The sequence below is a fragment of the Pelmatolapia mariae genome, linkage group LG3_W, assembly GCF_036321145.2.
Source record: "Pelmatolapia mariae isolate MD_Pm_ZW linkage group LG3_W, Pm_UMD_F_2, whole genome shotgun sequence".
Classification (NCBI taxonomy): domain Eukaryota; kingdom Metazoa; phylum Chordata; class Actinopteri; order Cichliformes; family Cichlidae; genus Pelmatolapia; species Pelmatolapia mariae.
This window is the reverse complement of record NC_086229.1, coordinates 77,564,796-77,853,153: the sequence shown is the minus strand read 5'-3', so window position 1 is coordinate 77,853,153 and position 288,358 is coordinate 77,564,796. Positions and strand designations below refer to the sequence as shown.

The 288,358-nt window shown below is 41.4% G+C and overlaps 1 protein-coding gene across 6 annotated transcripts; it reads right to left on the bottom strand.

The window, feature by feature from the left end:
• Positions 1-134,293: 134,293 nt before the first annotated feature.
• pcdh7b (protocadherin 7b) lies at positions 134,294-253,236 on the bottom strand. 6 transcript variants are annotated; one of them, XM_063469939.1, is made up of 4 exons: positions 249,195-253,236; positions 198,586-198,805; positions 140,030-140,048; positions 138,690-138,772 (listed from the first exon to the last, which is right to left on the bottom strand). In XM_063469939.1, exons 1-3 carry the CDS (start codon positions 252,267-252,269, stop codon positions 140,032-140,034), a joined length of 3,312 nt encoding a protein of 1,103 aa, XP_063326009.1. In that variant the 5' UTR covers positions 252,270-253,236; the 3' UTR covers positions 138,690-138,772; positions 140,030-140,031. The 6 variants fall into 6 exon arrangements, with proteins under 6 accessions (XP_063326006.1, XP_063326007.1, XP_063326008.1 ...); XM_063469936.1 differs by lacking the exon at positions 140,030-140,048 and having other exon boundaries at positions 134,294-138,772; XM_063469937.1 differs by lacking the exon at positions 140,030-140,048 and having other exon boundaries at positions 134,294-138,772; positions 198,610-198,805.
• Between the last annotated feature and the right edge of the window lie 35,122 nt (positions 253,237-288,358).

Genomic DNA, 288,358 nt, shown 5'->3' with positions numbered 1-288,358 from the left:
TTTCTTGGGCATAGTACTAAAACCATAATCACTACGTCATTTACCGACTTTGAACTGAAGCAAAAAAGGAGAATAAACTAATAATCCCTACAAGAAACACATTATTGTATGAGTCAGTTTTATGAACAGCAAAGCAAAAGGTTTAAAGTTTTTTTTTTTTTTTAAGTATAGATTGTATAGATCATGTAGATCACTATTGTGCTACATCCAAAATTGTAAATAGTTCTAGCTTTGAAAATGCTTGTATGCATCCTGAGCTGTTGGTATGTGTGCAAAGAAGCAGCTACCAATAAACTATTGGAAGTAACAACCATACCTGCTAGAATCTGGATTACACAGAATATTAATAACTATCATTAGAAAAATGTTAACAACACGTCGTCTCTGTTTCTGTGTGTTAGCCTTCAGTCTTCTGTTAATGGAACAGTGGTTTTGTTTTGTTTTTCGAAAATATTGAAAGATCTTGATGGTAATGCAGTTTACAGTTTAATACAGTTTGCATTAAATATATATAAGAAAGCTGTTTTGAAAGTTTCACTTTTTTCATGAAAAATGTGTTTGGGAGACTTGCTCATAGACTTTCCTTTGATTTCTTTTAATTTACATGTGTCAGAAACCATAAGAGGGATTTGGTATACATGCAAAACCACTGACAACTATCAACATCAGTCATGCTAATCTGTAAATGTCAACTTAAATGTACATAAGAAAATATTCGATGTGTTAAACAATACAGAACTAGCATGAACTATGTCAGCATGTTGGCTCGGTGACATTAGCATTTAGCTGGTGGCCTTACTGAGCTGTTAGCATACATACCTAGTTATTCATTAGAGTTTTAAATGTCATTGCTGTTCTTGTGGATCATAACTAGATAAGTGCATGCTTAATGAAAAAAACAAATTGCTATTTGCCCAAAAGATTTTATGATTCTAAACTAACAATCTGCTGTTATATCGCAACAGAAATGATGTATAAAACTTTGGTAGTTAGTATGTGCTGTGTGTTAATGTCCATAATGTCTATTGCACTGAAGCAGTAAGTTTTTTATAAGCGTTGTACATCTATTTTTGTCTCTTTACATGCTCATACATTCTCCCTTCATTTGACACTTTTGCGCTTTCTCTTTGTCAGTCTACTTAGTGTCTTTTCATTTCCACATCCATATCTAACATTTCTAACTTGGGAGTTACATCTTAAGCATTTAAACGGATGCTTTTACCCACAACAGTTTGCTATCAGCAACTGAGACTGTAGTTGGACTCAGGTTTAATGTAAACCAACTAAAGCACAAAGTAGGTGAAGGAAGAAGAATCAAAATTGGTCAAAAGAAACTGCATCAAAGAGACTGAAAGAAATCCAAAATGTAACTTCCAATGTTGATTTATAATTCGCAAAGTTGAGGTATGCAGTACCTTTGACTTTCATTAAACCCATAGTATTTATAATACTACTACTACTAACAATAATAATAATAATAACCGTAATGGCATTGATAACATACAACTCGTACAACACTGAAGTCTGTCAGCTGCATACAATACGAACAAACTCCTGTTGGAGAGATTTCCATATGTTTTCCATTGGCTTTTTGTTATCTGTTATCCACAAATGCATTCAGGGCAATGTAGAAGTGTTTAATACACACTGTTACATAAATATTTGGATGCCATATTGCCACAGAATTATTTATCTTATCTATGTCTGCTAACACAATCCATTTCACCCTTTTTCTAATTGCTTCTGGCATGGCGTACCACGCAAAACTAGATTATCAAGTTCACAACACACTATGCCTGATACAATATGCAGCGAAAATCAAGTCAGTCTCCAAACCAGAGAAACAGTGCTGTCACCTCGCTTTTTACAGATTGCAGGTCACTTGATGGGTTGATGTAAATATTCTGTGACACCCTGTTAACAACAAAAGAAACATACATGGAGAAATTGCTATCCTTTGTGTAAAATATATGGAAAAGATATTGAAATGAATAGGAAGTAACATGGACTCTTTTGTTTGTATGAAATTAATATCTACTAATAGCTATCTATTTGTCACTATTATTCTTTTAATTTATTAAAATGTGTGACATTCCTACTACATGCAGCACAAATTTGAACACTCTGGAGAAATACTTGCTTTTTTCCCAGCATGTTAACCACTTTCCTGAAACCTTACTCACCTTGTCGCTGACATGCTGTATAGGCTCACGTCTCAGGATCTCTGAACTGACGATGGATGATTCATTTTAACAACCGCTGTATTGTTTTCCTTGGCCTTCATTATGAATATGAATAAGTTAGCTCTGTTTCTTTGCATTACAGACACAACTCTACAGCACTGTTTGCGTATAATGTGTTCTTAGTTAACATCAGTTGCACTACAGCCAAAGTATTTCCAAACAACAGATGATGATCCGCTTCAAGGGACAAGCTCTTTGCTTTCTGATGTGCCAGACATTTGAATTTCGTTGTATATCTGTCTTTTAATGCAGCATTACTCCTCCAGACTAGTCCAGAGCCCGTTGCAGGGAACAGCTGTACACACGCAGGCACCTTTTCAGACAGCAATTTATGGGAGCGCTTGATTTGATTTATTGTGTTCTGTTTAAAAGCGACTTGATCATGTTCATTTAATTGTGGAAGGCCAAAATCATGATCAAGATTAAAATCTGAGAAATTGTGCATTTCTAATATAAATCAAATAAAAAGATTATCTCTAAAAATAATTTTAAAAAAGTAAAAAAGGTAAAAAAAAAAAAAAGAAGATATGTCAATGCCACCACCCATTGTGGCATAAATAAATATTTTAAATCTGAAAGGAAGTAGGTAAGTTTAACGCTTATCAAGACTTTCGCTCTCATTTCCTTATTTTCTTAACAGACATATTTCAAGGACAGCAGCTTTTATCGCTGCCCCTGGAATGTTTTGAAGTGTACAGGTTTATTAAACTGTCTCACAGATAACTGTAGTTCAGGGGAGCAGGCTCTCATCGGAAGGCTGTTGTTTTTTGATGTGCATATTGAACCCCCTTCTGCATGTTGAGTGTCATTGGGGTGATACTGAACCCCTAAAATTGTCTGCAGTGGGTCATATGTGTGCGTGTGATAGTGATCATGTAGTGTGAATGAGGAATCCGGCTTGTAGCTTCAGTCAGACTACAGATGTCCATTTACCCGTTGCTGTCACTACTACAAAACGCAGGTGTTGTGAAACTGAATAGGATAAAATATTTAGGGATTTTAAGAATTGCAGTCATTGCTAAGTATCTCTCCAATTCAGGTTGTGATCTTTACTGTGTCTTGTTGTGTATAAAGTATCCTATACAGCAGGGGTTCTCAAGCTTTTGGACCCCAGGGACTCCAATTTCTTTCCAAGGATCCCCTTATAATCCTCATGCTAATAAAACTCTGGCTGCTTTGTGATGAGATGCCGCTTTAGCTTGGCTGGCTTCATTGCTTCATTTGCTAGTACTTGAAGACACTCTACACATTTTGGTCTTCCATCGTCATTCTCAACAAAGCCAAATTCGAGGTAACTGTTGTCATACTTTCTAATTTTACCTGGTTTGTCTGTTGCATTACTTGATGAATTGGACAGACTTCAGTCTTTGTCCACTGTGCTAATTAGCTTAACCTCGGATGATGCACATGTGTTGACTTGCCACTACATGCTTTTCAGGACCACCAATCTATGGCTTGCAGACGCCTGGGGTTCTGGGGACCTGAGTTTGAGAGACACAACATTAACTCACACTTTTTCATTGACATAATGTTGGCTCTTTAATATTGAAGTGAACTAGCTGTTTTAAAGGTAACCATCCATCGGTGTGGCCAAAGGAGGCACTTTAAGGCAAGAACCTGCTGAAAATATGCCATTGCTACCTTCCATGTTTCTTTTGCAAGATTGCTTAATTAGGCCAAACACAGAAAGTGCCTATTGCGATTAGCTCCTACTGACTTTTTTTTTCTCCAATGCGAAAGAAAATGGCTTTGTGTACTAGTATATTTTTGTAGGTTGGCAGGAAAGTGAGAGATGTGATGGGTGCTATAAGTGTACGAGTTGCCAGATGGTGCTCACAGTAGCGTGATCATTTGCCATTTTTTCACCAAAGGGCTCCGGGGGGAATGGAGAAAATGGTGAGAGGGAGATGCAAAAGTGAGCGATGAAGGAATGACTGCACAGAGATGCTCATGTACCACGAGGGATAAATATTTTTTGGGATTTCTCTCTTTCTCTTTTTAACTTGCCTTGCATTCAATCTCCAGCCACTTAGCCAGTGCGCTATTTTATTTAGTTTTGCTTTCAGCTGGGCCAACATTTGATACTCTAATGCTGAAAATTGTCATAGCTAAAACAGTCTATCCTGTCTGATATTTGGCCTCCTGTCTCATGTCTGAATCAAAGCTAATTGGCTTGGCTGGCATCATTTACATGTTGTTCTCAAGCTGTGCCAACAGGGCAAGTAAATCTCATCTGGTACACAATCGGTGAACACTTTGAAGTTAAAGCCATGATTGCATGTTCTGCATGCATGTGTTTATGCAAGCGTGTACACATTTCCTTTGAGTTTGCCTTTGCACATGTGAGTAAGCATTGCTTCGGTGTGGCCACAGAGCTGCTTTATTGGCATGCTCATTTGAGCTTTGTGACCAGGGACACACCTGCTTGGGAGACTTTTCCCCCAAACAGTAATGCCGGCAGCCATGTTTACCCTTTGTCGTCGCATCCTTTCTACAGTGGCGGTCAGAATTTAGAAGAGAGAGAGAGAGAGAGAGAAAAAAATGAGAAGACTAAATTTTCTTTGGTATTATCGCTGAAAACACAAAATACGATAGATATCAAATGAATTGTTTACTGTAATATGCAATGTGTGCTGTACTTACAGATCTGGGGCAGCATTACACAGTGGGATATAGTGCAGCCTTTCTATGTTTCCCCCATTCCAAAATGTCAAAGTCAAATCCTCCACCCAAACCTAATGGCAATCTTTGTTGGCTCTCCTTAATTCTTTAGAGAAAAAGAGGAAAAAGAGCAGTAATGAACAGAACCTTGAGTATATTGCAGAAATAAAGGAGTGCATCTCTCGCTCATGGCTCCACTCATATCCTCTCATCTAATTATCATTAATGTATGCCTTATGGATAATCAGCTACAAAGCTCCCCATACCCTCCTTTAGCTCTTTCATTCATTTCATACCCTTTTTTATCCTCTCTGTGGCCTTAAGTAGATGGAAGAGGTCAGGGTCCAGAAAAGCAATTCTCTTCAGGCTATAATTAGTGCCATGTAATAAGCAGCAACAAAGGCCAGGAAAATAACTTGACAACAACCATGGGAGAGATGGTGATGATGGTCAAACACAAATTACCAGTTATTAAAAACAACATGCAATAATGCTCTCATTACTGCAGAAACATTTTCCACACACCCTCCTGCTAAAAAAAAAAAAAAGAAAGAAAAATGAACAATGAGGGGATATATCCTTTGAAAAGTGATTATAAATTGACTTTAGGGAGAGTGGCAAAAATGGGAAGGAGGGACGGTGTAGCACACCCTTGTGTTCCATAATTCTTTTCCGAGGAGATTGCAGACGCTCACAAGTAATTCCACTTGACGGAACAAGGGGCCCTTTTTGGAAGCAATTGGGAAGAGAACCAAAGTCTCATTCAGGGAAGTTAATCCCCGTTAATGGGTTTGTTTAAATTCAATAAAAAAGAGAATATGCACAGAATGAATTATGAAAACCGATTAATGAATGCTTCAGCAAGTAATCATTTTCCGGATAAATATGCACATACATATTCATTTTCTCCCCCAGCTCTCACCCCCCACTTCCCACCCAACTCCCAACCCCCATCAGCCCCTTCCGACATAAAATATACGATATATTTAGCAGATCTGTACAGAAATGACGCTCTGTTGAGGCACCACAGTGCAAAAACGAAAAATCACTAGATAAAAGGCAAACTCCTTTTTCTTGTTTTAGTATACTCGGCACAACCAGGAAGGTGGTATCAGTGTGTGATCTCTTGCAGAGCAGGTTTGACGGCTGGTCACCTCCATGCAGGCTTCTTGTCATAGAAGAGACCCCTAATGGTGCTGCTGACCAGTACGAAAGGACACTGTGGCAGGACTGACAGGTGTGGGGACGAAGGGGGGGACACACAGTCTGCCATACCAGGTCACACCACCAGGTCTGGCAAGGCAGGCCCCGAGGCAGAGAGAGAGAAAAAAACTCAATACCACTTTAAATGGAATTATATCACTTATTTAGCAGCACTGAGATGCCATATTGGTTTGTGAAAACACCTTTAATGTTTACCTAAAATTCTGGCTCAGTCGTAGTTACTGGGGATCAGATGGCCAATAGAAAACAGCCTTCACCCACAGAGGATTTCGCCCTTTTATTAAATTGTCCTGATATAGAAGCAGCTTTTTTGTCTGGTAAATGTTTGCTGTGTAAGGTTCAGCATGGTGTCCTCGGTGTTTACAGTATATATATATAGTATAAGGCAGGTCTCCAGAAAAGGGATGACAAGAGGCCCAGACAGTGGTCACTAAGAGACACTCAGCCAGCATTTAAACGCACATACACAATGCAAAGCCGCACAAAATGCATTAAATATAAACAGACATAGTCACGAGAGCAAAGAGACGCACACAACAGCAGCAGCAACCAAGAGACATTTACAAATTGGCTTCTTGGCTTGAACATTGCTTCCGTTCATAATTATTTCTCCCCGTCATCGGGGCCTCTGCACACTGCTGGTCCCCTGCTAATGTACACACGCCAAACGACTCCAGAGCTGTCTCTGTGTTCAGGCAGCCAAGGAAATCTCTCTTTGCAGCTAAAAGCCAATTATTTCCTTGTAGATCGGCAGAATTATTTGCCCCAATAATTATTCCTACAGTATATAACCTCTTCACAGGAGGAAATTGAAATAACATGGAGGCATTAATGAAAGAGGATAATTTCAGCATGTGCATTTGTTGTGCCTGCTCATTTCATATGACCAAATGGACCAAATTGATGGTCCATTTGGGGCCATTTTATTTACCTATAAATACTTGCTGGTAGATAAACTTACGATGACCCTGACAGCTCACGGGCACTATAGCTGGAGAAAACGCCAGAAAATAGAAAAGCGTTGCAAAAGAACACAAAACATAATAAAAGTTGAATAAGCACACAACGGAAGTAGAAAAAAAAGTCACAAAACACAGCGAATGTGTTTTAGAGAGACAATTAATAGCATGATCCATATAATGCTGTAGATACATGTTTGCTATTAGTCGTTTTTAGCTTGTCAGTTCTGCAGCTGTTGTTCATTATGTTCTCCCTAAAAAGGTGCTTTATATTGTAAGGTAAAGACCCTATGGTATTAGAAAGAAACCCCAACGATCACACAGCCCCCTATGAGCAATCATTGGCAAAAGTGAGGAGGAAAAACTCCCTTTAAGCAGGAAGAAACCTCTGACAGAACCAGATGTGGCCATCCACCATGAAGCCTACTGTAGCACAACCAAAGGAGAGTTCAGGGTGTAAGAACACGTTGTGTGGTTATGTGGATATGTCGGGCTCTATTCAATTCAATACTACTACAAATACTACTAAATAAACAAAAGAAAGAAGTAGATAAGTGAAGTTATGTGTAACTATAAGATCGATATAATAGTAAAGGGGGGTACTGGGGTGGAACCCGTGAAACCACGTGGTTCGAAAACCTCACGGAATTTGTGTGCATGAACATGAAAAAGGTGAAAAATTCATGTCCACAAATTCTGTGAGTATTTAATGAACTACCGTCACAGCATATTCAGACACAAAGTGATTGTATAACTAATGAAAAAAGAAAGCTCAAACCTGCCCTTTTATCAAAGCTTCATGTACTCAACCAACCATTGCTTGAAGTAGGCATATCGGTCAGCTTGTAGTTCTTAGTAAATGGACAAAAATGGCTGGATGCAGTGCTTCAGTTCTGGCAGAAAAATACTGAACAAAAGGAGGTTCCATCATCAGACATGCATTTAGGTATCTCTAGCAACCAGATGAAGCACTCTTTAGCCCTCGTAGAGGCATCAGGTCCTCTCCAACAATAGCAGCTCACCGATAAAGAGCATATATCCTCTGTGTCCAAGAGAAGCTGGACTAATAATAGAGAGTTAGTTATGAATCATCGGACTAGAGCTGGTGTGAGGTTCACTTACTGCACCATAAGTTCAAGACTGCAGATTTTTAACTTTACATTTGTCTGTACATTGTTTCACAGATTTGCTCCAGATAATCTCTGATTTTTCACTCAAATGATAAAGCCTTACAGATGAAGAGTACAGATGCAGGAAATTGTTGTATATGTGACCATAGTCATTTACTAGTAATTTTAACCTAAACCATGATATTTTTCAAACATTGCCCTGCTGTCCTTATCAGAAGGATTTATGAAATTCATCCAAAGAGCAAATTAAAAGAAACATTTTTTTTCTTCATTTTTTATTTTTCATGCGATTTACTCAAAATTCTGTCCTTGTGAACAGTTAATGAATTAAAGACCAGAAAATATAACTGGCTCATGTAGATTAGCTGATATGATGTTAAGCCCTATCAGCTAAAAATGATAAGCAAGACACCCATGACGGTGGTGATGGTGCGCCCCTTGACCCTTCCAAACAAGCTCTGTGTTTTAAAAGAGAAATTTGAAAAAATATCACGTAACTTTATTTAAAATCATTACAACAGAATACAGTTAGAGTTTGGATTCTAGCCTCCGTGCTCATCACACCCTGCAAATATGCTGCATATATAATTGGTGTATGATAAGTAAACAGCTACTTGAAACAGCAGGCAATGATGCAAAGCAGCTGCAGCAGCACTGACATGTCAGAGGGGGAGATGACAAATTCTGCAGCTTAAATAGACCGCCAAATCAGGAGGGTGTGTGTGTTATACTGTGTGGCATGAGGAGAGTGAGGCACCAACTAGATTTAATGTGTTGCTCTGTGCACAGAACACAGAAACCTATCTGTGATCTGCAGTTTGACTTGAATTCATTTCGTTTAACAACTGGGTGCACATCAAGCTGTACTTGCCAAACAAGATGAACTCCCACTTGTTCCACTTGGAAAGAGCAGGGACAGTGGTTATAGTTATGGGAATCAGCCATGGAAAGATCTGGACATTAAGCTGTAAATTAGGGGTGGAAACAGTTCTCGCTCCCAACTTGGCTGCCCGTGTCATATTTTTACGCAATAGGAACCCCTTTGCGATAAAGTTTTCATCCTGCAGGGTAGTCTGATAGACTCCAGTAAGTCCCCTAACTTCTGACTCCATGGGACTGCAGCTAAATGTGCTCTGCTGGTGTTGTCACAGCGGTGAACAAGAAAATGGCAGACAACCTGTTTGAAAATAACAGTGGAAGTTGTCTAAATATTGCAGGCCCTATCCCAAAAGTCAGGCAGACTTTTGTCATGTGAATTGATAAGAATTAAGCGATTCCGATTCCATTATCAATATTATTTATCAATTCAATTCCTTATCAATTCTCTTATCGATTCTCATTGCGTTGTCACTAGCCCCGCTTTCACTAAGCAGCATATCAAAGTCATTTGTGCAAATTAATTGCATGCTGTGTGGTCAAATTTTGGGCATAGTGGATCTATTTCCTCTCTTTGTTGTGAGTGTTGGGGTCATTACTCAAAAAAGTAATGTATTACACATATGACGCAAAATACTTTTAGTGTTACGTTACGTAATTACTCCAAAGAGAAAATAGTTAATTATATTACTCATAAGATTACTTTTATGTTGCTCTGTAAAATAACCTGAAACGCACTGTCTCATAATTACCATTTAACAATATAAACTAAGGCTATATTCCCACACCAACACAAATCCCTGTCCTGATGAGGACATATATGTTGTCTTTCTCTTAGTATATAGGTATGAGCACAAATTTAGCAGTACAAAACAAAGATGAAAACCCACACAAAGACACTTGATCGCTAGTTACTACTATAGAAACAAGAACAGATAGAAAAACCTGATTGTTACCTGATGAAGTTCAGCAGCAGCTGGCTTCACCACAGCTCACAAATGACTGCTCACTAGACGCAGTGCTGGGCTGGGGTCGCCATTCACTCTGCTTTAGCATCACTCTGGGTTTTTGGCTAGCTTAGCGTTAGCATGCTGTCTGTTAGGTGCTCAGAAAGAGCTTAGCAGCATAGTAGAGTTGTTTCTGTCCTGGATGCAGTATCTAGTTACCATTACGCTCTTGTCCTTTTGTGGAATAAAAATAAAAGTTATGTCCATATCCACGCTGTAAACTGCCCTGCTATTCTCCTCATCCGACAACTGAAATTAGCCGAATGTAGCGCAAGTGCAAGAATCGATAAACGGGCTCAAGAGGAAAGCAGACTAACAATTCCAAGGAATTTGACTACTAGGAACCTCTTCTCTACAAGAACTGGTTCTTAGTTCCCATCTCTGGTTGTTATAATTCCTTATCCACATCCCTGGTATTATTACAGAGTATATATTGACAATGAGACACTGCTTGGTAAAAACTGCTTTGTAAAACGCAAATGAATACTGATGAAGCATCAGAATATAGCTAGCTGGAAGTAAAAAAGCAAGAAAAACCAACAAAAATAACGGCACAAAATAATTTCTCATATACTCACAAGACAGTTTAAATGGATTTTTGCTTTGCAGTATTTTTTGAGCTAAGTATTGCATGGGGCTGCACTTAGAGGCAGCTTTTCTTTTCTTTTCGTTTTTTTTTTGTCCTGAAATAGCCTGTGCAAATTCGAGACAATGGCTACCCCAGAGAAACACAAAAGGTTAGGGATGAACAGGGGAGATAGAAAGGAACATTATCTGTGGCTCAAAATCCTTTTAGTTCTCAAGTGGAAGATGGAAATAGACCTAGATTAGTATGCCAGGTTTTATCATCTTGAGATTTATTATATGTTCTAGGAAGTACAAAGAGAAATAAAAGACAAATGCTTTTTTTTTTAAAAGTTCAGACCATCTATAATCTATGAGCACAAGAGACTATTTCAATTTCATTTGGAACTTTGGAACAATGTCACAGACCTCAAAGTTACATTCAGACATGGGGGAAATAGGAAGTAATTGTGTGCGCGTGAGTGAGTGTGTATTACATATAAGTTTCTGCCGTTGAAACCATATACTACTGACACCAGCACATCCAGGATTTTGTGCATGTCTTGCTTTATTAGACAGAAACAATGTTTTAATGTTGAAGTATTGGCTCCAGGCTTTTTAGCTGTCAGACTATGGTCAAGCCCATGCCACCGCAATACAAAGTAAATACATTTTGTACTGAAATGATGAAATTATGTTGTAAATAGAGGTGGTGTTGTCAACAAGATGGGTAGTACCTGACAACTTCAGTATAGTAGATCACAAAACTGATACAATAATATTCTGAATTCCCTTTCCCCCAAAAAATAATAAAAAATAACAGCATAAAACAGAAGTTTCAAGAAATAAATGAAAATAAAACATTGGTTTCCATCAGTGTTCAACTACAGCATTTCACTCTTTAACCACACGGATAGTCAGTATTAATTAATTTGACCCCGAGAGCAATATCCCTACAACTTCGACAATGAAGACGAATGATAATTCTTACCCCCCTCCTGTATATTTGTGGACTGGTTTGGTAATTATTCTCACAACAGCACGACTGCAACAGCATGGGTGCATTTAGCCCAGCATTTCAATTAAGTATTGGCAAAGTCTAATTTGTCATTTACCAATTAGGGTAAAGGCTGATTTGGCTCACTATTTCACAGCAAAATGGGAAATGAGTTAAGATGCAGCCCGTGTTTGCATTTTCTTTGCATTTTCTTTTTCTGAATTTATTCTTCCGATGAAGGAGGAAGAAAATCAAGCAGCTGTACTTTTGTAACACCTTGAGCTTTTTTTTTTTCTTTCTTTTTCTATTTTTTGAATGCAATGCCTTTCTGCTTCAATGTAAAACCTTTCAATTATAGGGCTGTGCATTGGCAGCCATCTCAATAAAACATTGCACATCAGTAAGCTTTGCCTAGGGCTAGCATGTGGGCCGCGATCTGATCAAGAGGTTGGAGGTAGAACAAGAGCCATCACACCGGTCAGTCAAGCAGACACCCTGTAGCAAGAGTTGTGTCAGACAGAATCCTCTTTAATAATAAATTCACCAAAAGTACATTTCTTCTTTATATCTATAACTATTTCATCATTAATAAATGTCAGTAATTTGTGCAAGTTTGTAAATATCCCTTACACAACTCACATTCATACAACACCGCCACTGCTATTTGCTCCAATACTATTCCCCCCTGCCTAAAGAAGATACATGGAGCTGTACCTGCTTCTAATAAAGGTTTTTGGGAAGCGTCAACTCAGTGTGTGGCTGCTTTCTTCAAGAGTCATTTGTGCCCCCTCATAAATTGTCAGACACCTACATCAGCAAAATACATAGTCATAAACTGTGGGAAGTATAACAGATTAGCACTAAAAGTCATCATCAGCATCATAAATATGAAACAAGTTTGGATGGGGGAGAGAAGGCACAAGGGGGAGGTGGTAGAGGGCCTAAACGGTAATAAATGTTGCTTAAGGAAAGTTATGCTAATAAAGATGAGACACCTCGTCTACATTCCCGCGCACTATGGATGATAGTAAATTGTGCAAAAGACAGACATGGTGACACAAACTGAACTCTTGAAGCTTGAAGCGCTCATAGTTTGACTGGCATTGCAGATTTGTGCACTGGACGTCACAGTATCTAACTATCCAACAGAGATATTTGACTAATTCACATCAGAGGTTCATTACTAAATAATCATATACCAATCAATTAAGCTGATTATGAATAATTGGGATTATTGTACCTAAAGTAAAAGGAAAGAGCTCATTAACATCATTAGGATCCCTCCTCTCTACATATATATCTGTAGCCCAAACACTGGCTCAACAGTTCAACAGTGCCAGCCAACCACTAGCCTGGATTAAACGCACCAAAACATAAACAAGTTCCTCAAAGGAAGTCATTAAATCGATGCTTTTGATAAACTTTCTCCTCATGCACTCGTCCTGCTTTGCATGCCTGTGCACTTTTTGCAGCTTTGAAGCTCTCATCCTAACCTATAATCCATGGTTGATCCTCACAACCTAAAATGTTTAGCCACTAAGGGCCTATTTGGCTTGTCGAAATGGTTACTGAGTGAGATGCTGAACCCCTACCTGCCCACTCGCAGCAAGATAACAGTCATTTTCATGCCAAGTCTAAATGTGTGTGTACGTGGTTGATATAAGGACACAATTAGGCAGAGGGGTGCACAAGTATAAGCATAAATTTCAGATGGCTAGTGGAGGACCTGTACTGCTGTGAAAGCTAAAAACAAGATGTTCTGTTGTGGTTTAAATTTCCCAGCAGCGCCGTCTGACATAAACAGCACGTATGGAAATTATGATTTTTGCCTCAATCGGTCCTTTTTAGCCTCAATTCTCCTGCAGAATATATTGGCTACAGCTTGATGAATGACTTAATTAGAGCTCTGCACCCACAATTTTTTTTCTTCCTTTCTAAAAATGAGCAAGCTGTCATCACTGCATTGCAGATCAATCTCACCACCCATCTACCATATTCCAAAATCAGGCTCTCCATTTCAATCCAACTGTTTGATGGAGTCAAAATGAATCTGGGAAGGTGTTTGGGGAGGGATTGTTAATCACAACAAAATGATGAAAGAGCCAAATGGATTCAGATCAAGATCCCATTAAGCAGTTCCTGCGCTTCACTGCCTGCACTTGGCATTTGAAGTTTATGTTCAGCTTGCGGTCCCTGTCTTGTGGAGGTGACAATGGCTTTAACAAAGTATACATAACCCTAATTGTTTGTGCATCCATCCTTTGAATGGTCAGGTGCGCTTAATGGTACACAAGCTTGTTTGTCAGCAGATGATCTGCCCAGGAGGGGTGCCTAGGTCAGAACTGAGTGCTCTCCAGGTTTGCACAGGCTCCACTGTGTGCAACTGTGGATGGAAGGCAATCAAGCTGGCCGTGCCCTCAGGTGGTGGCTGCGGAGTCTGGGTTTAGGAGCGGGCATTGCAGCAGATGTTTCCTGTCTGTCTGATGGAGGTGGGGAGGGGCAGTGAGAAACGATTTGATGACACAGATGAGCGTATCACTGACCTCTCCTTCCCTCTTCTTCACACCTCCCTCTCCCGACATGTGTCAGTCAGTGCCAGGTCAATATGGTGGCCCAGTGCGCCTGCCGATCTGCCATGTGCTTCCAAGGCAGGGACTGGCAGCGCCGCACAGCACCGCTCACCAGCACGAGTCATTTTCGCCCCTCCACCTGCCAAGTGTGCTGGGACCACGGGAATAAATGAAACCTTGCGGATAAACAAACACAGCTGATGAGCACTTGAAGTGCATTAGAGACCAGCGCTTCAGAGTTTTGCTTTGCTTTCTGTCCTTGTGTAGGTAGGGCTGGTCGAACTGGTGTCGTGTTTTCAAAGCTGTCAAATGTCGACTTCCACATGCAGGCCAGTGCAGTCTCTCTCTTTCTCTCTGTCTTTCTCTCTCTCTCTCTCACTCACTCACACACACACATAATATTGTACCCATTTTCCTCTCACACCCTCAACCCCAACCTTCCCTCTATCTCGTGCCCTGGCCGCTGGCTGCCATGGCTACCCACTCACATCCACCCACACGCACATCACCCAACCGCTGCAGTTTATCCCATTTGTAACACATGGCTGGCCATCGTACAGCTATGACCAAAGGGAATGCAACAGAGCCAGGCAGAGAGAAAGGGGGTGTCGGGGGCTGCGGTGGCCGGATGGAGGAGCGGTTGGTGGACTAAAGCAGTGTTTGGCTCAGTCTGGTTGGCTGTAATTGGTGTCCACTCTTCCAGAAGCCCTGCAGTGATGGCGGATAGGATGACTGTCCCTGCATTTTCCCTGCCATCCACAGTGTGTGTGTGTGTGTGTAGGTGTGTGCATGAGAGAAAGCAGGCCCACACATTTAGGGGGGGTTACAACTGGTGACAGATACACTGACAATGTCCATAGGGGCTGTGTGAGTGGGCAGCCAAGGGGTAAGTGTTACGATAAGTGAATGTAGCATCTCATTTGATCACATTATATCATTTATACTGCCCTTGCATTATCTTATGCTTTGGTATATTCCTGGGAACCTTCATCTACAATATAAGGCGCTATTTCATTTAAACAAAATGCTGGAATTATGTTAAATTTCAAAATAAGAGCCTGTTTTGAGTAAATATAAAAGTAACCTTAAAAGAAATAAAATGATAAAAATATTTTGGCCTTTACATTTCTGAATATAATCACCTTGATCATGTTGCAGCCACGTTATACTCATTTTAGAAATACTAGGTTGTATTAGAATTAGAAATACGTGTAAATAAGACACGCTGCTGCAGGGCTTGTTTGGCATGTTTCCATAGGGCTGGGCTACAACTGCAACTAGAGCATATAATTTGATGCATGGTCCAAACTGTCTTTCCTTGACTTGTAAAGCATGGTAAAATGTGTGTTTTGGGGGTTTTTTTTCTTTGCGGGGAAAAATTCCTTTAGGGCTTTGCTTCTAACAGACAGCTTATAATGAATGTAAAGACAAGAAATATCAGGAGAGGGAGGGATGCAACCAAGGTCTCCAGCCAAAATCAAACCAGGCCATTGCTGTTATATGTCATGCATTTTAAGCACTAGGCCACCAGATGGTCTTTGCTTTTCTTAATGATGTGTCAGAGGATCCCTGCTTTGCACAAATCAAAGCCCAAGTTATCACTGCGAGGTAAATTTTAACATCTGATCATGTTCATGCGAAGCTTTAATGTGCAGCCCATAATGTATTATTGCACCCATTAGAATGAACAAACTGGTGAACTTGTCAACTTTTTCAGTATGTTGTAAAACATGAACAAAGAGAGCTGATACACAACAGCTGAGGAATCATTCCTGTTTTACTTCTTTTAAGTCTGCTTAAAGTCCGCTGCCTGGGGGCGGCTGAGCATTTGGTGCACTGGATAAAGGTTCTGGGGGTCAGTCTGTGCGACCCTTGTGCTTACCGTCAGATGATGAAATTTACATCACTCAGACCCAAGTGGACCCTGGTAGACTCTAGCAGATTCACTGATTTGGAAAGTATAATCAAATCTACAGTTTATGATCATGACCCATCATGCAACAGAGGCTACACAACACAAGTCACCACCAGTGCATGCTCAATAAAATGGGCAGAATGAGAATGCATCCGGGCATGTCCACCAGAACACAAGTACACACCCAAGTATACATATTAAGAAACTGCCCTACACTTAAAACCAAAACATCGGGAGTGGCTTACCCACCTCACGATCCATTACAATTCACAGATTATGGTAATGTATCAAACACACAAGTAAAGGGAAATATTTCTCATCATTGCATCAATTAATCAGAATTAAAATCCACCGAGAACTCAAGGAGGCTCACAAACGGTCATATCCGGGATGAGCAGGTCTCATTCACCACCAAATCAAAGCGTTTGATTCAAGAGTATTATGGCTATATGGTCAGTTGCAATTATGGACATAAAAAGCATGAAAACATGTGCACGAATCTGCATGACTCTATTACTGATATTGCCCTAATGGTGATGAGAAGGCTCCAACCGCACCTGCTTAATGAGGGAATCAACCGATAGGAGCCACTCCCTCCATGATTATCACCGTTCAATGGGATACAATTACCATACAGCATGTCTGACCAAATGATATTTCGAGCTACAATATCACATCATTTAATAACTCAGGATATCTTTTCTGCTCGGTATGTCAGGGACAAGAATTTGGTGAAAATGTTCAGTTGTGTACACAAAGGTTATGTTGCGAAAATGCCCATAAAAAAGCAAACTTCACCTTGACCTTGAGAAGACCCATCAGGTGATCGATGTGTGTGAGTTTCACTAAAATCTGGCCAATTTTGCAAGAGGAGTAGCGATTTCTGGCAATTGTGCGCGGATGGATGGACTCCTCGTCATGGCATGAGCAATAAAGCTACGCTACCATTACAAACTTATTTAAAATGATGAACAGCTTATATTATTTTATATAACATTTTATTCTGTGTTGGAATCAATTATTCCTGTAAAATAACAAAAGATAATTTTCTGCTTTACATAACAACACATTGTCTTCTTTGAGATAGTCTTTAGAAAGTGCGAAATGTGTGTGTGTGCTTCACCAATCCACATGTAGGTGTTACTTTCCTTTGCTTCACTGCATTGTAGTGGTGAAGAAAAGTGTGTGCGTTTAAAAATTGTCAACTTAAAATTTGAACCGCTAACAATAAACCCACATTGTTTCACCTCCGCCTTGCCTACATTAACCAACAGTACCACCTCCAGATGGAGGTCGTACCTTTCAATTTAAAGACCTTTGATTATAAGATTTAAGAACAGCAGTTATCTTACTGCTGTAAAACCTGCAGCACCTATTTTTCCCTCAAAAAGCATTAAACAAAATCTCTATTAAAAAAAGCTGTTATTAAGTAAATTGTCTCCTCGGTGTGTTTTCCCTTTATCCCAGCAGCTATCTCCATCTCTCACTCACTCCCACTCACTCGCTCCCCCTCTCTCTTCACAGCGAGGCGTTATCCTTGTCTGACAACTCCCCTAAGAGTGAGAAAGAGAGAGCGAGAGTTGCAAGCAAAGAGTGGAGACTAAGTGGAATGAATGCCAAAAGGAATTAGGTGAACCCTTTTGGCCTGACAAAGCTGGGAGGGCTCGGAAGGGATCTAATCATCACCTGTTACGAGCCGACAGTGACTTGAATAATGATATCAAAAAAGAATGAAAAGGAGGAGATTCTAAAATGAGGGTAATCTTTCTTTCGTATATATATATATATATATATATATATATATATATATTAGGGGTGCAACGATGCTCGTATCCATATTGAACCGTTCGATACAGTGCTTTCGGTTCGGTACGCATGTGTATCGAACAATACAAAATTTTTAATTTATTTTATCAACTTTTCTTCTGACGATGCTGTCTGTGTTGAGAGCTCAGTGGATCTGCGTTCGACTACTCCGCCTAGGCTGCACTGGCGAGCGCAGATCCACTGAGCGCAGCGCAAGCTAGCAAGACAGAAGCTAAACTTGTTGCAACAAAGCAAATTGAACCTCCCCCACCCTCATTCAGATCTGGCCTTTGGAACTATTTTGGTCTTCATGTGAAGTATGACCCTGAAGGTAAGCGCGTCATGGACAAAAGTAAAACAGTATGTCGGCTGTGCCACGCAATGCTCAATTACATGGGTGGGAACTACTGCGTTAGCGCAGTTTGCTCGTTAACGTGTTGACGCAGTCCAGCCCCACGCACGGGGCGATCCGCGGTAGCTCGTTAACGCAGATTTGCCGCGTTGTGGCGTTAATGTCATTTCAGATAAACGTAGACAGCACTAGTGGGACCACAATGAATATGACTGCACATTTACTCCGACATCATCCTAGTGCAAAAACAAGTGGAAGCAGACAAAAACAACAAGCACGCATGCTACAAACTTTACCCGAGTCATTTAGACAGCCGTTAGCACATGATTCTCCTTATGGGGGACCTGATATGTTTAATATGCTGCTGAGAATATAGCCCAGAAGAAGCGTATAGTATAGCTTTTATTTTGGAAAGAGCCATTTCTCTGTAATAAACTCTCTTTTCCAAAGATGAGGGATTTCTCCATCAGATATTTATTTTTTTATTACTTTGTCGTTTCAGCAACATTAAATTTAAAAACTGTACTTTTGAGTTAAAATATATATTTATAATTTTAATAAATGACAAATTAAAAAAGCATGAACATTTTTTTGTATCGAAAAAATATCGAACCGTGACACCAAAGTATCGAACCGAACCGAACCGTGAATTTTGTGTATCGTTGCACCCCTAATATATACACATATATATATATACACACATACATATATATATAACAATTTAGTGACTAAGGAAAGCTAAAGTAAGTAGAACCTGCTATCTCAGGAGCTTCACCCCTACCTCTTTAATCCTTAGCTCAACTGAACTAACGTCCCTGAACATAACAGTGTAACAGAAATCCCTAACTTCGAAAGCCTTCAGATGTTTGGTCTCCACCTGTGAAACTAGCTTCCAGTTTGGTTTTCATATAGGCACAGTCTTCTGTACATTTAAAAATCTTCATTCCTTTTTGACATAGCTTAGAGTTAAGGCTGGCTCTGAAAACCCTCAACCATCCCTTGGTTATTCTTGTGTAGGCTCAGGTGGCTGGGGTGCCTCTTGTGAAGCACTGAGCACCTCTCCTCCCCTCTTCTCTTTCACTCCATGCTTTTATTTGGTATACTCACATGGTCCTGTAGTGCGTTTTTTCCCTCTCTATTCAAAGCGCCTTGAGACGACAGAGGTTTGGCACTATTTGAATAAAGTGAACCGAATAAAAGTAATGAATTCAACAGCTGTATGCACCTCAGCAATCAAAAAAAGCCTCCTGCCTGCAGCTAAGACTGCATAGTCCAAAGTTAATGCAGCAGTAGTAACTCGGGTTTAAATGATCCAAGATCATGAATTACTAATACGTCCGGACACAAACGTCTTCAATCAAGCAAAGTGCAAATGTGCTGACATGTCAGGAATGCACTCATACCCATGAATTATTTTAAAACCTCATAAACTAAGAATACTCCCAATGAACTGCATGTGTTGATCGCATTGTTTCTCCCTTTTTTGAGATTTTAACCTGCGGGCAAGCTATTAGTAAAGCAACTGAAAAGAAATTCCAATTATTTTTTACATGTGTAATGAAAAATGGCACTTTGAAAACAATAATCAGTGTATGCTGTGATTAGCAGTACCTTGACATACATGACCACCCCATGCAGGGCAGATACAATAACAACAGACCATTAACAATATGTAACGTTTTTTCAGGAAAATCGGCATGGACTGAGGTGGATGCTGAGGTATTCTCTTTTCATTTTCCTCTCTAAACCTTTTTCTCATGCTTTAACTGTCTGCAACAGTGAAGATGATTTAATTCTACGGTGTGTTATTAAGTGATTAATCAGGCCTTTATAGACCCCACAGTGACACAGAGGGCATCTTGACATGCCTTAATGCGACTTAGCCAAGACCGTCTGTTTTCCTTTGAGCCTTTGTTTCCTGTGTTCAGTCACTTGTTTATTGCTGACTTTAAAGCATGGCTGGTCATAAATAATACATCTATTATAGAGAGATAACATCTCATATATCCAGTGGGAAGATATCTTAATAGCAGGAAGTTGTATAAATTTTATTCAAGTATTATACTCAAGGGCAATTGCTGCAGTCTTTCTTGAAACTGTGGAACGAATGCCGTGAATGTCAATAAGGGTAATAACATAGTTCCTACTCCAAATGCTGGGACCCAGGTTTTGACAGGAAACCATTTGATTGTCATTATAAAGCCTGCTTGGACTGCCATTATCTGTCAGAGAGTGCTTTAGAAGTTGATAGCATCCACAGGAGGACTGCGTGTGCTGTTTTAGAGAACATCCTTAAATCTCTGTTAATCATTTGTCATATCACCATCATCATTTATCTTTTCTGAATCACATGGCGAAACCATGGCTGTTAATGTGAAAGGGCTTTTGCTTGTTACAATTAAGCAGAGAATTATTGCCTGGTTCTTCGGTGCAGATCATTTGAGCCAGCTCTTTTATTGGGAGGATATTAGAGACCCCTCATTTACAATTATATGTTTATATCTGCAGCAATTATTAATAAGAACTCCAGCACTCAAAATTGCATTTAGAATGTAATTTAATATAATATGGATGAAGAAAAGAATAGAAAATACAGAAAAAGACATGTTTCTGAAACATATCTGGGCATAACCCAGAATCATTGATGCAACACCATTAACAAAAGTAATGATGTATTTTTTCCAGGTACAAAAAAGGGCAAAGTTCAATTTCAATTCCATTAAATTCACTTTTATTTATATAGGTCCAAATCCCAGCAACAGTCACATCAAGACACTTTATATTGTAAGGTAAAGACAGTACAATAGAGAAACCCCAACAACCAGACGATTCTCTATGAACAAGGACTCGGCGACAGCGGGAAGGAAAAACTCCCTTCTAACAGGAAGAAACCTCAAGCAGAACCAGGCTCAGGGAGGGGCAGCCATCTGCTTCAATGGGCAGAAAAACAAAAACAAAAATCCTAAATGACGAGTTTTCTGTGATATCAAGCTAAAGAATCCATCTAAAAATCCACAAATGTCTTTACGTAAGTCAGTTAATTATATACATATCATAGGACTCCTGGTACAAACTACAGATATGTTAATGTATTTAATAAACTGTAGTTCATCATTTAATCCTCCATGACACAATGTTGGCAGGTAATATGCCCAATAGGCCTCCCTTTGGAGGTTTACATTCCCCATCACCTCCTCTTTTCAACCACTCAGCTGCTTCAATACCCATGATGTGGTGCTGTGGAGCCGACTAAAAAATATCTTGCTTTATGAGACCTTTCATCAATATTTCTAATATTACTCTTCAGCTCAGAAATTTTCATTATCATCTTTATCTCAGTCTTCCCCACATAACAAAATCTACAAGGGCACTTTAATAAATATAAATGTACACAAGTGATTCTATTACTCATTTTTGTTTTTTTACCTGTATGTGGGTGTGATGAATGATGCCCTTTAATTAAGGCACTACATAACAGTTCGTTTTTTAGGTTCAACAAATAAATATCTGTCTTTACAAGATTATCTCTCAAATTAGTAGAATGCCTTGTGGAGAATAAGGAAGGATTATCAAAGTTTACCCGCAGCAGGGTCATTAGACAAAAAAATGCCAATATTTATCACATTTTTAAGGGCATGAGAAATGGGTGAAAAAAACAGAAGTTAAAACAACCGAATGTCCCTGTCGAGAAGAATGATTAAATGCCAAAAGGTCGTTTCTATCCAATTTGTCTGATCCTAGAGAGACGGTCATTTAAAATGTTTTTGTGTTTGTCTTTTTTTGCCAAAAACAAGAGCACAAAGAATTGGCTTGTTTCTCTAACTCCTCCTTAGAACTGTAAATCCTTCTTATCTGCAAGAGCTGACTATAAGGTAAACTCTTCTTCAAGGAGCGTGGAAAATAACACGTAAAATTGAAAAAGTTATTCCTTTCAATGTAATAGTTCTGATCCAAAAAAAGAAAGAAAGAAAGAAAGAAGTGGCCTCTGGTGTAAGTGTAAGTCTAGCATCAGGGTATACCTTAAAACCACTAAAGTCCTCTAAAGTCCTAGTGAATATAAAACCAAGTCATCTAAATATCTGAATCAACACTTAATGAAGAAGAAGTATGGATTATTATTATTATAAACATGAACTAGTTCAAACTTCCCCATAAATAAATTTGCATAATTAGGCCTGAAAAGGCTACTCATTGAGAGCCCTGCTTCTGTGGGAAAAGCATACTCTCAAATCTGAAATAATTCTTGGTGAGAACTATTTCTGCTAACTTCATTAGCAGTTCTGTGGATGAAGTCTGCTGTCCCCTTATATTCAATTAACAATGTAGTGCTTCCAATGCACATTTGCATCTTTTCTATTTAATCTCACCCACAGATCTCTCACCCCAAAATGCATTCTATAAGTATGAAGGCAACTAGGCCTAATATGAAAATCATTAAACTGGGAAATTGCCTCTATGAGAGATCCTATTCCTGACACAACAGGGCATCCCAGATCAGTTTCCATGCATCTCTTGTGAATTTTAAGCAATGTACAAAAAAATTGAACGCCATTGTTGGTCTAGCAAAAACCTATCTCGTGTTATCAGAGAGCTATTTACCTCCCAATCTAAGGTACTCTTAATTTTAACAAATTTCAATGTAGAGTCATAACAAGAAGTGCGAAAGTCTGTATATTTTTGTCAAATGTATCAGCAGCAAACCATTTTCAACAGAAACTATGTGGAAAGACAACAACCACACAAACAACCACAGGATAAAACCGCACTGTATATGGAGCTTGCCCTGAAATAAACAGCCAGAAGTGGTTGTTTAAGAAAGTCTAACATGTAGCAGCTAAAAAGAACATTTTCAATCATTAGTTTATAGAGTTCAAAGCATACACAAAGCAGACATATATTGGACTTTCATTGTCAGATGGCCAAAAACAGAACTCCAGTGGGATATGTTGCTCTGTCTTGGCACGGTGTCTAAGCACGTAGTTGCTTGGTACCATGTTAGCCTCCTTCTATCATCTTGTTTTGGACATCTTCTGCCTTGTGGTGGCCAAAAATCAATAAATGTATAGCTTTGAACAAGAATCCTTTGGTTGCTCTGTGTAGCTGTTGTTTCAGCTGGCTGTGGAAAACATGCCAGAAGAAAGCTGAGGAAGAGTAACACTGGCTTCTTTTCCCCAGTGTGTATCTCCTACACTCTGAAGCCTAATGGGTTATTTACAGGCAATTCCCATGACCTAAACATCAGCGAATACTGATACTGGCCTTCATTGTGTTATTTCTCTTCTCTTTCTGGTAATGTACACCTCATATGAAGACTGACTTCAGACCACGACCGAGTCCAAACACAGTAGAGCACTTGATTAGCTGGACCCAACGGTGCTGACCAGGGATTATGCCAGGGGAAACTCAACTGAATACACAGCCAGAAAATTAGAGGTTTCCCCCCTGGGTCTTGTTAAATCTTTAGAGAGGAGACATTGGGTACTTATGGGACTCAGCAGGTAATCCGGTGTGGGGCACAAAAGGTCCTGTTTGGATGGAACTGGCCAGATTTGTCCAGTGGTTAGGTGATCTCTGGAGCTTTGGCTTTCCTAAAAGGGGATTGAAAGTGAGACTCAGTGGCCACAAAGCCTCTCACCAGCCGGCCTTGCACGACCCTTTTTATTCTGAAGATTACTGGGCCAGTGAAAGTGTCTTAATGGAAAATTTAGATTTAGATGGGTATTTTGTCAGGCCAAATTCAAGAGAAAGTTAGACAGTTGGTTGACTATGTATGTCGAAGCGTCCATAGCGGCGTACTCTGTCTGCTTGTTTGCATTTGAATGCACACACGCATGCATTGCGTCCATGCCTGACTGTCTCTGTCTTCACTGACATTATGTTTCATCTGTCTATCTCTGCGTGACAGGCGAGTGAGCGAGAGGCACACTTGCCTGAAAAAGAAGAAGAGGAAGAAAAAAAGAATAATCTCATTTCTGACTCGTCTCTATCTCCCCCGTTGTTGCAGTGTGCCTAGGCTGCCCTGCGAGATTTGGGTCAGTTTACATCTATTGACCCTACATGCTCAGGCAACGGAAGCCTGAAGGCTACTATGACAGATGTTGTCTAGTGGCCGACTGAAATGAACGTTGTATATAGATATATTTTGTTATCTAGTCAGAAATAGACAGAAATAGAAAACAGCATGGGTATACAGCTTTGGATGTGGTAGAGATTCATTAGAAGTATCGTCAAAGATTAAAAAAAAAGAAAAACAGGTTAAAAAATACCAAATGATCACATTTCTGTTTTGGTCTCTTTCTCATATTTGAGACAGATGTGAGGCAAGCGTCCATGCTGAAAGTCATTCTGATAACAGGTGACATTCAAACTAAATAAAGAGGCTTTTTATATATGTTGCATATTCATCACTATACATCTCTCTTTCTCTGAATGTGGTGCATGTCTTTTGAGAAGAAGGTGCGTTAACTTTGCAGACTCTTCCTCCTAGTTCTCGTCTTCTGAGTGACCCGTGTGATTCTTCTATCCTCGGTATAAATTATTACAAAGTTGGGAAGACCCTGACATATTGAACAGCATTTTCAGATTCCAAGAACATCACCAGTTGCCTTATGGGGAAAAGAAAAATACAACCTGGTAGCAAAGCAACCAATCACAGCAGACCAGAGCATGCCTTCTGCTGATCCAATTTAGCATCTACCAACTTGTTTGCCAAGCAGAACAATACTCATCCGCAAGGAGCACTCTAAGAAGAAGAACAAACATACCTGCAACGAGGCAAAGATGAGTTCACTGACCAGCACTATATCTTCCATTGTGTTGGTTGGGGGAATTTTGATAGGGCTGTAACACAATAATCCAAACAAAACAATCCAACAATGGTTTTTGTGATTGTGCAGAAGCAGTCTGAGTGCAAAAGGGAGGGCTACGTATGACCAAATATACAAGAGTGCCGAAGTGCAGACTATTTCACTGCAAGAGTTTTAGTTTTGAAGAAGAACATTGTAATGGCTGAACATGAAAACAATAAATCATTATCTCAAATTGGAAATCCATGCTCTCAGTAAATGAAATAAGCCAATATAGTGTCCAGGATGGACAGAACTGGAAATGCGTATATCAGCAGTACCAGAATCAAGTGAGATGCGAGGCTGAGATGTTTTGGACGTTTGCAGAGGAGGGATAGTAGATTTATTGGACAAAAAATGCTGAATAAGAGTAAAAACACAAAGAGGGTTTATGAATATAGTGAAGAAAGACATGCAGAGGGTGTGTGTGACAGAGGGGGATGGTACACTTAAGGGAGCACCCAAAAGAAGAAGAAGAAGAAGGTAAAGCTATTAAAGAGGTAAAAGTGATGTATCGAAAACCTCTTGGTCTGTGACCTTGATGCAAAGAACACACTGTTATGCTCATTGCACTGTTGGACAACTGTTATAAGATTAGATAAGAGTTCAGCCAACTCTGGGACAGTGACGCTGCTTTACGCATTCTGCGTATTTCTGTCCTCACGCTACACTCCTGCTCAACCCTCGCTGTCATATTTGTCAGTTCTTCTTTTGTCTCCTTGGTGACTGAATGTGTGTGGTGAATTGGGTGCCTGTATCTGTAAATGCGCAGCTCACAGTGAGATTCCCGTAGACTCAAGTCCCGGGGTCCATCTTCCCGGCCAGCGGTCCAGGGAGATGCACAGCATTTATTTGTCTGGCATTAATGAGGAGAGGGAAGCTAGGGGTGTTATCAAGCATGCCCTGATTTGCTTGCCTCTAACGCACACACACATACACATGAAGACCAAAGCCACCAACCAAATCAAAGCTGGCCTTCATTACTGCATGACTAAATCTCAGCAAACATCAATAAGGCTAGACACTGGAGAAAAGGTGCAGACTCACTTAGAGGGTTGTAAGTTGTGCAAAAAAAAGCCCAAAGAGGTAGACATCCTGACACACCAGGAGCTTATGTGTTCATGAAAAATAACAGTTTATGTTTGTGTTTCTTTTGTATTTTAAGTTTCAGTGTCATTGTGCTTTTGCCCTTCTGCTAAAGAAAGATGCCTTCAAATCCCTTTGTTGTTAAAGCTGGGCAGAAAAGGTAGTAATTTATAAGAAGATGCCGTATAAAGTGAGTGAATGCATGCCTGGTGGGTCTCTGCACTGTTAATTCAGTTATATGGCTGCGCTGCAAAAGCAATGGGACTTAATTAAATGTCTCACCTAGAGCGGCGGAGGATCGTGTTGCCACTAAATCCGGTTTGAGGTAATGCCGCACTTTATTGTGACGATCAGTGCTTCCCCAGGGGTTCAATTACAGCTAAATCTAATTGAAGAGGAACCATGAAACAATGCTGCCCCCCCACCTGTCCCTTTTCCTTTTTGTTCTTCATAATCAAAGTCTCCGGCATTTTAACTAAGTCGGATTACCTTGGGAAGTCTTACGAAACTCTTTTGTAGACCGGAGACCAACAGCTGGTGGCAGAGGTCCACAAACTCATTACCTGAGTTTAAACTGGAATTGCCTTTACAAAAGAGTGTAATATCCTCCATTAATTGTCCTTATATGAAGTTAATTAATTAACTAAAGCTGTAATAGAGTGGAATCTCTTTCAGCTAATCAGTCAAATAACTCATGTGCATGTTAAAAATGAGTTTTTAAGTGGCTGGAAATCTTTTGGAATCAGGAGCAGTTTCCATAGAAACTCTGATTAAATCTTACAGCCAAAACAACCTTAAAAGATAACATGTAAAAAAAATAAATGCATAAAAAACATCTCCGCTAAGGATGTGATGTGTGAAACTGTATGCATCACCTATCAAAGAATCCCCGAGGAGAGGAAAACAAAGCACTCAGGAGAGGGACCCAATTTAGGTGAAATGATACATTTTATGCAACTGTGCACTGATCACCATCCCACAGTTCATTAACCATGATTAAGGGACACTATCCAACAAGCTGCCAGTCACAACACTTTCACCAGAGGCTTCAACTAAGATAAATAGACATCCACATTGCCAAGTTTTATACCTTAATCATTTATTTAGGTATGTAATGATCAAGAAAAAATAATAGAAAACACACTGGCACAACCAATATACCCTTAATGATTTCATATCAGCTTGCACTACAGTAAAAATTCAGTTTTGGTTCCTCACATTGTGCTGGAATGTAACTATATTTACTCAAGGACTATTTTCAAGTACAAATTGCAGGTCCTTGTATTTTACTTGAGTGCCCCAGTTTTATGCTCTAGTTTCTGCTTCCTTATCCAAGTATTAAGCTTTTTACACCACTGATTTCCACCTGACAGATACAGCTAACAGTGAAAATTCAGACATAGATTTTTCCATTATAAAAAGTGCGTAAGTAATATGAAGTATATGTATACTATAGATGAAACCAATTCAATTTCAGGGCCCTTTGTATCTGTTGCCCTAATTTAAATCCATTTAACCCGCTTGTTTCAGTTCATATTTTGCATGTAATCAAATGACCAAAAATACAGCTATTAATGGGCATTTGGATCACCTCTTGCAACAAATTACATGATATTATGACACTGCCAGGACGTTCTTTTCTTTTGCTGATAATACATCAAGAGTTATGTACCCCAGCTAACTACCACACCCTGTGCACTGGGGGTGTTGCATGCACACTTGCCAATCATATTCTATCCTTAATTGTACTGTAAACTGAAGCATAATTTACAAAATCAACACTATGACAATTTAGAACATGAAATTATTAGGAACTTTTTTTTTTCTGACAGCACAAATAAAAGGAGAATAAGTACCATTTTCTTACACACTTATATGTAGCTGGACCTCTTTTCCATCTGCCTCCCTGGTGGACATTAAAAAGTATACAAGTTTAAGGCGTTTCTGCACTAGCTTTACTTTTCAGACTCCAAAGCTGCATCCACCTGGAACTTGTATAGCGTTTTTCTAGTCATACTGACCACTCCAAGCAGTTGAGACTACAAGTCATACATTACATACATACATAACCATGTATGTGAGGAAACCAATGCATGCACTGTGAAAACATGCATACTCCACAAAGAAAGGCCCCAGCGGGGGTTCAAGTCAGGAACCGTCTTGCTGTGAGCCTACAGTGCTGACCACTCTACTACCATGCCGCTGTCAGGAAGGAGCTGATGTTTTATTCTGAATGATCTGTCAAACTTAGGCACGTAGGTTTCTTCACTTCCAACTATGTCATGGCTGATATGTTATAACATTTTCTTTCATTTATTATATGCATGCAATTTTCTGTCTTCATCAGACTAACATGACTACTTAAATACAGTAAAAAGATGCACAGCCTTAACTTATACTTATGACACAAAGCAGGAGAGTTTTGAAGCTCATGTTGAGCGCTGGCTGTGTTCAACATGAGCAAGGTTGTTTTTGTGTTGTTTCAGTCGGTTTCTTAATGTAATGTGCATGAAACCCAAATGTATTTTTTTCCCCCCAAAACATTAAAAAAATGTGTATAATCAGTTTAAAAAAAGATAAATGTAAGTTGTTATTATCTACCTCTGAACCATATAGAGTTAAAACTTTGAGTGCATGTACATCTTCTATATTGGCCCTCTCACTGTCTCGATCTACACAATACACCCCAATATTATATCCTATAAAGTAAAGTCTGTAAACATGAGGTTTAAAGTCCCCCTCAGAAAAAAGAAAACAGGAAAAAAAACTTCCCCACTATTCCAGAACTTGTCAATAAATCTCCAACCCATTCTGTTGTTGTCCCTCGGAGAGAAGCTTATTTATATGTTCACTGCAGGGATCCCAGTCATTTCAGTTTCAATTCATCAAGCTTAATAGGTATACTTGAAAGGGCTGGGGTTCTGGCAGCATTAGTTCTCACCATTTCTTCTTCGAAGCCACCTAAGCTTGCAGTAAAAGAACACAATATATTTTCCACATAATTGCAATTTTGTAGCCAAAAAAAAAATCCTTCAAGGTTATTAGAAACAGTAATGGAAATGCAGTCGGGAAGAAATGGTGCATTTGTTTGGGTTTTTCTGCTTTTATACACAGTAATCGCCAAAGGGCAACCATAACTTGGTCAATGTTGGTCTTAGGTAAGCATTAGGTAAATATATACTCTAAATTGGATCTCACACACCCGTCATTCAACATATAAATGGATAACCTACTTGCCTATTCTCTAAACATAGGCCCACACCTTTAGTCTTCATTGTAAATTTCCATGACATTAAATTCTATACAGACACTTGCTTTTTGTTATTTCGGTCTTCCCAAAAGGGAGGTGTGTTCCAGCAACGATACAGATGAAAGAGACTTGTGTCCCCGCAGTGTGAGTGATACAAGAACCCACACACACCCTTAAAAAAATAAAGAAATAAATACAACATAATAATGTTCATGAGGATTTCCTCCAAGGGGGCTTAGGGAGTTTAAACAAAAAAGAAAAGGAAATAAAAAAAAACACAGTCCCCCGAGTTTTCCCTTTCTTTTTCTGCCCGTGTCTGCTTGCGTCTGCACTGTTGTAAGGCTAATCAAAACTGACAGGTTGCTCTTTGCACATCCCTCCTCTCAACCACACATTCTCGTCTTCATTACCTTGCATTGTAGACAATATCGAGTTAAATAAATAAACATTAACTAGTGCGCTGAAAAAGATAAGGAAAAGTAATGAGACAAAGAACTGCGATCGTAGCATCTTTCTCCCCGGAGACTGATATGAAATTGAGCACGATTAATGAAAGGCCTTCAATTAATTGTCGCCTCCTTTGTTCAGCTCAGAGTTGAATCTCGTAAAGTGATTTAAAAGGAATTAAAAAGTTCAGAAGGGAAAGCATCTTTTTTTTCTTTTAGTTTTGTTTAATTTGTAAGGCAAGATATAATTCTGTTTTTCTTGTTTAAGGCTTTCAAGCGATTTTTAAAGCAGTTTCTTGTTACTGCGGGTTGCAATGAGGAGTGCCTTAATGCATGTAGTACAGTACGCCTGTGTGCGTTCCATTTGCAAATGATGCACAGTTAGAAACGATTAACATACTGTGTAAATCTGAGTAAGACACACATTTACAAAATGATGTCTTAAAGACTGGAATTGGTTTCATAAAACTACCATTTTTTTTTTAAACTGAAGCAATTGCGTTGGGCACAGACTGAGCCACGATCTGCACACCAAGCAACAACCATAATTATCTGTGAGTCCATCAAGCAAACACCCAACATAACATCTTCTTAACTGCACAGGTAACTATTAAAATATCTAAAACATGAATATTTTAGGTTGGTAAAGTGGAGTCGTTTTTAAGAAGTGCACGTTAAAGTCTATCAGCACTCAAAAAAACAAAAGATATGACCTTGTTTTGAGACTCCTTTCAGTGTAGTGATTAATAAAAAGTTAATCCTGTTAACGGTAGGCTTATCTTCTTTTTTTGCTCCATTTATTTAGAGGCTTTTAGCACAGTAGTGTCATGTCTTTAACACATAGTTATTTTCACAATCATCAGTATACACAGGGCTAGTCATGAATGCAATTAGTCAGTTGTGCTATATATTTTTTTTTAAGACACAAGGGAAATTACTGTATAGAGAAGCGTCCTCGTTGCTGGATTATAAGAACCATGTTTGTGCAATCTGAGGCTTAGTAATGTCGAAACAATGTACTGATGTATGCAGAAAAGGCGCTAAATTAATTAATGTTGTCTATTCTTACTTATAATCGTGCTCTGTGTTTTCTAATTAGAGTTCACATAATGCTTTAGGGGATGCAGGCTTAAAGTATAGCGAAGCGAGTTAGTTCACTGCGAGTTAAACTTTCAGCCCTGTTTTTAGCCTCAATATTGTTTTAAGAAAGAGACAACAGAGAATAACATAGCCCTTCCTTTGTGAACTCTAACATGGATATATAAGTGGTAAAACATTTAGCAAGAGAAACACATCTTTTCCTCTTATGTAGTACATTTATGGACATTTCTGGACACAAAGTCTATGTATAGAAATGGCTGTTATTCCTAAATAGTTTAGCAACTCTTTTGTTCAATCGCTTACATTTCAGTAGCGTGAAAAAGGGTGGAGCAACATCTCATTTCTTTATCTTTTGCTAGGAAATTGACTTGTTAAAGCATGTGCAAACATACATGTAAATACAGCATACACGCAAAAACAACATTTGCATGGTTCTTAAGAGCTTGAAACTCAATATTTGGTTTGACCACCTTTATCCTTCAACACAGTTTGAACTCTCTGAGGCAAACTTTCTTGTCATATCTTTAAGTAGTCTTCAGGAATAGTTCTCCAGGCTTCTTGAAGGTCATTCAAAGCTCTTCTTTGGATGTTTCTGCCTTTAGTTCTGTTCTCTGTAGAGATGATCCCACACTACTCCAATAATTTCAATTCAATTCAATTCAGTTTTATTTATATAGCACCAAATCACAACAGCAGACGCCTCAAGGTGCTTTATATTGCACAGTAGATCATACAATAATAGATACGAGAAAAACCCAACAATCATATGACCCCCTATGAGCAAGCACTTTGGCGACAGTGGGGAGGAAAAACTCCCTTTTAACAGGAAAAAACCTCCGGCCGAACCAGGGTCAAGGAGGGGCGGGGCCATCTGCTGCGACCGGTTGGAATGAGAGAAGGAAGACAGGATAAAGACATGCTGTGGAAGAGAGCCAGAGATTAATAACAGGTATCATTCAATGAAGAGAGGTCTATTAACATATAGTGAGTGAGAAAGGTGACTGTAAGGAAAAACTCAATGCATCATGGGAATCCCCCGGCAGCCTACGTCTATTGCAGCATAACTAAGGGAGGATTCAGGGTCACCTGGTCCAGCCCTAACTATATGCTTTAGCAAAAAGGAAAGTTTTAAGCCTAATCTTGAAAGTAGAGATAGTGTCTGTGTCCCGAATCCAAACTGGAAGCTGGTTCCACAGAAGAGGGGCCTGAAAACTGAAGGCTCTCCCTCCCATTCTACTCCTAAATACTCTAGGAACAGCAAGTAGGCCTGCAGTGTGAGAGCGAAGTGCTCTAATAGGGTGATATGGTACTACAAGGTCATTAAGATAAGATGGGCCCTGATTATTTAAGACCTTGTATGTGAGGAGCAAGATTTTGAATTCAATTCTGGATTTAACAGGAAGCCAATGAAGGGAAGCCAAAACAGGACAAATATGCTCTCTCTTTCTAGTCCCTGTCAGTAATCTTGCTGCAGCATTTTGGATTAACTGAAGGCTTTTCAGGGAGTTTTTTGGACATCCTGATAATAATGAATTACAGTAGTCAAGCCTGGAAGTAATAAATGCATGAACTAGTTTTTCAGCGTCACTCTGAGACAGGATATTTCTAACTTTAGAGATGTTTCGCAAATGGAAGAAAGCAGTCTTACATATTTGTTTAATATGTGTGTTGAAGGACATGTCTTGGTCGAAAATGAGGTTCCTCACAGTGTTACTGGAGGCCAAGGTAATGACATCCAGAGTAAGAATCTGGTTAGATATCATATTTCTAAGATTTTCAGGGCAGAGTAAAATAACCTCAGTTTTATCTGAATTAAGAAGCAGAAAGTTAGCAGCCATCCAGGTCTTTATGTCTTTAAGACATTCCTGCAGTTTAACTAATTGGTGTGTGTTATCTGGCTTCATGGACAGATAGAGTTGGGTGTCATCAGCATAGCAGTGAAAATGTATACTATGTCTTATATAGTATACAATAATTTGAGGTCCTGTCTCTGGGGAGACCAATCCCTTCAGTTCAGTTCAATTCAATGTCACTTATACAGCGCCAAATCACAACAACAGTTGCCTTAAGGCGGTTTATATTATAAGATAGACTCTACAATAATACATATGGGGAAAAACCCAACAATCATGTGACCCCCTATGAGCAAGCACTTTGGCGACAGTGGAAAGGGAAAAACTCCCTTTTAACAAGAAAAAACCTCCAGCAGATCCAGGCTCCGGGGGTGGGGGATTTGGGGGGGGGGAGTCATTACCATGACTGATAGTGTTGGATTGTGTCATTTTCTATCTAGGTATGTTTTTACTGCAGTGACAATGTGTTTGGGATCATTGTCATGTTGAAAAATTAAACTGTTGCAAGTCTTAGCAAAGACAACTTTGCAGGTTAGGTGTCTCTTTATGCCTTAATGATTCATAGGTGAGTGGCAAACAAAGGCATTCCTCACAAAATGATCAGGTGCAAGGACTGGACTGAAAATGAATGAAAAATCAGCCAAAGAAGAACTTTGAAAGACCTTCGGAAAACCAGAGAACTATCATTTAAAAGTACTTTAAAAAAGAAAGCCTGGCTCGTTGGAAGCAAAATATAAAGAAATGAGGGTTGACTTAAAACTTTTGCACAGTCTGTAGGTCTGCACTGTGGTCATCTACAGAGGCAGACTTACTGTACATCCAAATGCATATAGGCCTAACTGTAATTTTAACAAGATTTTACTTTTTCATGCCTCTTCGAGAAAAAAGTATAATTTCTTTGAGGGAACCGCATCTGTCGGGTGTTAAAGTAAAAATGCAAAACAGGGCAATTAAAAATCAGCTCAGATTCACCTTTAATCTGAAAACAAGCTGCTTCAGCACTTTTTTGCTCCTCCATTCACCTGTTTCCCCTTTAACAAACCCACTTTTAAACATTTTATACCTCTATACGCCTTTATAGAATAGTATGTAATGAAATACAGCCTTTTATTGTCTCCCTTTTCCAGAACCTTAGTAAACTCATACCAAGCACGGCACTTCACTGAATGCTGCTGAGACTCATCAAAAGCCCAGTCACATAACTTTTGGTTATCTCCCCCAAGGCTCCTCCACCAGACACAAGAGAATAAACTGTGTGCTGAATAACAAAACATAAAGAGTTAATGGTGCTCAGATGCTGGTCCTGCCTTGTCTCTCTCCACCTCTCACCTAACAATTGGATGGATGCTGCCTGGCAGTTTGCTGGTCATGATACATAAGCGATTCAGTAGCATTGCAACTTAAAAGGTTACTAATGTTGTCTGTCATTTGACAAATCGTTTGTTAGTGTGCAACTCGTTCTACTTCCATGGCGTTCAGAAAAGGTCCGAAGCAGCACATACGAGCACCAAAAAAGTAAAAAAACAAACCAAAAAAAAAAAAACCGCACACACACAAAGCATGCATTGGCAAAGTCTCTTTGGCCAAATCACGTTTTATCAACACTAAGTCATAACCTCTTTTTTTTTGACTAAGGATGTCCATCTGTCTAATACAAGATGTGCTCCATTTGGTTAGTAAAATGAACTTGTGGCATAGTGAGGGGTTCTTGTGTGGGTTGGGAAGGCAGACGTACAGACACTCAGCAGATGGACACCACTTCAGCGCACCAATGGGTGACTAGTGGGGGAAAGTGGAGGTCCAGCAGGCTCGAAGACCCCACAAGTCTGTGGCCACGGCCGCCATCACACGTACACCATTCGTGCGCACTCGCAATCCCTTGTCTTGGTGACAAAAGTGAGAAACTTCGCGCTCGATCTCGGCGGATGCAGGACAGGTGGCGTGGAGGATGGAGGGAAGTGAGAAGAGAAAAGAGGAAGAAAGAGGCAAGAGGAGCATCTGAAGTGAAGGAGATGCTTGCATACAAAATTGTCTTGGCAGCGATTTAAAGTTGGCAGTGCGTGACTGTTCTGTGGCCTAACGACAGTTTGGCTGATCGACACTCTGGCAAAAGCTCAACTCACTCCCCAAAGGTGACAGCAGACGCGCAAGCCAGGTGGAGCAGTGACATTGGTGTCACACATCCCAATTTGAATACAAGTTTGAAGGGAAAATGTGAATGTCATTCTCTCGCTGGCTGACACACAATTTCAACACGACATTTTTTATTTATTTTTTTTACTTCTTCATATTTTTCAGAGCAATGAACATTGGCTGACTTAATTGGTTTTTGTTATTACCAAGTGGTACGTGGTAAAATCCTTCAGCAGCTCAATGAAGGGAAAAAAAGAGATTACTTGTTTTTTTAAAAAGAAAAACACCTGTGGTTTCATGTGTTGTGTATCTGAGTGCATAAAAAACTAATTAACAAGCAAACAAGGAGGTCTGAACGGATAACTAACAGTAAGGTAAATAGTTGGAATAGTTCAATAAAAGTAAAATGGATTTTTGCTTAAACTTAAATTGTCTAAATACTTCTACTTCTAGGCCTTTAAGCAGTATAATCAAACATAAACTGAGATGAATATGTGCATTTTAAGTATTTGTGCTAGCAAGGAGAGGCTGCTGTCATGTTAAATCATTATACTATTGGCTGGCAATTTTGCTCCTATATCATTTACTGACATAAAGCACAACATGTAAGTTATATCATGCCATTTTTAAGGGCGTTTGAATGCATTCTAACACCGTTTAGTTTTTCACATATAAGTTCATGCTATATTCTCGCCCCTGAGAAGACGTCATCCTACATTTCGACACAGTCTAATGGCAAACGTAGCGCTTTGATCTACTGATTCGTTTTAATAATAATAATAATAATAACAACAGCATTGTTAATTAATAAAATATATTTTAAAAAATATTCCTGGTTATGGTTAAACCACCAGTATGTGCAAGCTCTTTAATCAAAATTATATTTTAAATACTAAAATACAGTTGTTGTTGTTGTTATCCATGAATTCTCAAGTCTACAGTTTTGAAAAAACAAATATATACATTTCTTGGTTTAATGACAGGTGATCAGCTTTGTTAAGTTTAGTATAGTAAGCACAGTAAGGCACAGTTTTTGTCTGTGTACCACAACAAAATCGTTGCATTTTTGTTGCTATGTCATTTTGAGGAGAGACCAGGATGTGAGTTACTAACCCTGACATGTATTTATATCTTGCCAGTGGGGGTAAGGTGGTAGAGCACTGGCCCAATAACTTAGGGGATAGGGGTTTGATTTTCAGTCCCTACAGGAACTTATGGTAAATTGGTATTCTATGCTCCATCCCCACCCCACCTGACATGGATCCGGCACCCTTGTGAGCTGCTTATTTGAAATCATAGCCTTCCTGACTGACAGATTAGCTGCACTTTTCAAAGCAGGTGTGTGGATTACTACAGCAGCGGGATTGGAGCACGGGACTGGGGCGCCAGTCAAATCAGTCATGGAGACAAACAGTGAGTAGTAAAGAGAAAGAAGCAGCAGGAAGGTGAAATGCAAGCAAGTGCAATCATCAGTCCTACACTAGGACTTGTACCTACTAATGTGCATTGAAGAAAAACCAATATCAGGAAGGAAGAGCTAGAGTGGGAAGACAAAGAGTCTGATATACATAAATTAATAGAATAAAGAATTTAAATATTTGGATAAAAAGTAATTAAAATCATTATTGCTACAAATAATGTGACATGCTAAAAAGTACGAAGCTTAAGCTAGTGGTGTGCAATACTGCATATTTTGGTATCGATCCGATAACAAGTACGGGTCAGTATCGCCGATACCGATACGATGCCGATACTTTTCAATAAATAAGGTGGATACGTAGTTGATTTGCTAAATCTCAGTTAATTTTCATGACCTTAAGTCTTTTTTGTGATGTTTCCATTTTCATTATTAAATAGTTAACACCCAGGATATAATTAGGACAAAGTTTATAATTATATAGAAAATGCTTTATTATAATTTTTTTTAAAGAAAAATCTAAAAAGTGCATGCAAACCAGTAAACAAATTAAAACAAACAAGTACTGTTGAGAAACTATAATACAAAAATTACAATTAAAATTCTCAACAACAAAAACAACAACTGCTGAAAATATAAATAATATGTAAACAACAACCTCCAAAGCGTCTAAGGCTACGTTCACACTGCAGGTCTTAATGCTCAATTCCGATTTTTTGATCAAATCCGATTTTTTTGATCAAATCCGATTTTTTTGATCAAATCTGATTTTTTTGTCTGGTTGTTTACACTACAAATAAAATGTGACAGTAAACGCACTCTAGTGTGAACTGTTCACGGCCCTCAAAGCGGCCCGCGTGTGCAAAAGAAGACGTCACACACAACGTGCTCTGTTTAGACCCAGACCAAACAGTATTGTTTGACTGATGGCCCTTAATATAAAGACTTGTTTCGGACTTTAGGTTTCCCAATTTTGCTTTGAGTTGTAAAGTTTGTTTGTTACTTACATATGGCCTAATAATTATCCTTACTGCTGTTTTAGAGGAGCGGTGCTTCAAAGGATAGTTGCAGATTTCTGTCAGAATCTGCAGATTATACAGTACAAATAAAATGTTCACGTTTCTCCAACGTTGTCTTCCCAACAGTTTCACTAACATCTACACTGGATGGCCAGGAAGCGTTCACGATGTCTTCGGGCTCTTCTCCGGCGCTGATAATTGGCGTCTATCTTGTGTCAGTGACGTAAAAGACAGATTTAATGCGACATGACCATTCAAACAGCAGTCGCTTTCTAAAACATCAGATATGTATCAGATTCAGTACCACATATAAAAGTGACCCAGATCGGATTTGAAAATATCGGATTTGTGCTGTTCACACTGTCATACCATGATCGGATATGGGTCGCATAGGGTCAAAAAAGTCGGATTTGATGCGCTTTCGCCTGCAGTGTGAACGTAGCCTAAGTTATGTCATGTGACAGCGCAACATCTAAACACAAGAGGGGGGAGGGGGAGCAAACTGTGCCTGCTCTGCGCTGACACAGGAGCAGTGAGTCCAGCGACCTGGCTGTTTTGTGTTTGCCGAAACCACAGCATTGCAAACAAGAGCGGAACTTAACCAGGCTAGTATCAATCTGATACCGATGCCGACTTGGTATCGATACAGTCGATACTTGGATCGATCCGCCCACCACTAGCTTAAGCCTCTGTGCCTTAGTTTCTCTGAATTTCTACTATATAAACATTTTGACTGTAAATCTTTATGAAAGAAGTCCAATATAAGTTACTGAGTCAATGAAGCTCACTTCTATCCTATCAAAGTGCCAGCAATGCGAATAACAAATATTTACTGATATAGAAGCAAAAAGCTTGGCCTCATCAAAGAATGGCTCACAGGAGTCTGATTGTTGGGGTTTTTTCTTTATTATTGCAGGGTCTTTATCTTACAGTATAAAGCACTTTGAGAAGACTGTTTCTGTGGTTTGGTGCTATATACACAAAACTGAACTGAATTGAATTTTTTGGCAGCTCTCAGGTCTGGCAGATCCCCTGATACCTTTGACAGATTTTGTCAACCGGAGAAAAGTTGAGGGCAGGGCACAGAAATAGAAACACGGGGATGTGTTGAACAAGTAGCCATTTATAGATGTTTGACTGGAATAAATTATCCCCAACTGAAGTGGATCTAATGTTGTCAGGCATCTAGCAAATACTCTTATGCAATGTGAGAGCATATTAAAACGTGTTATCAGGGGAAAATGCGATTTTTAGGACACTTAGCTAAAAGCTAGGAGCTAGCATAATGTTAGCTTATAACCAACTGTTGTTCATAAGGCTGCCTCGTTCTCAGCTGCCCTGAGACAGGAGGGTCACATTTGTGACATGCTAATAATACATAACTGCGTAAAATTTTAGGAATAAATAATCACGTTTAGGCATATTTTCCTTTGTTAGAGCCCTGGCTTCACTTTAGAAAATGGTACTTTGGGCGAGGAGGAAGAGGATGAGGTGGAGATAAGGGAGGCACGCACACTGATGAAGGTATATTGATAAATATCTAAATGTATCGATGTCAAATGAGAAAAGAAAAGAAAAAGAGCTATTTGTTGCATTAGTTTAAAGCTAATTTATAACTGATACTTTTTTAACAAACACTTAAATTCAAGTGTTTAGTATTTTCATCAGATTTCTGCTTTTTTTCCAGAATTCTTGAGAATGTGGAACATTCTATTAGGATTCTGTTAGGCTCTATAAGCTTAAACATCAGCTCAAATGTGCACATTGATGCTAATGACGACAGTCTCCATCTGACAGGGCGCTGGGCAGGCAAAATGTTGAACATAAAAGCTTTGGAACTGAACATCATGATAATAGCTGCTGATAATTGTTTACTAAATGTGAAAATGCTCTTGATCAAATGTGTTCATATGTAATATTTGATTATGATGAGTGATGTAAAGAGATAAATATTGGAGGCAGCCTGGAGGCATTTACAAATTCTACCCATTTAACACTAATCCGTAGTCTTGAATTGCTCCCTTTTCCCTTAGTCAAACAACTTGTATTTCACACTCCCTTTCTCATCTGGGAGATGACACAACAGGGTAATTCACCTTATCTCCGGCCAGGTTCTCAAATCTAATAAACACAGTTCCCTGCTGCCTTTTGAAGATGGGATTCCCTGTTGAGCACAGCCAGAAATTGGCTTTGTGTGGCATGCAAAGGCTTAACAATGGGCGAACACAAAGGAGGTGTAATTGACAAATTTAGAGGACGGCTGAAGCCATGGGCATCAAAGGCCGAGCATCTACTGATCGCAGCCATTACAAACAACCTCCTACCATCTTCCCACGTTATTAGAGCATTTATCTGCTTGCTCAGTTGCCCTTTGTTGCGGTTGCCGTTTGACACTAACAGGTAGACGGAGAGCAGGCGCATCCTCAAGACAGCTGACGACGGAGGATTCAGTTTGCTTTAGTAACAGGTGCTCATGCCTTTACCCACCTTCCCCCTCCCCTCTCCTCCCCTGCCCATCCACCCACCATCAGCACCATTACCAACATGAGCCCAAGGTGAAACTCTGATAATTGGTCATATGGGATGGGGGCTGATATTGCTCTGGCAAAGCGACTTGGTGTGTCACTAAACAGGCCAGTGATGAAGCTCCTGCCATCTGCCCTGCTTTTCCACTCTTCAGCACATTTCTACTGAGATTATCATCACCTCTAATTTGTGACATACTATTTTAGTGTCTCTGAGTAGTGTCAGTGTTGAAATTGCGAGGGAACTAATCACTCCCTGATAGCACTGCGACTTTTAGCACCAGGAATTGCTTGTAAGATTTACACGACGATTGGAAATGAACGTTGTTTCGTTGATTTATAAAAGGGTGATTGTAAGCCTTATTCGGGTGCCTTTTTTTTTTAATTTTCCAATTCCGTTTGCCTGTTGAGTGCTCCTCCCAGGTTTCTCCTTCGCCACGCTTTGTTCGATGAGTTATGTGGTTCAACAGGCTACCATATGGACAGTAAATGTGGTTTCTGTCACTGCAAAACTCCTTTACACTTTACTAGCGCTTTGCTTTCTTAATCATGAGCGCCATTATCATTATCGTTGATGTAGCATTTTGTTTTGGTCGTTAGACTCAGGACTTTGCATGATTAAAAATAAAATATATGGCGCAGTGCAATCTGCGGCGTCTGGTGTGCCTGCCGAACCAGCAGTTCTGCCTGCGCTGTTATTGCTCTCATCAAACCCTACAAATGTATATTTCAGACATTATGCCTCCACTGCAAGATCGCAGTCACATGGCAGTTCTATCATCCTGTTGGTAAAGCTGCATATGAATATTTTATATTCAACAGTATTTGCTGCACCTTAGAAGGCCTCAGAGAAAGTTGGGCGTGCAGCTGTACTCTCGGCAGGGTGCTTTAATACTGCACTGCAGTCATATGTCACCAGTATACACCATCCACTTTATTTAGGTATTTTCAGCACTTGCATCAAACCTTTTTTCTTGGCTCCCTGTTTCTCTCCCAACCCCCTCCCAACAATTCATCTGAGGTGAGCTGCACGGAAAGGCTTAGAGCTTCATAGAGCCATGCAATGAGTACATTAAAATATCAAACTCAAACAGAGCGGCCGTAGTGACAGGATTATGGCACAAAATGGCCACTTGAAGGAAACGAACACTGAAAATAGGACAGAGAAGAAAGCCACCCATTCTCTTGGCAGCAAGTGCCGTGCCGCATGCAGAATCAGGTTGTAATAAACATTGCTGCATCTCCAGCAGCGTCTCGCTGTCTTCAATCCACTGTCATCACCATTTCCACACATTTAAATATAAATCTGTAAAACATGGCAACATTTTTTACACCATGTTAGTTAATTGGTTGCGAGTGGACGTCAGTACAGCTTGTGGTGAAATAAATTTCCCTCTAAACAGTGGCACGTCTTTACATGCCATTACAACTACTTACAATTGGAAAAAGTTAAGCTGAACTCATAAGGTTGCACTAATGAGGTGTCACTGCCACCTGAGCCCCTGTGGAAACAACTTTGTACATCATAGTGAAACAGATGCCTTAGCGTTTGCTCATCAACTAGCATTATGGCTCAAGTTCAGAAAGCGTGAAAAACAAGGGCAGAAGAGAGCCGACTGATCGCCCAAGTTCACAACGCCTGCAAACTCTTGGCTTTTCTTCAGTTTGCAGCATACGCTCTGCATTTATCAGTGGGGACCATTCTCCTCAGAAAGACAAGAGGATATGCAAACGACCCTTGACTGAAGGCATTTGATATGCTAAAGGATCCAGATGAATGGTGTTAAGTTGGCCAGGTGCTTTCCAGCATATGAATAAAAGAGATTTGAGGAAACAACAATATTCAGTAATCGAGAGGAAAGGTGAAGGGAGCCGGGATGCACGGGGAATTGTATATGACCAAAATGAAACAAAGAAAAATCCACAAAATCCATCAGCACCTCATCTCTTAGGTATACATGCTGGATCCAGGAGCTGCTCCACCTGCATACAAATGTAAAAGCACATTTCCCCCAGACTGGCAATCAGAGCTAAGATGTTCACTCCACCTTTACCACAAGCTCCTAAGAATTCTGTTTGGATAGTAATATTTATGCTCTAACCATGTGGGTGAATTAATGAGGTGTGGATTTAGTTTTTTGCACTGTACGTAACCTAATACAACCCCAAAAAGGGTTTGCCTTATGTTAAAAATCCACGGAAGCTTATCTGTCCCCCCCCCCCCACACACACACACACTTTTATGTTAAATGTCTCCATCCACACCCCCACCCTACACCCCCGGATCCCTGTCAATAGAAAGTTATCATCAAACACTTGCTTCTTTTGTCTGATTTAAGGAGAGGTCAGATTGACCCATCGATTCGGGGCTCGTATCAATAGCACAAAAACAAGAAACTCAGCACTCTTCGGATGAAAGCTGCGTTTCCGTTTTGTGTGTGTGTGTGCTTGAAAACGAAGAAGGTGCATTTTTCATGCAAGCACCGGTGTGTTAAAACATGTATCAGTTGTACATCGACGTCTTTGGAGAAAATGCATTTTAGTGTCTGTGCAGTAGCAAGAAATTTTGAGTCTCTTTTGCCACAGTGCCCACACTTTCCTGCACAGTCTACACTCCTGTAAAACTACCAGAACTAAATACAGTGAATACAGTTAATTGTAATAATGTCTTTCACACAGCTATTTATTACATTTATATTGTTGAAAATAACATATGAACATGTAGATATGCAACTAATACAAAAATACAAAACTACAGCAAGTAAGATCCCAGACCAGGGGTATCAAACATATGGCCCAGGGACCAGAATCGTCTAAACAGGCGCCAATAAAGGCCTCTTCCTTGGCCAGTGATGCTACACCAAAGAAACTAAATAATAGATAAACAATACCACAGCATAATGTTTCTTCTTTGTTCACTATCTACAACAGAAATGTCCATTTCTATAGTTAGTCCACAGTATAAAAAAATCAAAGCTAAACAGCTTTGTTTCATCATTACAAGACAGTCTGGCCAGTGAGTTACTTTTACTGTAATTTTATACATGTATTACTTACATTTTAGTTCCAAAGAGTCGTGCTAACAGATCTCCTGTATTTATCACAGCGGTATTTCTTTATCATGTAGAAATTTGAGACGTACTGTTTAAATTGTACTTCTTTTATCTCACATGAAAATATCTGAGGGATTCAATGCATGATTAAACTTCTTTACACCGACAGAAAGGGCAGTTTCATTGATCTGGCCTAATTTAAGATCAAAGTGAACCGTATACGGCCATATACGATGTCTATCTCTCCGTGGTAGGAAATTAGCGTAATGTGGTAAACATAATGGTTTTATATACCAAAGAAATAATCTTTGCTTTAAATCTTGTCTTGCCGTGCTGTTCTAAATATTCACGGGTGCATATTTTGTAACTAGAAAGCAAATTCTCTGTAGTGATCTGTGAGTGGCAACGGGCCCTAGGTGATTCTACCTACAAAGGAGGTCTGAACAGTCATCTGTCGACCTGCCTGGAGCTTGAAGCTAGGGGTCCACTTCACTGATCTGATGCACAACTGGGGGGTGACAGATCACAGGATGTGTTTTCTCCTTTGGACCTGGTTTGTGGTTAAGATAGTAAAGTTTGTCCAGCCCTGGCAGTAGCACTGCAACCATCAGGGGTCCCCACCCGCTACATGTGCTTTAGTGGCTAGTAGCCTCGTTAATTCCACCACCCACTGGGTGAGTGTGTAGAATTACAGCCAGGAATGTGGGGCCTTTTAAATGTCACATCTTTATTTATGCACTCTATATAGGTGAACAGCTTATCTTGTTTTAAAAATGAAAACATTGTTGTGAGAAGCAGTCACATTACTGGCGATACAATTTGAAAACGACACTTATTTAATATTGATACATGGGTTTTATAACCTTAGCTTTGAAGCTCACCGACAAGACCAAAGTCAGGCAGTTCAGCTTTATTAATGTCCCGGCTGCTGCGCAAAGTGCCAAAGACACCTGCTGTCTTGTGCTTCATGCGACCAGAGAACTGCAATGCGTCGTATCTGTCGATGTCTGCTTCTTTTTTCACCCATAACAGAAAAGTTTTCTTCGAAATTATGTGAGGTGAGCCGAAAGAAAAAAACATCATGTCTAGCATTAAGCCCTAGGCTATTGTTTGACATTTCCCCATTAAAAAAACTAAACTGTTTCAGTAACAACAGCAACAACTGTCCAAAATGAACAACCTTGACCTCTATTGAAAACAGAACACCTTTTGAAATTCTGAAATTCAATGGAGTAAGATCTAAAAATGACCCCATGAAATACCAAAAAGTAACAAAACGTACTTCCGCCTGGTCAAAACTGTAAATTGGAAAGGAGAGCTGAGCGCGACAGCCCTGCAACCACAAGCCAATAACACTGTTCTGAAAATTAAGAGCAATTCTGCCAAATGTGATGCAGGAGGATTGAAGCTGTGCCCATCATAGTATCATGTGGCTTCTTATCATGTGGCAACCTGTGACAAACAGCACTCTCTGTGTTTCTTTAGAACAGACACACTCTGGTTTCAGCAGAGACCTTTTGAAAGAAGAAAATTCAGCCTGAGGGCCCATCAGATACATACCACTGAAATGGTGTTATTGAATTGCTGAAACGTCTGAATTCATCAGCTGATTTAAAGGAGACTAGTCTTTGTTAGCTTTGTGGAACTCAAGGTGACTGCTGGAATTATGACCAAAGTCCCTGATAGGAAATAAGGCTTATATGCATAAAAATCTAGTATAAGCTTCCTTAATCACATTTGAACATGAACATATTTGCATCAGCAGTGCATACACACACACACACACACAGAGTCCACACACATACTTGCCTCCCTCAAGGGCATGAACAATAGCACACAAGTGAGAAGGGTGTGAGGAGCTGTGTGGCATATTGCTGGGACTAATTTACCAGCGGCAAGGGGAAGTGCTGAGTGGACACAGCTCACCGGCTGATTCGGGGCCAGGGCTGGGGCCCCTTGGCGACAGACAGACACCGCCAAGGAGCTGAGGCAGCGGAAAAGTCTACCACACACACACACACGCGCACACACACACAAAACAACAGCAAAACCCACATTCAATCATACCCTCCTTTGCTTTCACCCTCTTGTCTTTCACTTTCTTATCAAGGAAAGGCGATTGCATGTCAAGGATATGCCACCCTCGGGTGCCAGCTGCAGCTCCTGTCAGCGTGTGTACTTTTGTTTTTTTGTTGTACTTTTTTTTTTTTTTGGCATCTGTCGCCTTGTTCCGTGGGCATGTCCATGCTGTGTCCCCCCTCAATGACAAGGGCATCCCATAGCGCCAGATGGACCTCCCACCTAGCCAACCTACACTCACTTCATAAAAGTTGATCTTGTCACAGGTTTGAAAAGCAAATGGCATTTCCCCCAACGACACAAAGACATTCCGATCACGCTGTGAATATTCATGACTACTGCTTCACCGGTTCAGGTAAACATTTGTCCTGGTAAATGCTCCATCATAAATGTGGATTTAAATAGTGTATTGTTTTTATTTATTTATTTATTTAATATAAATTTGCAAGAGTTAAAACTTCTTGTATGATTTATGTATTTTAGGAGCTCTTCTTGTTGCGCCCTTGACTGTAAATCAGCACCATGGATAGCGACATTAGCTAGTCTGCTAGACCTCCAGGAAAATTACTGTAATCTCTTCTGTTCATAGTATTAGTAGTATTTTATTTATGTGGCCCCACTCTCCATATGAATATTATGAATTGTATTTGCATTCATAAAGGAATCTGTGTAGCTGTTATCAAAATAAAATGTAAAAGAACGGAGAGAAGACGGCGATGAATTTTGCCCATTTTCCTGATACAAGACTGAAAACCATCAAACATCATGATTTGGACAATGGATTCATTTTGGCATAATTTATAAGCCTTATTTTATTTAAGCCTTTTTATGTTAATTTTGACATGTTGGCACCCTGTTTACAATGTGGCTATGGATACACAGACAACTTGATCAAAATCTAACGATTCTTGGAAGAGCTATGTAAAATGAAGTTTATTTACTATTAAAGAAAAATAAAGACATAAGGAAAAAGAAAATGCTTCCATAGCGCTGCCTCCAAATGGTTTCTGCATCTCTTCTTTTCCTTTCCGGAGATGTTATATTTCACCTTTTGTTCCATTTGCTCCTTACGGGTGAATGTGAAGTGTTGGGTCACATTCACCCACCTCTCCTGATGTGTGCATTAGTCTGTGTGTTTTTGTGTTTGTGACCGCGAGACAGCTGAGCTACTCTGAGAGAAAGACGCCTCATACGACTTATTGGCTTACTGCTTAACACTGTTTATTCCAACAGAAGGTGAACGAGTTGGTGAACAAATATGAGTAAATATGCAGCATGAACAGAACTTTAGGCCTTTGTAACACAGGTCTAGAAACCTGTCAGTGATGCCTTGGCAACCTCTGGCTGCTAAGGAAGAATATATGTTCCCCAAAATATTTGGCATCCGTAAGTGGAGCTGCACCAAAAACTTCTTTGTGATCCTTTCTTTTTCCTGTAGTTTGCAGGGGAGAAACTGACTTATCTGAAAAAGCTCCCCAGTACTGCAAACTGAAAAAGTAAAACATAAATGGTGACTGTTCACCTTCAAAGTAATTTGAAAAAGGCACGGTTTCACCAATTATCAAGTAGTTGGCGAGTGTTTGTAGAGAAGTTAGCACTCTTGGTGCAAAATACAAGCCATGGCAATCTGCTAGCAACCAAAGCAACGGCAAGGAGATTTTTGGTGCAGCACTGGAAATGTCAGCGAACAATTCCACTTAGCAACCACCAGCAATCAGTCAGGAAATACACTTATTCTCTAGCAGCCTCTAGCAGGTTGCTGCAGGTCCTGCCAAGGTCTGTGTCTCCCTGTGGCTTTAGCAAGTGACAGCCAGGAACCTAGACCAAGTACTTCCCAGCTGGTCAGGGAATATATATTTTTCCCTAGCGACTGGTCTGTAGGCCTGTGTGACTGGGGCCTTAACACCTAAATAAAGACAGAGTACTCCCCCCTCCCAATGCTACTTTTTAAGAAGCAACCCTGTCTTTCTCCCCTCTTACACTGCACATGTCAGTGTCTGCTTCTTTTAATTCCAAATGAACTCAAACTGCTGCGTATCGGTAATAAAATGCAACCACGAAGCACTTTTGTAACAATAATGCGTTTCCTGTACACTGCACGGGAATCATATTACAAACATTCATCCTGTGACGCGTGAGAAATCGCTATTTGTTTGTTATTTAAAAATGATTTTTCCTTCAACAACTTGAATGAGCACGAGCATTTACAGTACAGTTATAGCTTAAACTGGATAAATATGGAACAAATATGTCCCCATAAGACAGCCACCCAATCTTTTCTTTATGACTCACTGCCACCTCTGTAAAAGTGCCGTTTAAAAAGATCACTTGAAAAGACAGGAATGGTAGCAAAGAGGAAATCGGGGACTGAAACCCCCGCTATCTTCTCACAAAGGCCCTTGAAAAAAAAACTATTCTATTTGAGGCAGCTGTGGTGATTCCTCATTTTGCAGTTTGTTACTCGTTAAACAAAAGACGAGGGTCAGCTGGAGCTTTGCTCAAGGCAAACAGCGAGAATTACACTCTCAGCTGATGACCACATGTGAGCTGGCTGCGACTGTATATACAAATGATGATACTAAGCCTATTTGGGACTTGAGATTAATTTGCCCAAGTGCAGCAATGACTCAGACAACTGAGAAGATATCTGTTCTTAAATTTTGTCAGCTAAGGCTAGGGTGTAAGATTGATGTAACCCTAACCATGGCATCATGTCAGTTTGGCTGTTGATTTCCTGTCTTTATCTTTCCAGTCTGGCATCATACTCCATGCTGAGCCTGCTGCAGCAGCAGATCCTTGACCAGTGAGACCTTGAATAGCAATCAATTGTTTGAACAGCGATGACACATGTTGCTTTTTAGTATTTTAAGTCATATACCCATTTATTGTCAAAATTCCCTCCCGCTGCGTGCTGCTGCTCACTGAATTCGAGGAAGGCAGATCCCTGCTGTCACTGTGATGATAAACTACAGTAAGAAAAGCATAAAAGAAAACGCACTGGGAGATTAGGCCTAAACGCAGCTTTAATTAGTTATGAAAGAGATAGTTTCAGGTCAGAATGTTCTGTTCGGTCTGCCAGTAGGAGTCTGGGGGATTTTTGCCTCAGAGAAATGTGCCATATACTTTCTAGCAACGTGAGGAATATGGAAAACGGATGCTAGGGGCCCTCTATAAGCACTGCACAGGTACAGTGACGACTTCCTGCTCTCTCACTCCCACCTCAAACCCTTTAACAAGCTCATGCTTTCTAGGGTAAGATACATATGGACTTTGTTCTTCATTCAACCAACCTTGAAAGGTTCTTCATTTCACTTCTCCAGCAAAGGTTACAACATTAAAAAAGTCAAATCAATGGCTGGACATTAGCATTAAGGTTTTTACAAAGGCCCTATATGATGGTACCTTCTACACCTTCTCTTGGCTCATTGACCTTGGTGAAGTGAAACTAATTGTTGAGTAGATACCCAGCAGATTTAATTTAGCACAGTAAGGACTCTTGTTTAATTCAGTTCAATTCAGTTTTATTTATATGGCACCACATCACAACAATGGTTGCCTCAAGGCGCTTCTGTATACACATGTATACAAAAATACATTATCTGTATAAATGTTAATGGCTGATACATATCTGAATCAAAGCAATACATATGTGAATTGTGTTTTTCAATTTGTATGTGTATATATATATATATATATATATATATATATGCGTGGTTGGATGAGGGAACTGTCAATATGTCAGTAAGACAAAACATCTTTACCAATACACAGTCCACATTTTCTGTGTTGTTTTTGCTGGTTTCTCTCATGTTTTTGCTTATCCTGTTACCGTTTTGTGCTCTTGCAATTTCACACAATGAAAACTGAAAAATTCAGCATTTTTCGGGATGGTAGAAGTAAACAAACAAAATGCATAGATAAAATGAATTTTGATTTGGGCAGAACATAGTGTTACTAATAAAAAAGTTTTTTTTTTTATTATTGTTGTTGTTTCTAGCCACAACTCTCCATGGAGGATGATGATGTGGGATCATCTACTGTAAAAATCTAACTAAAGAAAGTATGAATTATTCATGCTTCTTTTCCTTTGGTAAATTGAAACAAATTTACTGTTCATGGTTTTGTTTGTTTGTGGCACACAGAGCTTTTGTTGCTCCCTTCTTGTAAATCCTCTGTCACGCTCCCTGATTAGAAGACATTCTCCTACTGCAGTTATTGTCTTTGTGATTCTGCTGAAAAATAGTAAAAAAAAAAAAAAAAAAAAAAGAAAATAGCAAAGAAGAAAAAGAAGAGGCTGGTAAGAGTACTGTGAATACAGCCAAGTCGCCATTTGGGAAATTTCTCACTGTCCTTGGGAGATATAACTTCCTAAAAATCACAGAGAAATTCCAAAATGTAGACCATCATTTTGAGAAATTATCCGTGGTGGATAATGTGGAAAAATCCACGTCATTATCAGGTGCGTAGACCTTGATCAAACAGCGCAAACCAGCAGCTCCACTTGTTAGTCACAAACTGTCACCCATACGCAGATCTTCCTTTGGGAACCTGCAGCCCTGAGGGCAAGATGCTCAGCAACATTTGGCACAGTGCATTTTTGCTCTCGCACATAACACACACAATGTGTGCAGTTCATATGCGTCACCACTGTCCAAAATCAAGATCAGAAGAATTACTTGCTTACATCTAAAATTAATTGGTTCCAATTTACGCGATGACCTACCGGCAAAGTGGACTTGTCAGCTAGTTTCAGCTGTGGCCTTCCCCGTGGGACTCTTTCTGGTGAAAGCACGGGAGGCATCCTGCCCAAGCCCCTGAAACACAGCATCTTAACCTTTTCCTCTGAGGAACAGGCTGCTGCTGAATGCACAAAAGTGGCTTGACATTAAGGAAACTGAAACTGCTGGTATTGGAAGGGGCTAGGTGACACAGTATAAAGACCTTAGCCGAGGAGCACGTCAGCAGAAGTGTATAGCTCAGACCTTAGAGGTCGGGATAATTCCGCTGCTCCAACACTGTCTTTTTCACACCAGATAAAAAGGTTAGATACCCACTGTGAGAGAGCAGCTGGCTGCGAGTACTACAGAACTGCATTACTTCTATATATGGCTGCTGTTGATAGTGTAAAGGATCCAAGTGACATATATGGGAGTAAATGCATTATAAAATAGGGATCATTATCAAGAGCTGCGCAACATGTTGTGTTATTTCACTGAGGATTTTGGTGACGCTGTTTGTCAGAGCACTAAATTTTTGATTTTATTGGTGCAAGTGTTTTTGTCAGTTTGCAGCTGAATGGGAGTAAATTTGGCAATCACATGCAATCTATGTGTGATCGTTGAAAACTGCAACTCTGTCACCGTTGGTCACCAATCTCTTCCCGTGTACACAGAAGTTCACAAAATAGCTATATCATTCAGAGTCTAGCCAGAACCTCATGGATTAGATTCAGAAATTCCTAAGAGAGTAATGTAGTAACATAGTTGCGGCAATTTAACTGCACAATGACAACAACCTTGCTTTTATATAGAAATATAACCAGAATACAGCCAGCTGGTGACCAGTTCAATTGAGTTCCCTTTTGCATAGCAACACATTGCAGACATGTTTTGGGTCATCAGCACAGAGTTACTCAAATTAATTGTAATGCAGTCTGCAATTGTAAATTAGAGGGTAACTATTCGCGAAACGTCACCACACTGTCTGAGAGTGACTGCAGTCAATCTGAGTCACACCAGAATTGTTTGGAGACAAGTTGTCTCCCACCTGTTGACCTTTTCAGTCACCTTGTTATCAAAAGCGACCACCCAGAAGTTGAAAGGGTTGCACACTCAATCTCTGGGCCACCACAATTACTCGTAATTGGTCTCCAACAGCAAAATAAGCACAAACACCAGGTAACCACTGATTTACAAGGTTGCATTTGAGCTCTTCCTCTAGTGAGACTGAGCCATTATGTTCTGTATACCCTACATTATTTATGCCTGCAAAGTAATTTATACTTGTGATTTACCCCTACTGATCTTTAATTCAACACAAAACTGGACTTCAACTAGACATTTCTGCCAAGGTACAATGACACCTAGGCGATAGCTGAATTGTTGATAACGAGTTTCCATTTGAAACCACAGGGAAAAAACACTCAATAAAAAAACATACATTAAAATAAAAACAAGTTTATGTCAACCATTTTACTGGGTGCAGTTGCTGCTTGTCTTCCACTGAATAAGCTGTAAATTTCCCAGTGTTGTAACTGAAAAATAGCTGACTAACTATATGTTGTGTTTTCTGGCAGGGTAGTCCGGAATTACTCCCTCTTAGGAGTGCATGAGGTGGACTAGGTAATTATCCCAGACTGTAATGACTGCACCAACAGTTGATCCTTCATAACTTAGCGCCATGGGACAGTGCAGCATCTGGACTTCCTTATTTGTACTTTGGTCAGCTCCTCCTTCAAATGCCGGTCAGCTATTTTAGTGGCCTTCAAAGCTAATTTTCATTAATTAGAACATAATCCACAGTGTGCTTTAAAAAAACACAATAATCTTGTGAGGCCACATTCAGCAATACATTCCACCACACATATACATGAAAGCAAAAACACACAATTGCAGATACATGAAAAGGCACTCTTTCTCTTTCTCTCTCTCTCACACACACAAACGCAAAACAGTACATTGGGTATCCTGCTCACACAGAAATGTGCTCAGTGGAACACTTTGAACCAGCACAGCATCATTAGCGTGCTAGGTTGCCAGAGGCTATGGGAAAGGGCTACCGCACACAGCTCAGGCAGCTCACAGTGTCTTCTGCAAAGCCCATGAGGTTCATTATAGAGACACGAGCTCCACTACCCAGCACATTGTGAACCAGAGGAAAGTTATCATAGCAATGATACAACTGCCTGTATCTTTCACTCAAAAGGGATTTCCTTGCCTTGCCGTGCCTTCCTTAGGCTCATTTAACAAATGGCAGGGGAGATTCTCAAGGCTCTTTGTCATTATCCTAAAGGCAAAGTCACCAGTGGAAATAAGCCAAATCGACACAGTGTTTTAAATTGGTATTTGCCCTCCAGCTCAATGAGTAGTCTAATTTATACAGAAAAACTAACACAAAGGTGGATATTAGTGCACAAAACTACAAACACCGACACAGCCAGACCATTTGTTCTGGGATCTAGAGTGTACTTTGGGTGCTCATCTATTCACGCCGACAGCTGGCTTCAACACACAGGTAAAATTACAGTGGAATATGATTATCTGAGGGCATTTGCTGACCTTGACAGTGCATGAAGTACAGCTTCTCTCGTCTCCTCCTCTGAGCAGAAGAACAGAGCACTGAGAACAAACACGTTGCCTAATCCATGCTGAAGTCAGCGCTCTAAGGAGATGAAATGCAAAGGCAAAGTAACCCCCGCCAAATCTGTTCTCCTTCACCCCCACCCCTCGCAAAATCCTACTTTCTCTCTTCCCCCTTCCCTATTTTCTCTCTTCTCTTGTCACCCTCCTGTTTCAAGAATGGTGTCACTTTCACTACTCTCATGGAAAAGTGCTCTCAGCACTTGTCTCAAAAGTGCTGAGAAATTTCAGAAAGTCTCTCGAAGTAACCGTACACTTGTCAAGTGTAAGTGGTACACATCCGGTACATAGCAAGGTTTAGGGGCTAAAAAAACTACCATTTAAAGGGGTTCGGCAGATTTTAGCCAGAATTATACAGTTATAAAGTAAGAAATTCGTATATTTACTATTATATGTGCTCTTGCACTGTGGGGTACATAAGGATGCAGATTTACATCCTTCTCCACTCGCATTGTCATAAACCTCTTGCTTCTCATACTAGTTTCCTAGCTTACAAACTAGAAGCTAGTAAGGTAAGCTAACTGAGTTAATGTCATCAAAGTCAATAAGTCATTGCCACTTACAAATGCTAATGCTATGTACCTATTCTCCACATTATTTCCACACCTGCTGTGTTATTGTCATCACATATTTTCCATACATACTTCAGTACTTCAGTACCTGCTGAGTGTTAGCTAACGCCTGAATGCTAAATACCCCATAGGCTACGTGTATTTGGAGCACACAAATTACACATTGTTCTCTGTATTCAGTATATGTCTTATGTGTTTTGGGGATTTTTTTGTTTGGTTTTGTTTTGTATGTGTCTGTCTGTAGTAGTAGTTCTAAGAGGTAGATAGCAAGACCAGGTAACCAGGCTGCTGACGTCCTAGCTGTAACACACACCACTGAAATTAACCTGAAATTACTGAATAAACAAAATATGCAAAAAAAAAAAAAAAAAGAAGTCTGGAAGTTATATATAATACACACTATGCTCATTCATAGCCTAATAACCCCCTTGTGTTAGATTTTTTTTAGTTACTCAGTCATTGTCAATTGCTAAATGTTGATAGCTTCAGATTTCCTTCTTTTCCTAGATTAAAGTAGGATTATGTCTGACCAAGCAAATTACGATACTGACTTAATCAGTCAAAGGCAAAATAAATAAACGAATAAATGAAATTAAATTCTAAAATTGAGAGCATTAATATAGGGAATGTTTACTGCAGAAAAACAAAAATGCACTCAGTACATCAGTCAAAAGTAAATCAGTCAAAACAAGCACAAGCATTTCTAAAGTCTTACCTTCATGCTCATGTGGTATGGACACTTTTAGGCCACCAAGGTCACTTGTACAAAGACTACCTGAAAAATGCATGTGTCAACCCCGCTTTTGGATGACTTCCTGTACATCCCGGCAACTGTCACACCCTAATGAGTGAAGGATGACTTGCTGAACTCCCCACTTTTATAAATCTGCTCCTTTTTGGCTGGGTTTCTATCCTCTAATTAATTCCTGTCTCTAAATGTAATTAAATGGATTTAAGCACTCCTACACCATCTATATACTTTTCATTACCCCACAGTCTTCCAAAATCATTAATTAGTTTGAGTGTTTTATGTATTTACTGTTATTTTGATGGAACGCCAGCAAGCAAATAAGTAAGGGGATAAAGGGGAGGGAAGGAAGGGGAAAAGGAGGGGGAAAAGTGTTTATGTGTCAATTATGTGCTAGCATGGAATCACAAGAAAAAAGATGCCAAGCTTGTATTTTATTTATTTCAGCTAATAGACATACTTCAAATGCAGTGAGGAGATGAGTAATCATGGCCCTGGGCATCCACAGCACAGTAGATCCCAGAGAAATGCCAGGGTGCCATTCATGCCACAGTAAATTTTATTCTCACTTCTGATAATAATCATTACTTGTATTACCAATGCAAATTTCCCTCTTTTTTCCATCTCACCATTATCGGTTCTACCTCTCACTTTCCCTTCTTTTTTCTCGCCCAGTCTGTCTGAATTTTTTATGCCTCGCTCCCTTTCTTTGGCGTTTCAAATGTGTAGACAGACAGTCACAAGCCTGTCAAAACCAAATGTTACAACAGAGAGAGGATAAATGAAGTGAAAGAACATCAAACACATGCTTCATTTTTTTTCTTTTATTCGACTGTAAATCTGATACTATTTTCATCTGAGCAGAAATACTAATTAAAAACTAGATGGAAAGGTCAGTGTAGCAATACCTCAGGCAAATGTCAGGGTAAACAGCAGCAAGCCACACAGTCTCACACATGCTCTCTTTTCCCCATTGCCTGCTCATAGCACACACTCAAAGAATGATTTTTGCCTGCTAACCTGTTCCCATTCTCATGAAAGACCTCCCGCCCACCCTTTTTGTACACGTGTACAACACACACACACACACACACACACTCTTCCCGTCTGCAATTTCCTCATGTGATGGTGTGTTCCACTCACTGAGCACCTTTTCCCAAAATGGTCCATTGAATCATGTGACAGAACCTCTTGAGCTAACACCACTTCTTTAGCTCCCAGCCACAGAAACGTGGGGGGGATGACTCTTTAAAGACCCTCCAGCTTCAGGGAAAGGAGGGTCTGAATGGCATATACCCCGTGGAAAGTCACTCTTGCCGACTGTGAGTTCTTATCTTTCCCGTACTTCAGGACCCCGACCCACACCCCTCCCCCTCTGGCTGCCTTACACGCTCTGATATTTCACTGTTGCCAGATGCCACATTAGAGGAGGCAGTGTTGTTCACCCTGTACGCAGCACACGCCTTCGTCTCAGGGAGATGCAAGTGGAGCGAGGGAGAAAAAAAAAAGATGAGAGAGGAGTCAAATGATCCATAGCATATTATTCTGTCATTTGAAAATAGCATTATAAGGCGAGCCGTCTCACCAGCACCTAATGCTCTGCCTTCCCCGGGGCCCTTAGGTGGCATTTTCAGCACATTCTGTTTTCCTCCAATTTATTATTTAGAAAAAAAACCCCAACAACTATTAATTAATGGGTTTCTAAGGAATGACATACTAATTAAAGAATAACAATCTATAAAAATGTTTTGGAATGCATAAATGGATTTGCTGTTTTATATAAGAGTGAGTCATTTTGGGCATCCTTCCTGCAGCAGCTACAGAAGGTGTCTTATTCAAGGACACTTTGTCATGGATGGCCACTCTCTTTGTGCCAATCGATTGCTTGACCTTTTGGTTAAGGGAAAAAGAGCACTCTCGCCACCTGCCACCCCACAACTCTCTTGTACTTTTTTTTTTTGCACATACATAAACAGCTAAGGAGGTGAACTTAAATTACACCTAATGCCTTTAACATGATCCTATTACCGCGCCATATAACACTGGCTTCCACAAATGTGTGTGAACTGTAGTTGCAGTGATCCCATTTGCACCATGAATATGGCGAAATCTCTAAATGTAATCCTCTTAATGGCGTCTTCTCCGCGTGGCAGAGACGCACAGCCCGATCTCTCGCATTCAGCCAATCGATGTACGTTCCTCGGCACGTATCCTTCCATTGATTACACATGCGGGATAAAGTTCAGAGCTTTAAAACTTTGCGATATCCTTTGTGGTTCGCCTCCTGTTCCCATATCAAGTAGATCTCCACAGGCTGCATCCAATCATTTGTATGCAGTGGTTCGGTTTTTGCTTCATACAACGCCGATCGATGGAAACGGAAAGAAGAGCTAGTGAGCCGGGATTTCTCATCGCTCTGCAAATTAGGCCTTCTCTCAGCGATTTGCCTGTTTCATCTTCCAGCTCATGTTTGGAGACAGCAAGAGAAGGTCCCATTTCCAAGCACACAGGTCCTTCATTGAAGTTTTCCACCTACACATTCTGTAGAGGCAGTGAGAGTGGAAGAGAGAGTGGCATGCAGTTCTTCCGACAAGAAGAAATCCTTTGAAAATAAAGGAGAAAGTGTTTACAGATGCCTCGTGAAAGGGCCTTGAATATTAATGCAAGCCAGGGTCATCAATTTATTTATCTACCCTGTTAGACAGGTGGATGTAGAGTCAGGGTGGGTTTTTGCATGGTTAATTATCCTCAGTTGTCCCAGTTAATCCTTGAGCACTGAGGTACAGGCAGATGCAATGACGGGTGCCGCTGCCAAAAAAGCACATCTGTGCTGCAGGAGAAAAAAAACAAGAAAAGAAGAAAAAAAAAGAAACATAGGGATGAGGGAATATTTATTGCTGTGAACACACTTTTCGTAGGTAGATGTTTCTTGGCAGCGGTAGGAGTAATTTGGAAGGGACTGCATGTTGTGGGATGTAAAAAGAAAGAAAAATACAGTGACATTTTCTTCTTAAGGCTTCTTAAAGTTTGAATAAGACATACATGTTTCAGCTCAAAACAAGCTTTGTTTCAAGCCTTACTGTTAAACTCTTAAGTGAAGAATAGGCATAATGCTTTGAGGGCTCAAGTTATTAATTTCTCTTTTTAAAAAATAATGAATGATTTCTCAGGCAACGTCCAACATGTGTGTAAATGATTTCTTATAACTTGTGCAATTTAGGCAGAAAAATCGGCTCTAATCTCGCCTCTCTTCCGCAATAGCAATTTCTCTTCATTAGGGCGGATTTCATTTTTGAAGTTTATGACTTATCCTTACAAACAAATAATTGCAGTGTAACCCACTGGGAATTGCACACATTTTAATCAGTGCTAACCCAAAGCTTTGACATGAAAAACTAATCTGGCTACATTTTTCTTCCATTTCTTCAGAGATATGCATATTCAGAATTCATTAGCATTATTGTCTTTGCCCCCTCAATGAATAACAAAGAGCACAGTTGGAAGGGAGTTGAGAAGCTAAGATGAATGCACACAATAGCTCATTCTTTAGTCAATATTGAATGTCATTCCTTTATTTGCTGCAGTGCCACTGAGGTGAAAACCAAGTTGGGTAATACACATAATCTGTGAAGTAGTGTGTACCCTCTCGCATTGTCTCTAGTGCTCGTGGAAATATGTGTACTGATGCAAGAGAAAGTGTGTCCTTGTATTTACATGTGCGGAAGCAGTACAGATATACTGCTAATACTGATACTGACCTAAGCTCTGCTGCTACTACATTTGTATAATAATTTAAATCTCTTTATTATTATTATTATTGAGACTGTTTTCTAAGTTGACAAAAGTAGAAAAATGAAACAAAAATTATGGAAATGTTTTAAAAACAAGAAATACAAGCTAAAAAAACCACACAGTAAGAATTAAAACTACATAAAAACCTGATTACAGGTTTAGAAAGATTATAAAAAATAACTGTTACTGGTTCAAGATCTTCAGGTAAGGCAATCCAAGAAGATAATTAGTTTTTAATTATTTTTTATATTTAATTAACATTTTTGCTTTTAATTAACAAGTAACCACTACTTTTATAATAACTTTTCAAATTAGGTGGGGTTTTTTTTATGTCAGTTTGACACAGTTAGCATTCTATACGGTGCTACACTAAATCACAGCTTTACCTCGCTATGCTAGCTAACCTGTGCAGTTTTTTTTAAAGTCACTCCTAGTGACCAGTTACTAGTTAACATGGCCAACTCTTGGCTTAAAGGTGATAGTCCACAAATTAAGAGGTGATGTATGATCTAGCAGTAATAAGAAAACGTTTTTATAATGTTGTGAACCAAACTAGCAAACAGGCTCATGCTAACATAGCAGACTTAACTTGCTAATATAAACATAAAGGACACAGACGGCACTCAAATTCATTTCAGTCTGTTATTTTAGCTTTCACTGCAGAGTTGTTTGGTGGAAACAAGGCGACATCATGTCCGAAAAGTCTGAAAGAAAAGTCGATCACTTGTAGGCCCTCGCACCACAGCTGGGTGAACCCTTGTGCAATCCCCTATACACACACTTTCACGCATACACACACGTACACTCACAAATATTCACACAGGTGAAAAGCACAGTCCCTTGTGTACCTTTGACGGTGTAAGATTTGCCCATCCATGCCTAATGCCATCAACGTACGGTAGAGAGAGCTGATAGCATTTTGTCCTATACTCTGTTTGCCTCCACTCTCCTCTGGTGCAACCCAGTGATCCATCGCTTTTGCTCTGTCACCTGGAGACAGAGAGGGTGACTCTGATGTGACATCAGTCTGCCCTGGCTGCTGAAAAACCATGCCGCGTATTAACACCAAAAGACAAACAGACAGAGGACAGCAGTGTTTTGAAATCATTAAATTGGGCATGAAAACTCTGAATACTTACTAATTACATTCTGCGCCGAAGTGTGGCTCAACTTATAATATGCAACTTTAACTGTAGAAATGTTATGTTACAGGAGTACATGAAATGACCATTATTACTATTCCATGTGTGGTCGAATTAGCATTAAAAAAAGACAATTGTTCAGTAAAAATCTTAAAATTTCACAATCATTGTTGCAACAAGTTGCTTTGTTCACAGGTACACATCAAATCAGTTTGTGTTTAAGTGAGTATGAGTGTGCAAGTGTGGCATGCTGAGTTCAACTTAAGTGGTTTCTGATAAGCACTGAGAGATCAGAGTGCAACATTTGGATAAAATACACTTATTTTACCTTGAGTTTAAACTGTACAAGACCATCTTACATAGAGGGATGAGTAGATGCTGCAGATATCTGTTAAATAAACTATGTAAACAAACACTTCATTAGCAGAAAAGCTTCGAATCTCGCTAACCAACAGTTTGTAATCAGCCAACAGGCTCATTAGCGAGATCATTTTACCCCACTGTTAATAACTGATGAGTAACGTGCTACCAAACTGAACGTACCAATTAGTAAATTAATTGGTAAATGTTGGCCACATATTCAACTTCCTGACCTTACTACCACCAGAAGGAGTAATTTGTCAGCTCTGACCCTCTAAAGTAAGCAGCTAACTACCTTACTGAACATCATGCCAAATTTTATTTAATATACATGATATATTAGCATTTTAATTTCAACCCATGCATTTGGTTTCTCCATCTGTATGGTTATTCATCCAATCATACAGATTCCCACCTAAATTCCCACCTAAATTTAGGTTTTTTACCAAATGACCCCTGGTCGACCCAATTAAATGGCTAACATGTTAGCTAGCAATAAAGATATATCCTCCCTGAGCTTATTAAGCTAAACATGTTTATGTGCATTCCTACTATTTCACTATGCCATTTTATGTGACCTGACCTAACTTTTATTCCAGTTCCAATGTGGTTTACTCATACATTAGAGAGGGAGAGTGATACTCTGACATGTCAAAATGTCTACTGTGAAAACGATCTCTTTTCAGAACTGTTACACACCTATACTGAATCATTTACATTCTTTGACACTTGTTTGAATACCTTTTCCCTATTTGGCAGATATTTTTAATAGTTTTGACTAATTTTGACAACCTTCAAACACAAATTGTGATATCTGCTACAATACTGAGAAAAAACCACCTGTTCCTCCACTCCTTTTTACCTTTTTGTACAATTCTCTTCACTACCTCCTTCCCTCTCTCTTCTCTGACTACAGTTGAACAGTGACCTGGCCTGTCAGTGGTGTCAGCTGTAACTCTCAAAACCTGAAAGTGCTCGTCTAGCAGCACACAGTGACAGGATGATTACCCTTTTCATCACATCTGTGAGGTCTTAACATGAGCTGATTCCTAACCAATGGAGAAAAAATGAAAAGCATGGATCCAAGACAGTGAGAGATGGAGGAGAAAGCGAAAAAGACAGGAAAGAAAGCAGTCTGACATAAGAAAAAGCACAAAGATACTCTATATATAAGAAAAAACAAATGTCCAAATACGTGTGCGCCTGCAGTGCATCCTAGTTATTTATGGACCTAGAATGAATGGATGCTCATTGATGAATTTATCAATGAGCAGATCTTTAAACTTTTCAGTTCAAGATGAAGTTAACGGTTTCATTAAGTGGTGTCAGCAGAACATTGGATGGTGTTGATGAGGTGATGATTAGAGCACCACTTTCAGCCACAAAGTGTAAACCATGGTATTAAGCTCCACAACCTTCATTCAACTTTCATTAAAGCCAAACAATAATCAAAATCTTAGGTTAACCTAACATAGATTTTAGATTAAGTTAGATTAATCTTAAGGTAGAGGGGAAAAAACTGGTCTAGAGAATTTTTCTTCCAGAAATGAAACCGCAAAAAGGCCCAGTTTCTGAATAACACACCAAGTAACATCATGTGTTATCAGTGCTCAATTGTTGCTTTTTTTAACATGTGGTGAAAAAAAGAGAAAAAAAAGGCATGAAGGTTGCCCTTCATTCCTCTGTCCAGAGTCTATTGTTTTGCCTGCATCTTTACTGTTGATACGAAGACTTAGATTTTACAGGTAGGTGATGAAGGTGCCTGTTAGAGATCTTTTTTTCCCCCTGTTTTTCATTAGCAGCCCTCTTGAACACTCTCTCGCTCTCTCATCTCGCTTTTCATCAGGTTAGAGGTGCATAGCTTGCTCTATTTTGTGAAGGAAGTAGTCACACCATTGTATGAAATGTTAAATGAATGCCCTTCATTTATTGGAACAAGAATATATTTTGACAGGCTTCATGACAATAAAATCTTTTTCAGACTATATTGAGCCAAATCAAAAGCCCTCATAATATGAAACTCCACACACTCTATAGGCCAAACACAATTTTGTTTTGTTTTGTTTTTAATGAGTACCATGTTCAACTGTGCTAACATGCTTGGTAAGAGGTTTTTAGCAGTCAGTTAACTTTTTAACATCATGAACTTGTAGACCAGTGTTGCACTGGGGCAAATGGGTCTGTAGCCATTATGATACCATTAATTGTAATTTGCAATATTTCCAATCAATTTAACCTTTAATTAAAAAAAAGACTTTTAATTTTCTTCTTTAGCATTTTGGGGCCTTCCAGTGTTTTTTAATGGAGAGTGATTTTAAATGACTCGGTAATGAATATATCTGCATTTGATATATATAATTAAGTTAGCATAAACTAAAGGAGAGCTGCTTTCTTTCATGAAGACGTCACATGTCGTGAAGTCATGCTCTAATTAAAAAACAACAACAACAACAAAAACTGACGATTAGATGATCCTGGATCAGTGAAATGTTGCTCACTTAAATCAATCAGGTCGTTTCTTTTCAGCAAGCAATTATGCTACCCCTCGAGAGTGTAATGTACTAAGCCATGCTGTATTAGACCACATTCCAAAATAAAAACCCCGCTGCAGTGCAAAGACTTGAGAAAAGGCCCGTGCGTACATGAACGCTAAGTGAAGGGAAAGGTTTTTGTTCTCAGAGATGAAATAAGCCTGTAGTCCTACTATCCTCTCCTCTGTTTGTCTCGCTTTGCGGATTGGGAGCATCATTAGCTGAGATTCCATCAGTGTCACTAGATTTTGCTGGCTGCCATCTGCTTCATTCAGTTACAGTAGGGATTAATGGTCAAGGGTGAGATGCATGTGAATCCCTCACTCGCTAGCCATCGCTGCTAAGCTACAGCCTTGTCCTAATCCTCGTGCACCACCTTGCATCCTCTCAATCTGATAAGTATGTGTTTATGCATACTGTTTGTGTGCCCGTGTGTGTTTTTCAGCATTGTAGTTTAAGAAGACAACGATGATAACAGCTGTACTAGCCCCTTTGGAATATATAGTACAGTTTCCCACATATTTCACCCACAGACTGTGCTCTTCTTTTAAGAAAAATGCAATTTCAAAATTCGAGTGAAGTACCAGCTGCTATCTGTGTTTTAGATGGAGTCAGAAAGCTGTATATCATAAGAAGCTTTGAAACTCAGGGTACTGTTTTATTTGGTACAACACCAGGGATACATTATTGTGAAAAAAAGGTAAAGGTATTTAAAATTGTGCTCCATCAATGTTGCAGAAATAACCAGAGGTATCTGTTGGCCTCCAAGAGATCTGTAACTGTGGCTTTTAGGTCAGAAAAACACATTTCATGTATATTACATTTAAAAATGATGAACAGTGTATTATCTAATTGGTTAGTTCAGTGTAATAGAGCTGGTTCCTGTAGGTAGCTGAACCCAAGAGTCTGCTTTAGCCGCACTCGTAATTAAAAGATGCATTGATCTCTCTTTCCATCGCATGGACCCTCCCCTTCAAGATCCAGTTCCTATTTCCTGCAGGATTTATTTATCACCCACAATGCCACTGGGGTGCTATCATTCACAGTGTAAAGAGAGGAAAGAGCACTAGAAACAAGAAGAGAGAACAGGGGAAATGGTGCTCTTTGTGCACTTGCATCAAGATACAGATGGATGGGCCATTAGTGGACATGGGAGCATGGATCAAACCTTGTTATTAACACAGGTGACAGAAAGTGCATCTCCTGAATTCCAGATGAGGTCTAATTTTCCTGGGGAGATCTGATGTCGAATTTAATTTGGCCTCATTTGCAGTATGGTATATTATGTAACATCATACAGTCGTACAGTAATTCAAATTCCTCATGATAAACAGCACTGCATGTGGCTATACTCCTATACAGGATTCAAGGTTTTAAGCAAGAGTAATCTTTAAGGCGGGGTTGTCATTTTCTTCAGCTTGTATACTGTTGAAAAAAAATGAACTAGTATTAAACATAAGGAGTTTGTAGCCAAGTGTAACATAGTTCTATGGCAATTAGTAATTGAATAATGAGGCACGCCGCACAATTAAAAACAATCCTGCCTTGTTTTTCTTGTTTTTTCTTTCATTTCATTCATGAGCTACACACTCCATGTTGTACAGGGCTGATGGAGATCAGCGCTGGTTCAAATGGGCCACAGGCAGGGGCATCCTCTGAACAGCTTGATGTCTGGTCACAAGGTCAACAAATGGACCGTGGCAACAGATTCTCAGTTATACACAGTAAAACGGCGATGCATTAACCATTTACTCTGACGCTTTTTTCCTTCCAGTCCACTTACACCTCTTTAATCAGAATCATGTTTCATGTTTTCTCATGCCTGCAAGCATGTTGTCACATTGTTTGACAGATTGAGGATGTGTGATGGGTGTTGTTGTTGATGCCAGCAACTTACAGGAATGCAGATTAAGGAGAAAGCATGTTGCAGTGCCATAAGGAATCCTTATAGCATATCGTGTCATAAATGCATATGCAATCCCATTTTTGTTTTTTGTTTTACATTATGTGTTTATTTTAAATTTAGCACAATATTGTCAGAGCTGAACTTGAAATGAAAATTCGAGAGACATATTTTCATTATGTTAGTGGCGCAGAAAATTTTTTGGAAATGTCTGTTATTATGTTGAGATTTGAGTGATGTCTATGTGAAAACATGTACATTTATTTTCTTGCTTTTAAGCTAATTAATTGCCACGGTAGATGTATTTTGGCTTTCCAACATGTTTCATGTGTTTTTGTTTTGATTTGGTTTTTTCTGTTTTGTTTTGTTTTTTTTGGGGGGGGGGGGGTTGCATTTAAAAAAGCGACAGATATGAAAAGCATATTTGCACATTTTTTTTGCAAAATTGCTTTGTCCTTGCCTTCTTGCATTAGAGGAAACACAAACCAAGGCCATTCCTCCCTTTTATGTGTTTTTCATTTTAAACCCATTCAGCTTTATTTGGGTTGTGGTGAGATAAATTGGCCATTTGGCCTTCAGGAAATTGATTGGGGGGGGGGGGGGGGGGGCACCATAATAAATAAGAAGTGGGATATTGAAATTGTTAGACACTTCTGAAATCTGATTCCATTATTCAAATGCATTTGTGAAGGCTTGTTAACTCTGTATCCTTTAAAGCAGCCATCCCCAACCGTTTTTGCGCCACGAACTGGTTTATGTCCGACAATATTATCATTATTATCTTTAAAGTGTTAGGATAAATACAACAAAATAAAACCAGTACCGGTACCAAAAAAAAAGATTTATTCATAACACACGGGAAACGACCCAGGGAAACCAAGTTAACGATAAAAACCAATAAAAACCCTGAAAACCATAAATTTCACAATTTTTTCACCTCACGACTCGGTTGTCCAGGGGTTGGGGACCACTGCTTTAAAGAGATGGGTATATTGTACTCTTTAAAAAACAATAAAGCTGCACATTGTACTTCAAATAACATTCACTGTACTCAAAAACTTAACATACTAATATTGACAGTAAGTTGTCAATATTATATTATTGTCAATATGTGTGTTTACTGGGTGGCAGTAATAACCTTTTAAATAGCCCCACATGCACTGAGATAGACAGATGTCACGTAGCACTAGCTGCATAGCTGCTGTGCACTAGCACGTAACATAAAAATGGCAAACATGAAGATTTATGCGAATCACCCCTTTATACTGATGGTATGTATCTTTTATGCCGCAACAGCTATTTCAGTTTTTTTTCCTAAAGTGAACACCTTCCTAGTTTCAAGTGAGAACTCCAGCACATTTCAGCATGATGGGCATCGGCTCCAATGGCTGAGCACACACGCCCATTCAGGGCTGATGAGCATTGGCTCTCCGGAGACAGCTTGGTGAGAACAGTGGGGTGGAATATTCATGCCACTGAGCAAGGGCTTGGAATCACTTAAAGTGCAGTGAGTGGTGTTGTCAAGCCATAATGGTAACAATTACCAAACTGTGGAGGCATGCTTTGAAATAAGGTCTACTTCACCATACAATTAACGCTAGGATGCTCTCACTAAATTCCCAGTGTTAGCATGGCTGAAAGGTTATCCGCGCACTTAGGCCTGGTGCCTGTGCAATAGCTAATGCTACTGCCGCTTTCTGAGCTCTTTCATTTGCCGACATGGAGACATATCTTGATGCAAGCCAGATGAAATGGGCGTTATGCAGGGAGAGCCGTTCCTGAATGGAGATTGAATTACCCAGGAGCCCTTACAGGAGGTTCATTACAGTCAGGGTATCCAAGATCTCCTGATTCATAGTTCTCCCTCTGTTTTCATTGTGTGTTTGTGCATGTGTACGTGTCCCACTGCTGTTCACACAAGCAGGCCGATGCAGTAAATAGTCCTGATGGGCAGCAGTGGGTGTAGTCAGGGGTAGACACCCTCATGAGCCCTGCTAAATCCAATTAGAGCATTTCAGTTTAAACACACATAAAGGTGTCACTCCTGTACTAGATTGTCCAGCCCAGTATAATGAGTCTGATTACAAATTCAGTAACACCCGCATAGCTGACTTTGCAATATATCAGGTCATCACCCTTAATGTAACTGTGATCAAATAAAATATCAAAAGCAATACCAAGGCTGAAGTCTTGACAGTGCCTCTGACTGTAGGGTGTTTGACTGAACACCACAAAAAACTTGCACGGTCTTCTTCAAGCTTTTCCTGCCATTAACACTCTCTGCCCGTCCTATTTATAGTGGGCTAACCTTTTGCTACTGGGCCTCCATCCAACTACTCTCACTCAGTGACTGTGTCACTGAGTGGCCTCCGGATCACCACATCCTTTCTAGTCTGGAATTGGAAGTGATAATTATTCAGATTCTTCACTTCAGAATCCCTGTTGTTGACCTTCTAGGGGCCACATTCTCATTTCAGGTGGCCAATAAATATGACTGCCAAAGCTGAGCTTCAAGAGTGAGCAGCCCTTCATCATGCTATGTATCATGATTAGCTAGGTCTAAAAGACCTTAATGACAGCACCTGCAGTCGTGTAATGGGAAGTGTTCCATCATTACGTTACAGCAAGAGCTAAAGGACATAAACTTCATCTTAAAGTTTGTCTTAAAATTGTCAAAACTGTTCTGTGCTATCAATTTAACAAGCCTTTTTTTCTAAGAAATTCAAGGGCTTGTTTGTTTGGGTTTTTTTTAGGATTTTATGGATAAATGTATTCACATACAAAGCTTTGAACGTTGTAGCAACGTCTACAGATTATCTAGAAACCATTTTGGATTCAGTGAGCAAAACAGTCAAGCGGATGTTCCCATCACAAAGTCCTGGTGATGCAGCAATTTTCCTTGGCTCGCTTTGAGTCCAGATGCCTCTTGCCTCATGACAGCTGCACTTGTGGATGATCCATTTAACTAATAGACCAGTATTTAAATGCATCTGTTCAGAGGAGGCAGTTGTGTTCCAAATAGACACATTGTGAGCCGCTGACATTTTCACAGGGAGTAAAAGCAGGCAATGTAAAAATAGGTGCTTGACGTTCATTGAACCTAGCTGTGGCAGTTGCGAGCTAAGACTGGCTGACATTTTAAAACCTATGTTTCATACTGATCTTTTATCAAAAAAGAGAGAGAGAGAAGTGGTGGAGTGTAGTTGTTTTTGGATGCATATGTTCAGGGTTAATTAAGCTGCTGTGTGTGTGTGTGTGTGTGTGTGTGTGTGTGTGTGTGTGTGTGTGTGTGTGTGTGTGTTATCACCCTCATAAGACTTGAATCCATTAAAAATAAAAGTTATTGGGAGTCTTTTTCTTCTATAAGCACGTGTAGAGTTAATTAACTGGCTCCTTACTGTATGTCAGAGGGTTCCACCTGTACTCATAGAACTTGCTGAAATTCATAACCTCCATTTAGCATCAGGAAGCTCACAGTTCATTTCAACTACGGTTTCTGTGCGGTTCACAGAAACCCAGCAAAAAAAAAGCACTTTGCAAAACTAAAAGCAGGTCAGACAAAGTGGCATGCAAGCAATGAGACGATGGCGTGTGTTGTAAAAACATGCGGTTAGTCAAAATCATCAGACTTTTTGACACAGTTAGCCAAATTGTCTCTTCTAAACGTTCATCGCTGTCGACAAACAGATTCAGTTTTAGCAGAAGGGCTGCTAGTTTTCATGTGCAAATGTGGACTATTACCAGCTTTTCAGGAGCTCTCACTTGCCGTTCCGACATCAAATGGCAGCACGACGGCTCGATGGTTAGCGCTGTTGCCTCACAGCAAGAGGGTCCTTCTGTGTGGAGTTTGCATGTTCCGTCTGTGCTCATTGAAAAACACGCTGGGGTAATGCCGCCTATCTTGGCCCAGCACACTCTCACATTCTTAATCCCAAGAGTTTCAGTTCCTGGTTAAATAAAGTAAAGCTGCCATTCATGTGGTTAAATTCATAGCGTGTGTACTAAAAGGATTATAGCAATAGCAATGATAAGCAATTGTGTTTCTCGCAAGAGCTTTTTCAGGGTTTTTCTATGCCTTGAAAAGCCAGGCGTCTATGAAAAAAGAACAGCGAACAAGGATTCGAATTTTATATTCAGATAGATGTATAGTTGTTCCTAAAATAACACCTTTATGAGGAAGATACAGTACATCAGTGAGATCATGTAACCAACACTAAGGTTAATAAACAGGAAGCGAAAACAATCTAAAGTTTAAGGCCTGCATGCACTGTGTATTCAACAAGTTTACATGTGTAAAAAATACTAAACAGTCACATTAATGGAACAACATGTAAACACATACCTGCTTTTTTCTTAGGCTTTTGGTCGCATTGGATCAAATGTATTTTCCATCATGAGATTTTTCCCCTCTTTTACTCAAGTGACGCGTCCATATTGAGCTTATGGTATTTTTTTGGTATTTTATACTCATCATCTACTTTATCACCTCGCCGCCATTTCTAAGTGCTGTGTTTTACCACACTTATTACCATTTTGGAAAGAGGTAATGGAGAGAGGGAGTTAAAAAAAAATCTAGTAGCAGAGTGAGAGGCAGTATAGCCAGTACAACAAATCAGTATTACTTGGTATGCATGGAGTGGCCAAAGCTGCTGTATTATAAATTGGCAAGTGGCAGCAGGCCAACAGTGCATTGCATTAGTCAGATGCCCTCAATGTAATAAAATACAGTGGAAGGAAAGAGAGTGGAAAAAGGCAAGGCGCTTTATGTAGATTGAGATCTTAAAAAGGGAAGCTGCTGAGCAATATATCTCGGCAGAAGCTCAGACCATCTGAGAAGATTGTATCAGCATGCAGGATTACATTGACCCAAATGAGATGACATTCACTTTGACAAATAATTTCATCCTTTTATGTGTGTATAGGAATGGGAGAAATAATTTTAAGCTGGAAAACTGCTTTTGTGCAGCTGAAAGGGGGACAAAAAAACAAACAATCCCCAAGCCACGATCAACCCTTTGTGTGTTTTTATGCAGTTTCTCACAGCTGTGCAGAGAACAATACATTTCCCAGAACGTAAAGACTGTTTTTTTGGGGGGGGTTTTGTTCCAACATTTTGGGCTCTGTCAGCTTATTTCTTGCACTGGAGAAAATGTCTGCTGCAGAGAGAACAAAACAGACTTTTTTTCCTTTCTTTTTTGTGAGACTAAAGCTGAGAATAGCACTGTAATTTATTAGGAAAGGGCATTTGTAAACAAAATAATGTACCGCAGGTTTGCCTTGAAGTTGCACAGACGGATTTGAGGGCACGCCAGTTCCAAGTGCCTCAGCATTTTTGTCCACTCTGTATTTTCGCTTGAAAGAAAAGAAAAAATGTCAATATTCATTTCTTTATTTATGCGTGCATCTGTGTATCAGCTCCGCACCCGCATATGCAGAGCTCTTTTTCTCATAGCTACAAATACAAATAATGATTTGCACTCTTCCATAACCAGATACTCTGCAATCATGTGGATTGCACATGAGAAGGTTGCGGGCAGGAATGGTGTGATGCTGATTTGGATTTCATAGAGGTAACTGTTCATACATCATTATAGTATAAAACACCCAACAGGATGGTAAAGTTCAAAGTATCTTTGTATGTACTCATTCTCCTGATAGTAGTCATCATCGCAGCAGCTCTAGGCTGTACGGGAGCAAGAAATCAATGATGAAACATGTGGTTTCTGGCTTTGAAAGAGCCAGAAACCAAGTTTATAAATAACAGAGTGTGGAAGTGATTTTGCCTATTGAAATCAGCATGTTCCAATTTAATACCGGTTAAAAAAAAAAAAGAAGAAAGAAAAAGATTTGCCTGAGTAGGCAGAGTAATAGCAAGCAATTCTCGTCTGCTTATTTAGGTTCCTCGGGTCAGACATCAAATCCAAGGTAGGACTCTAGCTAAGTAGCATTTAATATGACAAGAAGGCTTTTTTCCCCTTTTTAAAATTATGATGAAACATACAGCTATTGTATATGAAAACAATGGACTATTTTAATATTACAGTCTTGAGATCCCTAATTTATTTTTCTATTTGAGTTAGTGTAAATAAGAATTGGCATAGGATTACATCTTGTGTTTTACTGTGTATTTAACGCACAATTCATACAGCCATTATTGCAGACAACCTGTGGTGCGGATGTAAGGAAAACCCTTCTAACAGTGCAACGTTATAATGTTTCACTGGTTGCAGTTGTTGCTTAGGGAAGGTATGTATACGTATGTAGCATTTCATTAGTAAATCCATTTTGTGGCCACAAATAATTGCTTTCTTCACATTCGTGCATGACTGGCCGTGTCGAGTATATGCTGAAGGAGTTGATTGAAAACATCAGAGAAAAACATGAGCTGCTCTAACATCATTGTTGCTAAAGGCAATATTATGTCTGGGTGGTGTTCGGTGCAATATTAAAGTAATATACACTGAAAATGATGTTTCTGATTACAATAAAAGTGCCCCGGAAAATGATTTACTATATTTTACTTTTACAATCCTTAATTATTTTCTTCATTGTTTTTTTCTTTCTTTTTCGTATAAACAACGCTGTCAGCAAACATTACATTTATTGCCCTTGGAAATTAAATATGTTTCCTTGATCAATGCCGAATGATAAAAGTAATCACTTCAGCACTGGCAGCAGAAACACAACTGTGGGGAGCACTGCAATCAATATGAACAAGCATTCTTGTGAACGACTTACATCAATATAATATACAATGCACAGTGTGTTATCTGGTTCATCTGATATGAATTGACTGAAGCCTTCTGCGCTTTTGAAATGCAGTCTTTTTTTTTCTATATGGCCACTTTGTGCAGTTTTGACCAAGGGTTTGTTAAAAGGACCTCCGACCATGCTTTGTTCAAATCAAGTTACATCTTTTTGCACAAAGTAAAAACAGAAAGTCTTCATTACAAATCTCATTAAAAATTTCTTTCCGTATTGATGCACTCCCCGCTTATTTTGAAGGTCAACCTCTTTGGCTACATAGAGTCATAGTGAAAAGAAAGTACAACATCTGTCAATTGTAAGATTTTTACATAAAGTCATAATAAACTCAGTGGTTACCAGGTTTTACAGTTAGGTAAGTACAAACTAACCGCTTGCAGCTCACGAGCCACAGATACAACGTTTGCAAATTCATATCTGAACAAAGTCCTTTCGGACAGACAAGACCGAATTAGAGATGTTTTGGGGCACAGATTAAGATTAGGGTTCACACCTAACCCTATTTATACACTTACTATAGGTATGGATTTACACACAATTATATCCATACATCTGTCCCCATGTCTCTAGCTGTTTTTCTCCTATTTTTTGATAGGAGTAGCTAAAATGGTTCTTTGGATGCTAAAAGTTGCCAACCCCTGACAGAGCCTGACCTTGGAGTGAATTTATCACTCCTGGTAAGACTTGTCTTGAAAGAATATGCAAAGGTTGTCCACTTGTGCATAATATTCTCACTGTAGGATGATGATCTTCAGAATGTTTGGAAATGCCCTTATAACTCTTCCCAAATTGATGGGCAGAAACTGTTGCTCCATTAAGATCATTGCTGATGTTTTTCCTCTTTGGCATTGTGTTACCACACACCTGAATGCTCCAGACCGGGAGTGGGGAGCTTCAGGCCTCGAGGACCGGTGTCCTGCAGGTTTTAGATGTATCCTTGATCCAACATTTAAATTAAATGGCTAAATGACCTCCTCAACATGTGTTGAAGTTCTCTAAAGGTCTGGTAATAAACTAATAATTTGATTCAGGTGTGTTGACCCAGGGTGATATCTGAAACCTTCAGGACACCGGCCCTTGAGGCCTGGAGTTCCCCATCCCTGCTCCAAACTAACAAAATCAAAATGCTAAAACTGCTGATCATCAGTTAGTCAGGCGCATTTGATTGGCAGCACATGGCTTCTTCTTAATCTCTTAATTTCTATGGAAGCTATAGGAGTGCACTTACATTTTACACACTTCAACTTATTTTTTTATTAATTTTAAATTTCAGGGTAATTTTGCAGAAACAGATAATATCTCCCCATCTTACTTTGTAAAAGTATATTTTTAAGGTTGTTGGATGTATTCTGAAGTGGATTAATTTTGTCTTTTTGGATATTCACCTTTTCACATCCTTATTTAATATTTATTATGTTAATATGCATGATGGGTCTTGTATTTTTCAGCTGTCCTTTTATTTAGCACTATAAATGTGTTAGGGACTGTTCCCTCGTTCAAGAAAAATATACTAGCACCAAATTTGCAAGCACATGTGACCTATGTGTCTATAAGTCTAACTTATTTTATTCTGTTGCAATGTTCAAACATAAATTTCTTAAAAGAGTGTACAGGAAGAGTGTCTCGTTATACCTGGAAATCCAGAATGATGCCATCACACTTATGTGTAATTTATGTCCCTAATAAAAAAAAGTGACATCATCTCTTAGAACTTTTAGTAGTTTATAATCTGATATTTCTAAGAGGACTTTCATTGTCTTGTGAAAGCACGTCTCTCCAAAATGTTTACTCTTTAGGTGTTTTAGCTTTTAGGCATCTCAGTGCATTTATATGTTAATTCCATAGAGATTCATATCTCATGCACCTACTTTGTAATTGCACATTTGAGAGGCTTTAAAAACAGTGGTTAGTCATTTAAAAGGAAACTAACAGTATGCAAAGAATATACCCCTTTTACACAACTATTTGAAATATACAGCACAAAATGACAAAGTTTGAATACAATAACTGAAGAACTTTAAGGGGATTGTGATCATGCCATTAGGTCATTCCAAAGATATTGTTTTTAGCAGTTCTTAAGAACCAGTGTGTATAGTAGGTGTGCTATTTGAGATGTATGTATAAATAAATGTTCTTATTCAGTCTGTTTATTTTGTTTGGACTTTCTTTTTCATTTTAATGTCATTTTAGCTGAATACACAGCCCTTGGAGACATGCATTAAAGCTGAAAATTGCTGCTGGTTCAGCAACTCTAAAAAAGGCGTCACTTTGGTCCAGCTTCACTTCTGTGATTGCATGACTCCTGATGTACCTCTATATTGTGCAAGCTAAGCAGGCTCAACAAACTTCTGACTCTCCTGAGGAATCAGGGTGAATGCAGTCTAATTCTGAGACCTGTCACTTTGTATTTTGTTTTGCCACCCCATCAACTTGAATTCTCCATTTAATAAATGAGAAAATACAGTTCCACACTCTTCAGCTCTTGCCCTAGTTGGACCACTGGATTCCCTGTCAGCATGGATTTGGAAACCTGGTGGTTGTTTTGGCATTTGACGGCTAACTGTTGGGATTTAATTAAAAATGTACCACATTCGAAAAAAATGCTGTAAGTAATAGCAATGGACTAGTGATGATATTGGTACATGCGAAAATAACAAAGTTCTAGAGTTTGATAAAAGGGGCATCTCAATTTCAACCATATACATTTAATTCGTGTTATGTATTAGAGCTATTTTTTATATTTTGTAACTCAACTTAAATTACTATGACCTGTACACATATATGCTACTATATGTCTGACAAACTCTTTCTGTACATTGAAGAGTAAACATAAAAATGAATCTCATCTTAGGCAAAGTGCATCTCATTATGCAAAACCTTCATACAGCGAATGAACAAGAGTAAACAGTCCTGGTAACAGCTCAGCGAGACTTTAACACAGCACTGTTTTGAAATGCTTGTGTTACCGTGCTCGCAACAACACACTGATGTTAGGCTGAGACGGAAAGGGGACAGGAAAATATATGCAAGTGTTATGTTTGTGAATTTTTATTCAAGTTAACTCTACAAATAAATAAGCTGCAGATAGGCTTCACCTACAGCAACAAAAGAATTGCATGCTTGTGGTGCTGCTGCAGGATAACACAAGTGAGTGCTTTCTCTCTCTCTAGGCCGTTAGCTTGTTTACCTTCACTCTCGGTATGTACAGTCAGCATCAGTTATCTAAGAAGCTAGAAGGACATTCGTTTGGTTTAACCCTTGTTGGTGTGCTTTTTGGTGTACTAAAAAAGTACCTGGTACCAGGTACAATGACCTGATGGAAAACCCTGAGAACCATGGCGAACTGTGCCGAGTCGATCCAAGGAGGTACTAATAGAAAAGTCAGTAGTCCAATCTATGACTGACTATTAGCTGATTACAGTTCACCATCAAGTTATACCGTTTTCTAATTCAGCCAAATTACCAACCAAAACACTCCAAACACCATTTCCTCTCAAACTGACAGTTGCCACAATTAATAATAGATAACACAAGTCAGAGTTATTTAACAGATGGACAGAACTGTGACAAACTTACAAAACAGCCCCCAGCTTCTCTCCTTCTGAAACTGCTGACAGATTGGCCATTAACAAATTGACACGGCTGCCCAGTAACAACAGAAGAGATGCAACGTGAGGTGTTTAAAACACTAATGAAAACATAGGATATTTCGAAAGGTTCAGTGTTCTTGTGGGTATCACTTAATTAACCAGCAGACAAACCTAAAAACACACAGATTAAACCTACCTCTGACTGCTGCGACAATCTCAGAGTGCTTTTAGAAAGAAACACACACATGCACAGAGTTGTTTATCCAGTGAACAATATTGCAGATGCACTAGACTGGCCAAGCTGTCTGCTGCACAGTTATGGATTTATGCTTCATCACCATGGCATCTCTTTTGCAGTTGATTATAATTCCCAAAAGCCCTTAATTAAACAGTGCATAGCCAAAGCCCTTTTTAAAATAATAACTGTTTATCTCTGAACAACACTGAAGCCAATAGATTTACTGACCAAGTCTCCCAGTGCAGTACTGAGAACCAACAGGCCAAGTACCCCATTAATTGATCAGCCTCAACAAATAATTTGTTCTAATGTCTGCTTATTAGGCGCAGTCTTTATTTGCCTGGTGTTTTTATTAAATGGTCTCCTACTGTTTAATCTCTGGGAGGAGTGTGCATTCTCAAGACCATGTTGACTTTGATGACTTTGTTTGGTGTTTTGGTAAGGATGCTGCTGTTTAGCCTCTTCAGTGTAACAGCCCGGTTGACATTCAGCTAATGTAATTTGGCTGTGAAAATTCCACGCAAGCTTGTTGTAATTACACAGCATATCTAAGTTTCAACTTGAGTTCTTAAATGCCCATAAAAACATAATAGCTTTTTAGTTATCATCGGTTTTTAAAAACAATGTAATGTATATTAAAAGTTCATAAATAGGTTTGATTGTTATCTGGTTCCGGGAAATTATTATTGATATTAAACAGGTTTATCTTTCAAAGCTTTCAACCAGTTCTGTTCATTTTAATGTATCCTGCCCTTTTTTTCCGGCTTTAATTGTGGATATTTGCTTGAAACCACATTAAGCATTTTAAATTTTCAGTTACACACATTACCTTTAGCGGATTGATATTTCACCTAATCCGGTAGGTATTGATTCAGTAAATATAGTGGTTTTGCAATGCTACTTCTCTCTTCTTCTACTCTGTGGACTCTGACCACAGGGACCATCTTGCTGGAAGGGTATGCTCTTTTCACTTTCCAGTATGCATTTATAATTATCCCACAAACGTACAATTGCAACCGCTAATTTGGTGCCATGGGTATATGATATGAAACGTGCACTCATTCTTCTAGTAATATTAGCCGTAGCAAGCTAAGGGTTTATGAGAATCGATGTAAGAAATTGAAGCCCAGCAAGGAAACATTTACTACAGTGGGCCCAGCAACTCTGGCAGGCATAACAACTCTGAATACAATAACAAGGCTCATGTTTGATTAATGAAAAACAATTATATAGATATTAAATAGTTGGCTTATGATATATATCATCTGGTAGTCTGCATATAAACCATAACAAGGTGGAAAACCTTCTGAACGCTTTATTGTATTGTGGCAGTATGCAAAACAAACAGCCACCACAGATGGACATTCAGTTCTGGCTAGAAAATGGTCAAACCAACAGACATCACCAGACCAGGGTATAAATGGAGTAGCCCATAATGTTTTTAACTCAAACTTGCAAATCAGCCTAACGTGACATTTAGCTAGTTTATCTCAAGCAGGGCTAAATATGATGGTGCGCTGCAGCTTAAGAAGAAAACAGCAAATAGAAAATGCAGCAAAGCACACAAAATTCAGTGGAAGTGATTTTGGGGAGAAAATAACGAACAGCTGCAGAGTAGACAGGAACCAAAACATAAGAAGTGCAGCAAGACACGCTTAAAAGAAGCAGAGGAAGAAAGGGAGAAAAAGATGCAAGGTCCTGTGTTATCTAATCACATGATTTGTGTAATCCTGTTATAATAACATGTTTGCTATTATATGTTTACAGCACCTGTTCCGTCACATCATTGTCCCTCCTAAATCAATTCCATTGTTTTATATGCAACTTCTGTTATAGTTTGTGTGCTTTTGCAGTATTTTTCAGTTTGGTTCTGTTTCAAGTTGCAGTATATTCTTTAGGCAGGCTATCAGTCAAAAAAAGGTGTATGGCTCAATTTTGCTGTTCATCAATTTGGGTCTTGGATCTTTAGCTTCATACCTTGAACTTTTTGCTTGTGCATCTCCAAAAAATCTCCGTGGAAACTATAGAAAACCAGAATGCTAAACTAACGTTGGTTACTTAAGCAGCAGACCTTGCAGTGGCTGATCCTGTGGCCTGTGATCATTAGTGGCATCCACTTTTTGTATTATTTGAATTAATTTCATTGGGTTCTTCTTTGTCTCTGTGTGTGACTTTCTTTTCTGCCAAATATATATTTTTTAATATACATTTTACTGCAAGAAAAATATAATTATTTGGGAGCAATAAGATTAGTTTTCAAAACTGCCTTGTATTTAAGCACTCTTTTTTTAAGATTTAAGATACATTTTGGTAATATGTGGAAATAATTTTCATGCTAAACACTGAACACAGTTCAGATGTTCCATGTTGCAACTGGGTGAAGCAAAGCAAAATGGCTGTATGTGGTTATGTATCCAAAGTTAGCCTTAATTCAACTATGACCGCCATGTTCACTGTTCTTCTGCACTTAAAACAGTAAAAGCAGGGGACATACAATGTAAAGAAGTAACACTTCTTTATTACTGTATAACATAATTTTATGCTGTTGTATTTAGGACAGTTTTCCAGAAATGATCCAAACCTGTTTGAAGATTTTGGTGTCTAATGCAAGTTCTGCCAAATATAGGCTCCGAGATGAGCTACAGATGTCTGGAAAGGACATTTTGTCTTTATTGCTGACTCAATTCAGAGCACTTTAGCCAATTTATAAAAAGCTCCAACAATACAATATACAATACTTTGGGGTCACATTTTATTAAATTGAGCATACAAAATGTTGCTGTGTGTGTTTGAGATGCCAGCATTGTATTGATTGTTGCTACAAAGCAACCTCACAAATCAAGCAAGGAAAGAAACCCAACTAATGTACATCCATTGTGCTCTGAGCTGTTTCAGCACCATGGACAGCGCCCCACCAACAGCTACTGTAAGCGTCATCGTGTTTCTCCGCAATAGTTTTGTTGTTTTTGCTATATTCAATTGACACATAAAGCTTAAACAGAGGGAGCAAAAATCCCACTGGAATAATTAGTAGTTATGAAAATTTAATGAAGTTACTGCTGTTGTGCCAGGTGTGCAAATGTGTGCAACTCTCTTGCTATGGGGGATACTGTGGATTGTGCTTATGTACAATGACCCTGTAAAAGTATTTAATGAGAAAGACTCCTGCAAACAGCTCGAAGCAACAAACGCAACTTCGGGTCTCATTAATGTTTTGCTGTTTTTATTAACCGAGATAACAATTTGGATTATATTTAGAGGAAATCTCACAAAGTTTGTGTGACTGTGTCTGCTGCTTACTTTAAGAAACCCTCTTAATGAGACTGATGGTCCTTCTTTGATGTTATTTGGGCAGTGTGGATGCTTTACATGCATCACAACCTATAGGCAGGGATAAGGTTTGCACCATAAATGTGGTCAAGGCACATCCTGTGGATATTTCAATGTGTTTCATTACTTTTTGGTGGATGTGAAACAGACATGCGTTACAAAAAGTGGATATTACCAGTATTTTAGAAACCACTGAAAATTGTATACATCATGTTTACACTTTTAAGAGACTAAGCCCCAACTAGTTCACAATCTGACTTTAAGGTAAAATACAGTGTATACCGATTAAAAGCAAATGTCTAAGGTGATATAACATAATCTGCTAAAATTAGTAAGAAGCAGCTGTATCCTTTTGTTTTCTAAGGAGAAATATTAGTTATTTGAGTAAAATATGTGTTAAATGTGCAAAAGAGTTACCAGCAGACTTTGATCTCATATTAAATGTAGCTCAACTACAAACCAACATTGTATTTAACAACTGAAATTGCTCAACTATGGATCAAATTGTTGTCTAAACGATGCTGAACTCTGCAGAGTTCTGCGACAGCCATTATTCTCCGCCTAGAACATTATGCATGGCACGCTGCTGTAACATTGAATCAGTTCATTAAAAACACTGAGAGAAATGCAGCTTCTACCCTTATGATTCTGGCTCCATTTGATATATAACTTCTCACTATCCCGATCTGTGTTTTAGCAACATTTACATTGAGGCATCATTACGATGATAGGCTATTATTCTTTCTATACAAACACAAATGTTAGCTATTACACTATTTACAGCTTTTGCTCCGTGCTTGTTACTGTCTCATCAGAGAACATTACTGAGGCATACAGACGCTGATATGATGAGATCAAATTCTTTCTTGTATTTCACAGTCAACAGAACAAATTTAGACACAGGTGCAGTCTCAAATGAAGAGCTTTTATTGTGTATACATCAACAGAAAGTATAATGAGAATTCAATTTGAGCACTGATCCGGGAGCCTGGATTTAGTCTAGCAGTATAAATGCTTCGGCATCCCAATTGTAAATAAAGAAAGTGATTATGGGCATCAATAGAAGCAAACAAAGGAGAGATGTATATGTTAACTGATAGAACAGTAAAGGCCAAATGTCGCAATTATAGAAGGCAGTGATTTATTAGCTGAAAAGGAAATATTACTTGTTATTTCATTACAAACAAACCTGAAAACACATTGTGTTCCCAGTTTCTGATTGGTAATAATGACAGTCTTCAAAAGGCAGCATCAACATAATACTGCTTTACAGGAAGTAGATTGTACCAGTGCACCTTTTTTATTTGTTGTCATAAAAATCAGTGATGGGCATGTACAGTAATAATTATTATTTAATCCTACTGCCAGAAAAACTGTTGATATTAATAAAAAAAAAAAGAGGCACGGGGGCCAGAGTAGGCCCGGCAAAGCCACTGGGTGTATTTTATTTTTTTACTTTTAATTGTATTTTCATAGGTTTTGCAGCTTCTCCTGCTGATAAAGATCTCCACCATGGCCATTCATACCACAACTTTTTTCACCATCTACTATAAGTATTCACATTTCTTACAATAGGTTCACAGTAAAATAAATAAATCAATAAATAAAAATGATCATATTTACAGGACAGTCTTCACAATGAACTAACAGAAGTTGTGTCATTTTACACATTTATTTCTATCAATTTAAGCACAAAGAGTAGTGCTGACATTCTAAAACATATTGTTGAAATTGCTAATCTTTTTCTTATATTAAAATATCTCAGCAATTAAATGTGTAGTTAAAGTTCTTTAAAAGGACATAAAGGGGAGTTTCACTGGCGTGGCCCTGTTAAGATGTGGGCTGTATGTGGCCCACCATGTAAAATGAGTTTGACATCCCTGATCTATAGAATAAATGTTTCATATTCACAGTAATAAAGTAATTCCTGCCCCAAAACAACAAAGAATTGATCAATTAAGCATTTTCTTGTGAATTAATTAATTAATTTATTTATTTTAAGAAAATATTTTGGGAGTACATTGTTTGAGAACAAAATCATATAATCCATATAAGGGGGGGGGGGGGGGGCTGGAGGGCATGGAACAACACTAACACTGCGGAAACTAAACAGGAAACAGGAAACATTCCCAAGAACATTATGTAACTATCACCGTTGCAGTTCCAAACAATTTGTGACAAAGGATCCCGAACACAGTCAAAACCATGTTTTCCTAGCCTTAAGAAAAGCTTGTATTGTAAGCTAAACCACTACCACAGTGTGTACCTTTAGCCCAAGAAGACACAATATTTTCCGTAAAAACACAAGTGCTAAAGCGCTGTCGCACCATGAGACTGATTCAATTTGCTAGTGTGCTTTAAAGGAGATGACCGAATGGCAACCTGCTGATGATCGCATAGATCATCTTGTCTAATTTTACTGGGCATAACCAAACAGTGCATTTTCTAATTTAATTTGAAAGATGTTTCGGTCCAGAAAAATCATGTCTGCATTAAAGAAACCACGCTAAAGGGGTTAGCTTGTGGTCTGGTTAAAGGAATCTGGGTCACCCTATGCATCATTGGTCTTTGTTACAGTCAGACAGGTGTCAGTTAGAGACTTGTCAGACTGTGTGATTAATGTGTGACAAATTACATTTCTACAGAGCAAATAGAAAACATATAAGAGGAGAGACAAGTCACGAGCCTGTGTTATCTATCTGCATTGCTTTTAGGTTTTCAAGATAAGATATGTTGTTTTCTGTAGCTCTGCAAAGACTAACAACACATTTTTTTATTTCACATTGTAGATTTTATCATATTCCTATCTTTGTGTAAAGAAAATATTGGGAAACCACATCCATCCATCCAAACTTCAGTAACACACGAATAAATTGAAATATTTTATTCTGTTTTATCAACCAGCCGAACTTGAAATTCCTAAATGGTTTATGATAAAGATAAAAATAATAATAAAAAACAATGTGGCATGTGTAAGATTTTGTGGATTGACAACAGCATTTGGAGAGTGAGCCAATCTCTGGCTGGATTAGACTGGTGAGGTTAGGGGAAAATGTTGCAGTATTCCCATTTGTCCATTTTGAATCACAACAGCAAATAACCTGTCACTCACAATCTGAGGAACTTGTTAAAGAGCCGGAGTTTGTACACTGGGGGAATCCACTGATGCTACGGTGATTGGTGTCCAGCTGAATGTTAGTCCTTCTCTATAATAAAGTAGTCTCAAAGATATGAAGAAACATAATTTGAGATGAAAATCTCTTTCAACAGGCAATCTAGAAAGTGATCTTACAGAGAGTGTAGTGGTAACTGCATGTAAATGAAAGGGCAGTGCATCTGATAGTGTGTTGAAGCAGGATTGGGGCAACTAGCAGGGAGCAAGCAACCATAAAAGGTTGTTAGCATATAAACAAGCGGTTGTTGTTATATATGAAAATGTTTCTTTTATTGATTTAATTTTGCCATGCAGTCTCCCTCCCCTCACCTACAGCCAGTCATGGCAGTAGGTGAGGTAGCCACACGTCCCTGCGCCGGGTTTCTTCCTGTTAAGAGGAAGTTTTCCCTCCCCACTGTCTCCAAAGCACTTGCTCATAGGGTGTCATGTGATTATTGGGTTTTCTCTGCTTTCTCTGGATCATTGTGGGGTTTTTACTTATATATGTTACAATTGCTTCTTAAAACTTACTTTTTTACTTTGGCTTTTAATTCAAGTTCACTATGAGTACCATCAGGCCTGTTTTATGTTTTTAATGTTAATACAATATCTTCTCATTTATCTGTATTTGTTTCTACTTCATCTATATTTGTTTCTCTATTGTTTTCTCTTGTTTTTAGCTGATTGTGAAGCACTGGTCAACTCTGTTGCTTTTAAATGTGCTATAGAAATAAATTCTGAATTGAATTGAATATGAAGTGTTAACTGCTGTTGTGATTTGGCACTATGTAAATAAAACTGAATTGAATTGAAAAAAGTTGCATGGCTCTCCCTGTGAATGATCATATCAAAATATGATGTTGTTGTGTGCCAATTAGCTAACAACCAAAGACGCCTCATTATAATGATGGTAAACATCACTTACTGTACGTTGGACACAATGTACAAAATTAAAAATATGTTTAATTAAAAAGAGTCCTTGGGTTCAATTATTATAGCAATAAAAAAAACAATTCCCACTTGTATTGACCCTTCATACGTGCGTGGATTATTATAGATTTTGCTAAACTGTTTTGATAAATTGCAGAGCGCCAGAATGTTCCAGAGGAAAAGTCATCGTCATCTTTTTACACAGCATCAGCCTTGTTTTGAGGTCCAGTCTTGCAGATATAAATACTCTGATTGTCACTCGCAACAGGACATTTACATTTTGAGCATTGTGCTGTTGTTCATGTTCACTGAGGACAACAAAACATTGCTGTCTAACTTTAACTTACCCTCTAAGAAATGTGACTTTTTCACTCACGTTTTTGTCTTACTTGAGGTGTGACTTGGACCTCGAGTAAAAAAAAGCTTGTGAGTCTGTGAATGTTCTCAGTCATCCAGGTCATCATGTTCTAAGGAGCTTGGAAAGAAAAGCGTTTGAACTTCTTAAAGAGGTGAAGATGTTTCACCTCTCATCCGAGAAGCTTCTTTAGTTCTAAGAGCAATTGGTGGAGTCCCAGATTTTAAGCCCTATGGGACTGTCCGCAAGAGGGTCATGGACACCCTATTGATCCTCTACCTAATCACACGACGAAGGTGTGAAAACGGGGGTGGGTCACAAAAAAAGCTTGTGAGGCATCCTATTAGTTGCCAAGCTCCTCACATTACTAATAAAAAGCTGTAGCTCTATTTTGACAGATGCCGCTGACTCACAAACATGCTCCAAAACACACTAATACCAGCCACCAACCATTCAAGCCAACAAGGGCAAAGGATCTACAAACTATAATCACATAGTACCACTTAGGAAACAGCCTGTACATCTGAAATATCTGTACTGATGTTTCCTGTCAGAGTTGGAGAGTAGCCTTGTGTTAAACGAGGCAGGATTTGTGGTAATGGGACTGCTCAATTTTTGTGTGTTTATGTATGTGCGTAAACCTTTGTCCCCACGTATTCGTGTAAGCCTGACCTCAGAATTCACTCCATGCGGAGGAGTCCTCAAACTAAATTTGCCACGGCCCTGGTGGAGGTTAATGCCGGCCCTCCCATCTGCTGTTTTCTAATCATCCCCTGTTATCTGTGAAAAAGGAGAGCGGAGGAATATGGTCATAGTGTGCAACAGCCATCTTTTTCCATTTACCCCTTCGCTCTCCTGGCCATTTCACCATCATTTGTGAAATCAGCTGTAGCAGCGGGAGGAGAGTTTGCACAAAATGTACTTCCTGGAGTGTCTATTTCATGCCGAGAGGAGAGGAGACGGCAGCAGCAGCTGAGGAGAATAAGTGAGAGAGGGAAAGGTAATGAATAGAACAGTTGGAAAGCTAGCTGGAGATGGCCCCTGAACATTTGTCACTCCAACAGGAGTTGTCTCTCTGTTGTGAGATTGGATTTTGGTTTATTATTGTTGTTTTGCAAAAAAGCTGGTGTCACTCTGTGCTTGAATGCCAGCACAGCTTCACATGTAAGTGGCTAGGTGCAGTGCTTTAGAAGGAGGAGGAAAAAAAAATGTTTCTCTGTATCCTGTGGGATTCCAACAATAATATGTGATTCCTGCCCTTTGCTTCCTCATGCATGAGCAGAGAACGAAAGCAATCTAATCCTAGAGCCTATTCTGTGGGGGGCTGCGGTGCAGTCACGCTACCTTATTGTTCCTCCGGGGACAGAAATAGGCAAGTGGTGACTGTTGGCACATCAAGTCACAGCACTTTGATATATTGTGACTGGCCTCACTAATACAGGAAATCGCCACACACAAAAGCCAACAATCATATTGACAAATTATCACGCCAATAAGAGTCCTGGCCTGTTCCACGCGGACGTTTAGCATTCTGCTCACGTGCTTTGATGCAGTTTTAGTTTGCCACTGAAATCTTTGGAAACAAGATTTTTGCCGACCTTGTTTCTATTCATTTTTTTTTGTTTTTGTTTTTGTTTATGTCACTTGAAAAAAGACTGCTCTCAGGAAAAAGGTCAGCCCACTAACTCTGAAATTTAAAAGAAAAAAAATGCTGGTCTCATTTGTAAGAGAAAATAGTTCCTGTTCATAATTTTAATTGGCTAAGCTGCTGAAAATTATTTCACAGCACTACCACCTATATGCCTCCAATTTATCTTTCTCTCTGCTCCACTTTTTAAAAAATCTTTCTCTCTATTTTGCCTTCTGTTTCTCCCTCCGCCCTCATTCCCCGACTTCTCCTGTTTCCTCTTGTACCCCCTCTCACTGGAGGAGCCCTTGGCTTGAAGCACTCTTGAGAAAATGAAGGGGGCAAATATACATGTGTGATGTTCAGAACTGGATAATGGTGCACTTGTTCAATGTAATTGGCCTGGAAAAGCACTGTAATTTGTGACTGGAGAACCCTGACTTGACTTGAGAAAAATGTAAATGTGCAGCAGAGGAGCGCCTTGGTTAATCAGTTCTCACAAAGAGAATACTTTAAGTTCATTAGTGTTCCATTTGCATATTCTCCCTCATAAAGGGAGCATTAATCCCAAATGAAATTGCATGTTTCTATCATAAAAGGCGAGGTGTGTGTATGTGTGTGTGTCGGGGGGGGGGGGGGGGGGGGGGGGGGAGCTTACTTTATATTTTCCCTCTATTGCTCAAACTGAAACTGAAACATATGTTTGTGACCAAAGTAAAACCTGATCATATTTGGGGCTTGTAAAAAGAAAAAAGAATCACAAACACGTTTTGAAGAGCTGCTGTTCATGCAAGTGCACACGCATGAGCAATCACAACAGAGGAGGAAGTCATATCAAGAGAGCACAGAGTATTTTTGTCCATAATACTTCCTAAAATTGGCTCCAAATGACTGAATCTAAATGGAGTGAACAACAGAAGCGTGTCTGTGAGGATTAACGTAGAGCCAAAAAAAAGGCTAATTTGTCCGCTGATGATGGCCATCAACTTGCAACATAAGGAGCTGAAGGTAATGGCCAGAAAAGCTTTATCCAAAGGAGTGGAAGACAGTGAATAAGGCATGCCAGCATAACAGGTCAACATGCTGTAAGACTAATTCTCCATCTCCAGTGTGAGCCACTACAGGTGGAGCGTGCATATGCTGACATTTATTCCACAAAAATTCATATTTTTAATTGTTAGTAGCTGAGAAAAAAAATGCAGTGCATTCTTTTTTTCACTTTCGTAGTGGTGCACTCAAGAAAATCCATGCAACTAGTTAAAAAGAGATTCCACAAGCTGAAAATGACTCCAGCGAGTTGAGAGCTAACATGTAAACACTGGAATCTCATTAAGAGACTGATGAATGGAACTGGCCACTAGCCCACTGGCCACAGTGACCAGCTTTCTGCCAAAAGTACAAATCGTTTGAGATAAATAATTTAGGCGTAAAAACCAAAAAATACCTAGAATGCAAAATGCTTTAACAGATTAAATAGTAACACTATCTGCACAAAGTCGTCCCTCCCCCCCCCCCTTCCTGAGCTAAGGCCAATATGAGTTTGGTCTCAATTTGGCTTGGCAGTGCTGGCTGCATCCCAGAACATCTCTTTGGGCTCGTCAGCCCTGGATTCCTGGATGTTACCCACACTGCAGGAGGAAATGATGCGATGGTAGAGGAAAGGAGGTTGAGAGAGTTGAAAACAAAGCCATCACTCTGATTGGTTGTCTGGACAGAGGCCAAAGCGAGGACAGAAGGTGGAAGAGAGAAAGCGATAGAGAGAGAGAGGGAGGGAGGGAGTGAGGAACAGAAAGAAGGAGGAGAGGATTGTCTTCAAGCCTTTTAAGTACCCGCTGGAGGGGTCAAGAGGCTGCCAAATCAGTGGGGCATCTCAGTACTTGCTCCCAGCATGTGTGCGGGTATCCTTCTGTATACCTGTCCGTTCCGATCTGTGTTCATCTGTCCATTTGTCCTGTTTGTACCTACATCGTACATGTGTTTAGGAGGAGAACATAATTGCCCCCCAGGGTATGAATGCACATACCTGTTTGTCAATCGTGTGTGTGTGTTTATGTGTGTGTGTCTGGGTGAGGGGGGAGGGGTCATTTCATAGTGTATTGAACGCTTCATCTTCTTCACCAGTCTGCAGTCATCACAGCAAAAGGATGATCTGCATAACACTTTTTAGTTGGAGATTCAATTAAGCTATTGAGAAAATGAAGAGCTCCATTAGCATTCTCCATCCCCTCTTTATTTACTGTCCCTCTGGCCAAATGGATATGGAGAAGGCTAGACTCTCAGCCAGTACATGACCTTCAGTGCTCCTTTAAAATAAATAAATAAATCAGCTAAAAAAAAAAAAAAAAGAGCAAAAACCTGCTGGTAATTTGTGAGATATGGTGTGGGTCCACCAGCACAAATTGCACATCGCGGATACAGTCAGTTATTCGGTGAATGTTAAATGAAAACCATTTCAATTCATTGCATTAATGACAACAATAAATGTGCACAGTCCATTAAAAATACAAGGCTTGCTGACCTTCCAGTAGAACAGTTTTTATTAAAAATCCAGTGACTGAATTGTTTAACTCGGTGTCAATTGGGACCAAGCACTCTTCACCTTTCCACAGTATTACTCATTCTCATGCAGAGATCACTTTTCATCTAATGGAGTTAGTTCTGCACAAAGATACCCCCCTCCTCCCTTTATCCGATGGGATGGGATTAAATGCACGTGGCCAGTTACACGTAACACAACACATTTACAAAACTATTCCAGCATCATGCCACTTTCTTTCTTTCTTTCTTTGTTGTTAAAGAAGTAAATGCACTGACTTTACATCAGAATCACATTCTGCAATAAAATGGCATTTTCTGTGAGTTACTTTGTGACAAAACACTCATGCACAGTGCTTTGTTAGCATAGTAAGCAAAACATGTAGGATACAGGAATGTTCAAAAATCTGTTTTGCTTGATGAAACCACCTTTATTATTCAGTGCCAATCAGACTCATTCCAGATGTTGCTGCACAGTGCTGCTTTTCTGTTTCGACAAGAACTTCCAACACATTGGCTGAAATTTAGCCCCAAACCATGACAGAGCCTCCACCGTGTTTTACACATGACTGTAGACACTCACTCTGTTCCTCTCTCCCGACGTCCTCTGAACCAAAATTTTACATTTAGATCCATCACTCCATCAGACCTGTTGCCCCCGATTTTAAGTTTGGTTCGTGTCTTGTTTGACACACCTCAGATTTTTCTACTGGTTTCTCTTCCTTAAAAATGGCTTCTTGATAGCCACCAGATGCATCTCTAAGGTCCTGTGTCAGGTCTGTTTTGCACTTTATGGATGTGACTTTCAGATAACCTCAAACTGATTCTTTGCTACTTCTCCGTTATGTGTAGACACAACACTGGTTCATCCCTTGGGTTAGGTGCATTTTTCTGCTTCAACAATTCAGTGTCAGTGTTAAGTCATTTAACAAATAAAAAGGTCAGATATAAAAACGGGACAGGGAAGAAGTGAAAATGTCCAAAAACTTTGGAAAATCATCGTAACGCTTGGATAACCTTTAAGATCAATATTAAAAACTCTAAGAAGATCTTGGAAGCAAAATATAAAAAACAAACCTATTCAAAAATGAAGAGCAATTACATCATTGGGTGGTTTCATTATTTTCTGATCAAACTACCTTAAAATATAAGTTAGCATAAACCTGAACTAAAGTCAAGACCTACAAAGTATATTTGTATATAAAAGCTTAACATCTGCGAGGAATAGCTGCAGTTTCTTTTTCTTTCTTTGTTTTTTTTGTCATTTTGGTTAAAACACCTTACAGCCTCGCTCAGTATCTGCCAGCTTTAATTATGCATCATGATTCATGGTGCAATGTAGCATCCGGTCCATATGCGCTGTTTCACCACACTGTTTTGACATCTCCATTCACAAGGTTTGTCAGTGTACGTCCTGATCACTGCCATGTTAAATAAAGGTGGGAATTCACAGCCAAAGTGGCCATTTTTAAACTTCTGTTGTGTTGCCTGACATTTCCTTCTCTTAAAGCTTTCACAGCTTTCTGAAACTTCATTTTCATACATCACCGTCATGTGACTTTTGAACATTTGAAACACTGCTATGAGTAATGAAGTCACTGCTATCCATTTGAATCCAGTCACAAGCCATTATATTTCATTAGGAAGTGTCATCATTCACTCATTCCCCACTCCATAAGTTTTAGAGAAATAAGGGGTTGGATGGGAGGAATCACTATTCACAATAAACGAGTTAAGCTATGGTGAAAAGTGGTTATTTCCACTGAGAGTATTGTAATGAGGAGTTGGTTACAAAACTGCAATGTATCAGAGGTGTTTCTGCATAGAGGCTGGAAGAAGATGAAAGAAGAAAAAGACAAAAGGAAATAACACACAAACAAAAGTGAGACAGATGTGTCCTGCCATGCGTGGCCTCCAACTGTTCATAATGAAGGGCATTCACTGCTCCGTTCCGGCTCTCCCACTGTCAACACAATTCTTTCACACTGGGCCTCCTTCCCTCCTCTTTGCGCCCTCCCTTGTATTTGTCCCTCTTTTTTTTCTCCTCTCTTCCACATTTTTTTATCAGTTCAGTTTTGGGTGAAGCAGAACTTAGTGTGTCGACAAGAGAGAGCGAGAGAGGGAGGGATAAAAATTGAATTGTGAGAGGGAGAGAGCGGCGAAGGGAGCAGATCTGCGGGACAGCTTGGAGACCAGCGTGGGGCCATGCTTGTCACTTCTCCTTCCACCCATCCCGTCTACTGGCAGGGGCTTATGCACACAAGAGCGCCTACTGTACCTGGGCATCTGCGGAGCTCCGCTGGGCGGGTGGGGGAGGGTGGGAAGCACCGTAGGCCTCAGCACCTCTTTAGCAGCCAGGCAATCTGCTCTGTGAGCCCCAGTCTGAATGTTGGACTGTGGAGGACACACAGACACACATACACAAACAAGGCGCTCCCATACCCACTGAGGGGCTTGGTCAGAGCTGAGGCAAGATGGTTGATGAGGCACAACAAACACATGCACACATGCAGCCTCGACTCACTCGTGTGCTTATACACCACTGAATCCCAGACAGCCGGGTACGGCTATCTCAAGGGGTATTTCTAAAGTTGCAAGGGGGTGTCTGAAAGAATTGTAAATGAGTTTTTTTATATATTTTTTTAAAGTAGTGCCTGCACAATAGAATTTATTTGAGAAAAATATTAATTGAACTGGGTTGAAGAAATAGGTATGAGGATATCATTTATTGTATGTTCATTGTAACAGTAACCAGCAGGTTGCCAGAAAAGAGGCCAGCTGCACAGTAAACACCACCCACCAACCAGACAGCTGTAACACCTTTAGGCTGTGTTTTAAAAAGGGATGGCTACATGTCTTTATTAACTGAACAGAAGCACTGAAACAGATCAGGTTAAAATAACTACTGTAATAAAAAAAATTAAAGATAGGAGCGGGTTTGTGGAGGCTGTCATGTTGCCCCCGACATCTTGACTACAGTGGCTGAGATGTTATTTTATTTTTAATATTACAAATAGCTCTTTTAAACTATATCTGAAAATGTTCAAATGATTTAACATTCGAACACTTTGTACCTTTAGACAGAGTTTTTTTTGGTACCTTACTTGAGTATTTCATTTTTCTGCTCACTTATGCAATGCCTAACAGATTTATTGTACCAACATCCAACATCAGGTTTATCCTGCAGCTGCTCTAAATGAAAGGTGCTGGTAATTACCAAAAATTGTTTTTGTGTGTTTCACAAGTATGAACAACCTTTTTAAATGCTCTTCCACAGGGTGTCTTTGTCTGGTCTTCCAACCAGTCACCGCAGCTGGCTGCCCCTCCCTGAGCCTGGTTCTGCCAGAGGTGTCTTCCTGTTTAAAGGGAGTTTTTCCTTCCTTCTGTTGCCAAAGCACTTCTTCATGGGGAGGGGGAGGGGGGGGGGGGGGGGGGGGTTATGTTTGTTGGTGTTTTCTCTGTATTATTGTAGTGTTTTACCTTACAATATAAAGTGCCTTGAGGCAACTGTTGTTGTTATATCTATGGATTTTCCAGGTTTACAAAGTTATTATTTTTTGATAAGGATGCAATATCACTTTGCCTACTGAACAATAGAACGATAGAACGATAGAACGATAGATAGATAGATAGATAGATAGATAGATAGATAGATAGATAGATAGATACCAGATTGGTTGCTTGTAAAAACATAAAATCAGTTTGTTAATTATAATGAATTGATTATCATAATTCATTATACTTTTTTATTTTAAACACGTTTTTGACAGGTTTATGTTTTCTGGTTTTTATGACAGGTGATCTCATTTCAATCAGTGATCTAATAAGCAGTGTATCTCTAGTGAATTTCATAGAGAAAGTATTGTACTTTCCACACCACTGCAATTGTTTTTGAAGCCTTTGCAGATTTATTACTCAGATATCGCCATCAAGCTTAGCATGAGACAAGGCTTAGGGACTCTGTGGAGAAACTCATTAAAGTAGAAAGTGAAAAATTAATTAACTTTCCTACACCTTTGTACATCATAGCAACATTAGTATGATGTACATATTAATATCTTAAGAAGTAAAATATATATACAATATATATGTATATATGTATATATATGGCGTGTTGGGAATATGCCTTGGGAATATGTGTTGCTTGCTGTTTAGATAGTTTAGATAAGATTTTTATTGTTTATTGTTACGTGGCGTTTAACTGTTCTCTTAACTGTTCTTGTTGATGCTGCAGTATAAATTCACCGACAGTTATTGCTGATGGAAATAATGTTGTACCCTGAGAGAGTTCAGACGTGCAGTTACTGACGCTCTAAAGCAGGGGTGGGCAATCTCAGTCCACGAGGGCCGGTGTCCTGCAGGTTTTAGATCTCACCTTGGGTCAACACACCTGAATCACATGATTAGTTCGTTACCAGGCCTCTGGAGAACTTCAGGACATGTTGAGGAGCTAATTTAGCCATTTAAATCAGCTGTGTTGGTTCGAGGACACATCTAAAACCTGCAGGGACACCGGCCCTCGTGGACTGAGATTGCCCACCCCTGCTCTAAAGCCCACTGTGGTACAGCTTAAGTGTTCAATAAAGAGCTCCCCCTATCTGTTTGGGGTATAACAGCAAGCACAACATCTGTGTGGGAGCTTTGTTAGATTTCTCAGCTCACTGCTATAAATATATATATTAAATGAGTATCTATTTTATAATGGTGCTTTAAATATATTTTATTGCACATTGTAATTTGAAACCTCAGCAACAATTTGAAATTGTAAATAAGGCATTTACTCATTGTTCTCCTACTATTACAAAATCTTGGCAATTTTTTTATGCGTGATATTCAATCTAAGATGCAGTGAGCAACTTTGGAACACTTTGAAATGATCTCAAAAAAAGAGTCTTGAGAAAAACACATATGAGGGTATATTATACACCAAAAGTTTAGGCACTGCGCAGGATCATCTTTATTTCATAACACAGAGACTCTGCACAGATCTGCATCATGCAAATTAACAACTCGGTGCTACAGCAACATGGATATATCTTCTGTGCTCTAAAAGCAGTGGCAACAGCTGTTCAGGTCATAGCAATTTGTATGAGAGTCGAAAACAAAACAACCCAAAATGTGTAGCTAACCAGCAGTTGACATCCTTCTATCCTCGCGGTCACTTCCTCCCACACCTCCAGCATGCATTCTCCAGATAGGCACGAGCCCCTCCACTCCACCTCCCCACCCCCTTCCACTTCCGATTGCTCAGTGGAAGTGCTCAGGGCGTCTGGAGTAAGGAGTGAACAGCTGTTTGAATTAAATCTGCAAGAGTGAGTCTAGACGGGGCCAGGTTTATTGAAGCGATGTTGACTGTCAGATTGATGGAAGACAAGAGGGAGATGGCTCGGCTTGTTACAGGCAAAGCCAAACTGGATTCTCTGCCTGTAAGCTGCTGTAAATCTTCCCTGTTTGATGGGGAGATTAGCTGTAATTCTGAGGACATAAATATGGTGTTAGCTTTAAAGTGAAGCTGGCTGAAAAACGTGAACATAAGCATGCTGAGAGTTCGACCACAAACCGTACAACAGTTTTTAATTTTACTTGAACGCAAGGTCTTTAGTTAAAATCTGCAATTAGGGCACTTTTAAAACAAATAACTTCCAGTAGCTACTAATTTGAAAAGACCATGCTTAGTCTGCAGTTATTCAGAAATGCATAGGACATTAAATTGCCCAAATTTAAAAAATAATTAATATTGTCACCAGTTTAAAATGTATTTTTAATAAGTTAGGTTTGTCTAAGTTTTACCTGTGGTGGAAAAAAGTATTCAAATCAATCACCAAAAGTACCAAGTGTAAAAATAATCAGTTATAAAACATCATACTTGAGTAAAAGCACAAAAGTAAGAGCATCCCTCAGTAGTAAATGTAAGTTGAGCCCTTGAATTAAATCCTTTATTAGATTTTATCAGATTATTACCACCATTGCATCACTTTGTATAAGAAGCATGTTAGTGTGACAGCTGCTTGAGATGGAGCTAATTTGACCTTCTTTGTAGTAAATGTCATATGCAGGACACCAGATAAATATTAGAGGTTGTGAAATTATTACTGGAAAAAAGAAACAGCTCGACACAAAAACTCAGGTTTGGGCTTTTTCTTAATTCTGTGATTTTTGGTGAAATACTGGACCCTGATCTGGAAGTCTTACAGGAGAGCCAAATACTATTACTTTAAGATCATAAAAAAACAGTGTTTTAATATCTTACATCGGCAATGTGAAAGTCATTTAACATTACACACAATCCACTGTTGTGTTAAGTGGGCAAGATCAGTGAAAGTCCCTTTTTCTCTCAATGTAAAGAAGTTTAACTTTACATTAGTAAGAGATAGCTTACTATAAGAAAGAGAGGTCCAATTTCAGCAGTTATTCTACATGATAAAAAAAAAGGCTGGTATAGTAAATGGAGAAAAAAATACAGTAAAATTACAGAGAAAGTGTCTATGTCCATTGCTTAAAATAAAATATAGCCTTTTGAATTTGGATGATTCTTTTTTGTGTAGTATTTTATGTGCTTGAAAGTGTTATGCTTTGCTCCACTACTGAGCATTATCCTCAGACAACATTACACCGCTGTGGAAAACTGTAAATGGATAAAACAGATAAAGCGTGTAAGCATATTTTAGGAAGCCTCACATCAGCAGTTTATCAAACCAAACTATCATCAATACCTTCTCAAAAAGATATCAGCAGGAGCAAACTCTCATTCTCAGTTTGCTATCTGTTGTCTCTCCTAACATATGCTGGTACCATGTAAGCATATTCAGTGTAGAAAAGAAAGTACTTGCTAAAAATTGCCATGGTGGAAATTCAGATACATGGTGTTACTTGGAGGCAAGATTAAATTTAAATATTTTATCCCTGATGCTGTCAGTTGTCAACAGGGAAGATTTATTGTGTGCACTCAGTGACTGCTAATTTGCTAATGCTAGCTAGCTTACTAAAGTTGAGTTGATTAATGTAGCCATCTTTTTAGGATAGGAGTGCAAGTTTCAGTGATCCAGTCTAACCTGGTTTGCAGCAGAAAAGGATGATTTTCGCAACTGTGCTTTTATGACAGGGTTACAAGTGTGTTCACAGTGCCACGTTCTATGCTTTGCTAGAGCATGGCAAATGAGTGGTTTCTAGCCATTTGTACAGCCAACAGAGTAACAATGCAGCATTTTGTCTTATCACACTTGGCAAAAAAAACTTCCTGGCACAATACAGAAACCTTGTTTTGTTGTTTTTTTAGCTGTAGGATAAATTTAAAGAACTTGTGTTTGTGCTATAAGTTTCATGCTGTGCTGTTTGCCAGAACAATATAGCCTTTTTGGCTAATGAAGAAGTGTTGACAAATTTTCACATGTGACATAAAATATTTCAACAAGAGCAAACTGTGTAACTTTGCAATGTTGACTCCATATGTGCATTTATCATGTGCCAAGATTACAATATGTGTCGGGCATCCTGTTTTTCCACTACATTTCTGCTGTAGCATCTGCAGCAGTTTGTGTACAGTGTGTACACACTAAATGGCTGTGAACACAGAAGAGGTGTGGACACCGGTCTTGTCTCCCCAACTCTTTTGAAAGTGACTCTGACAGTTTGGATAACAGTGCTACCCTGCTTTCCTCACTGCCCACACACATAAAGACACACACACCACCACTGCAGTCGCATTCCCTTCAGATGGCGGGCTTTACCAACATCGAGTGTTGGGGGCCAGCTTATAATTAACTTGCCTGCCAAGTGGTATTATATATCATCAAGGACTCGGCATTGGCCTAAAGGAAGTCCAAAAAAGTGGCAGTGCTATTGTTCACCGCATAATAAGGTCAATGCTGTGGCATGGTAAATTACAGTTATTTGTAACATTTAGACAACAAATGTGGTCAGATGTCAACTCTTGCTTCTCACACGGAGGTTTTTTGGCTAGAGGAAAAATCATCAGGGTCCTATTTATAGGCCAGAGCCAGTGAGAGTAGAGTGCAAAATAATGCTCTTTTATATATATATATTATTTTTTTTTTCCAAAAAGATATAAAAATGTGTGGAGACAAGAGAGAATGGAATAGTAGGGACTTTTGAACCAAATGATGGCGATTAATGTTGCTGTTTTTGAGCTTGAGGCAGATTTTTCTTCTTTTTTTTTTAATTAACTCAGTGTGAGTGCACTCGTGGTTTGATGAGTGCCTTATCCATCTAAGTGGACGCCCAGTGCACTCAGTCTCTCTTTCTGTAATAGTCAGTGATGGGAATAACGGCGTTACAAGTAACGGCGTTACGAACGGCGTTACTTTTTTCAGTACAGAGTAATCTAACTAATTACTATTCCTATCGTTACAACGCCGTTACCGTTACTAACAATCAAATGCGGTGCAGTCGCATTACTATTTTTCAACAAACAGACGGCTGAAGCTGTGTTCAGCTTACCGCATCTTATATCAGTTGCACGGAAGTAGCTGTAAGTAATCTGGGCGCTACAGCTTTGAGCTGCTGCGCGCGCTCCCGTGGGCGGCAATCACTTTCTGGTAGACAAATCACTTTCTAGCACAACACCTGGAGCTAAGGGGCAAAACAATCGCATGAGTGCTGCTGTTTGACTGAGGAAGAATAAAGTAGTCGTGGTATGCCAATCACATGGCCACTTTAAGATGACAAAGCAACAAGGTGATATATACCAGTTTTTAAATTGTGTTGATAGACCACGTAAAACCAGAGTCATGATAAACAATATATACGCGTGTTTTGTCCTGAATAGTTTCATCACGTTTACTGTCTAAGGACAGCGCTAGCAAGCACTCTCTGCTTATGAGCAAAAAAAAAAAACACCCCTGCCCTTTCGTGTTGGTGGAAAAATGTACCATGTCGACCAATCAAAAATGATATGGCAACATGACATTTGGTTGTTTAGGAAGAGGGTGAAGTTTTAGGCGTGACGGCGAGAGAGAGAGAGAGCAGATAAAGAGAAAGAACGAGTTTTGAGATGTGAGAGATTTGTGACGTTTTAGCGTGTTTGGAGTGTGTAGTTAAGGTATTGTCCTGTGTAGTTAGTGTGTAGTGTTGTGGATAGTTTTGTGTTGTGTGTCAGAACAATGAGGTGACTGCTGTCTCCAGGTATCAGGCTGTGATGTTCTCCTTTATAGTGGACAGAAATTATTTTTTTGGAGTGGCACAAATAATTTGTGCGGCATCTTATTGAAGAACAGCTGATTGTTCTGTAAATACAGGGTGGACTATATGGATACACCGTAATAAAATGGGAATGGTTGGTGATATTAAAGTCCTGTTTGTGGGACATTAGTATATGTGAGGGGGCAAACTCCTCAAGATGGGTGGTGACCATGGTGACCATTTAGAAGTCGGCCATCTTGGATACAACTTTTGTTTTTTCAATAGGAAGAGGGCCATGTGACACATCAAACTTATTGGTAATGTCACAAGAAAAACAATGGTGTGCTTGGTTTCAACGTAACTTTGTTATTTCATGAGTTATTTACAAGTTTCTCTTTGTTCACAGCCATTGACATGTCGAAGAGGTTAACACGTGAGGAGCGGATCGAAATTGTGTTGATATCTGGTGAACACAGTAACCGGGTCATTGCAGCAGATTTCAATGCAAGACACCCTACGAGACCACCCATCTCCCATGCTACAGTCAGCAAACTGCTTGCTAAGTTTCGTGAAACTGGTTCAGTATTGGATTTGCCAAAATGTGGACGCAAGAAAACTGTCACTAATGAAGAAATATCAGTGGCTGTCCTAGCTTCATTCAGCAAGAGCCCACAGCGTAGCACTCGCCGCATGTCACTGGAGAGTGGCATTAGTCAAACATCCCTTCGGCGGATATTAGCTACTCACAAATGGCATCCTTACAAACTCCAGCTACTGCAGCATCTCAACGAGGATGACCCAGATTGGCGCACAGAATTTGCAGAATGGGCAAAACAAAAATTGGAACAGGATCCTCAGTTCACGCAGAAGATTTTGTTCAGTGATGAGGCAAACTTTTATGTGAATGGTGAAGTTAACAAACAAAACCACCGCTATTGGTCTGACACTAACCCACATTGGATGGATCCCTCCAAGACTGTTGGAACAACTAAAGTGATGGTTTGGTGTGGTATATGGGGTACAACGATAGTGGGTCCATTCTTCATCAATGGAAACCTCAAGGCCACTGGATATTTGAAATTGCTACATGATGATGTGTTTCCCTCTTTATGCACTGAAGCTGGCATGTTCCCTGAGTTTTTTCCAGCAAGATGGTGCACTACCACATTATGGGTGCCAGGTCCGAGCATTCCTAGATGAATAGTTTCCTGGAAAGTGGATTGGTCGTCGTGGGCCAGTTGAATGGCCCCCAAGGTCTCCCGATCTGACCCCCTTAGACTTTTATCTTTGGGGTCATCTGAAGGCAATAGTCTATGGTGTGAAGATACGAGATGTGCAGCACCTGAAACTACGGATACTGGATGCCTGTGCTGGCATTTCTCCTGCGGTGCTGCTATCAGTGTGTGAAGAGTGGGAGAAGAGGGTTGCATTGACAATCCAACACAATGGGCAGCACATTGAACACATTTTAGAAGTGGTCAGAAACTTGTCAAGATCTCTGTCTAAATAAATAAATAAATCTGGGTAAATTCCCTGATGATTAAACATGGCACTATTTTGCTGGTAATACCTGAAATGAGTAAAGAAAATCAACAGCCTATTTATGCAAGATAGTTCATAATTTTATTGGGGGCGTTATATTGGTTGGTCTGATTATTAGGGGGGGTCATAACCCCCCCTAACCCCCGTGGAAATTACACCCCTGGTGGGAATATGAGTGCGGGGAGATGTTAAACCAAATCTTTGCAGTTGTTGAAGTTCTACAGCTAACACAGGGACACACACACATGCACACCATTGCTACAAAGCAGTAATTACACTGGCTAATACAGCTTCCAGAAAATCTGTACCGATAATAAACAAGAATGTAATGTAGTTTATGTTTTTATTTTTAAATAGGAAATAATACAAAATGTGTTCTGAAAGCAGAGGAAAGTGTGACCTTGGAAGGTTGGCGGTGTTGCAAAATAGTATAAATGGTGTAAAATATGAGGCGAAACAATGTTATCATTCGTGAGCATTTTGTATTTTGATCCTTTTTCCAATATGATTGCAACAGATACTGAAAATCCAGAGTTTCAGGGAGGTCAAGCGCATCTTAATAAATGAAGGAATCTCTGTGTGTGAAGGGCTGCCCGTTGCTTTTCTTGACAGCGGTTCACCTTGTGCTACTTTTATTTTGTGAATTCAGTGCAGGACACTGTAAGTTTGGTTTAGAAAGGCTCTATAGAAAGAAAGTCTATTATTATCATCTACTTCAGACTTTTTGGTGGTGGCACCTCACAAATGATTTTTCACTCGTACGAGACCCCATAGCATCAGCATTCGAGATAGCGCAGTTTATGAATAAAACTCCACTACCTTTGCTAACATGCCTGCGATACTGTACTAGAAAAACAGGAAACGATAGGCTCTGCACACAACGGAGCGGGTATTTAATCATAAAGTGCAGCTTTCAGGTGTCGGACCTCTAGGTCTCTAATGTGTGTTTGCGCTCTGTGTACCTGACTGCTTGTGTGAACTGCTACTCACTGCCTTATTGATAAAGAAAAAGTTAAATGTTTTGGGAAATAGGCTTATTTGTTTTCTGGTAGAGAGTTAAATTAGAAAAAAAATGTCAGAGAACCAGTTACCAGGCAACCAGCAGAGAAGCCAGGAAGGTGCTAGTCATGGCCAATAAATAGCCTTTGTGCAAAATCGCCCCCTTTGCTCACTCATTCCCAAGTCCCTGTATATAAGCGCTAAATCGTTTTGTCAACTGTGAGCAGTAAATTGGGATTTTGGACATCCAGTAATAATGTTGCATGGTTACTGACAGATACAAGGATGCTCAACGATAGGTTTGCATGTAGCAGTAAACTTTTGGTACCATTTTGCATTAGGATTATTTACAGTGGACACATTTGATATTTATCTGTAAAAATACTAAAAGCAGAAAATGTTGAATCAAATAAGTTAGAATATGATAATCAGTGGGCTTCAGAGGTGCTGCTATGCTTTAGATGTATATTTGAGTAAGAAGATTACTTTAAAAAACGCTTCTCAGTTTTCAGATTATGAATTTTTTTATGTTTATATTTTCTGTCTCAGCTTGGGTGTCTGACATCCTGCTCACTCTCACTTACAGCAGTGATCATCGCTCTTCAGTTCATCCCTGCTGTTGCCGACTTAACAACTTTGTTACTAGATTTAGCAACTTCTTCTTTGCTGTCTTTTTTTTTTTTACATTTAAAAAGGACACCTAAAATCTAAATGTATGGACAGCACTGCTCTTGACGTCTTGACCTCCCACTACAGACACAGCTCTCTTTCTTATTTTCGGCTGTGGAGCGAAGAAAACAACCAGTCAAATTGCGGTGTAGATTCATATCAACTTTCTTTTAATATTGCAAAACAAGGAACTGTCTGTTATGCTTTCCCTTAAAGGGCTCAATAGTAGGAAAATAGTTTAACAGGCCTTAATAAATTGATAAAAAAAAAAAATACCACTATTTTACTGCCAGATTTTCCAGAACTACAACTCTCTGGCTGTGGATCAGGAGCAGGTGATTTATTAATCGTAAGGTTGTTAGTTCAACTTCTGGCTGCTCCAGTTTGCATGCCGATATCCTTGGGCAAGATACTGAGCCCTAAGTTGGTCCCAATGTGTTCACATGTGTGTGAATGACAGATAGAAAGCACTTAGGCCAAGAAAAAAGTGCTTGTGTGAATGTGTGTGGATGTATAAAGTGCTTTGAGTGCTTAAGCAGAGTAGAAAAGCGTTGTATAAGAACCAGTCTATTTACCATAACTTGGCTAAGTACTCTCCGAACACGACATCATTGACTTTTTTTCACAGGGAAAAACATCCAGCTTCCGAGGGCTCCAGAACAGGTACATTTCTAACTGGGGAAGAGAAACACTAGTTAAGACAGGTATAAGTCTGGTAAATCTTCCTAACAGCACACCAGCTGAGATTTCTGCAAGTAGGATCAAGACAAGCATGTTCACAGGTAAACTGATAATCTCGTCTAGGTTTAACAAGGCCTGAGCTGTACTACTACACAGAGTAGAAGAACAATCTGTCAACGAGTGAAGAGGAGGAGAGTGAAGATCAGTAGCATCCTAACCCACTTCTGGAAACAGGTAAGTACACCTGATAGGCAGAGAAGAGAGTTATCAGAGGGAGATTCACACCTGTAGGACAGAAGGGGGGACGGTGACACCTGCCTTAGCAGACTGTGCGCTCTTCAAGTGTCTGTAGCTAATCGTTTTCTTTGCCTGATCCCAAACAGCCATTAAATTGCCCATTAAGAATTTGAAGTGTAAGCTATGGTGAATTCAAAGGGCCCGGTTTTATAGCATTGCACCGACGATTAGAAGTGGCACCAGATGTGTGGAGGAAATGAAAGACAATAAAGTGGATTTGTGTGATTGGCGTGTAGTTGATGGATTGTATTGGACCTTGTTTTGATATCAGGTGTGTCATTTCATCGTAAGCTGCAGGAAGCCGCAATAAGTTGACTGACAATAAATTTCAGAGATCCTAAGCTGTGCAAAGTTGGTCAGACGGAGACTACAGTTGTCCTCAGTGCCTCCCTTCTGTCTCTCCCCTCGTTCAGTTGGATGGTGTAATAGGGTTGAGGCGATTGATTGATTCCCAGAGACAGATGGCATGTACCCAAGATGGGCATTTCTGCCTCTATCCAATAATGTGGTGATTTTTCCTCCTCTATTGGATTATATTACAATGAGTGTGTTGCGCTTATTATAGCCGAAGTTTGTGTGTGCGCGCGCGCGCGTGTGTGTGTGTGTGTGTCACATATGAGAATGCTGCTGATACAAGTACATATGTAGCTATGGGAACGTATGGACTTCAGCCTTTTCTATCCAGGTGGTACCTCGATTCCTCGCGGACTCCTTAACTGTTCTGTAGTCGTTCAAAGAAGAACATTAAAGGTAATAGAGATCTAAATTACATCCATCCAATATTACCTTTGCCAATTACAATTACACACCATGGATTAAAATAATCATTTAAGTTGAGGCACTTCTTCAAGTTGAAAAAGTGCCTCAGCAGGTGTCATTCTCATAAAGTGCAGCATTGATTAAAATGGTATATTGTCTCCAGTAGGTCTATGGCCCCACTGCGCCCACATGCTCTCTTTTTTCTCCCTTCTTTTCTTTTTTGTGCCATGGATGGCTGCTTTGTGCTCAAGGCATACAGAATGTGCAACGATCTTTCTATATGTATGAGTTAAACTTTCAGCCTATTGGGAGAAACACAAGTAAATGAGATGCTGCAGATTCTAAGCTTTTTTTGTTCACACAAATACCTTTGTCTCAGTCATTTTTCCTCCTCCTGTAGCTATTGCCTCACAATTACTCCGCTCTAGAATTACAATAAACTAATTCCTGCCTGGTTCGCATAGACTGTGAATAATGGGAGTGACAAAAAAAAAAAAGGGTCGCTCAGAAGCAATAGTAATACAGGCTCTAAGCAATGTTTTGTTAGGCTTGACTAGCTTTTGCAATTATGTTTTCCCTGCATCCTCCCCTGACCATGCATGGCCCCAGAACTGCAGAATTCTTCTTTGCAATACAATCACGACCAAGTCTGATTTAAAGAGACCTTATTTCATTCCATATAGAGAATTTTTATGCAAGCGCAAACGGTTTATCTTTGTTTAAATGAATGTGACTCCACAGATTGCATTGCACAATAAAGCCTGTTAATTCAAGTGTTTGTGCAACGTAAGCCCACATGATGTTCAGTCAAAGGAAATTAGGATTTACGCTAAAGGCTTCCAATACAAAAGATCTTTTTGTTAAACAAGACATAATATTAACATTTGCATATACTGCACGATTCTTATCCTTGAATTCTAACATATTGAATTTCTTTTGATACTTCAAAAAATTAAAAAATAAATAAATAAAGGAACTACATTAGAAATTCACACACTGTCCAACTACAGAGGCTGCTCCTCAGGCTAATCTGAGGGGGGACATTATTTGGCTGTAAACTAGCTGTGCAACATGTTCTCAGAATAGCCCTTTCTTTTTTCCGCCTTGCTGTAATTACTGCTAATGGTTATTTCAAACAGTGGTACCTTCACAGCAAAAAAAGAAAAAAAATGTCACCAAATCTTACTAAACTTATCTCACAGGCACTAATTACCTCAGCTTAATGAGTTACAATCAACAGATCTTGCCTGCAATCTCCCAGTAGCATCCCAGAGCCCGTATGGTTCAGAGTTTGGAGGTGGGGGAGTGCTGTTCCTTAATGAAACCCAGCATGGAGCCCCCCAAAAAACAGAACACAGTGATTAGAAGCTTACACAAACACAGAAAAGGCTGCAAACAGTGATTAGGATGTAATTGTAATCCTGTAAACTAAAGGGGATCTCAAACAGTAGATTCAGTAGAGGAAGGGGTTAATTAAGAACAAGAAAACACAAAAAGGTTTCCCACTGGTCTTAAAAGCACGAGAAATATTTAATATTCATTAATACTCTTTTTAGTTGTTGAGAATAATTGGCATACTCAAATTATACAGATTGCTTTTTGAAAGGGACTGTGCCAAACAAATAACATTTTTTTTTCTGTGTGCAATTGCTCAGCTAAGTGACTATTCGCAGGCACATCCTGAATATCAATACATATAAGGAAGAACAAACATCAGTGTAAAGGATAGCCTGACCATCCGTGTTGCCTCTGATACTCCATCCTTTCCCGTTCTATTTTTATCACCCACGGCCGTTCTGGGGTCAGCGGATTCTCTCTGCATGTGGTCACTCTGGTCATTACCAACAGGGCCACCGCCGGGTTTCTTGACTTCCAATAGCAGAGCCACCCACACCGCAGCCTCACTGGGCAGAGCCCACCTCATCCCCTCTGTCTGTCGAATAAAAAGGCAGGGTCAAACGGGAAGCAGTCGAGCCAATTTTTCCCCCTGGGGCCTTCTAATGATGACAGGGGCTTCCTGCAAGGCTCATTACGAATATCATCTGTGGGAGACTCCGTTAAAAGCATATAAAATACACTGTCTGGATGTACAAGCAGCTGAAGCATGTTCTCACCGGGATTACTGGCCAATTTACAAAGTGTGAACTAGAGCATCTCGTGCACGCTCTGCCCGCTCCTCAACCTCGGTGCTTCGCACGCTTGTTTTAAAAGCTCTGAGCTTTAGAAAGACTGAATCCACTGACGTAAGAAATAAATCTTTGTGTTGCATGCAAATCGAATGCTTGAGCGAAGCAATAAAGTGCCGTGACTTTGGCGATCCTGTCAGCATAACAAGACTGCTGCCCCTGACCCCCAATGGGCCCGTTAGCTTCCCCCGTCCCTCACTGTCTTCCTCTCGCACTCCCCCTCTCCTTCTGCTCTTGTCGGCTGAGAGTCAAAGTTCTCCCTTAATCAGCACAATGCTCTCGGTGGCAGGTGTTAGTGAGCTTTTTTTCTGGCATCTTGATCACCCCTCAGGGAGCGAGCTGGCCTGCGACGCTGGGCACACAGCAGGAGATGTCATCGGGAGGGGAGCCACCCACGGCGGCGACAGAATCAGGCAAATTGCTCTCTCCGCAGCTAGAGGGAAAGGTTAGGGCCACAGGCTTAATCCAAGCGGCGTTTCGGCTCACAGAATTACAGTGGGAGGTTAGCGAGATACATGTAACTCAGCAACACCGGTGTGCATTAATGTGGCTAACAGAGATAACAGCGTGGCTCCGAACACGTGCGAGGAGGGTCAGTAAAGGGTCAGTAAAGTTGTATAGATTTATTCACCAATAAAAATAAAGCTGGTTTCGAAACATTAGCTCATTTAGACAGTACTGATGAATTAGCATCGTGCAATGCTTTGTATAATCTGTGCCAAATTCGGGATTTACTTCTTAACTTGCGTTTGATTAAATCCATATTCAAGTGGCTAAAAAACTGCTACAGTGTTATCGTCAGTGTTACAAGTCTTCCAGGAAGTTTAACAACATTCCTTCATTTTTCTCTCATTTGTCTTCCGATCCTGATGCATGCATTTGCACGTTTGAATTTTGCTTCATCTTCCGCCTGAATTCAACTTAAGAAGCGCGCTACTAATTGGATGACTTCTTCATAAATATTGTATGTAATGAAAGCTTTAAGACTGTTTTCACCTGAGTAGGTTTGTTAATGACTATTTCCATAAATTAAAGTTGGAAAATTGCATTGCACAAGTGATGTTAATTCCTCAAATATATTCTTAAGTTTTAGCAGTTAATTTGGCCACGCTGGCCACCACTGATTAGAATGGCAGCGTCGGCAAGTTAAGCTCCTGCCAACTAATCAGCCTAACCTGAAAACTTTTCATATCGGGTTCTTAAAGCATTGCAGTGGCCTTTGGATCTAATATATGCTAGTTTATGACCACCTTATGCCACATTCAGACTACACAACATCAGCTCAAACCCAGTGACATAAGGCTTGGCTTTGGGACAGGAATGAAAATGGGCGTTTTGGATGACAGACCATCGCTTTAACTCTCATAGTGTGTCATCATGGATGAAAACGACACTACATCAGGGTTGACTCATGACATCTTGCATATGTAGCAGATATCAGCTGGTTGACTGCACTGTGTCAACAAACAGGAACAAGTTGCAAAGCTGAATTTATTATCTAGACGATAAGACCAAACAGCAAAATCAGTGCACAGATGGCAGCAGGCCTCTCTTCCCTTCCCGTCTAATTCTTAATGTAAAAAAAAAATTTACATAAAAAAAATTATTCAAGCATTTGAATGTTTTCCCACACTAGCCGTTTCAAACACAAAATTGAAAAGTGTGATAAAGTTAAAATAGATATGAAGAAATTACATTCGTAAGTTGCTAATTGCTTAAATTTAAATTGCCACAAAGATAAATCACAGAAAATATATAGTCATAGAAATATACTAATGCATAAATACCAAACAGCATTTAAAAGTATATTTTTTGTGCTGTAAGTAATCAAAAACATTTTATGACCTTTACAATTAGAAATAAAAATGCCACATTTACACTTATCAGTTTATGGCTTTAGGAGAGGACAGTTACAAAGGAACACATCTTACCAGCACAGAGTTCATCTAACCCCCACACATGCAATCTGCCCATTTCTACTACTACAACAACACTCCTGATGAATCCTGATGTTACAAAGTACTCCACTTAAACTCCACAAAACAAATTCCAATGTATTTATGAAGATGTTCACTGTAATTGCTGGGTAAAGGCGACTGGTTTCAGAGTAATAGATTGAATTTTGGAGTAAGTTCAGAAGTTAGGCAAAAGCACCAATTCTGAATTGAGTTTTTTCCAACAAACTCAAAAGTCACACAGAGATTTTTGCCACTGACTTGAGATGCAGATATTGATTCTGGCATACAGCATGACTCAGCTGCTCAGCTGACACCCTGGTTGGTCTCCCAGTATAAGCACGGTGCCAATGCAGAGCCTAGAGCTGCCTAATGCGGCCTGAAATGTAAGAGGCAAAGGCTGGTGCCTATAGGATTTTATGATTCTGTGGTGCAGACTCTGCAGAATACACATGCACAGTGCAGCAGTTCTGCTTGCAAGGTAAATTGTTGAGCTTTCAGAAGTGGTATAAGGAGAGAGAAGCTGATTTGGTGAGCTGCTCGACAGTGCGCTCTCTTTCCCACAGCTTCTGCTGGAGAGGGCCCCGTCACATTCAGCTATCAAAGTGTATGCGTCAGCAATCTCGGCTTGTCATGAGGGCTTTGGGGAGAGATTGGTTTCTAACATCCTCTCCTGAAGTATTTCCAACAAGCCATGAGGCGGAAATGCGAGGTGATGCGCTCCTCTGCTCCTCAGAGTGAATGGCCCGCAGTTCTGTCAAAGGGCCTTTCAAAGGAGCCGTTCAGGCCCAGTGGGCAGATTTCTCTCAGGATGTTGTCAATTAAGACAGCGCTGCTGCTTCCATGAGTGTTTGTGTGCACTTTTTGGTCAACTCAAGCTCAATGCTCATCAGAAGGTGTGCCCACACTAATGACCACACCTTCATGTGTAAGACCGTCCCCCGTCCCCCAATCCGTTCCAAACTCATTATCCAAACTTGCCAGTGTTTAGTAGCTTGAAGTTTGTAAGAGTATTAGCTACTAGTGCAAAACCCTTAAAAATAAACAAGATTGTACCAACATTGAAAAATGCAATTGTTCAATGCAGCAGTCTAGCACCTTCTAGCAATCAATTTCACAGGTTTCCAAATGGACGAGTGGCTAAGCTGGTCAGTCCCCCAGTCTCTGACACTTCTGTTATCATCAAGCTAAATACATTTAAGTTCATGGAAAAAAAACGTTTTACAGTGTCTGAAATCAACCCTTCGTGATCTGCATCAGTTAATATTGAAGCAAACACAGTTTGGAAGGATATTTACCTGAAGTTAACAGTATTCTCGTGGGATCGACACAAGCTAGCATACTTTCTCACATATAGCGTTAGCCTGTTTGAGGCCTCAGGTGGATAAAGGATTTGGATGTGTAGCCTCTCATGTTCTGTTTTTAGGACGAACAAACACTATCACTCAGTAATTTTTAAAATATAACTCATGCTGCAGTGACATCAATGGCATCGACCACCTTAGCATCTTTTTAGTATTTTAATTTTTTCAAACAGGGCTTGATGGTGTGGGCTGTTTTGAGTTGAACTTGTGCCACAATTTTGTAAAGATAACATCAAAAACAGCAATCTATTTAGTGAATGCCTTAACCACTTTTTTATGACAGATGAGGACCAGTCTATTTCCTTTTTTTTTTTTTTTGTTTTTTTGTTTTTCTTTTTCTCATCTGTTGCCTTGTAGCTCTCAAGAAACCTCTGAGATGTAAGTGGTTTTAAAGAAAATGTGGGTCGTGTATTACTGGCCTGAAAAATCTGGAGCTCTATCTTGGGTCTTCCTCTCTCTGCCCTCACTCTTTCCCCTCATCTGCTCTCTCTTTCTAATTAGCTTCTACAGCGAGTGCAGACTGGACAGGGGCCTATAATGGAGCCAGATGTTCGAGGAGATTTCACCCCGCAGGGGAATGTTTTGTTTACTACAAGATGAAAACAACTTTCTTGCCCTCACTTTCCTTTTGGGGTTGTTTATGTGCAAAACCCAAATTTCCCCTCTCGCTCTGGTTTAGTTTCAGATGCCAAGAATCAGCCCAAACAGACATTTCATTTTGTAGGTTGTTATTTGGTTCATTGGAAAACCTGTCCAACTAAAGTGCTATTTTGTATGTCAAATGTCAAAAAAAGAAATTTATCATATTCAGTTGCATTAGCAGCACACGGAGCATAATCCATATCACTGAAATCCATACTGGTTGCGTCAGGAGTAAAGTCATTCCTTACCTGTTCTGTTTTTCCCTCATCCAACATAGCATGACAGCCATTATCCAGCGCAACACTTATCACCAAAAAATTGACACGTAACCCATTTCTGGGATGATTAATTTAGCTTTGGCTCAGCCTGCCGGAGGATCGGTCTTAATCAGCAGATAGAAAGAAGTGAGAGTGCCTGAGTCTGTACATCAGCCACTGCAGAAAAACAAATGGAGACACTTAGAATCAACTCCATCTGCATGTCAGGCTGATACTTGGAACAGGATTAGGAGGCCGAGTCGATGAGCCCGTAGCAGAGTGTCAGAGCTGGATATGTGATTGGACAGTAATACCCCCACACTCGTCAGTGTCTTGAGATCCGCTGAGGTTGTAATTGGGTAGTGCTCCACAGTCGAACAGCTGATAAGGTTGATTAGTCCAATCGCAATGGAGGGCAGTGTGGAAATTTAGAGGGGAAAAACAGAGACGGGGATGAGGTGCACAGGGGAAGAACCAAAGTTTATGAAAGCCTGCAAAACGGTGACTTAAGTCAATCACTTTCATTCAGTATAACTTAAAACACAGAAATATATATATATATATATATATATATATATATATATATATATATATATATTGAACACCTCAAAAGTAAGCAATTGGTAGGTCAGTTGACTGCCTCATATATAAAACAAAAAATGAAAATGACTACCCATAAAGAGAAAAAAAAGGCAAAAACCTGGTTGCTTTGAAAAGTAGGTTGAACACATATGTCCTCTAGAAAACTCTCACCCACCTCATTCTGGTCTCCTTGCAAAGAGAGAGAGAGAGAGAGTACAATCACATTAGCATGAAGTCAAATCTGCCTTTTGTGAAATGCCAATCCCATTAGCACGTTCTCGTTTAGCTCCCTCTTCCTAAATAGAGGCTTTTGCATCTTTTACAAGGATGATGTGCAGTAAAAGGTACATTTAGTAAACAGTGAGCCCCTCTGGCTTTCCTCTGGGACTATTCGAGCTAGGTGGCTAATGAAACGGGTCCATAAAAACAGCAGGGAGCTGTGAGAGAGGCCATGTGGAACACAAGCTCACAGTGGCAAGGGGTCTCCCGGGAAGTGGGGAATAAAAGAAAGGACAATCCTTGTCTTGGGGAATAGGCTGTGTCTGAAAGGTCCAGCTGTATTGATTGTTGATGATTATGCTCTTGATTGATATTGAAAAGGTAAAGATCCAAAGCGTTCTTTTAACAGGAAGAAAAAACTGTGCAGATAAGCAGGGGACTTTAAGATTTAATAGGATGAATGCAAATGCAGGTAGAAATATGAGTTGAAATGCAAAATTCACTGCAGTGCTTTGGGAAAAATTCCAGCTGGAGGGAAGGTGGAAGCTGGAGGGAATTTTCTGCTTTACTTGGTGATTAGTCAGGAATATCTGAAGCCGTTAATTTTTTTTTCTATCTTGTTATAGTTTGCAACATCTTCTGTAGCGCTACACTTGTAATTGGGAGAAAGACGTGTTATCACCAATGTAACTGGTTAGCCAAGCAAAACTGTAAATGTATCTCACACTCCCATCATAGCGTAAAGTTAAAGTTTCCCAAGGTTTTGAAGGACTAACGAGTTCACTGAGTTTCACTGGTAACATGTGGTTCTTCTTTAATTTGGCGAGTTCATTCTATTACTACAAGACACACATGATGAAACCAGAAATCTCTTCTAATTATTGGTAACACCACGGAAGAACGAGGGGTAACATGTTCAAATGTAATGCATTTGTAATGGCGCGTTTGGTGTGAACCCTCCCGTTAATGAGAAGCTTTACCGTGTCCGAGTCTTGCTAAAGGCTCCTGGTCATTTGTATTGAACTTTGAGGATTTCTTTTTTTTTAACGGCAAAGTTTCTGGAGTGTATATTGCTGGGAGGAAACCCAGCAGACCTCAAATTATCCTCCTCCCTTTTCTGGGTCTTTTCATCATTTCAGCTCTCTTGCACACCATTCCTTTACTCTTGGACATTTTACCCACAGTTATATCTGTTCTCGCTTGCACATTATTTTCTTGCTTTCTTCTTCACTCCTCGCTCCGGTCCATGCTTCTGCCAATTTCATGCCAGGCCAGTCCTTGGAGAATCACCAAGGGCATTGGAAACAATCAGACAACTCTTCCCTATTCCCAAAAACAGACCTGAGTTGTTGTTTTTTTTTTTTTTTCATAATCGACCATTTAGTTTCTTCTCTGTCGCAATTAAGAAGCAATACATGGAAATTATTTTTAGACATGGCTCTCGTTTCCTATTTCGCATTTCACAGTTCAAGATTATTTATCTAAACACAGCACTGTGCGAGTGTGCATTCTGTGGCCCGGAGCTATTTTCCACATGGGCAACCGTGAAGTCATATTGACACTAAACATATGGTCGGCCCTGTTTTGAGATACACTTGCAGACTCCCAACGTTTCACTTGTCTTAATGAATAATACCACGGTGGATTCCGGCGTCTGGAATCAGTGGAATTTTTCAACAGCACCAACTATGCTTTCATGCATGAATTAACACTGGTGCATTTCCATTTCTACATGGTGCTGGGGAACACAACAGTTTGTAATTTCATTTGCAAAATTATTAGGGAGGGACTAAAGAAGAGACCCATTCTGCTTGTAATAAGTAGCCCATTTTATGTTGATTTCCATTCCAGCTCAGCTGAGCACATCCCTGCACAGTAAAAAGATTGAAGCATTTGAGCAAAATCAATGATATTTTACGGTACTAAACCGCCAATCCTTAGTGATATATCCCTTTGTTATTGAAATGCATTTCTTTCAGAGGACCCTGGCTTCGTATCAAGAGTGGAGCTATTCCTGTGTGCACTGAACGGAAGAAACCTAATACTAAGTGACAGGATGGGAAATGAAAATAATGAGATCTCATAAATATAGTTCGGAAGACAAACCATCCACCGCTGCTCAGACAAAAGGGGATATTTCTGTCCATAGGCCCCATTTCGGTGACCTCTGTGGTGTAGTATAGCTGGAGGAAAGGGGGCGAGAGTATTAAACACAGAAGCCTATATGTTTTCCTGTTTGTTTGCAAAGGTCGAATTGAGAAGCAGAATGCCGTGATTGCTTTCATTCCAAGTGATGCCTTTGAAAAACAGTCTAATAGGAGATACACAGGAAATATGACATGAGATCACAGCCAGGGTTTTCTGTTCAGGAATCATCAGAAATATTTGACTCTGCCACAACTGCTTGTCGCACAGCCGAGTGGGTCAGAAAACCTCACTTGGCGTGGGTTTGGGTGGCTCTGCAACATTTTTTTTCCAATTGCAAACATTAAAAATCCCAATAAGCATTTAATTTAAAACCAGAATTCTTAGGAATAATCTTCTCGAGGACATTTTATCTGAAATTCATACACTCCCCTTCCTGTTCCATGACTATATATATATATATGCTTTCCAATAGGCTGTTCGTTCTCGTTATCGTGTCCCATCCTCCCCCGTTTTAAGTTGTCACCCCTCTCCTTAGTACTTGGGGATCTGCCCAGCCCAGGAGTCACCACTAGTCCTCACTGAGTTGCTCCCCAAACCCCAGCCTCAGCATAGACCTGTCTTTATTCTGCCATTCTCTATCAAGAACCATTGAGGATGTGGTCCCTGCTAGTGAACTAAAAATCTTATGTATCTTACAGAGATACATATCGACTACTATTGGACTCCCAAAAGGTTGATTCTGTTGATTCAGTTCATCTGGATGGAGCGCTTTTAGTCGGAGAAATGTTTCATCACCCATCCAAGTGACTTCTTCAGTCTTTACATGCCTGGATGAATGAGCAAGCATCAAGATGTTACATATTGGTCTGGTTATCTTACACTCGTCACTGACGCAACCCTTCACTTCATGTTTTGCCTGAAACAAACTGTTTCAGTCTCCTTCCCCTGTTTTTGCAGACAGCTTCTTTTCTGTTTGAAAACAGAAGTTTTGAATGGACACCTTTTTTCTTCTTTTTCCTCCTCTTTCTCATGTGTGCATGAATGCCAGGCAGTCCCGCTCTTACCAGGTCCACTGGCAGTTTTCACCAGATCATACAGTTTTTGTAGCAGTAACTCTTTGGGGTTACTCTAATTGTCCATATTATTAATCGAGTGCTCAAATAGAGTAGAAAAGGACATGCCATTTACTCTTGTGTACTGTCGTCCCCTTTCCTACTGTCTCCTCAGTGTGTCAGATTCTTATGTTAAGCTCGTCAATGGCTGCTTGCTGCAGTTTCCCCCTGGAAGAAGCACCTGCCTGCTCACACTCCACTTCCTGGTCAACTGGGGAGCGTCCCTAGGTTTTGCTCATTCATTCTTTCTGTAATAAAACTGTGCCAGCACTTGTGCCTATATTTGGATCCACCAGTATTAGAATTAGTTTAATAGCTACTGTATATTACAATGTTAGACTGAACAAAAGATAGGATATTTGAGATATTGGTGTTCAAATTTTAAATACATTTTTGTAAGAAATCACTCATGTCTTATATGTTCCACTCCACATACTTACAGCCTGTTGCTTCTATCAGTTATGCTGTTAATTTTTCACCAAATTTGGATAATCAGTTATAATAATTTAATCTGCCCTTTGTCATGACTTTCAATATTTAATGACTGTTCTCAAAGTTTCTTTTAGCCAGCCCAGCCAGGGAAATTTGATGATGTCAGTGGATTGTGTTTTCCTTGAACTTGACGAGTCATAACTCCAAAACCTGATTAAGGTTGATTAGCAGTTTGTTGAGCTCGTGCTTTTGTGTGCATTTCTGTCATGCATAAATCTTGACGAACAGCCTCTTGGCTCAACATAATATGCATGATGCAGTACACACACTGTTCACAGCTCTGTGGCCTCATAGCTAGCCGAATACCATGCTGCGTTTGATTTTGATCAAACTGAATGTCGAATGACCAGAAAAGCACAATTTGAAATTGCTAACTAACCGTAACACCAAGGAATTCCTCATTAGCTAAACGTATATAGGACATATGAAATTGAAGTATCCCCAACACCTCAGACAAAAATGTTTCCTCATATATTTCTTTTTATATGCGTATTCACAAATGAGTGTAACTGCACGCAGTGCAAAGGTCAAAGCAGCTGACATTTTCTATTTGATTTCACACACAAACTTCATTTGTCAAGTAGGGGGGAAAGGTTTGGAAATAATTAATTTTTCTCTATACAACAGTAAATACCAAAGAAATGAATATCAACAGATAATAAGTTAAACAGCATAACCTGAAATAAATCATATTTTAACTCATTTAATATATTTTTTAAAAAGTGCCTCCACAGTTATTTTGACCTGGGCCAAGGTTTTCATCACAATAAGTGTCTGTACCCTATTTTGAATCACAAATCTGTTTAAATGGCCTGTCTGACATTATTAAATGGATGAATAATTCTTCATTTATGCTTTTAGAGTGACGGAAGACTTTTTTATTTTGTTTGTTTGTTTGTGTACAGCTATTATAACACTCATTTTTGGAGAAAAGCGTCAACTATCACACAATGTCATGTCTTTTTTTACTTACACATGAAAGCATATCAGCTATAATATGTTTTATGTGAAAATGAAGAAGTGAAAATGAAGTGAAAATGGCAAGAAAATTCTGTAACTGCTGAGAATTATTATTATATAACCATTAAACCATTAAATGCTTCATTCACTGCTGTATCATAAATAAAATCCTCGTAACTACCATCTAAAATTATAAACTTCAACATTTATTAACATTTAGAACAGAAATCATAAAAAATACCAATTGTAAGCTTGCAAGTGTGGGTATAATGTAACATAATGGCAGCTCAGGTGCTGTTATAATCTTATGACCCCTACAACCCCTCTTATAACCTCTGTTTTAATCTCAGTTAGCTCTGAGTTAATTTAATCTCAGTTAAATCAGAAAAAAATGAATCTGATTTGTTTATTTTTAGATTATTTTGTTAATGTACAGGTGTGCATTCTATCAAGGTGCCCTTTGACCTCTGTGTGAACTCTGTTTCTTATGTGTGCCATACATGGTCGCTAATCTGCTGTTTCAAAGCTCAGCCTGTTTCTGTAGTAATGTGGGCAAATGTGGCAGGAACACTCCTGACAGTGTAAGGAACTATAATCAAATTTCAAGGTAAAAGATTGACATTTAGGGTATTCTCGCTGCTGTCGTTAGTCAAAATGAGTCAAATTTGACCTGAACAGTGCATAAGGGTTAAGTTCTGGCACAAAATTAGAATGCTAAAGACATCAGATCGACTTCCTCTGTAAGTTAACTGCCCAAAGACTTCAGAATGACATCGGCATGCTCACCATATGGTTCTCAAAGGTTTCTGGTCAGTTGAACCTGGCACTGACACCAACGCCAACAATAAATCCATCTTACAATGTACTTCGTGAAATGTACCTCTGCTAATTAAGAAAGAATGACAGAGCTGGTACGGTAAAGGTTCGAGGGACAAGGAGCAAACATAAAGGTGCAGGTTAAGTGACAGGCCAGATGGTCTGAGTTTCGAACCAAAGTCACTTTAGGTAGTTGCACTCTTTTCACCTTCTTCTGCCTATAATGTACTGCTAGTGCTGAATTGGCAAACACAGCAAATTATGGTCAGTAAATTCAAAGCAGTACAATAACTTCACGAGGTCAGTTCTTGTTGGATTAAATGTCTTAAAACAATGAATCTTTATTTGGGTCAGCTACATTTACAGAGGTTGAAGACACATTTTTCAAGGTGATATTCGGATAGTTGTAATTGTGTTAAACACAGATGCGTAGTTTAAAAGATGAGCTGCCTGAACGTATTTCCCATAAAGGACCTCTTATATATGAATGATTTTGAATAATAAGGCTCAGAGGAGAAAATAAAACAGCATACATTAATTTGTAATATATATATAAATTTGGAGACATTTTTAAAACTTAACAACCTGAAAACCTCTGATTAACTTGTGGAACTAACAAGGTAGCAAAGTACAAATACCTCACAATTGCACTTAACTGCACTTCAGTAAATCTAGTGTACTTTTTCAACTGTCAGTAGGCCCTTTTTCACATTTGCAAAAAAGAGCTGTCACTTGCAGCTTGTCTCATTATTGCGATGCGTCACATGACAGGACCAATAACGTCCGTTTTACAAGATACCGAGCTATTTTTCAGCATGTCTGTTCAATTAGCTAACATTTACTTGATTTGTCGAGTGTCACACATAAATATTAAGCTGATAATCAAAGCTTAACACCCTGCCAACACCGAAGCCACTGATTATGTCTCATGGTTACTTAGAGTTACTTAGAGTTATAAGACCAGCCCGGACTGCTTTGTTACATATTTTCCTTCCCTTTTATTTCCTCTCCCAATGTGTTTTGATTGACAGCTCCAGACTCTCCAGCTCTCGTGCGAAGTAACTCTGACAAAGATGATCAAACACTCGACGCTTTCTCCGATGGATTAAACAAAAAACTTTTTTTTTCCCTTTTTACTGTTTAAAACTAAATAGCTTGCAGGCAAAGACACCTGTGAATGATAATGTAAGAAAGGTCAATCCAGAAATGTTTGCAAAAACCCCATAATAACACAGCTGCTTAAAAAGCATAAAATGAGAGTGCGCTGTCTTTAAAGCAAACGGTCACTGAAATCTGGTTGTGTGTACTTCACTCTTTTTGAACAAGCCAAGTGCATGTTATTGACTGAAGTTTGCTTTTAAGATGAAATCATTCCAGTGCTCAGTGCAAGCGCTCCAATATTCGCTCGGTGAGAGTGATACATCGAACAAATTCACATATCCGCATGCACTCTCGCGCATGTGGGCCACAGTACAGATGGATATTGATGACAGTGCAATACCAATTGGTGTAATTAATGCCCAGGTTATATTGGAAGGACATGGACAGCGATGTGGGCCATTTATCACCAACGGGCTTGCTCATTCCTGCCCCATTGAGCCGTTGGAGTAGGCAGGCTGAGCAGAATCTTAATTGCAGGCTCAACCCTACACCCACACTCTCAATACCTGAACACATGGGAACAAGATGGGAAAGTCAAACAGCGAGCCAAGCCTCTCTCCCCTCCTTATTTTTGTCTTCAGTCATCATCACTTCACCTCTGCTCAGTGTGCAACGGGGGAGAGGAGGAGAAGTAGAGAAGCACATGTGTGGCGGAGGGAAAAAGCGCACTTGCGCACACATACAGGCTGCCGGATAAGTGAGTGAAAATGAGGGGAGTCTGTCACACACGCAGCAAGACTCGGAGTAGATTACAGAACTCCTGGGGAAATATTTCTTAGCCCTCAAACTGACAGTGAAAGAGGATTGACCATTTCCAAGCCCCAAAACAAACATTTACACTTCCCCTGCAATACATAGCTTTATATAAAGAGATGGAAGCACAGAGCACATGAAGCCTGAACGCAATCAAAAAAAAAAAAAAAAGGAAAAAAGGAAAACAACTTTCTGCCAAATGGAAAATCGACAGGGAGCTGGTGGACTGCATTTACCCCAATTGGTGCGAATGTCAGAGTCATTTTGCAGAAGATGTGCCATTTAAAATGTGTTTCAGCAGGAGAGATCCACACTGCTTTAAATGCACAGTATCAGCTGCCAGCATCACCTGGCTGTTTCTCAGTTGTTTTGGAAAAATTCCCAGGAGGTGTTCTACTTAATGCATTTTTTTTCTCTTTTTTGGGGGGGATGCAGAGGTTAAGGTGGAGGGGCACAGGGCTCGTCGGTGGAGTGCCTAATTGAAAACATAAATGTCAGAGAAGAAGCGAGGCAGAGCATAGTAGGACGGTAGAGGAGCTGCCAAGCTGGGAATACCAACTAGCGCTCATTATCATCGCTGTGTTTTTTACTGTGTTGGGCGAGTGAAAGGAGAAAGGACCTGTGGGGAGGAGATGAGGCAGGAAGGAGAAATGAGGGGAAAGGAACAAGGAAGGAGGAGGAGAGCTGATGCGTTAAAGACGGGAGAGTGAAGAGAGTGATGGAAATGGAAAAAGCTGTAAATACAGAGAAGGAGCACATGGGAAATGACATTAAGCAAAACCAGCTGACAGGTGAACACAGAGGGACCTGCACAGACAGCTATGTGCACAAATAGGTGTGGTGTGGGGTTTTTTGCATGTGACAAAAAAAAAAAGATCAGGCCAGTTCAGTCACAGTTTCAGTGAAAGCAAGGAGAACAAATGTACTGATGCACACCCACATCCCTCCTCACTTCATTGTTTTTGCACATCATCACATCTCTCTCTGTTGTTTTATCATTACTTCCCGTCTCTAGTGACTAACTGTCTGCCCGGCCAGCACAGAGTGAAAAATGCAAATATTTCTGCTGCACTCCACTATGAGATGCATAGCAAATAACACACCAGCACACCCCTCTCCAAACCACCGGTGTCAATACAGGGGAGGAGAGAGATATAATGTAATATGATAGACTGCCGACCTTTCTCTGTGATCAGAGGTGTCAATGGGATGACAAATAAGCCACTAAGTTGGGCAGGAATGCTGATGGTGAGCAATTCAGAGACCCCAGATTTTCCAATCTTCCCTCAATTACTCTAAAACATATTGAATGAAGTTGACTCAAAACACATACATCTACAGCAGCTGTAATGGGTTTACGTGCAGTGACACAGAGGAGAGATGGGGCATCTGCGTCAAACAAATGCACACAACTTCTCAGTTCTTCACATGTCACTGATTACCTTCAGTTTTGTTTTGTTTTTTTGACATTTTCACAATTGGTAAGAAGATTTACTTTAAAAATGTCACAAAAACATCAAGAAACAAGAAATTCTAGACTCTGTGTTAACCAGACTCGCTGATCTTAGTGTTTTTGCCAAGAAATGTTTTCTTGAAAATGCAGCCCTTTCTCACCTCCCCAGTTGTCACATACTGACACATTGTGATGTGGTGGGGTTGCCTGGTAGCGTTCAACAGGGATCCATCAACATCTGTGGGGAAAAGTGCTGGTGTCATCACTCTTGTAGGATGGATAACTATGGTAACCGAGGATGTGTAATCATAATGGTGATTGGTACCGTCACAAATATGCTAGGAAATTATGTTTGGGAGAAATTAGCATTTTAATATGAAAGGTGAAATTCAACCCAAACCATCATGTTCCCTTAAATCTTAAACCAAACAAAACAGCAACAGAAAAATGAAAGCACAAACTATTTTAGCTTTTACACAGGGTTTGTGAATTATTTCTCATTTTTAGAACATCTTTGTTGTTCTGGTTATGACTGATAATGGGTAAATGATACCCAATAACAGTAAATGATACTGTTATTGACATATTGCCACTAGCTAGATGTCAATGATGATATAGGTGTATTTTAGCCAGTGTGACTCTGTGGGCCAGATACTATGCGGTGCATATTTATGTGAGGCTGCAAATGTAAAAATACATCTAAAAGAGGGGAAGTTTTACTGGTGAGCCACGGAAGATGTGCTAATGTACAAACAAAGGCATAGTCTGTTTAATAAATCAATAATCTATAATAACCAGAATTCATTAAAATGTATGTTTTATGCAATTCAGACCAGTGAGATGCAGGAGAACAGTACTATGTTAGAATTTTTGTGATATTAATCTAACACACTTCACATCTGTCCCATTAATTCCTGCCTTTTGACAGATGTTTTAGTATGATCCAATACCAGAGAGAAGTACAAAATAAAGGCAGAAAGAAAAAAATATGCCACTATTATTAAGGAGATAGTTGGGACTATACTCTGAACATTTAGAGTGAGGACTGAAGAGCTAAAGGAGTCAGCTAAAGCTTTGGTACCGCATTTACAGCTTTAAGCTATGCAGTAAAATTTAGTAAAATATAGACTGCAGGAGGCTTTTGTAAATCAGGTTTGGATGATTCCTTTTAAAAACTCACTGTGTCCCTTCAGTCAATTCTGACAATAGCTTTTTATTTTCAAAACAAGGTTTTGCAGTGGTGCAGATCATTTCCAAAGCATGGCAATTTGCAGAAAGCAGGTTGAAATGTGTAGACAGCAGGAGATGAGAGAAACGCAAAGTTTTCTGTTGCAGATAGACCTCTGTGGACCTCAGGTTTTCTTCACTGGACACTGTGGATTTATTATCACCTACAAATAAAATGTGTAGGCTAACTTCTTATTATCCGGCTGATGTGGACAGTAAGGCAGCTGTCTGGTTATCTGCCTCTGAAAGATTTCCTGTATCTTACTGTATGTTATTATTCAATACAATGGATGTGTATGACAATGGACTCCAACTGTAAGTTAAAGGATGCTCCAGACCTTATTGCAAATGTTTTACATCTAAGATAATGTGAATGTGAATCAAGATAAGCTTGAAAAGACTAAGATACTGAAAATTCACTAAATGCAATTTAAAGTGGGTTTTATAGCTGCAATTCATGTTGAACTATGTTGATATATTGCAATATATAAAATCATGTTGGCCATAATTATTCAGCCCTAGCATCAATTAAAATGTACCAAAGGGAAAGCGACCATTGTTTTCATCTCAAAACATTCTCACCTGCTTGCCTCTATCATTTATATTACTGACATCTAGTGGCTGCTTTCAGTTATTGACTCTGGACACAGGCTTAAGTCTGCTTGAGTTTCTGTTGATTGTCACGGGCGTGTCTGTGTCCCTTTAACAGCAGCCTGGTGAAGCTGCGAGGACAGCATCTTTTTTTGGTTGGTTGTGCATGTGCATTGTGGATAAACCTCTGATCTATTTACTGGAGAAGCTTCTGGCTCTGCTTTCACTGCTTTGAGATGAGTATGGTCTGTGCATTTGTCAAAACAGAGCTAGCATTAGCAAGCAAATGACCACTATTTATCAACTTACCAGATGAGCTTTCTCTTACTAATCAGCTTGGCCAGCGTGTGTAATGTAGAGTAGTTAGAGTGCAGTTTGAAGAGGTTTGTAATAGTACCTTTAAGCAAACCTGACTTAGTCCCTGCCTTTCTGTAAAGGTCACTGAACGTTACTGCACTATGTTACGTGTTAACTGTTATATTGAGAAAAGAAATAATCTTGGTAAGAATTTTTAAAATTTTATTTCATGAAAAGATACTGTACATACAGAGATTACCATCACCCGAATCAATATAGCATGTAAACCTACAAGATGTATCAACAACATAGAAAAGTACACTGTCTACTGCAAATGATTATGAAATACGTATGTTGGAGGCAATGCTCATACTGCAGCTTGTTCACCATGTGTGGGCTGTTCCTATAGCCTAATAGTGCTCTGAATCAGTCATCTAAATTCTGCTCCACACACATCCTGACTGACGATGTGTAACAAGAGGGGAGGGAAAAAAAATCAAACTTCTGCTTTTCTTACAGCACAGCAGATGGATAGAGGAGACATCTGCAATGTGCACTGTGTGTACAATACATCTCTCTAACTTTCTCCTTCTTACTCCCTCGTTCCCCTTGTGTCTGTACCCCCAACCCCCCGCCCCCCAACCCTCTGGCTAAACACGCTCCATTGTATTCCTCATGTTGACTCGCAAGAAAAACTGTCACCAGCACACCAGTCCTGTGCCATCATCTGGCTCTTCAGAGGGGAGTGGTGATGCTGTGTGCGTCTGCGTGATGTTTGCATGTGTGTTTGAGGGTGGCCTGCCATCCCTCTGTCTCTGTTGAACTGATTGGCATGGCAGCAGAGAGAGCAGACACTAATCTCATGTGCCAGGTTGGAGGCATTGCATGGGCTGCTATCACTTTCACAGATAAACAAGTGTTGCAGAAGTAATGCTGCCACAGTACGTCAGTAGACTCAATAAATGACATCGACCGGGGGTAGACTGAGAGTTTTATGCGCTTCCTTTACACAGAGGAGGCAGTGGTCTGACAGTGAGGGTCACAAGTTCAATATCCAGAGAGTCACAAGTTCAACAAAAAGTGAAGGGGCCACTTTGTCTTGAGCAAAACTAGGACAAGTTATTGAACATTTCGGCACTCAGTGCCACTACATGACATGATGTACCTCTTAAGCTGAAAGCCTGAATGCAGAGTTGCAGCAAAAACGTGTTATACCTAGAGTTTCATTCATGAAAGCTAAAATATAACTGCTGCGTATGTGTACAGTTCTGCGCAAAAGTCTTGAGTGACTCATCATTTCACAAGAGTCTGTGAACTTCTAATGAGCTTGAAAGTCAATATTTGATCAACATCCTTTATTCTTCAACACAGCCCGAACCCTCTTAGTCAAGCTCTCTTGTAATTTCTTTAAGTAGTCTTCAGGAATAGTTCTCTAGGCTTCTTGAAGGAAATTCAAAGCTCTTCTTTGGATATTGGCTGCCTTTTCGTTCTGTTCTCTGTAAAGGTCTCACACTGCTTCAATAATGTTGAGGTCTGAGCTCTGGGGAGGCCAATCCATGACTGATAGTCTTTTATTGTGTGTTTTTCTATCTATAGATATACCTTCACTGCACTGGCAGTGTGTTTGGGATCACTGTGATTCGATTAAGCTGTTGATGCTCTCCAGATGGTATTACATTGTGAATCAAAATCTGATGGTACTTTTCTGTGTTTATAATTCCATCAATTTTGATAAAGTCTCCAATACCACTGGCTGAAATGCAGCTCCAAGGAATGACAGAGCCTTTACAATTAGCTGTAGACACTGACTGTTAATAAGGGTTTAAACTATACATTTCAAATTTGGATTTAAAAAAAAAAACACCTGTTGCCACAGACTTTCAGTCCAGTTCTTGTGTAATTTGGCATACGTCAGCCTTTTTTTCTTTTTTCATTTCCAGCTGCATCTCTCTGGTCCTGTCAAGCATATAAGCATATGACTTTCAAATAATGTTAATTTGCTCTACACCGTTTTTTAGGTCTGCCACTCCTATTGTCCATCACTTATCCAGTTTCCTCAAGTATTTTTAAGGTCACACTGCACACCATGCAGTTTTTCAGTTAATAGTTCCTCAGGAATCACTTCATTGATGCAAAAAATACTATTTTATGCCTGTCAGACTGTATTATCTTTGGAAGAGTTTGTGGATTCAGCTAAAGAAATGGGAAGAAATTTAAATGACTTAAGCCAGTGGCTAACCAGCCAGTGTCCATTGAAAAATTCTAAAGAATTCTAAAGAATTCAGAAAAAAAAAGTCTGTAGACTTACAGTATTACTCGAGACCGCAAAAATTACAATAAAGTATGGCTCCTTGGAAGCAAGAAATAATAATAAGAAGAAATAAGTGACTCAAGACTTTTGCACATTATTATTTAAAATGGTATTTGGTGTTAAAAATGTGCAGACCACAATTTTACCACCAAATACATGCAGTACTATAGCTTACTGCATGAGCAAAGAGGGCACGCTCAAGCAAAGCTGATGTATGAATTAAATATTTTTCAACCGTGGCACTTTAGTGCCAACAACTATATTCAGGAAGTGTAATCTCACTTACTGCATGTACAAGTGAGATTGTATTGCCACCCATGGCTACATCCCCAGTCATTTAGAAAGCATCTGAAGACACTTGCTATTTATCCAGGTGAGTTTAAAGAGTTATTCTGCAGCACAGCTATTGTCAGTTTGAGTCACGGCAGACACTTAGTCAAGCTGAGTTTTTTCCACTTGCAACAATCACACAGCAAAGGAAGTTAAAGGTGTTGCTCAAGGGCACACTGTCAGTAATTGTCAATGGAGAAGTAGATCCCGCTGCTATATAAACAAGCATTTGAAACAGATGATGAAACCTGACAGCATAAATTCTCAACATCCCAGCGGTGACACAGGTGGTTATATCACACATTTTATCCCATGTGACTCAACAGCACAGAGATGGGAACATCAAATGAGAACAGAAATTTAAGCCCAAATAGTAAAACTGTGTGATTAATACAGAGGATAAGAGCATGGCTGCTGACATTAGGATGGCATTGTGCACATAAACATCTGTTTTGTTTTGTCAAGACAGCCTGCTCCCAGGGGCTCCTGCTGCTTAGCGTCATCAAATCCATGTAGATTTGGAGTGTGCACGTGTGTGTGTGTGTGTGCATTACTATGCATGCGAGAACAAGTTTGTATGTACATCGCCTATGTGTTTGTTGTGTAGTTAGCACGTGACACACACACACACACACACAAACACACACACACACAAATACAATTTTCTTCTTAAGGGAAAAAGGCAGCAAGGAGAGGTTTTACCAAAGGGTCCAGACACACAGCCTCTCGTGGGATACGCACTGTAACTCCCATCCCCCCACCTCACGCCTCAAAATGCTCTCTTCATCATATTAGGTGTAGCAAAACAGAGAGAGGCAGCAAGTAAACAAAGTGGCTGTAGGGATGCTGCAGTTCACATTCGGGCTGTGGGTGTCTTCAAGTAAAAGACAGGAAGAAAAAAAGAGAATGCACAATCAGTTTGAGGTGCTTTGCTTTTCTCACGTGACATTAAATTTTGCAGAAAGGTGAATTTAAGTTCACATCGCATAAAATTAGCATGTGCAGCGTCATATTTCAAATAATCTCTGGTCTCGCAACCCATACATCAATCAGAAAACAACAAACTGATCAGTAATTGTCACAAAGCAGCGTCTTTTGATACTAAGATTTTTTTATACAGCGCTTCTAACCTAAATACATCAACAAAAAAGCTGCCTTGTTCTTAGCAATATATTTATATAAATTTGTAGATGTATGCATGCATAAGTGCCTGAATGATTAGATTTTTTCCCCTCAGAACTTTGGAATTTATTTAGTTATGCAAAAGCATCCATTATAAATGTATATGCAAGAAGCCATAAAAATAAGTTCCATCCTTGTCAAACATAAACTTTATACAGAACTCCAAGGGGTGTTCTAGTATTTCTTTAGGCCTTGGGTTTGAGGATGTTTTGCACCGTGAAGTGTCATCCCTCAGTTTTAAAGTGATGGTTGGTACTTTACAAAGTCATGTAGATTTTAAGTGTTTAAGGTTTTAAAACGGAGATGGCAGGACCGCACCTCTTGAGTGTAGACATAGGGAGTGCCGAGACAGAGAGACACCATTCAAAAATGGGTAGAATGGTTCACAGCGCATGTGTGTCCACATGTCTTTGGGTGGGCTATGTCACAGAATGAGGGCCAGTGTACGGACAAGGTGTGCAGCTCCAAAAATAGAAAATCAATTTGTGTCATACAAATGGATACATTCATTTATATATGGCTACTGCCACAAATAAATGAATATATGAGAAACTGCCTCATAAATAAACTTGTCTCCCTCCAGTATACTGAAGGTGCAGTGAAGCATTTTGTATAAAGATGACAAACTTGACCAACCACTGACCTCATGAGACACAGAAAGACAAAACAAGACAAAAAAAGAAAAGAAAAAACAAACTTATTGTCTCCTGAGGCCTTTTGCTGGTAGAAAGACTCAAGGTTTAAGACCAAGAAAGGCTTTGCATTAAGTATTTTGTGTTTTGCTTGCTAGAGTTGAGTTGCAAGGATCCGTGAAAAGGCGGAAGGAAGAGGCCACTCTCCCAGGACAATTGCCCCACGGATGTATATGCTTCTGCACTCGACCCTCATTCTGTGAATTGTATTAGTCTGCATGGGTAGCCAAATCCATTGATCTTGGCAGAAGCTGAAAGTAGCTAATTAATTAGTGCCGTCAGGGGGAAGGAGGAGGGGGTGAGCAGAGAGAATACTTAATGCAAAAATCTTCCACACAGCAAAGACCCATCCGAAAGTCACTCCCATACCAGTGGTGGAGATTTTAGGTTGAGGCCTGGCTCTGTACCTTATGTAAATATACCTATAATGAATAATTCATGAGCAAGTGTCAGGGACAGTGTTACTTTGGTATGCAAAAGAGATATGTAAATAGATAGCAGCAGGTTGGATCAGCAGTAGGTTTAAGAGATCACTGAGGGATCAATAGTTGAATGGATTGGAGTGAATTCATTTGCTAATGTATGTACACATGTTCATGTCAAACACTGCATATGTGAGTGGGAATTCAGTGCACCGGAGAAAAGAGAAAAGAAAGGCAGGAGTTGAAAATGCACAGACTGGTATGAATCTATTTCTGATATGTTTCTAACAAAACCTAAAGGCCGGCATCTTTGTAGTTATAAAAGTTCTTTCTTTATTAATGAGCTAAGTCACTTAAAAATAAATGATGCACAGAAACACTAGGTTGGCTTTTCAGAATTAAAGTTCCGAAAAGACCACATGCACAGTTTTTCTTTTTAAGTACTGTCTTCTTTGCTGCTGCTGGTCCTTTTATGGATCACCACAGCAGATCATCTTGCTCTATCTCATCCTATCTCTTCCATTCTCCTCTGTCGCATTAACCCTCTGTGGTCTTCCTCTTTTCCTAACTGTCCTCCATCCGTCCTCCCCTCGCTCTCTCATTTTCTACATTCATCAGATCCTGACAGTACTCCTATCTTCTCAATGCTCTCTTCACTCTCCTGTTAGCAAATTTCCATCTATATCCTTAATCACTCAAACCATCCCTTTGAGCTCGATCTCTCCTCCTAGTCAGTACTTTTCCTCTGTGGGTAATGAAAACACCTGTACCTCAAATATATTTGGGTTTATGCAGAAATGTATTTGTGGACATCTTTATACCTGTTCAAGTTCATATCTGTACATCCGTGTGATTCATTATTACTAACTTTAGTTCATACCTAGCACATTATGAAATCTGGCAGAACAGATCCTTTCCCTCAGAAAGATTGAAGGAGACGAAAAGGTTGCACATTTTCAGCTGCTATTTGAACTAAAACTCAATACCAGCCAAAGTGTTATGATTCCCCTTTATGCTGATGATGCAGTGATGTGCTGATTCTACTCCTAATGCTATTTGTCAGCTAGACTTAGGATTTAATACAGCATCGCACATACACGTGCCATGTTTACATGCACTGAGCACCATCTATCCTGCATATTCATTACAAACCTTACTGGCCTGAACTAATTTGATGGTCTATTTTGTTGTCCATTATTCTCTTTCAGTGAAAGGCTTTTATTTACAGTGTTATTCTTGGTCTGCTTCTGTTTTACTCAGAGAACTAAGTAGAATGAGGCAAACTGTTGACAAAAAAAATCATTCAGATCACTGAAAGAAGTGTGGGAAGTTACTGTCTTTACTCTCAAGACTTATTTCCTCCATCTGTCCCTGAAGCCCCAACTGAAGAGGAAAAACAGGCATTTAAATACATTGCTTCCTCCACTTGGAACCAGGTGGAAAGTCAACTCAATGTAATCGATATGTGTATGTGAAAATAAGCGCGTATATTGTCCTGCAGCCACTCCCGGTTCAGGTGCTGCTTGGACACTTTTTCAAAAGTACCTCCTGATTGCATAAATAAATTACAGCTCCAAAATATTCCATCAGTCACCAGTCAGCAACACCCTGACAAACTCTGGTCACTAGGAAAGTTGCTGGCTGTTGCTAGATGAAACTGCTCACAGATACGGTTCGTTAATTAATCACTTGCTAAAATGTGCATCTTCCACTCAATTAGACAGTTGCTGCAGGAGTTGCTGAAATTAGTGGCAAAGATATGTACAGTGCGGCACAAATTTTCCCTAGCAACCAGTGGTTGCCAGGAGGTTGCCAACCACTTTTCTATGCCTGTGTCACTGGATCCTATTCAAATTGACAACTCTACAACAGTTACTATAGTAAATGGCTCTAATGGGGAGAGTGATTCATGTTTCTTTTACTGGAAGGTTATTTGGTGTATTGTTGATGTTCACACACAGCTAACTAATAATAATAACAATAAAAGGCATACAGTGTGGTTTATGACTTTTACAAACAGCTCTCTTTCTATGCTTCTCATTTTGACAATCCTTTTACCTACCCAGTCATTTCTTTTAGTTTAACAGTAATGAGAAGTGCAGCAGAGTGACAGAGCTAGCAGGGCACAGTGGGATGGAAATGGCTTGGTGTCTATCAAAGTGTCAAAATGGAATATAGCTGTGCTGCACTCTGGCCTCGAGCCACAGGGTGAGTCAGGCATTCACACTCACACGCAGACAGACATACACACACCTACACTCATACTGTAAGGTCAATACAATCACTCCTGAGTCAACCGCTATATTCGTGATTTGGCCTCAAAGGGTGACTAAGAGAGACAAAGGAGTTAAACACACAGACAGACAGACAGACAGATAGACAGCAGAAACACTTAAGACTGGGTTCATTCTTGAGCTAGAGGGCTCTTTAAGCACATAAGCAGGGCACTCTCACATGTGTGCGCTCTGTCCCTGCACACACAGCTGCTCCATTATACATTTGTCCACATGGGAAATAATGAGATCACTAAGATCATTCTCTTAGAAAAAGAAATCCATTGCATTTTCATGGCTGGTGCGATGTGCATGCTAACAGCATGAGACAAGAAGCAAATCCAGCTCTCCATCCACACGCCTCTCTCTCTCTCTTTTCCTCTTCCTTTTTCTTTCTCACTCATTCCTTCCCTCTGGCTTCTGTTAATGCAAAAACTAGAGCATGTGAAGGAAATACACAAGAAGCCTGCAGACAGGGAATTGGGGAAAAAATAAAAGGAAGAAGAAGGGAAATCAAAACAAAAAGTTAAAGAACAAGAACAGCTGTGGATTTCATGTCACCGGTTTGACGGCAGGTTCAAGTGTATCTTCCGGGGCACTTTGCTTTTTTGTTCAGCAGAGGCTAACTGTGGTGGCAGAAGTGAAGTGTTTTAATTTGAGAGTCTGCAACACTGTGTGCAATGGCAATGCGTGAAAATTCTAGACAAGAAGCATGTGATATGATTCCTGCTGCCAAAGTATAAGCAGTATGCGTTGTCATCAAGGCTAATTTTGCATAATATCGCCCCATGATTCATGTGTCAAAGATGATCCACGTCACAAAGTCTGCCATAAATGAACATTTCTACATAGTGGCCTTTCCCCAGAGTGTGAGTATTGTTTGTTTGCATTATTAATGCTCTTTGACTAAAGGTCGAACTCATGTTCTGGTTTTTCATCCAAACGAAAGCAGTGCTGTGAAAAAGTATTTGCAACCTTCCTGATTTCTTAAGTTTTTTTGGGCAGGGGGTTGCATATTGGTTACACTCACATGTTTCAGATTGTGAAACAAATGTAAATATTAGAAAAAGATAACCTGAGTAAATATGAAAAGCTGTTTTATTATTATTATTATTATTTCATTTATTAAGGGGGGGAAAGCTATCCAAACCACAGATGTGATTTTTGTTTCTGTTATTGTTGAATATTGTTGAAGCTCACCTGAGGCAAGAGAGCCCTGCAGTTCCTTAGATGTTGTTTGCTGCTTGAGGTTCACTGGAGTCCCAAAGCCTTAGAAATGGCTTTGTAACCCTTTCCAGACTGATAGATATCAGTGACTTGTTTCTCAGCAGTTCCATTAGATGGTGGCATGATGTGCTGCTTTTAAAGATCCTCTAGTCTACTTTACTTGGTCAGACAGGTTCTATTCAACAGGTCTGCCAAACAGGCCTGTGTGTGGCTGGTAAACTTGACTTCAGAATATATACGTATATATGTAAATATATCTATCTATCTATCTATCTATCTATCTATCTATCTATCTATCTATCTATCTATCTATCTATCTATCTATATATATATATATATATATATATTAAAAAGCAGTTGTTTCAAAATCTCACCAACTTCTTAGTAACTTTGGCTGCAATAAAAAACCAACAAAAAAATAAAACGTGTTCATCATATGTCAAGGCCTAATTTTTAGAGCATAAAGTCTGGATGGAGGGGTTCGGGTATTGGATACTCAATCAACTAGTCGCCTTTTTTTCTCAATCTTTTTCCCCCATCTATACTTCCATCTATTTGCCATTTCTCTGCCTTCTCCAGCTCTGTCTCCCCGCTCACTTTCTGTTATGTAAGTAGTTCTCATTAATCACTGGGCAGCTCCAACTACTAAGACCTGTATGGATTTTTGTCAAATTGCTTCTGCCACATAAATCTAGCACATATAAATTTGTGTGCATTCAACTAACAACTGATGTGTGATTAATGAGTGTGAGTGCATTTGCCTGTTCCACTGCAGATTTTTATTTTTTATTTTTGGCCTCACAACGCGTTGCATCAATACCTCATATCTGTAGAGGGACTTCACGTGAATGGCTTTCATGGCTGCAGGTCACTGTGCGGAATGTGTGACAGCAAAGGTCACAGGGAGTTGTCTCGCGGATGATAACTGGAGACCTCCACACACTGGTATTATATCAGTCATACTTCCTCCCTGTCAGTCTACTTACTGTTTTTTTTTTTCAATGCTCTGATATCCAGAGCTTCTGTTACCAGGTAACATTTTTCAAGAGCATCGTATATCAGTATCACACATAAACTGCAGGTATTATAGTTTATTGGGGATAGCAGTGGGCATACAAAACCCAGGATATGGACATTTGAGTCCAAGATTTAAAACACCACTTCTATTAGTGGTTAGGTTAAGATATTATTTCACAGAAAATGCAATCTTTGCAGCATCTGTTTTTCTCCAAGTTTGCTGTTAATGTTTGAGGTAAAAGTGTTAAAGGAGTTTCCAAGATGCTGATAAAAATCTAAATAAGGTCATCTCACTCTGCACCTCTACAGTGCTTCAAGTTCTGCTGTTTTGTTGACATTGCTCCCTGGAAGTCCAGATCCAAACACTTACATGGACTTAAAACTTCTGCAGTAAGCAAATACACTTCTGTGCCAAACTGAGCCAGAGATCATGTTAAGGATTACTCACAGTGCCCAGATCTAAATACAGTGCATCAGGACTCACAGGAATGTGCACCTTGAAATCAAATGTCAACATGCACTGTAGTTCAGCTACAGCTAAAGCCCTGAGGCACCTGAAAAAGGATCTTTCACGGAAGTGAATTGTGGCTTTACGTATTGTGGCACACATACACACACACGGTCTCACACTGCAGGCTTACTTGTGGTTCCTACAATATTTAAAAGTAGAATGGGAGGCAGAGCCTTCAGCTTTCAGGTCCCTCTTCTGTGGAACCAGCTCCCAGTTTGGATTCGGAAGACAGACACTCTCTCTGGTTTTAAGATTAAGCTTAAAACTTACATTTTTGATAATGCTTATAGTTACATCTGGATCAGGTGACCCTGAATCCTTCCTTGGTTACACTGCAATTGGCCAAGGATGCTAGAAACTTCCCATGATGCAATGAATGTTTCTTCTTCTCTCACCTCTTCTCAATCACTATGTGTTTATGCAACACTCTGGATTTAATCATTAGTTATTATTAATCTCTGGCTCTCTTCCACAGTGTGTGTTTTGTCATGTCTGCCTCCCATCACCTCCAACTAGTCAGTTCTGATGGCCTCCCATCCCTGAGCATGGTTTTGCTAGAGGTTTCTTCCTGCTAAAGGAGTGTGTTTTCATCCCACTGTCACCAAGTGCTTGCTCAAATGGTGTCGTCTGACTGTTGGGATTGTTTTATGTATTATTGCAGGGTCTTTACCTTCAATATAAAGTGCCCAGAGGCAAATGTTGTGATGCGCTATATAAATAAAATTAAATTGAATTATGGCTTGAACAACATTTGAGGCAATAAAAATAAGCCTACCACATTCCACTTTATAGAAATGTATGTGATTGGCCCCAAATTAACTTATATTAATAAATTTCTTTCAGAAAACATTGACTTCAAGCAGATTAAGTGTGCTCACAGGCTGAAGCACTTACCGCGTGTGTGTCCATCTCTGCTGTGAAAGCAACAAAATTAACTGTAATGACATCATCCTCAGGGACATGATCGCTAGCAAAATAAACAGCAATAGAATTTATGTGATCACAATTAAATCAAAGTTATTGCAGGAGTTTCCTTATGAACTTGTTTATTGTTCCATCCACAACACATAAAAAAAGTTTGCCCTCAATCCCTCTGTGCATTCATAAAATAAATATGAAACAGAAATCATTTTAACAAAGCCCTAACTGCTATTCCTTAGATGCCATTTCCCGTGGTTGCCCTGGAAAAATAAAATTTAAAGACAATAAAAAAGTCATAAATTGTGGATATCAAATAGCTTCCTCAAAGGTTTATGGTTGAATTCCCCTCGCTGATGTGATTTTTAAGTCGTTATTTCGCACCAGCGAGCATAAATGGGATTGAAATTTATATTAAAATGGCATACCTCATGTTTGATGTTGGAGAAGTGATCAATGATTTCATTAATTAGCTTTACATATTTGAGTGTGGGGAATAGTGTCTTTTACTATATATTCTCTCTATCTTTCTTTTGCTCTGCAGTATGCTAAGGACGTACCCTTTCTTATCCTCCGGTGCCTGTAGTTTTATCTGCCTGCTGGTTCCACACTATCTGTCCTCATAGGCTGGTTGAACACGACACCGCTGCAGTGTGGACCTTCAATTCAGGCAAATGCCCGATTACTATCGAGGCCTCACCTGCAGCTTGGTGAGGCCTTGTGCTCGCCCAGTGAAGCCTGACGGAGGTCACTGTATTTCCAGACTTATTGGCAAATTTGTATGCATATGGATGTTTTGTTGTTGCAACGGAAAAATAATCAGATGCTTGTGAAGCTATTGCACTGCTCTGCTTTGTAATATAATCACAAAGACAGCCTATACTGTACATCCCAATTAGAAAGACTGTAGATTTTTGTTTTGAAGTAAGTAAATATTAATGTGCTTTTGTTATCTGAGCAATATTTTCAATCTTGTGTTTTGGCCTTGTCCTTGGCCCAGGGTAAAGACCCTGCAATAATAAATAGAATAAGTAGTACAGAACTTTGGTCACTGAAGTTCAAATCCATGTGTCTTTGTACAACTTTACAGAAATAAAAATATTAAATACAGTCATCATGGGCATGAAAGTCATGGTATTTTTGATTTCTTGGTACTGTCCTATATCCAGGATAGAATGATTAGACTGCAAACATCTTAATAAAACAAATGCAAAAGTTGGATTTTATTTTGGATTTTCTCTAATCTACACAGATTCCTGGCTTTTAAGCTTAGTCCACAGGATCATCAGCTCAAACAACATAAGTACATGTTTTTTTATGTGTCAACACTTTGCCAAGGTCTGGAAGAAGACTGAAATGGTCACCCTTAGATGAGAAGAAGTTAGTTAGCATATTCAGGAATCCCAGGATCCAAGAAGGCTCAAGGCTTGCCATGAACTGTAAACTGCTGGAACACCAGTATCATTGTATACAGTGAAACCAGTTTTAATCGATTCTGGAGGCAGGTTTTATGGTTAGATGAGACCAAGATTGAGCTATTTGGCCACAATTACAAAAGTTATCTTCAGAAGAGTAAAGTTGGGGCTTTCAAACCTAAGAACACTGTACCAACAGCAAAGCCTGGTGGTGGTAGCGTCATGATCTGGGGTTGTTTTGCTGCCTCTGATCCTGGTACATTGCACTAAGTGGATAGAATAATAAAATAGGTTTACCTCCAATTTCTTGAATTTTACCTGAAATCAACAACTACCCGGCTGTGTCCAAAAATTTGGACACAACAGGACAGTGATCCATACATCCAAACTGGTTTTGGAATGGATATATCAGACTAACATTAAGCTTCTGGAATGGCCATGAAAATTTATGAACTATGCTTAAAAGCCGGCTTTGTGCCTGGAAACCAATAAACTTAACTGAACTCTACCAATTCTGCCAAGAAGAGTAGTTAAATATCAAGCCAGAATTATGCCAGAATCTTGTTGATGGGCACCAAAAGTGTTGAGTGGCCCATGTACAACTTCCTAATGGATATTTAACCAAGTATTAGGGGGCCTGTACGTATACTTTTGACCCTGTTTGGATTAAGCAGAATAAAATGTCAATAAAAATGGAAGTTGTACAATATACACCCTGGAAAAGAATAGTTTAAACAAATCTTTAAAGGCCCCAAATTACTGTAGTATAATGCTTAACATAATGTTTTGACACACTTCTATATTCTGTCCCTGCTTTGTAGGGATCTGTCTACATGTCGTCCATCTTTTCCATCATCTCTGCCATGTCATTTTTGAAATTTGTAAAATGAGCATAGCAAGTAAACAAACACTTGAAATTCACTTACCCCTTTAATATGCTTTGACAATGGAATGCAAGTACTAATTTCTGATTCAAACAGTGAATGGAGGTAAATGGTAAACGGGCTGGTTCTTATGTAGTCCTTTTCTATTCCAGCTGAGCACTCAAAGCCTATTATATAACTTGCCTCATTCACCCATTCATACAAGCATTTTTTCTAAGCTTTTCTACATAAGTGCTTTCTGTCTAACATTCAAACTTAGATGAATGTATCAGAGAGCAACTTGGGTGGGGTTGGTATCTTAACCAAGGATATTTGGCAAGCAGACTGGAGCAGACAGGGATCAAACCACCACCCTTAAGATTAGTATGTGCCCTCCTGAGTCACACCCAACCCAAATAATGGTCAGGTTAGGACAGATCTTTTTATGTCAGAATTTGGCTGCTGCTCTGTATTGGTCCATCATGGTGTTTGCACCATTAGTTTCAAAGCTTTGCAAATCAAGACTTTTATAGAACGATTTCAAAGGTAGCAGCTCTAGCGCATGACTTCAGCACTAAAAGTACTAAAAGTTGCGAATCTCAGTTTCTTGTGGATTTCTGATGTAAATTAAGTATCCATTTGGCACTGACACCCAGTAGTAATATTTCCAAGATTTTCATGTTCAAACTACCTATTGGTATCTGTTGGTGTACTGAAAAGCCATGCATGGATCAAGGTAGAAGTAAAATAGGACCCGAGGCATCTCTACTATAGATAGATAGATAGATAGATAGATAGATAGATAGATAGATATGCAAATGTAACACCAACAATGAGATAATCTGTTTCACATTTGACAGTATTGCTGCTGTCTCCTGCCATCCAGTGATGTCAGGCATTTTTGCACAATGTCTCTTGTTCTTATTTATAGTATTCATAATATTCAGTCACTGTTTTATTCATTAAAAATAAATCTCAAAACAATTCATTGGTATGCATTGCCTAAACATTAATTACATTCAGATTCATTCTAATTTGTCTTAATTTCCCCCTGTCTCAACAGAAAAATTAATACTACCCGCTGTTCATCCCATGCAAGGCAATTCAAATTTTTATTTTTTGTCAGAGAGAACAAGAAAATGAGTGAGACAATTTGCATATCAACATGACTGAATCCTAGTATTTCTTAGAAGTGGCATCTTTTGAAGACAAACATGGAGAAAAAGATAATTGTCGCACATAAACAAAACTCCTCGGCTTTGTGGAAGAACTATGTTTTTCTCCTGTCCAATATTTTCAGGAATGATACGACACAACTCTACAGTCATGTTTTCACTGTATGTTCTCTTATGTGGGGGGGGGGACGTTCTCCACATTATTGAACACTGCATTGTAGTTTTATATGAAGATGCCATTAGCAGTTTGAGTGTGTAGGAGAGGCTGCAGCAGGCTGTTAATCAGAGCGTAGGGAAAGGATTAGAATGGATCTCTAATTACCTAGACTGTAATCGCCTCATATATCAACCCAGACACAAAGGCAAGATTGGAAACCTATACTAAAATATATATGAATATACTACTATCCATAGTGATGACTAGTTCATGTTAATGAGATAAAGTTATGTAATTGGATTATAAAATATCAGTAACAGTAATCAGTTACAGCTACCGAGAAAAATTAAAATGTGAAACATTACAATAAAAATATATATACACTTATGTAAAATGAAACATTCATTGAATTGCTTTGAAACTGTTTGCATTGCACTTTGATTGCAGATTCTATTGTTAGACAAGGACAAAAATGTTTTTCATGGCTGGAAATTCAGCAATATTTTACCTGTGAAAAATGAAAAGGGACCTGACATTATTGTGCAGAAAAAATATCAATGTGAAAATACTCAATTTCAAAGATGTGAAAAGATGTTAATTTTATCCTATTCAGTCACGTGAACTTTTAAAAGTTCTTTATAAAGCAAAGTATAATTAATTACGAATTGATCAAACATAAAAAGTGTAATTATAATAAGAAGAGTTGCAAAGCTTATTATATTTCCTTTTTCTTAATCGCATTTTTAATACCATATGGAAAAGAATAACAGACAAAGCTTCCAAACTGAATTCGACAAATTAATGTTATTCTTCTTTGGAGGATGCAAATTTACAAGATCATGTTTAGAATATTTAATAGAGCAATCCTCAAAACTATTTTGTAATCCATTTAAAATGTTCTCATAAATTTAAGCTGCATGAATTTTGTTACAACTGGATCAAATGTGTAATGTAAGTGTTGCAAACAGAGTCAAACTAACAAAGAATCATTACCTTATTCTGCAATAAACTTGAGCTCTGTGGAGTTAGTCATGTTAATGTTTTGGATGTCGCGTCGACTAATTTCATTTTTCAGCCACAATAAATACATAAATAAACATTTTGTTTTAAAAAAGATAAGTTCTGATAAGTAATTTGCTTACCTCATGGTCAAAACTAAAAATGTAAGTTTAGAAAAGCAAAACAAAACTGTAAGATATTTAGTATAGACAGATTATTAGACACTGCCACTGTTACTGTGTATGTATGTGCAACAGTTTGCTAACACATTAGCAATAGCTACCTTTACAAGGTTACAATTCATCTAACATTGGACAAAAAATAGTAATTGTAGAATTAGCAGTAGTTATAGTGAAACTCTTTGAGCAATTAAATGATTAAAGTTTTTAATTTTTTTAAACATACACATTAACAAAAATGGAATTAAAAACTCTTCAAAGACAGGTGTTGTTTTACCATGTTATATTTTAATTTCTGCAGAGACAAAAATGGCAAGCAATTTATTTACACAAACCTGTACAAAAGCAAATTAAATTATGTAAAATATCTCATAAATAGAAGTGGACTTGCGTTCAATACACTTTGCCATGTTCAGCTAAGCTGCGTGCATAGTGACTCATATTAAACGATGATAAATTTGTTCCTTGATTTCTATATCAACATCCAAGTCGCAGGACAAATAGTAATGGTTAATATTACAAATCTCATTACACATTGTGAATGCTATACGTATAGAACAGAGCACAGACTGAACACATACCTCAGGTAGCAACAAAGAGAATTTCAGCATAAATCCCACCTGCTATTGTCCAGAGTTTTGTACCACTACCCCAAATAAAAACAGTCTATCACCACCCAAAGATTATATGGTGTTGACTGCGCTTCTGCTTTCATTTCTGCTTCTTTTTCAGACACTTGCTCTACAGAGACTTTGTTTTCATTTTATCTGATCTCGAAATGCAAGGCATCACCTTGCAACACCATAGCAAACCCTGTACCGTGCTTAGTTGTAGGACAGGGTTTCATCATCTGCTGATATGCATACACTGTAAATCTATCTGTTCGAGTGTTGTGTTGCATGGCACATCCTGAGGTGTGTGTTCTGTCAGCCACTCTACCTTGCAGCTTTTTCCCTCCACACTTCCACTCCTAGTAAACCGTCACATTAGCATTTTTATCTCTAGGCTCCCTCAACTCTGAGCAGTCAAATGTCTCCAAGCATTTTTTTTAAAATTTCTTTTTCCTGCTCTCTATCCCGCTAAGCTTCTAAAATCAGTCCTAGAGCTTGTTTCATGCACAAAGAAGGTTACTTGACCTCGGATGTCACACACGTACATGAGTGGAACACGACAAAAAAATCCATTATATCGTTATTATTTCTACCAACAAGCAACTTTTGAATGTACCTGCACTCATTCGGTAATGCACTAAGCTAGGAATGGATATTTCAACAAGGTAATTGAACCCAAAGAGCAATAGCCGTTTGACTATTAGACCTACAGGCTCACTGACATTTGACTGGTCGTCCTTCAACAAGCCTTTGACATCATGGGATTTCATCTAAGATATGCAAATGTATTTCAGTCCTTAAATGCCACCCCATCTATTTTTGTGTTGCATGTCAACGTAATTGTTTATGCACCATTCCAAACCAACATTTAATCATACCGATTGGTATAAAAAGGCACAATTGCATATTTGCATTCACTCTAGTTTTTTTTTTTTGTATGTTTCTTTTTTTTCCCTTTTTTTTCTTTTTTTTCAGAAGCACTCTAAATATACAAAGTGGCACCAGATAAAGAAAAAACACATAGTATACTGATGATCATTTTCACGGCTTTTGACTGTTATTGTGAAACAATATCTGTGAGTTAAAAAAAATCAAGTAAAAGAGGAGTATTTTTTAAAAAAGCAATCAAAAGCTTAAGGTATAAAGTTGATGAAAAAGAAAACATATGAAAGATATGGGTTTTTGTTGTAGCACGAGTGAACACTATAATGAAAATTAAGCATGAAAAATGTATGGAGGGGGTAAAAAAAATCAACAGCATAGTCCAAATTGATGTACTAAGTTGTCCTACTTAACTCGTGTTTTTAGGTATAACAAAAGCAAAAACGATGAATTTCTGTGTTTACAGGGATAACATTTTTTTTGTACATTTTGTTTTACAGTTTTTTTTCTTCTTCCTTCTCAGTAAGTGAAGTAAGTTCCCATTAAACGTGCAGTAAAAAGTAAGTATTTATGTATAGAGTTGATAAGTATAGGAGCACTTTCTTTCAAACAACGAGTAGTACTTACAGACTATAGATTACCGGAAATGCAAGAAAAAGCATGTCCGGTCAAACCAAAGGGGTTTTGCTAACATACAAAAAGTTCCATTGCATCTTTTGCTTTATTACAGTCATGAGATTTTGCACCTCTGTAGCTGCAAAGAAAAAAAAAGTCACTGGAGACAGGGAGGCACAACATCTCAACATTGTTATGTGTCTGTTTAACTGGTCATAAAGCATCAGCTCTGTGGGTGTAATGGATGTTTTGTTGAGACATCACATTCTTATCATTCAAACTCAAACCTTCATTTTAAAAAAAAAGAATAGCTCTTTTTGCAGCAAAGTTCTCTCTGTTTTGTGTCTGCGTGTTATAAAAAAAAGAAAAAAAGGGAAAGCTTCGTATTACTTACGAAGCTTTTGGTTTTAACTGTGGCACCAAATTTTTCAGCCTGTAATCCAAAACCCTTCAGGAATCTGCTCATTCAGAAGTTGCGTTTTGATTGTTCTCCACTGAGCTGATTCTTACATTCATGCCCAAAGAGCCTTCGCCGTGTACTAAGGGAAGCGGCATGTACTACTGGTAGAACAGGTCTTAGACAGCCACTTGTGGGTTAATGTCACCTTGAAGGCTTGAGAAGAGGAGAAAGAGAAGTTGATGCTTGTTGGTCACATGTGCATTATGATATTTATTGCTCAGTCCTATCACACAACAACAACAACAACAAAAAAGAAAATAACAGTTTTTAGAAAAAGCTGTACTTGCAGCTGTTTTTAGGACCAACTAGGCCATGTGTATGCTTCCCCCCCTCCCCCCAGCCTATTATTGGTGTACATCTACAGTGGCCTATACAAACACACTATATACTGCATATCTGGCCCGTACACACATACAGTTTCCATTGAACCTTGACAATTTTAATCTCATGCCACACACTGTGCTTACCCAGGATTTTCAGTGAGTCAGTATAGCAGTGCCACTGGCCTCAGTTAAATGAATCTGCCTTTTCTGTATGTGTGTGTCTGCATGTGTGTGTTTGAGAAAAACAGGGTAAGTATCACAACTTGGTATAAATACTAGCATCCCACTAAGGTGATCCGAAATGTACAATTGTGGACACACATGCTGCTCTAGCCAATGCGGTTGTAGACGATGGCTGTAAGATCTTGCATTTATTAGGAAGGTTCGGGTCTCAATCTCGCCAATCAAAGACAAAGAACGAGAGACTGAGGAAAGGTAGCCAGACAAAAGGGAATGAGAGCGGTTAGCACTGTTGCTATGAGCTGATGTTTATGTACAATGAGTGACTCCTGTAGAGAGCGTGCACACTGGTAGTTTAGAGTCAGTCATTCAAAGTTTGTCAGTCTATCAGTAGGGTTGTAGTCAAACCATGGGGGTTACTGCAGCAAACTGCATTGGCTCCCATTTCCATCCACGAATTCCCACATCGGGAGAGGAACGAGTATTTAAAGCTTAGTCTTTCCCCTCCATATAAGATTCGAAAGCGGTTGACTTTTGGTCTGCAACGTTTATCACAAACAGTAAAGATGACAGAATCCGTGGTCCGTGTTACACCATGAGACCATGAATTTGTCCAGTATATTACTTCAGCCACAAAACATCATGTCCAGACACTGTTCTTTGAAATTTTTTAAAAAAAGGGCATATCCAGACACACTGTAAAGTCAAAATAGTCTACATGTACAGCTTTGTTTCTAGAAAAAACACAAACAGAAAAAAACCGACGTGGTCTCTTTTGTATAGCGTCAACTTCAGGGAATGGGGCCCTTAATGAGAACAGGGGTTAATGCATGCATGCACTGTATATGTAAAATGAGCTGATTACTGTACAGACTGACTGTCAGGCAGCAGACTGTGCCCTAAGAGCCCGACTCGCCAGTAGAACAACCTCAGAGAAAGTTGAATCAGTGCCCTCAGCAGTTCTTCCTCCTCCTCCTTTCGTCCAGTTAATGGCCAGAATTAGCACTTTAAAAAAACAGTGACTATGTTTATATATCCACAGGGATTTTTCATTAAGAAGCTGTCGCAAAAAAGTCTTTGGAGAAAGTTTAGTCCTGCCTTGCACAGAACAAGGGTGGCTAAAAGCTTCTAAAGCTGTAATGGTGGAGGGTAAGCAGCTATGCTTATTGTTGTGTTTGAATGCCACACGTTGTGACACATGAGGAGCTCTTCCAGCTCACAGATACACCTCCCGTCGCGTCAGAGTACCACAGGTTGTGGGCTTGTACTCCCCAGTAGGTGCAAGGGGGATCTCCTCGGTGGGGTGGCCCAGCACCTCCTCCCCGGCTCCTGGCGAGCCATAGGGAGGCGAGCCGAAGGCCTCATAGGAGGAGGAGGAGGAGGCCATCTTCTTGTTGAGCAGGTTGCGATTGCGGTCACCCATCATGTGAGCAGCGGTGGGGTCTCCGTTGGCCATGGCGGCCATGGCGAGGGTCTCTTGGCTGCCGGGCTGCTCGGCGCTGCTGCTGCCGCTGCCGTTGCCGCTCATGAAAGTGGAAAGCTTTGGTTGTTGGGGGGTGGTGGTTGACTTGGATGGCCGTCGCTCGGGCGACGTGCGCACAGGCATCCAGCAGGAGTCCGAGTGGCCATACTCGTCACATTCCCGGGTGCACTTGCCAGTCATGGCTACGTCAGGCAAGGGCCGGGAGTCTAGAAGAAGCAGAAGAGAAAACCGAAAGTAAGTGACGCTGCTTGTTTCGCTAAAGTGGGCTATTTAATGATAAAACTAACGATGGTAATGACACACTCTCCTACCACTAAGTGTTTGTTTGTGGTATGTGTTACATGATTGGGCTGTCATGAATTCCTTCATTCGATGCGTGAATCTGTAACTTTTCCCTAATGAGGTCATCAACGCATCTGAATGTTAATGAAGAAGGTAGAAAACAATAGAAACTGGTCACGATGGTTGCCAGGCACCCACTTCTACAGCTAATCTGAGTTCCAATTTTTCATCCCTAGTGAGTCCAATAAGGCTTTTACGGAGAGAGGTTGTTCTCGTTTTCATGCAGAACCCATACCACATGACAGAAAAAAGTAAAACCAAAAAAACAGACTCCACTGGTACGACAACAGCCCCAAACAAAAAAGAAAACTGTGGCGTGAATCAGAGTTGAAATAATGTCATGCTTCAAAACGCGCTTGTGCTGAGAGGGGAAGGCAGGAGAGGGGAAGGGAGGAGAGGGGACCAGCGATGAAGATAGAAGAGAAGAGGTCAGTTTACACTTTTGGTGTGTTTAAAGATACACAATTAAGCCTGCTCTGTGTGGGAGTGTGCTTGTGTGTGTCTCTAATAATCGTGCGGCTGAGGATTTTTGGGAGAAGAGAGCACCGACAAGAGCCTGTTTTCTTATTTTGGTGATTGGCAGACGGCAATCATGCTCTGATCTAAGTAGCTTAATAGCTTTGCGTGGCTCAAGCACTCTGATATCCTCTTAAATTCCGTAATAGGAGTCTTAACAAATTGCCTAGCAGGGCGCTGGCCTCAGATTAACCACGTCTACTGCATTATTGTAGAAAGCAAATTATGTGCTTACAGTGCTAAATCAGGACAACAGGTTGGACAGATACCCTTCTGTCAATAGCTACTGTCAGACTCTGTGAAATATATTAACCCAAATGCAAAGCAGAGCTAATGAATTGGTTCAATATGAGACCAAAACCGTAAGGAAGGAAGAAAAGGAGGATCCCGAATGCTTAGACGCTACACAGTGCCAAAGGTAACACAAGTGCCGGTGTTATAGAGATGCTGTGTTAATGTCTTTTTATTCATGACCTGATGGAAAGTATGGAAACCCAAAAATCAAGCAAAAGCGAAGGTGAGTGCAGACCAAGCCAAGCATGCCTTTGCCTTTAAGAAAAACAACAACAGAAATGAAAAATAAAAGAGTTTGGACCATGGCTTACTTTTAATGCTCTTTTTCTCCTGTAAAAGACAAAAAAAAATTGAAATCAATCGTTATGCCTTTATGTCACGCATTTTATATATATATATATATATATTATATGTACTGCAAGAGAAACCTTGAGCAGCCTTCAAACTGTAACTAAAAGACACGCTGACAGCGGCACAAAAAAAGTTTTATGCAGAGCAGACACATGACTGAGGACAGAATGCAGCCGAGACAAGGACAGCAAAGAAAGGGGAGACAGATAACACAGAAATGGGGGTCTTCTAAAGTCCTGCTGATTTGGTTTTCAGCTCATCAAACAAATCACTTGTTCCACTATGAAATTTGCCTCACAGCAAAGCATCTGATAGGACTTCAAGAGTGCCATTCCTACGCTCTCGGAAGCTTATCTTTGTTAAAAATCTGTTTGCGGTCTGTTTTCATGTCGGCGTCAACTGTGTAATGCTAGTCAATATATAGACAAAGCCTCAGGGGCATAAGCGCCGCTCGGCAACAAGAAACTCAAATAACCAAATAAAACAAATCTTTGTTTTTTTTCCATGTCTGAGGGCTCACAATACAAGTATTTGCGCCTAATGACTTGTAAACAGCTAAAGAAATTAGAAGAATGGCGTGGAAAATAAAGTGAAATAGATGCGAGCGCAATCACAGTTAACATGGCGGCTGATGTGCGATGTAAATGATAACCTTTGCTTCAGATCGGCACCGTGTTTTCTTCCTTCCTTCCTTTTCCCTGCCTCACAGCTATCAAGGAGACAAGCGGACAACAAGTACTGATTGTCTCGCTCATTTACACATAGGATTGAGCCATTAAGCTACCCACAATGCACAGCAGCTCTCTCTGGGCCCGTTTCGTGGCCCTGCTCCTGAATGCTCATCCAACTGGATTCTCACCTCACTCACATTCAGGCAAACTACTCCACAAAAAAAACAAAAACAGCAGGGCAGGGAAGACCACTCGCTACCTCCAGCTCTCGTGGGTAAGCAGTCAACCTTCGGCAGCACCGTCTCTGCCGCCCTGCGCAGTGAGATGCTGAGGTAGTTAGCCAGCGCTCAGTGTGTTGTGCACGCTGAAAGGAGGCTGATTCTCTAGCCGCGGTCCACTGACTCTGCAGGCTTGCTAAAAATGAAGACATTTCCGACTGAGCTAATGAATTGGGCTGCTATATCAAAGCAAAAATACTTTTTTTCCCTTCTTCTTCTCTCTTTCTCCCTTCATGAGCGTGAACTCCCCCAGAGGTTGGACCATCAATATGAAACCACTTAGTGCGCCGGAGCCGGGTTCAGCTGAGAGTAGTTCCTCCACCTGCTGGCTGAGGCAGTGCTAAATGAAATCTAGCATCACGTTGTTTGTTTATCTTAGCAAGAAGAGAAAGAAACATTATTCCTTCATTTTCCCACTTATGAGCCCACGCTGGGCCGCTCGATTCCTGCTCACTCGAAATCTTAAGGATGTAAATCTGAACAATGAAAGCTGAAAAATAAAATAGTGTAATTATTGCCAGTTTGTTTCAATGGAGAGGGCGCGCTGTGCTGCTTTCCATACACATGCACGGGGCCCTTTCAAGAGCCAATTCAGAAATGAGGTCGTATAGACTATCTCCAAAGGAAAAGCCCTTGAGCCCACACAGCAGAGTCGCTGACTTTTTGTTACAATATTCGCAAACATCCTGCGCACCCACGCTTGCTGACCACCATACGACACAATGCAAGTGGGTCAGATCTGGCGTGTTAAAAAAGCCTACTGTGACACTGAGAGCCAAACAAGGAGGCCTCTCCATCCTGGGTCACATCCCTAGGGCTCAGACCTTTTATTTTATTGTTGTTGTTTTTTTATATGGGGATCCAGAGCTAGAAAACAGTGGCACAGTGTGGATGCCCACTCTCTACATGGCTGGAAGACAAGAACTTTCAGCCGAGTGGAGGCTGGTCTGCTAATAATGGCCACGACTTAAGCCATTAGGCCTCTTTTACATTAGCTCAAAAGGAGGCTTCTGAAGGATGAAGGGAGGAGTGCCGATAATGACTCGGGGATTGACAAGAGCCAGAAGAGGAACAAAAGTCCCGAGATGCCTCTGTACAAGCGACGCTCTGAGATGTCAGCGCCCCATGCTGCGCGCACATTTTTAAGGGGTATAAAAAGAAGACCTCTTTCAGCTGTGCAAGAAAAAAGAAGCAGGCTGAAAGTGGGCCAGCGGCTGCACCAATCGTCGAGCTACGGCTTTTCTTAGTGGGCTTTAGTCAGCCACCCCTATCAGCTGACTAGCTTACACTTTGGGTATTTCAAAGAGCCTACGCTGCTTGGGTACAGTAGCGATTTGACGCGGTGTCTTTAGCGCTTGCTAAGATGTTGCAGTGGTAGTAAAAAAAAAAGAAAAAACGAGAAAAAAAACAGAGCGCCAGACTGTTAACGCTTCCGGGCATTTGCACACACTTTACAGATTAAAATTTGTTCTGTTTTGTTTGTGTCAGAGTAGTGTATTGCGTGTTTTCACTACAACGTGTCAGCGAGTTCATGTGATAGTCACTTTTTTTTCTGCAACACTTTCTGAGGCTTTCTCATTTCTGGCCAGCAAATTCAATCCAAAAAGCCAAAGCAAGGGATGGAGGAAAAATGAGGAAAAAAGAGGAAATAAAATAGAGATGACGCGCCTGCATGCATTTTTTTCTTCTTTTTCTCTTTGTATGTGTGTCTACTCTGTGTCTTTGACAGACATTGCACTTGGCTGGATAGCAGATAGGGGTCGGAGCGGAAAAAGGAGGCGAAGGGCATGAGGGAGAAGACGCAGACAGGGATGATGTAGAGAGCGAGGGACAGGCAGAAAGAGAATAAAGGAGAGTGATAGAGAGTGTGTGTTTGTGTGTGCTGAGTATAGCAGGGTCGGGGCATGGGAGAAGGAAAAACAGCAGACTGACTGGAGAAGACAGCATGGCTGCCTCTGGGCCGTCACAGGCCAAACACACTGCCAAAGAGAGCAGTTCAGAGGAGAAGAGAGTAGGGGAGACAAGGGGGAGATGAGGAAGAATTGAGGACATTAGCAAAGACAGGAAAGGGGGGAGATCGCAGGAGGATAAAGAAAGGCCAGAAGAATAAAACAGAATATGTGCTGTAGTGTAAATAGTTCCCAGTATGCCACTCCATGTCTGCTCTAGCAAGCGCACATTAACTCATCAATCCAAAGCCTTAATTTAGCCCGTTTCAAGCTTCAGATTATTCCTCTAAACAATGAGGTCCTGTGTGCAGCCAGATGCGAGGCGCCACTCACCTCTCTTCTAACTCAATCTAATGTGCTTCTGTCTCACTCTCCTTTATTAAGAAGGCAAAAAAAAGAAGGCTGTGACCTCCCAAATGCCATTTACGCCCGTCCACATGATTTCAATTTCTCGATTAAGACGAGAGATAAGAGAAAGATTTCAGGGCCTTGAAGAAGGTGTCTGTGTGTGAGAGCAGAGTCTAGCCTAGAAACGGACATGTGATTGCCCTGCAGCCCTGGTGAAAGGCCCTCCCTGTATCGACTTTTCTATTTTTGCAATCACGGCGCACAGTGACGACGTATGTTGCCGGGTGTCGTTGGAGCAGCTTTTGGAAACGCTCTGGTGTCTGTGAGAAAAAATGCAAAAAAAAGGGGGGACAAATGTGAAGGGGTACGAGGAGACAAAAAAAAGTGGAACAAATGAGTCCGAGTTAGGGATCAAGCAAAAGAAAAAAAAAAAACAACACCAAAGAGAGCTAGCGTTCCCCCCACAGTTGCTCAGCAGTCGTCTTTCTTGTTTCCCTCTTTCTACTCATTCGCGCCTCTAATAGGGTCCCATTTAATTAGCTGAAAACTTGCCGACTAATTATGGCACAGAGCGAGTCTCTCTGTGTTTGGCGGTCTCACTTTTTTTTTTTTTGCAGGGCCCCTGTGGCACTGCCTTGAAGCTGAGAGGTCCTCAGCATCAAAGACAGACGGGTAGACAGCCCTAGCTGCAGATATGCACACAAATCCAACCAAAGGTGGGTTAGAGGAGGAGGTTGGGGGGTAAAAGGGAGGAAATGGAGAGCAAAAAAAAAAGAAGGAAAGAAAGAAAGAGAAGAAAGAGGGAGAAGGGTCTAAAAGGAGAAAATAAGGTGAGGGAGGAAATGTTCCTGGGAGAGACGAGCAGCGAGAAAAAGGAATAGGTGCTAAATTATTAACGCGGCGACGGCGAGTTCAGACAGAACAATATCCACAGGAAAAAGCGATATTTGTCTTTCTCTTGCTGAGATGTTTGCCAGACAATTAAGGAGGGATGGAAGATGAGCAGCGGCGCAGGGGAAAACGAGAACAAAAAGGGAAGTCCTGGGGAGTAATGACCTTTGAGAACCCGAGACGTGGTGTGCGCCGCTGGCGGCAGCGGCATTAATTGACGGCATTAACATCAACAGCAGATACTTCTTTTTGTTTTTTTTTCTCGCCCCTCTCAGTGGCATCTAACCCCCCAGTTAAAATCTTGCAAGTGGGAGGCCGCTTAGATCGAAAGAGCATAAAATAACAAATTTCCCATCCTGTAATTACCGTTCTACAAATGACTATTAGTGTTATTAGTAGTGTTATTAGTACTTTTATGCAAATCAGGCTCTCTTCCTGAGCCTACTTGACCCACATGTGCCCTTTTTCTTCATAACCGACATCTTTCTGCCTTAGCTGTGCTGCTCGTAGGCCGGTCGGAGGAACGCTGTTGAATGTGGCAGCAGGTGTATTCTGCACCTCCCTGAGCCTCTTGAAGTATTTACTACCTGGGAAGGGCAACTAAAGGAATATTCTGGATCGCCCCCCGCCTCACCACCACCAAAACCTTGCCTTGAGAGGTGCAAGACAAGCTGGAGGAAAACCTGACAGTAAGAGGGGAGACTGAGGGAGAGAAAACATACGCTCAGACATGAGCATAAAGCTCTGATCAGGTTTCGCAGTGAGCTGTGGCCTCCCTTTTCCTCATTTCCCTAGATACCTAACCTCTGTGGTGAACAATGTCGTAAACATTTGAAAAAATATACACACAAAGCCATCGAGAACTTATGGGAGGATCTTTTTCTGGGTCACCGTATAGACAGGTAGAAGATATCACCGCTTTCATTTCCATTTAATGTTTGCAGCCTGCAGTCTATACGCTAACAAGCACTACAATAACGCCGCAAGTAGGCATTATGGGTATGATATGGACTGCTTTTCTCTTTCAGCAGGGTCAATACTCTTTCTGCAATAATGAATGTACTGTGGCTTGCTCCTGTGGTAATTAATTGAGGAGAGATTAACTAGCATAATTTCATTCTGGTGACGATCTCTCAGCCAATTATCAAATGCAGTCTCGCGCTCTCCCCCTACCCTCTGCACATGTCCTCCCTCCCTGGGTGTCTGCCTCTCCCGGCCCATTTGAACTCTCAGCACTCAAAGCCAAAGACCCCCATAAATAAAGCGTCCCAGCCTGTCACGCTCCCTCATTCATCTTGCGAGCACGCAGACTTGTGTGCAAGTGCACATACGAGCGCAGGCAAAGCCTCTTTGTACAGCAGGTGGTTGTCATGTTTGGCTGGGAGCATATTCGCTCTCTCTCAGGTAAAAGCCACATACATAAATGTAGACACAACAAACTGTGTCATCTGTGCACTTCTGACCCAACTATCTATAAGGAGAGCGACTGCAAGATGATGTGGCGAGGAGAGGAGGCGAGTGACTCATCCATGCTCCTAATAAGACTGATGATGCTGGCTTCTTGCCATTTACACACACACACACACACACACGCACACACACACACACACACACACACACTGAAGTCTACTAAAACAGCTGAAAAAAGCTTCCAAGCTACGCCCAGCAAACCTAGAATCTAACAACAAGGAGATTTTCTCATCGGGCTTCATATTAACATTGTAGCAGTTATAATCACCTTTACGAGCTGCAACTCAACACATTCTTACACGCAGTTTGTTTCCGCTTGAAAAACACCCAATTACAATATATAATAAAGTATTACCACCATTTTCCCCAGCATGCTACTCTGAGCTCACACAGAACACTCTGGAAGCCCCCGTGTGAGGATTAGAATTAGCCGCTCTGCTATGGTGAACACATGCAGCACATGCTAGCAACCGATAAAACAACAACACGGCGGCGCGCTCACACAGGCGCTGGCGATTTCTTTCCCGCCGTAGCAAACTTCACAGAAGCGTTTCGGGTTATGCCTAAAATGAGAAGACGAGCGCGCTATGTCACCTAACGAGGCGGACACAAGAACGCACATCGGTGTACAAAATGGCAAGAGCTCGCTAGGCAGCTGCGAGAGCGTTAGCGAGGGTTTAAATCAGTTAAAAATGTGTGTTTTCCTTCTGTTTTTTTTATTGTTTACTATTCCTTAGATTATCCCCTCTCTCTCTCACTAACACACACACACACACACACACACACACACACACACACTCCATCCCCTACTCTCTCTCTCTCTCTCTCTCTCCAGTCTTTAGAAAAAGAAGTGTCATTGCTTCCCCTCCACTGTTACTCTTATCGCACACTCCCAGACACACTCACACAATAGCCTGTTTTACACCATTAAATGGTTATTTGTCAAAATACAATTTCAATTAAATCCTCCCTAAAATAAAAAAAGAGAAGAAGAAAAAAGAAAACTCTGTGATTTGTGCTTTTTTTTAGTGACTGTACTATTAAAAGAAAACATCTAAGTCATAGGATTTCATGGATGTACTGTAGGTCCACATGGAGAAAGAGCTAAAAAACTATAAGCAGGCTGCTGCTCAGAAGATGGGCACATTTGAGAGAAAAAAATATCTATATAATTATCTGATACGGTTTAAAAAGAACACATTTCATGTTCAGCGCACACTCTTTAAGAGAAAGTACAATATCATACCATGTGGCGAGGACGCGTGCACGTCAGCAGCATATCTGCATCAGAATTATTCATCCCGTTTGCTGGAAAGATTCGGTGTGACCCACATATCTCAGATTGTGTTCATGCATTGTGTCATCTTTATTTAAAAAATAAACGACCCAACCAATCTATTTGAAATAACAAAAGACCGAAAGAAAAAAAAAAGCCCACATAAGTAATCTCCGCACGAAACGTCTAAAACAAAGGCTCCACTTGTAATAAGTAGTTAGCAGCAGCAGGCGAGCTAGTTAGCTTGTGAGTCAGCCAAATAACACCTACTATCTACCATTCTTGTCATCCTGTGTGTGGTAATTAGCTCTCAGCTGCTAGCACATTCTAGGCCAGAGTGAGCCGGGCATGGTGAGTCACCACCTTAATGGAAAGCTAGTGGTGGAAATGTGGAGGGGGTAATTATGCTGACCTAAAGGGACAGGCTTTCAGTTTTTCACCATGTAGGCTCATAAACAGGCAAAGTGAGCTCCACTCCGGGGCAGGAAAGGCAAATTATCTGGGGCCTGTGTTTCCCAGAGGGATTTGTTTTCCGTGTTTCAGCAGGTCCTGAAAACATGATGGACTTTTGTGTTCTACCTAAAAAACTCTGAGGGGAAACAGAGCTGACCAGGTTCTGCTGATTTAAGGAGGATTAAAAGTTGGCTTTCTTTCTTTTTTCCTTTTTTTGCAAAGCCGAGCCTATTAGCGAGTCCAATTTTGAGCGGGAGGTGAATACTGTGCACGTTAAACTAATAGCAGATTCAAAATCTACTTTATAATAAAGGTTAGAAAATGATGTGATAATGATCTGATTGGTTGGGACGCCTGTTGCTGTGTCCCATGGGATCTCGTTGTATGTCGTTTTGGCTACTTATCCTTTCCCTTTAGTTTGACTTTTTTTAAAAAAGATATGTGAATGTAGTAATGCTACAAGACATAGTCTTACACTTTAATGACCTGGGAAACCAAACAACCGATCAGACAGATTTTGGAGAATTTCCCCTGCAGAACAGGCAGAACACCTACTGGGAAGGTTAAAAAACAAACTGCAACAAATGGCTGTGCAGAGTGCAGCCCCTGATGAAAGTGCTAAAAGGATGTGCCAGTCAGCAAATAGGTTCTCCAGCACCTCTTTAATGTATCCTTGAGTCTGACCAGGGTGCCTCTGCTGTGCAAAACCTCCCGCGGTGTTTGAGTGTTCAAGAATGAAAGTGAAAGCCTCAGTGACAGCATTAAGGCCTCATCCTAGACTAAGGCAGACATCTAGTGAAAAGGTCTTAATAAGCCACTTCTGCATACTGCTTATATGTACAAAACATATCCAGATGTACCGTGCACTGACAAAAAGTCACTTATTTCAACAGAAGAGCTCAGTGGGAATGGAGAGCTTTGATTTCTTGAGTGCCTTAAACACTCTCCAGCTACTCTTGCTCAGGCTGAAGCTCACAGCGATACAGCCTGATAACACCAAGGTGTCCTGGATTATAGACTATCTCACAGATAGGCCACAGTTTGTTCCCTTCTGGAGCAATATATTGGATTTGCTTCTGCAGTGAGGCACCATGCTGTCACCTGCCTTATTTGCAATCTATCTTTTGACTCCAGACTCAACTGTGGGTCAAACCACCTCCAGATTTTCACTGATGATTCCTCCATTATGGAGTGCATCCAGAGAAGAGGAGGGATGGTGCGGTTGGTTGACAGTCTGTATCTGTTGCATGTGAATATCTGTATGATACAAGAGGAGAACAAAGAGTTTTGATCAGAGATGCCAAACATAAGGCCCGGGGGCCAAAATCGGTCCAATAAAGACAGCAATCGGGCCCCACTGAACAGCATTATTGGAAATTTTGGACTTTTAACTGTATTCTTAAAATTTTTAACACCTTATCTTTACTGAAGAAGACCTCCGACTTGCCCATTCATGCTACACCAAAGTAATTAGGTGAAGCATTTAAAAATAAAATAACACTGTGTAACCACTGCACACTATCCATTGCACACATGGATACACTTTTTTGTAATTTTACATGTTTATTTCTTACAATTTAGGAGTCGAGCTGACGGATTTCTTTCATTAAGTACAGCACATTTCGTTATCTTGTAGAAAACACTGAAACTGCACTGCTTTTTCTTATATTAAGATATCTCAAGGATTCCATGTGTAATTAGACTTCTTTAGACTGACAGAGATGGGGAGTTTCTGGTCCACTTTAGATAAAAGTGGGCTGTATGTGGCCCACGATGTAAAATGAGTTTGACATCACTGGTTAAGATGAATGAGGCACAGTGACACCTGTCGTCAGCACAGCATATGTCTGTGTGATATTTTTCTTTGTGACTTTTTTTTCTCATTTGAAATGTAACATATATTACTGCAACGCACAGCTTGAAAGCTGTGTGTGCAGTACCCGTGTCTTCTCCCTAGAGGTTTTGCATGTTGGAGCAAATTATTCAGGAGGAAGAAGCAAAGCGTCAATCCAGGCATTTCTATCCAGTGCTTTTGCGTCACCAGCTGAGGGGAGTGTCGGTAACAGTGGCACACCACATTTTAAACTTTCATCACCACATGTCTTTTCAGCAATAAGTGCCACAGGGACACAACAAGGTTCTTCTTAGTCATCGCTCAAAAGTTGCTTTCCGTCCCTGCATCTCCAAATCTAGATGTGAATGCATGTGACACGTTAACATTTGGACGCTTCACACTGGTGAACAAGAAAAGGCTCAGACCGGAAGTGAAACTTGCTCTGGATTTAAGTTACTACCCATGCCCTGCCTTCAACTTGCAATGCACACCCCTTTTAACTGGCCAGTTTAGCAATATAGAAACGCAGTGCCACAGCTGGAGCCATACATAGTGTATTATTTAAAGCACCAGGGGCCCAATTTGTCACTCTGGCGGGCTCATCACAGGCGAACATCCTTTATGAAATGCACTTTTCACGCTGCCTGTCAGAGGGATCAAAGCAGCCTTGGCTGTTTCTCCCTCTTCAGATTCTCTGCTCCGATTCCCACTGACAAAATGAGTCAATTTAAACCAAATGGATACCCTATCAAAATAAAGAGAGTGCGTGAGATAGAAAGATAGCAAGAAAGACAATCATTTTGCAGGCAGATGAAGTACAGACAGGTGGGCAGCCACTAGTGAACATCTACCGTCTAAGTTGTTGGATGTGGGATAGAAATGCTAACATTATAGAAGGGAAGAAGTCAGTTTTTCAGCTGAACTGAGTAAATGGTCACACATTTAGTGCATGAAAGAAACAGTTTATTGTTACCTTTACATACCACCCAGCATGTTGAAGACCAAGCTCAACGTGACACACAAATATCAGGAACGAGCACAAAGGTGCTGGTGTTGACATGCACTCCAACCTATCAAATCCAAGGCTGTTATCCAGTCAAGGATCGTGAGGTACTCACATTCACACTGTGGGCAATTTAGATTTATAATCACAAGTTAACCTTACTCCATGTCTTTGGACTGTGAGAAGAAGCCGGACTACTCGGACAGATACGGGGAGAACATGGAAAGGTCCCAAGCTCTGAAACTGCATTTGAACCCACAGTCTTCTTGATGTGTAGCATTAGTGCTAACCACCACGCTAACACGCTACACTAATAGCTTAGCAATATCTTAAAAATACCTTCTAATAAAATGCAACTCTAGCATAAGCTCATGTAACTACAGAAAACTTTGAAGTTTGAATTCTGCCCTTTTTATTAGGAAACAGAGTTGTAAGTGAAATAGAATGAATGTTAAATGTAAATGTGATGCAACTGTAAGCTGACATTTAGTTAAGGACATGGGAAAAACAGGCTTTTAGCTACTATTGATAGCATAGCTCATGTTGCTTAAACCAGCCGTTTAAAAGGCTTTTACTTAACAGGTGTCCAACTGACAGTCTAAAGCGTCTCTTTCAAATGTTGCAAAGATAAGTGGCTAGTTCAATGGGCATTTGGTCACGGACAAAGGTGGGGAGCACTTCAGTGAATACACAGAGCCAGTTAACGCTCAAATGATTTGAAAGCCCCTAAAAAAGGCAGGAGCAGAGTACTAACTTGACACTGATATGCAATTATTGAGAACTCCTGTTGATACTTTGTGCAAATATTACTGATTGAACCTTAAAGAGACACTTGAGAACTGCAAATTAATGCCAGAGAGTTCAAAAGCCTCGTGTTCACCTCAGCATTCTGTATTTTAATAGAGTATCATATGAGCCAAAAATAAAGTGACATTAAATGACACAGAGTCCATAACATGACTTCACTATGCCTTTTCTCCTCTGCCTTTGAAGCACTGAAAACATGCTTCATTATTCACCCAGCCTGACAGGCCTCTTCTTCTTTCTTTTTTTTTCCCTCAACCCCCTTTTCCCCAACCACCATGCCGCCCCACCCCCTTTTTAGCAAAGCTCTCGACCAATTGATTTTTCCTCTTCCCTCTGTCTGTCTTTTTTTCCCGTCCTTGATTCTAATGCTTCTGGGTTGTGGGAAATATTTATTCACATTGATCGACGACAGAGCTGATGGGTCTTTCATGAGCGTCAGAACTCAAACTGTTTTTGTCCCACCGATGTCTCCAAATATCAATCACCAGTGGGAGAAGTGCAGGCTGGACTGCAGATTAGGGCAATAAAGCCCCAGAGGCCAGACTCATTTTCCAACAACTGAATAGAGAACAGAAAAATATACACCAAAACACCAGACGTCTGACGAGTGATGGAGTGTTTGTGGATTCTGCGATGATTCCTGTGAGCTGTCACTCGTCAGAGACAATGTTTTAAGGGACAAATAGAACTTCTCTAAGAATGATTGAAATACCCGAAGCAAATCCATACAAGTCTGCCCTGAAGGTGCAGAATTGTTTGGGTGCTATGCATGAGGTGGTACTGGGGGCCAGAGGGAGCATTCTGAAGATAATTCCTGCATCTGCGTGGTCTCCATTAAAAATGCAGCGCCAACAGGATATTTTCTGCATCAAATTTTCATACCATCAAGCAGTCTCGACAGCCCTGTCTCACACACGCACACTCTCCCAAAATGATGAAATTCTTAAAGCGTGTGACTCTCTCCCTCCCGCTCTTGATTTTCTTTGAGGGACACAGACCAAGTATTGTTTTATGGTTCATCGACCGTATGCCATGTATTCTTATTCTTACCTTTTCTTCAGCCATGCTTTATGTTGGTGTTTATCGTCTCTCTTGCATGTGCACATAAAAAACTTTGCAAATGTCTTGAGCTGCCCTTCATTTCCTTGTCTTTTGCTAGTAAAATTGGACAAAAGAGTGATTTATTGAAAAAAATACACGTAAATGGAAAGACAATATATGAGGCAAAAACAGAGTCTGTGCTATTCTAACCAACTTAAAAGTCAATATTTTTTCCACCATCTTTATTCTTCAACACATGCCATTCTTCAAGTAGTGTTCAGGCTTCTTAAACAACATCCAAAGTGATGATGACTGTGATGATCCCTGTGTGATCAATAATGCTGAGGTCTTGTTTCTGGGGGAGGCCAATGCATGACTGATAGTAGTTTTATGTTTTTCTATCCAGGTATGCTTTTACTGCTTTAGCAGTGTGTTTGGGATCAGTGTTGAAAAATGATGCCATGGTTTTTGCCAATCACATACTTCATCTGTTCATAACCACATGGTTATGTGGTGCACCAAAATCTGATTGTATCTATGTTCATAATTCCAGCACAGCTTCTTTGACAACCACGTGAGCCACGTGTCACTGAGACCATTTCTGAGGAAGCTTTAGTGAATATTAGATGGATTAATGTAAGAGCCAGATGCATCTCTAAGCTCCTGTGTCTGGTCTTTCCTGTTTCTTAAGGACACAACTTTCAGATTTGTTCATCTACTTTAGGTAGTTTTTCTAGGTCTGCCATGCACTTGTCCAGTTGTCTCACATTTCTTAAGGACAGACTGCACACCATGCCAAAATATGCCAAGTTTTCAGCGAATATCTCTTTGGGACCCCTTTGTTGGTACAAAAAGTACCATTTCATGTCTGTCAAACTGTATTATTCTTTGATTTCTTTACAGATTCAACTAAAGAAATGGGATGTTAGTAATAAGGTGCCTAAATACACAATTTAAAAGATACAATTTAAACCAGTCAGCTGTCTGCAGTCATATGTAGACACAACACTGCTTCATCCCTTGAGTTAAGTGCCTTTTTAAAGCTTGAATTATTCATAGGTTAGTGTGAAGTAGTTTAACAGACATTTTCTGAAAATGGTCACGTGGTCACACGGGACTTAAATTGAGTGAAAAAGCAGCCAATGTCTAAAGAGAAACTTTAAAAGACCAAAAAACTATCGCTTGGGGCTACAAGATTACTACAAGCAACAATTGTGGGGAAGAAACAAAACAGAGAAATTAGATGAGGTTGCTCAAGACTTTTGCACATAGCGATAGTACATGCACTCTTCCCCGGTGAGGTTAAATTACTATTTTCACATCATTTGTCGAACCTGTACTAGTATTAAGTGACAGCTTCTAATTCATACGTAGGAAACAATATGTGTGCTACATGTGAAATGAGCCACATATGTAAATGTAAACAGTCTTAAACCCACACATGCCGTACAGTCCAATGACATAATATACAGTACCATCAGCAGCCAAGCTAGTAAACACATTATGTCTAATCCTCATGAATATCACGACCCGTGCTGACTCAACTGCTCCTTTTGTATTTTCATATTCATATTCTGCTGTCACATCCGAGGTAAAAGCACATCATTTCAGCAAAATAAAACTCTGCGAATCCCCGTTTCACCAATTGCTGAACGCAAGGTCATATGTAAATAGGCTTCGCTTGCAGCAAGGTAGACAGAGGCATCACCACCCGTGTCAGCGTCATAAAAAATGGCAAAAGCCTTGTTTGATAAATATGCCTGGCGCACAGTCACACGCATTACCTTGGCCTAAGCAAATAATATATGAGGGAATAGAGAGCTCTGGAAGTTCCAGCTCTGTGCACAGGCTATGAAGACGTATGTTCGCTTCATCCCCATTATAACCCCAACAGATCACGCTCACATGTTCTCCTGTCATGTGTTGAGACCAGATACGATTTGGGCTCTATTAAAAGCGTTATCATGGAGAACGCAGAAGAGAAAGAAGTTACAGTTGCAGTGGTTGTACTGCGATATTAAACTCATAGTACTCTGGAATTATCACTTTCCATGCACACAGATAGATCAGAAAAGGAAGAAAAAAAACCTTTTGATGACTCCTAACTTAATTCTCACAAAGCTGACAGAGAATTCGCTTTCTATCCAGTTCACTGGATGAAAGATTAGCATTGTCTTTGTCCTGCGATGAAAAGAATTCACTAAGACTAGGACCGAGCAGATGAGGCTGCACTATAGCATATACAATGAGGAAGCAACTGAGTCATATGAGGTTCTGGAGCCACGCGGGCATGCTGTGTTAATACCTGATGAGTGAGGGGGAAAAATAGTAATAATATGTATTTACTTCCTTTGTTTCCTCTTGAGAATGGAATAGGAGGGCGGCTGTTGAGTTACAGTGGAGTGTGCAGCCAAATTAAGAGAGTGGTAGGGAAAGAGTGAGAGATGCAAGTGTGTATGAGAGAGTGAGAGACACACAGACAGAGCGAGAGAGAGAGACTGGTAATATGCTTGGGAATTTAATAAGGCTCAGCGCTCCTCAATAATATCACCCGCTTCACAGAGTCCTCTGGGAAACATGAAATGTGCCGATAAAGGATGATGCCTCCCTCTGACAAACGGGGTGTGCTAAAAGCGCCGTGGAAAAAAAAAAAAAGAACGAACGAAGGAAAGAAAAAAAGAAACTGCCACGTGTCGCCGCAACAGCTAGCGCAGTATGCTAATGCGCCCCAGGCTACACTTTAAAGAATTATTCACTCTCTACTCCTTACGCTGCGATTCTCCAAACTTCCCTTCTTTAAGGTCACACATGCTGCACACTTATTCTGACTCCAGCTGAATATAGTCAGCTTTGTTCACTGTTAGTGGACTTGAGCGGTGGATGCAAGAGAGACCCAACCCGCCCCATCCGTGTTTCGAACCTTTCTGTGTAATACAGAGGAAAACTCTGATGTGTAATTTTAATTGTTAAGCTCGGTTTTTGTTTTGTTTAGCAACGCTCTTTTTTTTTGTTTCTTAAAAAGCCACTAATGGTGGGTCATTCTGTTGATCACAAAAGATATTTTTCAAAAACACAATTAAATAAATACCAGTGTAACATTCATTTGGACTTATGCTGATAATTTATTCACTGTTAATTTCCTTCACTGACAGTTTATGCCAAAAATGACCACAGCCATTCTGCAGTCAGAAATTCTACCCAAATGTTTGACCATTCTGAGGACAAAGTATTTTAAAAAACAGACAAAACTGGTAGGGGGAAAAAGTGAAGCCAACGCTAATGTGCCTTAAACGTGCAATCTATCTGAAGGCCATCAGATGGCAATAGCTGTGGCAATAGCCCTACAGAAAAAAATGTCTCTCTGTCTTGACCACTTTAAACACGGCTCCTGCTCAGGCTCATCAAGTCTATTTTCTAAATCTTGGTCATGCAATGTTTGAAAATTGATTATCTGCATAGTCTTTGGCTAATATTTCAATCACAAGTTGTTAGCCAGTGATTGTACGGTTTCACAGGCACACCCCTTCTCATTATAGCCATTATTTTTGCATGCATGATGATGGCGGGAACTCTCATCTTGATGTTAAAAAACGGTATGACATCCATGATTTATAATATGGAGGGAGGGGCTTAGAACAGAGAGGGAAGAGATGTTTAATTCGTCTGAGTAACTCAGTATGTGAAAAGTGTCCACATACTTTTGACATGGTCTCCTACAGTCGTAGACTGAACAAAAGAAGTGGATACAACCACCATGATCTCACTCATTAGCTTATGGGCTAAATGGCATTTTACTAAATAATGGCCTTATTCTGAAAGGGATCCAAAGCACACTGACCAGGAAGACCGACTTCATCCTGAACTTAAGTGGTATTTCATGCTGGAAGTCCAGCGTATGTTTACAGGCAAATAAGCGCTGAACTGAGTGGTTTCATTGAGTATTTCAGAATTTCTGCTCAGTGTGACTTTCACAGACTTTCCTTGAGTCGCATTTTAGGTGCGACCCTACTCAGGTATGTCAAACTCAGACTGTTCATGTTGACACCAGCACAGCTGAGAAATGTACCCCCACCCCTTCCATGACCTGTCATGTCCTGTCAAACGAACAGAGAAAGACAGCCTCTCGCTCTGTTGATTCCTGTGACATTTACATACCACACTGTCTAGTAGTGTAGGAATCACCCTAAGGCTATACCAGGCCTTAAATTTAGGACAGGCACTTCTTTTTCCCTTTTTTTTTTTTTTTTTTGCAGTTGCCTTACCCAACCACCACCACCACCCCGTAGCCCCATCCGCTCTCTTGTCACTACCTCACTGGGACCTGCTCACGCTTGACAAGAAGAACCCCAAACATGTACCTTGCTCCACTGCCGCCAAAACGGCCTGCTGGCTTTCAGACAGGGGGACGCAAAGCGTGAAAGGGGAGAAAAAACATGCCCCATTTCTCTCTCTCTCTCTCCCCCCCCCCCCTCCACCTTCCCTCCCTCTGCACAACTGAGCAGACGTTGATGTTCCCATTTTTTTTAAAGCAACTCTGTCTATCAAGGCTCACCTGCTCTTTTGTCTTCCTTAATCCGTTCTCTTACACTTGCTCAATTTCCCCTCCTTTTTTCCCCTTCTTCCCTTCAATAACTTTCAATATTCCCTTGTCGTCGTCCCTGTAGTCACTCCCGCCCCCCACACCCAACCCTCATTTCTCTCATTATCTGCCTCTGTCTCCGCTCATCGGCCAACGACTCCCAATTGGCAAATTCATGAGATTGATCATTTTTCCACGGGTGGGTGGATTTACTAAAAGGGAACCCCTCTCCCCGCCAATCCTCACCCACCTTCTTCTCCCCACTTCCTGGATTCCTGGATACATACGAGTTATGTGGCACCCACAAACCCAGCCGGTGAGGCTCTGAAGCCATATCACTTAACATGCACTGGGCTCAACTCCCAGGAGGAGAGCGAGGGAGAGGAGGAGAGCCGGAGAAGAAAGCGGAGTAGCTTCTCAGCAGAATACTAATAAAGTGGAGCACTTGAGAAAAAGGAGACAGCGGCAGCATTCCGGTGCTACGAAATTACCACTTAATTTGATTCAATACTGTAGCATCTTGGATTTGTATTCTTCTTATGTTTACACGCACCAATGTGCGCGACAATTTGCGCGAATACCATGTACGGGCGCATGTAAAAAGTGTGCCCACAGGCACGTGGAGATACGGAGTTATAGAACTATCCACTTAAGATATTCATACGCCTTTGGGGACTCTGGGCACTCCATTCTCTCTCTCTCTCTTTTCGCCTTTAATGTCTGCACACATGCGAGTGTGTGTTCTCACAAATTTATGTGTGCCAGAGTTTGGTCGGTTTCTCTGATGGAGAGCGAGGTTGCATTAGCATGATTAAAAGGACAGTAACAAATGGCTGCTGTCTGAGAGAAGCCATGTGACTATCACAAGAGGATATAGGCCAAGTATATCAAGACACACACACACAGATCCACACAGACACCCTGATGATTTGATGTTAGTTCTCGACGAGATGGTGGGCTGGGAGTTCAGCACACACTCTCTCTCACACACACACACACACAGAAATATTCAACAGCGTCTCACATTTTGATATTTTCCTTGATTGCATATGTTGTGTACAGTATTGTGAGACCCGGCGTGTGATGCGAGTGTGTTCAGATTGATCAAATATTAATGCACACACGGTCTCTGGTGAAGCCTCATTATCACAATTTCTTTTAGGAGAAGAATACAGAATAGAGAGTTTCTTTCATTGCTACAACTGCTGAGTTGCAGGCAAAGGCGCTCTCTAAAAATAGCCCCAAGGTTTCATCACGTGCCGTAACCCACCCACCACAACCATCACCACTACCACCACCTACCCTTTCTATCCTATTTTTCTGGGTGGAAGTGCTGGTGATGGAAAAGTACATTTTCCATACTGGTTCCGCACATTATTATTCACTCGCGGTATTAGATGATTTTTCTTCTTTGCAACTTTTAATCACTTAGCTTGAGAATTATTTTCCTGCTGCCGGGAGGTTCATTTGTGCGGCTTTCAATATCCTTTCTCAAAGTCATCAATTCCTGCCTATCGCTCGGCTAATGCGAACCCGTGGCTCTGCAGCAAAGCCTCGCCGGCCAAGTGAGCTGGCTTCCAGTTCCACTAAGGGAGCTAAGGAAGAAGCTATCACCTTTTTTCATGTTAGCTTAGTGGAAAGAACGTGTTTCTGTCTTTGCCCGTGGCGGCATTCAGCTGGCTTTCATTAATATTGGAGGCAGAGGAAGCGAGGGAGTCAGAGAAAAAAGATTTTGCGGTACATTAGTGGCCAGATTTATTGACGTCTTTGCGCAGAGAATGTGGCAGGTGCTCTTTGGCTACTTTTTTGGGGTGGTTTTTGTGTTGGAGGAAGGGGTGGGGACATGCACACAGCGTTCTGTCAAGGTTGCAGAGACTGTTTTAGGGACTTTATGAATGTTCTCTGTCTTGTCAGGGCACAGTGTGCAGCCTCTCACTGACAGCAAGAACAAAATGATGGAGGATCTGTGCACACGGTTGCCAACAGTTGAAAATCACCTGCTGGACCTGTGGTCAGACCTTGAAAACAGACTAAGACCACTTTTGCAGCCGATAAGTCCGATTTTAAATCCAGCGAATGCTCGTCTGCCAGCAGCCAGTTTTGGTGCAGAGAAGAAGGCCTCAGCATTGTGCCAGCTCAGCACTTTTACAAAGTTTGTTAAAAACATCACTGTATACAATTAATTTGCCTTTTTTTGAATGAATTCATTCAATAATAAAGAGTGATGCTGAGATTTAGAACTGATCTCTTGAGAGGATAGTGTGCAAAATCTTTTTTAATCATTCAGAAAGTGTTTTTTTGGCACAACACAACACCTTCTTCTCCTTCATCTTCTTTCAGCTGCTCCCTTTAGGGGTCGCCAAAGCAGATCATCTGCCTCCATCTCACTCTATTCCAAAGCATCCTCCTCAGTCACACCAACCCTCCACATGTCCTCCTTCACTACATCCATAAATCTCCTCTGCGGTCTTCCTCTTTTCCTCCTGCCTGGCAGCTCCACCTTCAGAATCCTTTGCCCAATATATCCACTGTCCCTCCTCTGCACATGTCCTCAGCCACAAGCCGCCCAACCTGACTGGTCCGTCTGACTCATGCTCATTTCTGTCCATCAATCTTCTCCATCCTGGTCACTCCCAATGAAAATCTCCACATCTTTGCAACCTCCAGCTTGGCCTCCTGTCATTTTTTTTTTAACTTACTATCCAAATAAATGGTAGTGGTTAGGTTAGCTAATATCTAATACAGCACTTTTCTACTCTAACTGAGCACTCAGAGCGTTTTACTTAGCATGCGTCATTCACCCATTCACACCCATTCATACAAGCACTTTTTTCTATGCTCTTTTTATCTAAGTGCTTTCTATCTAACAGTCGCTCTCTGATGGATGCATCGGAGAGCGACTTGGGGATCAGTGTGTTTTTGCAGGGATAGACACCTGCTCTACCTCCTGAGCTACAGCCACCCCAAATAAGTCCAAATATGTCACTCTCTTTGCCTTTTATTCATACCCGCAAACCAGAATACTGCTCCGGCATGCAGCTTATATCTATTTACATTGTTTCACTAGTTAAGAGGAGACATGAAAAATACGAGTCCTTTGCCAGCAGATGAATGCACCATATTCCCTTTCTTTCTCAAGTTTCCTACTTTTGCTTCATTTGTTTTGGCCACAGTCATAACCTTTTCACCCCAGATCACTTATCTCTCTCTCTCTCTCTCTCTCTCCCACTCAGGCCTGCAGCACACAGTGGGCTCCATCATTCACACGATGGGGACTTGATGTATGGCACGGCTCATCCGTTCAATACCGTTTAATTGTACTTTGCCTAAAGTCTGAGATTAGTCTTCGAATCTGAAGAAGCTGCACTGCTATGCAAGCGCCAGCTGTGGCGTATTAAATTAATGTGAAACCAACACAATCTATAAAATGTGAAGAAATAATGACCGCTCCGGTTTGTTTCTGCAGGTCAGCCCGGCCGTTTCGGGGGCTGTGTAGGTGTAGTCCTTGATGTGTCAAAGCTATTCGTCAGTAAATATTCCATGCAACTGCATACCTTGCTTATAAAGCTGGCCAAACTCGGAGACAAACTGCCTACTATGATGCCTTTGAAAAAAAATAATAAGAATAGGGAAAAGGAGACTAAAACCACATTTTCATTGGATTTAGCAGCAAGGGAGCCTCAAAAGAATCAAAGGAATGAGCTTAGGCTATGAAATGCCATCTATTCTTGGATTCTCTTTGTCCTATATTTTGGGGAGTTAGTGTGCAGCATAAATAAATATGCTATAGAGTGCTTTCAAATGTTTTTTATTTTTTGTGTCATGTGAAAAACCTCTGTCTATACGGGGGGGAGGGGAAGAAAAGAGGCAATGTACACACTGCTACAGTTCATACAATACCAGCCCGGTTATCTCTTTCTTCATTTCCGTCTGTACGCTATAAAGAACACATTGTGTCATCCTTCAAATTGCCTGACACAAGGCTTTTTTTTTTAACGCTGTTTGTGTGTTTGCGTGTGTGGGAGTGCAATGACATACAAATGTGGCCGCCCGATCTTCAACACTATGCAACTATGCACAGGTTTTGGAATTCAAACACAGACGCATCCCGGGTGCTAAATCTCTACCAATCGATTTGAGCTGCGCGTATCACAACACGGCAGGAAATCCGACCAAATATTTAATACACAACAAACATATCAGCCGCTAACAGCTGAGTATGGATTAGGCCATCTTCCTGTAAGTGAGCGCATATTTACTGACACAAACAAGCGAGGGAGCATATTACTGAGATGCACACTGCTCGGTGCCAGTGTGTGAATGTTAAACTAAACAGTATGGAGGTTCAGAATTGCTGTGGCCTTTGAAAAAACATAAAAAAGGAGACATAAACAATTCTTCATGCTCTGCTAAAGATTGCCAGATGTAGAAGTTGGTCAATGGGCTGATCAGCTTTATTTGAACGCAACTGGCGATAAGTGACGTTTCGACTGCTGCGAGCAGACAAACTAGCAGCAGATTTATTCTTTAATGCCGATACATTTTTAAGACAAATATTGACTAGTTGAATACATTTGAATGCTAGTAGACATTAAAAGCTTTGCCATCTGTGCAACGTGCATTCCCCAACAGCTGCTGAAGTAATGACACTTCTCTTTATAGTCATTTTTTTCTCCCCTCAACCTCACACTTTGTGTGCTGTTGGAAGGCGTTCCGATAGAGCGGCATCCATAAGTGATGAAAAGGAAAAACAAATGGGCCCCGAGTTCATGGATGTAGATGGCTGTTGTTTTTTTATTGATTACTGTCGGCCGAGGAGGCGGTGACATAGAGTCTCCGCTCATCAGGGCAGGTTATCGATTAGCTTTGGGGGGGGGAGCAGCAGGGTTGCTCGAAGGGTCAAGCGTGCGAGCGAAAAAGAGCTGGAATGTGGCCCGCTGGAAAGCATCGCGGCAAAACCCCTGACACCGGTAATTAATGTGGGAAATACGTCGATTTCTCTTTGGATGAAAATCCGAGAGTCAACGTTGACTTCTGCGCAGTACCAAAATCCAGCATTGGCCTTCACAAACAAATAAAGCATTTACTATGCTTTGCTTCTTGACCAGTGCTAATACTACCATTAAATGCATTGCTACGCCGCTACACTTTAAATAGCCATCCCTATTTTGCAGAGGCCTTTACTTAGAGGACACCAGTACACTCAGAGGTAGGTGAGACAGATGACATTTTGAAACCCCGCAAGGACTGAATCATTACAAGCACCTCCCCACTGGAAGTGTGGTGGGATCAGCAATATTTCACACTGACAGAAGGACCTGACAGCAGGCGTCCGCGCACAAGCCCGACTCCTCTTCTCCCATTTATTTATATATTTATTTCCGTGCCTCTTTCTTTGCCCCCCACCTCCAACCTCACCCCCATTTATTTGGGAGTTGCCAGATTGGATCAAAAGCACATCAGATTCAAAGGTACTCTTTTACTCTATCACAGACGTCTTCAGTTGAGGGGGGGTGGAAAAAAGAAGAAGCAGAGTGTGTGATTAGAAATCTCAGACTCCACAGCTTTTCCTGACATTCCTCTTTATGTTTCTAATCAGCAGCTGAATGTAAATGCATCTTTGGCTCCAGTTGGAACGATAGGAGCAGAATCAGTATGTGTCTGCTTAACACCAAAGTGTTTAAAATGCCCGCTGAGTGCTCTGCTATCTTCCCCTCCTCCCCTTCCCTCCCGTCTCTACTCCTTTTTCTTTCCTCTGACTTTGTTGCTGTTGTATATGCAGAAGACACAACATCAGGTCTGTGGTTCAGCTGATTGAACCCATTTGCTGCAGACTCTTGCCTCTGTCCCCTCACCTGTTAGATAACGTCTTATCGCACAACAATTCCCTCATTTACATCTTACAGCGAAGATGAGCTCATTTGATGTGAATACTCCCGTTCTTAATGCATCTTGTTCCTCGTGCTATTTATTTCTATTTGGGCCAAAGCCTTTCTTCCCCCCGTCAGGACCCATGAATAGTGCATCATTCTTGGCTGTGAGCGTTTTAGCAAGAAACACACGAGGCCTTGGAAGTCTGAGCTTGACTCCAGGGCAAGTCTCTTCTTCTGCACCCCGCCCTCTGACTATGTACGCCCGAGTCTCACCTCTTCCTCACAACATAGGAGTGAAACGAGTTGGAAATAACGCCTCTATCTTTGGCAGAGCATCTGAACAAAGTAGACGTATTAGCTTTGGAAGCTACTGACATGGAACGATGTTTGCTGACAGAGACCGCACTAAATCACTTAGGAGGAGTCCTTCTTTTGTCTTGTGTCTTGCCAAGAAAAGGACACTTCAGCCTGGGTGGCCTACATTGCCCTTGGGAATTAAGGACAAGATGAGACCTTTCCAGTGCAGCTTTCTCGTTTGGTGATAGGACACTGAAGCTTGCATGTGTTATAGTGCTGAAATTTATCCAATATTTTACAGGTTAATTTTTTTCCCTCATGAGCAAATCTTGGCGTAAGAACGGGCAAAAACTGGCAAGACTGCTTGGGAAATATCTGCCAAATGAATAAGTAAATAAACAATTTTTGTTGATTTCTGTTGGTATGAAAACATAAGATTTTTCCAACAATCTCATTTATTTTTTCCAGAGCTCCCACAAATTAAGCTCACCAAAAACTCTCCAAAAAATGATTCCACTATCAGCAACCACGAACAGTGACTAATACCATTTGTTGGGATCAATTAGACTGATTGGCTTAGGCTCTGTCTTGGCCAGCCCAGGGGGTTGGCAGTTGCAGACAAGTTGTCCAATTAAGTGAGCACAAGCACTTGCCAATAATGGGTGAATAATGGGCCTTAAGGGGAGCGTGATTCATCTCCAATGTTAGGCACCAGGGAGGCAGCCATTGAGTGTGTAAAAACCATAGATTTCTCTTTTCAGATTACAATCAATAGCACCCCCATGGCTTTGGCAATGGCCTCAGTGAAGGATTAGACTGTAAAGATGTTGGTATCCTGGGTTGATGCCAATAGTTATTTTCAAACCCACTCTCTCTGTGTACAGTGCGCAAATGTCAACGTTTGCTCTTCAGAAAAAGTAGACACAATCATGTTAGTATTTGCATTAAACCCCACATTATGGATTATGGATCTATTATTGTTGAAGGTATAGTCAGTTGCTTTGGGGTTTATTTAATAGCACAATGTTGTACTTATAAATATACTTTGATTAGCTCAAGAAATGCATTCTTATAAACTTAAACTTAATCCATTAAATTATACATAGGAGTGATGCTGGTTTGTGGAAGCGTGTGAGTTTAACATCGCCATTCTGCCTAATTGCGTTTTGTATTTGTGGATAAAGACCAGACACATATGTAGAGGCTAATTTTAATTCATGTCTACACTTCAGACTCAAGATACATTTTTATCATCAGAGCAAAGGGTCTCTTTCACCAAAGGAGTGAAAATGTAAAGGAAAGAGAGAACGCATCCAATAAAACGTCATCCTCTTCCTTCTCACGTCAAGCCTGAACTTAAGTCAGGGCTCTAACACATGAATATGTGCATAAAGAGGTTTATTTATTCCAGATATTGTGGCAGTTACTTATTGTCAGCAGATTAAACATGCGACCCTTTTAGCAAGCTAAATGACAATAGTAGCCAATTGTACGTAACGTTATGCTAGCTAATATTAGGCTTGAAACAAAAATCACACTTGGCCTTTGATTATATTATCATTATTATATTGTCTGAGAGTTTAAACACTAAATGTCTGAGTCCAATAATGTTAGATCCATTTCAAAAAAGTTTCATTAATGCTGGCTAACAGCAGCTAACACAGACTAACAGTGGTTAAGGCAGTGGTTCCCAAACTTTTTTTGCTGGGCCCCGATTTGTTTTACAAGAAAAATGTTCGTGCCCCCCCTTTCTCGCGTGTGTCTCGCCTCCAACCACACACACCCATATTTTGCTCCATTGCGGTTTATTTAACACCTCAAACATTTAGTAAACAATTAATCAAATACAAGTAATCTGCAATAAATTACAGGTAGTAATAAAATAAACCACTAACTCTTTTACGCTACGTCCATACCTACACGGGTATTTTTGAACACGCAGCTGTTTCGTCCACACGTAAACGGCGTTTCGAATCACCGAAAACTAAGATTTTTTAAAACTCCTTTTTTGCGTTTACGTGTGGACGAGGGATACAGAGTTCGTCACGCAACGTCAAAGGTATGTGCCTTTTTTCACGTCACGCTGTGCGCCACGTTATTGTTTACATGAGATGAATTGCAGAATGGCAGATAGAGACAAAATACTGTTAATCTGACTATCTGCAGGTTTTACACGCTTACATACACACACGCAGTTACTGTCCCTCCATTTACAAGGGCAGAGGCGTCACGGTGTAATTATTTTACGTGTAGTTGTTTTTTTCCTGTGTAATAATATTCAACATTGCTATCAATACATTTTTCAAAAAATGCCTCTCTGTGCAAAATGGGTTTAAAAACATAAACAGCTGTGGGATACTGTTTGTCCGTGATTTAGACAGGGGGAACAAATTGTGGCAGGATCAGCCTGATATTATTTGTATCCCACTGTAACTTTACTGTATAAAGAGCTAACATCTCCAAAATGTCAGGAGTAGTTAGTCATTAAAACAAGTGTTTGTGAACTAAAAATCAAAAATGTACTGTTTGTCCGTGATTTGAAGAGCCCAGCGCGTGCTCCCGACGCAGGGAAAACCAGTTATGCAGGGGAGACCTACCTTGGCACTTGTGCAGGTGAAACCAAAGGGCAGATATGCTTCACCATATTTTCTAGTCTTTGGCTTAGAATGAAGTTGGTTTGGAAACATATTCAGGGATGCTTCATCTCCTGCTTTGCGTCTGTGTGGGCGCCCCGTGCTAGCAGTGTCCAAGCGTTGTTTGTTTTGCTTTTTCGCTTTTCATACCGCGCCCCCCCTGCAATGGCTCTTCGCCCCCCCTAGGGGGCGGGCCCCACACTTTGGGAAGGTCTGGGTTAAGGAAATACACAACAACTCACTTCAGAATCAGTACCACTCGTGTCAGACTCCTTTCAGAAAGTTTTATAGTGTCCTCCAGAGTAAATGGATGTGGAAAGCTGAATTAATCAGTGGGCTGACAGCCTACACTCACAAATGAATGGCAGCCAGAGTTTTTTTGTCCAACACTGGAGACTGTAGCTAGGATTATGCACTTCAATTGGGAGGTATAATAAAACAGAACTCTGTTCACTGCAATCTGCAATCTATTACTACATCTAGTGGTGAGATTTTACACCCTGTACCTTTAAGCTGTTAAGTAATATAACTGACAAATAAACATAGCTGCAAATGTATTTATAGATAGAACAAGTGCTTCCCTAAGTGGATGGGAGAACAGTACAAAAGGTGGCAGTCAGCAACTACTTAAGCCACTATAACATTAGCACGCAGAGACTTCAAAGTTGCTGAGAGGAAAAATTACTTTCAGTGAAGAGCTTGGAAGCAGTCACTGGCATTTTTTCCTATTCCTTTCCCTTTTTTTCCAGATCCATCTATAAGTCTTGAAGAACAGTCAATAAGTAGTTGAAAGGCTTTAATTTCTTCTGACATCACATCCAGCGCCTATCTCCCATCCCCTCTCTTTCACTCTCTGTATCTCTTTTGTTGATGTGTCTAGCACTGGCAGGTTTCTTAATGTCACATGTAAGCAGCTGTAATTTAATGCGTTGGGTGCGCCGTCTGACAGTTGCACGTTTAATCTCCCCCCTGTCGAATGCTTGTTAGTACCACTACCTGATCATAGGCCCAGAGTGGGAGATGCCACCGCGTGTTACAAAAGGACCATTTGAAATGAGAGCGAAAGACAGAGACAAGCTATAGAAAGGCTGCCATCTTTGATTCCCTCTTTTATCTCCCTTGTTTCCATTTCCTGTATTATATGATTATCCGCGATTGAACAACGCCACGTGAGGGAAAGAGCAAGGAGAGAGACAAAGAGAGTTTGCACTTTGCTGAAGTAATCTCACCTTTATGGTGTTGCTTACTCACTCATTTCAAATGTAATTTTCCCCCCACCACCACCACCTCTCTCCCCTTCTCGTCTTTCTTTTCCTTCTATTGTATCTCTCTGTTCAACAGGAGAAAGCACACTTGTGATTGCGTGCATGCACACCTGTTCCCCCATGCAAGCGTTCCCTCGCTGATACCAAAGCTGTCAATCGTGATGGTCTGAGAAATATGTGCTTCAGTGCAGCAACAAGCTAGAAAATGTGCAGCTGTACACATTGCCTCTCACCACTGCCTCCATCCTGTCCGCCTGTACCTCCACTGGTCTTTCCTTCTTTGTGTACAACCTTTGTTGGCTGTTGACAGGTTAATTGTTTAGGAGACGCACAGTTAAGATGTCAAACTAACATACAAATGGGCGACAGAGGTAAGCTGGTGAGATGTTTAGCAGAAGTCCAATCAGAGTGCGTTTGAACAGCATGGTTTTCGTGAGTTTTGGCTTATCAGTTTGTGGGCGGGGCATTATGGGTGGAAAGCAATTTGTTGCTGCAAAACTCAACGGCCTGGAGAATCACGTCAATAAGGCCAAGAGCGGTGAGGACGGTTGAGAAATCAGCACACGGAGCCTGGAGGTTTCACTTAAAGCTCGCTGTGGTGTTACAGAATAGGCTTGTTTTTGAAACGGCAGGTTTTTACTGAAGCACCTGCACTGGTCAAATAAGTTGAACATAGAAAAAAAAAACCAACCTCAAATTCCTCCCACTTCTGATCCATTTCAGATGAATGTACAACATTGGCACCAAGAATGCAATCACTTGATTGCCTACAAACAACAACCTGTTAGCTTTGGGCTGTCAGCAAGGGCTGAGTTAAAACACCTGTCACATACCCCACTGCCAGCCCCTTCCTGGTAGGTAGCTGTGCTGCTCAAGCTGCTAATGATAATGACAGCAATCAAAACATTGGCACTAATGCTGTTAATAGCTATGATAGCACTAATGAGGACACTACCTGGGAGGCTGTTTGCTTAAGCTGTTTTCCTGCTTTGCCCTCTGGGACCAGAGAAGACGGCCTGATATCCTGTTGCAGTATACCCCCCGTGGCCTCCTTGATGTCCTGATACGCCTTCATCTGTGCCGGCTAGCCGCTAATACACGCCGCTAATTACAAACAGGGGAAATGAGGTAATGGCAAGAGAGCCTTGAGGGGTTGGGATGTGCACCCTGACTCTGTTGTCTCTCCCCGATTGCAACCTTTTGCTCCCCATCTTCCCCCTGGAGGTTTACAGCAACTTTCTAAACAGCTATTTTCTTAATCTCAAGCTGTCGTGAGGCTTGGCTGAAAACACACAGGACCGCGTGTCAGTAGGAAGGAAATAAGCAAGTTGTTATCCTCTCCAGCGCTCAGGGTCTCTGTGTAGCAATTAAAACCTGAAATATTAGTCTGCAAAATGTCGGCATTACTGATCGATGCGGCGGCGGCGGAATGGCAAAAGCACAGGAAAAGCTGGAAAAGAGCTCTTAAGCTTGTCTATGTTGATGAAAGCTATTTTTATACAGTGTTTTTCTGCTCCCTAACAAAAGTGTGAGGGTGGAAAGGGGGTGTGGGATTACAATGTTGTGGGACCACCTTTGTAATGCTAAATCCCATTCTAAATCTGCCAGTATTGATTAGCCATCACAAGCATCCATTTACAAAACAGAGGATTGTAGAGGAATCAGGAATTGGAGGGTTAGGAGGCGGACAAAAACAACACAAGGCTCTCCCAAATGGCCGACACTGGATAAAACCAAAGCCAGCTTCGCCGAGCCTGCGCAGAAAGAAAAACAGAAAACCGAGGATAATGCTCCCCCTCTCATCTACTGCTTCCACTCGCCACAAGCACAAGGGAGAGAATAATCGCCAGAGCAAGACAGAGCTAAAAAGGAAAAAAAATAAATAAATAAAAATGACGAAGAAAAAGAAGGGAAAACGGGTAGAAATGAGCCCTCCTGCCTCCATTTGGCTCGGATATCTGGCAGTTGCCCTTTAAGAGCGAGAGTCTGCAGGGTCCAATCGGGGACAGGAGCCCAATCCCCTGTTCAGTCATTAAAAACAGTTTCTAGAATGGCATCCATCTGCTGCTCCCCTCATTACTGCTGTGAGTTATGGCGGTAATGTTCCTAAATATGGTACTGACGAATTGTCATCGTGACCCTTGACTCGGGAAGTGGACACAAGCCGGCTAATGATGCCAGCATGTGGACAGAAGTGAGCCGTTGGGTTTCCAACTTGGAATCTATGCAGGTGGCGCATCATTAAGCCTAAATGACTTGTCCTTTTAGGGATGGGAATGTCTTCCTGCCGCACCATACCACGGAGAGGCACGTCAGGTGCGATCACCTGCATTATAACCTGCATCAACAATCGAACGTCAATCAGCGTCGTCTGGCCCCCACCCCCCGGACCCGTTTCTTTCCTCCACTGCCTTTAACATATGGAAAACTCGAGTGTGTGAAATGAGTAATAAAGCGTTACTAAAGAGCTAAGCTGTGACTCAGCAAACAGCACATTCACAAAGGATAAAAGCCTTTTTCCACAGCAGCCATTTTGATTTCACAACCTCGACGTGAAGTTGAGCCTGACGTTATTTTCCCCTCAACAGAGGGAGAATCTCTCTACAGCTCAAAATGTTTTATTTCTTTTTTCCCCCCTTCCTGCTTTGCTCTAAACTGGCCCCTCCCCTCTTCCCCTCTCCATAGCTGCAGTGTTCACTCCCATTAATTACCTGCTTACAGAGGCTTTGCATCCGGCCTGCCAAGGCACAAACAGAAATAGAGCTCGGGACAGAATGAGAGTCGCTCATGCTTCTTGGGTTTGCAAAGAACGTCTTTACCATCCTGGACACACTCTGTCTCTCACACACACACACACACATATATATATATATGCAAACCGCTCCTCGTTGTTCCCTTCAGACAACGAAGAACACATACACACACAAAAAAGACAAAAGCCCATCAGCGCTGCTAACAAACAGCCTCGTATGCATGCTGATGTGAGTCTGAATATGCAAATCCATACAGTAGAACAACACGCGTGGACTTGTATGTTCACTCGCACCCGGCTGTTATTCATCGCTCCAAGAGGAATGAGACACCCTGGTGTTGAGTGTAATTACCTGGAAGAGGGAAATATACAGTACACTAAGGACTAATGAGCTCATTCTCTCTGCAGCCCAATCCCCAAAGCACATCGTACATACGCTCTCAACCCCCCAACACTCCTCTGTTTTCACCAGTCGTCGTCTCTGTTGCTTCCCCATTTCAGATTCCTCTTTGTGCGTCTCACTTCTCCTCCTTCACTCCTAGTTCCTGTTTTCTGCTCTCCTCCTACTTCCATTTCCCTCTCTCTCCTCTCTCTATCCCTGAGGCATATCCCAAGGAGCCTCACTGATCCAGCGGCTGTTTGTTTGGAGAGCAGTTGATAGGGCACTCGGGCACCTTGGGGCACAAAGACGGGATACGGGAAGAGGCATGTGAGGTAACGGGAAAGCAGAGGAGAGCGACTGCGATGCTCGGTTATGTGTGCACACTTGAAGGGAGGACGCTGAAGATGTCGGGAGGTACGATGCATATCCGCGGGAAAGGTGGTGGCTTTGTACCCAAAGTTCTGGTGACGCCAGTGTAGATAGAAACCTCCTGGATCCCTGGTTTTCCCCATGCTCTGCAGCAAAGTCTGCAAAGCCTTACAGTCAACATGATCTACTGTACACCTCTGGAAGTAACTGCTACCAAAGTACCGGCAGACAGAATGTAGGAAAGTGGGGAGGGATGTCATGTAAATCTTATTTTGCTTGATTTGTTATTGTAATTTGCACTATTGATAAAAAAAAAGTAGGCATGTAGTACGTTCTCAAGAAAATCGATTTGGAAAAATCTTACTGTGTAAGCCAGCCATTGCCAGACACGTAAAGTATGTTCATTGTACTTACACATATCTATCTATCTATCTATCTATCTATCTATCTATCTATCTATCTATCTGTATAAAGATCCAATTTGCAATAAACATCCTGCTCATTGATTTGCAAAGTTACCAATGATGGGAATAAGAAAACCAACATTCCTCACAGTTGGAAAAATGTCAGTCTAGTGTCATCTGAGAACACCAGCCTGAAGGAAAAATGTGTGGACAGTGTTTATATTACTACTGTATATGTTCAGCCCTAATGTATAGCAATATTAAATGGCCATTTACATAAATGGAGGATTACGGTGAAGTTTCGTGGTTCTTTTTATTCTGAAACGGTATTTTCCTGCGAGATCAGAGGCTGGAAAAGAGGAAGTGCTGGCTCATAGTGTACTTGGGTAGAAAACATCAGCTAACAGGCTCCATCTAAAAGCTTTTACTTTCACTAAAAGTAGCTCGCAGATACGTGATTGACAAACAACAAAACTCCGTCGGACACGGCGATTTGTCACGTTGCTAAGGAAACTCGAACGCGTACGCACAAATGTGCACTTGTTCCACATGACAGGAGCACAATAAAAGGGACACTCTAATCCCATAAAAGGTGTCTTTGTGGTATATGAAGCCACCGCACTGCAGTCTGCTTCACTTTGCTGGTAATTATCACTGCCTGCCTGGGAGACAGAAGCAGTAATGCTTCATTACAAAGTGCTGGAGAGACACTGAGGACACTGAGAGGAAGAGAACAGACCAGAAGAGGGGGGGGGGGGGGGGGGGTAAAAAAAAAGCAGTGAAGGAGTATCATTTTGTGCCCATTTGTGTCAAAACACAGAAAGGGGAATGGATTAGAGTTTAAGGAACAGAAGGTGAGGGGGAGATTACTAAATGTTTGAGAAAGGAACTCTTCAGAAAAGAATCCAGTTCAGTCCCACGGGGTCTGCCGCCTGTCAGCAAGGACCAATTGGCGACCGCAAAATGAACCGAATCCAGTTCAGAGAAATGTGCAGTCGACTCTCCGATTCAATTTCATTATTCCACCTTTAATTACTTGCCCAATTTGGGGCTATAGCATGCCTTGATTAAAATGGACACTATTTAATAACCCCAGCCCCCTCTAAAAGGAACGCACCTTGAAGATGTAATAATTAAAGCAGCGGTGAGATAAGATTCATATCACCTCTCTCTAACTCACTCCCAGCAAATTGGATGTGCTCTGAATAGAGTAGAGGGGGCAGGCAAAGGGGGGAGAGAGCATCAATGGGTGGTGGTGGAGGTGGAGGTGGTAATGGTCGGGGAGAGACAAGCTGAGCGAATGAGCGAGTGGTGGAAGGATTTGATGGACAAGTAGCAGGGTTGTGAGACAAGACGAGATGATACGTGAGGAGGTGGAGACATGTGGCATACAGATGGTTTTGTGGAAGTGGAGAGCAGGTGCTGATTTTAGTGCAGGCCTGAGCGCCGTGAAGAATCAGACTGGCGATATTTAACGCTGCTGATGCGCCCGTGTTGTGAAGGGTAAACGGGCTCCAGAATGTCGGCGGGTTAGCAAGGCTGACTTTGCATGTGTCCAGCCATGCCCCCCCACCCACCCAGGGGAGGGCTATTTAAAGAGCAGCCTCCCTCACTACCTCACCGAGAAATGAGGGGCGCGAGAAGTGGGGCAGGACATTTGCAGCGTCCTCCACGAAAAGCACACACATCCTCATCCCGAGTATGTGCACGCGGCCTCTGAGCCTCTAATTTTTATTTTATTTATTCATTTTTAATTTTTTTTGCACTAACACAAACTGGACATGTTCCTACTTCCCCTTAATCACACCCGGTGGGCCTGTAGGTTGTGAGACTTTTTGCACTTCCTGTCTGTGCATTTTCAAATTTGTGAAGAGCTTTTCTGCAAAGGAATTCGCATCCACACTCTAACAGGGAAACCTAGCATCTGAGCCTGCTGACAAATGTATTTATGTATTTTTTTTCCCCTGATGTAACAGGAATGTTATATCAGCCCACAGCATGTCTGCATGGGCAGAAAGCTTCAGTGCGTTTGTGCGAGGGAGGCTGTATCGCACGCGTGTGTGTGAGTTTGCCTGCTACTGTAACAACTACTAACCTGCCTGCCCTCCTGGCCTCACCTAGTGAGAGTGCCATGCCTCGTTAAGCTGGCGAGGATGATAGGGCCTGACATCTATTTACCGTAGCCACGCAAAAACACACACAGACACACACAAATGGCCCATTCTGGCCGACAGCATCACCTCCAGCTATTTTACGACTCTCCCGCTCTCTCCCTTTCACTCTTTTGCTTCCATTACCCCCCTCCCACACCCCCATGTCTTTTACCTCCCTTGGTTCTTCCATTTCAGTCTGAATCAGTTAGTGTCATTCATGGGTATGAGGTTGAAACAGGAAAAAGGTGGAGTTTTCAGTGCCCTAAAATGTTTATATAAAGGCAGTGTAATATCTACTTGTAAGATGCAATTATGGGAGTAAAAAACAGGGTGTCCAAAGACATTAAATGACTGGCAGCTTCTTGGAGGCAGCAAGAAAAGTCATATTAAATCACTAAAAAATGTTTAACACTTTGGTTAACAACCAAATTTTAAAACCAGGACCCCAATAATTTGATTCAGTCTACTTAGATTTTATTTATAAAGCATCAGTTCACAACAACAGTCCAAAGGTGTCTTATATTGTAAGGTAAAGACAATATCGGAAAGAAACCCCAACAATCAGACGACCCCTTAAGAGCAGGCACTTGTTGATAGTGGGAAGAAAAATCTCCCTTTTAAAAGGAAGAATCCTCCGGCAGAGCCAGGAACAGAGAGGGGCAACCAGTTGCTGTGATCAGTTGCAAAGGAAAGCCAGAGATTTATTATAATTAATGATTAAATGCAAAGTGATGTACAAAGAAATAGTGAGTGAAATGAGGTAATTGAAAGAAGAAGAATAACCTATGGAGGGTTTAGGGTCACCTGATCCAGCCCTAACTATAATCTTTATCAAAAAGGAAAGTTTTAAGACTAATCTTGACAGCAGAGAGAGTGTCTATCTCCTGAATCCAAACTGGGAGTTGTTCCACAGAAGAGGAACCTGAAAGCTGAACGCTCTGTCTCCCATTCTACTTTTAAATACCCTAGGAGCCACAAGTAAGGCAACAGTCTGAGAGCGAAGCACTCTGTTTTCATAACATGGTGCTATGTACATTAATAGTACAGTTAGACCTGATATTAATATGTTAGGTCTCCATCCTCCTCAGCAAAACCCTAAATGAGTGAGCTTTTAAAAATGCCTGTTGTATCCGTCCAGTGAAGTTCCACTTGATTCTACAATGCTAAAGCATATAGTAGCTCACTGAATGACATGTGGTTACCTAACACCTTACAAGAACAGTTTTATGTTGGTTTTTTCCCTTTAATTTGACACCAATGTGCCGCATGTGCACAGCATACAAATCACACAGTAAAATAATATGAATCTATGTTTTTTTTATTGGATGCATTGCCAAAAGAAATGCCCACTTCTTAACTAAAGTCCTCTTTGAATATTGCATGCGGTATTTAGCCTGCTTAAGCATTTTACAAGGGCTTTCAGCATTCTCTCAGAAAGCGATCTAAATGAATGAAGCACTACGGAGGCTAATGTAGAAAGATGGCTGGAGAGAGCAAGGGAAATCACAGCTTGCTACCCTGGACTCAAGCAGATCAGTGCTGTCTAGGTCAGCACATTTGAAGTTAAAGCCAGTCTTAAATGGGTCTTCAGACACTCTCAAATAAAGCCGGCAGACAGCGCTGACCTTTACAAACTACCGTCTGCAATGAAGAGCGGGAGCCGGGGTGCAGGGGAGAGATCGAGCGCAACGCGGCCGTGGCTGAAACTCCTAATTGAAACTTTTCAATACTTTTTTTCTTCCCCATCCAAGTTGAGCAAAACTCTAGGGAAGGAAAATAAAAAGAGGAGTGGGTTACTGTTTTGACTTGTTCTTTTGCAGCAACATCCCACTGCATTTCCAACTATTGCAATGTGTTTATGTTCAAATCTAGGTTGCTTCAAAAGCAGGGGTAGGAGGGTGGAGTGTTATTTGGAGCTCATGTTTTGTTTTCTCTTTTTTTCCCTTCTCATCCGGTACCACGCAATTAAATTTAATGACACGAGGACTTGTCTAATTCGTTTGAGGCAACTTAGCTTTTTTCGCTGGTGAAATAAAATCAGGAGTGGGCCAAGGTCGAAGACCCCGAGATGTCATAAATCTCTGGTAACCGTAATTTAATGACCCCTAGTCTTCACTTGTTGATTCAGTCATTGCAAAGAGGCTGTAATTCAAGTGAGACATGGAGCAGGAGTGAGATATTGGAAGGGATGGGCTGAAGATAGCAACAAAAACCACAAAACCACAAAAATAAAAAAAGAAGCTATGCTCGCTCTAAGTGTAGCTGTCAATCAGTGCAGTGAATATTGTGGAAAAACCAGATGGGTTCAAACTTTTTCCTATTGGCTGGAGTGGCCTAAAGGTATAAGTTGCAATTTGCTAGAAAACATCAGATGCATATGGGTGTATGGTTCAGCGCATGAGTTATTTGTTTATGCACGACATGCCTTGGCTGGGAAGCGCGTGTCAAGCGAGCAGGTGGGGGCGGTCACCAATGAAGACAATTAAACACCTCGGAGGCACTCATCCAAAACTTCCCTCTGTCCCCTGCGCTTCTGTATCCTTCCTCCGCCTTCCCCTCCCCTCCTCTTCACTCTGTCTCTGACGGATGATAATTCACTGGAAGCGAGGGGTCACGGCCTGACAGGGAAGGGCATCATCAGCTGTGATAACCATCGCCGGACACAGACAGTCAACAGCAAGTTGGCAGCTGAAAACAACAACAGACGTGAAGGGAACTTTTCAAAGACACACACAGAGGTGCTGCCCCCAGGGTTTTAACCGCAACCTCACACAGACACAGACACACACACAAACACGGCGACTCTCTTTGAAGGTGCGTGCACGGGCTTTAACGCCGAATCAGCAGTTTCAGTGAAGGATGGGTACACCGTGCTCTGGTGGGAAGCACACTGCTTACTCATCCTAACTCGACTCTCTTTTCTGCGTGCCGAGACCCAGAGACACACAAAACCGCTGCTCAGCCCCTTGTTGAGGTCAAAAGGGCTCTCAGTTTCTCTCGCATCCTCTCAAATGCTCGCTAATTACAAGGAGATGATGGGTATTATTGTACCCCTCTCTAATTGCTGGAATATTCTAGAAGGACAAAAATACTTCTGTCACTCGCGCAGCCTCAAAGGAGGGATTATAGTCCCAAACTAGAGAGGGGAAAGAAAAAAAAAAAGAAAAAAATCGGTGTCACAAATGGGGATCGACTGTCAGCCCAGCTAATTATCCCCGTTGAAAAGAGCAAGCTTCATTTCCCGGACTTACGTCGAGGGGAATCATTTGTGGCGACCTCATCCCTGACTTTATGAAAAGAAACATTACATTCATAATATTGCTACCCCCCCACCCCACCACCCTGAACCCCCCCACAACCTATTCTTTCCAGCTCTCTTCACAGTGGCTCTCATTTTGACGGCTAATTCCGGTGTTTTCATTTCAGAGGCACGAGCTTAATTCTAATGCATATTAGCGCATTACAAGAGGGGGCCGGGGTGGGGTGGGGGGTATCTGCGGTGGCAGCCCACACACACACACACTCACACACACACACTCACACATCATACTGACACAAGGGGATAAAACATGGTAAGCTCTCCCAACCCCACAGTTCCAACCGCAGTCAAAAAAAAGAAAGCGGGAAGAGTCTGCTGAGTGATAGCTTCTGCACAGTTTCCGCATGTTAGTGCTTCTTTAATGCACTGACACCGTTAGCCTCGTGCCCTTAAGTGCTCCATAAGAAGTGCAGCTTGACTAACGCTGCTGTGCACCTCCATCGAAGCTCAGAGGGGAGCGCAGCACACCAAGGTCAGAGCCGGGGCGCTCGTGCGATCGATGCTAACGTGATTAGTGACATGCTAGTGTTCAACCGGGGGGGCCACATTCGCACCCGGTGGAGGTGCCGGTTACGGGATCTCTTTCCCATCGCACGTGAACACCCGGTAGGAGATGTGAGCGCAAGCCGATGTGGAGCTGCCCATGGACCATAATCCATTTAAGACTGTAAACATGGAGGAGGTTGGGTGGAGGGGGGTGGGGTTGGGGAGAGACATTTACTGTCAGACAGCACTTGCCACAGCCGGTATATCATCTTCCTGTCAGCAGTGTGCACACACACACACACACTCACAAACACTCCATTCTGAAATCGCAGCAGCTACTCTCAGGAACATTACCTTCGGGCCTCTCTACCTTCTACCAAAACTGTGAGTAGAAGACAATTTTTTAAAAAATGGGCAAGAGCTGTACCTGACTCGATGATTATGAGTAAAGCGAACTGTAAGTAGTTATGCATAAGTCAGTTTTAACCTTGTATCCATTTCTATTAATCATCCTGTTTACGTGTATCGAGCTAAAGGTGGACGCAAAGATCGGCAGTAACGGTAACTTTGTTTGCCATGTCTATAGTACTGACGCTTCAGTGTGATCCCGTTGACCTTACACAAGGTGAATGAGGGCACAGTATGGCTGAATGGCAGCCAAGGTTAGAGAATTGTTTAAGAAGAGTTGACATTTAAACACATTACAAGGTTGCCTAAGCCTTTGGCCTCACAGCAGTCAGTCAGTGGCTTTGTGTCCTGCTGCTCTTGCCATGGCGTGCGGGTGACAGTTAAGCCAAGGTTATGTACAATGCATAGGTGGGGAGGGGAAGGGAGATGTGCCACACAGAGAGGAATACAGTGAGACAACGGAGTGGGTTTTCTTTGTTGCTGTCTATTGGTCGAACACACACACGTATATACACAATGGCACACCACGACACACTCTCCCTATCCCATTATGAAAACACCTCTTCTAACACTCAGCTTTGCTTGCAGACCTTAACGTCTATTATTATAGAAGGGCTCTCCAGCTACTCCTTTTGATTTTCATTTGTGGCGGCTTCTGAGAGCAGGTGTGATGGTCTTGCTGGCAGAATCCGCCACTCGCGCTCTCACGGGGGACACGCAATTAACCAGCTCGCAAATATTTACACCTATTTAGATCTGTCTGCTCTGGCAGCAGACGATACATCATTAATGACTTTTTTTTTCGTGTTTGTCAGCTCGAGGACTTTAGGTGAAGCAACGTGAAGCACAAACACCAACCCTTCCACGCTCAAGGTTTCATGCAATACGTCCAGATCGATATCTTCTCCCAGTACAAGCTGCTGGAACGTGGGGTGAGCTGAGCAGCACAAGCCTCTGTGTTCGACCTGTTTCCTAAAGGAAAAGAGGGAGCGTGTAGTCAAGGTTGGCAGGAGATGTGGGGTTTATGGGCACATAATTTTAAGGTAGGAAGCAAAAACATCGACATCTGAGTTTGCGTGTCATTCTGGATGAGAAAGAAAAATAATCACGAGCTCTGTCTTTTTTGAAATGTCTTCTATGAAGATTGCTGTTGTGTTACTGGTAAAAGTGTAATCTACATCCTGCTGTTAGTTATTGGTGCCTTCCTTGGATCTGCACCCTGCTTATCTGCTTGTTAAATCTGGTGTAATTAGCTATTAGCCCCAACACCTTTTAGTTCCTGAAATAAAACAAACACCAAGGCAGCACTGAGAGTAGCAGAAAGTCCAAATTCTTTCAGTTTCACTAAAAAGTAATCAGTGTAGATGCAGGACAGGTGAAAAAGAGGATTGAACAGAGTTAAATGTTAATAGTATGTCATTAATGCCAGCTGACACATGAACTGCACAACAGTAGTGCTATACGCTTTTCTAACTTATTTATGTAGCATCAAATCACAATAATAATAGTTGTGTCAAGGCGCTTTATATTGTAAGATAAAGACTCTACAGTAATATAGAAAAAACCCCAACAATCAGATGACCCGTGGGAAGGAAAAACCTCCTTTCAACAGGAAGAAACCTCTAGGCTCAGTCGTTAGTGACCTCCTGGCAACCACAGGTCGCTTGTTAAAGAGTACTCCCTGTTCTTTTGACAAGTGGCTGTTCTCTAGGTGAAAATAATCACAAAGAGGTATACTGGCAGCAATCAAAACTGTCCGCTTTCAAAATAAAACCTGAACCTTTCAAAACTTTTTGGTTGTAAAGGTGAGGGTTAATTTTGAATTTTAAGGTGAACACTCTCTGTTTTCAATTTGCACTGCACATTTAAAAGGTCAGCTAGCGCTTGGTGAGTAGTTGGAGAGTGTTTGCAGACTATGGTCAACTGCAGGAATCTGCCACTGACCAAAGTAATCGCCGGGAGATTTTTGGTCCGGACTCTCTTTGTGATTGATTTCACCTGGTTACAGCCAGCAGCCTCCAGCAACCAGCCGAGGAATACATTATTGCTACAGGGTTACTGGTGAGTCTCTAAGCCTGTGAGACCTAACCCAGAGCTCTATGAAAGTAGAGTGACATGATTATTTTTTTCGTTTCTTTTATTAAGAATTCACGCCTTGTCAAAAAACAAAGGACAAAGCACTGCAGAAGGTCAAAAATTCAACAACCTAGCAGCAGACACTTGGACTTGGACAGGCACACACACTCACTCATATGCAAATGTCAACCGAACACTCTTGCAATAAGAACATGAAACTTTCCTACATTGCTGAACATCTCGTGGCAACATAACACCACTCACAGATACCGTCAGAGTTATTAGTCTATTATTAGCAGCAGCAGCGGCAGCCGCCCCCTCCCTCCCTGTCGACACGGCGCTGTCATCATAGATGACTGGCTTCTAATTGGATACAGAGGAGGCCACATCCATGTTTCACATGCTGCAAGTCGCCATCGAATGTCGAGAATCACATTTTCAGTTAAATAAGCCCCAAAATACGAGAAATAACATTTCTTGGGGAGGTGACAGGCTGATTAGTCAGTGAATCATATTGGGGTTTTTTGTTTGCGGAGAAGTGGGAAAACGAGGAGGTGGGGGGGGGGGGGGGGGGGGGGTGTATTTTGCTGAAATGTGGACAGATCTGAGACAACAAGGAGAGGGGGGAGAAGTTTGTGGAACAAAGAAAGACCCACTCTTCCATGTCTCTCTGCGCCTCAAATAGTTGGCACCTAGTTTTTGTTTTTTATTTCTGCTCACACGGGATAAAAAGAGGAAAGAAATAGTATGCAAGCACACACACACACACACAGCGGCGCTCACACATGTACAGTATACACACACACAGTGGGAAACTGGAGAAAAGAGAGAGTGAGGCAGCTGTGAAAACATTGCTTCTCAGTATCTGAAGAGACTTGAGAGGAAATATGGTGCAATTTTTTACAGCTTTCTGCCTGTCAGGGTGAGTAAAGAGAGCCCTGTCCAGTGGACCTTTACAGTCCACGCAAACACACACACATAAATGCACACACACACACACATCGAGCTCCTAAATCAAAACCCTGGTGTCACTGAGTGGGTAGTAAACATTTGCCTTTTGCCTGATTTGAAACAACTTGTAGATTATTTGTGTGGTTTTGGGTCTTTTTTTTCTCTTCTCAGGCTAGTCTGTGGCCTAATTCTCACTCCAACACAAACAAGTGATTTCACGTTGGAAAACCTTATCACTGCTCTGTTTTGGCACCAGGTAGAGGCCAAACAACATTCTTTTTTAAAAAAAATTTCTTTTGGAAGAACAATGCACACAGATCGCTCCCCTGTATCCACTCCGGTACGTGTACGTTACATTCAGGAACGCAATATATGAGAAACAATTTAGCGACCGAATGTAATTTATTTCCTTTGTACTTTTATTCTTTTTCTGTAACAAATCAAGAGAGTAGGCATTCATTTAGAGGGTGCGCACCAATGAAAAACCAGACATTGCATTTCATTAGGGGAAGTGCTCTCTGGCTCTTAAATGCGCATTCTTTGTTTCTCTTTATTATTATTTTTATTTATTTATTTTTGCCCTATTCACACAATCAGCACTTCAGATTAAACTGACACAATCTCCCGCCCGAGACACACAATTAATCACGAGGAAGGGTAAGAGTCTGCTCTCCCCGGGTTGCGTAACACCTGAAAGAGAATCCGATGGCGTCTGCTTCACTCCCACAGTCTCTCCCTCTCTCTGCCTCCTGCTCCTTCCTCTTTTCCATCATTACTTTTTGCCAGAGGATAAAGACTTTGCCTTGCAGGCTTCGTATCAAAGCACCCCCCCCCCCCCCCCAAAAAAAAAAAAAAACCACCAAAAAGGAGGTAGTTGTCTTTATTCTCGCAATCCCTTTCGCACTTTCGGCGCTCTGCAAGCCAGCTCTGGCGTCCCCCCACCCCCCCGCTCACCCCTCTGATGTTTTAGAAACAAATTGCTTTGTCCTCACGCTGAGTTCAGCCAAAGAACACGAGTGTTGACAGCTATGGTCTTTTTAAGAGGAGAGGGGGGATTACCGCATGTATGTATTGAGGTGGATTAAGACTTTGACGCTAATGAAAGATCGTGACAGGAGTGGGGTTTTTTTGGGGTGGGGGGTTTGGGAATTGGTCAGCAACTCTTAAGCTCTGATAATGTGTATGAGGCCGAAATGAAATCGCCAAAAGCAGGGATAGTAATAATCATAATAACACAGAGGAGGGGTTAAGGAGGGGGGAAAAAAGCGCAAACAATCAAGAAATGCCCGCAAAATACTATTTTCACTCCCAAACCATCTGTTCTTGGTTATAATCTGCAGCTGCTTTTGATTAAGATTAGAGGCCCGTGATCTATTAAGAGAGGGCAGGAGATTTTTTTTTTCATTTAAAAATAAGGATGAGCGATTTAAACAGTGATTTTGGGAGTCTGGAACAAGGTGAGGTGTTTGCATGGATGCGTGTGTGTGTCCTTGCTTCATCTCCAATCACTCAGGGATTAAGATGATTTATGCTGCCCTGGAGTGACTTCACATTCACAATGTGCAAGGTGATGGAACCATCATTCATCTGTCTCCCTCTTTCCTTCTCGTTGTCAGTAAAAAAAAAAAAACCTAACTTGTAGAGCTCTTCCTCTTAAAGCTAAACCATCTACAAAGTGTTGATTCTCATTACCGCCAGTGCTATTTAGGCTAAGTGCATTCGGCGTAAACAAGAGGATTCTGGGTGTCACAAAAAGAGCACTTCGCAGACTTAGCGTCGCACTCTTGTGAAATGATTCGCAAAGAACAGTTTAAAACAAAAAAAGAAATGCATCACAACCAGTGCAGTTGATTCAGGCACTTGTTTTATCGCACACACGTTCTTGTCAAAAGCCGCCATCTGCATTTCCCACAATGCTATCTGACCGCCGGTTTGCTGCTAGCCTCGAGCAGAGATGTGGATGTTTACAGAGGTTTGGCCGCTCTTCTTGTTCCTTCTTTCTCACTCATCCGATCTCGATGCTATCAGTACATTAAACTGCCGTTGTCAGTTGTTATCAGTCCCTCCTCCACCTACTAGCAAGCTAGGAAGGTGGTTATCATCCATTCTAATCAGTGATAAACAGAGAGCGAGCCAGATTGTGTAGGAGACCTTGCGGATGTGTGAATTCTTTGTGGATGAATGCCACTGCAAGCTAGCAAATTATGGCACTGCAATATGTGCTTCGCATTGTAAGGAGAAAAAAAAGGTGTGTTTTAACCAAACACTGTGACCTTTTTCCAACCCTGAACTAAAAGTTTTGCTGCTTATGCCAAGAAAATAGAAGATAAAGTTCAAACGACCCATCTCAAACTCATGTATCATTGCTGAAAGTTAAATGGATTTACTCTTCAACACCCCTACTACCTCCTAATGTGGACTTTTGTTGCTATTTTCAGACCGGACAGACACCACCCATTCCTCCTGTTCAGCAGACAGAACGGCCACATTTCAGTGAGGTGATAACTACCTTTTGGCATCACATAACGTACTGACAATAACTGATAATGCCCATTTAATGGGCTGATGACAGCTGAAAAAGGTGCCTGACTCTAAACCCTAAGTTTGTTGTGAGTGTCAGACTTTTAGTCTTCCACCTGAGTCCTTCTTTTGTCTCAGGTGACATCACTTGAAAGCAGTTCATCAGATTACACTCGGTTCCCTCCAGGAGCCAGAAAACATCCAAATACTTTTTTGTTTGCAGCCCAGAGGTTCGAACAGAGTTTGATGTGAATTACCCTTTAAATATTTAAAGGCCGTAATGAGCAATAATGTTTACTGTTTGGAGAGTGCTGAGAGAGGGCAAACAGATGAAACGAGACAACTACCCTAAGAGCAGTTCGAGGACGAGTTCATTGCGGCAGCTGTAACTGGATAATGACAGTAACTTGTTTCCCAGCAGCGTGCGTGAACCCAATCTGTCACTTCCAGGAGATTTTCAAATCCGAGCTGTGCATTTGTGTGTGGGAGGCAGCCTAAACAGCGCTACTCTGGATCCCCCAGACCACTGTGCATACTGTAGCCCGGTGCAAGCAAAAAGAAGAAAAAAAAGCACCGGAGTAAGCCAAGCGCATTTTCTCATAATCGTTCAAAACTTCCAAAGCCGGCTAAACACCTACAGCACCTTCCTGCTTACGTATGTACACAGCCTGAGGTCGACATCTCGCCAGCAGCATCTCTCCAACGACTGCTCAAAACACCTCGCAGTGAGTTGCAGGCGATGCAATGTTTGTAGAAGTTGCCAAAAGCTGATCCCATGTATAAAGAGATTGAATATATATCTATTTTTTGGGAGTTTTCTTGCATCCTGAACATGAGCTTTTATGCACATTTGTGTGCTGTTCAGTATGCGCCAACTAGATTTGGATGCTTTGTTTTGTCATTTCATCAGTGGCAAGGGGATCTTTTGTCATCATATCTTCTTGTTTCTTTCTGCTCACTCGCTCGTAACACCTGATAAAAGTCGAAGGATTGTTTGAACCTGCGATAACAGGGAAAAAATTAACACGAAGTAATAAGGAATAAAAGGAAAGACAAATGACTTCGAAAGCAGTTCCTTAAACAGCTCTTTGGCTCTCTGTAGATCACTGCTCGCTAGTTTTCCACCACTTAAACTCAATCCTCCCTGCGCCCTGTGTGCAGGCACTTCTAGTCTTACAAACCTCGGCTAAAGTGATTGCCTGAAGCTTAAGTTTGAACTGCAGAGAAGATAAATGCTATTGTTTTAGCCTTCAAGGTAGCCATTAGTCTGCGGGCGAGACTGCAAACAAAAGGGCAGGAAACAGACAAAGAAACACATACTTTGCCACAAGTGCACAAAAAAACAAACAAAAAAAAACAGGTGTGCCCTCATTGCATTTGTTCAAGGAGTTAATCTTTTTGTAAACCCCAGAAGGAGGGGGGGAGGGGCAGTCACCAGGCTATATCACTCGTCAAATCCACACCACATTTACCTTCATTATTTGGCTGAAGGTGTCGGGTTACGTCGCTCTGACTGTGCGTCTCTGCCTATGTGTTTTGGCTCCTGGGCTCTCTTTCCTTTTGTGGTTTTAAAACTGAGGCTTTTGACTGCCACTTTGGCCACTCTAATCATCCCTCACAGGAAGTTGTGCACGCTCAGGACTGTAGTCATCGGAGCCCGCGCATAACTGAGCCGCCTGCTTTTGTGAGGTGATTGCGTTGCATTTAGAGGCTTGAAAGGACAGCTGCCACGGTGAATGGCACACAAAGGATGGGGAGAATTCTTCCTTCTTCTTTTTTTTTGCTCCTTGTTTTGTGACCTCGGGTTAAGAAATATTCACACACACACACACACAAAATGGAAAGAATAACATCCACACCTGGAGGAAGGGCGGGATCTAATATCTGAGCATGCTTCCTTGCCTTTCACGACCAGGTGCGTTCCAAGTCGCAAACAACACGGAGGAGGGAGTGGCGTGCAGTGATGGAAACAGGGCCAGGTGAAATTTGTCAAGTCACGGACTCGAGTTGACGCCGCACTTCAATTACCGGGTGCATATTCATCCCCCAGCATGATGGGAGGGGGGGGGGGGGGTGGGAAATGGTGCATTGTGCCCCAAAATAATTCCCAAGCTGTCAGCAGAGCCAGGCAATGTTTTTGCCTGCTGCGACTCACGACATTTCATTTTAGCTTCGAATCCTCGCATTCCAAGACGGGAGACAAGGTTATAGAGGAAGGAAGGGAACGAGAGAGAGTATTTATGAAGAGAAAACAAATAAGGGCCGGCCTGCTTAGAAATCTTGGGTTTTTTTTTTTAAAGCCTCCAAATGCAGTGATTCTTTTGGTATATATTTATGCTGTTGTTTGTGACTGCATATGCTATATGTAAGGGAATAAAGTGTTTACACTGTGAGCTAGGAGAGCACTAAAGCCCTTAAATGGGTCAACAATGCATAAGCAAGTAGCGTCACACTAACAAAGGAGAAGCAGACAGAGTGCAAATATTGGCAACACACACACTTATACACAGGCAGTTTTCTCGTTCTGCACACACACACACCTACAAACCACACCATTTTCCCAGCCACGTGAATGCGCTGAATGCGAATGCGTGCCGTTTGTCTTAAGTAGGGTGAGCTCCCGGCCTTCATAAAACATGTATGGTGCTAATGCTGACCGTTCTGCGAATTTCTCGCCAGGGAAACTGCTTTGATGGACTAAATGGACGAGCCTTTGTAAAGAAAAAAAAAAAAAAACGTCTGTTGGAAAATGCATTAAGTCATTCTCAGCAACTTCTGAGAGAAGCGCGGAAGGATTGTTCAGGGTAAGAAAAATAATGAGCATTCTTCCTCCCTGCGAAATAGAAAAAAGAGGAAGAAAAAAAATCACACATCTGCTTTGAGAGAGGATTTTTTTCTTTTTTTCTTTTTGCTGATACATATATGGCCAAGAGTTATTGTGTCCATGAGCACAGTTCCTATTTAAAAAAAGAAGAAGTCCAGCTGAATGGAAATAAGAAGGGAGCAAATAATGAAATTCCTCAGTTACAGCAGCTCAGGAGGATATTGTCCCTCCAGGTGAATGGAGGTGTGCACATCCATGCATACAGCTGTATATAGAGGTACTTGTGACGCTTTCGTGTGTGTGTGTGAGTGTGTCAAAGTGTTTTGTATGCAGCCGTGTCACTCTTTTCGGAGCGGTGTGTGTCGGTGTTGTGAAGCCCTCCAGCATCACCGATGTCAAAGGTGGCAGCGCGGGCCCGCACGGAGATCTCGAACACGAAATGTGCCACAGGCGGGCCGGACTGTCCCAGCCTGTAGACCGTGTGTTAGCTTTTCATTTCAGTCCATCCTTCCCTCCCTCGCTTCACTTTGCTTCCTCCCTCCTCCCTCGCTCTTCCACCATATGAGACACATTAATTGTGTCCTCAAAGAGAGAAGGCGAGAAAGAGAGAGAGAGAGCGGAAGGATAATCCCCCTTCTTCCATTGTTACACGCTTTCATCTATTTTTATGAGGCGAAGAGCAGGGGAGCGGAGGGGTGAGAGGGAAAGAGGGAAGTAAAAATAAGTTCTGGTGGGCCGAGGTAGTCTTGTTGCACCGCTGAGAGCATGATGCATCTCTGCTTGGATTCGAGTGCATCTATGCACACACAGACATGCTCGCACTAACAGCAGTTAGAACTGATTTTCTCCACTTTCTTATCCTGCCATCTTAAGCATTTGTTAACACTTCTTTAAATGCTTAATTGATAATTTATGATTATCTATAATGACTGATAATAAGTAATTATCGAAGTATCTATAGCTGGTATGGTAAGAGTTCAATAGACGATGCAGTATAACATAACTGTTTTGGTGTGTGATTCTGCACCAATTAAGCCTCTTAAAATGACATTATAATGTGTTTGCTTTTATTACGCATGGCTAAAGTTTCAAATAGTCAGGTGTCTCCACAAATAATGAGACGACAGCTCCATATTGAGGCTGCTGTAAATCCACTGGGTGGTGTCAGTCAGACCACGTATCACTGGCAGAAGTCTTGAGCCACCCCCTCACCACTTTATATTTTCCCTCCAAGGGAAAATATTTATTTTTATTCTTGCATTATTTTGTTTCGTTTGTTAAGCCACTTAACACTGACCTATGAATCATTCAAGGATAAAAAAAAAAGTAACTCCAGGACTGAACCAGAGCTATGTCTGCATGTAACAGACAACTGAGCAAAGAGCCAGTTTTAAATTATATCTTTTAAATTGTGTCTTTAGGCATTTTGCTACTAACAGCATGTTTCCATTTCTTTAGTTGAATCTGTGAAAAATGCCAAAGATAACACAGTTTGACAGAAATAAAATAGTATTTTTGCAACAACAAAGTGATTTCCAAAGAGCTATTAGCAGAAAAGTTCACCTTTCTCTTCGTGGTGTGCACTGTGTCCTTAAAATATTTGAGGAAACTGAACAAGTGGAGAACAAAAGAAGTGGCAGGCCTAAAGCTAGCAGATGAAGGACCTGAGAGACGCATCTGCCTTTCTGTTCATGCAACTACTATCACTGTAGCCTCACCAGAAATGGTCTCTGTGGAAGGGTGGCTGTGAAGAAGCCATTATTGCCATAGTCCTTCCTGCTCTCGGTGTATGAAAATTATTAAGAAAAGGAAAAAGGGAAAGCATGTCAAATTGCAAAGCAACTTGCCTAAAAATCCGCAACAATAGGTTTGATAAGTGTTATTACAATGGAGGCCAGGACTGAGCGTCTACGCTCAACGGCAAAACACAGTGGAGGCTCTGTCCTGTTCTGTTGCTACATTTCAGTCAGTTTTGTTGGGGATCTTGTCAGAACCGTTAAAATACTGAACACAGAAATAACCACGAGATTTTGATCCATCGTGCAATTCCATCTGGAAAGTAACAATGCAGTAAAAGCATCCCTAGGTAGAAAAACAAACATTTGCGCAATATTATATAACGGTCATGTCACGGATAGAGCTCTGGCTGTGAGCGCAGGAGCGCCACTCACCTGCTGGGCTTTGTTTGACAGGCTGCACCAATACTCAGTAAAAAGTAAATACAGATTATACACATAAAGCTATTCTAGTAGAGTCCAACAATAGAAATGCAAAGGTGGAAATGCACATTGCAAGTCCCCTTTAAGGCCCAGGGTTTATTCCTGAACATTTCATCATTTTCACTGTCAAATGACGTTCACTCAGTTGTCACGACGAGAAAATGATGCTTGAGATTTACAGTTATTTTGCTTATCAGCAATTTCCAGGCAATACTGACAAAGATACATAGCTTTAGCATGGGAACGTTTCACAATGCATCTTAAGGTAATACCATCCATACACTCCACACAATACACCGAGGCCATCCTATCACAAAGAAACACGCACTGATTATTATTAGTTGTTTTTTTTTTTATTCAATGCCTGCAGCAAGCAAGCATTTGTTTCCCTGTGTTTTGACAGTTTTACAGCATTTAGCCGTGCCTCTGACTCATCAAACCAGCCCGATTAAAGACAAACACGATGTCAAATTCCTAAATAATGCGACCTAATTGCTATCAATTAGCGGTAGCAGCAGACATTGCTGGCAAAGCTTCCTGACAAAATCCTTTTCCAGAAGGAATGCCAGTCCGCAGCCGTGTCTACTGGAGATGTGGAACAGCAAGCTGCTCTGTAAATAGACACACGTGGGTAAACTCGGACGAGGTAGCGAGACGAGAAGAACTAAAGTTTGGAAATATATTTCTTTTCTTTTTTTTCGTATTGCTTTTCACTCCTTTAAATGTGAATGAGGGGCAGAGCTGCGGGTGGCCAAAAAAGCACAGTGTGACATAAGGTCAAAGGTTAAGCTGCTGGCAGGCTGGGTGCCACACATAAATAATGTGTAAGATAAACAGAGGAAGAGCTACAACATGCATGAGTCAGCTCGTGCACAAACACAGAGAGGGGGAAAAATACACAATTTGCATTTTCTACCTTAAAGGTCAAAAACAGTGTCACTGCTTATATTCAGGCTGAAACTATGTCTCTCACAGCGTCACAGCCTCACACACACACACACACACACGAAGTCACAATATCTTACAGCAATTTTGACAAACTTTCTCCAAAAATGAGAGCTACATTTTACAGTTCATGTACCGGCTACAAGTAGGTTACATCCCATTCTGGACAGTTTGATTTGTTCCCTGTTCACCTTTTTTTTTTCTTTCTCTGGGAAAAGGTCTGCCTGGTTTTTTGTAATCAGTGCGGCATTCCTTGCGTGCAAATGAAATTGAAAGTTTTCAGATGTGTGGAATGTTGAGCAAGAAAGCAAGGGAAAAAAACCTACAGGAGGGCTATTACGCTTGCATTTCTGTCTGCATCTCCTAACCGCAAGATATGACGGAGCGGTGTGGCAAGAGACGGTGTTTGCACATAAAATATAGCATGTTTGGCAAACACATGAATTAATGCATGAGGAGCCGCGGCTCGGCGTCGGCCTGCAGAACGTGCGAACACCTGAATCCTGTATGTTTGTGGGGGTTTTTTTGGACGAACTCCCTGAAGTGAGAAAAGCAAAAATACATAAAAATAGGACCTTAATGCTTTGTCTTTCTCAGTATTCCTCTCAGATATTGCTTCAGGTGTGAAGCTGGCGTGCTGCAACACACGCACTCCTCTGACCTTACGGTCTCTTCATCGCGTGTTCGAGAATCCAAAAATGCGCAAATAAATAAATGAAGACTTGGCGAGTTAGGATTATTGGCATGCCTTACGGGCAATCCTCCTCCCTCGCTGTGGACCTCACGCTGGGAAAGACACGGCACCCACTGTGTCCCAGTGCTGCACACCTGATGTTCCAGAGTGCTCGCTCTGCACAACTTCTGCACCTCGACGAAACCGTGCACGGAATCTTAACGGGATGTTGGAACGCGAGAGAGGAAAGTTAAAAAAAAACAAAAAAAAAACAAGAAGAAGAGTTAGAGAGGAGGGTAAGATCAGGGCAGGAGGTGAGGAGGGAAACCGAGCAGAAGACGAGAGCGCCCTAAGACAAACGTGGTGGGGGTGGAAGGAGTGGAATGGAGAGTGGAGTGCAGGAAGCTTTTGGGTGGAGGTGGATGTCCTGGAGGTGTTTAATTGTCTTCGTTGAAGACCGCCCCATCCCAGTCGCCCTCAAACTCCACACCTGCAGATGAGGAGTGAAGATATCGTGAGAGACGTGTGAAGCTTTGGCGCATACCAAATTAACAGCTGTCGAAGATAGCGGCTTTTTTTGCCTGTGCCGTTTGGAGGCGAGCCAAATTGCTCGTCGCCGCTTCGTTGCACCTAAAAAACCACAAATTGCGCACGCCGGCGCACGTGACTGTAGGCCCTCATTGAAATGGCGGTCGCGTCTAAGCGAACGGCGTGAAAAACCATTCTGTTCTTTTAATCTCTCTGCTGCTAGACCCGACTCGCCCGTTTTATCAAGTATGTGCATCCGGATCGGAGGAGACGACGAAGAAATGCGAGCGACTGCCAACTCTGAGGCGCGAGTATCCTTCCACATTCCTGGCAAAACAATATGGCTGCCTCTCTAAGTTGGGCGGGTGGGGGGGGGGGCTCTTATTGCAATTCCCTGACAATGACACTTTAAAAACGCATTTGCCATGTTTTCTGTGTGTGTATGTATGTACACCATACATACAGAGTCGATCTAAAATGGCTCCACTTTTTTCTCTCTTAACCCAAATGGCCATTGTGGTTGTGTAATGCTTCTCTGTGTATCGGTGTTTGTAAGCCAGCTAGAATGGCTTTTGTAATCTCTGTCAGGAGTGGGTGTCAGTCTGCCCCTGGCTTCACAAAACACCACAGCAGCAATTCCATTATCCACACTCAGACAGCCACAGTGTGTGTGTGTGTGTGTGTGTGTGTAGGTGTGTGTGTGCAAGACGTATGTTTTCAGTTTGTGGCAGGTTGCTTTGTAAGTTACATCGCAGGTAGTGATATTAGAACCATACCAACAAATCTTTTCTTTTTCAAGTCTCAAAACAAATCTCTCCTAATTGTATCTTCTTCCACATTTTAATCAATTTAGAGCAGGGATGTCAAACATAAGGCTCAGGGGCCAAAGTCGCCCGGCAAGGACTCCATATCGGCCCTATTGAATCCCTTTAGAAAACATGAAAGAAGGCAAAATATTTGTCCTTTTAATGCATTTTCATAGGTTTTATAACTTAATCGTTACTGCTAAAGACCTCCCACATGGCTATTCAAACACTAAAGTTATTGATAAAAAAATTAAATGATTGAAAATTCCTGTTTTTTCACTACTGTAGAAATGTATATTTTGTACAATGGATACTCAGTAAAAATCAATTAACTAACTACAACTTTCAGTTTTATAATTATAGGACATTCAGTTAGCTAACAGAACTTTTTCACCACTAAGACGGGTGCTGACAGGTTTCTTTCATCTACAACAGTAGCACTTCTTAATCATGTAATAAAAACTGCAATGTCCTGTTGAGATTACTTTTTTATGTTAACATATCTCAGGGATTAAATATGTAGTTAAACTTTTTTACACTGACAGAAGGAGGAGTGTCACGGGTCTGGCTCACTTAAGATCAAAGTGGGCTACATCTGGTCCACAATGTAAAATGAGTTTGACATTCCCGATTTAGTGGATTGGTTTGCCTCTGTTTGCCTTTCATTGTCTCCTGCTTCCCTAAAGAAATTGCAGACAGGTGAGTTTAATTTAATTTGTGCCCCCCCAAAAACTTACAAATGACATAATTACTTTGCACAATTAAATCTTTAAATCATCTCCCAACTAAATGACCCCATTATTTACCCTTTGAGTTGAAATCGCTGCTTCTGTCCACAGAAAAGTAACTTCATGTTTTTCTTAAACTACATTTTTCCATGCTGTAAGCTGGGAAAAAAAAGAAAACACTCCGATGTATATCATTAAATTTTCTTCAAATAAACTGTGAAGTCTCCATAATGACTTTAATTGTATAGCACGTTTGAAAACACAGAGTTACAATGTCCTTCACAGTTTGAATAAAAGCCACACCATTAAAAGTAAGCATACACATTCAAACACACAGACACGTCATCAACCACAGAGTCACACATTCATCCCGACATACACACTTTCATACAATTTAACAAACTGAGGGAACGATTAAGGGGAGTCTAACCTAAAGAAATTAGTTCTCAGAAGCCATTTAAAACAAAGCACACACTCGGCTGTGCTGACAGGCTGAGGAAGGCTTTTCCAAAGTTTGGGCGCTACAACCTTATAAACATGACTGCCTTAGTAAGAAGGGTGAAACAGTCAGGAGACCTTGATCAGACGATCTGAGTAGCCGGCCGCCGCGACAAGCTCTCAGTAGCTGGATATATATAATGAGGGGTCTGCCCATGTGGCGCTTTATATGTTAATAACAGGATTTTAAAGTGGATTTCAGTTGGAGCCAGTGAAGGGAAGCAGAAGTAGGTGTGTTATGTGACCTGCTGCATTCTGCATCAATTGGAGACGGACTATGAAGACTGTGACCTGCGATGATCAAAGCGGGGAGAAAATGAAAATATGAATTAAACAGTTCATCGAAGCCCAGGTGAGCTTAGTGAGACTCAACATTCAGATGTGGGTCAAAGATGATACCAGCAGATGATTTATGTGGCTCCGTGGATGCCAACGGAAGTAAATGAGAGAAAATTTTGTTTTCGGCACTTTGCTTGAACCGATCCTTCATCGTAAACATAAATGAGCCTTTTCCCGCTCCTTCCTCGGGTTTCTCCACTTGGTTTTTAAGAGCAGGTATTCCTCGAGCTTAATTCTGTCAGCGTGCTGTGGCACTGAAGTGAAGGCTGCACTGAAGGGGCTTCAAAGTCCAAATGTGCCTGTGTGAGGAGAAAGATGGGATCACGGATGTGACACTAGGGTATGATTTGAATACCTGCCTCCTCAACCTGAGCAGTGATCAATCATCTCTGTCTGTCAACCGCCACTCCCTGCTGGCGACTCCATAACCTCCATCCCTGGCGTTTTCCTTCTGTTTCTCTCTCTCTCTCTTCTGTTGTCTGTTAATTTTTTTTCCTCGCTATCTCCTGGTCTATTTCCAACCTCCCATCCATTTCTAGGCTCCTGTGCGGCGTGTTACTCATGTACTCCGTCTTGCCACTCATGCCTCTTTTTATGCCCCCCCCCCAGTGTTTTTTTTTCCTCACATCATCACACCAGGTTCTCTTGTTCTTTCTATCTCCCATGCTGTCCCCTTGCCTGAGGATATCACACACACTCTCAAAAAAAAAAGAAAAGAAGGGGCGAGTGGTAAGGGACAGATGGAAATGAATGAGAGACACACGGCACGACTGGAGGCGCGCGCAGAATACAAACCCTGCTGCAAAATGCACAAGCGTCCGAATAATTTATAGGCTTTTTTAAAGATGTAACAGATTATCATTCCCTTTCATTCCTTTGCTGACTTTAATTTTCGGATTAATGCTGTGGTGTTTTTACGCTGTGACCTTGGGGAATGCACAAGCGGGAGGCGGTGGGGTGAATATATTGTGTAACATGCTGATTGATAGCACAGCTCCCTTCTGCTGAGTGATTTTTTTTTCATTTTTTTTACACTACCGGTTACAGAAACACACACAGACACACACATCTCGCCACCAAGTTGAGGGAAATCAGACCTAAGACCAGCGCCACTGCCGCTCGACTCTTGAAATATGAATGGTTTTAATTAAACAAACTCGCTTTGCCATCTGGCCCTACAATTGGGCCTGCCTAATGAACAGCCTCACACACAAACATGCACACGCACATTATTAACCAGGCAAAGCGGCATTCCAACGGGTAAAGCTTTGGAAATGGAGAAACAACAACAATGAAGTGATCTAGTGAGGTGCTTCACAGAGCTGGAAAATGACTCAGTGGCTCATTGCGCCGAATGAAGGGTGGATGTGCGTGCGCGCACGCGTCTGTGTGTGTGTGTGTGTAAGACGGCAAAGAGCTGATTTTTGTCTAAAAGTGGGCATTTGAGCGTCTGTCTGTCCGGCGTTTGCTTTGTACTTGGTGATTTTGTTAGCAAAGGCTCAGATGGTGTTTGTTCTCGCTGACTACCTGATTGATAACCGCTGTGATGCGCCACTTGTCTGTCCTACTCTATTGAACCGACTAGCCAATGCTAAATGATGATGTTTGTAATCCAGCGGTGGTACCCCGAGATTTCTCAGCAGGACAGACAGGAGAAAGGTAGTGTTTGGTCTGTGTGTGTGTGTGTGTGTGTGTGTGTGTGTGTGTGTGTGTGTGTGTGTGTGTGTGTGTGTGCTGGTGGGTGATTGTCTGCCAGCCAATGCAGAAAAGAAAACGTGGGAGGCATGCTAACATTAGCAGCCAGTAGGACGTGCTATCACTCTCTTAGAGGCTACAATAAATTTGCGGCGCTCCTCTGCCTCTGCGTTCAGCACAGGCATCAGCCTCTGTGAGATCTGCACTGTGATGCAGAGGTAAATAAAAACTTGAGTCAACGATCTCCTGCAGGTACAAGTCAGGTTATACGTTAGTTATACTGCGCATATCACACGAGCATTGTATATTTCTTGAAAACAAAATTCAGGCAGAAAATACAAAGTCTATTAACACTGTTCTGTCCTCTACATTCTCCTCTTTCCCAAATGGTCAGGCCAGATGGCTGCCCCTATCTGGGAAAGGTTTCTTCCTCTTAAAAGAGAGTTTTTCCTCCCCACTGTTGCCAAATGCTTGCTCATAGAGGGTCTTCGAATTGTTGGGGTTTCTTTATATTACTGTAGGTTCTTTACCGTGCAACATAAAGCGCTTTGAGGCGACTGCTGTTGTGATTTGGTGCTATGTCCACATACAGTAGTATCAGCAGGCCTTGCTAACCCCAGCATAGCCACTGCCAGCTCAGTGTACATAACAAGGTTTGAATGCAAAAGGTGAACCTTAAAAGTAAAAGGTTATGGATATATATTAGCAATTTTGTAAAGAAAAAATATATGTATATAATGTGATGTTGTGGATCAAATTTGATACATCCTTGGCAGCGTGACCTACAGCAACAAGCACATCACACTGCATAGCTGCACTGATCTACTGAAAAATGTTATTACATCTTCAGTGCCGGGAGCTGCTCAGATTCATGCAGAGCCTTTACAAAAAAAGAAAAAAAAAACACTTTGCACACCTCAGACACGTAACTCATCATGAAAGAGCAATGTGGAAGCATGTTATTTTGAAGTGCACTTGAACTAACACGGTAAAAATTGAAAAATCCTCTGCCCCCCTGGCGATGCGGAGATCAATAATAGAGCACGAGTCTTTGACCCGCCGATAACGGCGTACATTTGGAAGGGCTGTTCGACATCCATAACGGCCTAATCGGCTGTTTGACTCCAAATGTTTATGAATATCTGATGAGCGCCGGGGTAAGCTTATGAATAAGTGAGGATGCGATGGGTGCGAGGAGGGGTGGGGGTCCAACTGAGCATCAAAAAAAGATCAAGACTTCATTGAGACGTACCGAGTGGCATCGCTGAGAGATACGGAGGCCCGAGCATAATGGCAGCAAAATTGAATTATTTCGCGTCCTGAGCAGGTAACTCGCAAGTATGAAATTTCAGTTTTGTTCAGCGGCGTTGGGAGAGGTGCAGCAAAACTTCCTATCGCTTCCTGGCACGGACTTTTTGGCTGTCTCTCAGGCTGATCAAGCAGTGTATGTTTGAGGTCAACAATGTGTTCATATTCCCACGATGAACCCCAACACTCCCTGTTCTGAGTCAGTGTGGGAAGAATCTGTCTTGGATGGAGAGGTTGATTTTTTTTTTTTGTTTTGCTTTTGTTATTTTAAATGTTTTTCTTTTAACGCTCCCCACGGAAAGAAGGAACCCATAATAAAGTTTGCAACATGACCTTGATAAGGGAGATGAGGAAAAGAAAACACGGTCCCTCAGCACATCTGTGCAAGGTGGAAAGAAAGGAAGGACGGGGAACAGGAGGTGTTGTGAGCACACAGTGTGTGTATGCGTTTTGGTGTGTGTGTTTGTCTCTGGCAAGAAGTGTGTGTGTGTGTGTGGGGGGGGGGGGGGGGGGGGGGGGCTACTTGCATGCATGCATTCATGAATGTTAGCAGCTGCGGTGGAGGCCAATTGTTCGCGCACATCGTGCGAACATTGATCGACAACAAGCAACCGAGAGCTGGAAAATGCTCCGAATCGAAAAAAGCGGACACTCGCCTTTGTCTGCATTTCACCCTAACACAAAGAGACTGCAATCAAACATGATGGATCGATAACAAGGGGGGGAAAAATACAACAACTTTTAAATCCTCAGTTTCTAAAGTTGTCAAACAGATACTAATGCTTCCAGGGGCAAGGTTGAGATTTGGGCCTTCCATGGGACACAACAAGAGCACGCCCCCCCTCCCAAAAAATAGCCGTTGCATTACACACATAAATTTCTGCAGTTACATAGTTACATGCCGCTAATGATGCCCTTGTCGGCATCGAGCGCCGCAGCAAGCCATCTGCTGACTTTTGTTTTCCTTCTTCCTCGTAATGCCCTCATTTTCTAAAAAAAAAAAAGGAAAAAAAGCATGTTTGGGGTGTGTGTGTGTGGGGGGGGGGGGGTTAACACTGAGTAAATGCGGTGCTGATGCTTTCTGTGCAAGCTCCTGCCACAACACGAGAAGGGATGCTAATGACCGCAGAGGCTGAAGCAGTTTGCCAATATTTGGCCTAACCTTAGATGATTGCATTTACTTTACACTTAGGTATTTAGCTGATGCCCTCATTCAGAGCGACCTGCCATAAGTGAGCAAGCAGGGACTCGGCGGCGTCCTCAAGGACGCTTTAACTGGAAGCACAGAGATGCTTTTTTTTTTTTTCCTCCCTCTCTCTCGCTCTCTCTCTCTGGGACTGAATCACAGGACCTAGACCAATTACAGTCTCTCAGACCACAAGGCCACCCCGCTGCCTACCAGATTATATCAGCTCATAGCCTCGGAGTACAAACTGTGTAAGAACTCCAATTTGTATAACTGTGCTGCAAAAGAAATGTGAGATGTAGAGGCTGATTTGGAAACAATATCAAGCCAACGTTCACAAGCGCTCCCTTTTCTTCCAATCACACATGTGCTGTTGCCTTGCCTTTCTCACACACGCACAGACACACGCATACACACCAGTTCAGCCGATCTCACTAAAGATAGCGAGCAGCAACAGCGGCGAGTGTTGTTTCTCTTAGATGGAGACTGATTCATGAATTGACCTTGACTCTGTTCTCCAGCAAATCTCCTCTGAAGCGTCAGTATGCTTTTCACCGAGCTGAGGAATTAGCAAAACATGAACATTGAGCTAAGAAGTGAAACTGGTGGGCATATTTGGACCAGTACGAGAGCTCCTTGGGTATCAAACGCTCCGTCTTTGGTTTAATGCATTTCCCTATTTATGCCGTATTTATTCTAAAAGTGGTTTTACTCGACAGGCTCCTTAACTGGATCGCTATCGACTCACCCCCCTTCCTGTAACAGAAACCAAAATGAAACGATCCTTTTAATTTATAGTCTAATTTGGTAACTTAATGGGCGCCCGTTGTCGGAAAATTGAGATTTTTAATATCCACGAGGTAGCCTTATCAGCTCACATGCTCACATCAAAGTGTTTCAAATCCCCTTTAATCTGTGTCGGGGCCGAAATTTGAAAAAGCTCACTGTGGACACTCCGGTATAACGGCCTGTTTGATGTGCCCATCTGTCTGATTTGACTAACTTTCTGTTTGCTTGTCTCGAGTCAGTGCAAACACCATAACTAGACATCGGCCCTCGAGGTAGAACCAGGCGTTTGTCCAGGCTCCACCTTGTGGATGTAATGGCGCTTGTGTTGACCGCACTGATTTAAAATAAGGTAAGGGCATCATCCGCCTAACAGCTCCATTGTAAAAAAGAGAGGATGTGAATCTTTAAGCCATTTGAATATCCTTATCCTAAGCTGCAGTGGGGAAGCCTCTGCACTTAGGCTTAGCACTCTCAAGACAGCTACTCCTTGTTAAGCATCGCCTCAGACTCCTAGACTATGAATGGGACCATTACCCTCATCTCTCACTGCACACCCAGATACACACACACACACACATAGAGACACACACATACATACATATTTTGGCTTTGGTAGGAAACTAGTTCAGGCTAGCTGTGAGGAGAAGGTTCTGCAAGAGAAGAAGCTTCACATTATCAGGAGACTGCTTTTACAAAAGGATTTTTTTTTTCACTTTGCCACCACTCCCGTCCACTCTCTCTAGGCTGGAGTCTTTATGCACTACAACACATGGATCATCAGTTCGATCCCTTAATTGAAGCAAAATGAACTCCTTCGTGAGGGCCTTGAGGCCAAACACAAATCACAAATCAGTGCAGCAGCAGTCTGTACAGCTTCTAAACAATTCAGGTTGAGTATTAGCCCCCTCCCCGTTACACCTCTTTTACTTTATCTCAAAGAATGCAAGGCGAGCTAGAGAGCGAGATCTTGCTGAACACCTATCCTCCCCTGCAGCTGAGATCTAGCCTGCAAACGGAATTCAGCGGGATTTGTAAAACGGTGCAACAAAGCAACAAACTAGAAGGATAAAGACGGTCCTGAAAGGTGGTTGATCTAAAAGAATTCGTCTGTTACATATTCCCTCTTGTAGCCCCTTTGATCAAATAAGCCTTCTGTTTCTGAAACAGAGACCTTGGTTTTACAATAAATCCCGGACCTCGTTGTTCATACAATGTACACTGAATGAGCTTTAGGCTTCAGTAAAAAATAGTTGCATCACAAGCGCCACACCACATCCATACCCTTGGCACAGAGAAATGTCGAACTGACAACAGAAGCATTTTAGCACAAAAAAAGAACGAAAGAAAGAAAAAGAGACGCTCGTGTGTTTCTGCACTTTGCTTGTGATGCTTTCTACAGCGTCCCGCTTGGATTTCTCTAGCCAGTTATGTGCATGTGTTGTTCCTGTGTCTTAACGGTTTCTAAATCTCCTTTCAGTGTTTGCCCCTACCATTTTCCATGTGCTCTGCCTCACCGACACTGCCATCCGGCGTTGTCCTCTCGTAGCTGTCCTCGGGAAGGGGAAGGGCGCCCAGCCGGGGGCCCGACGAACTCTTGCTGCTCGGTGTCTCCGACTCATCCAGGCCGCTGTCGTAGCAGCTCTGCAGCGATCCCTGCTGGTGAGGATCCTGGGGCTGGCTCACCACCGAGAAGGTCACTCGGCGAAACGGCTACAAGAGAAACCAAACGGCCGGGGGTCACTATTAAAGGGACTTCTTTACTTTTTTTTTTTCAACTTTTATTATTGGATGTCAGCTTGGGAGCGGGGTCCTTTGGAAATAGAAGGGATTCAAGTCAGGATGGCAGGGACACAGGTTAGGAAAACAAGGGAGGCTAGGATACGTAGACTGCAGTGAAGGCCATGGCTAAGGGTATTAACAGCTACCTTAGCAACCAAACTAGCTCTAATGCATCCCTCCAAAATAAAACTATGATCTCTTCTATCACAGTAGCCAAGAAAGAACTACTTTGCCTTTCTCTAACCCTGAAAACTTTCAAAAGGACACAGAAGAAGTTGCACAAAGGAGTCTTTCACAAGCACGCTTAGAACTCAAGGGACCAAGGAGACATGGTAGCTAGCTAGATTTGTGTGTTAAATACAGCTAAAAAGGAAAGAGGGAGTGGGGGTGGGGGAATGGTGGTGCATCAGCCTCATTCACTTGTTTACTTTCCCACTAAAACGAGGACAAGGTGAACAAGCTTTCAGCTCTCCGGGAGGTCTGATTCGCCGCCAGAGAGCGAAGGCGCAAAAGGCAAAAGACGGGCGCACACAAATAGGCACACCCACTTGACAGCATGCGACTAAGTGCACACGCACAAAAGGCTTTTCTTGATGAGCTGTGGGTTCACGCTGTCAATATGTGTAGCTCGCTCTAACACATTATTGAACAGTGTCTTGTGTTAAGCAGTAACAGAGCATGTCATTAAAGCCGAGGCCTCTTTCTCACTGTATCAGCCTGATTTTCTTTTTCCACTCTCCGTGTCTCCTAATCCCCCGTCTTAGCATTGTACAAAGGTAAATGGCAGAGAGGAGAAATGAAAGACAGAATGAGCGCAGGGCGAAGGACCAAACACCAGGCTTGGTCATTACCAGAATAAATGGCATAACAAATGGCTAATGCCGTTAATTAATTACATGCAAACACTGTCGGAACTCGCCTCTGGTGCAGCACATCTTCTCTCTTGCACCTCACTGGACCTCATCACTTTCTCGTGTTCTCCATCTCTTCTGATTTTACCCCACGCCCCCCACGCACACCTCTACACACACAGACACACACTCCTCCTTCTGCTCTCCTTGTTCCCTCGTTTCATCATAAGAATATTACACAGGAACAGAGGCCCATTACTCAAAAATTTTCTTTTCTTAAAGCATTCTCCCTCCATTCGTTCCCCATTCGTGTCTCCTGATGAAGTACAATCTATTATCAGCCACGGTTGCCTGCGCTTTGAAATTTGCACATCATGCGTAACTCATCTAACACTGTCGCTCAATCTCAGATGCAGATGTGAAAGCATCGTGTCAAACTTCTTCTGTCAGCAGATATTTACACGTGGCAGAGATCCATTAACTCAAAAACAAAGTGTTGAAAGGCCATCTTAAAGGGACAGCTACCTGTAGTCAAACATTTCGATACCAGTTGCCTAGTTTTGAAGAAACCAGCTCTAAAAATGTCTTTGTTTTTTTTTTAAATTTTTTTAAAAAAACTCAGCACAAATGTCTCCTGTCAGGACCAAATTACTCAAAAAAGAAAAGAAAACACATTTGATTTAGCCAAAAATGCCAACTGTATCCCACCCCCCCCAAAAAAGCATCTAGCTCAGTGATGTGAGGATCAGCTTGGCTGTAATGTTGGCCAGCTGCTTGGTTCTTTTGATTGGTCCATCTAAACGTCAAGTGATGTCGCTCTTGAGTTCAGGCACCCGAATTCTGAGGTATCTGGAACGCGGCATAAAACAAGGAAAGGGAAAGGCCACCAGATGACAATAACTGTGGTTGCATAAAAGATTACTTGTCTATGAGGAAATGGCTTTCTGATTTGACCTTTGTAAGACTTTCCCGCTCATGGGCTCAGTCACTCATTTTTGGGTGATTTTAGAATAAAAATTAAGTATATTTTGTAAGTTATTCAATAGAACTCATTAGCAATTGAGCCTGTGGTTTTACAGTCAGACCCACCACATCTCGACACATCCATTTTTTGACAACGCTCATCTTGAGGAATCTGAGTGAGACTTCACAATAACAATGGGCAACTTCACGGTAGCTACATCCATCTTTTCTTTCACCTGGAAACAATTTGCTTTGAAACTGACTCGTAGTCCTTTTCAGACATTCCAGGTTCCCGTTGTCTAGGTAATCTACTATTTTATGTACTACCAGTTCTTTTGTCAGTCAGTGGTATCCTGTACTGTCATTGGTAGTCGCTTCAGTCGTGTGCATATAAGTTGAGATCGACCAACAGTCGCCAAAGGTTATTTGGCTCATAGTGACTTAAGTCGCCAAAAGTCTCTGGTCACCACATCACTTAAGATCAAATATAATTGCTTAAGTTCATTTGTCAGCTTTTCTTTCCCTTTTTTTTAAGTAAGGGAAAGAATCTACTGTTCTGGTGCTTTGGGCTCCAACACAGTGAGTGCAATTCACTTCCATTATATTCAAGAGACACCAAGCATGTCTACAGACAATTTCATGCAAACTGAGACCGAATCAGCGCAGCACTACAGGTCACGGTCAAAAGCTGTAAACCTGATTTTGAGGTGAACTGTCATGTTTTTTTAAAAAGTGGACCTCTCCATCATTTAAACACTTAAACTTAGTTTAAGAAACTTCTGCCAGGCACACAGTGTGACGTATTCTCTGTCTGATAATGAATATTTCCCACAAGCCACTGGGAAAAAAAGAGCTTCTCTTTTTTTTTTTTTGCTGAACGGGTGTGTGTATGTGGGCAAATTTACATATATTTATATATTTCTGCCTGGTTGTCTTTCTATGGCTGGCTGGCTAACACAGCAATCTTGGCAATAAATCATGTTTCCATGTAATTACAATCAACACTCAACAAATGAATTGGTATAAATATTCATGCAAATTTCACTTGGATAGTCAAACATTTGTTGCATAATTAAAACCGGAGCCCAGAAGGAGAACTGCTCTCTATAAGTGTAATAACACTTGAAGAGATGTTAAGATATTAAACCCTGTTTTTTTTTTCTTTTGGGGGGGGGGGGGGGGGGGGGGGGTGTTTGTTTGGTTGGTTTTATTCTATTTCTTCAAAACACTTGTTTAGTGAGAGGTGTGTGTTAACAAGTCCATTTGAGCTAAAAAAAAAAAAAAGCACTTTGTCTGGATCAGATTTAGTGCAGTGCCATAGTCCTTGGGAAACACGGTTTTCTAATGATACAAATTAAATGACTGCTGCCTAATGAATAGCAGGCAAGATCACGGCAAAGAAAAGAAACACTCGAGCCGGTGCACGCCGAGGAAAAACTGAGTTTGTGGGGTGGGGCGGAAAGAAGCTGACTGGAAGGGAGAAAAGAAGAAAAAAAAGAAAGAAAGGAAAATGAACAAATGCATTTTATTCACCTGAATTTCCCCCCTTATTTTCACTGGAGGGAAAGCAAGATAGAAAAGAAAAAAAAAACCTAATTTGTTTGCAGACCAGAAATGGAGTTCATGCAGAGATCGCCGGAGGCTTTGGATTAGAATCTGCAGCAACCGCCGCCGTCTGCACAGCAACCTTCGCTCCCTTCATTCTGTGTCTTTTAAATAAATGAATTTTTTTTTTCTTAAAGTGATTCTTTCTCTGTGGTTCCCTTTTTTTTCTCGACTTCTTTTTGTGTGCCTACGTCTAGGTGCGTGCTTCACTAGCTGCCAGCACAGGAAAATAAATAAATAAATAATTGTCCAGCATGCTGTGTGAAATAACATATGGCTTTCTGGTTGTCACAACCAATTTTTCTCTCTCTCTCATTCACAGGGAAGACCATTTTGGGACTCGACACATGTCCAAACCGCAGGGAAAATTTAACAATTATCTGCTTTGCATACGCACACACACACACACACACACACACACATGCATGCATACACACAGGACTTGGGTTGACAAATGGGATTTTGCTCAAAGATAATGTAATGCATGAGCACGGGCAAGTGAGATTTCACACGGAGAAATAAAAAGTGAGTGAAGCTGCCCTCCTCACTGTCTATCCATGCTGTCATATGGCACAGAGTTGACCTCCTCTCACTAGATATTGGCCATTTTCAGACCTGGAGTGTTTGTTAAGCCTGACTTAGTACATGCCCTTTGATGCTGGTCCCTCTACCTCCTACCCTGACCTCCTGCCCTTCTGCTCCACTCAGCTGCCAGTCATTTCAGCAGTGACTGAGCCAGAGACATTACCACACATGTACACACACATACACACACGTAATGAAAATTGCATTTTAAAGGACAGCCATAGGATTTAAAAAAAACAAAAAAACAACTTAAGCTGTGATTAAGCCACTTCACTTTATTGACTGTCCAATATATGATGGATATTTTGTGCACATTTGAAGATAATTCAATTCAGTTTTTTTATTTAGCACCATATCATAACAACGGTTGCCTCAAGGCGCTTCATTTTCAAGGGTAAAGACTCTACAATAATAAAGAAAAACCCCCAACAATTAAACAACCCCCCTGTGAGCAAGCACTTGGCGACAGTGGGAAGGAAAAAATCCCTTTTAACAGGAAGAAACTTCCAGCTCAGATAGGGGCAGCCATCTGCTGTGACCCGCTGGGGATGAGGGGAGGGAGACTGTACAAAAAGCCTTAGTTTTATATGTGAGAAAGTACGCTGTAAAAACCCCATGCTGTGACCTGTCAGAGACTAGCCAACCTTTTAATATATGGGTTTCATTACAAGTTAACGCTCCTTTGCTTTATTTTTGCCAGATGCCAGGAAGTCTTATAGGGTCCTGACAGTAGAGGGCCTTTAAGGGGTGTGCCTGCAATCTAAATCCAGCTGTGACAGCAACGGATGATTGAGCAAATCCGTCATCCCTCAAAAAAAATGAACAATGCAAACAAGCCACAGGTTTACTGGGACCTCTGGCAGAAGCTCGGTCCGGCCTATTTCCTGGATGCTAAAGGGAAAACAGATGGGCAGCCTGCACTCAAACGAACCTGGAGCCAATAAAAACAGACCCGTGCCACTAGTGTCAATAATGTGTGACCTCTTGGATTTGATTTTCATTTCCTCTTCCCCCCCAAAACAAAATGCTGAGCCGCTGTCAGCGGCACTTTGTGTGAGCCTTACTTCTTCTTTTATCTCTCAGAAAACCTTGAACGATAACCCACTGCTTAAAGTGGAGAGCTCTGGCTTTTCATGAAACCTCAGACCAACAACCCTGGTTGAAAATAGCTGATAAGATCAGTCTAGGTTATACAATGACTTTAACGTCAAGTACGGTCAAGGGGCTCTTTATTATTAGAAGTCCACTTACCTTCTTTGTTTAACTTTGCAAAACTGACTCATTAATGCAAATGTGACACTGCATGCACTAAATGTGTGTGTTCTGTGTTAAAATTCTTCATATAGGAAGACTTGGCTTTATAATGGAGCCCCTGAATGAAGAAAAGGATGGAAGAACGATGAAAGTGAGTCTGGCTGAAATGCACAGTGTGTATGTGTGTATGTGTGTGTGTGTAATTTCAGCTGTAAATACCCTTGGCAGATGGCAGTGACCCGCTACCGTGAACCACAGGAAGCAATTGTGGCTGGGTTGGACGTGGGGCGAGGGGAGCAAACATAAACTGCAGGACCAGTGTCTTTTTGCAGTCAACCAAGAGAAAGGATCCAGAGGAGGAAGTTTGAGTAAAGGAGATGGAAGGAAAGATACAGACCCTGGTTAAAAAAAGAAAGGAGAAAAAGAGGCCAGGATAGAGTAAAGAGAAAGGAATGAAACACGAGAACATTCGCGATTGCCAAAAGTGCCAATCGGTAATTAAGAACCCATGTTTCATATTTAATGGCAACCAGACAGTGACCTGTGATACGCCACCTGAGACACAAAGAAAGTGCCAAATAGCCAGGGTACACCAAACAACATACTTACAGAGATCCAAAATTGGCTTAACCCAATTGCGCCTGCTCGCATGGCAAAGATCAAATGCACGCGGTGTGATTCGAGTACCGCAAATTCCAGAGATCATGAGATGCACTGATGTTGAAGCGTTAAACGAGACAAATGTCCTCAAGGTGAACTGACTGGAAATCAATCGGAATCTGATCAAGAGGGGTTCAGGTTCTATTCGGGTGCAGCTCAGTTGTACTCAGGTACCACGTTACAGAGGAGAATGCTGATGCGTTGCAGCCTCAGCAGTTAAAAGCAAGCGGCGTTAGGCTGAAAGTGGAGGGTCTCTCCGGCCCGTTAGGTCCCCCCTGTGATTGGCCGGTGGGGGGGCGGAGGTTTAAAATGATTCGGTTAGGGCTGAGTAAGTTGTGGGAATTTTCACAGCGCAGTTGGCTGCAACTTTTTTTTTCTTTTAGGGCAACCACCCGCAGAGTCGAAGGTATCAGGTTCTAGCCTGACTGATAGCTTTGGCCCTGTCAAGCTCCAGCGCTCCTCTTCCCGTTCCTCGTCTTCTTCAGAATTCACTAGTCCATGCACATTCCTCCCAGGTCACTCTTTCCCATAAAAAAAGAAAGAAAAAGAGAGACAGGAGGAGGAAGAAGACAAACTGGGGTACCGTTTCCAAAGAACACCCGAGACTCCAGGAGAAACCAAAGAAAAACAAAGGCGAGATAAAAGAGGCTCCTGCGAGTTGAGGGTTTTATTTTTTGCAACGTTATCTTCAGAGTCAACAAAGATGCAAAGAGTGTTGTTTCTTTTCCTCCTCTTCTTCTTTTTCTATTCTGCTGAGTTCAGGAAAAGTTTTTTTTCTTTTATTTTAACTTTCTTTTCAAGCTTACAAGGGCATCCAGCTTCCACCTTCTAGCCCTAACTGTGCACATAATCTCTTTTTCATAACTACGTCAGTGAGCTGTGGGGTCCTTTAATAAGCATGGGCGCAAAGCTTGATAATAACATTTTTAAACACCTTTTAAAAAAAGTTTTATTACATGAGGTGCAGATATTACGGGCAGCACGGCGCACGGTCTCGTTAAGCGTTGATGATGCCATTAGCACTCTCCCGTCGATCTTTGGAATCGTGAGGGTAGTTTTTACTCTTCTGTTTTACCATGCGGTCGCTTTTATGGTCTGACAGAACGCCGATCAATTGACTGTCCTCCGGTGCTCGTCTACCGACGTTCTCTTGAGTCTCACTGACCCTTTATTGCCCTCAATTTTGGCATAAGGAAGAGTTGTATAAACATATGCGGTCCAGCAAGACAAAAAAACCATTCAAGGAAATTCAAAAAGACAGCGGGGAACCCGAAACACGAACTCTCCGATGCCTCTTACTGTTGTATGGTTGGGGTTGTGCCATATAAAGTTGTTGCTAGGCACAGGAAACTCTGCGGGGATCAATTCTCAGAGCTTGTGCTTTGGGAACAACTTTGGATTGAGAAAGAAAGAAAAAAAAAGAGGAAGTGGGCATTGAAGTTGGGAAAAAAAGATGCAAACGTTGGAAAGAGTGTGAAAAGGAGCGTAGGGAATAAAGAAAGGTTAGAGAATTGAAATGAAAAAAAAAAAGATATAAAAACTGGTGATCCTTCCATCCCGAGATCCATTTCCTTTCTTCGTCCACTTTAGTCTTTTCTTTCCTCAGTGGGGTTGGAATGCCTTTGGAAGAGTGCCACTGCTAGCGCTTTGCTATTAGCATGCACCCCATGCACAAAGCCAGAGAGATGGGCCCGGAGGAAGCAAAAAAAAGAAAGAGAAAAAGATCACACGTGGTTACTTTCTTAAAGTCTGGGCTAAACTTTTAATTGCTCTTCAAGTGGCGGATTAGGCCACTGGTGTAACAGAGATACTATTCTGGGGGGATGGGTTTGAACATCTTCAGAAGCTTAGTCCAACCCCTGACCTGTTCTGAATGCCAAAGAGAAAGTCCTTTTTTTTGGTTTATGGGGTGTTGGAGCAAAATGAATTGTTGTTGGTGGTGACAGTAGAGAAGGGGGGAGGGTTGGGGTAGATTTGACTGGCAGTGGATTAGCTTTGGGCTGACAAATAACATCCTTTGTAGGATTCAGCTGCTTTTTGGATGCTAGACTCCAAGAACACTATGAAGGCAAGCCCAGTGTCATGTAGCAGACCGCATGAGGCTAAAAAAAGGACATTCAAAGGCATAAATGAAAGCTTCGTAATTCACAAAAGGGACGCTTGTCAGTGTCGATGTACTTCCATGTATAGGGTGGTAATTTTTTCCCCCTTTTTTTGCAGGTTTCAACACCAACGTCCGCTACCGTCAACTGCGAATTATGTTGCATCCTCTCATTAGGAATGGATGGGACCTTCTCCTGTGTCGTCGTGTTAGAGCCGCTGCTGCTGACACAAGTGCTGGCAGACATGGGGAATGAGTGTCAACCAAACCCTGACCCTGGTGTTGCTTACATAGAGTCTGCCTGCAAATCCTGAGATCGCATTTCCTGTATTTTTTTCCCCTCTCCTTTTCTACTTCAGTGCTCGGTTTATGCGATGACAGCTGAATGGCGTGCCATTCACTGAGTGTGTGCGCGTATCAAGTTGAAATCGCTCCCTGCACATTCAGGTGTGTGCGAGTGTCCCTCTCTTCTGTCTGAGTGTCAGCATTCATGTGTATGTGTCATGTCTTTGGCATCTTCATGTCATTTCTCATGTCACCCCCCTCAGCTAAGGTTCTCAGCTCTGGCATTTAGGGGGGGGTGGGCGGGTATCTAGGTGTCGCATGTGGGGATCCATCACAGGCACTGGCAGCGCCGCGTCTGACCAACGGCCTACTCCTGTCAGTTTGTGACAAGCCTGGGGCTGGCGCTAACATTAGCTCGTTGTGACACAGGTCTGGGTGTCAGCAGAAAGCATGACATGGCATCAACAAAGCCCGGAGTCGGCGCAAAGCGGCCAAATGCCAGGAGCCGAGCATTCGCCGCTGAGGATATGAGAGGCGGCAGCTCGCTTGCGTCGCTACCTGTCCCACACATGCACAGATGGAAGATGTAAAAAGCCTTCAAATGCCATATCTAAAGAAAAGAAACGCCACCGCAGAGAGAGGGAGAGGGAAGGAAAAAGAAAAAAGGAGCGATATGATCAAAAGGGATAGACAGACTTCGGAGAGGGAGGGACAAAGAACGAAAAAGACAGAGATAAGGAGGAGAGAAAGAGACACTGTAGAGCCTTTAATAAGGCTGATAAATGATTCTTTATTTACCATCCTGAGTCACTGATGACAGATAACCTGCATTTAGGGGATCAGGGCTGCCATCCAAACAGGCAAAAAGAGAGAGAAGAGAGATAGATTGAGGGAGGTTAGAGAGCATATCCAGCTTATCCACTAATGAGGCATTCTATTTGAGTATGATCATGGGGGCATGTATCATTCATGTGGGATAAGTAGCGTGCGTCTCCTTGCGTGTCTGCAGCTCTTGTCTGTTGTCTGCGCCCTCTTGTCATCTTTTAGAAACACCCACACGTCCCACACTTCAATGAAACAGTACCACCAGGTGGCGTGTCTTTGCCTCAATCAAATGAATTCCAACTGTATGTCCTGATCACAGTGCACACACACACAGACACACACTGACACACAGAGGCTTCCCTTACAGGTCCCATCCACCACCTGTTCCTGACAACAGAAGCATGGGACGATTACGATCCAAACAATTATGAAAACAATTACTACAAATGAGTAATTAAACCCTAATGTCAGGATAAATAAACTGACGGTGAGAAGGGAGTATGAAGGAGGATGGGAAGAGCCCAGGGCGAGTGAGGGAAGGAATGAGGAGGAGAGGAGTCGACAGAGGAGCGAGGAGTCACGGTGTTGCACTCCAGCCGGCGTTACGTAAGGATTATTACCAAAAGCATTCAAAAGACTTTTTTAACACGGCTTCAACAACAATCCTTCCATCCCTGCTCATCATCTCCACTCGGACCCCTTTATCTCCCAACTTCCCCCTTCCCTCGCTCCGCTATCTCCGTCTCTGTCACTCTCGGCGGCTCCCTTCCTGACTCGCTATCTTGGTCGAGATCACGCAAGGTCAAACCTCCCCGACGTTTGATGGATGAAAATGGAATTAAGATGAAAGCACACTTTCAGATAATGAAGATATGCAGTAGGAGATTAGGAGGCTGGGGAGGCTGCCGAGGTGCCGACCAAATTAATATTGAAATTTATGTGTGTTTGGCTCCTGCCCAGACAATCCCCAAGTGTTATTTCCAATGGGGGTGGGGGGTGGGGTGGGGTGAAGTGGAAAACATAACAAAAATTTTAATAGCATTTGGGGTGGGGGTGAAGAAGAAAGGCGGCGCCGACAGAGTTCATTTTGTCTGACGTAGGAATGCAAAACGAAGTAGCCGTAGCAGTGCACTACACAGCTGTTCAGCAGCGAACGATGGACTGTATGGAAACGGTAAACGTGCACATTTTGTAGGTCTCTGTGTCTCTCTCAACAGCAAGTATCTCAAACTTATGTGTGGTGTTTAAAGGTAAGACAAACGCCCTGACTCGCTCAGGTGTGCCTGTGTGTGTGCCATTTAAAGCACGTTTGCATAGTAACACGGGCCAGTTCAGATATTTGCCTGCACTTTGAAAGGCACATGATCTCTTTTACAAAAAGTGGCAAACGCATCTCACAATCCAATCTGCAGAATCTCAGCTGCTCTAAAGAGCTGAATCAGTCTATGTGTGTTTGAGGAAAATAGGCAAAAAGGGATAAAGCTCCTGTGCCTCAGAAGGCATCAAAGACAGACAGTCTATCAAGGCCCCGTATCACTGTCTGATGACGGCGATATGCACACTAATCCGCATGTAAAATAGTCCTTTTCCTCCAAGGCTCTTCTTGGAGTGCACTTAGCAAGCAGCCCCTCTCTGCTCTCCTTTCCTCAATCTTGCCTTCTCTCTGACACTATTCCCAGTGAAAGGAAGAAAAAGAAGAAAAAGATAAAACCAGGGAGATCCACAACATGCTCTTAAGGTCTCATTTTCGTCCAGCCCTATTAGATCTCATTACTCAGTTGTTGACTGGGCAGACTTTTTTTTTTTTTTTTTTTGGTGGGAGTGGGGAAGCTAATGGGAAATTTGATAATGGCGTCAGGTTGTTTTGGTCCCCACTGTCACAGCTTTCCAGCACTCTGCTTGTGGCACTTTGTTAAGGGAACACAGGAGTGTCGAAAAACACAATTAACAGTCCGGCTTGTTTGTTCCCTCTAGTATTTCTCCTTAAATAAGTCAAAAGTAACGCAGGGAAGAAAAAAAATGAAAACACTGGAGGAGGAGTGCAAAAGACATTCATTCAGAACTGACTGACTTTGGCCCTGTTTTTGCCCTCTGTAGCCTGCAAGCTGTTCCCATTCACTGAATAAGAAGTGGTCAGGTTACATAGGACACCACCAACAATGAAGCTCTTTGTTAAGGCATCAGGCAGAATGCAGAAAATATTTGAACCGATATATATATATATTGCCAACCCAAAGGGTACCGAGAAGTCAAGCAGCCATTATTACTCGACACCTGCGTCTGCTCCCGCGGGAGCTCGGTGCCAGCGTACCATTGCCCCCTTGTGCCTTCGGTCCCCGCCCACTTGTGTGCGTGTCTACATGTGTGTTTCACCTGTTTCACCTATCACCTTACGGGCAGCTGGTATCCTAGGAATAAAAGACTCTTCAGCGAGATAGCCAGCAGCGGTGGAGGATGAAGGAATATTGTGGGTGGGAGAGCGTCAGCGGTGCAGATGGAAGGGATCCTGTGTTGAAGTGAAAGCCCTCCTCTCATAATGGTGCAGGTGAAAGCACCTAACTGGAATGTAGAAGCAGGAGCCCCCCACCTCCACCCCCCAAATTTTTTTAATCAAGACATGGAAAGAAATTAGAAGGCCGGGGGTTTCGAGCGGGAGCAGAAAAACAATGGCTGCCATTGAGGTAACCTGGACTAATGGTGAGGGGGTGATATATGAGACTCGCTCGCACATGCATACACACAATATGCAGTGACGGCACCTGTTTTTGCTCGCTAGCTCCACAAAGGAGCTGGTGTTAGAGGTGGCCGGAGCAATCCAAATATCGATAGCATCGATACCAACGCTGGTATTGGATTGATGCAATACAGGCCCTGTATTTACACTACTAGTTGATGTAGGTGGCAGTGATCGTGTGCGGCAGTCTGGGTATCGATTTAAAGTGAGACCAGCGTGACGGCTATCAGTGACGAGCGCCACGCGTCAAGTGCAGTGGCAACATCATGGGTCTGTGATGCCAGATCAATACCCATATGTGTGTTTGTGATTGCCATAAATAGGCCTTCCAGCGTCCTTGTGGATTCTCTGTGTCCCTCCTCCTCCATCCTTCCCACCTCTATTTCAATATCTTCCTCCCTCTGCCACCTAGTCACAAAAGGGCTGCTTGGGAAAAAGAAAAAAAAGATAAAGCCACAACCCAACATCAAGACTCAAGGCCCACGAATCGAGGCTGTCACGTAAAAAGACAAAACATCCATGTAATTTGAGCTTGTATTACATTGCCATTTTCTCTTTCTTTGATCTAAGAACAATGCCCAGGGTTTTCCTCAGACTGGGCTGTTTCCAAACCCCATCCACTCTGCTGCACCTAGTTATTGCAGAACAGGTTTTCTCCCTATTCAGCGCCTCACAAAAGCAAAAGCAAGAGCCAACCGCTGTAGCACAGCAAAGCCCAGCACCCTACCGCACTAATGACGGCCCTCATCAGGCTGGCTAATTTAACCCCCCTGCGTAAATTGAGAGGTAGAGGTCATGGGGGGAGTTGGATAGAGAACACAACAATAATCTCTCTCTTCCTCTCTCTACAAATCTCGTAAAAGATCTGGAAAAAAAAAAAAAGACACAGAGGCAGCTGCCTGGCCCACATTTCTACACTAACAAGAAAATTGGGTGTGTTTTATTTATCTGCAGTGCAGACTATATTATTATGAATTTGGGGCATTGGAAGGCTAGTTATTTAGAAGGCTACAGTCTCTGTTATCCCCCATGTACTTAGTTTGCCCCCCACCACCCTTCCTCCACCCATCACTGTGCCTCTGGTCTTCCTCTTCTTCTACTTCTTTTTCTTCCTCTACTCCAGAAAGAAAAGCAGGTCAGGCAGAAATGACAACTCAATACATTACAGAATAATACACCACAAAGACGCGTGAGTGGTGGCCCTGCTAGTGGTTAGCATGCAATGCAACTTTACCACCATGAGGCAAATCTGTCTTTGAATATTATTTCAAGTCCTGGAAAATTGCACATGCTGCCTTTGTAGTATATATAAATATATATATATTTTTACTGTTGACATGTATTCCCAAGGGAGTGCATTTGAAGAGGGTTGGGTTTGAGGTGAGTGTCCTTTTCTTTTGGTACTTGACGGTATAGAAATGGTGCCGCAATGGCTAAAGACAGCAAAGACAGCAGCCGGAAAAGAAACATGTGTTCTGCATAAAAACAAGACAATGCTCGTGGTGTTTTTGCAGGAGTCAAGCAGCTTTTTTTTTTAATTTAAACCAACGTTTGCTAGGTATCAGCCCATCCAGATGTGATCATCGCCATTAGTGAGTTTGTTTTTTCAGCACCAACAACTTTTCATTTCTCATCCATCTGTCAAGAATATTTCCCGCCATCTCATCCATCACGCTCACTTCCACTCCCTAATTCTCGTGTCTCGCGCTCGGCTTATCTCAATACTTTGGGGCTGATGCGTAATACTAACAAGGTGGAGAAAGACGAATGGGGTTGTTGGGTTGTAAATCCAGTGATAAGGTGAGCGGTATGTTTCACATTACGCTTTGTCTGCCATGTAAAGACCTTGGAGGAACTTTCGGGTGTCTCAATGCTCACGAGGAAGCACACACACACACACACACACATATGAATAAAGGTCCCTGTCATCCTTCTCCCTCTCCACTAATGAGTTCCATTTCATTCCCACATTCCTTTACATGACCCTATCAACCTCAATCGTGTTGAGATGCCACCGTCTCCCTGATATTCTTCACCGTCACCCCCCCCTTTCTCTCCATGCAGCGCTTCCCGGCACAGCTGATCTCCGCCGAGTCCTACAATCTAGTTAATATTTCATCAAGTGGTGGAATCTCACATCTGTAGGTCACGTTCCGGGCCCCGGCAATTAGAAACTCAAACAGCGACCTGGCGTGCTTTTTTAATTCTCTGTCTTCTTCTTCTCCTCACCCTTCTCTCCACCCTTTTTTTTCAAACAGAATTAACAAGTTGAAATTAATTTCAGCCCTCGCTGCAGTTGGAAAGGACCAAAAGAAGGATGGGAAGAGGATGAGGAGCGGGTGGGTGGGCTGCTGACAGGCAGAGACGGAGCGAGTGAGGCGGATATAGCAAAGAGACCACCAGAATCCACATAAATAAACGAAGATTTCAGGTTTTAAAGTGCCGCGTAGCTAAATGAGAAGCGACCGCAGCCATTTGCTTCGAGAACAGATTCTCTTTGGTGTGGGACAAAATTCCTCGTTTAGGAAAGTAAGAATGTGATACCACCATGGCTGCTGGAGGCGCAGTGGACTGTAAAATGACGGTTAATTACACCACTTAGTCCAGCTGAATATTTGTACAATAGTCGTGCGAGGCTGTGTGTTTTGACAATAAATTTGCAAGCTCTTGCTATTAGTGTGCGTGTCATTGGCGTGCGCTCTCACCAAAAGACATCTGTTTAGGAGCATTAACTGTGTGCTGTGTAGGTCTTTGGTGCATGCTGGGTTCCGTGGGTTTACCCTAGATACAACATCTGAACTGGATTAACAATGCCTCATTCATTCAAGACCTTTGATTAACCCCGCCCATACCTCACAGTGCTGGGAGGCTTAACAAACAGAATGTCAGAACAAGATAGTGTGGGGAAGGGGGAAGAGGAAGAGGAAGAGGAGGGGGGTGTTAACGTACAGGAGGTCCTCACCATTCTTCACTGCTGTGCAATTTGAATGCAGGGACCAATATGCGATGCGAGTCACATGCTGTTGTTTTCACTCGGATGCGAGCACGGTGGCTCTGGATAGGATTTAAAAAGATTCCCGAGCCTTTATCTGCTTAAGATACCAAGTGGAGTTTGCATAAACACAGAGAGGAGCTCAGTGTGCTTTTCTAGAGCACTAAACAATGCTCGGTGGCTCTGATGACCACTGATGTGGGTCAGGACTACTGCTGATTTGGGACAACTAATAATTAGCAGTGACCACGCCAAACCTGCTTTCTGTGCAGTGCACTACACACACACACGTGACCTTGTGACCTTCTAAGCCTGGTAGCCTCCTTGGAGCTAATACGTATCGATCGGATTGTTAGGGAAGGGAATATGTGGAGGGAGTGAAAAGAAGATATGGACGGACTTTATGTTAAAATTTGACCAGATAAAATCACTCTGGCAACCACAGGTCCCTGCTGGGCTAATTTAAGCAGGCAAACAAGAGAGGCAAGGCCCAGCAATCTGGCAAACTAAAAAAACCAATGCTCCCCGCTGCAGCCAGCCAACCAAGGCCATCCCAGAGAGATGGCTGAAATCCACCGAAAACTTTTTCAGCATTATAGTGTTCAGCAAAAGCCCCAGCGACGTGAGCCAATAAGAGAGCAGAGACGCACACCTTCTCGCAGAAGCGTAGCCAACAAAAGACGAAGCTTTGACACATATGATCCAGAGCAGCACCAGACGACAGGAGACACGCCCATCCCACGTGCAGCCCAGATCTGTCCATCAAGCCATGCGCTTATCCAACCTGCAAAACGGCCCCAATCAACACAGAAGCCGAGGGTTGTCAGTCACACATTAGAAGCCAAGTCACCACAAGGCAGAGGAGGAGATGAGGCTGAATGCTTATTAGTGGCTGTGAAATCTTAGCCCCAAAGCTCCTTCTGCATTCACAGACTTCAGTCAGAAAGCACTATTGGTTTTCTGTAAGAGGATTTTTTTCTCTTTTCTTTCTTTCTTTTTTTTTTTTTTTTGGATTTCTGCACAAATTCATACAGGAGTAAAAATGCAGGGTGAAGGACAAAAGCACTATTATGTCCAAAACCTGTTGCTGTAGATGCAAAGGAGGCCTGTCTTTGTTCCACCCAGGTTTACTTTGGTCGCTGGCTGGAAAAAAAAAAAAAAAACAACATTTGCTTTACATTAAAATTCACGATTAAGGTCAGTGAATAGAGATTGCTCACTTGTACAAGATGCTTATAGGTAGTGCTGTTTCCCTCTCTAATGTCCTTCTCCCATTCTCACTCCCCAGCTGTGCTCTTTTATATATACATCTCAATTTGATCCTCATTATCCTAAAAATGTGTTTGGACAGCTTAGAAAGAGAAAAAAAAGCCCACCTCTCACTATATGAGCGAAGATCTTTAGAAGAGAAGCCCACATGCACAAATCTTTATACATTAATAAAAGTGTGCATTCGCACACACCAGTACAGTAACACACACACTCCCACACACACTCCCACACAAGTGCCGAAACAACGCAAGCTCACATCTGCGCACTCGCAAAGGGACGGACGTGGCGTTTAAGTGGATGTGACATTAAAACAGGCAGCCCCGTTTGGACACACACACACACACACACACACACACACACACACACACACACTATCTCTCTCTGTCCGCATCAATGTTGAAAAAGCGATGTCTTAACATATTTGTCAAACAGATGCAGCTACTTTACACTCGCCGGAGGACGATGCAATATGCAAAGCTTTATGTGATTATGTTTTCAATGGCGATAACGCAGCAGCTGTCAGTCAGAGCTTGACCGAATTTCAAAACACACTCCCACTCGTGGGCCTAATTAATAGTTGTCATGAGTCACCGTTAGGAGAAATCACTGCTGTAAGAAAGAAAGAGAGACAGACAGAGAGAAGAGAAAATGATAGAAAAAAGAAAAAAGACAGCAGCATTAACTCATACACAGCACCAAACTGTGGTAATACGCTGAATCTTAGACACACACGCACGCATTCACACATTTGCACAAGTCAGGTTTTTGCAGTAAACTGGTTAGCATAATTAAGACGGCAGGCAAACAAAACGCATCTCTTTAGATTTGCGTCACAGTCGAAGCATATGTGCTTCGGATTGGAGAGACATGCACCCTTTGCTTAGCATGTTTTCCACTTCATCTGGCCCCCATCGGTGCGTACCGACCCCGAGGATTGACCATCAATCGCGCACCGGTCCCCGTTCAATCTGCTCATTGTTTGATCTCGGCGAGGCAGAGCCAAAGAATAAACAAGTCTATCACAGAAGGATTTTGCATACAAGAGAAAGGCAAAGAGATACAAAGCAAACAAATAAATGTGCCAGCCCGTATGAGGAATTTCTGGGGCTGCGTAATTAGGCAACATTCATAATACATGACCGGAGGGAGAAAGGGGGAGGAGAGAGACAGAGAGAAAGAGAGATGAAGAGAGACGCAAGGTGCAGGAGAGCGCCTGAGTGCGGTGGCGACGCCTGATCCGCTGTCGTCGATGAGATGGATGCACGTGTGCGCGCGCTCACGTCCGGTTGCTTCCATCATGTGGCCGTTCGTGCGTCTCTCCCGCACCCCGCCGTGCGCGCCAGTTTGTTGTTGTTTATTTTCCCCGGGAACGGTGATGGAGGCAGAAGGCCCGTGGCAGGTAGAAAATGGCCCGGGCCTTTTCATTTGACACCGCTGCGCCTTCAAACAAACTACCTGGGGCCCCTGCGCACACCCATAATCCATTCAAGGTAGCAAGCAATTTTCATTATTGACTGGTGAGAAACAGGCAGGAGAGAAAGAGAGACAGAGAGAGAGGGGGGAGAGAGAGAGTAAGCGAGATGAGATGGAAAACTAAAAGAGAATAGCATGGCTGAACGGGGTGAGATTGAAAGTAGTAAAAAAAAAGAAGGGGGAGAAGTGGAAGAGATAGCAAGGTATTGGCAAAGGGGGGGAAAAGAAGGTTCACTAAAAGAGAGAAAATAGATTACAAATAAAGAAGGGTCTCAAGAAAGGGGAAAATGGGAGGAGGAGATCCGAGAAGATAGATGTGATTGAGAGTGATGCGTACGGAGGGGCAGGAGGAGATGGAGGAGAGTGGAGACGAAGTGGATGCAATTGCAGGAAGTGCTAATGTATGGGGTCGAAATATAGGAAGGTGATGCTTTAACCAGTGCCAGAGATGGTTTGCACCTTGTATCTGAGGACACGTGAAAGTGATACACGCACAAACTTAAGAGCAGAGGTATTCGGTAGAGGTGGGCGAATCGATCCAAATATAGATAGCATGGACACCAACGCTGGTATTGGTATCAGATCGATACTAGTATGATAGGATCGATACATGTGGATCAAAGTAAATTGTTTTTTTAAAAAACTAGAACTCAAACATCTGCTGTGAAAAATGTATGAACCTTTTTGTGTGTGTGTTTGTTTTTTTAATGGCATTTCTATTTTATTTAGAGCCAACTGCTTATTTAGAGACAAAGTGCTTTAGAGACAGGCACAAAGTACACGAACAGCTGAAAGGTGTGTTTTTTGTGTTAATTAATTATTATAGAAAGTAAAAATCACAATAATTTAGTGTTCAGAATTTGCAAACTAATGTTGATTCCTCTCATAAATCACATCACGCTACTTCGCCCTACATGAGCTGCCTCTACAGGATAAAAATGTCGGGATCTGTATTAGTATTGGCTAAAGATAGCAACTATGAAAGGTGAAAGGGGTGGGACCAAGGTTTGACGGTATGCTAATCCAGACCTTGTAAAGACTACCAGGGCTGTCAACAACAGACACATGGTGGTGACCATGAGCTGACGGATGGAGGGAGTAAATTGTGCACATGCGGAAGAGGAACACACACACAGACGCGCACACACACTCTTCTGTCTTCATCATGCCTTTTCTTGAAAGAAAAAAACAATCCAGATACAGATTTAAAGTCAGGTGAATTTCTGCCGCTGCCTGTCATTTTTATCTAGTTTTACAGTATCACGCTCTAGAGATCTGTCAAGAAAATTGACGGGGCTTTTTTTTTTATTTTTGGGACAAACTCATTGAAATGCAGCTCAGCAAACCTCTGAAGAAGAAGCTGCGAGAGAGAGAGAGAGAGAGAGATAGAGAGAGCGAGAGAGAGAGGCAGCAGACTGATAGATGGAGGAAGGGAGGGTGTTGTTGAGAGTTGTTAACACTTGAAAGAAATCCCCCCTCCTCCTGTTTGTTACATGAAATCACACAGATTTGTACTGTTTAACCCCTCCCGCCCCTCCTTCCTCCCCAACTATACTTGCAACTTTTTAAAGCCCACTTCCTCTCCAGACAACATTTAGGAGAAAAAGAAATGGAGGCAAAAGAATGTATTTTTATGATCGGAGCTTGAGCTTCGCATTATTCGCTGCAGGCCTTGTGGGCTAAAAGAGGAAAAAAAAATGCTGCCAACAGAGAGCATCCTTTTCTTTTATATATAGGGAGAAGTTGTAACAAAAGGGAAAAAGGGGGGGTGGAGGAAGAAAATGAGAGAAATGATTGATATTCCATGCCTGTCCTGTTTCAGTCAAGTGACAGAATTTTCTCTCGCTTGCGTCTTTCTCTGTCTCTCTAACAATCCTATCCAGCAGCCAGGAAATGAGCCCAGCTTGTTTTGTTGAAATTTTCTTCCACCCCCCTATTCTAAATAAAAATGACACTTGATTTGTCGCCCTGTCTGAAGTTTTAGTGTTTTATTTATTTTTTCATTTTCTTGGTACAGCAAAAAGGTGCATCGTGTGAGAGTTTGGATGCCTCCTGCCTGAGGGATCACAGCGAGGGTACAGGAGCCCCGTCCCTCGCTCAGAAGGTTAACATCGCTGCATGTAGTGTGCATGAGCATCCGGCTGTGCAGTACCGCAGCATCCATCAGACCTCGACGAATAGTTGGTAATAACCGCCCCGATCGCTGCCAGATTCCCACCCCTTGTTTCGCATTCATAGCAGCCACTTCCTGCCTCCAAATCCCTTATGCAGACACCCCACTTCTCTTTTGCCTTATCTTTTCCCTCCTCTCCTTTCGGGCCTCCATCCTTCGCTCTTTGCCTCTCTACCTTACACATGCATCTGCACACATTACACTTTACACATTACACTTACAGGGAATGTGCCTAAGATTGTGAGTGTCTCTCTCTCTCTCCCTCTCCCCCCTCTCACTCTTTCTTTCTCTTTATGACCAGGGCTGGGGTCTGAAGTTGCCTCTGTCAGCACAATAAGGTCCTATAATGGATGGTAATCATTCAGCAAGCGTGGCGGCTACAGCTAGCCTGAATGAAAAAAAAAAAAGAAATAAAGCGAGTGAACGAAAGGGAGAGAGAAGGAGAGAAGGAGGGGAGAAAGAGAGAGAGAGAGAGAGAGAGAGAGAGAGAGAGAGAGCCTGGCTCCTCTGCTGCTAATCTCAGCTAATGGCTTCTGCAGAGCCAGGAGAGAGCCATACGCACTAATAATGCAGCGGGGGGAGGGGGGGGGGGGGGGAGAAATGGAGGGACTGGGCGTTTGGAGTGGGGTGGTCAACTGAGCGTTCAGAAAGTGTGAGGGGCCAGGGGTGTAAAGAGAGAGTGAGAGAGAGAGATAGAAAGAGAGAAAGATGGAGGCGGGAAGGGGGTGATAAAGGACGAGGGAAAAGGAAAGCAAAGTCAGCTTAAGAGAAGGGTTTAATAGCATCATTATTATGGGGAGGCACCCACTATGGGATTTAGAGCCCAACACACACACACTTTCACTCATATGCACAAGTCACTTTAAAGACTTTCTCTCCCTCTTGACACTTGTTATTAAAAGAATAGTTTGACATTTCTGGGAATAGCCTACTCTTATTCCCTTTACTGGAGGTTGGATGAAAGGACCTATACCGCTCCTCCCACCCTCTACCCAGTAGCTTAGCTATAGCTGGTTAGCCTAGCCTTGCTTTGACGATGTCAGCAACCTCCTAGCATATCTTCGGCTGCATACCCTATTTGATGGTTCAAAGATGCTGTATTAACACTTTTGAGTTTTATAAAGCTCAAACAAGGTGTATTAATGAGTTTATGGTTCAGGTGCATGGATTTTGTTATCTTCAGGCAAAGCTAGGCTACCTGTTTTCCCATTTCAAGTCTTTAAGGTAAGCTAAGCTAGCCATCTACTGTCTGTAGCTTAACATATGAAGCTATAAATGAATGCCTGCTTGTTCACACAATAAAGCCTACTGACTGATAGGTAACATTCTCTTAATTTTGTAGTATAGCTAGAGTTTTCAAATCTATTACTGGACAGGTGGACAGAAAATGATGCTTCACACAAAGACAGCTTAGGAGAGGGAAGGAGCAACCGCCATTTTCACTTAGATCATAGAAGTCATGGACATAGCTTCACATTGGAAAAAAAAGAAGCTAATGCGGAAGTGCCTAAAACCTGCAGTCTATCTGAAGGCTACCAGATGGTGATAGGATTTTTGGTCCTATAGAAGTCTATGAGAAAACTGATTTCTGTCTACACTTTCTTGCGGCGTTTATGTGCTCTGTCACTCATTCAGTATCATACTGAATAAGAAATTACGTTTATTTTGAATATCTTGGTCATGCTATATTTTAAATTGTAGAATTATCTGTGGTATGTGTATTTTTAACCACTCAAAGATAACGTCTGCTAATATTTCATAAACTTAAAGTCAAAATTCTGTTGCAAGCACAAATGGGGAGTCAAAGACGAAGAAAAATTCATTTGAAAAATGACCAAAAAAATAAATATTTTAATATAGGACAGTAATCAATCATCAGTTACGATAGAACACATTGGCTAGTGTTGCAATGAGCACCATGCTCTGAGGGATTCAGCGTTTGTCTAAAGGGATTAGCTGAAGGGATAAGCAGAATGTTTCCCCTATCTCTTTAGCCTAACTGAGCAGAGAGACAGCAAAATAGTACTTGTTTGTGCCTGGCTCATTTTCAATTTCCAAATATATATTTATCCTTTTATCCGGTTTTCATCATCCGCAAGGTTATGCAAGCAGAGGGACACGACTACGTGGTTTTAATATATGAAAGGCCTGTACCAAATTACTATTGTCCAGCGCTCAGCACAAGCACAAGGACCGAGGCTGGGTATTGGAGGAGAGACCAGCGGGTGGATTTCCGTTATTACAACGCCAACAGACACAGATGGCCATGGCCAGAGCAGGGGATCAAATCCGTTGGACAGCACCCAGTGGGTGAGCTATGAGCCTACCCGTGGTCACATACTAACGTGACTGTGGGAAATAAGCTTGAGAGAAATAGCAAAGTGTGCAGAGTTCAATTTTGATGGCGACAAATGATGAAAAATCTCGAGTACATGAGAATTAAATTACATTTCTTTTGAGAAATAGCTGTCTTTGCTGTCAGTGTCATCTAAAATCGGAGCGGAGCTGCGGGTTTCACTTAGTGGTAATGGGAACATTTATCCATATCAACCTGGTCAGGCATCTTAAATAATTCTCTCAGAGGAATTCACAATAGATGATGTGGTGAGGATTTTATACAATTAGCTTTGCTAGACTGGCCTTGGTTTGAAAAGAAAAAAAAAAAGCTGCCTCCAAATCTTCCAGCAAAAATAGGTCAGATTTCAGCATCCAGCACAGACATCATCTATAGTGTGTGAATAAAAAGCCAAACAGAGAACAAAGAAAAATGAGTGGAAGAGAGGGAAAATGATACTTTTGTGTGAGCGTGCATGCGTGGGGGAGGGGGGGGACTTTAAAAAGTGATACAGTGAGGAGATGAGAGTCGGTGAAATGAATAAGATAAAGGAGATTGTAAGTAGATGAAACGAAAGAAGTGGGGGCATGGAAGAAGATGAGCGAAAAGGAGCTTAAGTTCAGAGACTGATGTCTAAATTATTACTGTGTGTCAAAGAGAAAATGGTCACATGCTGAAGATTCGCATAGTGTTGTCGGGCTGTCCACCACTTTGGTCCATAGCGTAAATATAGCATCTCAAATTCTATTTGATGGATTGCCATGAAACGTGTTAGTTATTTACTTTCCACCAGAAACTGTGTTGTGGGTCAGTGCTATTACCCATTCAGAGAGACTTCTTAACATCTACATCTACCATTTACTATAAATAAATCCAGACACTGATGTTCTGCATTTGGTGAATCCTAATGACTTTGGGGATCCCATGATGCATGTAGGTCTAGTACCAACATGAAACTCATATATTTTATTTTTAGACAGCTACTGAAATGGAAGTTCATGGAGGATAAATGTTTTGATCTCAGGGATCTCTTTACTGCAAACCTCAGATTTGTCCTTCATGTTTGTTTTTGATATATTACATTACTTTGTCAATAGGCAGAGAAAGCTAATCTAAGACAGCAACCTTGTTAAACAATATTCTTAACATTTTAACATATTCTCCCTTTTGCTATTTGTGTGCTAGCTTGCTGATGGTTCAAAGGACCATGTGTGAAAGTGCACTGTTGCCTTATAATAAGAAGGCCCTTGGTTCCGATCCACCATATGTAGGGTTTGCATCTTCTTCCTTGTGCATGGGTTCTCTCTTGGCACTGCAGGGTTACATTAACTGGTGAGTCTAAACCGGCTACAGGTGTGAATGGTTGTCTGTGTCTCTGTATGTGCTCTCCGATAGAATGGAGACCTGTTTAGAGGGAACGCCAACAACAGATCCTTCAAGGCCCTTTATACTGTAATGTAGAGACCCTACAATAATAAAGAGAAAACCCCTAAAATCGGACAACCCCTTATGAGCAACCACTTGGTGACGGAGGGAAGGAAAAACTCAATTTTCACAGGAAAAAACTTCTGGTAGAACCAGGTTCAGGGAGGGGCAGCTATCTGCTGCAAGTAGTTGGTTGTGAGGTGAGGGAGCCAGGACAAAAGACACTGTGGCAGAGACTATATTGGAATGGCCAAGAAGTCTGTGCTCAGCACTAATTAGCAGCCATCTGTGTCAGTGTAAAGCATCAATACATGTTATGGATGGACCTTACTAATAAAATTTAACTTCTTCTTTTCTGATTATTGTCAATTCCACCTCCAAAGGAGTGAGATAGCAATAATGCTCAAAATTAAGGCTCCGAAATAGGACCTCACAAAGTCATGAGTGAAGTCCCCCAACTTTTATAATTTGTATAGTTTATGGTCAAGCTATAGCCATTTAGAGCAGCTAGTGTGACTATAGACTACTAATCTTGCATCCTCATGTTGTTAATATAATAATTTCTTGCATTCAGTGTGTCTTGCACACATTTTTGTGCATGAAATATTTTTCTCTTTATGCTTTAGACCCAGACCATTTATTCTTCTTTGATCTTTTTCTACCCTTGTCTTTGCCTTCATTCCTTTCTTCTTCATAACCCCCTTTTTTCTTCACATTTCATTCCTATATTTTACCTCTCTCCTCATTTCTTTGTGTCTTCTTCTCTTTTCTTCCCACTCAGCATTTTGGAATTTCTGAAGACTAAATGTATGCCTGTTTAAGAGATCAGTGGGGGGGGTGCACTCATCAAGAAAGAGTTGCTGCGTCACTTCGCCTGATGTGTGTAAGCCTACACGTATAAACAAAGCTAATACTATCAGAGGCATTCGACATCTGTGTCTTGGGTGTGTGTTTGAGTGTGTGGCAGTGTGTCTGGGTATAAAAACACTCCTTGAACCTTCTTCCACCTGCCGTGACTGACTGGAGGCAGTGTGTTGAATGCTCCCTGCTTCTTTCTTGTTGTTGACATTCAAACAGTGTAGTAGGTTTTGTTGCTAGTGAAGTGCCAGGGGTGGAATCCATCTGGCATTATAAAGAAAATGTGTTGACAAAAGAGTGCATTTCTGAAATACAAGCGCAGTCAAGAGCGTGCGCGCGCATTCACGTGGATGTGTGTAGGACTAATACCCACAAAGGAACCATGAATCATGTTTACATCCTTGGTGTGAGACCTTTCATCCATCAGTGCTGTGCGTGTGTGTGTGTGTGTGCCTGATAGTCTGCAGGTTGCCGCGCTCCTAATTTGACCAGAGAATGAGTGAATGTTATCATTTTCCTGCCCTTGACCTGTTCCCGCACTGGAGACAGAAGCACCAGATTGAGGAAAGATTGAATGAGGGGACTGGAGACAAAACTAAACAAACAGGAGAGACGAATAAAAAAAAGAAGAAGAAGAAGAGTGTAATAGTGGGAAAGATGCTGCTCCGGGCATCAAAAGTACACAACAACTGCAGGGGGAGAATATTATAAATAGTTTTGAAACTTATTTTTTTCTGTCTACCGAGGCTTTTTCCATCCACGATGGAAAATCTCATTTTCAATAACACAGCATGTTGCAAATATTAGATTTTCTCCAAACCCAGGATGTCGCCATACTCATCAGAAAGTGTCATCAAAAAAGAGTTATCCTCAGCAGATGGATTAGCTTCAGTTTTCCTCATGCAGACTTTGACCTTTAAGTTGTAAATCGCAGATGGTTATCAAGAGACGAGCTGAAACAGAATGACAGCCGAGTTGAATCTGATCCTCCGGCTAAAACTTTCGAGCCCGTCAAAGGAGTCTGAATGCCTAAAAAGTTGGGTAAAATGCGTCCATGTCAAGTTTTTTTTTTTTTTAATCTCGATCCCCCATCAGTTTTTGACATTATCAGGTTTTCTAATAGGATTTTGGCTGATGCGCGCACGCGAGCGAGCACTCGCTTCTCGCTGCGTTTGATCTGGCTCGCGCCGAGGTGACATCCCGCTGCTGGTAACGAGGCCCGCTCTTGAGGAAGGAGAACCTGAGGTCAAAGAGGCAACTACAATTCCACAGGCTTTCATTTAGTGTTCGGCTAAACCGCCCCACCTGCCTTTGAGCCGAGATTAAAGACCTCAAAAATAGACAGAGAGAGAGAGAGAGTGAAAGAAAGAAGAAGAGGGGGTAGAAAAAAAGTTCAGTGGCAATGAAAAGAAAAAAAAAGAAGAGAAAACCCTCAGCTGTCAAAACTCAATGTCATTGTATCTCAAAAGGGAATTGGTAATTGGCCGGAAGAGTGAGGGAAGAAGGGGACTGGAGACAAGAGGGGACCGGGGCGAAGGTTCTTCAGCTGTGTAGCACTGCTGAGGTATGCTGCACGCATCATTTGTAGCCCCAGGCAGAGAGAGGCCAGCTCGGTTGCAGAAAAGCTGTGCCTCAACAGCATAGTTCTAAAATGCTACTGATGTCAAAGGAGGAATAAAACTCAACAGCATTTTCTATTGTTGTTGGGTGTATAAAAAGACAAAGTGGTCAACCCCCTACTGTGATGAGGGAAAAAGATGTTGGCGTGAGTCATAAAGAATCAGCACTAGCTGCTCAATGGTTAACCAAATCACTTGCTGGGAACAGGGCAGGGTATCGTATGAATAGAGACAGAAATATTCTGACACAATTCTCTGGTCAAAAGCAAAATGTGCTAGGAGAGGCACTTACTCTTCACAAGCACAATGGTTATTCTCTCTCTTCATTTTTTTTTTTAGGTGCAAGGGCACCTGTTTGGGGAAATCCTTCTAAACCTCAGCAGGAGGCTCTTATGCAAGACAAAAATCCAGCAACAAAAGACACAGGCTCCTTAAAAAACCTCAAGACTGCTTTGTTGCCCCTTAGAGAAACGGCGATATTGGGATGGCCTTCATTTATCCGTATTCATTCAGCCTGTTCTTAAACTCCCAATGGCATGTGCAGAAATTTACTGAGTTAGGAGTTCAAGGGAGGCCAAGGCGAGCACATCAAAGGGCAGACTGAGGGTAAGCATCACTTCAAAGAGGGGGGGTAGCGCAGTTGTATGGAAGCAAGTCGGACAATGGCTTAGCAAAGAGGACATTCAAGTAGCCCAATGGTAACCAAGGGTTATTTATATGGCCAGTTTAGACCACAATCCAAAATCAATCCAGAGATTCAGTGATAAAAAACAGAATATGGTCCTAGCAAAGCAACCTCCCTATCCAAGACAAGGCTGGATAAACTATTAAACCTAACATGTAAAAACAGTGTTAACATAAAACTTGCTGTCATCAAGGCCCAAGCTTACACTCATCGAAACAAAACAGCTTGTCATATGAAGCATTGGACCATTCACGTTAGGCGCACAAGATGAAAGTCACATTTCTACTGTGTCTTCACTCTAAAAATGCCAGATTGTTTGGGTTAAGCCAGTCACTCGTCTGACCTCATTCCTAATACTTCACTGCTAGATTTACCTTCTTTGGTCATTTGGTTATGTTACTAAATCCTGCAAGGTTTATCCAGACGGTCACTGTCCTGCGTGCGACGGTCCAAAAAAGAAAAAAAAGTGCAAGAAAAAGCAAACAGAGGATTCCCAGAGATATCTTTGCAGCACGCGGCTTTTAATATTTCAAGGTTGTGAGCATAAGTGCTTGCACACTCTGGGTCAGAGAATTTCACTTCAAAGGAAGGGCTTGTTTAACACTGAATATACTCTGAAACCATCCTTTTTTTTTTACTCAACTTCTATATTTTCAAAGCCTGTAAACTTAAATTTAACTGTAAGTTGAAGCGAAATGTCAACATAACCATCTCTGAGGACTGATTTTTCTCTGTACATGGGGTAAAGTGGCATCCTATTATATCGGGCGCACAGGTACATCGACATAAAGATGCCGCAGCGCCGCTTTCCAGCGAAGATGTTTAAATGATGCGGTCAGTGTGTGTTCCCTTTCTCTCTGGCCCTGCATCCACTGCCTCATCTTTTGTGCCTTTGACATGCTCGTACGTTCTCGGTTCCTTTTTTTCCACAGAGCTATGTCACGATCAATTTACCGCTCGGCACATGATGGCCCCTAGCGCCTCTGAGGATTTGAGGGACTTTGTGTGCAATCCCAGCCTGCCTCGCTTTCTCTCCCACATACAAAACGGGCATTTGTATTCTTATCCCGCTTTGGCCGCTGAGTGAGACTGTGTCCCAGCTTTTGCCTCTCCGATTCCAGGTTATTGTTTGGAAGAGAAATCTCTGAGCAGACATCATCTGGCAGTTGCTATTTCGAGGCGATATCTCAACTCGTTTTCAGCTGCGTGTCGCTCTTAACACAACTCCGGCTATTTGCCTGCGCCCACATGCGGGCATGCGTGTCGGTGTGAGCGCAGAAAGGGGAAAAGCAGCGAAGCATTTTGAAAACATCAGGCTCAATCAGCGCTCATTTTGTTCAGGGACCCTGAGAAACTGGGCTCACTGCCTGAGTGAGAAGGAACCATTGACAAGTGTTGTTCGACGCAGCTACAGTATGTTTGTGCACCTGCTTGTTTTTTAATGGGCCCCTGACACCACACAAGGCAAACTTGGCTTGGGACACATGGAAACATAAAGGCACCATTTTCCTCAAGCTCAAGACGTGCCTTTGCTTTCTGCGGAAAACATATCCTGAACAGACTCAGTTTCCAATTTTCTCAAAGAACTTGATCTAAAGTGCTAAATAGTTGGCCTAATATTCCAAAGAAGCAAGAACATCGAAGAAATGTGCAACTCAACAATAGCTCTCAGTGCTATATGTACCACGCCAATCAAGCTAAAATATTTTATTATCATTCTGCTTTCGTTTGCGGGTTAGTGACGCTACCACCAGCAAAGCTATGGTAGCGTGAGTGTGTATTTGGGTTCATGTTAATAATCTGACTGAGACTGAATGTTTCCCGAATTTCATTTATTCAGCTCCTTTCCTTCTTTCTCCCAGTTTTTCATTCCTCCATCTCACCATCTCTGCCTTCTCTTTCCAGTCGTCTCAATGAGGTCCCAGATCTGTCTGGCCAGTACTTCGTGCCGGAGACTTTTACAGCGGGCCTTTCTTTACTCATCCTTCTAATTGAATAATGCATTGTAGTATAAAAACAGCTCTCATTAAAAAGGCCTTCCATGGATGAAAATGCTGAGGCTAACACATTTTCCGCATGCAGAGCTAAATTAATGCATTCGGTTACCTCCAGTAATGAAGTGAAAATGAGACTCGACCGACTGACGTACTCAAATTTATGTGTTTGCTAGAAAGAGCCAGGCTGGTGGCACACTCTGACCTAATGGTACTTGGCCAGGTTTGTAGGTCATATAAACACCATTAGGGAAAGATAAAGTTTAATGTGTGTTTGCAGACATATATCCACACACTTTGCTATTAAGTACAGTGTGCACAGTAATACATCATAAATGCAGGATTTACAGCTGTTTGTCTCACATCTTTTAAATTCTTCTTTAAAGGCCAATCTATATTAATGTCTAATGGAATATTATAGGATCTGCAAATTATCCTGCATGTTGTAGTAATTGCCCCATAGAAATCATTTAAAGTTAACATCAGTCACATCAAAGTACATCTTTGCATTGTCTAGTTAACCCAGCAAGCTTTGTTATACATTACTTGATTGTTGTGCGTTACTGACTTATTTTGTATATTTACTGATTTTATTCTTCATTATCAGTGAAGTCTTCTGGCTTCCAGTCTTCAATTCTTAGCAAGACCAGGGATTTATGCTTCAGTGAGAAATCAACGGCGTTGCTACGTCGTGACCGCAAACCCCTCTGAAACCCTGAAACCTGATGTGCACCGCTAAAGAAATCTAACTACACGTCGGGTCATCGCAAACCGCAGCTATTGCGATAGTGCATGTTCATCCTATGCATGGCTAATTTTTTGCTGCAGTTGCTGAGTACATCAGTGATATTATCACCTCAATATCTCAATAGTATTACTATAAGCACCCACAAATCTCAGCAAATTTCTGGAGGGGGAAACTATTGAAATGGATTTCAGGGAATGTACAAAGAAGTGGCAACATTTTTTTTGTAAAAAAGGCCTTGATGGGGACTGGTGGCGGCTCTCGGGCCTGGCAGATCATGATGTACTAAATAGAAGTGAAGAAGTTAAAGAATTAAAAAGGGGAGGGAGGGTGGGTCATGTAAACAAGAATGAATAGCTTGTAGAACTGGGGGAACATATATACCTTACAATACAAGGCACCTTGAGGTGACTGCTGTTGTGATTTGGTACTATATAATTAAAACTGAAAATAAAAGTGAATTAAGACATAATGCACCAGAGACAAGCGTAAAAGTTGGCAGTGACATCAGCCTGAAGTCTGAATCAGGTCTTAAACTCACCCTGTCCTTTACATGATCGTGCCCGGTTCTGCAGTCAGACTAAGAAGAGTTGCTAGATTGCAAAACCCTACTTGCTACCTGAGGACAGTGGCAGTAGCTTTCCTCCAGTGAGACCTATCTAATCGCACAGATAGACAGACTGGGGCCCTCTCCCAATCTTTAAGCCTTGTGCATCACATCGTGATTAGGCACACGCCACCTTCCTTCCTTACACTCCGAGATCGACTAAAAAAAGCTTAACATCGCTCATTTATCAAACCGACACGGGCTGACAGAGAGCAAAAAGAGTTTGTAAACCACATCTTTTTTTTTCCACCTCCTATTTCAGAAAACACAGAATGACTGTAAATCCCTTGGTATAAATTCAAATTACCCAGCCTCATCCTAGTATGGATATGAGATTTCTTTGGCTAATATTGATATGCAGAATTTTCTCATTATCCCAGGCGAATGAAACCGCTACAAACAACACTGAGGCAACCGTGTCTCATGCGAGGTGCCGGGAAAAAGAAGAAGAAGAAGAGAAAAAAAGAAGAAGAAAGAAAAGTTAATGTTTAATTTGCAAAAACAACGCCCTGACTAATGAATTTTCTAAGCTTGTTTCCTTGCTTACAGCTCCTTGTTTGGCGTTGTTTTAATAGAGCATGCTGATTTAGAAAAATGAGGGGCCGCAAGAGCGGGAGTGGAAAGCGAGAAGGAGGAGAAAAAAAAAGGTGTTTCTGCAAGAAAACACCTTATTTGGACTTTTCTGAGGTGATCCAACTGCGCTCTGCCAAAATGAGATGTTGGATAGTAAGTGTGAGACAAGAAACAGCTTACACGAGGAGTGCGTTGCCAGAGGCATTTTAATGATGCAGAGGGGCTTGAAACGTGAGCAACAGACAGTGCTCCTGTGAGCTTGAGACATGAGATGAATTATTACTGTACACAGAATCCAACATTACCTTGTAGGATCACATAAATCTCAGAAAGCAAAAAAAAAGAAAGAAAGAAAGAGGCAGGTAGGCAGGTGTCGTGGTGGTCTCAAAGAAATCGCAGAAGTCATTTCCAATCTTCTGGAGTATAAATGCGAGGGAAGTACTGTTGCGCTTGTGCATAGAAAGTATTAAAAGTAAAAGCAAGGTAACTATTACACTAAAGGTGGTAATTTGAAGAAAGAGCATACTAAAGTCTTCTTTGTGGAAATCTCTAAGTTGTTTATTGATTTTGTAATGGTCAGATATCAGCACCTCCAAATGGGAAAATCTCTTTGATTTGCTCGGCCTAATCTTCCTTCACCTAAAATATGCAGCACCATCATTTACCTGTGACTCATACTTCTCTGACTGTACCGCTTTTGAGGCAATCTTTACAAAGGCTAAGGAAATGTCTTGAATTAAAAAAAAATCACTATGATATGAGCAGCCTGCCTGTTCCACATCTACATCTTTCAACTCTCTGCTGATCCCTAAGACATTAGAAGTACTGGAGCTCTGACGTGGAATAACCTTGCAGAGTGCTGTGACCTTGTTGCAGTCACGAAATAAACACTTTTGGAACTACGTGCCACAGCGACGGAAGCGAGGCATGCGAAAGAGATGCACGCGAACGGAGACCGAACAGGAAAAACCAGAACAAACCACGTGGATGCCTGAAGAGTAAATGACAAGCAGAAGCCACTGTTACATTCCAACGTGACAGCACAGGATGGACATGCCCACTGGAACACAAAAGCAAGCCAAAATAAACAAGAAATGATGTTTTCATGTTAAACTTGGCACGAGATGGCTTTTCTAAGCCATGCGCTCTTTCATCTAAGAATTACTACTAATCCAAACTGCACTACAGTTGTTGCAATACTATTATGGTGCGAATAGTGGCATATACTAAGATCTGAGTCGCCCGCTTCCTTTTCAGTTAAACCAGGTGAGTTGAGGTTTATGATCTGCGTGTAAGTGAAGTAAGGAAATGTGAGCAAAACTTGGCAAAGAGCTTAGACTAGTTAGGGGAACAGTTGGCCTTGGCGACAACTTCTGTCAACAGGAAAGGAGCCAGGTATTCAACGGTGGTCCTTTGAGGTATTCAATGGAGTGTAGAAATCACTCCAAAACTCTTAGAAAACCTTCTTAACTTTGACACAAGCCGTCACCTACTGTAAATTATCAGATATCTGTGTTTATTTAATTAAAATGAAACAGATTCATTTCCCTCCATGAGCACATGGGAGTCTCTGGAGAATAAGAGGAGTGTGTTCCATCCGGCGTGCCACAATAAATGTAATTACGCTGGGTATTTAATGTTTTCTTCATGTCTTTATCCCCCCACCACCACACACACACACACACCTTTTATACTGTTTTAACAAGAGCCTTGTCAGTCTGTAATTAGCGATCACTGAGTGGAATAAAAAAAACAAGAAAGACTTGTTTTTGTTGAGCTCCTTGCTTCTTCACATCTTCCCTTTCTCCCCTGAGGGGAAGATGCCTCACACACAATTTGATTCAGAGACGAGTGCCAGAACTCACTCGACTTCAGACAATGTTAACTCTGGGAGACTCACGCCCGTATCCTCGAAACCTGTAAGATTTACTATTGATACATGTAGACACGGCTGTGGAGAGGATGAGACATTAAATCCTGCGGGTGCTGTTGATGCCTTGGTGTTTCGTTTTGTTCATCCCGAACAGACCAAAAAGACCTGGATAGCTTCTGTAAGCGTTCAAAAGTGCCTTTGTATTTGCGCTTTGATACATATCACTCTCTCCGCAGAGGTGACACCAACCCAGGGCTGGAGTCTTGAAAATGCAGGGAAAAAAATTACTGTGCTTGAAGGAGGAAAACATGATTTCTTTTTTTATTACATTTTCTTAATACACTGAATATTTAAAAATAAAGTCAAATTAAGCCTCAGGGGAGGGAAAACATTATATTTCCACCACTTCTTTTATAAATAAACGCAATTTTCTAGGCTGCTCTTTTTTCGAGATGCATAAATATTTCCTTCCTTGTCCATCATTATCTGTAATATAGGCACCCCGCAGCTAGCTCCCTTTCTTGCTTTGTGCCTTTGATGTCTTTAGATGATCTCCCCGCTCTGAATACTGTATCAGCGCGGCTACACAGATCAGTCACAACATTAAAATCACTGGCAGGTGAGGGGATTAACTTTTTTTAAGGTAAAGTTTAACTGGGAAACCTTCGGTTCTGGTATTCGGTTGCGCGCTACTTCCACAGGTACCACCCACACCGCTGAAGACTGCAGGGTTTTTGTGTTGGATTGGATCCCCAACACAAAGGCTCTGTTACCGGCCGCTCCGCAACACCACCACATGTCCTGGTTCCGTGCCTCGATAGGTCAGCGACATGAGGGAAATCTACATAATATTGAGGAGATCATTTTAATGCTGATTAACGCTGATTTGCTGGTTCCACTCTACCTGAGCAATCAAAGAGCTTTATACATGCCTCATTCACCCATTAAGTGCTTTCTATCTAACATTCACATATCAGACACACTCCGATGGATGCATCAGAGAGCAACTTGGGATTAGCCCAAGGATATTTGGCATGCAGACTGGAGCAGCCAGGGACTGACCACCAACTTTCAGATTAATAGATGACCTGCTCTACCTGCTGAGTTACAGCCACAGATAATCCACGTAAAACTACGGTAACACATACAGCTGGCTCTCCTTGAGAGATGTTTCTGGCCTGTTTTATCGCTAATTACATCCACCGCCTCTCATAAAAATCAACACTACCAGAAAGACTTTTCGAGGCCTTCGCTCTAAAAGGTTAGAAATCTTTCATTGTGGACAAACAAGGCAAAGTAAAAGACCTCAATAATGTGTGAACACAAGCAGCCACAGAGTTTTATGCTTTGTGAGCTTGCACTGAAGTGCTATTTATACATGTAATGGACTGGTTCGCATGGAAGAATTTTTATTTTTTTCTCCGCATCCTGTCAGACCGCTGAACCTCTTGGCTCAGCGGTCTGATGGGACTCTGATCAGAGATTGGAACTGCTGCTTGTTTGAGTAGCTTTCTAATACTGAGGCCCGCTGTTTATTCACCATTGATCCCTCTGTCCATTACACCTTGATGGGAGGGCCAGCCGTTGTCAGTAACTGCCATTACAGGAAATCTATATCTAATACCTTTCTTGTTATGAATGCTCATTTAAAAATCTTCAATAACACAGGAGCACTAGCATGGCTAGTTATCATTATATTTTCAGGGATAGGTGATAAGTGATTTTATAGAAGTTGTTTATATTACTTTTTCCACCATCTTTAATTTTTTTTTTTAAAGAAAGCCTTCAGGCAAAATCCTGGGCTGGAAATAAAATGTCAGTGTAGTAATACGCATGTACTTACGCTGCTGGTAAATGTAAATTCCAGCTTCATTGCTTTGCTAGTGTATGGGGAGAAAAACAAACAAAGCATCTCCCAATAGCTTCGAGGGGTGTTGGGTTTTCACTCCAGTGACACAGGGAACACTTGAAGAAAACAAAATCAGCAAGGAAGCAGGCACTTTTAAATTGAAATATACATTATAGATGTATAGATAGACTTATAGAGTCACGGGGAGCCCGGGGAACCATTCTGGGGCTGTGATGAAACAATGACCCAGGAGCAGCCAAATTTAGAGACAAACTGGGTCTCCCAGGAAGCATCTCCATTCGGGCTGGAACAGGCGAGAGTGACCCTCATCTCTCTGCTCCTCACCTCCTACTAATTGAATCAGGCTGCCGCCCAGGATAACTCTGTGTGTGTGTGTGTGTGTGTGTGTGTGTGTGTGTGTGTGTGTGTGTGTGTGTGTGTGTGTGTGTGTGTGTGTGTGTGAGCGAGAGAGAGAGGCACAAGATAGAGAAGCTGTGGAGTTGTGGGTGTTTTTAAAGAGTCTGTTAAACCAGGCCGAAAAATCATTAAAATATATCCTTCTGTGCTGATGCTTCAGATAACCATCCAATATATTTTCACATGTGAAAAGATGTGTTGCGGCGTATCCATAGTTTCCTGAGTAGAAATCAAACTAACCAGGGCCACCGGTCCTTCCACCAAAAGGGCAAATGTGTAACTCCACTTAAAAAAATATATATATATCTATTAAAATCCCTCATGGGCCTTTTCATGAAAATAAACGCATTATAAATTTGTCAGCTAACCCAACCCCTGAACTCCCTTCTGATACTGGGGCTTTTCTGATGCATGGACTTAATTAAGAAACCGTGAAATAAACATTAAAAATGTATGACTGGAAATTGCCGCAAGTTCCATATCCCCTTTTCTCTACTCTTTTATAGTCTCGTCCATTGAATATACCAAAACAATGTTTAACAACTGTTCAGAGCATTAATTAAAGTTTTTTTGGTGTGAAAGAGCGATGCCAGGCGACGACACGAAGAGGGGGACGCTCAAGGGGAAAGGCTCTTGTTCCTGTCTCTCTCTCTTTTTCTAATGCTCACTCACCAGCTCCAACAACCAGCACCCTCATCGGCTTGTGAAATTTAAACACGGCTTTGAGGAGCTTGTGCCTAATAATTAGTCAGTAGTCTGCTTTAAGACTGTTGAGGTAAACAGGGTTTAATTAGGAAGGGTAGAGCAATCTGGGACAGATGTTGTGCAGGAAGAATCACGCTGTGACTGTTTTCGGTCTGAGTTGCAGCGAAGGGGAGGGGGTGAAGAAAAATCTTGCTGTTGCAGATGGGGAGATTAACTAATTGTTTCGTACACATGGGTCTGGAGCTGAGTATGCTCTACCGGTGTACTGGTTGGGCTTCTGCTAGTCTCGGAGTTGTATTTCTGGTTTTCAGTAAAGTTGGGCAGATCGATCCAAATCATGCTAGTATCGATACAAATGCTGGTATTGGTATCGGATTGATGCTAGCGCGATAAGATGGATACTTTTGTTTGTTTCTGTCCTCTAAGTTCAGTACACTGAACCCGTTGATCAAGAAAGGAGGCACGTCTTTGCAAATACCACTCTTCCCATGCAGACTTTAACATTAACCCAGAGTACATGTAGACTACGTTCAGATAGACAATTAATATATATTCATCCCACTGAATTGGAAATTAAAAAATATACCTCAAAGATGAACTATGAAAAATGTGTGAACCTTATTGTGTTGACGGTTAAATGTTTTAATTATGACCTATAACACATTTAAAAAACAGAAGTTGGCCCTATGGGCCTTAGAGACAGGTCTTGAAAAATCTGAAACATTTCTCTCCTGTACGTAACCTGCCTTTATAAAGTATCAGTATTGTTATCGATATCGGGAATATTAGCCCAGTATTTACTTGGTATCGGCTCGATACTGAAATTTGCAGTATTGCACACAGGTAGTAATCATAACTTACATTTACAGCCCTGCTGCAAAGAAAAAAAGGGTCAGGGGCAGGTAGAACGTACGCTACCTAAAACCTACTGACGGGAGGGCCCCATCAAGGCGGCGAGTCACCGCTAAACCACATGAAGCTCTCCTCTTAACAGGCAGTGGCTGAATGAGGATCAACAGCAAACAATGTGGCAGTCACTGCACCATTTTGGGAAAGTAACAAAAGCAAACACACCTAAGGCGGGTTTTATGGATTCTAAGCCTTAAATAACCACGTCCGCTAAGCTGGAAGAACAGAGGGAGGGGGGTAGGGGCGTGGGGGGATTGTTGGTGGGGGGGGGGGGTGAGAACGAGAGAAAAGCAAAAACACATAGGAGAGACGGAGGAGGGCATGTTGGTAAGAGAATGGGAGTGTTAAAACAGAGATGATGAGAAACGGAGAGAGAGAGGGGAAAGGGAGAAGAAGAAAAAAAGGTGAGCTTTGAGGGGCAGATGAGGATGACAGCAAGCTGTGGGAGGGAAGGAGGGAGAAGGAGCAAGAGAGGGAAAGAAAGATAGAAAATCACGCATTCTTGACAGAAGCAACATGGCAGGATCACACAGCTATTTTTCATTCACACTCCTCTGCATTCGCACATGATTTCAAAAGGTACCCAAGCCCCAAGGAAGCCTTCCAGCAAACACTGTTTGCCAATTTTTCAAACCTGTCACTCCCTTTCGGTGTATCAGCTCGCGCTGCACAAAAGGGGCCTCCTCCTAGTGCTGTCGCAACTGTTGTTGTCATTGTGCCTGTGCACGGCAAACACGTGAGGCAGCAGCGGCGGCGTCCATTTCCTCCCACAATGCATCACTCTCGGATCACACTGTAAGGTGACAAACCTTATTGTGGGAGGGACACAGGGTGCGTGTGTTTTTTTCAGGGGGGGTGCGGTGGGTTTTTCGCCGCCATTCCATTTGCGTTTTGACAGCACACAATATCCGTGCGGCGTATTTGAGTCAGAGCTGAAAAATCACACAAACGCCTGAAAATATGAGCGGTATAAATAAGCCACGATGGCTGAGGCAATATATAAGAAACTGTACACATTGCCTAGTCAGTTCCATCAGCTGCAGTTTATGAAGTGGAGCTCGTTTCTTTTTTTTTTTCTTTTTTCTTTTTTTTTTACCTGGTTGTCTTCCTCTTTGACCTTTTTATACCTCCTGGATGTTAATAAAAACAGCTGAGCCTCTCACGCAGCCTTGCCTGGAGTGAGATACATGCTAAGCAGGCAAAGCAGATCAGGCCGCTGCTGCAGGTGGAACAGGTAAAATGCAGCCGGTAGCTTGTGTTAGTGTTGCTCACATCTGAGAAACATGCACAGACACCTTCTTTGCCCCTCGTTTTATCACGCACCCAGGAACCCGGCGCTCACTGCCCACAGCGCTCATTATGAGCTTTGACACAAAGTCTGCAGAGGCGCAGAGGCCAGTAATCATACAGGAGCCAATGTGTGTTCCTAAAGGCAGCTATAGCTTTTCTAGAACGAGGAGGAGGGATATTATTATTGTAAGTGAATTCTTCAAGTTTCCACTGCACTCTAGCAATGTCTTATGGAGACTGTATAATCCAGGTTAATATTTCATGTTCCATTAAAAATCGCTCTTTTTTTGTTTTTTTAAAACATCGAGTGAGTGAGTGAGTGAAAAACTGAAATACAGCACCTCCTTACAGGATTAGGTGCATAACCTGAAATGGTAGTGGAACTGCAAGATTTAACAAAACAAAGGTGAGTGTTTATCATCACCAAGCGTAAAACATGGAGCAAACGTGTTCAAACACTGCAGGTAGTCTTTGGGGGCAATTTCGCAGCAACTTCCCAATCAGGCGCATTCATGTCGTCACACAGGCAAAGTCCCACTTCATTAGGCTGCATGCTTGCCGAGAGTCATTACGGTGAAGAGATGCTCTCCAGCTAGATTTACACACACTCACACACACATACAGACATGCACGCACAGTTGCACAAACACACAACTTCTGGAGTTCACTCCTGTTATTCTTGCTTCTGGTTTTAAGCTGTGGGCTGATGAGCTTCCTGTGTACCTCTTGTTATGATAGGGTGATTTACTGCCTTTCACTCTACATACACAAACACAACCACATGGACACACACACACGCACACTTAGTCATTCGCTCTAGTCCTTAGGCATTCACTGTATGCATTCACCATTCCTTCTTTTTGATCCTTAACACCAGTTCCTTTAATCTCCCTGAATGAATTCATTGCTATTCAGCCATCATTCACTGGATTAATTGCTATTCAGTCGTCATTCTCCTCAGATATGGAATAAAATACAGACAACTTGTTTCATCTCTTGATTCATGACGAGATTGTGTGGAATGTTTAAAAAACACAAGATTTCAATACGTCCCATCAATAATAGCCTTGACCTTGCGAAGCATTTCTTGTCTCAAAAGGGCTGGAACTGCTGTTATTTAGCCACATCAAGCATATTTTTTCTCTCTTCTGGCTCAAAAGGGCTTGTAACAGTGCTTATAACTGAGCCACAAAATTAAGCTCAGGCAATCCCAGTAGGTCAGCTGATCCCAGTGCCAGTCCATATCTCCTGGTGCCTCAGCTATTACCCTTCTAAACATAAAATTATCCAATCTCACATAAGGCAAACTATTTAAGTTGTTTAAACTTCCCCACAATTGCTGCACAGCTGCAAGCTGCCTTGTAACCCTCCTCCAACCCTGCTCATTTTCTCTAAAGACTTGATTAAACTCTGGAGACTGTTATTCCTGTTATACGTCTTCAAAGTTCACTTGAGGTCCTTCGCCTGAGGTGCATGTGCAGTCGGTTCACTGTAATGTAAAGCAACCATGGACGAGTCAGATAGGCATAAGGATGTCCGCACAGACCCTGATGAAATTTACATCAATCGGACCAAAGCGTACCCTAGCGGATAAGTGTAATCTAGGCTTAATGCTGCGTCTGAATGAATCAATGGCACATCTGTTGTCACTGATACCTGCTCTGTTTTTACCGCTGCTCTACCTGGTTCTGACTTTCCACATACGCTCATGGAAATGTGAGATGGGTCTTTCCAAGTATGCAAGTTTGCATGTGCAGAGTTCATGAACAAAGCCATACCACCCAGTATAATTTACTGCAGATGGAATTCACGATCATCTTTTGGCTATAGTGGTCCCTCCTAGTATTTCAAATCTCTCTGTAGCGGTTTCATATTATGATTCACACATTTTGAGCAGAAATAGATGTAGGAAATGGTTAACCAGCAAGTGGAGCGCATTTGAGGCTTTGCCAAAATACTGGCCTTGAGTTAAAGAGCAAAGCATTGTGCAACCACTGATGTTCTCTCACTGTCTAATTTGATCTCATGAATCAAGAACTCAAAGTGGGAAGGGCAGTAAATCCCAAAGGTTCCCTAAGGAGATGTGACACAGAGAAGAGATGAGCCCACTGTAGTAAAGCAAACTGCTGCCAATTTAGTGTTCAGGGACCTTCATCTTTGAAATGCTCCCCGCTTGCCCAGATGGCTTTATCAAAACAGTTTAGCGGAACATGACGTTCCCACGCCTCATCCAACTTCGGGCCAAAGCTGTTAAAATACCGTGACTTTTTTTTAAGCAGGACGTTGCCCCTGAGCTCAGCTTTTGGCACTGATGGGTCTGAATTACCGGGTACAAGCGAGATGAGAGAGTAGTGAAAACCTTTTAAAAAACTCCAGGCATATGGCCACGGGAGAAGTTGCGGTGGGTGGGGGAAGAGTGCGGCGGAGGTATATTGCCATAGTAACAATGGATAGCCCACCAAGGATTCCTGCGCAAACAGAGGCATAAGGTTTTAAACAGCGACTGAGGACCCTAGCCAGTGTGCCTCCGTGTTCAAACAAAATCACGCTGGCACGGATAACGCTGGCATTTTTAAACATAAATTACAAGGTCTCCAATTGTCATGTCATGTCCCCAATTCACAGAGAAGAAGAGGCTGCTTCTGCAAAGAAAAGCTTATTCAAAGAGACTTTAAAGTGTAGGCACACGCACACACACATGCTCACACCCCAACGTAAATCTTTCAAATGTGCAGAGGAAGGGAAGGGAGGCAGGAACGGTTATGCATGTTAAGCACATTTGCGTAGACATCAAACGATTGCCCGCAATTGGCTTCACGGGGGAGAGTAATCTGCGCTACTCAAACATTTGATGCAGCATCCGCAGAATTCTGATGGTGATTAAACAGAAAGTAACAATCTTCCCTCTAAGTCCAGCTGGGGATCTCCGCGACGCACTTGTAAATGTCACCCGTGTAGGCACTTTGCCGCTTGTCGATGTCACTTTGAGCTCCCCTCACGTCACCAGTTCATAAGAGCCCTTCACTGTGTGATAGGCTTCCTTTATACACTTACGCTCACAGCAGTTTGCCTCCTTCTACTGAAGACTGTTATTAATATATCATTACAGGGAGATTAAAAGTGATGAATCTGACGTTAAGTGAAGCTTATTAAGCAAATGCTGGGTGAGGAATAAAGTTGAGGTAAAAAAAAAAAAAAAACAGGAAAAACCCAGTCATGTTTAAGTTGCTTTGTTTACCATTATTCTAATAATCTCACCGCCCCGGACATGTCAGTTTGATTGATTTCCTTGCTTTTCTCCCCAATCCCAGACCTCATCAACCTCGACCCGAATGGCAACAAATGTAACAACATTCCCCTATTTCCCCCCACCCTGACTCTGTGGACCGGCTCCCCCTCAAGGCACTTCTCACCACTGAATCCACTCTGTAATTTAAAATTGGCTTTTGCGTCCCAAGTGTTGCACTGGAGCAACTCAAAGAGTAAATGAACCTTGTCAAAGGCCAGTCTTTCAGTCTTGATTACAACCCCCCGTTTGTCTCTCCTCCATAATTGAAGAAAACTGAGCAAAAGCCACAGCTCAGAACACGTTCTTATTATTCAAGCACCTGGGGTCGCCCACTCATCGGCGAACCTAAACAGCAGGCCAGTTGTTTGCCCAGTGCAAAGTTTGAGAGAGAGACTAATGTGTAGTCGCTATCAAGAACTTTGTTGCCGGTAAGAGCGGAGGAGAAATAACTGGGAGGACTCAATCTCCTGAGATTCTGTCAGAAAAATAGTAAAAGGTGAAACCAAAGCTAGATAATAAACAGGCTATAGGGCAAGGTGCCGCAAATCAATACATGAAACCATATTAAATGTCTGGAGCTCCTCAATCCACAGTAGAATTTGTCTGACTAAAGCCAGTCGTCTTTGCTTTATATTGCAGTTTCCAACAGCGCCGGTCGTGGAAGTATATACACACAACGCACAAGGGCTGGTGTCAGACTATATACAGTGCCGTTTATTCTTGAAGGATGATACAGAGCTGTGCAAAAACTTTAACTGCTTTTTAGTCTAGACATCTTTTTTTTCTTTTCTTTTTAATCAGCAAAATCTACCACAGAAGCGCTGTATCATCACGAAAGTTATGAACACATATTTGAATTCCAGACCCATTACTCCAATGGTAACTAAGGCGCAACAGATTGTATTTTGATTATTATTGATCTAGTGAAGCCTAGTCATTTCCCAAAAGCCCAAATTAACTTCTTCAGACTGATTTTTCTCATTTTTCTCAAACAAAGTTCTAAAACTAAAAGATATCCGCATTATTAGAAAAATGCTTTTAGTGTTCACACGTAAGATTCAGTTCAGTTCATCTTTTTATACATGCGCCAAATCACAAAAGTCGGTATATGAGGTGCTTTATATTGTAAGGTAAAGATGCTACAATAATAGAGAGAAAACCCCAACAATCATATGACCCCCTATGAGCAAGCACTTGGCAACAGTGGGAAGGAAAAACTCCCTTTTAACAGGAACATGCAAGATTCTACTCAATTCAGTTTCATTTATATAGCGTCAAATCACCACAGTCTCCTCAAAGTGCTTTATAATGTAAGTTAGAGACCCTACGCTACCACGAGACTGAAACTGTGATTGTCTGTTATGCTTGATTTTCTGTCCATAACAACTGAATAATTGCTTCAATTCTAAAAAAAAATAAATAAATAATGATTATGAAATCATACACTACTGATGCCACAGAACAAAAACTGGATTGGTCTCAAATTGCTGTCAATGCTTCTATTTCATGATAACAAGAGTACAAAGACAAGATTTTTTTTTAAAAATGCACGTAGGAAGCACTTATTGCTCTATGCAGCACAGAGAAAGAAGCTATCAGAGGGAACTATACACCAAGAAAGAGGCAAATTGAAAAATTTGCTTTTTCAAAAAAAAAGAAGACTAGCTGTACTTCATATTTCAGCTGATTTGGTAGCAGCTACCTCGCGAGGCCGGTCGTAACTCCAGCTGCCCCGTGACCTTCATTCTTCAGCAGGCAGGCAGATTCTTCCAGCCTCTGACAAGATTTATCGGGCCTGGCTAATAGCCTGCTCTCTGCCAGGTAAGGCCCCATCGATACAGGGGCTTCTGCTGCCCCTGCCAGTACTCTGCTAATGAATATTTCAGCTTTTTTTTTCTTTCCTCCAAGCATATCTGCAGGACTTAATATACGTGGAACTGCGAACGTTTAAGCTGAAAAGGGTAAATATATACGCGCTGGCGTTGCAATAATTAGCTCAGCCGGGGCGAAGAAGTTCCAAGTCCCTTGCACTTGTGATTGCTGAGAGCCACGAAAAAAGGCGCACTATCAACACCCAGACTGCTGGAGCTTGTTGTGGATTTTTAAAAGGTGTAGATAAAGTATTGCCCCCGCCTTCAGTCTCCATCTGCTTCTTTACGCATGTGTGTAGAGAGTATATGTAATAACCAGACACACATACAAATATAATGAACTGCATTCCTTGGGTAAACACAGCTTCGCAGGCACACAAACACACATACACAGGATATTGAAACCCTCTCAGGCATGTCGCTACGCGTGTGCCTGGCGTGCAGGATGATGGAGAGGCTGAACTGTGGAGGCCCCCGTTTGCTCTCTTCTCCAGTCCTCGCAGGATGCACAAACACACACACACACACGTGCATACTGTACACCCACACACTTTATCACACCCTAACAAATGCACACATGCATCAACACAGTGAGCGAACCCACTGAGTACACATGCACAAACTTTCACACAGGTCCCCCCAGGCTTTGATGGATGGTCGGTGAGTGCTCTGCCTCCTGTTTCATACACATATAATCTCATTTGGGGGCCACATGGTGGGAGCCGCACCAAAACAGGGCTAATAGAAGCAGTCAAGCTGTCCTATTCCTCCCCTACCCAAGTCAAGTCATATCCATTATAGTCTGCTGCTTAGTAAATATGCATGACTGCAGCCTGTTAATAAAAAGGCAAATCCTTTGGAAAGAAAAGAAAAGGAAAAAAAAAAAAAACAACAAAGCCTTTGGATGCATTATTTATCGCGGACAATTCTTACTTTGTCTTATGCAGTCAGGAGGTCTCTGTCCATCTTAATATTTCAACAGATTTTCAATACAAAAAAAGGACTTTTAAAAATGTGGGAAGAAAGATAGAACAGGTGCAAAACCCAAAAACCCCCCAAAAAACTGAATCCAGAATGAACGCTGTACCTATTAAATACGCTCCAATTACACCTTTGAACTTGTTAACTTTCCACCTGTCGACACCATGGCGTACATACACACGCACACACACACAGGCACGCACACACATTGTCTTACCAAGTCCAGCATCTTTCCTCTGCCCAGCTGGGAGACCGCATGCCAGTTAAAGCCTCTTTTTCTCCACCTGTCAGCTTAATAAACAAGTTCACTTTTGCACTGAGGAGCTTTACAGTTGCCTGCCGGTGGCAAAGGGTGGCACTTAGGGGTAAATTATGGATCGGCGTGTCTGGCTTTCACGGCTCTTATTCTCATTTTCATGAAGGCCACATGTGACAACATGGCTGATGCTGGATGGTTTTAAATCACCACCCACCCCTCCCCGACAGGTGGTTGTGGGAGCAAAGGGAAGCGCCTGTTCATACACTAAAATGAACTGAATCAACACCAAGAGACCAAATGACCTGTGACCTTTCTTTCCCCCACATTATTATGTACCTGCCAGACGCTGTTGCAATTTTGACGAGGTACAATGTCACAGTAAGCTATTGTTTTGCCTATTAGTCTCACAAACAGCCCCTCTTACTTTTTGATCTGTGTTGTGAGCCAACCTGTCAACATGGAACTTACTGGGGGGGCGGGGTGGAGCAGCACAGCAGTAGAGCTAAGTGATGTTCTCATTTAGCTGAGCTCCGGCCTGTGGAGTCGATACGAGGGGACGGTAACGGGGAAAGCAACGAAGCTAGCATAGCATATCATAAACCTTGGGAGCCTTGTAAAAGTCAATTTATTGTACAAACTCCTCAGAACAATTGCCGTGAAAAACAAGTGTGCAATATGGCGAGCGCGCGGTGATTGATAGTGCCACAGGAAAAGCAAATCTGCAAATATGAATCGGCTTTATCCTGGTAAGCCCTATCTAATGTGATCGCTGCCGAGTATGAAATGAAATTCCATTTTCGATGACATCAAATTGAAAGAAGCGGCGAGGAGAAGGTGGCATCCTCGACACTGCCACTTACAATCAGCAGCGTGGAGAGCAATCAAGGTGGCACGCGGCTTAAATTTCTCGTCTTTTTGTTTTTTTCTCACCTCCCCTCACTCCCCCCGTATTATCGTGACAAACGTTGCAGGTGAGTCGAAGCTTTTTTGCCCTCCGTGATGGCAAGCGCTGCGATTTTTTTATGTGCTCGCTGCCATATGCAAAGAAAAGAGGGAGGTGAAGAAGAAGGGGGAAAGAAATGAAGAAATGCTTTCGTGCTATAAGTAAAGAAAGTGTGGAGAGGAAAAGAAACACACTCAGTATTAAAATATTATGCAGAGTAATATAGCAGACACTGTAGCAACCAGCCGTTGCAATCTCTCCCTGCCTTTTTCTCTCAGTCGCCACCATTTTCTGCCCATATATCAGGTAAGTCTAATCCTTAGATTAGTAATTGCCTTAGAGCGAGTGCATTCAAATCACCAAACCACATTATACCAGAAAATGCTGCCCGCTGCAGTTTCATGAGTATTACTGAGCTCTCTTACTCCCTCCATTTTCCTTTAGGAACATAAACAACAAAAGCCCGAGCAGCCGTAGATTGAATTAAGCCGTAATAGATCCAAAACAATTTTGATCAAATTAGCCACAGTCAGCAGTACAAAGGACGAGCACTAATAATAATAATGAGGCATTAAACAAACCAGCTCATTGCACATTATCTTATTTCTTACTAAAGACAAGATTTCAAGATTATTCTTTCCCCCCCCCCATTTTTGGCATTCTGTTGGAAATTTCTGTGAAGCTGAAATGTTTTCATTACCAGTTTTGCTAATTTGATAATGGTGCCAGTTGGCCAAAAATGTTTAATCTGGGTCCTAATGATATGCGTTTGGAAATCCCGTGTCCGGGATCAGAAAAACCAACTTAGTTTTGTGCCAGTTTTTCAAAGCAGCATTAGACCGAAGTGCACGGATGCAAGATTACCAAATCTCGAATAGCAGCACTCTAAAGGCAATTACATATCACAGTGTGGGATGCTAGCTGAGCAAAGAACAGCAGGTAGAACAGCCAGCAGTGAGGGTCGACTCTAAGTGGTTTTAAATGAAAGGACGTAGAGCTGTGCAATAAAGCAATGTATTTAATCCTTCAGTTTCCTTTTTTTTCTTTTTATTAAGCAGAACACTCATCTGACAGAACCAAAAATACACAATCCCCAAATGCATTATGGGTTGTTTTCATAATGTATCTCAAATTCTAAAATAATAATATCCCGCAGTTAAATCTGAACAATCAATTTTCATGATCTGGCTCAGTCGAAATCTGATCTGATTATATCAACCAGCCACATGCCCAGCTATCTGCTTCCCTGATTTTGCAACTGTCTGGCTCACATTATAACAAAGCAAAATAAGTGACCTGAATCAACAATTAGATGGAGACTGGGGCATGACTAAACCTGTTAAAGTTCTGACAGACTCAGCAGAACCTTTTAGCAAGTAATTGTCTTACTGAGCTGAATGAGTCACTAGCTCCTACTTTTGAGAGTTTAATGCCTGTGTATGTGTATTTAGAATTAAAAAAAAAAAACGCATGCAAAGGGCTGAAATCAGAGACATGATTACATAATCCTAAATGCAAGCATTAATATAGAGGGTAACTGATCCTTTGTCAGTTTAAATTGGTGCACTTGTGGGTTTTTACAGGTGTTTAAGCAGCTACATTTGAAGTTAAAACAAATGATGCCGTAGGCAAAAAGCCACATTTCCATATTGGTTTCCTGATCGTCTTAGAGTCTGAAGGGCAATCGCATCCTATGTTTTGGCTACAACCACCACCCAAGTGACCTCCATTTGCATGGCGATATTGTTTGTCCTATATAAGTACAGAGGGGCGAGGGTTTGCCCTATGCAAATCAGATGCGTCGCGGCCATATTCAGCTCGTGCAGGAGAGGTGCAGGAGGAACAGCTGGCCAGAGTGCAGGAGACGAGCACTGGGGAAGCCGGGTTAAGGGCAGCGTCCGGTTATGCTTGCCGCATCAGCCCCGAGGCAAGATAACCTGGTGTAAGTGGTTGGACGGCGGCTTTGACTGCCCTGAGGGGCTACGCTGCAAGAGCAGAGAATACAAGCTGCTGTGGCTCACTACTGATTAAAAGTGATCCACCTGGGCACGAGCGCCGCTTTGAAGTGTAATGATAAAACAAAAGCTGATGGCTTGTGCTAATTCAGTGACTAAGTGATTTCATTCCTCACAAGGTTGGATGGCATTATTTTTTTTGCCGCTGCGCAGAACAGAAGCTACTGCCAAAAGTAATAAAGTTAAGTGTTCTGTTAAGTGAATGCGCTTCTCATCAGCCTTTGGATGGAATGGCTTGGCCGTGGGTATATAAGGAGCAGTTAGACCACGCACAATGTTGTGCACATATAGCAAAAAAAAAAGAAGAAGAAGAAAATAAAGAAAACTACAAATTACATAAGCTGCAATCAATGGAGTGGTAGGAAGAGATGAAATGTCAGGTCTGCTGCTGCTCCTGTTCAAACTCAGCAGCAGCTGGGTGACACGCTGGCTTCTCCCTCACAGTTAGCTCAACTTAATGACTGTTTAAATGTCTGTCGTGCTAAAAAGAAAGGTTCGCCTCACTGATAAACTCCCTCAGTTGCCTGGTTACCTGCCCGAGCAGGTTGCCTGTGCGGTTACTGTAAGATTAGGAGAGCAAGAAGGGAGAAAGATGGAACCCGATACCTCCGACATTACAGTCAGTGGTCAGCACTTTTCTCCCTCTCTCGCTGTCCTTCTCTCTGTCTTTCCACCCAACCCCAAGTCCCTTGTGAAACAGTGGGGGCCATTCTCTATACCGCTAACAGGGCCGTCATTCTTGCACCCGTCTCTATTCCTTCCCACAGATGGATAAAAAAAGCGAGAAAGAAAGGTTGTGTGTGTGTGTGTGTGTGTGTGTGTGTGTGTGTGTGTGTAACAAAACACGTGCACGGTGACAAATGTTCCAAAAGAAAGTTATAAGAAACTAATTGTGGCCAAATGTGATAAAAGGGTCAATCTGACATTTAAATTAGCTCAGGAACATGAGTTTATGTCTAAAAATGTATGAAACATGATAAAAGGCAGCATTCTTTGATGTTATCATTTTCTAACACTTATCCTTTTTTTGTGCACAAATTGTTCCCATAAGCGAGGCACACGAGTTTCCTAGAGTGTTTCATTATGTCCTTAGCCTCAGTAGCACTCGCCAGACAACAGAATATTTTTAGATGCAGTGATCTTAAAATCAAGAGCGTGACCGCTTCACTGCTTAATCTCATACAGAGGTGGCTGTTTAATGCCATAATTGGAGCACATGAGCACACACCTTCTCTTCAATTAGCTCTCTTGTGTAGCCATTTAATTATGTCCTTATGACCCAAACTGAATGCATCAACAGTAAGTATTTACTGAGCCCAGAGGGCATAAATGGAAATTTGAACACATGCTATCAGTTGTATATTCAATGATAAACCAGCTACATGACACAGTGAGCTTAGATGTTATTGCCCAGTAGAGCACTAAGCACATTTTGTACTATTTTAATGCCATTTGGGTTCCAAAATTAAGTACCTGTGAATCAAAAAATAAAGAAATACATTTTAAAAATGCGCTGCAGATTGTTGTTGTTTTTCCTCCTCCAAGATACTGGATGGTAAGAAATGCACAGTCCATAAAAGTTAGCGGTGCATTAATGTAGAGAGTAAATAAATAATTATATAAGTGGAGCATAGTGACACACAATACATGCCGCTGCCGCTGCAGCAAATAGAGTGCCCTTTTAATTATGCAGGAGACATCCGAAAACAACAGCACTCCTCACACTCTGGGAAGCAGCTCAGTGAATGCACTATATTAGAGGCTGTTAGAGACAGAGCAGGGAAAGAGAAGGAAGAGAAGTTAAAAGAGGGCTGAAATGATTTGAAGGGGAGAAATACAGAGGGGAAGGAGAGAAGGGCATAGAGAGATGACAGTAAAGATTAAAAAAGAAAGCTCTGTAGGGGAAAAAATGAGTTGGGCTGTGCGGGGTAGGATGTGGATGAGGCTGGAATAAATAGAGTGAGAGGAAGAGCTACAGAGGGGGAAAAAGGCGGCACAGGTGGATGCAAGACATGCAAGGGAGTTCTACAAAGGTCCAAGGAAGAGTTTGAGGGTAAGGGGAAGAATATAAGCAAGAACAAAGATATCTAAAGGAAAAGGGGGAAACCAGGAAATAAAAAAGTGCAAGCAAGCGAGCAACACTACCGATTTCAAAAGGAGTAGTGCTGACACAAAGTAAAAGAAAGATCAATAATTCATTAGACTTCCATAGGAAAAAAAAGGAAAAATACAATGGTGTTCTTTTTCACGAAAACGCAAATAAGCTGGCTTCATTAAGTATTATCTTTGATTCCTCGCTGTTGCTTCACCTAACAGTGCAAAAGCAGCCAGAGAAATATAATGACCGAGTCCATAGAAGCGCACACTTCCTCAACTTTAAAAATCTAATAGCGTCACCTACAAGTTCTGTCTCTGCTGTGAAAGAAAGAAAAGAATTAAAGATGGGGGGGGGGCAAGGCAAAAGAAAAAGGAAACATGAAAGGGGAAAGACGAGTGGAGGGCGGATACGTGTGGAAGAGAAAGAGGAGCAGGTACAAGACGGCATACATTTATAAACATGGAGGAAAAGAAAAGACGGAGTATGTGAAGCTGAAGCACAACATGGGAGTTGATATAAAAGTGTCAGTTTTCACTGCGAGGTCAATGAATTGATGCAGACCTTGAAGCACACTATGATGTTAATGTGACTCGGGGCCAGATGTTCTTAGTCAAGTAGATTTTCTCAAAGTGACTCAGAGCCCTTACAAAGCCACATTTGTGTTGCATCTACCTTTTCCTTTTTTCTTTTGCCTTTGTTCATTTTTTTTCCTCCCTTGCATGAGAAGAAAAGGTAGCCTTGTCACAGACAGAGGGCAGGGCAGAGGGGAGTGCAGCCAGCCCCTGCCATGCATGCTCCCCTCTGGGATAAAATAACTGCAAACAAAATCCTTATGTGAGCTGTCTACAGTTTTCTAACACATATTGCCAAGGTTAGGAGTTGTGACACCCATGACGGAAAAGGCAGCTTAACGCGCTGAGATAAAAGTCCAAAATAGTCGGACATTTGGTTAAGTTGTAACAGTATCCTTTCCTGAGCTAATCTAAACCCTTTCTTTTTCCTTTCAATATTACATGTGAATGGCACTCCAAACCAAAACAGATCAATACCGCTAACTTGACACACATTAGCACCATAAAGGCAACAAGACTACTGAGACTAGCCCTGTCAGAAAGCATTATGGGAGAGAGAACACTAAGAGGAAAAAGCAGAAGACATTTAAGAGTAGTGGAGGGAGACAAAAGAACACTAAAATGTGTCTTCTTACCTGTTTGTTGTACTTGTTGATAGTTTGACTGCTGTATTCAGAGCAGTGGTCAGATCCAAGGGAAATGTTATCTCCGGTGCCAACAAAGGTATTGGCAGGGGGCAGGTCCTGAACTGCCTGGTGCTTTTTTCCAGCTGTCGGTGACTGCGGGTGAAGCTGCACTGTGGGCAGTGGCGAGCTGGACTTGTAGTGCCGGGCCAGATCTGGGCTTCCCGGCCCTCCGTTGACTGAACGGTAGCGACCCATGCCAGGGCTGTCGGACAGCTTCTCGTTGACGCCGTCGTAGCGCTGCCCGTTGGGTTTCGAGGCCTCTACAGTGACAATGCTGCTGTAGAGCGGCTGTTTGGACTTTTGTTTCTTCTTATCTTTCTTGGGTTTCTTGGATTTGTCATGCTGCTGTGGCGTAAAGAAGTCTTCATGGTCTTTTTTGCCAGCCTCATAACCATTCTTGTTCTTTGGACGGCAATAACGGGCCATGACAACAACAAGAATGATGAGGATGACTGTCATGATGCCTGAAACTATTCCAATTACAATGCTTAACCGCTGTTTGCTTAGGTCATAGTTGGGGTCGCCAGCGATGTTGGTGTTCAGAGATGTGCTCAGGCTCTTAGCCACCTGGGACTCCACAGCTGAGGAGTTGGAAAGTGTCTCGTTAACATACACATGAACTAGTGTGGTGGTGCTCTGCGAAGGCTGCCCCTTGTCATTCACCTGAACCACCAGTCTGTGGAGGCCATGATGCTTCTGCTCCAGCTTTGCCATTAGCGAAATCACCCCTCTCTCTGCATCAATCTCAAAAAGTCTGAAGGGGTTACCCCCAATGATGCTGAAGTTCAGGACCGCATTGATGCCAGTATCTGCATCGCTAGCTGTGACGGTTCTGACCACAGTTCTGATGTTAGTGGAGGGAGGAAGAAGGGTGTAGGAGCTGTTTATTGGGAAAGTGACGGTTGGAGCATTGTCATTTTCATCCATGACAAAGAGTGAAACTGTGGCGGTGGCAGATTTGGGAGGGTCACCTCCATCCACAGCCTTGACGCGGAATGTGTAGGTACCTTTCTGTTCTCGGTCAAAGGACAGGGTGGAAAAAATAGTCCCGGTTTCATTCTCGATAGAGAAAATGTCCTCCTCTTCCTCAATAAAGAGGCCCATTTCTGCATTTTGGTCTTTATCTGCATCGATTACTGTAACCATGCCAACTGGGCTGTTAGGATCAAGGTTCTCTTTGACATAAAAGGTGAAAACATCCTGCATGAACTTTGGCTCATTGTCATTCTTGTCGGCCACAAGGACAACCACTGTTGCAGAACCCTGAAGGGTGTTTATGCCCTTATCTTTGGCTATCACTTTGAATTCGTAGCGCTCTGTTAGCTCTCTATCCAGAATGGTGTTTACTCGGATGTCTCCACTGTCTGCATCAATAGAGAAAATCCCATTTACTGATGAGTCTAGGGAATAGGCTATTTCAGCATTCCTCCCACTATCTGCATCTATGGCTTTCACTGTTGTCACCCTCTCACCAGGTGCATTGTTTTCCGGAAACGAAACCTCTACTACATTCTGGCTGAAGATAGGAGGGTTGTCATTAGTGTCGCCCACTTTGACGAGAAGAGAGTTATTACTCGCCAGACTGGGGCTCCCAGAGTCCACGGCCACTATGACCACATTGTATTCCTGTGTTGTCTCAAAGTCCAATTGTGCAGATGTGTGGAGAAAATATTTCTTTTTATTCTGCTCGCCCTCCATCTCACTGGCCGGTTTGAGCTGAAAGGGCACATCTCCTACCACTGTGCAAGTCACTATGCCATTTTCCCCCTGGTCACGATCTGACACCTGAACTAAAGCAATGGGTGTGTCCACCACCACATCCTCAGCCACATTGGCTATCCCGTCTTTTAAGAAAATGCGTCCAATTTTCCGGATTTCTATAGCAGGCACGTTGTCGTTCTCATCCTTGATGTTCAGCACCACTGTGGCCTTGTCCATCTTGGGTGGCTGGCCTCGGTCACGGGCCATTACTGTAAACCTCAGTTGGCTCACTTCTTCACGGTCAATGCGGTGCAACACACTCAGCCACCCCGTGCTCTCATCCAACCTCAGCAGTCTCCTTACTGACTCTGTGGCTGCCCCAAACACATATTCTATTTGACCATTAACCCCCACATCTGCGTCAGCCGCTTTGAGCTGGAGTATGGGGGCGCCAGGGGAGCTGTTTTCAGGCAGGTCAGCCTCATACACACTTTTCTCAAACCGAGGGCTGTTGTCATTCACATCAGTTATCATTACTCTAAGAATGGCCTGAGAGGAGCGAGGGGGATCTCCTCCATCCCTAACGCGCAGTGTAAGCTCATAGGAGTCTCTCTGTTCCCTATCAAGGGCCCCCTTAATGATGAGTTGAGGCTGCTTCTCTCCATCAGTAGTGTCAGCAACTTGCAGTTCAAAGACACTGCTCCTGCTCGCTCCCTCCTCAAATCTCCTCTTCCCTGAAAACGAATCCCCAGAAGACCCCAATCGCCTTGAATTCTCCCCATTGTCCTGAATGAGCTCATATCTCTCTATTCCATTTCTGCCAAAATCTCTGTCTGTGGCTGTGGGCAGCAGATAAAGGGTTCCGATGGGTCTGTTTTCCTCCACAGAAAGTGTCAGGACAGGGGAAGGGAAAGACGGGGTGTTATCGTTTATATCTAATATGATGACTTTTCCCTCAAAGAGGTCGACCCAGCTCTGGGCTGGTCCTATCACCGACACTTCAAAATCAATAAAACATTCGTTTTCATCAAATATCATTTGGCACTGCTGCAGTTTTTCACGGTCTATCCGTCTCTCGTTGGTGGAGAGCTCACCTGTAATGTTGTCTATCTTGAAAAAATCGGACCCGGATTCGAGGGTGAACGTCACCTCACCGGACCCGGCGACAATGCCCAGGTCGGTGGCTACGTTCCCTACTCTGACATCTGCTGGTCCCTCCTCAGCTAAACGGTACCGGAGCACTTGCTTGGCAGCGGGCTGATGCACAAGCTGCAAGATGAGCATGCAATAGTACAAATAGTCCACTGCACCAGTAGTCCTCATTGTTCAGCCCAGAGGAGGAAGGGGGGATGGAGAGGAAAAAAAATGTCCACTTTTATAATAAGTGAAAAAAAAAATCACTAATAGAAAGTCCGAATATGGGAAGGAAATATCGCTTTCATTCAGAGCGAAGCCCTCTGCTCTGGGATACGTGAGACTTCATCCTCCCGGACGACTTTTCTCCTGCTGCAGTGAAAAAAAAATCAGCAAATGCACGGGCTTACCAAGCTCTCCTCTGCTTTCCCTCCTTCGAATGTCTCACCTTCCTTTCTTTTAGTATTTTCTGTTTGTTTGTTTTAAAGTGATGTAGAGAACAAGCCGGATTCTCCGTGCGCTCCGGACAGTGGCCCCCTCCTCCCAAAATATCTGAATGTCATGCGCGTAAAAAAAAAAAAAAAAAGCCAAAACGTTATAGTCCGAGCATCAAATAACCAGAAAGTAGATTCAGTCCAAGCCGCTCCGTTTTACTCACAGTTTGTAGACGCTCCTCTCTCTCTCCCGCTCTTTTAATTTTTGGGTGAGGCTCCAGTATTCCTCTGTATTCCTCTGTCCGGTGATATGTCCATATATGTCAGAGGATCATTTAAATGCCCGCTCAGTTCAGACAAGTCATCACCCGGCCGACTGTGTTAACAGCTCGTTAACTGTCTTGAGCTCGGCGATACGAGCGTAAGGCAGAAATTACCTGTCCGGCTGTCTTCCTCCAAGTCACTTGCAACTAACAGAATAGTACTCTCGCTCTATCTCTTTCGCTTCTTTTTTACGAGCTTGCTGCACGAATGTGCAAGCTACTGGGGAAAAAATCAAGGTAATATTAAAAATAGAAAAAATACATACACAAAGTAAAACAAAACAAAGATGGAATGTACATCCGAAGCAGTTGTTGGGAAGCGGTTGGTTGAATTTCTCACTTTGTCCAACATATCCCTCCTGTTCCCACACCTGCAGACGCGCCGCGTGTGTTGGCAGCCCCTATCTGCAGCACTGTGAGAGGGATTCACAAATGATATTGCAGTCTCTCTCTTTCCCCTCTCTCTCTCTCCCTCTCTCCACCCCCTCCTCCGTTCTCGTCCCCCCCCTACTCCAGCAGCGCACGTAAACAGGGTCGGACTTTAAGTCTCGATCGCCAGGTCTAGAGGCCAGCAGGCAATATTAGGAAAAAAATAATAATAATAAAGGGGAGACATATGAGGAATATGCACTCAGACGTTCGTTTTCATCGGTGTTTTCTCGAGACGTGGCTCAGCACTTTGCGAGGATCTCTCGGATGCTTCGTATTAATCCATTAACATCCTATGTTGTGGCTATGGCGAGAGATCAGATTCAAAACAAAACCAAACAAAACTGTGATTTGAAAATCTTGATAACGTGCCGCTCTTATACTATTTTCCATCCTGTGCTGCATGAGATTACCCGGAACGCAAATCCAGAGTGCAACTTTTACGCACTGCCAGACCGACACAAGTTATCGGTTTTAATGTCACCTACACATGTTACAACTTGCGTGGAAAACCAAAAAAATCAGACAGTGTAAGTTCTCGGGTTTTAACACGACAGCAGCAGGACAGGAGGGACGGGACAGGGCTTCCTGTGTGCGCAGAGCTGTGGTTTCCCTGTGGTTACTAATACGAATGCGTGTGGTCTCCAGTGGCTGTGCTCTCCGGCGCAGCAGGCTCCGTGTCTTTCGGCTGCGTTCTGCTCAGTCCGCTCAGGGTCCAGGAATGTGAGAGACCGTGTCTATGAATTCATTTCCATAAAGAGGGAATAAGACGCCCCCCCCCAAAAAAAAGGAAAATAAATAGATCAGCCCTGCATGGCTATCCAGACGATCACAGCAAACGGTTTCGTTATTTCGGCCACTGCGCAAACCCCACTTCCCTGTGTCAGATTAGTGTGTGTGTGTGTGTGTGTGTGTGTGTGTGTGCGCACGCGCGCAGTGTGTGAATACTACAGTTGTCATTTAACTGCTTGTGCAGGGCACATTTTCTGAGAGACATCCTTGACATGCTCGCGGACGCTCTCTCCAGCAGCATGATTTCATTGCCTTGTGCGGACGCACGGTGCGAGGTACGTAAATGAGAACATTTTTAAGGTGCTTAAGGTGGATTCGTCTCTGTTACAGCACGTACGCGTTGTCGTGATAGGTGCAAAGAAAAAACGTGCTTTAATACGCGTGCGTGTGGATATCCTCAACTTTGAACTGAGGGTGGGGGGGCGCCCCCCCCGTTTTCATCATAAGGGAGCATTGCGGCGCTGTGCGCATGTGAAATTATAGATACAGTGGATGAGTGTAATGAGTGAGTGAATGAGTGAGGGGCAGTGGGATGGGAAGAAGGAGGGGGAGAGGACAAGAGGCAGCCAGTCTCAGCAGCTGCATCTTTCGCACACGGCTCTCTGAATTCCAGCAGTGGGTTTATCCTTGCTGACTTGCGCCCTCTATTGTCGAACTAAAATCAAACCCGCTCAAAACACTTCGGGCAGCAGCATAGCAGAGAGAGCTCCGTGGTGCAAATGCACTGCGGGCACTTGATCATTCAGATGATTAGTTTCTCTGAAAATCAAAAAAGAGCTTTCTAACTCAGACACTAACACATACAGCAGTTCTTGACTTATGTATGAAATAAGGGCTGCTTTCTGTATGACTCACAGTGTTTTGACTGTATTAGTGAGACAGATAATTATTAACTTCATCATGTATCCGTGCACTAAACATTGATGGGTCTGTTGGTTATCTGGTCCTGTTTAAGTCAGATGATTACAATACTGGGTTACTTTACCCTGTGATGAGCTGTTTTGGCATGGCACACCCTGGACATGTCACCAGCCCATCACAGGGCTAACGCGAAGAGACAGACAACCACACACAGACTTGTAAATTGATTGGCATTTATATAGCGCTTCTCTTGTCTTTCCAACCACTCAAAGCACTTAAGACCACAAGCCACATTTAACCAGACTTTAAGTATGTTATAGTAGACACATAAAACACTTTATATAACTTTCTAAGCCTTAGAACCTGGAGGAAACCCATGAAGGCACATAGAAGACATTCAAACGCCACACAGAAAGGCCTGATCCAGAAGCAACAGTGCTAACCACTGCACCACCATAGGTCCTACAGTATTAATAATCAGTTATATTATATTGGATTGCCCAACATAAACACAGAGAGCACTATTCCACCCATGAGCACCAGCTAATGTTAGCACTATTGTGTTGGTGTTGTTCCTGGATCATCAAAAACAAATGTGGTTCAGGTTCAACATAGCAAGTGACCAATCACATTGTTGTGATGTCATAGTTTTGTAGCTTGGAAACAGCATCATACCAAACCCTTACCCCATGAGCATAGCTTCAACTATTGCCCTGTAACCCTGATCCTAACTCTTCTCTTTTGGAGGTTTTGAATGGACTTCGGCAGGGTTTTTTTTTTCCTCACGCTGCAGAACTATGACATCATAATAATGTGATTGCTCATTTGAAATGTTGAACCTAGATCAACAATAATTATTATGACAACAGGGACATGGGAATATCAAATACATCATAAAGTTAACCTATTTACTGCATCTGTGCTGCACTGGAAAAACTGTCGCAATCTTGACCCAGTGACTGTGTGATAAGAATAAACAAAACACAATCACATTTATACTGATGTCTTCTTTGAAATCTCACTTTTTATTAACCAGTGTGACTCCACTTGATCAAACAAGAATTGGCAAGAAATAACAGCAGTTACTCTGTGCCCCAAGGCTGTTAGAATATCCAGTTACTAAGTGAAAATGAGCACGTAGGTGATTCAGAGACCATGTTTACCAGCAGAACCCTAGCGATCAAGGCTCAGCATCATCACTGAAAATCATTATCATATCTATGTGTAACACTGCTCCGGCTCTGAAGTGAATGAGTGGTCTAAAATGACGCAAGGGAAAGCACTCAATGCCGTTACAAAGACCTCATCAGTGAGAGCGAGGTGTTTTGAAAATGAGATGTTCAAAAAAAGTGACTCATACTCCCACGCTATGACTGATCGAGATTAAAATGTGGTATGATCAGAGATGATGCATCACATGATTTGGCCACAGAAAAAAGTATTTTTTAGACTAAATGTTTTGCACGTTAGAATTTCTGAATCAAATGTTGAGTAATGGCTGATTTCCAAATGGTCATAGCTTCAAAAGAAACACATCTTTTTACACATTTCTTCACTTTTACTTCTTTTGCTCATTCCCCATGGACAGTCTGGAAGCATTAACGAAATGTGGGAAAAGAAAATGAAAAACCGAGATGATTGCACAGTCTGTCGAATTAATGCTTTTCATTTCATAAACATTATACAAGCTGCCTATGTCCTTACTGGCACATTACAGTGGTTAATGCATATTGTAGTGCTGTGACACTGTGCGCAATAAAATTGCAATTATGTTAGTTGTCAACATGAAATTACATTCCTGTAGTCCACTGATGAGAGAATGGGAGTATTGAAATCACTGGCTGCATGGCTGAAGCACAAAAATACACCTTAGTGTTATTATAGGTTTGCCGGATTGATTTGACACATTTCACCAATAGGGCTTTAATGGAGAGAGACACCTAAATCCTAACCATGTAATAATTGTTCTACAGATTAATTTTTTATAGGTAACAAAAGTGCACATACAGTATATCTATCTTCTTCGCATTTGTTTCCTCCAGTGTCTCGGCAAGTCCTTTCTCTACATTTATCACAGCCTCTGCGCGCTGACAAATGTTGCAGTTCAAAGTAATTACTTGCATATAAAAATGATCACTTGCAAGTAAGGTTGCTAAATAGCTAGATTTCAACTCACAGCAGAAGGTCTGCTACTCGGACTTAGTAAATACAGAATAACAATGTCTAAAAGTGCAGATGAAGACATGAAGGCAAAGCTGCAGTGTTGTTTCTGTGCTGTTAGAGGATAATATTTACACTTGAATAGAAGACTTTGAGCAACATGGTGCAAATTTATTCACGCATACAGAATATGTACACAGTTTTGTAAAAAAGCTTGTAGACTGAGAGGCAAGTGATGCTCTGCAAACTGTTGGCCACTTTATGGCTTAGTGACACTAGAGTAAAATTACAAATAGCGGTGACTGCACTGAATTTTTTCACATTTAGCGACTGGTTGCAAGTAGCTGAGGATCTCACTTTTGATCACAAAGCGATTGCACGGGTTGCCTGGTGGTGGGCAACCTGTCTGCCAACAAATCTGCAATCACTCTCAGACAGACTGGTGAAGGTTTGTAAATATTTGCCTTCTAATTTATAAACAGACAGATTACCAAGATGTTGCAATCAGTCTGATTCATTTTTTTGAGATGAGCACAACTTGTGTGCAACACTTCTCTTTGTAATAAGGGACTTGACTTAACGAGTTGCCAGCTGATTGTATACTGGTCATATTTCTATATCAAAGTAAGGATGTGCATGTTGAGCATGTTTTTTTGCAGCATTGTTTGTTATGTTTCAGATCTATGAATGTTAGTTAACATGAATTCCTGTTTAATGTGGCTTTCTGTGTATGTAGATAGGAACATATTTGCAGCAGGCAGCAACAGGTTTGTGATTTTGGCCCATTTATCACAGTTCGTTGTCATATTATCAAAAACACACTGCAATTAACTGCCAACTTGACCTCATTCAAAAGACTGACTCCAACTTATTTCCATTTTTATCACCATCTAGCACCAAAGTCAGTCGCAGACCTGGTCCCCACCTTCAGAGCAACCATTTCAAAGTCAGTGATATCACAAGCCAAAATGGTTTAGGCCGGGTTCCTGTCTCCAGCTGCTGTATGACTATAGTATGATGCAGCATTTCACCAGGCAAACTTCATAGTACTTAAAGTAAAAAACTTGGAGGTGTTATTTGTAACAAAAAGAAACTTAGATTAACATTCAAAACACTGAGGCAGATCTTTAGCTTACTTTAGGTCAAATTAAAGTAGAAATAGGCATGTTTGTTGCTTTCACTTATTATGAAGTAAATGTTGACATGTAAGCAATCTGGACTAAAAACGTTGGTCACTACATTGGACTTTGCATTGAATTGTAATCTTAGCATCATATTCAGGAACAGCAAAAGCCTCAGACTCGATTCTGTTATACAAGAATAGCTTTATCTCTGAAAATCCTAAAAGAACCCTAACTCCACCTGTTTGACCCGTGGCTTTCCAAGCACAGCCATACAAGCATGTCATGCCTCGCAAAATATAATTTAGCAAGAAAAGAAAAGAAAGAAAGAAAATGTATGAATGAAAATAATAAAGCAGTGTGGCTTAAAGCAAAGCTTTCATCTTCTTTGCTTTTGCTCTGTTTGCTCTGATTCGAAGTCTAAAATAAATTTGAAAACTTTTCTGACTGGCACTGCATTTGCAATCTGAATGCAGAATGCTGAACTCATACATTCAAACTGCACGATTGCCAGCCCTGCTTTATTGCTCCAAAATCTTGCTAATTGGCATTCATCCGTGATGCAGTAGATACCACAATGCTAGCAATTTTCCAACAAGACTTCAGGTATTCTTCTCGGCTCACGGTGGAAAGTTTAGATGTCACAAGCAAAATTGGCACCATTATTTCAAGCACGGCTTCGAAATTACAGATTCAAAAGAAGCGGTGTTTTTTCTTCGTAACGGTTTATAATGGAACTTTACCATTGTAACGTCAGATAATTCCCACAGATATCTCATGTGGAAAGCAGGAATACCATCATAATTGTTTGCTTTGAAAGTGTGAAAGTTAGTTTAGAAATGTTAGAAATAATGAGTATAACAGCAACATCACATCTACAATCCAGGATAAGCTGTCACAGTTTTTTAAAAAAAGAAGAAGAAGAAGTTCATTTTCATACCATAGTTAGTTATTAGTTATTTCATTCTTTGAAAATGTGCTATGCATAACAACAACTGGACAATTCAGGATGCATGCAACTCCTTAATTGGCTTTCCCATTTCATTTTTTTTTCTTTTGCATATGCGGTTATTTTCATCCAGCCATTAATGCTATGCCATGACAGCTGGATAACTCTACTCTTCATTCCCTAAACAGTCTGAAAAAAATCAGCCTATTTGTCGTCGTTGGAAGGATAATTTCTTGGGCTTTGAATAACATAAGAACGCAGATGCTTAGCTGGCCTGTCTTTGCATTTGATTAATTATGGACAAGAAGTGTGGCAGTTAAGAGACAATGACATAATTATATATATTTTGAACCTTTAAGACATTATACAAGCAGTGGCATTAAATAATATAATTAAGGCTTTATATATTAGCGAGGTAATTCCTCTTTTCTGTGTGCACACTTAAGCACAAAAACTCTCTGAGAGGTAGAAACAAAAAGATGCAATCCAGTCTAAATGTGGACAGTGCCTTTTAAATGACAGTCTCCCCTGTCAGGGCTATCTTTTTACAGAAATCACACCCACTCAGTGTCTTATCTGCGTTGTGCCGACACTCCCCGTTGTTAGAGGAATGAGCCTAACCCTTAGCATCCGTGTATGTGCGTGCCCTTATCTTTCTCACTGCTTTCCCGTGCGTATCCATATGTGTCACTGCTTGTGTGTGGGCATATTTTCTGCGCATATGTGCCTGTTTTTCCTTATACGCCGCTACGTGGATGTGTCAGTCACTGTCCCTTGCCGAGCGCGTGCCGAGCCCCTTCGCTGTGTACTCTGACGGCGTGGCCTCGGGAGAGAAATACAACCATTCGTCAAGAATGTGTAAAAAGTCTGCAGAATGGCGGGCAGCCAGCCAGCCGGGCCACTCTTAGGCAACTCTTTGTAATGCTGCCCGAGAGGTAATATGTCACGGCATCCTCGGCTTTGAACCGCAGAGAGAAACATCAACAAGCGGTGACTCAACAGCACGGAGAAGGAAAAGTCCGGCATGATGGCGGTGTAGCTCAGCACAGTCTTTTTCTCTCTTACTCCCTCTGGCGAGTTGCTATTTTGAGACTCCCAACGCCTTGTTCTGCCTTCTCCCTCTGGGCTTTGCAAGAACTGTTGAAGAGATCACAATACAATAGAATTGGTTCAGAAAAGTTTCAATACTGCCCAGATAATTCAGCTAGTCACAGGGGGTAAAATGGATGGCGCCGTGCCTTTTAATATGAAGAGAAAGCAGCATGCCTACTTCTCGGTTCCTTCTAAACACATCCATTCAGAACAGTGGTGACTTTCAGGAGTTATATTTGCTGCTGGTTTGACACCAGTACTGATACAGCTTGATGGTTTGCATTTTAATCACCGTATCTTACAGTATACTCTGAATTTGTTTGTGTTTTTTATTAAATGCGTCAAAAATCTCACTCTAACAGAGCACAGGCTGAAGCCAGTGACATATTAAAGAATTCGCACACCTGAGTCATGCAAATGAAAGCCATAGCAAAGACGCAAGGCTTTCAGAAGTGATAGAATGAGGATTTTAATTTGGGACACTGGACTATTTTTACATGGACTTTTTAAGAGTAATTAGAATTTCAAGTAGCACATTTGTCACATTCATTCAGACCAGCTAAAATGTTACATTTCAAAACTTTCAGAATTAATTTCATTGGTCAAAAATATCAGCAAGCCAGGACTCTTCACTAAATTTGGGGAATGACACAAAAATAGACAGAGCTAAACAAAAATAAACAAGGTTAGATTATTCTTATTACTATAAGTGAATGAGGGTTTGTGCGTTTGTTTCTCTTCTATATTCTTCACTTACTTCACTCAGCCCCTAAACTTCCCCTAATTACAGATAAAACAGCCAGCCATTGGTCATGCTGTTTATTATTAGTATGTTTTATATTTCAGTAATTTTTAATTTTCTTATTGCCACATTGCATACTAATACTCACAAGCTTGCTCAGCTGCTTTTCTTTTAAATCATTTGAACATGTACACTGTGCAGATGCCACACACAGTCTCCATCTGTTTCCCAATTCAAGGGTTTCCTCCTTTAAAAGTACACAACAGCTCGGCCTATTCAGACCACAAATGTCTAGTAGAAGTTTATTTCTAACTGAAAAAGTAACATCCGTCCGTAGGACTTGGCAGGCAAACGTAACATAACTCAAAAAATTATAAACCCACATCACATCTTATGCCACTGCAATAGACTCACTAGTAGCTAACGTCAGCACGCCAGCTAGCATTTCAATGAGAAAGATTTGGAGGTTACTGGAGTCGTATTTCTCCTGCTTATGAAGAATATAAAGGGTGCTCCACACAGGACCAGCAAAAGAATAAATATAAATTCAAAGAATTAATTTAATTTACATGAGTATAGAAAAAGCAATCTCTCCATCACCTAGAAAGGCTACTAAGGTTTTGTTTTTTTCGAGATTGAAGCAATGCGTTCATGGTGCCCATGTAGCTGCAGTGCTGGTTTGGATGGTCGATGGGCATACAAGGTGCAGATATCCTTAGTGTCATGTGTGCTAAGGTTGAGGAAGGTCTTTCCTGTTTCTTTTTAGGTCACTGCTGACTTTTGAAAAAGACCATGAACAAAAATAATAAGATCTCATTATGTTGAGATAGTAAACTGGTAATTACGTATCATCTAAAATGATGCTACATTTCAAAGAAGTAGTTTCAAATACAGAAATATCAATAATTTCTATCATAAAACCTTTTCTATCGAAAAACTTCTTAACATCTACCGGGTCCACTGGCATCCTTTCTTTGGGTTAGGTTGCTTTTAAACCACATGCTAAACACACACCTTTACAGAAAATTCAAATGTTAGCATTTAATACAGTTCTTGTTTCATAGGCTTTTCCATTTGGATGTGTGAAATAGGCAAAAATGGTAAATACTTTGATATTAAAAGAGCATACAACTCTTAGCTTAATGTCGAAAAAAGTATTTTTGCTTGGAAAATGAGACATAGGTACAGTGATTTAATGAAATGTGAAAAAATACATGGAGATACAGAATATAAGACAACAGTTTGTACAATTCTAACGAGCTTGAAAGTCAATATTAGGTTTCACCAGCTTTATTCTTTAACACATCCTGAACTCTCTGAAGCAGCTTTCTTCCAGTTTCTTTCAGTAGTGTTTAGGAATAGTTCTCTGTAAAAATGATCCCACACTGCTTCAACAATGTTGATGTCCGGGCTCTGGGGAGGCCAAACCATAACTGATAGTACTCCACTGTGTGTTTTTCTATCCAGATATGCGTTTCTGCATTGGCAGTGTGTTTGGGATCATTGTCATACCAAGCTTAGGTTCTGGTATTGAATGGTGGATCAAAATCTGCTGGTACTTTTCTGTTTTTATAATTCTGTGTTGTACAGATGGCTGCAGACGCTCACTGTTGTACCTCTCTCCTGACCTCTTCTGTACATACTGATGACGATTTAAGCCTAACTTTGATATTCGGATTCATCACTCCATCAGACCTGCTTCACTGATTTCAGATTTTGCGTAGTTTGGCATACCTCAGTCTTTTCTCCCTGTTTCCTTTCCTTAAGAATGGCTTTTTGACAGCCAGCCTTCCACTGAGACCATTTCTGATGAGGTGTCAGTGAACACTAGATGGATCAAGTGAAGGGCCACATGCATCTCTCAGGTCCTGTGTCAGGTTTTTACTGGATTTCTTTTACTATTTCATAGGGACGTGACTTTTGGATGCTGTTCATCTGCTGTAGATTGTTTTATTTAAGGCTGACACTTATTCTTTCATCTTTACTTATTTTTTAATCATTCAGTTCCTCAAATATTTTAAGGACACATTGCACACCACACTGAGATATACCAAGTGTTATTAGCTAATAAAACCTGATTCTTGGAATCACCTTGGTGTGAAAATGCTATGTTATGTCTGCCAAACTGTTATCTTTGGCATTTTCCCCAGATTTAACTGAAGAAATATGGAAAAATTACATATTTTTATGACAGGCTCCTAGTAACAAACTGCCTAAAGATTTAAAAATAGTTCTTTGCTAAGTTTTCTGTTGTGTATATGTAACACTGGGCCATCCTTTGAGTCACGTCCTCTGTTTTTTACGCGTAAATGATTCATAGGTCATTTTTAAGTGGCTTGACAAACAAAGAAACAAAAACTTTCCTCTGAAAATGGCCAGACACAAAAAACTGGAGTGACAATGAGTGAAACAGATGCCTTCAGAAAGCCTAGAAAACTATTGCTCAAGACCAAATCTGGCTGCTTGGAAGCAAAATATAAAGAAATATGGGGGTAGCTTAAGACGTTTGCACAGCACTGTACAATACAGATCACTGTCAACACTGAAAAAAACCCCAAACAGGTACTAAAGAGAGGTTACATCATATAAATCAATATAAATGTCTTTTCTGCTTCTTTCCCCACTTCCATTTTAGAATTGTTTTCTTTTAAATTTTAAGATATTACATGTATTTAATTTTTAAAATGTGTTTATTTCAAAATATTTAAATATTTGACTCAGCCTTCAAAGAACTGAGCAATTACAAGCACTGGCACCATATCATGACAGTCAGTACAAGGGGCATATACATTGTGTAGACATTGTTCACCCCCACCCAGACACTCAGACACCCAGTCACAACTTAATCACTGACACCAGTGGGGACACACTGCTTTTCAGACTTCAAAAGGAGGACCTCTTAAACCATCTATTCAGAGGCTCATTTTCAATGGGACAAGGGTTGCTGTGGCTGTCATGAATAGGCTGATTTGGAGGAAATTTGGTCCGAGGCTACTTATATTGTGCTAATTCCGGTGTCAACACTCCGTACTCCTCCCTTCAACCCGCCGAACATCAATGAGCTCGACACTTGTCACAGAGAAAAAGCTTGAAAATCTGACACTTAAAAGGGAAGTTAGGCACAATAACTCCTCTAATTCAGCAGCCCCGCGACCTACCCTCCCGAAAGAAGAAAAAAAAAGAGGAAAAATATGAGCCGGAGCATGCAACAGTAGCCACATTATTAGGATCTGGTGAGGGGATAATAAGGATGGATTACCCCTCCTTCTCCTGTGACCTAAAAATTGCAGAGCATACTAAATCTCGCCCCTGTGTCAGTGGCTGCCTGTTATTTGCATGCATTAAAGTGAAAATAGCGCTCTGTTTTCTGACACTCATTTTGTGTCAGTGGAGATAGTCACAGATTGTCCCTCCAACCCCCTCCCCTCACACCCCCCACACACACACTCTCGCGCCCTCTCTCAACTTCAGCAGCCGTGTGGAAAGCATTATGTGTGAAGGGTAGTCATTTCCAATGCATAGTTACTTCTTGAGTGCCGCCGCTGTGTTTATATGTATGTGCAAGCGTGTGCGTGTCTGTTTGCCTGTCTGTCTGGTCCGCCCATGTGTTTATCTGTTTATGAACAGCGATGGAGTGTTTGTGTGCACTGTCCCACTGTTTCAGCAGAAAATGAGAAGACACCTGCTCGGCGATTCGGAGCTGGCTGTCAAAAAACGGGAAAGAAAGTGCGGTGGAAGGAAAAGAAAAAAAAAGAGAAAAGAGAAAAAAACCCAGGCAGCCCCGAGATATATCTATTCTGGCTCCCTGCTTCCCTCAAGCTGCCGGTAGGAGACTTCAAAATGGCTCCACTCCCTGCCACAGAGTGGGCTCTGCCCTGTCAAAATGTCTTTGAATGGAAAACACAGGCTGAAAAGTTTCCTCCTTTCCTCCCTCTTCCCCGTTGTTTTTTTTCCTCTCTTGCTCCCTCGTTCTCTCTTCCTCCACTTCCCTGCCCCCCTTCTGTCCATCCTTCAGCGCGCACAGAAAGGGCATCTCATCCTCTCCAGTGGAGCTCCCATTGAATGCTGCCTTTTCTCTCTTTCTGTGTGTGTCTCTCTCTTTCCCTCTCGCTGGAACACTGCCAGAGCTCTCTGTCTCAGTGAGGTATCTGCCAGTCACTCAGAAGTCCATTCTTCACTAAAACATGATGTCTATCTCCTGGGTCCTGTCTGTGAGATGGTGCAGGTCTTGGTACCTTTGTCAGAAGCGATTATGATCTGTGTAAGCTGACGGAATTGCAAATAAAATCAAAGTGAACAAAGTTAATGAGTTCAGGTCATTTAACAGCCGACGTAGCGGAGATTTAGAACTAAGCTTAACGGCCAAAAGCGTGCGGACACCTAGACATCATGCTCTTCATTGTGATTTAATACGTTGCTGTTACATACTCCATTCTACTGGAAGGGGTTTCTGGAATATCTTCAAGCCTGGCTGTTTGTTTCTGTTGTGCCACAGGAGTCTTAGTGGAGAGTTGTACATAATAATTTCAGGTTAACTCTGGATGATGTTAGCATTGCCCGGTGTTGCAGTAAAAGGATTTGGCCTGCACAGATCCCTTAGCACAACACTGGCCAACCACACAAAGAATTTAAATTTAAATTTAATAAGGCCCAGTAACAGAAATATATTCCCTCAAAATAAAAATAATAATCATGAAAACCATTACTTCAGAATCATGTGGTTTCTGAGGTAGTGGTTTTGAGCCAGAGTTAAAAGCCTGGAAACAAAGAAACAAACATAGGTGGACACCCATGACCACGCACATTTTTCTATGTAGTATATATTACAAAGTGGCTTTAGATAGTATGGGGTCACTGCAATGTCACGACACATAAACAGGAAAAATGTTCAACTATATTGTCATTAAAAATGTAATTTTACATGTAGCACATCTATCCTTTAAGAAGCTAATGATCATTCATTTTATGCTATGGATACTAAATTTCTCTGGGTATATTCGGCCCCCGAGGCACCTTACATTTAAGGCTGATCTAATACTTTGCCTAAGACAATGATAAAACCCATTCTGCCTCTGCTTTTCCCATTATTTCAGGTGGCTTCATCACCTGTGGCCAGAAGGAACTACCTAATGGCCATTTTCATTTGATAATTGGTTATCTTGACATTTCAAACTGGCTCCATAATTTGTTCATTTCTATTGTGAGTGGCTCATTAATTAGAGTGTGCCTGTGTTTAGCTCATCATTTCCAAAAAGGATTTGAGGTCATTGCCGAATTACATGGTTGGCATTCTTTGGACATGTTCATTAAAAAGAGCAGCTTTGCCTAACTGGCCTAACATAAGAACTTTAGAACATCTTGTAGCTCTAACCCAGAGGACTAGCCCCAGAAAGCAAATTAACATCGTTAACGACCTGATGAATTCAAAGTTATTTGTCCTCGTATCGACACGTGTGCATCTGGTTCTCCTGTTGCTGTGCGACATGGTCTTCAGGACAAAGTGGATGATATGTGCTCTGACAGTGGTGAGAAAAACAGAGATCCGTGTTCACTAAGTTAACTCCAAGGGAAAAGAAGTAAATGTCCTTGTGAAAGTCTTCAGATGAGTGATGCCTCAGACTAAGCCTTCAATCTCTCCACAATGCTCATCTCAGTAGTAATTCATTCTGCATCCTCAGAAATGGAAAATATTGATTTTCAATGAATAACACCCCAAACCAGCATGCAGCCCTGCCCTAAGATTTCAGGTAAAGTAAAAAAATAGTGTGGACTCCTCTTAAAGAAACATAATGAAACAGACACATGCAAGTAAGCAGCCAATATAGATATTGTTTTTGCAACTGATTAGGATATAAGTTCTGTCCCCATTTAAAGTAAAAACTGAGAAATCAACATGAGAAATCACTGTAGTGACCATATTATTATCATCTTTATGGTAGTGAGTTTTATGACACACAGTTGTCAATACCAACGTGTTACTTGTCGATTTATTTCCAAAGTCACACAGGCCTAGAGACGAGTTGGTAACCAACCGGTGGTCGCCAGTGGGTGGTTACTAGTTGTTGCTGGGTGAAATCAATTGCAAAGGGAGTACAAAGGCAAAATCTTCCTTGTGATTGCTTTGCCTGCTAGCAGGTTGTTGCAGTTGCCTGCAAGATGCCAACTTGTCTGCAAACACTTGCCAACTAACCTACAGGCGGTAGTGAAACTTGAAAAAGTGCAACACAGATTGGAAAAGGAAAATGTTTGCCTTCAAAGTAAAAGTTGTCTGATGAAAGAAACACATTTAAAAAAAAACATGTTTTACTCTGAAGGTCAATAGTGTCCATTTCTGGACTGCATGTCAAAGTTTCACTAGTAGTTAGTTAATGTTTGCAAACAAGTTGGCGCCTTCCAATCAAAACACAGGTGACTGCACTAATTTGCTACCGTAGCAACCAAAGCAGAAGTTTCAGTGTATGACCATAAATCCCTTTATGGCCAATTTAATGTAATAATAACAAGCAACCTCCAGAAACCTCTTTGCTAACCGGTTGGGGGAATTTGTATTTTTACCTTAGTGTTCAGTGGTTGGTTCCTCTGTGTGACTGGGGCTTTTTCATTTCACATCAACTGCTAACAATTACTTGCAACCAGCTGGTCAACACTAATTTTCCCTAGTAATCGTGGTTACTCAGCTGGTCACCAGCCACTTTCGGCCGGTGTAACGTCATATTGTCCTCTTTTCAGTTAAACAGACACATACACAGTGAAACAGAGAGCAGAGGAGAGACTCTCACGCTGTCCAAATTTTACGACACATAAACACAAATGAAGTGAATAACAGTTTAAGTCCTTGTCTCTTTTTTTAATTGTTTGATTTTGTGGAGCAGAACGCCTGACACTACATTTTAATGTGAAGTGTGAGAGGTTAGTTTCTGAGTCTCTTTACAAATGCACTCTCAAAGGCAACCACAGAAAAAGGAGCTCAGGTTTCAACACACACAGAGGTAGTATGAGTTCATCTCTGTCTACATTACTCCACTACATCTTTACAAATGTGGACATGATAAATGTAAAAACAACCTTCTCAGTTTAATCTGATTAGTGATATTCGCTTATTATCTCTAATTATCAATTTCATTTTTCTCTATCGTTCACAGTTATTGTTAAGCTCACATCTCCACAGAAATATCCTCGTTTAGCGCTGCAGTTATACCGTGGAGCCATATTTGGCTCCATTGATAGTAATCCATTATGTGGCTGTATCAATGACAGTGATTCGCAGGGATTAATGTCATCATCAGGACTGATCAATAGATTATCCTAGATTAATTCTTCAGATCCAAGCTGCCTCCTGAATTTCTCATTTACATACACTCTGACATGGCCCTGAAAGCACTGATTTCCAAGCTTTAATTAATCTCAAACGTTCACACTTAACACCTGTTTATCCACAAGCAGAACACCACACTTGGTCAGAAAAAAGGCTGCTACTGCAGGATAAAAGGTACCCGTCTTTGAAACATTTCGGAGGATAAAAGGCCCCGGCTTTACTGATGTGATTAGAACTAAAAGTTTAATGCTTTAAATCCGCTTCACGATTTCTTTTTGAAAGCACACCGAGACGACAGCGGGATCAAAGAACGTTGTTAATTTCTGTAGGTCTTTGTGCATCGGTTACAGTCAGCACAACTATCATACCATTTAGCATTAATACAACTTGACCATCTCTTGAAGAGTCCCTGAACTCTGTTTCCAAAATAGCAGGACCTTATAAAATGATCAAAAAAACTCAAATCCATCTTCTTCCTTTTATCACAATAATCCTTCTAGAGTTACTACTGTTACTGTTGCCCAACATAACCTTTAATATGCTACTTACGTGTGCTGTGAGTCACATACCAACAACTGTGGAACAAAATACAAAAAGGGTTTTTCTCTGATCATTTTCTAAATGTTTGCCACCTGCATAGGAAAGTGTATCCTCTTTTAGTTTCAAGGGGACCTATTATGCTCGTTTCCATGTTTTTATTCTGGGACTCCGCTAGAGTAGCTTGAGTGGCATGACTCACACTTCAAAAAAAATTGTTTTATACTGGTCCTTGATGCAGCTTCTCAGTGAATCCTTTGTTTTAAATAAGCCATTGTATCCCCTTCATCTTAAGGTATCCCTTCCCAAAATCTCACTTCAGACTGGCAGCCCCTTGTCTGGCTTCTGTCAATAGGACCTGGTACTTGTGAGCCCTGCTTTTTGTTTTTGCCACAATGGAGGTCCCCAAAACAAACTGTAAATTAAATAAATATAATGTTTTGTTCTTGTCTTCAACTCTTTCTGTGGCTGAGATGACCATATAGAAAAACTGAGTATATAGAGAAGTTTGAAGCCTGAGGCTTTGGCTAAGATGGGAAACTCACTGTCTGAAACTTTGATCATATTTGGTTCGAAATCACAAAAACAACAGTTGCCTCAAGGCGCTGTATATTGTAAAGTAAAGACCATACAATAATGCAGAGAAAAACCCCAACAGTCAGACAATCAGACCAACCCGCCCACCTCCCCCCATGAGCAAGTACTTGGTGACAGTGGGGAAAAAAACCTCCTTTTTAAGAGGAAGAAACAAGATGAGTTAAGAACTGTTAAGCAGCGCTTTATCACTGAAAGTGTAAAAGATGGATGTAGCTAGATGTAGGACCCGCTGGTCCTGTTTTGAAGTCTTGAGATGAGCGTTTCTACTGTTGCCATCTTGGTTGCAAAAAAGTGGTTGTTACAGCTAACTCATGCTAATAATATAATATATGATGATATAATCTGACGAATGAAATAGAGGTTGATATGAAAATGTTTGTCAAAAAATGCGAAAAAAACATTTAAAACCTTAAAATCTATGACAGTGGAAATCTACATACTGCATTATCACATATACTAAATGTTCGGCTCAGTTAACAGTTCAAACCCTGATGCTGAAAATGTGAATTTGTTTATTCAAAATGGCCTGTTCATATTAATGAACATACCAATGTAAATATCCCAGAGTTAGCCAAAAGGCTACTTTTCATCTGTAGTCCCTGGCAGGTCAGACAAAAACAATGAATAAGAAATTTAACACACCATCAAACAGTGCAAAACAATCTAATCCAGGCATAGAAATACATAAAATTACAACATAGAATGTCACAGTACATTAAAAGGCAACAAGATTAAAGATAACACATATTAACATGAAAATTCAGAATCGGTGTTTCATAATATTTATCTGCATTGCGGAGCACACGGCCTTTGTAAAGCATTTTTCCACACTAAGACTGTAGTGTTGTAAAGATCCCAGGCATGATCCCTTTAAATAGCTACCCAGGGCGTGTGTGTTTGTCTCTCTTTGTGTGATCTTTCACTCTGTGAGCCAGGCAGTGTCTCATTTTATACCCGCTCAAATCACTCAACTGGTCCCCGGTTACCACATCACCCCACCCCAGCCTCTGCAGTCTTTCTTATCTGGCCCCTCTCCCCTGGCCTTTGATACACCCCTTTAACATCCACCGGTTCCCCACAAGTGCAATCTGTTGTCCACTGGTATTGATCAGGCACACAGGGTTTTGATTAGCACACTTGGCTGGATAATGGGAGCTTCACTGCATGATTGTACTCCACCATTCCCCGTGTCTTGTTCCTCTATTGGTCAGGGAGTAGTTCACTTCATTGGAGTCAGTGATTGGATGCACCGTGGACCCCCTAACCAGCGTATGTGGTAAAAGTCAAGTGGAGAAAACACCGGACTCATGGATCTGAGTGTTTTTGTGTTGGTTTCCTCACATGAAGGCTGGTTAAATGCAGGCAGCAATGAGGAAAGGAGTACTCTCCGCTTCGAGTAGGCCTAAAGTCTTAACGCTGGACGTACATCTAAATGAAAGAAATACAGTGATCGCATTAGTCAAAAAACTGAGGCTGAGGCTTTCACGTTCAATAGAGAATATCACAGACACTTCGGTGAAGAAAAGCCCGTAGACAAAAGAATGGTCGTGAGGGGAGATGTGAGGTCGATACGGATGTTCGGTTAAGAAGGACGTCCAACTTTTTCTCATTTGTGGGAGACTGAAGGAAACAAGGGCAAGCTGTTGGCTAGTCAGGCATTCTGACATTGTAGCCTAAGAGTCAGCCACCCATTGGCCTATTCACTGGTCTGCCAATTAGGTCTTAGCTGTTAAGGTTTAATACCTACATTTAAGGCTACTATTGTGTGCCAGCTAATGCTATTTCAGGCTTTCACTCACTTTGGGAGCTTTCATTAAATCCAAAAGAATGCTGGGGCTATTCAGACAGTGGCTCAAGTTAAAAGGGCTGCCTTTTCATATTTCCTTAACTCTCAGACCCCTGCGTATCCCCATATCTCCATACTAATGCAAAGACACAATCCTTCAAGTAAAGTCAGCAGTAAGGGCAAAGAAAGTTGATTTCCACATTTTGACTCTTGCTGTTTTTCATTTGACTTTTCTGATTTCCGCCCGTCATGTGTTTTACTGGGTCAGGATTCTCTCATTCTTTTAAAGTTTGCATCTCGGAGAAGTCTCACTCGAGGTCTTCATGTGATTCTCTGACTTTCTTTCTTAGAAGTCAGAGGAGGGTATGGATGGCGATCCCAGTTTCAACTGAGTGGTTTCCACAAACGTTTCACGGTCATCTGACTCCATATTTCCGCTCTATGTTCCGGGCTGAATCATTGTAAACAGTACCCCTATTGAGAGTGAAACTTATCAAACAGAAAGGAAGGGAACGGGTGTGGGCGCATTCCTTTAGTTGTGTTCATTAGCTGCACACTCGCTGCGATGCATGCTGGGAGATGTTGGCTGGGCTTGGCCGACCACTCGAGCACTGAGCGCGTCAACAGATGTAGCTTAGCCTTTCCAAACAGAGGGGATCTGACGCGCTCAAACTTGGCCAGGAGTCTGGGGAGTTGTTGATGGAGTCGGAGGAAGAGAAGAGGACGAAGAAAGAGAGGAGGGCATGCAGTGAGAAAAACACAGCGCTGGAGGGAGCGAGGAAGAGGAAGGCTGTAAGATAAAGAGAGACAAACACAAAGGGGTTGGGGTGGGAGGTGGTAGGAGAGTTGTTCCCCAGAGGGATCACTCTTGGTGTCTCACTCCACTGGTCCTTCTAATGTGTGACGCTCAGGAGATTGACAGACTGTGTAAAACTCAGCCCACAGGAGAAAACAACAACAACACAAGTCAGACACATGAAAACGGCAACTCTACTGGGCTCTGCTGAGAAGAGACTGCTGCGGAGGAGAGTAGCACGGACAGCAGTACTGGTTAATGTAACCTCCGGACATCATGGGAATGTTTGCTATGCATTAGAGCTCTTTTTTTCCCCCTGTCACCAAACTTTACACTTACATGGTTGCATGAATTTGAATGTGGGAATTACTCGGCACCTCCCCTCCCCTTACGATTTTTTAAAAAAAGAGGCCTTTTAAAGTGTCCCCGTGATGAAACATCGGTGCCAAGGTGTACCACGTGATGTTTGATAAAGTCCCAGAAAACTACTTTCTTTCCATCTCTTTTCTACAGTTGGTGAATGCTGTAAATTGCAAGTTGTCATGTTTAACCATGAGGTGGACTCAGATGCCAGACTCAGGCAGCAGTTTTACTGAATTTCTTTCAGTTCTCAGGAAGCAGGTAAGTGGTGCAGGAAGGACTTTTCCCTACTGGAACAGGCCTAGAGATTCTTCCAGAGAAGCGAGGACAAGTCAAAGGGAGTTTAATGAGATTTTATAATATTTGGAATCAGAGTCTGTCATCTTACTTGTCGATATCTTGAGCAGGCGATTCAGAGTAGCTGCTGGCAGGGATTCCAGGGAGTGGAGAGAGATTTGGAAGCGAGTGGGCAGGCAGGTGTACTGAGGTAAGTTATCTCTTTTTTGGTGCAGCGTCCAGCTGGAGGGTTCCGGTAAGGAAACTGAGAAGTGTCCTTTAAACTATTCAAAGCAACAGGAATCTGGGAAGACAGAGGTAAAATAGAAGTTTCTTGCAGGCAAACAAACAGCAAATGGGAAAGCAGGGTTACAGGACCAAAAGCACAAGAACAGATATGACATATGAGCAATGTTCCCCCTAAGCTGCGCTCGTGCGCAATTGCGCACTGCTGGCACGGTCTCTGCGCACAGAAAATCTGCGTTGCGCACAAAAAAAACCAAATAACAACCAAAATTGAAATTAAAATTAAAACTTTAACAATTCTGTTTTGCAGTGTTAGTCAGTAAGTGACCGGCTGCTCCCGTATGGGATTAGAACGATGCCACCTTATCCCATAGTCCAGCCAATAATGCGATTCACGTTCGTATATACGCAGCTAATCAACGTCATTGACAGGCTATGACAGCGTCCTTATGTGCCGACACCGGTGTTTTAGCTAGCAAAGCGGCGTGGCTGATGTGGAGTGAAGCCACATTAATGACAACGTGTACAACCATTGGAGATGTGAGCAGGACAGACGGAACAATTGATGGAAAAAGTGTGGACTTTACACCAGTTTTTAAATTGTGTTGATAGGCCATGTAAAACCAGAGTTATGATAAAAATATATGCAATGTTTGGTTTTCTTCCTGAATACTATCGTTGTTTATATTTACTGCGGGAAGAAACGGTAAAAACTGCGTTTTATAAGGAAAACGCTCGAAAGCACTCTCCACCTGTGAGCAAAGACAAAACCAAAAAACCCCGCCTTTTCCTATTGGTGGAAAAATGTACCATGTCGACCAATCAAAAAATTATATGGCAACATGGCATTTAATTGTTTAGGAAAGGGGGAAGTTTTAGGAGTGACGGTGGTGTTTTGAGATGTGAGAGATTTAGCGCAAATCTTGTGTAGTTAGTGTGTAGTGTAGTCAATAGTTTTGCTGTGTGTGTCAGAACAATGAGGCGACTGCTGAATGTTACAGGTGTTACAGGAGTGATACATCTCCTGTTGTCAGGCCTGCAGGTATCAGGCTTGTGATTTTCTCCTTTATCTCATAGTGGACAGAAATTATTTTTTGGAGTGGCAAAAATAATTTGCGTGGCATCAAATTTGATGCAGAACAGCTGATTGTTCTGTAAATAGTTTGAAATGTTTATTTAAAAAAACGCCTTGGCTGCATTTTTAGGTAAACAGCTGCAAAAAACTTTGTTGTTTGCAAAACTCAGTAACTTTTTTGAAGAAGTAACTATATAATTAATTGCCCAACATTGGTCATTATATACTGTATTTGGCAGAGAGAGAGTTACAGGACTCTCTCCCAGACCACAGACTCATACTCATAATACAAGTCAGAGCTTTACAAAAAAAAGAAAAAGAAAGTTGTGTTTTCAAAATTGGAGATCAAGTTATTTTTACTTCCAATAGTGTTAACATACTACCCAGGTCATGAACAAGAATTCTTTTAAATTTTCATTGTAAGTGGGCTAAAGCAGTTAATTAAAAGTAGTCTAACATAAATGCTGTAATTTGATTATTTTAATAAACCATGTAACTTGGATGGATTCGATGCCGGCGTGACCACAGTGCACACGTCTGCTGTTGCTCACAGTGGTACAAGGGACCGCTCAGGGAGTTTGTGTGTTCGCTCAGACACATGAAAAATTAGAGGGAACATTGGATATGAGTCATGTGAGGGCTAATTACCTCCATAATGGCAACAACGATCTGGTGGAGAGTAGTGGCACAAGCTGGTCCTTAAACACCATGAGACGGTGAGATAATGGAGAAAAGGTGCCCGGGGAAAAAGTCCAAGAAAGCAACACTCTGCTCACGGGCAGACCAGCGAGGAAACGGAGGCCCACAACTCCACCTGAAGGAGAGAGAGAGAAAGAGAGGAGAGAACCCCTGGCATGCCAGGACCAAAACACGTGCTTATGTAGGGTCAGTAGTTTTCTGTTTTTTTCCCTTCTTTTTTTAAAAAATGTTTTTGACAATCTGACATGCAACACAGGTCTCCAGCCAGAGCCAAACCACAGACACTGCAATTTATGGTGTTAAGCCACAGCAGTAGCCTCACTACCCAAGATATCTGTTCCTGAGATTTCGGCTGATATCAACACTACTTCCATTTGGAGCTGTGTTGCCTGCTGTGTGAGTAAAGCCTCAATGCCTACTGTTGGAAGTGTTTTGGAAGTGTCTGTCTGATGCTCTTCAACTGACTTAGGGAAATTACTATAAGAAGAGTATTTTTGGCGTTACCTACAAAAAACCGACCAACAACAGTAATATGAAAAAACAGGTGAACACAGTACAAAATAATATAAATGTAACAGGTTATCTTTTAATTAACACCACAGCAAAAAACAAAACAGGAAAAGACAATCTAATTTTTCAACTCCCAGCTTTAGGCCCTTTCCACCAGTGCTCTCCATTAGGCATATCGAGTGTAAGTTACAAGCTTTATATTATATTAGCTCTTTAAATCAGAGGACTCATTCACCTGATTTACTTTAAATGCAGACTCTCTGTCAACTCAGTTAGCAATAGGCACTTCTTTCTTCCTCCCAAACAGGAGAAACAGCTTCCTAGCAGTGAGGGGTTCACAACATGAGAGAAGTTGTCGAGCTGCCTGCAGTCTCCTAAATGTCTCATACAGACATAGAGTATTTAAAATTGGGTCTAATTCTAACAGTTCTAATTATTCCTACTCCAAATTATGGAAACTTGAGACACAAATTATGTCTCAAACCTGCTTCTGTTGTGTCCCAACTGGTCCAAGAGATTTGTGCTTCCTCCTTCTTGAACAAGGGATCTTTCATATTAGGCAAATTTGTTAACCACTACCCTACAGAGCCACTCACAACACCATGGAGCCACTGTGGAATTCTGAAATTCTGAATTCTAAAATATTCTGAATAATTTCAGTCTTTTAATCAATTGATTGATTTGGAGATTTAAAGATTTGCTGTAATGGGTCATAGAGTATCATGTTATAAAATATTACATTTTTTCTGTAGTTTTCTTTGTTTATTGTCACAAAATAAAATAGTACCCCTATATATAAGTTTGTCCTGGATTGTCCTCCCACTCCAGCTCCAAACAAGCAGGTAACACTGCGGCGACGACCAAACAGTAGACAATGAAGCTAATGTTGACAGTAATAGTAAATAAAATTTGGCATAGACCTGTAATAGATTTTGCTTCATAAATATAAGACTCCTCTGGCCTATGTGTCATATTATCCAATTCAGATAAAAGAATAATTGAATCTCTACTTTTAAAAATGATTTAGCAATAAAGAGTATAACCTGGAGGAGATATAGCAGCCATGGGAGAAATATAGCCTTAATAGGATTTACAGAGAAACATATTTTGAAAACAGTTCTTACAAATTCATTGACTTCTTGTAATGTGGTCTATTCTTTAGTTCATTATGTTGCCCCAAGCTGTTACGGGTTCGTTACTGACCCCGATTCTGGAGAAATAAAAACACCTACCTGCTGCTGAAGGTGACGAAATCTGCACTCATACGCTTTTTTTTTCTTCTACTGCCAGCAACACACCTAAACCAATTTTATAAAATAATAATAAATAAATTTAAAATAAAATAAAACAGATAATCTGCACAAATGTGACACTTATTGCTTATACTTATTTGGAAGTGTTTTTTTGATTAGTATGTTTATGACTGAAGCATCTGTTGCCCCCATTCAGGGGTGACTCAGTGGTTACCTCAAGTACTATTGTGGTGAAAGGTATTATATTTAGAAAAACCTCTCTCTTACTAATGCACCAATGTAGAATCACACAGAGCATTTTCCTCGGAACAATTGTAAATCAATATCGGTGCTATTTTAGTTTTGGAACTGCAGCCTGCTCTTATTTCCAGGGCATGAAATATAACCAATAGCAGTCATGATCCGTGACATCTTTATGGCAATAGTTAGACAGGTCCATCACTCCCAATCCTTTCCTTATTTATGGATGAGCATATTTTTTAAACGTGCACGGTTAACCCAAACGACAAAACCCCCTCTCCCCCAACCTAGCTGAAAAAGTTCTTACTCCATAGCAACCCCTCCAATGTAATGTGGATAATTATCTCAAGGCAAACAATACTGGTCGGTGCATCAACTGCCAACAGACATCTTTGTGTATTTTTGAGACAGCAGCAGAATCAGACAGAACGGCAGGTTTTAACGCCCTGGGACGAGAGCATAATATTGTTTAATCATTCGGTTAAACGAAGCCTTTACACGGCTTAATTAGAAAAAAGAAGTCTTCACCACTGACACTGTACACACAAAGCAAGCGCCCCTAACATCTCACTATCTCGTCCACGAAACTGAGGAGACAGAAAGAAAGCGGGATAACCTGTTTAATGGGGCCATACATTTTCCTATCTCCCTACTTGCACACCTCACATGATAAAGCTGCGTATCACCCGGCGTGATCCTCCCACCCTAAAGTGGAAGAATGCCATGTAGGTCTCCACAATCCAACATGCTCACATCCTCTCCATCATGTCTTTGGCACATGAACATATAATTGACTGCAAAAAGCGGACCATTTCTTTCACATGTATCTCTCAGCTTGACCTTCAGCGGTGATGGAGTGAAAACAGTCGAATGAAGATGAATGGTAAGAACCAATGTGCCATGGGCGTGACTGGCTGGGTTAGTATATGTCTGTGATCTGCTAATCCTTACTTGGGATTCATCATTTTCATTCTCTGGCATATTAATCAAAGTTATATGGGCTGAATTTGTCACACACAAGCGCAAATGCATATGTTTTACATATTTATTATTAGTGGATTTTAAAAAATACACTGTGAAAAGCGAAATATGTTAATTAGTTAATTATTCATTCTTACAAATGCATTTTTCTACAATATCTAATATTCCTATGCCATCAGTTTTGGAATATTAAAATAGATATTTTATTCAAATTGACATCTGTAGAATTTAAAAAAAAATCTTATATATATTTTGAATTAATGATAATCAGTGTAAACATAATAAAACTTTAAATGAAATTCATTCATAAAACACAATTATGAAAAGAATACAGAGATTTGAAGAAGCGCAAAGAACGAATGTGTCCTCAAAAGAATCCCGATAACAGCACCAAAAAGTCAGTCTGAGATTACAAGATGCAGCTGAAGATCCTTGGCAAGTTCTTTGAGGTTCTTAATCATCTGCCTTCCAAGAAACTTGAAGTATTGATTTTTTTTTCAGTGCACTTTGACTGAAATGAGGTTTTTAAATTTTTTCAAAGAAAAATACAAAAGCCATTATTTTAGATGGCATCCTTTCTGCTTTACGTGCAGAAGCCTTTTGCGCATACTTTTATATATCCTTCTACATTCCTCCACTTTATATTGAAATACCTTCTGAGGTATCAAATACCTTTCTGGTAGTTTTATACGGATCACAGCCTAAGGGAAGGCCCCGTAAAATTTGTTGTACTTGAGCCTGTCGTAATCAGCAGCTGCCACTGTGTTCATGCATTTGCATGCCCGTGGTGAAACCATGATGGCTGCCATATGGGAGCCATAAGTCCATTAGCGCATAAACAGTCTGCAAGTCTTACTTGGATAGGACACAGAACCAGACACCACCATCACACACACACTCACACACATGTGGAAATAGCTGAAAGTGCTGAAAAAACTTTTAGAGCTTTGTGATGCTGGTTAAAGGTTACGCTAAGCTGAAAGTTTATCTGTGACAAATTTGTGATTAACCATCAAATGAGGCTTTATTATAGAGAGACACTGCAATAGATCATTGTAATGGGTCACTTCACCCACATTACAAAATGACAAATTTTTCTGCCTTGTCATGTTTTATCAAGAAGATAGTTCAACTCTGGAGTTTTGAAAACGGAGTTTGTAGTATTTTGTCCTCTGTCACTACAGCATTAGACTTCAAGTGAGTGAAATTTCATTTGTTTCTTCAAGCGGCTTTTCAAGAAGGTAATTAGGTAAGCATAGGCACATGAAGAGTGAGCCATTTACTTGTAAGTTAGATTGTGATTTTGTGGCACTGGCACAAAACTGCATAAATACATTTATGCAGTCACACATATGAGTCAATGGCCCTCTGCAAACTCTGGTTGCTAGGGAAAACTTCCTTGACTGGTGAAGGTTTCTGGCTGTTGCTCGTTGAAATCAGTTGCAAAGAGGGTGCTGCGTCACGAGTAAAAGTTGTGCTTTGATGTTGCAACCAGCCCTATTTTTAAAGACACAACTTTTTCCACTGTTTTGGAGATACTTGATATCTTCCAGCAATATGCTAATAAGCACAACAATCATACAGTACATTTCCATTGCACCTCTTTGCTTGAGGCTGCTAGCAACCTCCAGAAACCGTTAGGATCTTGGGGTTGGGGTATACTCATTTTTCTCTCTTAACAGTTGGTTGCCAGATGGTCACCAAGCAGTCTCAGGCCTTAGGTGTAATTGAAGGTTGCATCCATCCATTTCCTGCTTCCGCTTATTCAATTCAGGGTCATGGGAGGCCTGGAGCCTACCCCAGCTGCCATAGGTACAGTCTGGACAGGTTGGCAATCTGTCCCATGGCTAACACTTAGAGATAGATAACTGTTCATGCTCATATTCACACCTACGGTCATTTTAGAATCACCAATTAACCAAATTAATCTTTGGACTGTGGGAGGAGGTTGGAGAGAGAGAACCCAAGCAGACACAGGGAGGAAATTTAAACACCACACAGAAAGGCTCCAGGCTGGACTCAAACCCAGGACTTTGTTCCTGATTGAATGTTGTGAATGGAATTATCTGACACAGGTTTTTGGTGCACTCTGTCCAAAGAATTTGTGCTTCACTTTTGATGAGGGCCTGTTTTAGTTTGTCCCTGGAACTAATTAGGAGGTATTTGTGTCTCTGAAATGCGCTGTGCAGTTTATGAATGTAGCTTGATAACCAGTATGGATGACATCATGGCGGCTAAGTCCATCTTTCACACAGAGTTTGTGGTAAGCATATAAAGGCTCTCTCTATGACACATACTCCCACATGACAATTCTACAGTATATATATATATATGTCTCATCACCACATTTCCACAGAGACAGTCATCTCGTGTGTGTATGTGTGGTTGTCTGTTCACATATGTGTGACACATCTGCCAACAGGGATCACTTGCTTGGTCCGATGTAATAAGGCCACCTTGAAATCCTGTGAGTGTTTGTGCTGTGTCCGCTCAGTTCCCACTCATGACACCCACACAAGGACAGCGACACAGGCGTGCGATTCAACCGCATGTAGCTTGACTTTTTCGGTGTCATATGACACACTGTGGCCGACCGCAGCTGTTGTCAAGCTGGACGGTGAACAAAGCTTGTGCTGTTTCATCGTCACTTACGACGCTCGGCGAGTGAATCGAGAGCGCCGGGGTCGAGTATTTCTATCTCTATTAGTTTGCTGCATTTGTTGATAGCACTGCATCGCGGCTGAATGTATGCCTGTCTGAGGAGTTAAGCCTGCCTGAACGCTGGAGAGCAGGCCAATTACATGGCCTGGATTAAATGGCAAATCCCAGCTATAATGAGATGCTATAATGGCCGCGGGGTATCCTAGCAACCGGCAGCACTCAGGTGGTTGTTTGTGCATAGTACGTAGCACGGAAGATTGTTGTTGTTTTCGTTGTTTGTTATTGTGAGGCAAGTGCAGATACATAAATAGAGAAAATGGAGGGGGCGTAAAAATGTGTGTTGGGGACACAAAGAAGGGCTAGCAAGGGAGATGAATAGAAAGAAGTAAAGGAAAAAAATAGGAGAAAGCAAGAACAATACTGTGAAGTGGGTGAACTGACAGGCATGTGAAAAGGGATAGAGAGGAAAGGGAGACATGAAGGAAAGATGCACTGCGAGTAAGAGAGAGAGAGGGAAAAAGAGCAAGACAGACAGAAATAAGAGAGACAGAGGAGAAAACAATAAGGGCTCTAGAAGGAATTAGGCAGCTTAGAGGGCATTATGTCAGTGTACATAGGATTTAGTGTATAAGTCTGGATTATGGCCTTTTGCTTTGATAGAAAATGCCACCTTATAGGCAATGGAGCTGTGTTTTGTTCTTCGGATAGATATCAAAGAGGGCATCCTGCTGCTTTTTTGGAATGCACGGTCAGAAGGTGGGCACTCAATCCCTTTCGCCGGGGAATTCAGATGGGATTTGTAACACCAACCACTCCGTTTCTTACTGTGTGCGGCCAAATGGCCACGGTGCACAATGACGGGCAAAGCGGTGGGACAGACACTAATACAAATAATTAGGCACATATGCACAATAAGCTAGGTAGCTCACTTTAAAATGTATTCCATCGTGCTGCTCAGTTTCCCTTCATTTTAGATTACAACATTTTGAGCCGTAAAAAGAAACCGCAGATATGAGAAAGTGAACAATTAGAAAGCTCAGGGGCTGTGTTTTCCCTTTTTGCATTCACATTTTCTTTTGTCACGTTTCTCTCTGATTTTTCTCGCTTTCCAAGAAGAAATATTATCCTCCATTTAACACACAGTGTGAATTTACCATTTCCCTGACAAGTAGCACGCTCATACATTTTCATGTTTACGTTATGCCCAGAGATGCTGTATCAAAAAATGTGTGCACACAGACATTCAAGCAGCTACACGCGCACACCGGTCGATCCATAAGAAAAAATTGTTTCGTCAATACACACCTACACATGTGCACACCCAAGAACCGCTACTATCCGCGTTCCAACCTGCACGTTTATTGTTAGCCGCATGAAGGATGTGATTGGTCTGAAACCCTACACAGTCCTCCTACACAGTAATGTGCTGGTTTGCACCATGAAGCTCTCTTTCAGGTGCCTCAATAAATAGGGCTATTGTGTGGAGTGCATTACCCAAAGGTTTTACTCCCATCTCAGTCTGGGGCTCGTCTCCTATTTGGTCCACTTTTCGCTGTTGAAGTCGAAAGGATTACGGGGTTAGGGTTGTGGTAGAAATCAGTATAAAACACTGCAGGAGCAAAGTGGTGTTTATTTCTCTTTCCTTTTTGTAAAATGGGTTACAAAGTTCTAGCAAAAAATGATTAATAGCACAAAACAGGAATGAATAAAGCAGCCAAAAACTAATTAAAGACCGTACTCAAGCTTTTGCATGTTTTAGCACATTAACTTCTAACTATGCACACTGTGCTGCTGCCATCTATTTTTCAAAGCACACTGCATTAATCTGATGGCATCTGTATGAGTCAGCTGCATGTCTGAATGAGCAGTCTGGACAACAGCTGTATAAAAATTGAGAAAGCAGACTTTTTTATTTTATTTTTTAGGTCAAACCTTGTAGCATTTATTTATGATGAGTGGTTTGCACAACTTTTACCTTCATCCATTCTACCTATGACTTTACAGTGTATTTCTCATTCACTTATTGACACACACACTAGTACTGTGTGATACTGTATTTACTTGGTATCGACCTGAAACCAAGTAATCTTGATGTAGACTTGACATGGACAAAATAATATTTTAACTCATCAAACTTGCATGCTGCCATTACTTTAAAAGATTTGACTGTGATGCATTTTCTCTACATCCATAAGGCTAATCTCTTTCCATCTCTGAGCTTATATTGCAAAGGGGTCTGAGTAAATATCAGTTGCTGCAGGACTGTGCAGGACACGCACACAGATCCCGTGTAAGTGTGAATGATTAGATAGGGCTAAATGTACAAAACAATGGCAATGCTTTAAAAAGCCTTTTGCTCTTAAGGCAAAAAAAGTGCAGGTGCGATGGCTTTTTCCATCTCGGTTGTGGGTATGTATGAAGCCGTGTAGAGCATTTCAGTAAGCGTGATCTACGTTTGAATGGCAGAATGCCTGCACTTTAACAGCCCGATGAAGCCAGCAATGTTATGTATCCCACGTCTGAAAAGTGCCTAAAAAGGGATTAGAGCTGCTTAAAAGATTTAGCTAGCTAATTCTGTGAAAATAATTTCCAGGGCCTAACACTTCAGAAAACTGTTTTTCTTGTTACTTTACCACTACAACTGCCAAAGGGGTCATTTGACCTCTTGGTGTTTTCAATATCATATTACTCTGCTAAAATAAAACCCCATCATCTCATGTTTCATGACTTTTCTTTAAATGGGTCCATTCGTCCGATAGTCAATTTGTGGAAGATAAAATGAAAAACACATATTAAAACCACTTATTCCTGGAGTCATTCTGACCCCCACAGAAATCAGTGTAAAATGCCGTGGTCAACATTTGCAGCATACCTGGTTGCCTAGCACACATATTTTGCTAGCTATACTGATTGATAGATAACTACATTGGATAAAAGATGAATAAAGCCTAACAGGTCATGGATGGGATTAGGGCTGTGCCATATGACCAAAATCTCATATCCTGATATAAGACATTTCTCATCCTGATAATGATATATATCACAAAATAGTGCATTTTCTGTAAATTCTGCGAATCTCAGGTGAAGAGTTTATGGCTGGGCGTCATGTACTTGGAGTGGAGTGTTTTGACCGAAGCATGAAACTGTATATTTTTAGATATAAGTTGTAATGGCCACCATTTTCTTTGTGAGTATTTATTACATGGCGTGCTGCGGGGAAAAGCCTGTTCTAGCATTTGAGTCAAAGGTTTATTTTGAGCACCTGACGGCTCTTTTTTGCTTCTCATCCATAAACTCTCTCCATACTCTTTCACTTGATTCTTGCGTAGGTGGTGGAAGGAAAAAAAATATTGTCGTAAACAGCGTATTTTGCGACACCACGAAACAAACAATATAATATGAATCGATAGATGTTTTCATATTGTCATCTAATATATTTCGTCGTATCGGAAAGCCCCAGATGGGATGTCGTGGCAGAGTGTGTGACTGGGACCAAGGAGAACCAGGTGGCTTCCTGGCTGTGCTGAGTAGTGGTGAAACCATAGGTTAACTGACCACAGTCCTGCTTGTGGAGTATACTAATGCACAAATAAACAGTGAAATCCAGAGCAGAGAAGCTAAACTGTACAGGGTTCAGGCCTATGGACCATTTCTGTACAACGAGGACAGCAAGTGTTCCTGAGGCCATGCAGTGATGTCCATGACGAACCCGTTCCTGTTTTTAAAGGTACGGTGTGTAAAATGTCACCACTAGATGTCAGTAGATTGCAGTAAGCTCAATTCTGTTTTCTTTCTCCTCCTGATTCAATTGCATAATTCCAACTACAGTGGCCACTGTAAGACAAACATGTTTTAGTCAGCCAAGAGAGCTCAAAAACATTAGATTTCGAGTGTACCCTATAACGATCATGGCCAGCTGGCATGTTTCTAATACTGTTTATACAAAAAACATTTTTGCCTATAATATATTTTAACATATTTGAATAATATCAAGAGTTAGCTATAAGTCAGGAATATAAAATGGATGAGTCAAGTAAACATTTTGTGATATTTTATGTTTTTACCCCTGAGTCACCTCTGCTGTCCATCTGTAATGAGTGTACGCAGATAGCAAAGTGACGCTGGACCAGATCCACCTTGGAGTTTTTTGCCATCTGTGTAGGCTGTGAGTCCACTGTTTACCTCAGTTGTCAATGTTGGGTGAGAAACGTCCACGTCTGTTTTCTCTGGAGGAGGTTGTTAAACTTTGTGAAAGGAGTCTGACATGGAAGGAGTAAATCTGTCTTCTGAACGATGACAGTGATACTGAGGTGAATTGTTGAGGATATTGTGAATTTTTCTGTCGGTAAACGCCCCTGTTTTTGCTGCTGTTAGCTGGCCTTAGTGAAATTGTCTTTGAAGTGCATCTAAGATTGTTGGATTCAGGCCCAAAGAGCATGGGCTTGCAATATTGGATAAAACAGAAACAGAAGTTTCTCCAGATTTTATTAATGAATCTTTTGATATGTTTCCTGTGTTTTGTTGTTTAAAAAAAACACATTTTTATGAGATTTGCAAATCATTGCATTCTGTTTTTATTTGCATTTTACACAGCATCAGAACTTTTTCAGAGCTAAGTTTGCAAATATTTAGCAAAACTAATAAACCTCCTAAACCTTTACCTTAAAAAAAGACAGAAAAATGTGCTCATTGACATAAATGATTTACTGGTCATTTAAAACTGTCATTATTAAAATCTTTGTTTCGGTTGTACTGCTGTGGTTTGGTCATTGCAGCGCTTGTTTTTCTGTATACTGTACTACTGAGTTTCCCCTCGTTTCAGTCGTTTTATGCTTTTCAGGGCAGATGAAATTCGTGTACAGGAATGGCTAAACATCTCCTTGTTTCCCTTGAATAGCTAACCTCAGTTTGCCGCTTCTTTATTTTTATCTCAGTTCTTTTTGCCACTCGGAAGAGAGTAGGAGCAAGGAAGTTGAAACTGTCTGAACTCCCTAAACGAAATGAAAGTTATAAGGGTGATGTTACCCTGAACAAGTCACCCCATCATGGCATGACTCACATTTACACAGCCCCTGAAGGCATAAGAGCTCTGATGTCTCCCTCTCTGTGTTTCTGTCTGTGCCTCACTCTGTCTTTCTCAGCACTGTATCTCGATGTCAAATAGAGTCAGTGCCCACACCACAGGCCTGAGGGAACAGAGAGACAAGTCTGCATGAGTCTCTTCTCTTCATCTTTCCCTTGACTTTTCTCCCCCTTTTTCACGAATACAATGGGCAAATATCCACATTTTAGATAGTTATTTTCAATAATTAATTCCTTTCCTGCCAAGAGAAATCTTCAGAAAAGAAATATATATATCGACTGAAAATATTCAAGAAAGAGAAAACAGACTTTTAATGAAACCACTTTTCTCCCATGATGGGCGTTTATACCCAGTATTCTTTGCTATTCATTTCTATGAAGCACAGCATGCTACACGTTCACCATTATTAACTACTGCTCGCTTGTTTATTAATGTGCATTACAATCGACACTGGCAGCACTATTTTCGGATATGATGAACACAGATTGTTTAATCAATATGAATGGTTTTCAGAAGCTATCTTTGGGATTTTTTTTCCCGGGGAAATCAAAGCGTGAACGACAGCGAGTAGAAGAGAAACGTGGAAGATTTGTTAGGAAACAAAGGAGACTGGGAGTAAGGAGAGGAAAGGGCAAGAAAAATAGATGAGGGGACAATTAGGAACACCAAGTGTTAGAAGCGGTCCAAACACAGATTGAGAGTGGCAAAGGAGTGAGAAAGAAAGAGTCTAAGAGTCTCTTATGATTTATACGGTTATTATCTTTTGCACTTGTGGGTGTGAATTGAGCCTGTCATGCATGCACCCTGCCAGGTCTCCTCTCCTTGTGGTTGGGGAACAGGGCCAGTCCCTGGGGCCCAAAGTTTGGCATTAGCATTCAGTACGGTAATGGGCCCCCATTTGCTGCTTGTCACCATAAGATAGGTGGCTTCGTCCTCGCCAGAGTCCCTCCAGCTGAGTGGGGTCCCGTGTTCCTGTTGTGCTCAATGACCCCTCTCACTCTGTCTGTCGATTTCCTCTCCCTCTTTCTTGGCCGCGCTCTCTCTGCTCTCCTTATTTCATCAGCTTTTCTGTCTTCGAGCAGAACGGCACTAGGAATAAAAAAAAGAATCAGCAGACTACAGAAGCCACATCCCATCTGAAAAGGTTCATTTTAGTTATTTTTTTACCATTAAGCAGACAATTCTTCTCCAAATGAATGAAGGCTGAAAGCTGTCGTGCGGTCGGCGAAGTCCGGTCACCCCACCCCCTCCTTCCTCGGTCTAATCTCTCCTGGTCCGATGAGTGCAGTTATTTTCCGGTTTCATATGGTCGTATTAGGGTTCATGATAGAACAGATGCCGGTGTGTACGCAGGCTAATGAGGTAGCAGAGTAGGGTTCAGAGTTCACCCCTACTCTCCACCGTGGAGACCTGAGTTTGTTTGGAGCAGTGCCCTCAGTGCTGCGTTGCCCTGAGCAGAGGAGACAGAAGATCAGTAAGGTCTTGATCGTACTACAGCAGAGAATATTAATTGGAATTTAACGGTGAAACATTTTTTTTTCTTCTGATGCTGTGAAAGATTCAAGAGGTAAAATGGGGGTTTGAGTACGGCCTGGAAATGCTTACTACAAGAAGAACGCGCACGCATCGCTAATGGAGGAAAAAAGTACCACAAATATCTGCATCAGCATCAGCTATCTTTGCCTTTCGTTCAACAACAAAGGCAGGGAGTTGTTTCATCATCCTTTTTTAACATATTGAGAATTAAGAGCAAATTTCATTATGTGAAATCCAGCGAACATTGGGAGATCAATGAATCATCAATTTTGCATGGCTGTTCATTAGAGCGCGCTCCGTAATGGCTCGCCAGCTGTTCTGTGAAAGCCAGATCCCTCATAGATGGCGGAGTCAGTGCATTTTCTGACGTGTCGCTTTCACTTTTTTCAAATTAGGGCCTCGCTTGTTCAAATACACTCATCATCCATAACAATGAAACTTACACAACAGTGTGGAACTACATCTATTGGGAGGGGGGGTTCAGCGATACAGGGCCTTTGGTGGAGGTGTACGGTGGTAGTATGACAGCAGGAATGGCAGTGGATCCATCATGTCCTGTGGGTTGCTGTTTGAGCCTCTGTAGATGACATTTGGATGCATTCTGTAAATATTTGATCTGATCGGGACCTTGAGAGTTTGAAGATCAGTGCATCACCTTGAGCTCAAGTTGTTCTCAAGCAGGTAGGGAGGCACTGTCTGCTGATTAAGGCTGCTGCCGTTATGAAGTGCTAAGATGGTGGAAGGATGGGGGAATGGGGTTGTTAACAATCTTTAGGTGGGTGCTACTTGTCAAGCCAAATTTCCTAGTAGAGCCTTGCATAGTAATGATCAACATTAAACACGCGACACATTACGTGGTTTTAAAGTTCTGTCTAATCAGAACAATGCAGATGAACACCGTCACAAGTTCTTTTCTGTCATCTGTTTGCTTACGCACATTCTCTTTTCGCAACTTGTGACTGCAAGTGGGTCACGCAGGAGAAAAGAGATGGAAACATCAAAGGTTATGGCGCCTTGTGATGGCCGACATTACCGAGTTTAAAGATTAGCTGCTGATTGATGCACTGGCTGCTTTGTGAAGGTGAGAGGAGCTACTGCCTGAGATCCGTCGGAGCGTAATACCAGGCGACAGCCAGCCTGGTGTTTGTAGCGCAAGCCAAGAGGGATTATGGGTAGTAGGCTTTAATATCTGATTTTAATTAGCAGTTTAACACAGTGATCACGCCTCATTAGGGAACTGGGGATGCTGAGAATGTGCATGAGTATGCCGGAGAGTACCAAGAAAGAGGAGAGTAGAGGAAAGAATATAAATGCTTAAATGGCAGGTTTGTTTGTTGAAAAGGAGTTCAGACAAACTTCCATCGGCTAATAATGGAATGTGACATTGTTTTCACAATAATATACCGACTTCACAGGACGATACA

Bases quoted from the DNA above. Each gene is read 5' to 3' on its own strand.
- pcdh7b (XM_063469936.1), bottom strand. From the start codon at position 252,269: ATGAGGACTACTGGTGCAGTGGACTATTTGTACTATTGCATGCTCATC. The intron at 198,806-249,194 runs GTAAGAAGACAC...TTTCTCTTGTAG, and splicing joins TCAACAAGTACAACAAACAG to CCGTTTCGCCGAGTGACCTT. The intron at 138,773-198,585 runs GTAGGGGCAAAC...TGCTTCTTCTAG, and splicing joins GGCAGAGCACATGGAAAATG to ACTCCCGGCCCTTGCCTGAC.